The sequence below is a fragment of the Mauremys reevesii genome, linkage group 1, assembly GCF_016161935.1.
Source record: "Mauremys reevesii isolate NIE-2019 linkage group 1, ASM1616193v1, whole genome shotgun sequence".
Lineage (NCBI taxonomy): Eukaryota > Metazoa > Chordata > Testudines > Geoemydidae > Mauremys > Mauremys reevesii.
Genome location: NC_052623.1, coordinates 111,260,837 through 111,519,146, shown reverse-complemented (window position 1 = coordinate 111,519,146; position 258,310 = coordinate 111,260,837). Strand labels below are relative to the sequence as shown.

The window sequence follows — 258,310 nt, the reverse complement described above, 5'->3', positions numbered from 1 at the left end:
CACAACCAGGAGGGAAGTGAAGATCTGAGTTTTGTGATGTGAAAAAAGCAGATAACTGTTCTTGGAGGGAGTGGGAGGTGACCTTTATACGTCCTAAAGGAGCAGTAAAGTGCACTGACAGGTTCTTTTTTTTTGGTCGTCATTGCAGTTAAGAGAACTAGTAAGTTTTTAATACTATTCTTAGAGTGCTGTAGCACTGTCAAGAACAGTGACGGGTGTAGTCATCAAGTATCTCATACAGATACATGATAAACAGGGATAGGCAGGGCCGCGCAGAGGATTTTGGAGGCCCGGTAACATCTGAAACCGAGGCCTCCGCCCTTCTAAAAACTTACAAATGAGGGGGCCCCTGGGGTGGTGGAAGGGCATTCATCCCACAGTAGCCTGTCCTGGTGGGCTGGGCTCAACTCCCCACTCAGGCTGTTGCAACCTGGTGTGCAGGGTCACAATGCCACTTAGATTTGGTTTGTCCACCACTGTGTCATGACAGAGGGGCCTCTGGGCCAAACCTGAGTGGTGCTGTGCCAGGTTGCAATGCTACCCTATTTGGGAGCTGTCGCATATAGGGGGGCCAATGGCAAACTGCTCCCCTCTCTCCTCCCCCTGAGCAACTCTGGAAATAGGCAATAGAAAATGTAGACCCCAATCCTTGAATTTGTGTGTGTGTAACTCCCATGGATTTCAACAGGAGTTCTGCACATGGAGCAGTTGTACAATCAGTCCCCATATCAGAGATTTGGACACCTACCCACTCACCCGCACCAAACCAAGGTTATTCAACACAGACACAATTTCTAGGTCGCTAACTGTTAAAAGCTGTTACCTGATAGACGTTTACAGAGGTTTTAATTACTATCCCGCTGAGTAACGTTTTGCAAAGGGGCTGACCTGAAAGTTCAAAGCCAGCTTCCATTACTCCCATTATAATGATTTAAAGTCTCTGACACACACAATGAGATGAAACTCAGTGGCTACATTGAACATTTTGACTGTTTTAAAAGTTCTAGTCCTTGGGTCTGCTGGTCTCCTCCATTACATGTTTTGGAAGTATTTGTCAAACTAGCAGAAACATTAAGTACAGCCGTAGTATATTAAAACCCAATGCTTTTTTTTTTTTGCCTACCCAGCAAGATCAAGTGATCCTCTGCTGTCTCTCCCCCTCTCCTCTTCCCCCACCCCCCAACACTGATCACTTGGTGCTGCTTCAGGCTGAAGAGCAGACTGTAGGACTGTGCTGGTCTCCACAACATCCAGAATCAAGAGGGTGGCTGAAAGCTCCCCCTCCCAAGGCTGCACAATCTGCAGTGCGCTGCTTGAACTCTCAAAGCAGAGCTGGCGTCTTGTAGGTAGTTGTGAGGTCAGACTTGCAGGAGGTAAGTGAAGGTGGAAACACTTTAATTGTACATTTTAAATATACCACGTTATGTAAATAGTCTAACACTTTTTGGGGCTGTCTATATTTGGTTCATTTGAAATCTTGAGCAACACACACAAATCTTTCCCAAAGGCTTTTACTGATCAAACCCAGCCTCACCCGCCTCTTGTGTTCGAGTCTGCTCTGAAAAGGGTTATGTCAAAATCAGTCTTGGATTTCAGGTCTGCTCCGTGTTTGGAGTCAGAGTTTCACTTGGTGACCGTAGGGAACATAAAGCAGTTTCTCAGTATTGCTGGCTGGATTCTTTAAGCTCCAGTGGGCTGTCCCTGCACAAACCCACAGCAGACAGTAGGGTAGCAGAGGTGTAACTGAGACTCATTAGTCATGCACAACCCTTATTACTGATGGTGAGAGATGAGAAGCAAAGAGAGGCTGACTTGCAGGGCTAGTTGTTTTGTGGGGGAGGGGGCAGAGCGCGACTTGTTAATTTGAGCCCATTTAATCTGAAGGTGCTGAGGCACAAACCTGAAATCCTAATGTGGTTTTTTAAACCCTCTCCGGTTTAGAGTAGAATTAGACTTTAAAGCAAAGCTCAGAGTATTTTTAAGTTAATTGTTGTGGTAACGACTTCAATGTTCTTGAGCGTTGAGGCTTTAAGTTCCTGTCAATACTTAACCGCTGTGTTGAGGGATCAGCACTATTCAAAATAAGCTCACCAGTTTTACAATGCAGATGGCTCCAGCTTCCTTACAACTGTATCTTGGGCTTCCTCAAGCCCTTGGCATGACTGAGGAGATGCAGTTCAACCTTCTCCACTTCCAGTCAGAAACATATGATTTAACAGCAAGAACTCTCGTTACATCCTGTCCCCCAATATGGTACATTTTAATGTTTCTGTGATCAAACATTTTGGGTTTGTGTTTAAGTGCTCTAGCAGTTGTCAATGCCCCGGTTTCAGGGGGACCCCAATATCTTGTCACTAGTGATAGCATCAATCTTTCTAGAAAGCCTTAATGGACTATATTTTGCTTGTTGAGGGTGAGGAATAGTGAAGCTGTAGCACAGCGACTAGCCGAAGAAGAATTGGTGCTAGTGACCACCAGCAGTGTTATGCAAGTAAATGCTTTAATTCCTTTTTGTGTCCTGAACAAAAGCCTTAAACCGATACACTTGCTGTGAAATAGCAGGAGTGCACCTGAGGACTGTGACAAAACTGCTCAGGCTAAATTTCCAGATCAGGTTTGGATTCTGCAGGCTTACAGTGGCAAACCGCGACTGTCTATCTTCTCTCATCCTCCTCTGCTATCAATAACTCATGAAACACACTGTGCTAAATGTCTTCTGAAAACCATTTTTCCTTGTTTGATTGGAGCACAGCAGCACTAATCACTTTTCAGAAGTGACTTTGGTTTGGAGGGGAAGTTGTGAAGAAATTGAACCATCTAGTAAAATTATTGCACTTGCTTCCAAGTAGCAGACCTGTAGGCAGGGGCTACCACCACATCGGTACAGTAGTAAGATATGCTTTAGACAAATAACCTAGTTATCAGTAGCTAGTCTCTATTTCTCTCCATACATTCACTGAGACTCTGTCTTCACAATATGGTTAGTTCAAGATACTTCTCTGGAGGTAGCCTAGCTCGGGTGAGAGTAGTCACACTGCAAAATAATAATTGAGCTGCTGTGTCCACAGTGGTGCTGCACTTACGTGTTTTGTTAAGACTTCTGGGGCAATGCTCATGCTTCTTTGCACTACAGTAAGCTGACCCATTCCCATTCTATAAATTCTTCCCAGTGAATTACAGGAGAACTTGTCTGTCCTGGGCACGTGTGGAGGAGACGTGTGAGAACACACTGGAGGTCTGAGGCAGTCAAGAGGCACTAGCCTGCATCCACACTGCAGAGTGGTGGTGGTAGTGGATGCATTTTGTTCACTTGAGCGCATGTTAGCCTACTTGAGTTACAACTTAACTCTGCTGTGGAGATAAGCCCTCAGAAGTCTCCTATATTCAAACCAGATCTTTGGCTCCAAGACCCAAGTCTGTGTTTGGTGAGCAAAGCAGCAGCCCCCATTTGCTCTCCTAGCAGCAGAGCGAACTACTTTATGCACAAGGAGGTCACATTTATTGCTTAAAATCTGCTAAAAGTTAGTTCTCCCTGTCTGCCAGTAACATATTTACCAGATAATTGAACTCAGCAGATCTGGGGAACACAGCCAAGCTTTCAATCTCCAGTTTCAATAGAGCGCTCCACTAAAGCCCAGAAGAGATTCTTGTTTCATTCTTCCAGGCACAGAAGCACGACGCTAGGTAGGATTATTTTAAAAAGCAGAGTGTAGAACAAACAGCATGTTTGTTTGAAGCGAAGGTTTCTTAATCTTTAATAAAAGACAGGCTTGTAGAGTGAATAGTCATTTCTACTACACTCCTCAGAAAGACTAGACTATATTATAAGAATTATGTAGAAAAACTGAAAGCTGTCAAAGACATTTGAATTATATACCTATGGCTGATGGGAGCCTATGTATTGGAACATTCTTCTGTTGGGTGGTTTGTAGCTTCTTAAACCCCTGGGGGTGGTTGAAACTCAAACTTTGAGGTCCCTTAGCTGCTTCAAGTATCCTGAGGACTTTAAGTGTACAGAAGTTTCCTTAACACAAGCCAAGAAAACTAAATACAAAATCTAGCATTCATGCAATGGTGAGGCTTAAAAATGATTACACAGAACTGAGGATGCATAACAGTTCAAGGTCTTTATGTTCACTTTTGGATTCCTTGAAATGTGCACTCGACTTCTCAATTTTAACGTGGTTATACAAATATTTGCATTTAACAGACTTGTTAAGCATAGAACAGGGGTCGGCAACCTTTCAGCAGTGCTGTGCCGAGTCTTCATTTATTCACTCTAATTTAAGGCTTTGCGTGCCAGTAATACATTTGAATGGTTTTTAGAAGGTCTCTCTATAAGTCTATAATATATAACCAAACTAGTGTTATATGTAAAGTAAACAAGGTTTTCAAAATGTTTCAGAAGCTTTATTTAAAATTTAATTAAAATGCAGATCTTATTCATTTAGTGTGATCCTTGCCCTTGCTTTTCCTTGCTGAGTTTTCCAGTGTCTGGTGGCACCTATTTAGATACTTTAAGCTGCACACAGGCTTCTGAGTGATCAGTTGATAACCGGCTGGCAGGAGGTCAGTGGCTGGAACCTCAGATGGGCAGCTGAGGTGAGTGGAGCTGGCGGCTAGTAGGGCTGAGCAGGGCTGGAAGCCTGGACCCTGTCTGGCATCAGGCCTGCGCTGGAACTCCAACTGGAAGCAAGATGAGTGGGGCAGCGGTGGGGACTCCGGCTGGTAAGGGGCCAGCAGCCAAAACCCCAGAGCAGTGGCAGGCTGAGCGGGTCAGTCCGCCTAGCTCTGGGGTTTCAGCAGTGGGCTGAGCGTCTCCGCCAGCCCCCATCTGGGGTTTCAGTCGCTGGCTCCTGCCAGCCGGGGTCTCAGCCCGCTGCCAGCCTGGGGTTCCTTCCCACAGGCCAGCAGCAGGTGCTGAGTAGGGCTGCAGCAGGGGGACCCCGGCTGGCAAAGGGCCAGCAGTGGGAACCCCAGAGCGGTGGCGGGCTGAGCAGATCAGCCTGCCACCGCTCTGGGGTTTCCGTCATCAGCTCCTTGCCAGATGGGGTCTCAGCCCGTTGCCAGCCTGGGGTTCCTTCCCCCAGGCCAGCAGTGGGTGCTGAGTGGGACTGGCAGTGGGAGCCCAGGTGGCAGGAAACCCCAGAGTGGCGGCGGGCTGAGCAGCTTAGCCTGCTGCCGCTCTGGGGTTTCGGCTGCTGGCTCCTGCCAGCTGGGGTCTCAGCCTGCTGCCGTCCTGGGGTTCCTTCCCCCAGACCAGCAGCGGGTGCTGGCATAGAATATCTCAAACTGGAGGAAATTAATATCTGATGTGATGGTTTCTAACCATCAGAAGAATGAGACTCTGGATCAGCCTCCCAATAGGAGTTGTCAGAGCAAACAGTTTAATTAGTTTTAGAGAGAGTTAGGTGAATTTGAGTGCAAGTGTAAGATGGGATTGTTTGTGATGGTGGGAGGAAGGGAAGGGATCAACATCCCTGCAGCTCACTCCTGTTTGTCTTATGTTTCTGAAGTGTGAACTTGAGGAACATTTCAGCTGGCCACCGCAAGAGTCAGGAAGGGATTTTCTCCCCCCAGTGTATTCTGAGAGGTTATTTTAAATCTTCTTCCTCTGAAAAATCAGGGCTGGAGGTGGGACATTGGATGGAGAGATCCAAAGTTCTGAGATGGCTCTGAGCATTCAGTCTCTCAGGTGTTTGGCTGGATGGTTCGTGCCCACACACTCAGGGACTAACTGATGGCCATCTGTGGGGTGAGGATGGAATTTTCCCTCAGGTTGGATTGGCAGTGACCTTGGGGGTTTTTCACCTTCCTCTGCAGTGTGTGGGTGCGCATCACTTGGCAATAGGGGTCCTTTTCTTTGCTAACAACTCCCACCTCAGACTTGACAAACTCATAACAGCAAACATGTCTTCCAGGATATTTATCCATAAAGAGTAACATGTAAGGTATCATCTGCAGAAAACCTGTGACTTGTCAAGATTCATAATCGTTTGTATGAATGGTGATAATTAAGGAATAATGTATTTATATCAAAAGTATGCTTTATGGACTTGGGTATAGTGTGTCTTGGCGACAGCCCATTTGGCAGGGGGGAGTTGTCACCCTGCCCTGTTTAGTCAGAGATGGAATGCAAGGCTCAATTGTTTAGTCTTGCACAATGCTAAGGCTTTCAATGGGAAAACATCAGAAGCAACAGCAAACAATTGAAACTACTAGAAAGTAAAAAGGAACTTTACAACAAGACTGGTGTTTGCTTTGTCTGTAAATAAAAACAAAAGACTGTTTCAGTATCACAGAGGAGAGGGAAAGAGCCTCTGTATTCATTCACAGAAGGAGCCGCTTATGGATAGGGAAGAGTTTCATGAATGTTTGGATCCTGGTTCTTTGAAAACAGCCATCACTGAAACAAACTTAGGCATGGGGGGGAACTTACTTTACTAGATAGGAAAGGCAAATATTAATAAGAGTAGATCCAAGTTCACATTTTGTGATTTTTGTTTTGTATTTTAACTCTTATTTCCACCACTCTCATTTCTAGTTAATTCTTTATTCTCTTTAAAATGTACTTTTACAAGTGCTGCGTGCTATACAGGACTGGTGGTTTAAGGTAGAACTGATGAGTTGGGGTACACAGCTCCTTAATGGGCAGGGGATCTGAAATTTTTGTGAGTAGCCAGTGTCAGGGGCTGATATCACGGGGAATGATTCAAAGAGGGTATGGCTACACTGGCGATTTGCAGCGCTGGAAAGCCTCCACCAGCGCTGCAATTAGTAAGTGGCCACACCTGCAGGGCACTTCCAGCGCTGCAACTCCCTGGCTGCAGCGCTGGCCGTACACCTCACTCAGCATGGGGAATAAGGATTCCAGCGCTGGTGCTGCAGCGCTGGTCATCAAGTGTGGCCACACACCAGCGCTGTGATTGGCCTCCAGGGTATAAGGATGTATCCCAGAATGCTTTTATAAATTACTCTCTTTGTTTTGTTATGCAGCCTCTCTTTGTTTTGTTGTGAACGAGCTCCGTGCGGAGCTCCGTTGCCGTTGCCGCTTATCTAAAAAACAAACAGAGCTCCTGTTTGCTGTGATCATCTGTACCTGGCTGTAAACAATCAAATGAGAGGCAGGCAGGGAGTGAATGAAACAGCGGGGAGTCGTGTTGGCTGCAGGCTGTTTGCAATTAAGAGTTAAGACTAAGGGGTTGGAAACATGTTCTGATTTTTCAAGTCAGGAAGCTAAACACACAGTGTTGGCTCCAAAAATCCACTCTCTCTCTCCCCCCGCTCCCTGTCACACTAGACCCCACTCCACCCCCCTCTTTTGAAAAGCACGTTGCGGCCACTTGAATGCTGGGATAGCCGCCCATAATGCATCACTCCCAGCAGCGCTGCTAATGCTGCAAATGTGGCCACACACCAGCGCTGCTCCTACACAGCTGGATGACCAGCGCTGCAAACCGTAAGTGTAGCCATACCCAGAGACTTGGGGAACTGAGGTGCACCCATTGTTAACCTGCAAGGTGAAAACAGGGCTGGCATAGCCTGAAGGAGAATGCTTTTGTTGTGTATTTGGTTGTCATGGGTTTTGTTACTATGGCAACTGAGTTAGACTATTAAGGGATAGCTCAGCCGGTTTCAACCGGCTGAGCGAGCTCTCTGTCTCTGTAAATAAAATGGAGGTTTTGGTTAGCTGTCTGCTCTCTGGCCTCAAGTGATTGCTTCCTACACCGGCTGCCCCAAGGATACAACACTGGCGACGAGGATGGGATCCTGGTGCTGCTCCAGTAACAGAAGGAAGTAGAAGTCAAGGTAAAGACCAAACAAAGAAAAAAAGCTGCTTGTTGCACTGACTGTGAAAGTGAAACTAAAAATCATGGCTACTCTGACCAGGCCCCTGGAGCCTTTTGATGAGAATACAGAGCAGTGGCATGTGTATACTGAGCGTTTTGAGCTTTTTGGTATTGCAAATGACATTACAGAAGCGAAGAAGGTGCCAATATTCTTAACTGTTGTAGGGGCTAAAACCTACTCTCTGCTACGCAGCTTACTACACCCTGTTAAGCCTGAGACTAAATCTTACAGTGACATTGTGGAAATCCTGGGGTCTCATTTCTCCCCAAAACCACTGGTAATTGCTGAAAGATATAGGTTCCACAAAAGAGACCAAAAGGAAGATGAAACAGTTGTACAATTTGTAGCCATTTTAAAAAAGCTAGCAGAACACTGAATTTAAAGAGATGTTAAATGATGCCCTGCGTGACAGGTTAGTGTGTGGCCTCTGCAGTGAAGCTATACGGAAGCGCCTACTGACAGAGGCTCAGCTTACATTACAGAAGGCTGTTGATATTGCTGTCTCCATGGAACTGGCTACAAGGGAGGCACAATACATCGGTGCATCCCCTAGGGTGCAAAAAGTGTCACAAGAACTGACCCACAAAACGGTGCAGAGTCAAGAATGTTACCGCTGTGGTAGCTGGGTCACCAGGCATCAGAATGCTGGTGTAAGGACCTGGTGTGTGTCGACACTGTGGCAAAAGGGACACATTGAGTATGCCTGAAAACAAAAGAAACAGAGGCCTGTGGTCTGGCCGACAAACAGCGGAACCTTGCATACTCTAGAGCAGACCCAGGATGATCAAGGTGACACCTCCTCACACGAGGAAGTGCCACTGCATGTTTTGTCCTTGGCAGCGGCTCACATGAATACTGGGTAACCCCCTTATTGGAGGGCAAACCTATACGCATGGAACTAGACACCGTGCAGCTGTCTCGCTGGTTCCGGAGACTGTGTATAAGGAAAAGCTACAGCATCTTCCGCTTAAGGCAACAAAAACTGTTCTGAAGACGTATACAGGTGAAGCTGTGCCCATGTTGGGCACTATTGATGTTAAGGTGGAGCTCAATGGACAGGCGGCTAAATTGCCACTGTTTGTGGTGAGAGGTGACTACCCAGCCTTAATGGGTAGGTCTTGGCTTGGGAAGATTCAGCTGAACTGGGCAGAAGTGCACCGGATGACTAAAGAAGAAACCAGTCTAACCCTATACTAAGGAAACATGCTGCTGTTTTTGGAGATGATTTGGGAAGTATGAAGGGAATCACTGTGACATTGAACATTAAACCTGGCAGTCCACCAAAATATCTGAAAGCCCGAACTGTGCCATATGCCATCAGGCCAAAAGTTGAAGCAGACCTGGAGCGCCTGGTCACCAATGGAGTCCTAATACCAGTTACCCATAGCTCATGGGCCACTCCTATCGTTCCAATCGTGAAGAAAGATGGCTCTCTCTGGATTTGCGGTGATTTTAAAGTCACTGTCAACCCAGTGTTGTGTGCAGAGCAATACCCGCTTCCCCGCATCGATGACCTCTTCGCAGGCCTGGCTGGGGGACAAAAGTTCAGTAAGATTGATCTGAGTCAAGCATATTTACAGATGCACGTCGATGAAAAGTCCCAAGTGCTGTTGACTATTGTGACTCATAAGGGGCTTTATCGATACTGTCGCCTACCGTTCGGAATCACATCGGCTCCCGCCCTGTTCCAGAGGGCTATGGACCAGATCTTGTGTGGCTTGTCAGGAGTTCAGTGCTATCTGGATGATATCCTGGTCACTGGAAGAAATGAAGAGGATCACTTAAAGAATTTAGAGGCTACCCTACAAAGACTGGAAGAGTATGGCCTACGAGTTCGCAAAGACAAGTGTGAATTCTTCAACCCTCTGTTGAATATTTGGGACACATCATCGATTCTGCAGGTCTTCATAAGGCCCCTGCAAAAGTTAAAGCTATTGTGGAGGCTCCCCCACCTCGAAATGTAAGCCAGCTACGCTCATTTCTAGGACTATTGAACTATTATGGAAAGTTCATCTCACAGTTAGCCACACTGCTAAAACCACTTCATGAGCTCCTTGGGCAGAACAAGGCCTGGAAGTGGACTGAAGCCTGTGATGTTGCATTTAACAAAGCTAAGGATGCATTGTTAAATTCTGAAGTTCTAACGCACTAACCTATTGCTTTTGCTTCACGCACTCTAAGCAAAGCAGAAACTAACTACGCCCAAATCGAACGTGAGGCATTAGGAATTGTTTTTGGAATTAGGAAGTTTCATCAGTACCTGTTTGGGTGAAAGTTTACTCTTCTTACAGACCATCGACCTCTGACATCAATTTTTGGACCCTACACAGGCATTCCCCCATTAGCTGCTAGTCGTATGCAACGTTGGGCATTGATACTTTCTGCACACACATATGAAATCAAATATCGGAAATCCACTCTGCACGGCAATGCAGATGGCCTCTCAAGGTTGCCTTTACCGGTCAAACATCAAGATAGTGCCCAAAAGGAAATCTTCTACTTTGAACAGGTAGAGAATACACCCATCACTGCTGCTCAGATAAAGAAGGCAACCCGCGTTGACCCAGTATTATCCCAAGTTATGGACCTGGTGATGCATGGAAAATCTCGACAAACCTCTCCGGTCTCACCCGACCTTGTTCCCTACATGTCCAGGCGGACGGAGTTATCGATCCAATCTGGTTGTTTGTTGTGGGGGAGGCGTGTCATTATTCCACCACCCCTGAGATCACAGATGTTAGAACAGCTACATTCCGGTCACTGTGGAATAGTGCGCATGAAGGAAATTGCACGAAGCTATTTTTGGTGGCCTAGATTGGACAGTGCTATTGAAGAGAAGGCAAAAGCTTGTATGTCATGTCAGGGTGTAAGAAATGCACCCCAGTGGGCACCCCTACACCCATGGGACTGGCCTGAAAACCCGTGGCAACGTATTCACGTTGACTTTGCTGGCCCCTTGAAGGAAGCATGTTCTTGGTGGCAGTAGATGCCCATTCTAAATGGCCAGAAGTCTCTATAATGCAGTCCACTACTGCAGAGAGTACTATCCAAAAACTATGAGGACTCTTTAGTCGTTTTGGTCTGCCAGAACAACTTGTGAGCAACAACGGACCGCAGTTCGTCTCTCAGGAGTTTCAAAATTTTATGAAGGCAAATGGGATACACCACATCACGTCAGCACCATATCATCCGTCCACCAACGGATTAGCTGAAAGATTTGTGCAGACAATGAAAAACGCTTTGAAATCAGCAAAGGGACAACACTCCATTCAAAAGCGTCTGGATACCTTCTTACTTTCCTGTAGAAACACACCTCATGCTACGACCCAGGCTTCCCCAGCCTTTCTAATGATGGGACGACAGCTGCGCACTTGCTTTGATCTGCTGAAACCTTCTGAACCCAGACAAACTGTGCAACGTCAGCAGCAATATCAAGTCATCAGACGGGCACCCAGAGCAAAAGACCGAACCTTTAGCCCAGGGCAGCCAGTTTTGGCTCGGAATTATACTTCCAGAGCTAAATGGGTCCCGGCCACAGTCATCACTCAAACAGGACCTGTTTCCTATACAGTCCGGACTGCAGAGAATCTTACCTGGCAGCGACATGTAGATCAGCTGTTGCCAGGTCATGCCAGTCTTCAGGACCCATCTGCAGTTGAGGGGTCTGACTTCACCCCTCCTGGTGAGACACCGAATCATGAGTCACCTGTTCCTGACTGTTCTCCTCCATTACTGCCCCCTGGGATCCTTGCACCCATTCAAACCCCCCCCACCGTTCCCCACCCTCTGGCCGCCCCGACTCCTATCCACAGCCCGAACTCCCCTGCCCTCTACCCAACCCCCCCTGCTCCCTGCCCCCTTACCGCGCTGCCTGGAGCACCAGCGGCTGGCGGCACTACAGCCGCACCGCCTGGCTGGAGCCAGCCACGCCACAGAGCACCGGGTCAGGCCGGGCTCTGCAGCTGCGCTGCCCGGGTGCCCAGAGTATCGTGTCAATGGCGCGGCATGCTGAGGCTGCGGGGGAGGGGCAGGGTGCTGGCCTCCTGGGGCAGGAGCTCAGGGGCCGGGCAGGAGAGTCCTGCAGGCTGGATGTGGCATACAGGCTGTAGTTTGCCCACCTCTGGACTAGATGATCTGGTGGTCCCTTCTGGCCTTAAATTCTATGGCTCTATAAATCAACTGACAAATAAATGCTTCTCAGCTAGTTTCACAGGCCTAAAAACATTCCCCTGTATTGCAAAATTCAGGTGAAATTTCTGCTAACACGAAGAAACCAATGTGGATGCGGTAGCTGACTTTAATAAATATATTAGAGCATCTGTAAACAAATTGATACTATTCCCTGTTGTTTACTCTTCAGTTAGATTCTTTTAAAGCAGTTGCAATATGCTCTTGCATTAATTGCACGCTGCAAAATTCAGAGTGAGGAATATTTAGCTAGTCCAGCAATTATAGTTATTTGCCAAAGACTTGAAGAGGTAAGTTGATTTGGGACTGGTAGGGAGGCAACCTAGTGACAGAGGATAGGGAAAAAGCTAATGTACTCAATGCTTTTTTTGCCTCTGTCTTCACGAACAAGGTCAGCCGCCAGACTGCTGCACTGGGCAGCACAGCATGGAGAGGTGGTGACCAGCCCTCTGTGGAGAAAGAAGTGGTTCAGGACTATTTAGAAAAGCTGGACGGGCACAAGTTCATGGGGCTGGATGCACTGCATCCGAGGGTGCTGAAGGAGTTGGCGGATGTGATTGCAGAGCCATTGGCCTTTATCTTTGAAAACTCATGGCAATCCGGGGAGGTCTCGGATAACTGGAAAAAGGGCACTACATTAGCCATCTTTTTTTTTTTTTTTTTTTTTTTTTAAAGAGAAGGATGATCGGGGGAGGTAAAGGCCAGTCAGCCTCACCTCAGTCCCTGGAAAAATCATGGAGCAGGTCCTCAAGGAATCAATTCTGAAGCACTTAGAGGAGAGGAAAGTGATCAGGAACAGTCAGCATGGATTCACCAAGGGCAAGTCATGCCTGACTAACCTAATTGCCTTATATGACAAGATAACTGGCTCTGTGGATAAGGGGAAGGCAGTGGATGTGTTATTCCTTGACTTTAGCAAAGCTTTTGATACAGTCTCCCACAGTATTCTTGCCAGCAAATTAAAGAAGTATGGGCTGGATGAATGGACTATAAGGTGGATAGAAAGCTGGCTAGATCATCGGGCACAACAGGTAGTGATCAATGGCTCCATGTCTAGTTGGCAGACGGTATCAAGCAGAGTGCCCCAAGTGTCGGCCCTTGGGCCGGTTTTGTTTTTAATATCTTTATTAATGATCTGGAGGATGCCGTGGACTGCACCCTCAGCAAGTTTGCAGATGACACTAAACTGGGAGGAGTGGTAGATACGCTGGAGGGTAGGGATAGCATACAGTGGGACCTAGACAAATTGGAGGATTGGGCCAAAGAAATCTGATGAGGTTCAACAAGGACAAGTGCAGAGTCTTGCACTTAGGATGGAAGAATCCCATGCACTGCTACAGACAAGGGACCGAATGGCTAGGAAGCAGTTCTGCAGAAAAGGACCTATGGCTTACAGTGGGCGAGAAGTTGGATATGAGTCAACAGTGTGCCCTTGTTGTCAAGAAGGCTAATGACAATTTGAGCTGTATAAGTAGGGGCATTGCCAGCAGATCAAGGGATATGATCATTCCCCTCTATTCAACATTGGTGAGGCCTCATCTGGAGTACTGTGTCCAGTTTTGAGCCCCACACTACAAGAAGGATGTGGAAAAATTGGAAAGAGTCCAGCAGAGGGCAACAAAAATGATTAGGGGACTAGAACACATGATTTATGAGGAGAGGGTGAGGGAATTGGGATTGTTCAGTCTACAGAAGAGAAGAATGAGGGGGGGATTTGATAGCTGCTTTCAACTACCTGAAAGGGGGTTCCAAAGAGGATGGATCTAGACTGTTCTAAGTGGTAGCAGATGACAGAACAAGGAGTAATGGTCTCAGGTTGGAGTCGGGGAGGTTTAGGTTGGATATTAGGAAAAACTTTTTCACTAGTAGGGTGGTGAAGCACTGGAATGGGTTACCTAGGGAGGTGGTGGAATCTCCTTCCTTAGAGGTTTTTAAGGTCAGGCTTTACAAAGCCCTGGCTAGGATGATTTAGTTGGGGATTGGTTGCACTAGATAACCTCCTGAGGTCCCTTCCAACCCTGATATTCTATGATTCTATGGTACTGCAATATGTAACTCATGGTAATTGTCGCTCAGGCATGAGACAGATTTGGGTGATATTGCCTACACTGTGTGTACCGTTCTAGTGGCTTAATTTAGCTGAAACAAATATTAGGTGGCTTTGTCTGGGGAGATTGGCTGGCTCTTGTAGCTGAGTCACCAAAATGGACAGAGGTTGGCTACTGGGCTCTGCCATGACTTGGGCAAGTTTACTTAATCTTTGTCCCCGGCCCTTGCCTGTCAGATAGGGATAATGCTCTCTTACCTCATAGGGATGTTGAGGATAAACTTACTAATTGGGGGGTATATCTAAAATAAGAAAATATGTCATTGCAGAAAACAGGCTAGCTGAGAATTCTTCAATTATACCTGTATGTCTACTCTTTTCATCAAGGCGAGGCTCCTCCACTCTGTAATTTTAGATTCTATGGATAATCTCCATCCCAGGATTCTACTGAGAGCATGTCTTCATGTGAAATGCTGCTATGGAAGAACTCTTTTACTGACCTAGAGCTGTCTATCCTAAGGGTTAGGTCACCTTAACTATGTTGTTCAGGGATTGATTTTTCGCATGGCTGGGGCGACCAAATTTTTAGTATAGACCAGGCCTCAGAGCTGCCTTGCCTAAGCTAATGATAATGGTAGGCAACTGAGGAACTGGTTAAATTCTCTCTCCTTGTAACAATGGATGGAATAGCATCTTAGTTAGCATCCTCTCTCTGAAACAGCTTGTGTGGCTGCAGCTGACAGACTGAGCAGACCCCTGCTTGGTTAAGTGGTTTGAATTTAGATTGAGGAAGCTTATTTGGCCACCTTTGGATACTTCTGCTGACATCCAATTTACATTGTCTCCAATGCTCATTTAAAAAAAACAAAAAACCCCAAACCAAATAAATCCAAGCCCCCAAATTAACATCTATTGAAGTAATCTGTGCAAATGTAATAGGAGAGCCTGGCATATGTTAGAGAATTGAAACAATCAACAAGTAGAGGTGTAGAAAAAACAAACTTTATTTAAGATAATTACAGCAATGAGGAATGTAATTACAAAACCCAACAATCACTGAAGCAGGGGAAAGGTGAACTGCATAAGGAGAAGTTAAAACTGATGTGGAGGAGATAACTACCGATTATTTTAAAGCCAGCACAGTAAGCGTACATAGTACTTTTCACCCTTGCTAATAAATGTAGCTCCCCTCCCCACAAAAAATCTTGCTGGAAACATAAGAGTCGTGGTATTTATCATGCTTATTACCATGCTGCATAAGAGACTCACAAGAAAATAAGCAAGAGGTTTATCATCATGTGGTTCATTCTTCTCTCCCAGGGTCATGAGGGACAGTTTACCTCTGGGCCTAATGTTTTCTTTCTACAGAAATAGCAGTTAATCTCTGTGGGTGAGGCAGGGGGCAGGGGCTACCCATCATAGACTCTGTGGATCCTCAGCAAATCTTGCACCCAATTTCCAGGGCCTTTCCAGGAACCCCCTCTGAGTGACTTCTAGCCCCTCTACATGCCTTTCCTAGCAGTACAGTTGACTAGTTATGCTACCATCATCCCCTGCCCTCCAGTTGTGCACTTCTTCACAGGTGAAGTAGGCAGCTTGAAGTGTTTGGATCTGAAGATAAGGCTGTATTGAGTAATAATACAGGGGTCAGCAACCTTTCAGAAGTGCTGTGCCAAGTCTTCATTTATTCACTCTAATTTAAGGTTTGGCGTGCCAGTAATACATTTTATTGTTTTTAGAAGGTCTCTTTCTATAAGTCTATAATATATAACTAAACTATTGTTGTATGTAAAGTAAATAAGGTTTTTAAAATGTTTAAGAAGCTTTATTTAAAATTAAATTAAAATGCAGAGCCCCCAGGACTGGTGGCCAGGACCCAGGCAGTGAGAGTGTCACTGAAAATCAGCTCATGTCCGGCCTTTGGCACGCGTACCATAGGTTGCCTACCCCTGTAATAACTTCTTCAGCTGGGAAATCTGTGCACATAGCATGGGTTTTTCAGGGCAGTATGTTGTATAGTGCCTGCTCCACAACCGTATAACCAAATTCATATGGAGCCCTAACCACACAGTGTTATTAAGTACATGGCATGGTTGTTAAAGGAAGAAAGTATGATGCTCTCTCCCTCTTGTGGGCCCATATGTCTAGTGGGAATTTATTCTGTGCCACACAACAGAAAGGAGCAAAGACCCACTGTAGTTATCCTGTGATGTGGGGTATAGCTGGAAAAATGTGATAAGTTTGTGAAGTAACATGCTGCCATTGGTAATGAACTGTTCTCATTGCAAGAAGAAGTGAGTAACACTAAATGTGGCTACCTGAGCTAATTCACAATGTTTATAAACTCTCTGGTGGTGAAAGTGGTAGGACAAAAAGCACGGCAAAGGCATGGGGAGTTTAAACCAACCTGTCTTTCCATTGTAAGTGCCCAGGTATAAACTCTTATTACAGTAAAAGGTAAGTTCAAAGGCTGGGTTTGGGGCTCAGATCTATGAGTACTTCCCAGAGGTTAGCCCACTGCTGTGCTAGCACTTATGTTTTACTGTTGTATGTCACCACTTAGTTTATTGTTAACAGGTGTAGTTCATATTAATTAAGACAAGAAGTACATTTAATAGAATGTTTACATTAAACATGTTAGAGAACAGATCTGCCCAAGAGAATTGTTAGATTAGTAACTGGATGGTTTTGTGGTGTTTCAAGGTTGAGTATTTGACTCAATTAGCAAATAACATGGTGTTAGACTAGCAAAATATACTGTATGGTAGGAGAAGCAGCCAGCATTTGGTATAAGCCTTTGTGCTTTTACAGACACTTATAAACTTTTAATTCAGCTTTTGAGGTAATAAGTTAAATAAGCACCAATGTGATAGGTCTAGAACACTGTAGAAACATTTTCCTTTTACTACTAGGGATATATTATATATTTTACAAATTTTTCATGCAGACTTGACATCTGCTGATATGAGTTCGGATGAGACCTGCCTTGAGTGTATCTGCTGAGGGCAAGCTCTGGAATTGCTGGTTAATAGTGGTAAGCCAGAAGCTATACTTGTTTGCATAGTAGTGGCAGGTTCCTCGGGCACCATTGCATTCAATGAAAGGAGTAGCTCTGAAGTCTTCCAGACAGCTCCCAGGAGAAACCAGTGACTGTCCTCCGCCTTCATCACCAGCTCCAGTGTGCTATGAGACACAAAGAAGGCAGTGTTCAGATACAGGACAGGGCTACACAAATTACTGCCCTAGATCAATACTGTCATAAATCAACAGGTGGGGGTGGGAGGAGACCAAGGATAAAATGACTTCTAAATCTGTTACCTGTAGGAGTTCACTCTGTAGGACATTCCTACCGAGGCATACATAGGGCCAGTCTTGCAAACCTCACCCCCATGTTTAAAACATATGGGAGTACTATTGTTGATTACTCACACTGTAAAGTTTGTAGGATTAGATCCTTGAACTATCTGGTTTATCTACATTTTCCATTTTAAACCTATCTACCTCTTCTTTACTCCAGCCATTTAAGATTTCATATTTTCATGGCACTGAAGACTGAGTTGAAATTTTCCTCATCTCTGAGTTTTCAGCAGAGTGGGGGGTAATGAGAATTTGCCTCCTACATACAACTAATCTATATATTACACACCCATAAGCTATACTAAGGCAGAAGTAGCTTGTTTTAATCAGAGGGGTTTTCCCTATCAGTTGAATAAATTAACATTTCTATCAAATTCAGTCCCGATTAACAGTACATTAAGACATGTTTATTGTTTAAATCACACTCTTTGAATGACAGCTATAAGCAAAACTGACAATCATTACTGTACAGTACCCCTTTAAGAACTACATCTTGTACTTTTAATGGTGTGCTACTGAAACTTGCATGTAACAGTGAACCTTCCAACAGATTTCTCCCTACTTTTACAAAAACATGTAACATTTATTCTCATCTCACTTTTCCCCTCCCATCTCTCAAAACCCTTCAATTTTTAATGTAAAAATGAGAAACCAATAAAGAGGTTTGTTTTTTAATTCATACGTCCGACGAAGTGGGTATTCACCCACGAAAGCTCATGCTGCGAAATGTCTGTTAGTCTACCACAGGATTCTTTGCTGCTTAATTATGGTTGTGCTTCTTCAACCCCTGGAGACTACACCACAGCTGTAAGCTCTTCAATATATTTTCCTCTGCCCACCAGCATCACCTCTGTCTTGCTCAGGTTCAGCTGTCGCCAACTATTCTTCACCCAAGCACTGTCCATCTTGGTGGTAGTGGTGTGGTCTTATGTGGTGAAGGATAGGTAGAGCTGTCTCTCATCTGCATATTGCTGGTACTTGAGTCTGTGTCATCTAACCAGTTCACTTTGTGGTTGACTGACTGTAGATGTTGAAAAGGATCAGAGAGATCACTGATCCTTGTGGAACTCCACAAGTGAGGGAGGGGAGTTTCTTATTACTACTCATTGGGAGTGGTCTTCCAGGAAGGACAGATTATTTTAATGCATTATCCTAGATTCCTGCCACCTCTCTCAGGTGAAAGAGCAGAATCTCCTTATCAACAGTATTAAATGCAGAGAGGTTGAGCAGGATGAGAATGGGTGTCTGTCCTCTATCTGTTGACTGGAGGAGATCATTTATTAGTGCCACTAAAGTGGTTTCTTCACATTTTTTATTTTTGTAGTTGGAAATTTTTTTTTGGTTGGTGATTGTTTAATAGTCAACATTTGCTGTGGAAAATGTCAATGAAAGTGAGAGCATTTTTTGTTTTGGTGATGTTTCCTGTCGGAGGAAAATCCATTTTCTGAGCAGTTTTACTTAAATAACTTTCAGAAGGCCAGAAACAAAATCAGTAGTGGGAGCTGAGATTAGAACATCAGTGTTCCTGTCTACCCAGGTTCTCATACAGTACCAGTCACCATGCTTAGCCGAGTCCCCTAAGCCTTGGCCAGACATACCTCTCTCTAACTTATCGTACACACCTGGTGGGACATTACTTATTCTAGGGTGAATTCTGCATTCCTGGCACAGCCCCACCTCCCGTTTATGTCAGTGCTCATTTTGGGTGACAAAGGAATGCAGGATTGGGCCATGTGTGCCCACACTGTAGTAGCTTTGCAAAAATGGGCAAGCGAAGAGTCAAGCTGTACCCTAGTTATATGGCTTCTATTACCACAAGGAGTGTATGGTCTTAAGCTGCGTTCCCTCTAAGCTGTGTGGCTGCCCAGGAATGAATCAAGGGCTGCGTACTTGATTAGCAGAGCTGCGCACGGCGGCCTGTCTTCAGGTGCCCCTCCCCTTGCTGCTCAGCAGCTGCTCTGCTCCTGCCCTCTGGCTTGGAGCCCCTGGACAGCTGCTCCAGGAACCCTCGGCTTGCTGTGTAGAGCAGGAGGCAGGGGCGGCTCTAGGTATTTTGCCACCCCAAGCACGGCAGCCTGCTGGAGGTCCGCCAAAGCCGCGGGACCAGCGGACCCTCCGCTGGCGAGCTGCTGAAGGCAACCTGCCTGCCGTCCTCGCGGCGACCGGCAGAGTGCCCCCCACAGCTTGCCACCCCAAGCACGCGCTTGGCAGGCTGGTGCCTGGAGCCGCCCCTGGCAGGAGGGGCACTGATGTCAGGGTGTCCCCTTCCCCCTTTCCCATGTACACCATCTCCACAGAGTGAGGAAGGGAGGGAGGACAGGGCTCAGCAGCAGGAGAGCTGCTGGCAGCTGCTGTGGTCTGAGCCTTCTGGTGAGTGTGTTAAAGAGACAGCACACAGTCTTTCAGGCTTCCCCAGCAGCAAGCACCCACACAGTCTGTGTCTCACACACATGTAGTCTCTCACTGACACACACCTCCCAACCCATATTTGTGTTGTTGTTGTTACTTAGTACTTCCTGCAATGCACATATATTCTCTGTAATTTTATTTTTTCAAAGTGCTGTTATTTTAGTTTTTTGACTGGTCTATGCATTTCATAATTTCAGTTCTCTCTTATGATTAAATTTAATTCTTTGAGTAGTGAGTTCTAAAATGCCTACCTGTCCTGCCTGGAGTAATTATCCCTATGGTAACTTTAAAAAAAAATTATATCTAGGTATTTTGTTTCTACTGGTGGCACATATCCGCACATTACCTCGATATTGGTGCACATAACAAAATTCATTCTGCACATGGATGGAAAAAATTAGACAGAACATTAGTCTTAAGGATAATTTTCAATTTGAAAGCTGGAACAAACCAAAAAACACCATGAAATGTCGAGTTGCTTAAATATAGCTTTTGTTTGTTGAAAATAAAAGTAATCTTCACTTTGCTTATTAGTATTTTTGACTGACAGTCTAATTTTCCCTTTTTGTGCAGATCTGTGATTTTATCAGATCAATTACTTACCATTGTTCGTGAAAGACCTATTATCTATACTCCTCATCCTCTCTCTCTCTCTGACAGTGGCTTAGTGGGCCACCCTCCCAACCTCCGTGCATAAACTCTAGCTGACATTTTTATTCTTAGCTCAAGCGTCTTTTTTTGTTTGGAGGGTCCATATTCTTCACCACGTAAAGTGGATCATATCTTCTGCTGTCAGGTACAATTTGTCACCTACAGCATAGTCACTCCAAACTCCATGTACTAATCTGGTCGGAGATAAACGGTTGCCCCAGCCCTTCATGTAACTTTAATTGGTCTCCATGATGAGGGAGAGAACAGTTTTCCTCACACATTTCTCCTCCCTGCTTCTATGGGAAGATTCAGTGCGTTTGGATTTTTAGCAAACCTGTACCTAAACCTGAACAACTTGGCCAGTAGGCGGGACTCTAGCTTAATGTAACCGTGTGCGATACTGTCAGCAAATATTGAGAAGGACAAATACCATGAGGAAGGAATATCCAATCCATAAACTGCGCCACCCTTCAGGACAGTGTGGAATAGAAACATCTTGACTATGGACAGCAATTGCAACAGCTGGGGCTTCACAGACGGAACAACGACTGATATATGGTCTAATTTCTTCTTCTGCCACAGGCATCATTGGAAGAGGTGCTGTGGTTGAGAGCCAGTAGGATTTATCATTTCGGTTTGCATAATAACAGATGTCCCCAGGGTTACAGTAGAGGAAAGGCATGGTACTAAAACGAGCCAAACAGGATCCAGCCAGCCCTGTAAAGAAATAAACCATCACAAATCTTTAGCAGGTGCACATTCAAATAAGCATTTATTTTTAGCTTATTGCGCATACCTGCATAATTCAGTAACATTTATATTTGTATAACAGTTCCACTCAAACTTCAGTAGTGATCTGGAGAAACCACCTCCAGAGGGAGATGAAAGAAAGAAATTTAGTTCTAATCTGCTGTCATTTCTAGGCATCCTAGCCTAATATGCACCAAAGCCCAAATTTTAAAAAATGGCCTATAATTTTGTGTGCCTCTAGTTTTGAGTGGGGAAAATCAGATTGAAAGTGTCAAATGTTGAGATATTATAGAGCCATGTACGTACCAAGGTCCTGGTTATGTGCTTTTTCCTGTCCTTCAAAATACAGTAGACTGTAGCCACTCCAGAGTTTGTTCATACCAACTGGGCACATTGGCTCTTGCTCAGACTGGCTATGCTTCACCAGAAGGTACCCAATGTTAACACTGCGACCTGGCATACCTGGTATCCCAGGGTTACCTTGACGGCCTGGTTCACCTTGGGGAAAAATAGAAAGAGACAATAAAGAGTAACTGGGGGACAGCCATTTTAGACTTGATTCTGACCAACAGGGTGGAATTGGCAGTGAATCTGAAGATGGAAGGCAATTTGATTGACAGTGATCATGAAATACTAGGATTTCATGATTCGAAGGAAAGGAAGGAGTGAGAGCAGCAGAATAAGAACAGTGGACTTCAGAAAAGAAGAGCTGGTAGGTAAGGTCCTGTGGAAAATCTAAGGAGGAATTCAGGAAAGCTGGCAGTTCCTTAAGGAGACAACATTAAAGGCGCAACTGCAAACTATTCCGATGCAGAAGAAAGATAGGAAGAATAGTAAGGGGTCAATATGGCTCCCTCAGGAGCTCTTTAATGACCTGAAAATCAAAAAGGAATCCTACAAAACATGGATACGTGGTCAAATTGATAAGGAAGAGCACAAAAGAACAGCCCAAGAAGTTGGGACAAAATCAGACAGTCTAAGGCACAAAATGTGTAACATTGGCAAAAGTTATAAAGGGAATGAGAAAAGATTCTTTTAAATACATTAAGATCAAGAAAAAGACAAAGGAAAGTGTAGGTATTCTACTTAGCAGGGAAGGAGAGCTAATAACTGATGACATGAAGAAAGCTAAGAAGCGTCAATGACTATTTTGATTAAAAATAAAAAGGTTAATGATGACCTGAAGCAATCTCGGCACCCTTAGCTATTATCTTTGAGAACTCCAGGAGGATGGGAGCAGTCCCAAGAGATGGAGAAGGGAAAACACAGTACCTATCTTTAAAAAGGGGAACAAGGAGGACCTAGGGAATTATACATCAGTTGATCTAACTTCAATATCTGGAAAGATATGGGAGCAAATTATTAAACAATCAGTTTGTAAGCACAGCACTGAGGATAATAGGGTTATAAGGAATAGTCAGCTAATCTACATACTGGGATGGGACTTGTTCACCATTTAATTTATTGCATGATATTTATCTTCTCTATATGGAAAGCTAATGTCGTCAATCAGCTATATTTCTAGGACTGATCCAATTCTGCTGAAGTCCCTGAGTGTTGGATTGGGCTCCCTAGATTGTAAGTGGAGATTGTGATTTAATACTAGAGCTGAACAAATAATTCACAAATAATTATCTGATGACTTTAGCCTTTTTCTGCTCATGCAATATGGGCAAGCAGTCATTTTTTTTTAAATGTATTCTTTATCTAAAATTACCTGCCAGTTTTTTTTGGATGACTTTTTTAACCCTATAAAGTGATTCGTTGTGAACAATTCTCTGAAAATATTCAATATTTGACGTTCTTATTTGGGCTGGACTGATCTGTGTTTGTTCAACTAATTCAGATGGTAAAGTTTCTGGTTCCTAACTGGATGCGCACCCAAGCACTTGTACCACAACTGCTCATCTATTTACATCACCTAGGAATTTGAAATTCTATTTTCATGAACATTCCTGTTTATAAAACCTTATTGCTGGTGTGATTACTGAAGGCCAGAACAGAAGGGGCACAAACATTAAAACAAATTAATTTAAAAATCTGAGTGAATGTTCATGGAAAACATGTGCACTGAGATCTAGTTACAACACTTTGTTTTAAAGACCGTTTAAAGCTATTTCAATGAAAACTATTAACAGCAAAACCTAGTAAGAGCATTGGAATTTGATGTAAGTGGAAGTCAGAAGAGTTGCTTCAGAAGGGTTGACAATTGTACAATGATAATGTGCTAATAACAGAAGATTTATAGAGTGAAGTGGGGAAAAGAAAAGAAAAAATAACATCACTTACCCTCCAAGCCTGCAAGACCTGGAAAACCTGATGGTCCTTGATCTCCTCTAAAACCTGGAAGAGCTGACATGCCACCTCTTCCTTGGAACCCTGGTTTACCTGGTGGGCCTCTAAAACCTTAAAACCATCAAGTTCAACATGATCAGACAGATCTGATTTTTTTTTTAAGTACAGAAAATAAGATACTCGAAGTTCCATTCTGAAAAGTTACCATGTAAACCTAGTACCTACATACTCAACAGATCTGGTTATTATGAGTATGTGTGTTCAGTCAGACTTGCAAAGTTTGTCACCTAAACTAAAAGCAAGATCTTATGATGCTTGCCCAGATGAAGTTCCTCACTGACTTTTTAATGGAGAATTGTGCCTGAGAAAGGACTGCAAAATTGGGCCCCATAATTCTATTATTTTTCATGCCTGTTACCACTGAAGATCCCATATAAATTATAGGAGAAGAATGGAATTCAGCTCAACGTATCTCACCAACAGAACTGTTATCTGAAGTTCAACTGCAAGGTCAGATTTTGCCCTCAATGACATTTGTATATCTCAGCTAATGGAGTCAGTTTGGATTGAGCTAAAATGACAATCAGGACCAGTGTGGGGTTCACGGGTGTCATAGAGGCCTGCAGTTAAGTTGCAGTTGGTTAAGATGTACATGCTGCACAGCTTCATTTTGATTGCTCAGGATTGATTTTTGCAGGGGTGGCAGTGAGAAAATCCATTCTTTCCCTTGTGACTTCAATTACATTTAGAATTAGTGAGAAATAATAGGTAGGGAACCCCTCAGCACTACTTTTACAGAACCCCTATTCTGAACAGCACTGCACTTCAAGTGTGAATGCACAATTCCTACCTGGATCACCTGGTGGACCGTGGGGCCCCATCTCACCAGGTATTCCTTGCGTACCCATATTTCCACGAGGGCCTGCTGTACCCTGGTGAGTGACCAGCTTAGGGGGGACTGCAGGCAGCCCAGGAGAACCTGGAGGTCCTTGGAAACCTGCATTATAAAAAGAAAAAATGAACTCATTTATAGACAAAACAACTCCCATCCCTTGGTGTGCTCTATGTCTGTCACTCAATGAGGTACTAAGGTCAGACATTTTAGTTGACTATTAATATTAGAGATGTACCCTGAGCCATAAAATTCAGCTGCAGATCTGGGTCTGCAATTTCCAAAGTTTGAGGAGTAGGAAGTCACTTGGCATCCTGGAAGGCGGGGAGATCATTCCAGGCCTCAGGGGTTGTGTAAAAACAGGCAAAAATACATGAGTGGAAGGAGACAAAGGGAGCAAGAAGGGAGAAGAGTGGGCAGAGCGTAGCTTGTGATATGCAAAGTTGTGCAGTGCCCTAAAAAACTAGAACGAGCTATAGCACTGACTATAGTGGGCTATTCGTAGGCTTTTAGAAAAGGGGAAGGGTTGGTATTAGTGAGGCATAGGCTTTTTTACATTTCCAAATACCTTTTCTGTTGGTCTGCTCTGGTGGGCTGGGTGAGGGTTAGTGCTGGAGTTGTTATAGTTTGAGTGGTTGGCACTGAGAGGTTTTGAAAAGCCCCTAGAGTTTGGAGTTGGCCCTTTTCATTTATATACACGTTAAAATCAATTTTAGATGGGAGCCAAACTTCATGACTGGCCCGAAGTTCATTCAGGAATGCAGACATAGGGTCAGTTTGAAGGCAGGTGTGGTAGCTGCTGAGCAGGTAAGTTTATTTGTTGAATGATGGAAACTATAGCACCAGAAGGCTCTTACTCACCAGTAGGTCCTCTGTCCCCCTTGGGTCCAATGGGCCCTGTGTCACCAAAAGCTCCCACTAAGCCAAGAGTACCCATGAGACCTTGCGCACCTTTATGCCCTTTAATGCAAAATGATACATTTGAATTATTGCATCTCTGCACAGATAATATAAATGGTCACTTCTAACATCTACTGTAGCAACAAATAACCATTTCTTTTAAAAAAGGGTTCATTTTTTGCCAGCTGTACCTTTTGGTCCAGGGTACCCTGAAATTCCAGGTCTCCCTTGTGGTCCAGGGTCACCTCTAGTTCCTTTTTGACCATCTTCTCCAAGCACACCTATTTGACCATCTTCTCCTTTGCTTCCCACTGGAGCTGGAATTCCAGGTCTGCCCCGGGGTCCTGGATAGCCTGTGAGAGCACATTTTAAATTGGAATCTATGTTGAAAAGCAGGACCGACAGCATGGACGTGGGGGGAAATTAACAGTGTCACCTCATTGTGGAGCATGGGTCCCTTGCCAGGTTTCAATCACTGAGCCTGGGGTGGGAAGAGGGGTAATGCCTATGGGACCCAAGAGACATAAGAACGGCCATACTGGGTCAGACCAAAGGTGGTCCTAGCCCAGTATCCCGTCTTCTGACAGTGGCCAATGCCAGGTGCCCCAGAGGGAATGAACAGAACAAGTAATCATCAAGTGATCCATCCCCTGTCACCCATTCCCAGCTTCTGGCAAACAGAGGCTAGGGATACCATCCCTGCTTATTCCACAATCCTGTTAGTGTGAGACATCCTACAGTATGGAAGGAATTAGTTACCTTAGGCCTTCAAGTCAAAGTTTCTTAAGTAGGGTTCATGGGAAGGGAAGAAATAAGGCCCCCTTCATAGTATTTGTTTTTCCTGGCTTTTACTACTTAACAGCCCAGGTGAACAGGTCTAGAAAAGCCCTAAAACTTGCATTCGGGAAAAGTATTAATGGAGGATGAAATGCTGATGCAGAACTTGACAAAGACAGTTTGTAATGAGTCTTCACTATGTGACAAGGAGTCTGTGGAGGGTTTGCTATAGCTGTCATCGATAGAGTACCACCATAGTTCTTCCTATGAAACTACTACTTGTCTAGTGGAGTATGACTTTTGCAGAAGAGAGCTTTTTGCTTTGAAAGAAGTAGGCTTCTCAGATGCAACTGACTATGCAAGGGGGTGAGATGGAAAGAATTAATTTAGCCTGACAGGATGGTAGCTACTGAATTTTCCTTTTTGTTGAATTCTTTTAAAGTAATGCTTTGGGATTCTTCTAACATGTTTCCAGCAGCTGGTGAAGCCCATCAATGTTTAAGAGCTTTAAAAGAAAGGACCACTAGGCTTGATTTCAAAATTATAACAGAACTCTGAGAACAGTTCAGATTCAAAATCAAATCAATCTGAATACAGACTGCTTCTTTTACAGCATGATTTTTATTTATTTTTTAATAAGTGTCTTTTATAAGAGCTTGCAACTTCCCATCCTGGAAGGAGGAAGGGAAAAAATATCCCCATGTTCAAACAGTGGAGAGAAAAAAGAGAACTAGATAAATTCATGGAGTTTAAGTCCATTAATGACTATTATCCAGGATAGGTAAGGAATGGTGTCCCTAGCCTCTGTTTGTCAGAGGGTGGAGATGGATGGCAGGAGAGAGATCACTTGATCATTGCCTGTTAGGTTCACTCCCTCTGCGGCACCTGGCATTGGCCAATGTTGCTAGATAGGATACTGGACTGGATGGACCTTTGGTCTGACCCAGTATGGCCATTCTTATGTTCTTATGAAAATGATAATTACTTTTAAAGCTTAAGGACAGGATTTTCAAAAGCACCGAGCAGTGATAAAACTCCCCTGGATTTCAGTGGAAGAAGGGCTAGGCCAGTGGCAAGAGAATTTGAAAATCCCACCCTAAAGCTTTGTCTTGAGTAGACTGTAGACAAATCAGCTGAAATTTTCAAGCCTGTGGGCCTAACGTTAACCTGATTTTCAGAGGTGCAGAGCTTCTGCTGAAGTCAGAATGGAAATAGGGTCCAGATTTTTAAAAGGTATTTGGTGTTGTGCTCAGCACTACAATGCCTAGGAGACTTAGGAGCCTAAATCTGATTTTGGAAAAGTGACTTAAGCACTTGGGAGCCAAAATCCCATTGAGTAATCAGGAGGCAGTTAAACCAATATCACAGGGAGAAGGTAAAAAGAAGGAAGATCTGAGCACTTAGTTGGGAATTGGTCCTGCTTTGAGCAGGAGGTTGGACTAGATGACCTCCTGAGGTCCCTTCCAACCCTGATATTCTATGATTCACTCAGCACAAAATTGAGATGTTGAGAACAAAATTAATGAAGTTAAGTATCAGAGGGGTAGCCGTGTTAGTCTGAATCTGTGAAAAGCAACAGAGAGTCCTGTGGCATCTTTAAGACTAACAGATGTGTTGGAGCATAAGCTTTCGTGGGTGAATACCCACTTCGTCAGACGCATGTAATGGAAATTTCCAGAGGCAGGTATAAATATGCAGGCAAGAATCAGTCTGGAGATAACGAGGTTAGTTCAATCAGGGAGGGTGAGGTCCTCTGCTAGCAGTTGAGGTGTGAACACCAAGGGAGGAGAAACTGCTTTTGTAGTTGGCGAGCCATTCACAGTCTTTGTTTAATCCTGAGCTGATGGTGTCAAATTTGCAAATGAACTGAAGCTCAGCAGTTTCTCTTTGGAGTCTGGCCCTGAAGTTCTTTTGCTGTAAGATGGCTACCTTTACATCTGCTATTGTGTGGCCAGGGAGATTGAAGTGTTCTCCTACAGGTTTTTGTATATTGCCATTCCTGATATTTGACTTGTGTTCATTTATCCTTTTATGTAGTGACTGTCCAGTTTGGCCGATGTACATAGCAGAGGGGCATTGCTGGCACATGATGGCATATATAACATTGGTGGACGTGCAGGTGAATGAACCGGTGATGTTGTAGCTGATCTGGTTAGGTCCTGTGATGGTGTTGCTGGTGTAGATATGTGGGTAGAGTTGGCATAGAGGTTTGTTGCATGGATTGGTTCCTGAGTTAGAGTTGTTATGGTGCGATGTGTGGTTGCTGTGGTCCATCAGCTCAGGATTAAACAGACTGTGAATGGCTAGCCAACTACAAAAGCAGTTTCTCCTTCCTTGGTGTTCACACCTCAGCTGCTAGCAGAGGACCTCACCCTCCCTGATTGAACTAACCTCGTTATCTCCAGACTGATTCTTGCTTGCATATTTATACCTGCCTCTGGAAATTTCCACTATATGCGTCTGACGAAGTGGGTATTCACCCACGAAAGTTTATGCTCCAATACATCTGTTAGTCTTAAAGGTGCCACAGGACTCTCTGTTGCAAAATTAATGAAGGAATCAAAGAATATGAAGAGAAGAAATTCTTTAATTGCCTATAATCTAATGCTAGGAGTCTGGGTAACAACCAAGAGAAATTGAAATTGCTCATTTAGGAGAGTATTTCAATCTAGTTGGTATTACTGACATCTGGTGAGATGATTGGCACAACTGGAATGTTAAAAATCAATGGTTATAACCTAGGCAGGAAGAAACAAGTGGGCAAAAGGGGAGGGGGAGTGCCATTCTATATAAAAATGGCATTATCTGTTTCCAATTGACTGATAACTCAGAAGAAAATGATCTTGAATGCTTATGGAGCAATGTACTAACAGATAAAGCATAAGATGGTGTATTAGATGGTGCCTGTTACAGCCAAATCACACTAGGTAACAGGATGACTGCCTCCTTACACATCTATCTCTAATGTGTCGGGGGAAAGAACCCTATGTGATCATGGGGGATTTCAATCTGAATGACATAAGCCAGACGTCTCAAGCTGACAGTACTAAAACACCCTTAGAATATCAAAACATTTTAGACGACAATTTCATAACTTAATAAGTGTGGCAGGGGGGAATTCTTTATCAGATTTTCTTCTAAAGAGGAACTGATCACAGAACTAAAAAATTAATGGTAAGTTTGGGTACAAGTGATCATGACTTGATTATACTGGTTATGCGCAAGCAGAATAAAGTCCAGAACACTTTTGTATATACTTGTCACTTTAAGAGGGCCAGTTTCACAAACTGGAAAACAATTATGAGTGAAAACAGCTGGGAGGAAGAATTTAATCAGAAAAACACGAATTATAATTGGGAATCATTTAATATCTTACTAGATGCCAAAAAAGTCACAATCCCGTGATGGTGGAAGAAGGCAGTGCTGGTTTAAAAAATGGACATGGTGTAGAGGAGAAGTGAATGCAGCTATAAAAAGTAATATAAGTGTGTGTGTGTGTGTGTGTATAAACATATGTAAGAAAGGAGAAGCTGATAGTAATGAATATAAATAAAAAATTACAAATAATAGAAAATTGATAAGGAAAGCAAAGGGATACAAGAAGAGATCTATGGACAGCAGAGTTAATGACAGGAAGGAGTTTTTGAAAAATATATTAACAGCAAAAAGAATCCTGACAATGATATTGGTCAGTTACTAGATGGAAATGGCAGAATATCAATAGTGATGCCAAAAAAGCAGAAGTGTTCAATAAATATTTCTGTTCTGTATTTGGGGAAAAGATACACGATATAATCTTATCATATGGTGATAACTCCCCATTTCACTAGAATCTCTGAAGGATGCTAAACAGAAGCTACTAAAGTTAGACCTTTTAAAATAAGCAAGTGCAGATAACTTGCAGCAAAGAGTATTAAAAGAGCTGGCACTGTAGTTTGCTGGATTGGTAATGTTGCTTTTCAATAAGTCTTGGAGTACTAGGGAAGTTCCTGAAGATTTGGAGAAAGCTAATGGTGTGGCAATTTTTAAAAAGGATAAACAGGATGACCTGGGTAATTATGGGCTGTCAGCCTGACATCAATCCCAAGCAAGATAATGGAGTGGCTGATATAGACTCAGTTAATAAAGAATTAAAGAAGGGTAATATACTTAATGCAAATCAGCATGGGTTTATGGAAAATAGATCCTGTCAAACTGATTTGATATCTCCTTTTGATGAGATTACAAGACCGGTTGATAAAGGTAACAATATTGACTTAATATACTTAGACTTCTGTAAGGTGTTTGACTTGGTACTGCATTACATTTTGATTAAAAAACTAGAATGATATAAAATTAACATGGCACACATTAAATGGATTAAAACATGGCTAACTGATAGGTCTCAAAATGTAACTGTAAATGGGGAATCGTCATTGAGCGGGTCTCTTTCCAGTGGGGTCTTGCAGTTTTCTCATGACCTCGAAGAAAACATAAAATCATCACTAATGAAGTTTTCAAATGACACAAAAAATGAGGGAGAGTAAATAATGAAGAAAACAGGTAACTGATTGAGAACATTCTCAACTGCTTGGTAAACTGGGTGCAAACAAACAATGTAGCTCTATTAAAATGCATATATAAATATTTACATCTAAGAACAAAGAATGTATGGGACTCTATCTTGGGAAGCAGTGACTCTGAAAAAGATTGGGGGGGTCATGGTGGATAGTCAGCTGAATATGAGCTCCCAATGTGATGCCATGACCAAAAGAGAGAGTGATCTTGGGATGCATAAACAGGGGAAACTCAAGTAGGACTAGGTTATTTTACCTATGTACTTGGCACTGATGAGAGTGCTGCAGGAATACTGTGTCCAGTGTTTGTGCCCACAATTCAAGAAGGTTGTTTATAAACTGGAGAGGGTTCAAAGAAGACCCACAAGAATGATTAAAGCACACTTTACAGTGATAGACTGAAGGAGCTAAGTCTACTTAGCTTATCGGAGAGAAGGTTAAGGGGTGATTTGATTACAGTCTATAAGAATCTACATGGGGAACACATATTTAATAATGAGTTCTTAAATCTGGCAGAGAAAGGTATAACAAGATCCAATGGCTGGAATTTGAAGCTAGACAAATTCAGACCAGAAATAAGGCATACATTTTTGACAGTGAGGATAATTAACCACTGGAACAATTTACTAAGGGTCATGGTAGGTTCTCCATCACTGACAATTTTTAAATTAAGATTGGATGTTTTCCTACAAGATATGCTCTAGAAATTATTTTGGGGAAGTTTTATGGCCTGCATTGTACAGGAGGTCAGACTAGATGGTTCCTTTTGGCCTTGGAATCTATGATGCTGGATAGGATTTTAGCTCCTAAGTGCTGAAATCCCTTTAGAAAATGAGATTTAGGCTCCTTATCCATTAGGTGTTGCATCACTGAGTGCACCAATGCCTAAATACTTTCAAAAATGTGGGCTTATGTGCCTAACTCAGGCACCCAAGTTTGAATTGTTGGAGTACTCTAAGGGCTGGTCTTAACTGCTGCAGTAATTCAATGTAAGTTATGCTACTTCAGTTACGTGAATAATGTACCTGAAGTTGACATAGCTAGATTCACTTACCTTGGCGTCTTCAATGTGTTGACGGGAGACACTCTCCCGCCGATTTCCCTTACACTTCTCGGGAAAATAGAGTACACAAATTGATGGGAGAGCATTCTCCCATCGATCTAGCATGCCTTCACCAGACCTGCTAAATCAACACCGCTGCATTGATCACAGCAGTGCTGATTTAGCCAGAAGTGTAGATGTGGTCTAAATAACAAAGTAGAAGCCTGGCAGTCACTGGAGGCACTGCTAAATATCCCAGTAGAGTCATTGCACCATGGTTTTATTCTGGTCCTTCTTTTGTGTGGGCGAAAGGTGGGCTCATGGACCACCAGCTGCAATTTTTGTAGAGCAGAAAAGTGAATGTGTTTTCACAATACAAACTTGACAGGCCAAATAACTTAGTAGTTCAATTCAATACACTCACTTAAGTTTTGTGAGCAATTTTAAGTGATTATTTTTTCACTGGTTTAAGTTAAGCTTGGAAGCCTCGGTGATATTAAATTTAAATGAATTAGTGCTTCTGAAACTTGCTACTCAGCCCTGGAGCACTGAATCTATTTATCTGCAAAGCAAGCCCACCACTGTAATTCAACAATAACCTGGACAGACCGCCTCTGCAGGTGTGTGTGGAAGGATCGTTTTATCTCAATTTTATATCTCACTAGTTTTCTTCAAAATTAGGGTCCTGATTTGGAAAGAACTTGGGATGCCTTACTTAATTAGAGCTAATATAAATAACAGTGACAAACATTGCTAAACATCTGTGTTTAAATATTCGCTCTTCATCTGCTAATGCACATATGGCATATATTACCTGGCACTCCATCTAGACCTGCAGAACCCACATCACCAGGTATTCCTGATATGTTTGAAACTCCAGGAAAGCCTGGAATTCCATCAGCCCCTGGGTCACCAATTGGGCCTCGTTCCCCTGCAAGGAAAATAAAGACATAATTAATACCGCAGGAAAAAAAAGCACAAAAATTACAAGATGAACCAGACTTGGTACTCTGTGATTTTCAGAGGTGTGGAGTAGTCCCATTAACTTCAGATGAAAGTATGGGTGCTCAATGTGACACTGGATAAAAAAGGAGAGTGGTGACAACAATAGTACAGACTACGTTACACACCTGTGATAAATCTTGTACAAAGCATGCCTTGTAAGATATCACTGGAAAAGTTATAATCTGCTAAGTATTATTATCCTGTTGAAATGTGTGTATCACCACTGCATGTGAAGTTATGACATTTTACTGTATGCTTATTACTAAACGTGTTCTGGGGTAACACCAGTAAGACAGATTTACATCAAGACTAGCCAGCTCTTCCAATGGGATCCTCCTGAGGACAATAGAGGCCCAGTGATTCAGCAGAGCATGTAGAACATGTGACACATAGCTCGATGTTTGCGCCAGTATTTTTCCATGCCCATGGACTGGAGTATAAATTGGAGATGGTGACATTACCTCCTTGCCTCATTCCTGCTCCACATCTCTGGGCTGTGATTTCTAACAAAGGGAGCTTTGACCAATGGAGTGGGGGCCCCAATATTTGGGATGGACCAGAGAGACTTATTGCAAGCTAGCAGATTTAACATCACTGCTGTTATCCTGATCTACAGACTCTGAAATCAACTGTAATGTATAAGATTCACTTTAATCTTTTAATAACTCTCTTCTCTTTTTTATATTAATAAACCGTTAGTTTTTAGTTTACTAAAGAATTGACTACCAGCATGGTTTTGGGGTAAGATCTGAAGTATACTCTGACCTGGGGTGAGTAGCTGGCTCTCTGGAGCTGGAAGAACCTAATGATGTGATTTCTGGTTTTAATCATCATTGATCACAGAAGTCTCTTTTTTCTGGGTGTTGCATGAGGGGCTAGTGGGCCTGATGGGCGTTTTGCCGCTCCAAGCATGGCAGGCAGGCTGCCTTTGGTGGCTTGCCTGCAAGGAAGTCCCTGGTCCCGCGAATTCGGCGGCAGCCTGCAGGAGGTCCGCGGAAGCAGCGGACCCTCCGCAGACATGCCGTCGAAGGCAGCCTGCCTGCCGCCCTCGTAGCGACCAGCAGAGTGCTCCCCCACGGCTTGCCGCCCCAACCACTTGGTGTGCTGGTGCCTGGAGCCACCCCTGCTGATGGGAACTGTCTGTGGCTTCATAATAAGTAGTATCGTATTTTGGAAGTACACATCTATTCCTGGCTTGGTGAAGTCTTATGATAGAGTACATCACCAGTCTGGGGCATAAGCCCTGTATTCTGGCAGTCTGACCTGATATTGGCATTCTTAGCTGTGTCCCGTACCAGGCAGTGTGACACTCAGCACCCTGAAAATGAGGCTCTAAGATAGATATAACATTTGTTTTTACCAGTTCCAAAGCAGGTTTGGATAGTTAGTTATTTCTTACCATATTGGATGCTAATATTCTTGTATGTGTCAGGTGCTCTATTGTATAAATATTGTTCTAAGCTAGCAAGTACTTGAAACACACTGGCTCTGCAGCAGAAGAGCAAACACCACTGTACCAAATGTTCTACAAAATCAGTGGCTATTGATTCTTTTAATTTTTCAGGGTCAATTAAAAATAGAGAGATGTAGAATCCAGAGGACATTCTCCACAGATCCTAAGTTTTTAAACGGTGGTAGTGTGGGCCATAACGCCTTGAAACTATCCATTTAAGTGGGATAAAATAATACTATTGCAAATAGTCTCAGAAAGCCATGAAAATATTTTAAATCTATTTTTTCTTTAGTAAACAACTGACACTAGCAAACATGAACGAAATTAGCAAAATAACACCATTTCTAGTAGGAAAGGTGAGAAGGCACAATGTATCTTAGTGATTACAAGAATGCAGAGTATAACTGAGGGTTTCCCCAAGGAAGCAGAGCTAGAGCCATCAAAGGGTGTAGGGAAAAGAACTAAGGGCCTGATTAATTCAGTGGGAATTTCAGGCCCTAAACTTTGGAAAGTCTTCAAACCATACAACTAACTAGTTTATACGGCTATTGTCATAGATGAATTTATGGACAGAGTGGGCTTTCATGGAAGGGCAGTTATAAAAGTGGAAGTTAAAATGGGGTGGGGCTTCTACCCTTAAGGGGGCTTGGCAGGGGGCCACTTTGATGTCAGAGAAGTGGGAAAAAAAAAAAAAAAAAAAGGCAACTCATCTGCTGAGCTACTAGATGTACCAGCTGTTTTTCTCTCCTTTTAATAAAATAGTTCCATATGATACTGATTTCATTAACAACTTCAGAACACTACATAATACTTACCTTTAAAGAGAATAATCAATGTTTACAAATATTAAAGTGTTTATTCCTTTGGTGTAAATGCTACTAATGGGAAAATCAGTATTTTATACGCCTTCTAGCTTCTGAGTGTTTAAGGGGCACTCAGGTCACATTTTCAAGCTTTTCTCTTCAACCAGGAAAGCTAGAAACATTTTATGTGCCTATATTGCTTTAATTCAACAGGGTTGTGATAAGAACAAACAGGAAGGCAATACTATGGCTCTCCAGATAAGAACATCCTGCCATACACTTGAAAAGTCAACGGGAAAAGCTATTAGCTTTAAGGATCCTACAGCCTGACTCCGATGATGCAATCCTTGTTTTGCCAGAGTGGGAGCTTAGAAATCAAATGGACACCCTAATGAGGAGGGGTCAATTGTGAAGAGTTGTCCAGAGTGGGTGTCAGAAAAGGAGACGGGGCCTGCCACTGATCCAGGGAATGCTAAGCTTTAGGGCAGCAGTTCTCAACCTGTAGCCCAATTAGCAAAAAGCTGCAGCCCAGCTGTGTGCTAAAGGCCCCCAGGGACCATGGGGTCCAGGTTCCAGGCTTCCCAGCATGGCAAGGCTGCCGGCCGGCTCCAGAGAGGATCTGGGGTCCAAGGGCTGCCCCACAGGGTCAGGGTCTGGGCTGCCACGTGGCTGCCCTACCACACAGCCAGGTCCAGGGTCGGGGCTGCTGCCTGGCCCCACACAGCAGAGTCTGTGGTCCCTGCTGCCTGCCCTCTGCTCAGGGCTCCACTCTGTGGAGGGGTCTCTGGGCAGGAGGCCTGGGCTTAGGAGTCTGTGGGGAAGGTTCAGGGGGAGGGGGCACTGTGGTTCTCAACCTGCGGCCATGCGTCCCACAATGACAAATAGGTTGAGAACCACTGCTTTAGGGAAAGGCAAGCATGCATGTAGAGAGGTCTTAAAACAATAAACCAGTTTTCTCTGAAATGCTGCTGTTTTAAATGAATACTACTCTGCTTTCAGCAGGCTCTCAGGTTACTGGATACCTCTCTCATAGCTCCTGGAGGGAAACAAACTGCAGGTACTGAACCCAAGTCAGGCTTGTGGAAGCAATCATGGTTAGCAACTGGGCTCGTAGCACAGGGCCCAGTCTGAGAGTGGAGAATTGCATGATTCCACCACAGAAGAGAGGAGCAGTTTGAGGCTCAAGACCTGAGGGGTGCACTCAAAGAGACCAAGAGTGGTCAGAGGTGCAGGTAGCCCAGTAACTGTGACACTGAGGCTTTAAGAAAAACATCAAATATCACAAGACTCGCAGTAAAATCACAAGAGTTGGCAATACTGGAACCTTCTAGATCAGGGATCTCAAACTCAAATCACCGCAAGGGCCAAATAAGGACAAGTAGATTGGCCTGAGGGCCGCATCACTGATACCTTTTCATACAACGATACAAAAGTATAGTCAAAAATGAAAAAAATGAAGAGTAATGCAGTATGCTATTGAAAGTCAGTGTTTTAACTTTTTAAAAACTGTAATGCGAAGGGGGGGGTGTTAATAAAATATAAACACCTGTAACTATTCCTTATGTGGTCAGTAACACTGATGATGATCTACACTAAGTCTATCAACATAGTTGTAATGGCAGGAACTTTTTAAAGTAACTATTCATACAAAATACATTGCCACTTTTAACAAAAATTCTTCCCAACTACTCTCAGCAAAGAATCATATATGCTGAACTTCATACATCAGATTGCTCATCTAGTCCATGAGGCCCCACCCCTTCCTTGCCCCCATTCCAACCCCTTCCCCAAATCCCCACCCTGGTCCTGCCCCTTCTCCACCTCCTCCCCGCTTCTCCCCTCTCCCTCCTGGAAAGTCCTAAGCGCCACCAAACAGCTGTTTGGTGGCAAGAAGTGCTGGGAAGTAGGTGGAGGAGCAGGGACACAGTGTGCAGGGAGGGGAGCTTGACTGCTGGCAATGTCGGCTTCTATGGTGGGCCGTGTGTTTGAGTCCCCTGCACTAGATAGTGTAGCAATAGCCCTATAAACATCATACTTCTGTATAATCTTGAAGCACCTGTGGGAGGCTTGGAAATGACAAATAATGAAAAACTCTAATTTTCAATACAGTTAATTCTTGGCATAGATTGACAACTGCTACCCGCACTAGCTGCTACAGCAGCAGGGCCATAGCTGAGTGAACTGGCTGTAGATTTCTTATAAACAGCTGTAACTTAAATTGCATTGTGTGAGAATGTATGCTAGCACACTTGCCATGCTCCAGTATATAATAATAAAAAATACAACACCCTAAACACTGACCTGGATTGCCTCTCTCTCCTTTCTGACCTGGCGCTCCTCTGGGGCCTTCAATAGTGTTTGGTTCGCCTGCTTCCCCTTTGTCACCATAAATACCTGGCAAACCTTCAGTCCCATATGCATCTGGACCTGTTTTGGAGTTAATAAAAGTAAACTGCCAAATAGCTCAGGATTTCATATTGCTGCTATATTACATACTGAAAACTGTATTAAAATAATGTTAAGGCTCTTAATACTGGCTTAAAGCTGCCAGAAGGAAAGGGATTATGATTTCAAGATTTGTCCCTAATCACCGAATTTTGATTAGGTTGCACCGTTTAAGATATATTACGTTTGGCCAAATCCTTGAATATCCACAAAAAGTCCATCAGAGCCTACTGTTCACATGCTAAATTTCAGATGACTATATTAAGAAATTGTCTTACAAACTCATCCTAAATGGAATTTATAACAGAATAGCCAACATAACCTGGTGCCTTAATAAAAGGACAGAATAAGATTGTCACACATACCTGGGGAGCCTGGCAAGCCCTTAGTTCCTAGCAAACCATCCAATCCACTGATTCCTCGGAAGCCAGGTAAACCTGTTAAACATTTTACTCATGATTATCTTATTCATAGGTTCAATGAGTTGGTAAGATTCTTTGGTTGGTAGAAAACATGCTTTTTGCTGAAAATGTAGCTTCCTGTTCCTAAGGTAGCCACAAAATAATTGTATTATGATTTGAATTTACACACAAGTGTATATGCTTATTACAAATCTAATTGTATATTTTCCTTGGTTGGCAAATGTATCTATTTTTCTATTATCCAGTAAAACCATAGAAGAAGCTCCAATCTAACTGGTAAAAGTTACACCAAGAACCAACACAAACAAAAGAAAACAAACCTGCCATTAATTATCTTCTTAATATCCTAGTTTTGATAGGATTCATCTTTATACCTTTTTGTAACCCCTAAAGCAGGATAACAGGAAGGTAGCTACACATCCTTCAAGTTCTGTAATAAGGATCTCTTGAGGAAAAAAAAATCACTGTGTGGGATTTTAAAAAACAATTTGAAAAATGCCTAATGCTTGCTGCTGTTCAAAATGGGGCATTTTCTGCCCCAATGCCTGGTGATGAAAACTTACATGATTTAATTTATTAAGGGACATGGGGGAAATCCTTGATCTGGTAATTAAGAAAGTCCACTGTTTTATTTAAAAATATTATTTATATCTTGACAACAAAGCTCTCAGTGTAGCATGCCATAAGTCATTTACTTTCCAAGCCATGTATTCAGTATCAGTGAACTCTACCGCATCTGCAAAAAGAATGAGGAGTCCTTGTGGCACCTTAGAGACTAACAAATTTATTTGGGAATAAGCTTTTATGGGCTAAAACATCTACTGCATCTGATGATTATGTAAGATAAAATGCTCACTATCTAATGCACTGCGTGAAATATTATTCTCTGCTACATTGGAAAAAGAGTTGCTCACATTGTTGAAAATTAATTTGTTTTGCAACCATCATGAGAAATTAAAACAGTTCCTGTAAATTAGGTTCTTGACATATCAAATACTCCCCCTACAGTCAACGTGAGAATGCAAGGATCCTTATAATGCAAGAAAAATAAAATCATACAAGTCTACATTTATGCATCTGAGCTTTATAGGAAACCAGCGTTTATTGGGAAGAGAGATAGAGCTCTGAAGTGCCAATGATCCTCTTTCTTCCTCGCCCCAAAATGCACAATACTGAAATACTTAGAGTAAAATGACTTAATTAAAATAGTTTTATAACCTGCTTGTCCTGCTAAACCAGGCCATCCATGACTTCCTTTTTCACCTTGAAATCCAGGAATACCTGGGTCTCCCTGTGATCCTGGTGGTCCAACCAGCCCTGGGAAGCCTATAGGAAAAACAGATAATTAATTCTGGGTGTCCATGAAATTGATCCTATTGTATACCATAAAACATTGACTATACTACCTTCAGTCTTTCTGGTAGCCAGTATGGGCAGCCTTATGGATAAATAAACAACAAAGGCCCCTACACCAAAATTATGAAATAAAGAGCTAGTTTGAAATATGCTGTGGGGGAACAAACACACACATCCCTCTCCCCACCTTCCCCCCACAAAACAGTATGAGGCAGCAAAAAAAATGCATTGTTTTACTATAATTGCAAACTTCATGCCTCCAGCTAGCTGAGAAATGCAGACATAGACTTTGGTGGGTGTTTCTATTGCTATTAGAAAAACAAATTTGAATATTTTAGCCTAATTGCTGTGCCACCTTGAGCAAGTCACTTCCCTTCTTTGTGCCTCTGTTTCCCCTTTCACTGTGTCTGCCTGGTCTGTTCAGACTGTAAGTGCTCTTTGAGCCAGGGACTGTCCCTCATTACATATTTCTAAAGTACCCAGCACAATGGGGCCCCGATCTTGGTTGGGGCTTCTAGGCAATATAATAATGATAATAAATAATAAAAAAATACATGGAGCAACATTTTTTCATGGTCACCTAATGGTAACAGATTTCTCAAGTTGCTGATTTGGATCCAGAGCAGAATCTGACCACTATTTGCCTTGTACAGTCAGCCAAAAGAACAGGTTCGAAATACCGTGGCGGAAGGTCCTTTGGGGCATTTTGCTATCTCATTTAAATTAGAGGGAAGGGCAAGTATTAGAATGCTCCCTTCCTTGGGTATCATCCAAATACTCTCATCCCTTCTTGTACCCTGAACACCATTGCACTGTGACTGTATTACTGTAAACAGGCACATCAACATCTTAATTAGATTAATTAATGAGAGATGATCTAAAAATTTTGAATATGAATTTTTGGGGATACATTTTTCTTTTGAAAATATTCACATTTTTAAAAAACAGGTTTTGACCAGCTTATTGAGTGGTCAACTTTTTTCAAAAATTTGAAATTTCAATGAAAAGCATTTGAATAAAACTTGGATTTTTTTTCTGCACTTTTCAAACCAATTCTACTCCTAATCTTAGGATTGCTGCATAGTTAAGACAGAATGTAAGAAATATTTCACCTTTTTGCCCTTTTAAACCAGGAAAACCTTGGATGCCTTTTAGGCCTTCAATGCCAATAAAACCAGGATCACCTCCTTCACCTTTATGTCCTCTGGTTCCTTTCACACCTGCAACACCAGAAATGTTAACAATAGATTCCCTAAACAATCATCATATATACGCCAGGAATATTTGAATAATTATCAGGAATAATTGAATGTGAAGTTGCCTAGTGAATGAGGCAGGATTCCTAAGAACGCCCTTGCCTCATTGCATAAAGAGCACACTCAGAGCTGGTCTACACTAGGAACTTACATTGGCATAGCTACATCTCTCAGGGGTGTGTGGCAGTCTATATCCTGTATTCACCCATTTTACAAGACTATGTTAAATTTGTACAAAGCATACTGTGTAAGGTATCCTTTGAAAACTCATGATTTGCTAATCATTGTCCTGGTAAAGTATGTGTGGCAAAACTGTATGTAAAGATATAAGATTCCACTATATAACACAGGGGTCGGCAACCTCTGGCACGCGGCTGGTGGGCCGGGCCAGCTTGTTTACCTGCCGCATTGGCAGGTTCGGCCGGCCACGGCTCCCACTGGCTGTGATTCGCCGTCCCAGGCCAATAGGGGTGGCGGGAAGCCGCGGCCAGCACATCCCTCTCCTGCACCGCTTCCCGCCGCCCCCATTGGCCTGGGACGGCGAACCGCGGCCAGTGGGAGCTGCGGTCAGCTGACCTGACGACGGGGCAGGTAAACAAACTGGCCCGGCCCACCAGGGTGCTTACCCTGGCGAGCCGCGTGCCAGAGGTTGCCGACCCCTGATATAACATTACCAAGACATGGGGGCCGAGCACAGGGCGGGGAGATCCTGGCCGAAAGAGATTCAGTCAGCTAGAATGCTGGACCATGTGGTGAGAGACCTCTTTGCTTTGTATTCATGTCGCTTGTTAAGTTAGGTGTTAGTTGCAGTCTATCTTTTATTTCCTTGTAAGCAATCTGACTTATATGCCTCATTACTAGTAGTCACTTTAAATCTATCATTCTGTAGGTAATAAATGTATTTCGTTGTTTTATCTAAACCAGTATGTTTGGATTGAAGTGTTTGAGAAACTCCTTTGAGATAACAAGATTTGTGCATATCATTTTCTAACAATGAATGACGGACTTTGTATGAGCTTGTATTGTCCAGGAGGGTGCTGGGCAGTACAAGATACACATTTCTGGAGGAAAGTCTGGAACTGGGAGTTTGCTGGTGTTGACATGCAGCGTACTTTATGGGTGGCTGGCTATCACACTCACATAGTATTGCTGGGCGCACAGGCGGCAGCTTCAATTATCTGGGGGGTGCTCAACCCCCTCTCAGCCCCAGGTCCTGCCCCCCACTTCCCTCAAGCACCTACCCCACCCGCTTCGTCCCAGCCCCGCTCCTCCCCGCCTCTTTCTGCCACCTCCAAGTGTGCCCCATCCCCTCTTCTCCACCTCCCTCCCAGCACCTCCTCCACACCTCGGAATGGCTGATGGTAGTGGGCGGGAAGCACTGGGAGGGAGGGGGAGGAGTTGATTGGCAGGGCTGCCAGTGGGCGAAAGGCACTGGGGGGGATGGGGAGAGCTTGGCTGCCGATGGGTGCTAAGCACCCACTAATTTTCCATGGGTGCTGTAGCCCTGGAGCACCCATGGAGTCTGCACCCATGGCTGGGAGTGATTTACATGCTGGATGCTGTGTGTGAGCAGACCAGGAGTGGTTGTTCTCACAGCGAAGCAGTGTAAAAGACACCCCAAGTTGGAGAATTGAGGGGACACAGCTGTTCATCAGTCCAGATTGTACCCTGGGTAATAGTGTGAAAAATCCACACCCCCTAAGAGACATAGCTATGCTGACCTAATCCCTGGTGTAGACAGCGTTAGGTCAACAGAAGAATTTTCTGTTGACTGATAAGCTACTGCCCCTCAAGGAGGTGGATTTCCGACCCCAATGACAGAAACCTGCACTGTGAAGCTGCACCGCTACACATGCTCTGCTATAGTGTTTTAAGTGTTGACAACCCCTCAGTGAGCTTGCCTAGCCTGGGAAAATAATTCATGTTGTAAAATGCGTTAGATGACCCTTGTCAATTAACATGCTTTTAAACATTGCTTAGTTTCTAGTGAAGACAATGACAGTGCTGTTTAAAAATCCTGGTCAACCCTGGTTTTAAAACACCACGATTTTTCTCAGCCTAGACTAGTCCAAAGAAGAGGTAGGCTCAGCACTCTCCACCATGCACAATTAGGGCCAAATAACGATCCTACTAATGTCAGTGGCAGAAATGCCATTACAAAGCAGAATGTAATTTTTTAATTTAGTTGTATGCTGTTTGACTATAAATATTGTCTAACACTTTAGTGCAGCATAGTCACATTCTCAGCGAAGAGGTGATGCTGCATACTTTCATCTCGATGTGGAAAATGTAACACAACTGTATATCTCCAAGCACTGTGATAAAGGGACTATGAGACAGATTCTGTAGTCACTGGAGGCACACAACACCCCTTTTCCAAGCAAAATGTCTACTGACTTTAGTGAGAGTTCTGCGTGCATTAGGACTAAAAGCCAAATCCTGACTTTCCCTTACATGGAGCTATCAGGCTGTTTAACCACTTACTCCTCACTACTCCAGTTTCACCCAGGCATTTACTGCAGTGGGACATGTTGAATAGCTCAGCGTGCTGGGGAGTTCAGACAAATGAGTTCCCCATCCCTATGAGCAACCCTCCACGGATTGTAACACGTAGACATGTGAAAACAATATATAAAGAACAATTCTGATGGTCAATGAAATGAATACCCAATGATCCAGTTTCGCCAGCTTCTCCTTTCAGACCTGTGCTTCCTGGTAAGTTTATAGTATCTCCTCGATCACCTGTTTCAAGCAGAAATAAACAAAGGATGAGACTGGACTTCAATTCTGAATACAAATTCAATTTATTAGTGTTTTGAAGAACCTGTAGCCTTCAGAGAAAAGTGCAAAACTCACTAATGTAGCTTAGCTGTGCCACAATGGAAATGATGATAAAACAAACAACAACAAAAAAGGAGAAGGAGATGTGCAAAAAAAAGTCATGGCCTCTCTGAAGGAGGAAACTAAACAAGACTATCTGGACTTGATCCAATGCACAACAGGCACTGGATCAGACCCTCTATGAAGGACTTCATACAATGTATATGAAGGCTTATATATGAGAGTAGTACAAATGGCTCAATGGATGAGATAGAAGCAGACTCACCAGTTTGTCCAGCAGGGCCAGGTCTACCATAATCACCTCTGATTCCTTCAATACCCTTTTCACCCTATCATATGGTTAAAAATGGACAGTATTTAATTAGAATGAACATTTATTCAGTCATTAAAACAGCATTGCTATTGAGACACTATAAAATGCCAAAATTCTTACATTTTTGAATTTCTTTAGCACTTTATAATTGATTCCTTTGGTTGATGGAGCCAGACTACATCAATAATAATGAAAGGCTGAATTTGCAAGCACTATTTCCTTTAAAATTGGGAACATGAATTGTGTGATATAGTTCAATTTCTTTGGGCAAAATCTTGCAGTCCTCACTCAGACAAACTCCCACTTTAGTCTAATGGAGAGTTTACTTAAGAAGGGACCATAGGATTTTGCCCTATACAACCAAGTGTAGTGGATGATTTTTCTTGTTAGGCTCTTTGTGAGTGGAGTTCTCCTGAGTTTGACTTATTTTGTTGACCAAGTATGCACAGAAATTGCTGGTAAATGAGAGTTAGGGCTAGTCTACACTTGAATCACTACAGTGGCGCAGCTGTACGGATGCAGCTGTGCCACTGTAGCGGAGCTAGTGCAGAAGCTCTATGCTGATGAGAGAGACCTCTCCCGTTGGCATAATTCTTCCACGTTCCCGAGCGGCGATAGCTGTGTCAACGGGAGAGCATCTCCCGCCAACATAGCGCTGTCTATACTAGCACTTAATGTCAAAGTAAGCGCTAATGTCTATAAGCCCTTAGTGTTGATCAACCTACTTCTGTGGAAGAGACTGATTTGATTCTCTGACCTGGCCTCTTGCTCATGAAATTGGACAGCAAAGTGGGGGGTTTTTGGTGGTGGCACAATCAGCCCCATCAGGAAGGGCAAGCTTGAAGTAAGACCAACTTTTCCTAGCAGAATTGAGAAGCCCCAAGGAGGATTTGGGTCCCACATCAGTGAAAAGCTGATGGCTGGACTTTGGGTCATGTGGAGAAGAGGAGAAGGAGAAAATCATATTGGCATTCTCAGGACTCTATCCAGAGTACAATGGATGGCAGAGTGCATTTTACAGAGAGGACATTTCATACATTCCATTTTTATTGATTTCTGATATCTTTGTATTTCAATGTTCCAACACAATTTTAATGGTGTATAAAACCTAGATCAGCCAAGCTTAATGATGGCATTTTAGTTGAAAAAAAAATCCCAATGGACATTAACTTACCCTGATTCCAGTGGTTCCAGGGAAACCTCGTATGCCAGGTGGTCCAATTGCACCAGGATACCCCAGAATACCTGTCACTCCTTTAATACCAGCGTCTCCTTTCTCACCTTCAATGTGACTATTTGATCCAGGGAAACCTGGAACTCCTGATTTGCCAGGTAAGCCTGGCATTCCTTTACTACCTGTAAGAAAACCAGTACGAAATATAACATCAAGGGAGGTTCAGATGACAGGTAGTTCCATCCATGTAAAAACTTTCAGGTCAGCAGTATGTCTTCAGACAAAGAAATAGAGAGCCAGGACTATACAAAGAGACAGCACATTTTAAGCCCGTAGATACATTAGAATGTTTCTTACCAGATTAACCTATAAAAAGGAAAATGTCAAAATCCCTTTGAGGACACAAGGTAAAATAATGACGACTGTGGAAAAGACAGCACAGAACAGAATTAAAGATTCTGGTCTTGCTCTAACTCCATTTAAGTCAGTGGGTCTGACTCTTGGCTCTCTCAGGGCTTGTCTGTCTGACAAGTTAATGTGTAGCAAGCCAGGGGATGAATCCATAGCACGCTAGCTTACTGCTCACTACCAGTCTGGACAGACAAGCCCTTACACTGGTAGTGCCATTGTAGCAATAGAGTTACAGTGAGAATCAAGCCCTCCATTTTCATTGCCAGCTCAGCTGTGTTGTGCTGTAATACAACAGGAGGTGTTACATATTAAGGATGTGGAGAGGATAACTGAAAAGCTTCTGAACGATACTTAGTAACTGGTAAGTAATCATGAATATTAAATGATTGTTTTGTTGTTCTTACCTTTAAAGCCTACATTTCCTTTTAGGCCAGGGTCTCCTATATCTCCTTTCTCACCTTTAACCTCAAACAGCATGCTTGGCATGATCTTTGGTGGTTTTCCTGCTGGACCCTGTTCCCCACGGTCACCTAAAAATAATAAAGCCTAGTCAACTGTACTGTACTGAAAATTACAGAGAAATAAATTGAGCCAGCATGGAAACTTCAGCAGCTAAGAAAACTCTTTATAATATTAAATAAAAATACCCTAGACTAATACAGCATGAAGGCAGCATACTCAAACGCTAGAAGATATGAAAAATAAAACTTGAAGTTGAATGTACAAGCTTAACTCTGCCCCCCTTGTGCATATTAATTCCATTGCAGTCTGATTACGTGAGCATATACTACAGGGGTCGGCAACCTCTGGCACGCGGCTCGCCAGGGTAAGCACACTGGCGGGGCCAGGCCAGTTTGTTTACCTGCCACGTCGGCAGGTTTGGCTGATCGCGGCTCCCACTGGCCATGGTTCACCGTCCCAGGCCAGTGGGGGAGGCGGGAAGCCGCGGCCAGCACATCCCTCGCCTGCGCCGCTTTCTGCAGCCCCCATTGGCCTGGGACAGCGAACTGTGGCAAGTGGGAGCCACGATCGGCCGAACCTGCGGATGCGGCAGGTAAACAAACTGGCCCGGCCCGCCAGCGTGCTTACCCTGGCGAGCCGCGTGCCAGAAGTTGCCGACCCCGATATACTATTTCTCAGACAACATGGGAAAAACCTGGGTGCCCAAAGTCAGTCTAAGTAAGAGTGGCCTGTTTTTCATAGTTGCTGAGCACTCACAAACCACACTGAAGTTAATGGGAGCTAGCACTGCTGACCACTTTTGAATATCAGGCCATTTTTACTTAGGTGCTTAACTTTAGGCAACAAGGTTTGAAAAATTTGGCGTTACATAATATGTGATCATGCGTCTGACGAAGTGACTATTCACCCATGAAAGCTGATGCTCCAATACATCTGTTAGTCTATAAGGTGCCACAGGACCCTTTGTCACTTTTTACAGATCCAGACTAACACGGCTACCCCTCTGATACCATTTACTGTTGGTTACTCAGAGAGAAGCACTGTATGTTAGTTGTACTCTTTGATCTAGAATCCATTATCCTGAGAGTAATTTTTTCCTTTGGCCATTTGCTAAACTATCACAAGATATGTACTGCTAAGTTTTATAATCTTAGGTCCAGCTCATGACATTCCATAACCTTTGCTCCAGCACATAATACTCATGGTATTTTATACCCACTGCCAACTTCTAGTAAGCCTCACTCTGAGCCCTTAACACTTAATGCTTAAGACCTATGGCCAAGCCTATTTTAATACATATATTTTGGTTCTTCTACTTGCTGTTACAGCTGCAATTATGCCCATTCTTATTTCTATAAGTATGTTTAGCAGATAGATTCTATATTATCCAAGATCAGGGATCAACAGGCAACACTAAGAAAAATTAGAATGTCACCAGTTTAACACAGCTATATCTTAAAAACAGCTTGAAACTCCCTCTTCTCACCTTTGATATTGCAGGCCATCAATTCATAATGGGTTTATGTAAGAAACAATAGCACATGACATGGGGGGTATTTATACCAATCATGCACTGGGATGCATTGCTTCTCAGGAAGTACTACTATTTGGTACAACAACATAATAAGCCACTGCCTGTCAGAATTAGATAAACAAGAAGCCCAGAGATTTTCTTTATATATCTTTCAGAGTGAATTAATACAGTTCAGTCTGAAGCTTTGAAAAAACAGTGTTTATACTTTGTAGTAACCATGAGGACACCTAGTTCCATTTCTAGTACTATAGTTAGCTATGTTAACTGCCATTCATTCATGATACAAGAAGTCTTGGACTAAATTTAAGTGCAGGAAGGCTGGGCTTTTCCAGGACCTCCTTTGTAGTAATGATAGTGACTTTAACTCAAGAATTCTATGTCAAAAATACATTGTTTTAGCATTTACATCCTGGCAGAATTTGCTCTCACACATGTAAGACACAAACATTCAGTAATATTAGAAAATGCAGATATAAATACCTTTATGGCCTGGTTCCCCCGGTAGACCTTTAAAACCCTGATTGCCAAAAGAGCCGACTTCGCCTTTGAGTCCTTTCAGTCCTGGTTTTCCTTTCTGGCCTAACATACCTTTGAAACCTCCAATACCAGGTGAACCTTTAGCACCTTTAAAGAAATGGGGAAGAGAAATTTAAAGCCAAACCAAAACCAACATCATCTATTTTCTAAAATGAGTAGCTGTAAGATAAAGACACTCCCCCATTCCTTATCTCTACTAATAAAACCCCTACCCTCCCAATTACCCTGCCTCACAGCTTTAATGTTCTTTCCTTCAGCCTTCACATCCATATTCTTGCTAAATTTTGTTGTTTCCTTCTCTATCAAACCTTTAAAAATCTGTTCTTTTTCTCCATTCCTACCACTAAAACCCTCTCCATGCCGTGGTCATCTCTTCCCTTAACAAATAGAGCCTGCTCACAGCTAACTGCCCTCTATCTTAGGTTTCTGCCTTTGGTGTACCCAAAACAACACTGCTAAGGTCATTTTCCTCTCTGGCTATTCTGAGCACACAGTTTTTCCTCCAAAATTCCTCCAGTGGCTTCCCCTCTCCTCCTGCATCAAATTCAATCTACTCATCGTTACCTTCAAAACTTTGCACAACTCCACCCATGTTGTCTAAGCCAACACCCATTGAAGTTGATAGATACTTCCATTGCCTTTGCTATGCATTGGGTCAGACCTTTATTCTCTGCTTCCATTTCTGCCTTGGTCCCACTAATTCCACACACTTGTCTATTTCCTCTCTTTCAAATTCTCCTTTTTTTTTGCCTTCTCCTACTCTGGGGACACCCTCTATGCTTACAGCAGCCTGCTGGTCTCTGTATAACCACTACCCTCCCAATCCTTTTTTTCAAATCCCTTCTTAAAACCCATGTTTTTTGTGATGCTTTCCTATGCCAATCACTTCAGTAGCAAAGTATCTTTGTGCCTGTTTTCACTGGAGTTGTTGTCCCATGTTCAAATTTAGGCCTAAAAGCCTTGTCCCCTTAAATATGTGTAAACTTAGATTCCAAAGCCTAAAAAAGTAACATTCAGAGAGCTGTCAGAGGTTTAAGAAGCCAAGAACTTGAATAAGATGAAATTAAATGTGACAGCTATCTCATCAGCTAGTGTAAATGGTATGACGACCTAGCTCTGAATCTGTACAGCAGAGAGAACACCCCTCAGCTAGGGATCCAGCTGAAGGATAGCTGAAGCTCAGCATCAGAAGGAACAGTATGGTGTAGCTATGAAGCACATTACAATAAGCTATTTTAAATCATGTTAGAACCCAGAGACATTGTGGTTAGACAACTGGTACCAGATAAGGTATCTCAAAAGCAAGATCTTTGCGCTAAGAGGAAAGTGGCCTGAATATTCTTTGTATTCATTGATATGGTTACAGGGAAAAAATATCCCTTGAATATTCAGTTAAGTTAAAGGATTTTGGGCCAAGTTGTGTCATGAAGGCACTGGCAGTCACTGGAAATGGTGTAGTACTGCAGTGCCCACAGAGGGAGCTCCATGAGGGGATGTGCCTTCCTCCCCTAGGTCCCTGGTGTGCAGGTGGTGTTCATCTGCTTTACCATCTATTTGGATGATGTAGCCTGATTCCCACTGTCTTTCTGGCCAGCACAGAAGCCTTGCCTCCTTTCTTTACCCTTTGGGATATTTGCACTCGTGGGAGCAGTTCTGGTGTTCCTCTTTAAATCACGATTTGAGGACTTCAATAACTCAGACATAGGTTAGGGGTTTGTTACAGGAGTGGGTGGGTGAGATTCTGTGGCCTGCATTGTGCAGGAGGTCAGACTAGTTGACCATAATGGTCCCTTCTGACCTTAGGTCTATGAATCTATGAAGGATGGAACTGCTATTGTGCCTGGCTCTTGTGTAGGATGCTGTAAGGTAACTAGGGAGGCTTTGTATAGCCTACTCTGACCTTCAGACCCATACTAGCATCAGGCACAATCTGTCTCTTCAGGTTAGCGATCCTGTTGAATGAAAGTTGACTTGAAGTCCAAAGTAATGCCAGAAAGAGAGTCCTATGCAGAGTTTGACCTCCCCAATGTACATTGTGACAAAAAGTTGTTGCCACAGTTTTGGGAGAACAACTTGTGTTTTGCTTCACCCTACCCCACAAGGGATGGAATTCTGATTTGACTAGCTTTTTTCTAATAAAAAATACCTATTGTTGGCATACAAAGAACTCTTGATTGGCTAGCGAGAGCGCCAACTTTATGTGAAATGAAGTGCTCTGGTAAACCTGAACATTGTCTCAATGGGACTGCTTCTGTGGATGGCATTGCTTGCTAGGTGCATACCTGCCAGCACGTGAAAGCTTTGAAATAGAGATTGTGGGGAGAAAAAAATAAAGAGAACCCTTTTAATTCCATTGAAATAAACTGGACTGGGAGTGAAGAAAAGGATTTTGGAAAGAATGAATCGTAAATAGTACCTATTTTTCAAAAGGAAAAAACAAAAAACAGGTATTGTCCCTCTCACACAGAGCTTTATCTCATATGCTTTCTCTACCCTCAAGCTTTAACTGCCAAGTACTGCCCGAGGAGAATAGTTATGGTGTTTCTGAAATATACTGAATCAAATTCTCTGTGGGCATAACTCTATTGACTAAAGCAGAATTACACTTGCAGAGAAATTGTTTAACAGAGACACGCTCTAAGCTATTGTATCTTTCTTAATGTATCTATCATTTTAAGATCTTACCTTTTAACCCTGGAAAGCCAGGCATTCCGTCTATTCCCGGGAGACCAGGCACCCCAGGTGTTCCTTGTACTCCTTTGTTACCGAGTTCACCTTTGTCACCAGCCAGACCTTTCATGCCCACTGGACCAGGAAAACCTTGGTCACCTTGATCTCCTCTGGCACCAAGTGAACCTGTAACGATCAATGGGAATAGGAAGATTAGATACAAGTTTTTGGACTGGAATGTCATTTTTACAAGTTGTGAGGAAAGGTGAAAGAATTCCATTTGCTCAGTGCAGATCTGCAAATTTAGGTATGAACAAAGAGCAACTACTTACAATTAAAACTTTTTTCTTAGTAAAAATGAAAGCCTGATATTGCAGAAGAGATGAGGCCATCTCAACGTACAAACGGAATTGAAACACAGAGAGATTATGTGACTTGTAAATGTCACACACACAGAGTCTGTGTCAGAGCCAGTAATTGAACCCTGATTATCTAAGGGCTAGTCTAGTGACGTAGCCACAAGACCATCCCTCCTCAGTGAAAAAGTATAACTCTCATAGGCATACAGTTATAGGTTAACATGAGAAAAAGCAAGTCTGTGCAAGATAGAGAAGTTTACAGGAAAAATTCCTCACCAACAAATCCTGGTGAGCCAGTTCTGCCGGAAGGTCCTTGCTGTCCTGGAAGCCCTGGGAATCCATGCAATCCTGGTCGTCCTGGCAGGCCAGGCAAACCAAGAGGACCTGGGGGTCCTTGCAGTCCTTTGGGTCCTGGAAAACCTGGCGTACCATCAGCTCCTAAAATATCATACTAAATTAATTAATTCTAGGGTTCTGATATCATCTAGAGTATAGGTTTATTAGACAACATTTTTATTAATCAATGTGCATATACCTTGCATAGTACAGTACTCACATTTCAGAGCTAATTATTTTCCATCAGAAAAGATGACTTTGGAAAAATCAAATTAAAAAATTGATTATTAATTTTTTTGTAATTTACACTGAAAATTGACTAGCTACTTCAACTTTGGAACAGTGCTACATTGGCAGGGATATGATCTAGTAGGTCTTTTCCATTTCTATGATTCTGCCATTCCCTGTATTCCTATACCAGAAATAACACTCAGCATAATTTCTAAAATAACATTTATGTATTTTCAGAAGTGGACAAAGTCAGTCTGACAATGGCTCTTTGTTTCATGCTGTGGTCATTGTTACGAGATTCAAACCATACTGAGACACAATGGGCCTGTTTCCAGTGCCTGGTGCATTGTGTGGCCATTTACACCTCTGCAAGATGAGAGCAAAGTGGGTGTAAAATCCCTACTAGGACAGAAAGGTAGCATTTTACACCCACTCAGCAGCAGTGTGAAAGACTGCAGATTCACAAGGCAATAGTGAATCAGGCCCAGTGGGTCTGCTTTTCTCTTAGTTACTTTGTTTACACATCCATGTAACTCAATAGACTTAAATGGAGTTACTCTTGCTTTACATCAGTATTACTGAGAGGAAATTCAGGCCCAAAAGTGAGAGTTTTATTTGCGAGATAAATAAGAGAGAGATTTCCTCTCTGAAGCATTAACAATTTAACCACCACTGATTTAAATAGTTAAAAGCCATCAGGGGACCACTGACATCCACCACTGTGTCTCTTTAACTCTCCAGCCCAGGGTGCCTTTTACATGGCTTTGCTTGTGAAAAGCAGCCTCTCCAGGCTCGGCTCACACACAGCCAGTAGCATGGAAAGTCACTCCCAGCAAAGTTACATGATTGCTTTCCCAGACACTCATAAAGTGCCCAATTGCTACTGAAAGTCAGTGGGAGTTGGGTGCCTAACTCCGATTTGTGCCTTTGAAAAGCTCATCACAAAATTTAAGGTGTTAGCTCTTTGTGAGGGAACCATGGCCCAGATCCTCAAAGATATTTAATCTTCTACCTTCCATTGAAATCAATTGAAGCTAAGAAGCTAACTGCCTCTGAGGAGCAGGGCCCATGCTGTCAAACTAGCATGCCTTAAACTTGATCTGAAGTGGCTGGGAGCACTAATTCCATATTCTGTTCTGTGCTTTCTGCTGAGTTTACCAGCAAGGGTTTCCACTGTGATGTGGAGACCTGGGAGCTTAGACTGTCAACTCTTTCCCCCATAGGAGTCTGAAAAGCCATGAAAGAGTGAAGACTTGTGTTCACTACTAAACTAAGACAGATTTGAACTGGTGACATAGAAGTAAAAGGCTCAATATCTCATTATTAAGGCTTATGTACTGTGTGTTAAAATTAACTCAAATTCGGCATCAGCAGCTCCTGATTATGTGGCACTCTGGAGCAGCAGACTGGAAATTCTGTCACAGCTTCAGGTAAATTCAAACCCAGAGTGTGACAGACTGTACCCCATGTTCACCACTTTTACAAGACCATGATAAATTTTGTGCAAGCTATGCCTTGTGAGGTATCCTTTGAAAACTCATAATCTGCTGAACATTATTGTTCTGGTAAAATATGTGTATCAACATAGTATGTAAAGTTGTAAGATTCTGTTGTATAACATTGCTGTAACATGCTCCAAGTTCTTCAGAGACAAAAGACACATTGACACCATGGCCAGCTATCAGCATAATCAAATGGACCATCATGAACTATCACCTGGCTAAGCAGCCATTCTTTGGCAGGAAGAAGGGTAGGGGTGAGAACTTTATATATTGGCAAAGACACAGCTGGGGTTTTCCTTGTAAACAGACTGACTGTCACCTGAAACCCAGCTGAGATAATCCTCCAAGAGGGGAGGAGAGTATAAGATTGAGAATCAGAGGTCACCGAATCACCTCTCTCCCCCCTCATCTCCACTTACAGCAACAACGTTTGAAAGACAAAGGAAACATCAATGAACTTGGGGAGGGGTCCAGTCCTGGCTGAAAGATCCAGCCTGACTGCTGTAAGATTATGGTGGGAAAACCTTTTTTGCTTTTAAGTTCACTTAGTTTGTAAAGTTAGGTATTAGTTTGCGTATTATCTTTTTATTTTTTTGTAACCCAGTTCTGACTTTTATGCCTCATTACTTGTAATCACTTAAAATCTACTTTCTATTGTTAATGAACTTGTTTTATCCAGACCAGCATGTTTAGACTGAAGTGTCATCTCCACTTGAAATGACAGGGTCTGTCATTTTCCGTTGATGAAATGAGGGCCTTTCTATGAGCTTCTATTGTCCAGAAGGAGCGATCTGGGAAGTACAAGATGCACATTTCTGGGGAAAGCCTGGGACTGGGAATTTGCTGGTGTCGCCCTGTATGTAATTCATGAGTGGCTGGCCAGAGCATTCATGTAATTCAGCTGGGAGTGATTTTGCATGCTAGAGGCTGTGTGTGAGCATGACCAGGAGTGGCTGTTCTCACAGAAAAGCAGTGTAAAAGGCACCCCACACTGGAGAATTGAGGGGACACAACAGTCCAGATTTTACCCTGGGGAATGTCACACAGAGATTTTAATTGAATTAAACAGGAAAAGTGAATGATGGAATCAGTGCCGTATCCCTTCTGTTATTTATTATGGGCCAGACTTTATTGCCCTTATTCCTGTTGAGTGGTACCACACTTTGCAAGTCAGCCCATTAACATCAGTGGGACAACTTGTGAAATATTGTACCCTCTCTACTTCATTAAGACTGGCAGAATCTGGCCTTTTGATATCACAATTTAGTTGATTTTACTGTGTCCTGAGTTTTCAGTATGCGGCATTGTAGAAGCTGCTGGGGGAAGCTGGAGGTTTTGGCGGCTAGGTAGGGGACACTTGTGTCTTTTGGTACCTAGAGAAGGTATGGGAGCTAGTTTAGGATTGTGGGATAAATGAATTATTTGGATGTACCGCTAACCTGATCAACAGCTCTTCTGCATACAAATAGAGCCCTTCCAATTAAAGCTTTATGAAATCTGGCTGCATTCATGCCTTTCCTTTTGCTGAAACATTACTTTATAACAACATTTACCTCTAATTCCTGGTACTCCGTGATCTCCTTGTAGGCCTTTCAATCCTGGGAATCCAGATGGTCCAAAATCTCCTGGGGTGCCTGGTGCTGCTCCTAAAACTTCACCTGCAATTCCTTTTGGTCCTATAGGCCCTGGGGCACCTGGTTTTCCTGCATTGCCTGGATTCCCCGGTAGCCCTGGTAGACCTGGTGGGCCTCCATCTCCCCGGGGTCCAGTAAAACCTAAAGGCAAAATGACTATCACCATGTGGCTATCCACGACCAAAACATTGTATTAGATATTAAAAGTGTCAGATGCACCATAATAATGTCAAATATTGTATCAAATAATTTTTATTTTTGTTTAATCCCACAGACTTGTTGCTGTATGCTAATGCAGGAAAGTCTGTTTTATTGAAATGTAAAGCAATTGTAGGGTATATAAACTGTCAAATACAAACAGTGGGTACATTTAGATGGGATGGGATCTGAGTTACTACAGAGAATTCTTTCCTGGATGCTGGCTGGTGAGTCTTGCCCACATGCTCAGGGTTTAAGTGATTGCCATATTTGGGGTCGGGAAGGAATTTTCCTCCACGGCAGATTGGCAGAGGCCCTGGTGGTTTTTCGCCTTGCTCTGCAGTGTGGGGCACGGGTCACTTGCTGGGGGATTCTCTGCAGCTTGAGGTCTTCAAACCACAATTTGAGGACTTCAATAACTCAGACATAGGTTAGGGGTTTGTTATTAAAGTGGATGGGTGAGATTCTGTGGCCTGCATTGTGCAAGAGGTCAGACTAGATGATCAGAATGGTCCCTTCTGACCTCAAAGTCTATGAGTCTATTTATAAAAGCACCTCATTGACCTAGGGGCTAGATTCACAAAGGAACTTAGGCACCTATCTGCCTCTTTAGGTAACTAAATCCAGCATATAGGCACCACCGACATTCACAAAACCACTCCTCAGCTGCTGCCTAACCATGTAGGTGCCTAAATCGCATGGACAGGCAAAAAACCACCTATACCCTGATGCTGCCCCACATCTAATGGGCTTCTTACAGCTTTGCTCATGCCTAAGTCCTAGCCAGATTTTCCAGTGAGGCATTCCCTGCCTACCTTGCCTGCAGGGCCTGATCCAGTATGCATGCTTAGAGCATGCCTAACCCACCCCCAAAATAGAGCTAGGGTGATCAGGTGTGAATTTTTTGGGGCTGGCTGACAAACACGTCACTCAGAATGTCCAATAGCACAGTGGCTAGGGCACTTATCTGGGACCCACATTTGATCCTCATTCTGCCTGATTGAAGCAAGGACTTGAGCCTGGATCTCACACATCCCCATGGAGCGCCATGACCAATGGGTTATAGAGTTAATTTGTTAGTTTTTCTTTCTTGCTCTGGCCCAATTAATATTTAATTATCTGTACAAAGTGTAGCAGCTCCAACAGGAGAGACTGAGAAAGAGCTACCCAAAAATACCACCTAGCAGTGTGATTGTGGGAGATCTGCGTTCAAGACCCTGCTCTAAATCAGGCACAGTGGGGGTTTGAAAATTGGGTGCCCTAATCACTGGCCATCAGCTATAAGAGGGTGAGGGGATGTCTCTCTCGCTGTTCTTTCCCTGAGAAAAGGCTGACCAGTACTTTTGTGGATGTTGGCCTAAGGTGCACCCCTTTCCTCTGCATTGACTAGCGTAGGCAACTCCCAGCTCAGCTTGGGGCTTCTGTGAATCCCTTTCTTAGGCACCTAACTCTCCCCATAGAATTCATGGGGAGCCTGAGTGCCTAACTAAGGGCTGTGAATTCAAGTGGGTGGCAGGGCACCTAGGAGTTTGGCATTGCAGTGCTTACGTCCCCTTTGTGAATCTAACTAGCCCTTAGGAGCCTAAGTCCCACTGAAAGCTGTCACTTGGGCACTTTTGAAAATTTTACCCCACATCATCTTATTACAATGGGGCAATAAAAGTTATTGTAAACAAAAAAGCTGGTTTGCTAAGCAACATGGGTGGGATTTTCAACTGCACATACATGATTTAGGAGCAAAAGTGAGAATGACATTAGGATTTAAATTTCTAAAACCACATAGACATGAAGATCTCACATTAGGTCTTTTTTTCCAGTGAATGCTTGACTGAAATGGTGCAAATGACTTTTGCAAAGTACTCTGGGGAAACTCCAGTCCCCACTTTCTCCTGCCTGATTATCTTGGCTGACCATGGTCTGTCCCAGCAGCAGGGCAAGAATACTCCCCTCTAGGTTACAGGTCAAAAGAAGATCTTCAATGAGGAAATTCCAAGGAGCTTTCATGGACCTCAGCGAGGAGGACAGGAGGATCCACATCACCCCACATGACCCTCCTGTCTTGCCCTTTCACACCTATGTGTGCCATGTAGGAAAGCCCTGCAGAATTGGATTCCTAGCAACGCAGGAAGATTTCCCCCGCAGGGCTGCCACTCCCACAAATCTTGTTCCTCAGGCAGTGGAACTTAGTTGTTTTCACTGCCAGAGCCCCTTCTCACCTTCAAAGGTAGGGACATCATTTGTTCTGAGCTGCATTTAGGTATCCCTCGCCAAAGGATGCATTATGCAGTAGTTTTGTTTTAAAACTATATTAACCATCAACCACTCAGACTCACAACAAGCTGCTCATACCAACATTCCCAAAGACACCAAAATAACTAAATAAAATTATATTTAATGAATACAAAAACAGGTGTTTGATGCATACTCAATACAATACACGTAAAAGGTGTTGTAGGTACTATACACTTGTAAACACTGTACTTCCAAATGGGGATATATTCAGCCACCTGTGGGCGGGGTGCATATTCAGCTACTGGATTGTGAACCTATGATATATATAAGTTCTTGTCCTGGTGTGTACAATGTAATTCGTGTTTCTGCTACTAAGAGTTAAATGGATGCATTCATAGGTGTCTTTTCCTCACTTATGCATTTTGTTTCAGAAGTGTAAGTATGAACATGCTCCACCTGGAGTGTGAAAATATCTCACTACTGAAGTATCATTGTTTAAAATCAGTGTTATGGTATTTTACTATTATCTTTATACCTCTGCACTAGGAGAAACTTGGAAAAGAGGAAAATTGATATTCTTTCATAATTATGTACAAACCACATTTTCCAATGAGAGAAACTTTTGGCTTCACAAGATATCTTAGGTTGATGTTATATTATTGTCTGAATGCTGAAGGGAAGACAAATTAATATTTACACCTGGAATAGCATGCTGAGGTTCCCATGACTACAGCGAACAGATCAAAAGTACTCAAAGAATGGCTAGTGACTTCAAGATACCTCGAGGACCTGGTAATCCTTCACGACCTGGATCACCTTGTGAACCTTTTAGCCCTTGGAATCCATCCAGACCTGGTTCACCTGGAATCCCTTTAGCACCTTTTGCACCTAAATTATGCATAAAAAAGTAACAACAAATCAGATCCAAACACAGAAAGTAAATATATGCATAAATGCAGACAAATATGCTAATAAATATCATAATTATGTATCTTAAGATTTAGGGATCAACTTTTATCACATTTTGTCTTCAGTGGAATTTATGCACATGCTTTGAAATATTTTACACCCTAAATTTATCATTATGAATTGCAATTTACTTTGTTGTCTCTTCCATTGCACAGTAGTTTTTTTGCATTAATTTGCTAGCTCTGACAAAATAGTATGATGTTTCTTAGATGAAGAATCACTTTACCTTATTTATTGATAAGAGATTATTATTGATAGCTAAAGGTTTTTTATTTCTAGAGTTGCTGATTTTAAAATTCAAGATTGTTTTATGATTGCTATTTGTTTTGTGGTAAGTTCCATTTTAAAAAAAGGCCAGGATTAAGGAGCACTGTCAGAACTGTGCAGCCTGAATATCATGTTCCTAGTGCCAGCACTGTGCCATCAGCCTCTCAATGTTCTGAGCAGAAAATTCACTTAAAGAAAAATACTAGAACTGCAGGTATAACTGCAAAATTTAAATGTGCCTGTTACCCAAATAGCATTGTTAACATTTAGTTTTGTTTTCTTTCCATTAATTGTTGTGCTAGATCAATGTTTCCCAAACTTGGGATGCCGCTTGTGTAGGGAAAGCCCCTGGTGGGCTGGGCTGGTTTGTTTACCTGCTGCGTCCACAGGCCCAGCCGACTGCGGCTCCCACTGGCCGCAGTTCACTGCTCCAGGCCAATGGGAGCTGCTCAAAGCAGTGCGGGCCGAGGGATGTACTGGCCGCAGATAAAAAGCCTCTCTCTATAAAGTAGGCAGCAGGTGCAGAGGGCAACAAATATCATATTTCAATAACCGATTATACTATGGTGGCTAGTTTTAACATCTAGCACCAAACAATAGTAAGGAAAATATGTTTAATTTCACAACCCAGTTTAGTTTAATCCAAGCTTTGCCAAATCTATTTCAATGGACAGTTGCAAGCGAAAGCAGGGAAGGCAGTTTGAGTATCCTTTTTTAAGAACAGTTACACGGGCCTAAGACAGGCTGTTTAATACAGTGTTAGGAATTTCATAGGAATAGAGGATTTAAGGATGTGAGACTACAAAGATGGCTCTTTTCTGGCTATACTGTGTCATTGGTGCATAGGTCACTGAACCAGTTCATTAATTGTACATGGCACAGTTACAGACTAGCTGAAAAAAGGCAGGAAACCTTATAACCAAAAGACAATAATGAAAGGTGACAAAGCATAAATTAGATATTGGTAATTTGGTGAAAGCATAAATGAATTTGACTTTGTATAATACTAAGGGGGTACAAGGACAGAGTTATGGCAACAGTGGGTTGTGAAAAAGTATAAAATAAAGCAGGACATTTGCTCCTCCTAGTGTTCAATATTCAAATTCCTTGGGGTTGAAGGAAACAATGCCACGAAGACAGCATTCATTGACACAGATCAGCAGGGTACTTTTCCTCCCTGCGTCTGGAGCCCCAGGGGATGGTAGCAAGATCTTATAGTTACTGAAAGATGCCAACTGATGAAGTCATTTATTCAAGAGATGGACACACAGATAAGGAGCTTTGTTTACAACAACAACAGACCAATGCCTAAAATAAAACACACATGAATCTGATGGCATGGAAGCATCGTGTTTAGAAAGAATTGTGATTAAGAAGTAAATCTGACTTCATTCAAAATCATTGGAAAGAAGAATGAAAAGTTCACATAAAATTACAAAGGAACTGAATCATCCTAATGAGTAACAGATATACCAAGACTTCAGAGAAAATCACCTTGAACAACAATAAAAACCACCTTCAGAAGCACTGATTACAATGCCAAAGTACCATAGTCAAATAAAGAAATGTAAAGCTGAACTATTCAACATGCTGCACTAACAAGAGATAAAAATAGCAAATCCTGTTAAGAAATATGAATGAGTCATTACTTAAACCATAACAACAACAATACACTTTATATTTAGTTTAAAAGGAAAATTTGACCTTAAACACTGCAGCCCAGATCTTTGGCCAGAGCTGTGGCCAAAAAATGCAAGGCACAGTTAGGGAAGGCTGCAAAGATGGACTTCAAGCTCCCCTAATACTAAAGGCTGCTTTAAGTTATATCAGTTACCAATGTTCCAGGGGGTTAATACAGTGGCTGTGGATCAGCAGGGTTTGGAAAGCCCCAGACAGCCCCTCCTGCCGCCCTTCTCCCCCTGCCCCGCCCCCCAAAAAACACACCAACCAACCAAACCAAAGAAAAAGCACTGAGGTGATCCTCCTAGGATTGGATAGACCAGTTTTGGAAACAAAAATTGCTGGGAGTGCTGAGCAATGCAACCCCACTGCATCGGATGATCTGGGCCTATTTATTTAGAGTTCCATTGAGACTTTAGTCCCAGCCCTGTTTAAGAGGCTGTGTATAATTATATGACCCCAGGAGGAGCACTCTGAAGGCCTTGTGACAATTCCTCCACTACATCCACTTGCTCCAAGGGCTAGTAATTCATTACACTCCTTCTAGGGATTAGCATACTCCCTGTAATATGTCCAGCCAGGCTTTAACCCCACTCTGCCTCTCTTTGCCCAGTGGCTCCTGGTGTGGGGAGTATCAAGTGGAGAGCAGCCACTGCTCTCTCCACTGCCTCAGAAGCGTCAATCCACGAGGTTCCTGCACTGCTCCTCAGGGCATGAAGGGTGTAGGGGTGGGGTGGGGATGATAGCTCCTCAGTACTCTCCTATGCCCTGCATAGAACCAGGGCAAAATCCAGCCCTTAGTGGTTTTATTAAACTGTGAAACGCCACTGATTTTTTTAAAGGCATCTGGTACAGTTGAAAGAAACATGGCATTGATGAGGAGGCTACATGGAGAGAAGGATGAACTGGGTGATCTAATAGAGGACTGTTCCACCTCCGATATCTATTCTACTATAGAAGGCATATATCATCTGGCATGTTTATTTTGATTTTTGCCACTCTCTTAAAAGACAACTGCTTAAAGCCCCACTGACTCCTTATACCTGGGTGCCAAATGATATTCACAAACAGTGTGGATTTGTGACTAAATGTAATGACTGTTCATAGAGAAAACCATTGTTGGTGGCTGATTTGTTACAGTATTGAAATTCATGAGTAAGAAGAGGATTAATTCGTGTGGTGCAGCCATTACATATCATACACTTTGTATCTATTTTCCTTTGTCTGTCTCACCTCACCCCTAAATTTTAATTTAAAAGTCTCCTTTATTCTCATTTCTAAAATATATTTAGTCTAAGGGCACAACTACAGTCAGGTTTAGCAAAAGCTAATTACAAATGTAGTGTGTAAGGTAAAGAAATGTTTCAAAAGTAAAGGCACAACATTACCTATAGCTCCTGGCAATCCCGGCTTTCCTGGGGATCCTTTTGGTGCTCTCACGCATTCTGCCCCTACAAATAAACATTATCAGTGGAGTTCCACATACTCATCTGCTGTATCTCTCATTGTTTTTGTGACTTACAATAACCATACTATGCTTAAATCTAGCAATTATTTCCATTAGTAAAACGATACAAATTGAAAGTTTTATTTAATCATTTTTATATAGCAATGTGCAGCATAGCTCATGCTGACAATGAATTAAGAAAAGTTGTTCATTTTATTCCACTGGAACCTTTGCTGTGCTAATAGCAGTGAAGAGATCAGATGTTATTATAACACTTGCCAAATTTTCAAAATGGCAGCTCACTTTTTTCTGGAGTCAATTAAAAATTTAAAAAATTAATTCAGTTGCACGTGAAAACTAGAGTACTTGTTCCTTTAAATACCAAATTGCATGATACTTTTTACCTAAACATAGAGTACTTCTCACAAATGGTTTGCTACATTGTACTTGTGAAATCTCTTCGGAATCTAATTTCTGTTATTTGTAATTTCAGATAGTTATTACAAGCCATGTGATAATTGTTTTTCTTAATCACAATAAACTCAAGGGAGTAATGAACCAAATAGTTTTTGATCTGCAAAGATGAAACACCATTAATTTAAAAACACATGCTATGACCAAATTACTGATTAGTTGTATAGCGAAAGTGTCATTATTTGTGACCTGAATATTAAGCAGTTTACAGATGGAGCTATCTCCAAGAAATGGCAACATCAAAATTAGTCACCAGGAATCAGTAAGCACACTGTCATGCTGTAGGTGCCCCATAGATCTAAATATTAAAATGTTTCCAAGCATCTTATTTCTGTACTATACCTGACCAAACTGTCTTGATGCCTTGATCTTCAGTAACTTGGTTACAATCTACCAGGGAAGTATGAGAAAAGAGAAACAAGCAAGATAGACTCTTAGCATTTTAAACAAAATGTTAAAAATTATAAAACCCAAACTTCTCAGTTCTAACTGCAGATGTCTATTGCAGCATCAGTTGATACACTGTGTCTAAATTATTGTGCACTGGATAATTCTCATAAATTAAAGAATGAAAAGGCGGCCACTCATTTTAAAATACTTGGAAACATGGTGAGCCGCATCTAATTCTAACAAAGGAGAGTTCATGTGATGAAGTAAAATATTTGTTTTTGATATACCGTGAGAAATAAGAAATGACAGACCTTCCTCTCCCTTCTCTTTACACACAAAAAGTGCTGGCCTTGCAGTCTAGCAACGGCACCAAATAATTGAGGGGACCTCTGGTTGGGTACCAAAATCCCAGACCAGTAGTGGGTCAGAGAGCTGCAAAGGATCAATATTTATGCCCTGATGAGGAGCAGAGGGCAGGTTCAAGCTTCTCTCTTATCTCAGGTCAATGAATGGAGTAGGTTTGATTGGGACCAACCCGAGGAAAGACAGCCACAACGCATGAGATGTATAAGTAATATGTTCTTTCCCCTCAGTCAGAAAAGTTAAGGTTTTACTAGCTAATAGTGCCAAATTTGTAAATTTTATTTAAATATCTGAAAGGAAACTATTGAAGTATTTCTGTTAGATTGTTGACCAAATAATATAACAAACTCCTTCTTATTTATACACTATCCTATACTGCCTTGTCAGTGAGTAGATTTACATGATGTTTTGCATATGACTCAGTACTGGTCCCTAATGACTTTAACATAAGAGACATGTGATCACACATACCTAATTGGGCAGGAGCACCTGGAGGACCTGGGGGACCTTGAAGTCCTGGATTTCCATATGTTCCAATGTCACCTGGAGGGCCACGGTATCCTTTTGGGCCAGGTAAGCCTGCACCTGGCAGACCAATATCTCCCAGAAAGCCCTTTTCACCTTGTAGTCCTGGATAACCAGGGTCACCTGGTGAACCTCTTACACCATCACCCTATGGGAAAACAGATTAAATATACAGGGATGGGCACTTTGACTTTGCATAAGAATAAACCTCACCCAAACAATTAAACATTTTTTCTTATTATTAGTAATTGGTAGATGGTCAGTTTCCATGTATCATGGCCATTTACAAGGGTGACATCAGCAAAAAATCTTTAACATAATAAGGTAACATGTTAACTTAGATGTGTGACATTGCACTCCATATGCTTTATGGAAGTATGCTTATGAATATGAAATATGCTTTACGCTAAATACTCCTTGTATGGTGTCATTAGAAAGCTTGTAATCTACTAAATGTGTTCATCCTATTTGTTTACATGTATTATTTCTATATCTGGAGTTAGGAGAATAAGATAGAAACTTGTATCACTGTTGTAAACATATTAAGTGGAGGCCATAAAGGGTGCTCCAGAAACAATCAGTTGTAAATGGCCTTAGTTACTTGAAAGCCTTCCTGTGTATGTGTGGGCCAGCCCATGGGGAATGGAGACTAGGGGTCTTACAGTGACATGTGACCATGTCACCTGATAATGAAATCCATCTTAAATCTGGTACTTTTCCATTTAGAAGATGGGGTGGGGACCGAGAGAGACAAGAGATTCCTGCCTTGTGCCAAAACTATAAAAGGGGATGGAGCAGGACAAAGGAGGAGGCCAGTCATGAGAAAACCCCTGCTTGACACCTGAGATGTGTGTACCAGAGGAAAGGACTGTATCAGGAGAAAGGATTGGGTCCAGACTAGGAAGGAGTCTAGTCTGTGAAAGAAGCTCTTTTGGAACATCTGAGGGTGAGATATTACCTGTATTCAATTTCTTAATGTATTAGGCTTAGACCTGCATGCTTTTGCTGTATTTTGCTTGGTGACTTACGTTGTTCTGTCTGTTATTACTTGAAACCACTTAAATCCTACTTTTTATACTTAATAAAATCACATTTGTTTATTAATAAACCCAGAAAAAGTGATTAATACCTAGGGGAGCAAACAGCTGTGCATCTCTATCAGTGGTATAGAGGGCAAACAATTTATGAATTTACCCTATATAAACTTTATACAGAGTAAAATGGATTTATTTGGGGTTTGGATCCCATTGGGAGCTGGGTGCGGGAGACAGGTAACCTACTGAACTGTTTTCAGTTAAGTCTGCAGCTTTGGGGGTGTGGCCCAAACCCTGGGTCTGTGTTGCAGCAGACTAGCGTGTCTGGCTCAACAAGACAGGGTTCTGGAAGTCCAAAGCTGGCAGGGAAAATGGGCTCAGAGGTAATTTCAGCACATCAGGTGACAGTCCCAAGGGGGTCTCTGTGACCAAACCCATCCCAAGATGTATAACCAGGGATGGTACCAACGAAACAAACATCCATTGACAGAACATTCCACTAGAGAGGGCTAAGGCCAGTGAATGCACATCATTTGGGCTATGTGAACCAGTCATACACCACCTGTGGCTGTAAAGCTGAATGTGACTTTTGGGGAGTCTGTGGGTTCGATCAGAGAGCTGCTTACTCTGCCGAGAAATGCGTGGCAGGCCAGGTTGCATTGTGAAAGTTGATCAGAGTGCGAGCAACATCGTTTCACATCTCCCCAAGCAATCAAGTTAGGAGAAATGGGAGAGAGGAGAAACAGCATGATCCCTTTCTTAAAGAAGACAGAACGACTAGGGCAGAAAAGGCAGGATAGTGTAGAAAGTGTCAAATGGAGTTGTAGAGAAAGAGTAATTAGCTGTGGAGAGGAATCATTACAATTAGAAATGGGTCAGGTCTGGTGTTTGAACCCAAATTAGATTTAGGCTGGGGCTCATGTTACAACAGTTCTGAAATCTTGAGAGCTTTCATATAATTTTGTTACAAAATGACAGCTATTAATTGGCTGTTCTAATGACATTTCTGCCATCTTGAGCCAAAATATGAGAATAACGGTTCTTTCAAGATTGGTGTCACAATGAACCAGAAAATAGGTCCTTTTCAGATTTAGATTTGACTGATGACAACAATCATTGGCATTCAGATTTGATGCTCTGGGTCTGGCCCATTTCTAGTTATGATGTCTGAGCTCAGTGCTGTGTCAATATGTGATGACTTTATGTTTTCAGGATGCATCACCCTAGTGCAAGCATAATATGCACTGTCAGGCAGCTGATCTGCGATTAATTTTTGCCTCTCCATAGCTTCATTTGACGACCATGTAGCTCTTAAGAGATATTCAGTGTGAAAGAATTTCATGTAAGTTTAAAAGGAGGGAAAACCAATAATAAATCATTGATGGAGCAAACTGACCTGTCAGGGATATGAACTGGTATTAATTTGCTTAAATAAAATGGGAAAAGAATGGAAAATAATTAATATAACATCTCAATCTGATACGTGAATGCATCAGCAACCAGTGAAGATAGGATAATAATTTATGATGTAGGTATGGAGGACAGCTCAGTTATGAGATGCTGAACTAAAGAAGTCTGTAATTAAATATGGTAGGCAAATATCGGATATAGTTGTTACTTACTGGAAGGCCAGGAAGCCCTGGTAAGCCATCTATGCCATCTTTTCCTTGAAACCCATCTTCACCTTTAATGCCAGATAGTCCAGGATCTCCTGGGTCTCCTTTGGTACCTAAAGAAGTGCTCTCAATGTGAAATTACTCCTGCATTGGACAAAAGGCTTACATATAATTTGCAAATTGCAAGGGAAGTAGATTGCTTGTTTTACCTTTTGTTGTAACATATCTAGGATCTCCTTTCTCCCCTTTTGGCCCAGGAAATCCGACTGCACCAGGAAATCCCTGTTGATATCCATTTTAAATAAAGTTAATCAGAACTTTATTTAGGAAACAAATGGAAAAGTGATAGTTAAAAGTAAACCTGTGTGCCAAGTGACCCTCTGTTGTTCTTCAAAAAGCTCCTCAAAACTTAATTCTTTCACATCGCTTTCTATTAATGATTTTCTCTCCGGTGTTCCCATTCTTGTGCTTGATCCTTAATCAGCGTGTTGTCTCTCTACTTTAGATAGTAAACTCCTTGGAACAAGGAACTTGTCCTCTTATATATCTGTAAGATGCCATGAACTCCTGCTGGTGCAGGAAGGTGCAATGTACATGTGCCTGGCCTCATAACCCCAGGGAGGCTTCATCGAGAAGGACGGTAGGTAGAAATACCACTATCTACACTATATGCAGGATTCTGAGGGGTAATGGCAGCTTTACAAAAATTGCCAGGGACTCCAATGGAGGGGCAAAGTCTACTGATGGAATATGCCAAATTACTTATAGTTATAGTGGGAAATAAGGTAAATTCTGCAACCAATTCCCGGAGTAGGAAAACAAAACTCAGAATTTATTTTTATTTATTTCTGGGGATTTTTCTTCTGCTCAGCATCATACTATGTGAGGGCCTCACAACACCTGTGTGATGTAGAGAAGTATTATCTTCCACATTTAACAGGTGAGGAGACTGAGACATAAGGAGGTTAAATGACTTGCCTTAGGTCACACAGAAAATCTGTGGCAGAACTAAGAATAAAACTCAGATCTCCTGATTCCTGGTCCTTTGTCCTGAATACAAAACCATAGTAGCCTAGGATTAATGTAGGGTGCAAAGTGCATCTGTCACAAATAACAGGTTCTTTATTCAGGCAGCTACTTAGAGTTATTTAAGAAGATGAAACTGGTGAAGCACACCCAGAAACTTTATCAGCTTTCATTAATACAGACAAATGTAATTGAAATAATAGGAAAAATCATTATACATAAGTATAAGAATGAGAAGTACACGAAAGCGGTTTCTGTATTGTTCATACTTACTACCTTATGGAAACCATTAGAAACAAAGATAAAAGAAAAAGTAAGTGAAGATCACTCCAAGAGGAAGGATTTGGGCCAGGCTTCCTACTTAGTTGCCCCATGTCGTCATCGTGGTGTCCCAGTTAGGATTTGTCTGACAACCTGTTATATGTCTTTTCCCATTCCACTCACATACATCCAGGACCATGCCTGATCTAGTCAGCTCTCAGCCCCCTATTCACATTTATATTCTGTTAGACCAATTTTAGAGTTCTGAATGTCCATATTCAGTGTTCCAGCTGATTATAATTACATTTCTGACACTTAACCCAACCATTTGCGTCAGTCCCTTTCCCAATAGTTTTGATATACCAAGTGGTTAGCTCTTACTACAAAAAGTCCCTAATATGCTACTGTTTGTTCGTTTGTGGTTTACCTGTTTATCACCAAATGCATTTGTAAACGATCACAAGATATGTACTCCTAAATTATATAACCTTAGTTCAAGCTTGTATCATTCTATAGCTTTCAGCCAAGCACATGATACTTGTGCTATCTTATACCCACTGCCAACTTCTATGAGGCCTCACTCTAAGCTTTTAAAACTTACATTCCTTAAGCCCTATAAACAAGTCTATTTTTAATAAATATATTAAATACTTGCCGTTACAGCTTCAATAACTTCCATTCTTATTTCTATAAGCATGCTTAGCAGATAGATTCTATTTTACCCTAAACTATAGGGCCATCCAAGATCAGATCAGGAATCAACACCATCCTGGTACCCATCTGAAGCTGCAATTCAATGGTCTGGGCACCAAAGCCCATCCCAAGGAAGTTCATCTAGCAGGTGGCTATGGTGATTTCAGCCCCGGGGACTTAGTTTAAAGGCCAAAAATAAGGCAGGTGTTGGGTCCTGAAGGCTATAGATTCAAACATTTTCTGCACCAGTAGATGGTCATATCACCTGTTTTTTGTTGTGAACAAACATATTATTGCTGAATAGTCCATGAGCCACGTATAATGGATTTCCCTACCTTTCTTTTACTTTGTGCCACGGTACACAGAATATGAAGTAAATTGTCCTGTTCCATTTTAATTTTGCTTAGAAGACTCATGCTGCAAATCAATTACTAGTGCATAGTACCCTTTTGCACCCCTAGTTCTGTCTTTTTGTGTAGTTCTCCTTCAGTATGAAATGAAGCCAAGTTGTTCTTGGCTCCAAAGTACACATGGAAACTATTTCTCTGTTGCTGAATACGTGAAACATACAGATTCACATTTCCATAAAGTCTTGTGTAGACCAAATCTCTGATATATAGAAGCTGATTTCTCAACTAATATTTACAAGTTGCATTTAAATGTATGGTCAGCAAAGTGATATCTTAGGGCCTGTCTACACAAACACTTAGTTCATGGCAAGCTCTCGTCTAAATCTACCCCACGCTACCCTAGACATTCCATAGTGCACTTAGATCTACCCCACTTTCAAATGGGAATAGGTCAAAGTGCACTACGGAACTTTAGACCATGGCAGCAGGGTTCATATGGATACTTAATGTGTGGAAGGTTAGTAGATTTAGACCCTAGCTTTCCATGAACTAAGCATTTGTATAGACAAGCGCTTAGATACCAGTGTAGAGATGTATATTTCAGATGTTCTTTTTTAAAGGCAAAGGAAGCCCTTGAATCTAATGTGAGGCCAAATTCTGTCTTCAGTTAAATGGTTGTAAATTTGGAGTAACTGCACTATATTAGTGAAGTGATTTTAGCTTTTCTATTTTTTGCTTTGAAACATTGTATACAGTGTATTTTAGCGTTAGGTGCCTGCCCAAAGTTTTACAGCTAATATTTCTCTTTCTTTCATGCTCAATATCTTCAGTCACTTTAGATCAAATTCAGTTTTCACTTATATTTATGTTGATCGTGACTAATTCTAATGAATTCAGTGTCATTCAATATAATTGACTGAATATGTCCAATGAATTACGGAGTTACTCCTGACTTTGCTGCAACTGAAAGTAAAGTCTGGACCAAAGTTATTGAAGATCTTCAGTTATAAAAGAGAAATATTACTTGTAAAACTTTGGGCAAACTCCTATAACTGGTTGAAAACATTTTAGTCAAAAACATGTTTTGAGGGGTGGAAATTTCCTTAAAGAAAATTTTTGAAGACTCAAAAAATCAATTTTATTATGTTTTGTTTAGGACAACCAATAGCCAAGCCAAATTTTGGTTTTCAGTTGTTGTAAAACAAAAAAAAGTTTTGGCTGGGTTTTAGTTTTCCATCAAAGGCCTGACAAATTTCATTAAAAATTAGATACAAATGAAAAATTATCATTTTATTCGAATTTTTTTGTTAAAATAAACTACGTTTTTAACCAGCTCTACAAAAAATCCATTGCTAAAACAAGAGTCTCAGTCTCATTGAGGATCCAGTTCACAAAGCCCAATTCTAATTTTATGTAGAACACTATAATCCAGAAGTGGTTATTAAAACAGATATGCAACAGAGGTGTAAAGTGCATTTTACTGGGAGCAGGATCAGGTTTGTTAGGTATGGTATGAGAACTTCCAGAGTGAAGAACAACAAAGCTAGTTTGATGAGAATCACTGGTATAACAGATACAATATATTCCCTTTGAGTAAGAAAAAGAGATCTTGAAGGCATTGTGGATAGTTCTCTGAAAACATCGACTCAATATCCAGTGGCAGGAAAAAAAGCTAACAGAATGTTGGGAATTATTAAGAAAGGGATAGATAATATGAGAAAAAATATCATATTGCTTCTATATAAATTCATGGTGTGCCCACATCTTGAATGCTGCATGCAGATGTGGTTGCCCCATCTCAAAAAAGATAAGTTGGAATGGAAAAGATTCAGAAAAGGGCAAAAAAATTATTAGGGTTACAGACAGCTTCATTATGAAGAGAGATTAATGATTGGGACTTTTCAGCATGGAAAAGAGATGACTAAGTAGGGATATACTAGTGGTCTATAACATCATGATTGATGTGAAGAAAGTAAATAAGGAAGTTTTGTTTACTCCTTCTCATAACACAGAACTAGGGGTCACCAAATGCAATGAATAGACAGCAGGTTTAAAACAAACAAAAGGAAGTATTTCTTCACACAACACACAGTCAACTTGTGGAACTCTTTGACAGAGGATGTTGTGAAGGCCAAGACTATAACAGGGTTCAAAAAAGAACTAGATAAATTCATGGAGGATAGGTCCATCAATGGCTGTGAGCCAGGATGGGCAGGGATGGTGTCCCTAGCTCTGTTTGCCAGAATCTGGGAATGTAAGACAGGGGATGGATCACCTGATGATTACCTGTTCTGTTCATTCCCTCTGGGGCACCTGGCATTGGCTGCAGTCAGAACACAGGATACTCGGTTAGATGCACCTTTGGTCTGACCCAGTATGGCCGTTCTTATGTTATATTCTTAAACAATTGTTGGTAAGGTATCAAGTATCAGAGGGGTAGCCGTGTTAGTCTGGATCTGTAAAAGCAACAAAGAATCCTGTGGCACCTTATAGACTAACAGACGTTCTGCAGCATGAGCTTTCGTGGGTGAATACCCACTTCTTCAGATGCAAAGATGTTAGTCTATAAGGTGCCACAGGATTCTTTGTTGCTGTTGGTAAGGTAGTTATTTTATCAACAGCACAAAATTATTGATTTGTGGTTTTTAAGAAAACATACTATAGAAAGCCTATAGCTCAGTGGTTTGAGCATTGGCCTACTAAACCCAGGGTTGTGAGCTCAATCCTTGAGTGGGCCATTTGGGGATTTAGTTGGGGATTGGTCCTGCTTTGAGCAGGGGGTTGGACTAGATGACCTCCTGAGGTCCCTTCCAAGCCTGATATTCTATTTCAAAATCATAAATAAGATCCTCAAAATTCAGCGGCTAGACACATGTATTTTGTTAGAAATAACATTAAAACCCATCCCTACTGGCATTAGCATCATCTTGTCAGCTAGCAATGGCTATATTAGAGCTGGTTGAAAAAAATGCTTTGAAACATTTTTTGATGAACAATGATTTGATTTGCCAAAAAATCCATTTTCATGAAAAAGTTGGGTTTTCATCAATATTTAAAGCAAAAATATGATGAATATTGAAGAAAAGTTGCAGTGAAAACAAGCAATTTTTTTCCTGACAAGCTCTAGTATGTCTCTGAAAAAAATGGATTAAAGAAATAAATAACTTACTTTTGCACCAGAGAAGCCTGGAAGACCATGCTGACCTTGATCTCCATCATCTCCTTTCCGTCCAGGCTGTCCAGTTGGGCCTGGAAAACCTGGTGGACCGGGTGGACCAGCAGGACCCCGTCTGGCTTCCTCACTTTCAATACATTTACAGTCCCCTGTTTCACCTGCAGAAATGTGGGAGGGAGGAAAACATAGAAGCTCATTGAAAACAAACATTTGGAAGAATTTATTATGAGAAATCTTAGGCGAGATAATTTTAATACATTGGGGTTCATGGCCCTGTTCAAGTCAGTGTCAAAACTCCAATTTACGTTAGTGGGACCAGAATTGATCCCTAATGAAGACACAAGTATATAAAAGAAGTGCTTTATGGGGAAAAGAAATAGCCCCATGAGATATTTTTCTTATTGTGTTAGCACTAGGTCAAATTCTGCAGTCCTAGTTCAGATCATGCTGAGGCAAAACTCACACTGAGCACAATGAACGTTTTGGATGAATAAGGACCTCCGGATTTGGCCCACTATTTGTACTGTCTTACCTTTCAATCCTTTTTGTCCTCGGAACCCAGGGAAACCTCGGCTGCCCGCCTCACCTGGATCCCCCTGGCGTCCCTTCAGTCCAAAAGGATAGCCTATGTGGTTAATGAATTTGAAATACAGCATTAATGTCTTGTATATTTACCCTTCCTGCCCTCCTTCCCATTCTTTATCCTGTTTTGAGCACCACTGCATCTGACTCTTCGCTCTCCCTGCATGTTCCTGTCATCTACCATCCACCCAACTCCTCCCCATCAGCCTTTCTTTCTGATTTTTAATCCTGGCTCTCTGTCATCACAATGTCCCCCCCTCCTCCTTGGTGACTTCAGCTTCAATGTTGGTGACTCATCCCACCCCTTAGCCTCCCATCTCCTCACCCTCACCTTCTCATTTGATATGCAGCCCTGGTTCAACTCTCACACTCACCAAAAGTGCCATTTACTTGACATGGTCTTTTCCAAGCACTGCTCGCTAACCTCTCTATGGCTCAACTGCCCCGCTCTGACCATCACTGGTCTCTCTCGATACTGCCCGTTTCCCTCCCACCCCACCGTGCCTGGCCACCTGGTTCTTATATGACTTCCAGACTATCAATGTCAATGACTTTTCCTCTGCTCTGTCTTCCATTGATATGGTTGATTTTCTCAATTTTTTCCACTCTTTCTCTCTTTTACCACTCTCTCTCAGTGTCTGCCTTGTCCACCCCCAGCCTAGGCTCACCCCTAACACCCACTTCCTCTGCTCCTGCTCTTTTGCTGCAGTGTGTCTCTGGCAGAAATCCTGAGACCAGGCTGACTTCTTCTACTGCACGTTTGTTCTTTCCTCCTTCAGTTCTGCCATTTTCCTAGCAAAGCAGCTCTACTTCTCAAACCTAACTGAGTCCTGCACCTGCAGTGCCAGCCATCTTTTCACCACCTTGGACTTCCTCCTCAATCCCATCCCTTCTCCCACCCTCACCTCCCTCTCTACCATGGGTCTCACAGATTTTTTCAAAGAGCAAATTGACAAAATATGCCATGACCTTCCCCTTCCCCTCTGCTCACCTTCCCTTCCTCTCCTACCCTCTTTCCTCCTCTCCCTGTCACAGATACAGAAGTTTCTCAGCTGCTCACCTCTAACTCCTCCAATTCCCCCAGAACCACATCCCATCTCCTTATTGCCTTTGCTCCCATTCTTGTCCCCTCCGTTCCCCTTCTCCTTAACCTCTCACTCTCCTCTGGCTCTTTTCCCGCACAATACAAGGGTGCTTTAGTCTCTCTCACCTTAACAAAACCCCACCCTAGACCCACTTGCCTCTTCAACTATCACCCAGTTCCCCTCTCCCTTTTGTCTCTAAGCTCATAGAACAGGGGTGGGCAAACTACAGCCCGCGAGCTGTTTTAAGCTGGCCAGCGAGCTCCCACTGGGGCGTGGGGTTGGGGGCTGTATCATGCGGCTCCTGGAAGCCGCGGAATGGCCCCTGATCTGGCACCTAAGCGCTCCAATGGGAGCTGCCGGAGCGATGCCTACAGATGGGGCAGCGTGCAGAACCACCTGGCCACACCTCCACGTAGGAGCCAGAGAAGGGACATGCCACTCTTCTAGGAGCCACTTGAGGTAAGTGCCACTCGGAGCCTGCACCCCTGAGCCTCTCCCCACGCCCCAACCCCCATCCCAGCCCTGATCCCACTCCCACTCTCCAAACCCCTTGATCCCAGCCTGGAGCACTCTCCTGCACCCCAAACCTCTCATCCACAGCCCCACCCGAGTCCACACTTCCAGCCAAAACCTGTCCCAGCCCCGAACCCCCTTCTGCCGTCCAACCCCCTCGGTCCCAGCCCAGAGCACCCTCTTACACCCCAAACTCCTCATCCCCAGAGCCTGCACCCCCAACCAGAACCCTCACACCCTCCTGCACCCCAACCCCAATTTTGTGAGCATTCATGGCCTGTCATACAATTTCTGTTCCCCAATGTGGCCCTCAGGCCAAAAAGTTTGCCTACCCCTGTCATAGAACATAACTTTACAATTGCTGTCTGGAATTCCTCTCCTCCTATTCCATCCTAGACCCTCTCCAGTTGGGTTTCTGCCTCTTGCACGGCACTGAAACTGCTCTCACCAAAGTGTCTAAAGACCTCTTCCTAGCCAGATACTCTATTCTCATCATCCTTTACCTGTCAGCTACCTTTGACACCATCAGCCATACTTTTCTTGAAATCTGTCCTTCCTCAGGTCTCATGACACAGTCCTCTCCTGGTTCACTTCCTACCTCTCTAACGGCTCCTTCAGCGTGTCCTTTGGAGAATCCTCCTTATTCTCCCTCCACAGAGTTCCCTCCCTTGCCCAGGGACAAGACGTAGAAGAGGAGAGGGCCATCTCATGCACAAACACAAATTCAATCATCATCTTTATGCTGACGACTCTCATGTGCCTCTCCACTGCAGATCAGTCTTTTTCTTTCCAAACTAAAAAGTATCGGCCTGTCTATGCGACATTGCCACTGGGATGTCCATCTGTCAGCTTAAACTCAGCCTAAACACAGCCCTTGCTTGTATCCATTCAAAACATGATAATTTTGCTAGCTCATTGCTTTGTATCCTTTAAGGGCTCCCCCTTCCCCATCACATCAAATGTAAAACTAACCCTCACACTTGGGGTGTGCTCCCTGTAAGCAACCACAAAGCCACCTCATGGTCCTCCTTCAGATTCTTTGCCTGACAGTGGTTATGCAGCTGTTGTATTGGGGCCCCTGCCTATCACGGTGATCAGTATTATCTCACTGGTTCCCTGTACTGCCCCGGCTGTCTGTATCTACCTGGTTTTTCTCATCTTATGCTTAGACTGTAAGCTCTTCGGGGCAGGGACAGCCTTTTTGTTCTGTATTTGTACAGCACCTAGCACAATAGGTTCTGAGGATCACAGGTGCTACCGCAATTTCCGTTAGTAAATAACTGCAGTATTATTGACATGTATTGGCTGTACCACATTTGACATAATATAGTACATCTAAAACATTTCTAAATACTTAAAATTTACAATTGCATGGCATACTAATGACAGCCTATTTACAATGAGTATACTGCATGGGTTTACTCTGTAAATTCAGTCAATGCATAAGCCTATGTCCCCAGCTGTGCCAGAGTTTTGCTCGGTTCAGTGGAAAGGTGACTTTAAGCTACCTGGTTCACAAACCTTTACACCCTCCCCAACTTAATCTTTGGGATTGCCATGATCTGTTTCAAACCATGGTATAACTTGGAGCAGCTTCAACACTGCTCCAGATTTCACTGGCTGGCTGAGAGGACATCACACTCTGGCCCTACCAGCATTCCAGACCCTCCTCCTATTTTGGAGGTGCAGATGCTTTGATGAAGTAGCTATTCCATATTAGGGGAACACTCAGCAGACTACTTAGGACGGTTTTATAGTACCTATGTGAAATGGTTTACTGTATCACAAGCCAAGATCTAGTCCACAATCCTTTCATCAGTGAAAGTTAAAAAAAAAATTTAAAGCCATGTTTTTATGTACATGTCCTGCTGGATTATTTTCTTTTAGCCATGGAGAGATTCCAAAACATCTAGCAGTATTAGCATGGTTATCTTTCAACATGACTGATCATTAGATACTGCTCATTAAGCAGAGACATAGTGGGATTGGACAGAATTGAAATCTGCTGTCTTAGACCATTCTTCTCAGGTAGATCACAAAGAGTTATTTTTCCCTGACATCTTCACAGGGAGAAATCACAAATTCTTTATGGTCAGTGCATACATAAGACCTCTAGAGGATATGGTGAGACACTACTGTCTTCAGCATAGAACCAGCAACGTAGGTGCTGGAACTGGGAGTACAGGTGCACCCCCTGGCTTGAAGTAGTAATAACAACACAAAGACATGGCTTCCCCCTTCAGTACCCCCACCATAAAAAATTGTTCCAGCTCCACTGACCGGCAGTATATAAATGATATCCAGAACCCTGACAAAACTGTCCTAGTACCTCAGTGAATAGCGCCTGGATGAACAGCTGCTAGCTAAAATGTAACCCAGGCATGGAAGAAGTGACGGTGATAGAAAAAAGGAAATATCAAGAAGGGAGATGGAGCTAGCAGTTGCTATTCATCAAAGGAATCAGCTCTGTGACTGTGGCTGAAAGTCCCAGGGCCCTCTATTGGATTCCTCACTGCTCCTAGACAACTAAATAATGATCAGCGTCAGCATTTTTTTAAATCTTTGGCTGGCCAGAAGGCTGCACCCCTTCCTGTCCAATGCAGATCTAGACCAATGGCTAATGTTTGCCACCTTCATACTTAACTATGGACACAACTATTTAAAATACATCGGGAACAAAAGGAACCCTAGCAATGGTGGATGCCTGTTGCTCAAAACTTGAGCTATGCAAAATTTCTCTGCTGAAAAATCCAAACCATGAGAAAAACCACAAAACAAACCAACCAGATGTGTGTTCCAGGGTTTGTTATTGTTTGAAAAATCAGGTGAACACATCTTTCTTCCTGTGTTTCTTTGTCCTTTTGGTACCCTCCCTCCTGCCCAGGTGCATACAATCACTTATTCTCCTCCACACTCTGCTCCCATGAATGCCCATTCCTCTCCCAATCTGACCTATTAACTTGACATACCAGCAGCCTTGTTAGAAAATGATCAAATGACGACATTTCTGATTCCCTAAAATTAAATCTGTTCATTCTCCAAAGACCTTATGGCCTGGCAGCATCTCTAGCCACTTACCTGGAGTTCCTGGAGGACCAGGTGGGCCAGGGAATCCTGGAAGTCCTGGTTTACCATCACTACCTGGTGGGCCTGGCTGAGTTGCTGGAAAACCTGGTTCTCCACTAAAACCTTTGGCACCCATTTCTCCACGTAAACCTCTTCTTTCATAGCCATCTGAAATGGGAACACGTCACCCAAGAAATTGAGAATGATCTCTCAAACATGCTCTCAGATTAAGAGGATAGGCATGCTAGGTTATAGAGGGAAAATAGGCATAACTACTTCCTCCATGTGAGGAAACAATGCAGGTATTCTGTATATAGTGATAACACCACTTTTCATCTGAGCAATTCAAAGCATGTTACCAAGGTGGATAGGTATCATTACCCCTGTTTGCAAGTGACTTGCCCAAAGTCGCATCAGAAGTCAGTGGCAGAAACCGGAATGGAATCCAGGTCTCCTGATTAACAGTTTAGTTCCTTATCCACCACACCACACTGCCTCTTTCAGTACCCCATGCTCCATATGTATTCCCGCCCCTGTCCCCAAAATAATTCTGACTAAAATTGGAGCACAGTGGATTGTTTTGAGTCAATATTTAGATCATGAAATATCAGAATATTACCAGGAAAGCCATCTGACGATCCAGGAAGACCAGGAAGGCCGGGATTTCCTTGGTCCCCTCGGTCTCCTGCAGGCCCAGGAACACCTGGCAATCCTGGATCACCTGATACACCTGAAACACATCCCCATCCCCAAGAATACAGGTTAGTCTGCTGATCTTTGTGACACACACAAGCAGCACTGCATGTTCTAGATTGCTCAGCCAACTGTAATTCTTGAAAGATAAATTAGAATATTCAGCTACTTCATTTGGTGACACATTCCAGAAAGTGTTTTATTAAAAGCTGCAGTATTCACAGCAGCACAAGATCCATCCACACACAAATACGTGTAATTTGTCAGGCAGAAACGTTTAAGAAGAAGATGGGTTTGCAGAAGAAAATATTTAAAATTAGCATTATTAAAAGTTACATCATAATATCTGAACTGCCCTATTAAAGTTAGTATTAACAGAAAGTTATCGTTTTAAAGAAAACACAAAGGTTAAGAAAAATAAATCTGCATTTAAAGTTTCAACAGCTGCATAGCTCTGCTGTGTATCCCAGCCACACCGAGCTCTGGGCTGGACACATCTGCCAGCTGCCACATGAAACATAAGCCTGCCAGTTTGAGTTCATAAATCCGCAGATTGTGCTTTTCGGAGGATATAGTGATTAGGGTTCAATCATGCCCATGTTGGGGATGGTGTGGAGTTTCCCTGCACTAAAAGGGGCAGAATTACTCTCAGACCTCCCTAGTATGATGTGGGAGTGCACCTGTGATTATACCCATTCACAGGAGGTGCACTAGGTCACATAGAAGGGTCCCTCCTCTTTTGATGGGTGCCTTACACTCTAGAGGACACATGATGGGAAGAGTCCCTTTGCTACCAGGGAGCAGAAGGGCTGCATTTTGGGCCAGTTGTTGCATAGGGGTTGTATTATGCTTTTTGTCTAAGCTCTGTGAGGCTGGATGGGACATGGCATGTGTCCCTCCCTCTCCTCCACTCCTTGCCTACCTACTCGTCCCCTTCCTAATCTGTGCCATTGTCCAAACCCACAGAGGGGCCTCTGTGGGGCTTGAAGGGGGTGGGGGCTGTCCGTGCCTTCTGCATGGGAGGACAGACCTATGCATGGAGGGGACTCTCTGTGCCTGGTTCTAGGATTGCTGACCTGAGCTGCTGGAAATAGCCCACAGCTTTTAGGAACAATCACTGTAGCATGCAGTGTAAGCTTAGTGAAAAGCTCACAATTTGAATCAGTTAAATGTCCTCTTATTTAAATGAGTAACTAGATCATTAGATGGAATGGAGTTTTCAGGACTTGGCAGCCCTTTCGGGAAAGTTGTAGCAGACGCAGAGCTGACCTCCAAGAACCAAAAGCTTTTGCAATCCAATTTAGCAAAAATAGCATTTTGTATTAGAGGAAATATATGAAATGAAGACTGATGTTTTTACAGTCAGTCAGTATTATGGAGCAAGCACACAAATGAATTTGAATTTTTTAAAACTGAGAAACCACCACGTTTTCATAACTGAAAAATGATCGACCTCAAACTTTAAGCATAAATTCTCCAACGTGGCAAGGCCTACACATAAGATAAGAAGTTATATATGGAAAGGAGATTTTTTTCCTCCAGAATGTTAGAAGGAGCAATTTATAATAGAAGCTGTGTCAGACAGCTCTGTAACAATACAGAGAATTATGAGTATCTATATACTTATGATTGGGAGCTGATCTACACTAAAATTATAACTATGTTAGGGAACTAAATAACAACCTAAATAGAGCTGATCGACATTTTCCATTGAAAATATGTTAAAATGGCCTTTCTCTCCCCTTTTTAAGAGAGAAAGGGAAGGGAAAAAATGAAAAAAGTTATTTAGAATTGACTTGTTAAACATTTTCCACCAACAAATTAAAAAAACCCCAAATCATTCCTTTTTGAAACCTGTGGAAAAGAAATTATTTCAAAAATGTTGAAATATTTTGCACAAAAAAAATAATTAACCACATTATAATATACTTAGTTTGTTTTGGTCTACACAGGCAAAACCAATGTTACAACCTTGAAGTTTTATGCCACCCTGAGCTCAGTGGTTCCCAAACTTTAACAACCTGTGAACCCCTTTCACTAAATTGTCAAGTCTCGCGAACCCCCTCCTAAAAATTAATATTTCCAGAGATTTTATCCTTTACCTGAGTATAAATTATAAAAGCAGCGATCGTGGAAATAGAAAAGTTGTTTTTATGACATGCTTATTATACACTATTTATTTGTCATTGCAGTATTTTTATTACATTATGAAAATGGCAACACTCTTCCAAGATCTCACTTTCATAGCTTGTATCAAGGCTCCTATAAAAAGCACCAGAGAGTCCTGTGGCACCTTTAAGACTAACAGATGTATTGGAGCATAAGCTTTCATGGGTGAATACCCACTTCGTCAGACGCATCCGATGAAGCTGTTGAAAATGGAAGGCAGAAACCCCGTTTTTCCTGGGTGAAGACAAGGCCTAAGAGGGATCAGGACTAAGATAACTTTAACTGTACACTAGTAGGGAGTTTGTACACTATTGTTTGAGATGAGTAACATGTATACAGACTAGCTTTACTAAAGGAGCAGAGTTCTCTGCATTTCATGCTTTTGCTGTGGGGGAAGATGGGAAAACAAGGATAAGCTATCAGCATCACAAGTATTCTGAGCAATGAAGACATACCTTTTCTTGGAACGGGAAACGGAGCATAAACAGGTGGTCCTTGAAACCCTCTCTCACCCTGCTCTCCCTGTATAAATAGATAATGAAGCATCAGATACTTACTCAGAGTGTGTCTACCCCATTTTGCGGTGAGGGACTACTTGAGCATGTGGGTCCGTTGCACAAAGGACCAGATTTTCAAAAATATTTAGGCACCTTAGCAGCAGATAGGCACCTAATAGAATTTTCAAACTCCCAATGATTTTGATTTCAATGGGAATTAGGCACTTAACCTGCATAAGAACTTTTGAAAATCCCACTTGGTGCCTTCTCTTCATTTCTAGGCACTAAATACCTATAACATCTGGCCCCAAGTTGCCAGCAAAAGCCTTGTATTTCTCTTCATTCACACCACCTTTCCGCTGGTTCTCCTACTTGTTATCCTCATTCATCCAGATTTTCCCACTCATTCGCTCTTTTCATCAGTTGGGGGCAAAGAAAATATTCACCCTCTTTTCCCTCCAGTGTCAGTTAAGCACATTTTGTGAATTTTTACACCTTTCTCTGAAGTATCTGGTTACTGACAGACAACCAAGCAGCATAGACAACTGCCTAGTCAATTATGGCAACAGACATTTATATTTTTATTCTAATGAACAGATACAGCATAAGCAAAATTATGTCTGGTTTACTAATTCTGACAAATTAAATTCACTTTTAGTGCAGGAAAGTAAAGAAGTACCTTCATTCCTTTAGGACCACGGCTGCCTGGCATGCCATCAAATCCTTGGAAACCCTGAAATATATATCAAAATTGTTGCCTTTTTCTAAATCAGACAAAGAGTGAAGATATTTTGTTACAAGATTTTTCAGCAGATCAGCTTGTTGCCATTATTTTAATCTGTTACAACAGTCATTTTAAAAGCATGAGAATGGTGGTTTCCTCTAACATAGTTAAGGTGTGTGAAGTATCCAGCAAAGCTGAGAAGTTTGTCACCCTCAGGATTTACTCTTGGCATTAATAATTTAGTTCTACCTTTCAGTTTTTTCCTGTTTAAATTTTGCATATTGGGTCAAATCCTAGCCGTGGTGCAGCCCTGGCACAGCCTGGTTGGAGGAATACAGAATGGAATACAGGTAATGAAGCTGTTGAGCTCTCAGAAGATCTTGAGATGGGAACCTGCATTCTGGATCGAAGGAAAGAGGGGTAAGGAGAAGGCAAATGGCCCATCCTCTCTAGTCCTTGGAGATGGTGTCATGAAGACAATGCACATGCATAGTGCCTCTTTTACTCTGCAGCACAGTGGGGTTTCCCCCAGATGTCAGTCAGCTAGAGAAACTTGTCTAGAATATACTACTGAGCTACACCCTAGAGATGTCATTGTTATAATAAAGTAATAGTTATACTTAGGATGTGAGCTCTTGAGGGCAGGAATTGTCTCTTTATTATGTGTTTGTATAGTACCAAGCATCCTGGGGCTGGGGCCTCTAGGTGCTACCGCAATACAAAATGCACTACTGTTGCAGATAGCCTAATTAAACTACCAATATCTGTAAGCAGGGCCGCCCAGAGAATTCCGGGGGCCCGGGGTCTTCGGCGGCGGGGGGCCCCCGCTCAGGGGCGGCTCTAGACCCCAGAGCGCCAAGCAGGCGCGTGGGGCGGCCCTTTCCCTGGGGGGTGGCATTTGGCTCCGGTTGAGCTCCCACAGGCATGCCTGCGGCAGGTCGACCGGAGCCCGGGACGAGTGACTGCGGCGGGTGCCGTGGTCCCGCGGCTCCGCTTGACCTGCCGCAGTCATGCCTGCGGGAGGTCCAGCCGAGCCGCGGGACGAGCGCCCCCTCCACAGTCATGCCTGCAGCAGGTTCACTCGTCCCGGGCTCCGGTGGACCTGCCGCACGCATGCCTGCGGGAGCTCAACCGGAGCCGCGGGAAGACGGGAAACACTCCAGGGGCCCCGGAAAACACTCGTGGGGGCCCCTGCGGGACGCGGGGCCTGGGGCAAATTGCCCCTCTTGCCCCCCCCTCTGGGCGGCCCTGTCTGTAAGAATGTTTTATCACATAAACATCTCTCTATAGAGCAAGGATCAGCAACCTTTGGCACGTGGCCCATCAGGGAAATCCACTGGTGGGCCAGCCCGGTTTGTTTACCTGCAGCATCCATAGGTTCGGCTGATCGCAGCTCCCACTGGCTGTAGTTCGCCATTCCAGGCCAATGGGGGCTGTAGGAAGCAGCGTGGGCCGAAGGATGTGCTGGCCGCTGCTTCCCACAGCCCCCGTTGGCCTGGAACGGTGAACCGCGGCCAGTGGGAGCTGTGATCAGCTGAACCTGCGGACACTGCAGGTAAACAAACTGTCCCGGCCCGCCTGCGGATTTCCCTGATGGGCCGCGTACCAAAGGTTGCTGATCTCTGCTGTAGAGCATTTTAATTAATTGAATGATTTATTCTTTTAACTGAGACAATGACACCTCCAGTGCTTGCCTATACCAGCCTTCTGGCACACGTCTGAAATGGCTTAAATCTGAAGTCTATGTCAGCAGGGTGCAATATAGCATATTCCATTGGCGTACATTTCAGCCGTGCATATGAAAATATCAGGCTTACATCTCCTCTCGCATGCACTGGTTTTACACCAGTGTAATTCCATTGACTTCAATGGAGTTATTCCTGATTTATTTCAGTGTAAGGGAGAGAAAAATCAGGACTATTATATTTTATTTAAAAAATTTTCTAGAACTGAATTCTAGATACACTAGAGTCCATGCGTACTCCAGAAAACAGAAATTCTAAAAAGTTAAAGCATTAAAATAAAATAGTGGCCAAAGCCTCAGCTGCTGTAAGTCAGTGTGGATCCACTGACATTAGTGAAGCTGTGGAATTTACACTAGCTGTGGATCTGAGCCAACATTTTTATATACAGCCTCTAAAACTGAAGAGTGTAGTGAACTCCTGACTAGAGCAGATATTTCAATAACTGGCTTCAGAAAATATTTACACAGTTCTAAAGCTTTGCAATACACCACAGCATTCTCCAAGATGCCACAAACTGATCCCCAGGGATCAAAGATATTATCTACAATGGAAATATATGTCAGACATTGTCAGAAAATTAACAACTGTTATACAATAGATGTAAAATCTCTTTCACACTAGGTGGAGCTGTAGATCTAAAAAGGAAGCCAGGAGTTTTCTAATTATCTACTGCTTACTTTAAGTACACTGAAAGGACTGAGCTATAGCTCTTCCTTTTCTCAAAGGAGTCAAACATTTACCGTAATTTAAAAAAATGTTTTTGCTGGTGAATAACATACCGGGAAACCTACTCCTTCAGATGTCATGTTTTACCAGTTACATCTCATTGAAATAAGTGTACCCTTTACAAAAATTTTTGTCGGGACTCAAACTCAAAAAGGGACAAAAGGGGTCAATAAATGATTCTGACATGGGTGCAGATACCAAGCCTACTTAAGTAAAAGGAAATTATTGACAGTTTTCTCTCTTCTAGACTAGCCGTTTTGACAGTAGCTTAAGAGCTGTGGATTTCACACAAGGATTGGTATTCCTTGCTGCCAAATTCCTTAGCATAATCAAGAAGCATAGAGAAACCATTTATTCCTGTAGCCATAGACTTATTTCAATATCTCATGGGCATGGTTTCTGACACTGATAGAAGGAGCCATTTTATGCACACAAATAAAAAGCACGAGAGCTTCCAGGTATGACAGCATTTTATTTTAGACATTACTGAGTGTTTCTATGGATCCAGAGAATCAGCTAGGATTTTTCTCAGTTCAAGTATTCGGTGGCAATTCGGCAGAGGGTCCCTCACTCCCGCTGGGAGCGAAGGACCTCCCGCTGAATTGCCGCAGATCGCGATCGCAGCTTTTTTGGGGGGGGGGGGGGGCGTGGGGCGGCAAAACCCCTCGAGCCAGCCCTGTCAGTATGGTGTAAAAGAAATTACAGAACTCATGTCAGCAATGATGGGAACTGTGAATACAACATTTCCAAAGCTCTCTGAAAACATATTCCTAAATGGCAATACAGGCTTTCATTACCAGACCTTCCCCCCCCCCCTTACTTTTAAAATAACTAGGATTCCCCAAAGAACAAGGGAGTTACCTGGTTCATAAAGTCAAGTTGATTGCAGTTGGAGAGTCCAGACAATATTCTGATCTTATTTACAAGGTATAACCAAGATCAGAATTTGATACCTGTAGTATGTGTGGAATACACTTTGATTTTCAATTAGTGAGTCTAAATATAAAAGTCAAGCATGGACTATTCCAATGGATAACTTATACTGTGCAAAACTGGCTCTTTATGATGTAATTTGGTAAAATGTTAACTGAATATGTATTTCTTATGTACTGTTGTGCCCACTTAAAGTTCTGAGGTCTGTAGTGTAGGGCATGTTATTTGTCTGGCACATGTTATACATTATATAGTGCTGTGTACACTTATAGCACTGTGTAAATAATAAATTAGAATGAATCGGTAAGAATAAACTCTGTTGTCACGGAATGTGGGGGAGTCAGGGTCCTGCACCCCCGGCTTCCTGCGATTCACCAGGACTCTCAGCCAGCCAGTAAAGCAGAAGGTTTATTTAGACGACAGGAACACAGTCCAGGACAGGGTCTTGCAGGCACAGATAACAGGATCCCCCCTGTTAGGTCCATCTTGGGGCCCCAGGAGCCCCACAGCCCCCATTGGGGAATCAGAGCCCTGTCTGTGCTTCCCTTCCTTTCCCTGCCAGCTCCTGTCTGCCCAGCCCCTTTCCCGGGCCAGGAGGTCACCTGACCCCTTTGTCTCCAACACCTTCACTGGCACCTTTGCAAGAGAGGGGCCCAGGCCATCAGTTGCTAGGAGACAGAGTGTCAAGCATTCAGGTGCACTGGCCCCTTCCTCTGCAGCAATCACACACCCTGATCCACCACCTAGATATTAAGAACTGCACAGGGGCACTGAGGCACCAACACTGTATTCACAGACCCCAGTAAGAACAGTCCCACTTCGTCACATTATATTATGATATTATGCTCTGTCATTTTCCAGGATAAAACATGTATTTTTCCATAATCTGAAGATGTCAGTTCTATATGTTAAAACAGTGTGCTAGAAACAAAATCTGTTTTTTGTGCTAAATACTCACTTTTTCCCCGGCAGCTCCTGGGATGCCATTGATACCAGGTAATCCCTATGAAAGTACAACATCATTTGCAGAATAAAGTGAAACCCTGACAAATCTTTTAATCTTTGCCACTCTAAGCTAATGTATGCAATGCATTTGAACTTTTAAAAAAACTGACCATAACACTAAGAATTCATAGACTTATTTTCTAATAAGCAGATGCACAGTACAAACAGAACTGGCTAATTTCTTTCTTTCTTTAAAAGCAAGACGTTGTAAAACCACCATAAGAATGTTATGATCTCTGAGTGTTTTTAGGAAAATTTATGTTGCCTATGCTTTCCACATTTGTTCATTTCAGAAGCAGTATTAACAGGACGAATGAAATGGAGCAGCACCAATTGGGTGCTACAAGATCCTTGCACTCAAACAGGTTTAGGTTTTCTATTGGGGTGTATATGAATAAAAACAATAAAGGTGACAGTCACAATTCCCTTGCCCATTAGTTTGGCTTTATGAGGATAAGAAGGGGATAGAGAAATTGAATCCACCCCCAAAACCAGCAAACAGGTCATAGGATTTCAGCAGACTTTTATAGTTGCTATAGGCTGCAGCGTTGGCTATAGACCCCAATATGGAGGGGGTCCTAGTCACTTCATATGCATGAGTGTGGACCCAGTGGCCTCTTCCTTTGCTTGCCTCAGTGGCCTCTCCCTCTCCAGTCCCACTAGGCACAGATAGGTTGCACAACCACTCCCACACATAGCTTCTTCACCTCTGACTTGGTCCGACAGCCATACCACAGGTTTTAGATGGCTCTCTGCCCAGGGGTGAATTTCATCTTTAATGAACAACATACCCTTTGTCCTGGAAAACCCATTATTCCTTCTTCTCCTTTTTCTGCTGAATATGCGGGTGAGCCCTAGGAAACATTGCAGATGAACTTACATAGACCGTTATGTTTACAGACTGTATATATGAATGTATCTATGATGAGAAGAGCATTACACTGCATGCAGAGGCTGATAATAAGCAGAAGTGAAAACACCATGGCCTGTGTAAACATTAGACCTGAACCCGTAGTTCATACAAGAGCTAAAATCTCCTCTGAGTTTTGTCTGTTTGCATAATGAGAGTGCTAGGATCAGGCCCTTAGACAGATGAATACACCATCCCATATCCTTAAAAAAAAAAAAACTGCTTTTGTAGTTGCTTCTCTGAAGAAAACCCAAAGCAATTGTTTTTAACCGTATAACCAGTTAGCCATCTCAGATCTCATCCAAATCCTAGTTTCGAATAGAAAAAACACAGATATTCCACCATCCATATTTAATAAAAATGAGATAAGCATAGGCATTCTTCACTTTGCTACACAGGCATAAATCCAAAGTAATTCTACTGAAGTCAATGAAATTATACCTGTGTAAAACTAGTGTGAAAGCAGATTAGGATTTATAGAGAGCATTATCGACTATATATTAAAGGCAACACAGCTCTAATTGCAACCTCCCCCAGGGTGTCACATACCAAATGAACAGGAGGGTTGAGAGAATAGAGCCTTACGGAACCCCCTTATGGGAGGTCCTCTGGGCTAGTGATTAATTGCTCAAAACTACTCTTTACAACTGCTCAGAAAGTAGGAATGGAGCTAACCAAGAGCAAAACCATCCAGCTAGTCCAGGTTCTGCAGATGCATTAACAAAACCTCACAGTCTATGGTGTCAAAGACTGGTGACAGCTCTAAATGAAATGACAAACACACCTGACTATTGTCCACTTGACTACTGAATTCATCAACCAACGAAACCAAAGCTGTATCTATACTAGACCCAGGCTGGAGGGCAGACTGGAAGGGATCAAGAAAATTGCCACATGTAACCATTTAATGGAATTTTAAGGAACGCTATCTATACCAGACATAGTAACATTTAACCCTCAAATTCAAAAATCGGTTGTGAGAAAAGATCTCATTTTAGTTAGCCCATAAAAGTGATTGCAATGGGCATTCCATCCTAAATAGAATAGAATCATAGAATCGTAGGCCTGGAAGGGACCTCAATAGGTCATCTAGTCCAGTCCCTTGCACTCAAGGCAGGACTAAGTAATAACTAGACCATCCCTGACAGGTGTTTGTCTAACTGCTCTTAAAAATCTCCAGCGATAGATATTCCATAACCCCCCTAGGAAATTTATTCCAGTGCTTAGCCACCCTGACAGTTAGGAAGTTTTTCCTAATGTCCAACCTCAACCTCCTTTGCTGCACTTTAAGCCCATTGCTTCTTGTTCTATTCTCAGAAGTTAAGGAGAACAATTTTACCCTCCTCCTTGTAACAACCTTTTATGTACTTGAAAACTGTTATCCTGTACCTGCTCAGTCTTTTCTTCTCAGACTAAACAAACCCATTTTTTTTCAATCTTTCCTCATAGGTCATGTTTTCTAGACCTTTAATCATTTTTGTTGCTCTTCGGTGGACTTTCTCCAATTTGTCCACATCTTTTCTGAAGTGTGGCACCCAGAACTGGACACAAAACTCCAGCTGAGGCCTTATCAGTGCATATTGTGGCATGATATGGCCTGCCATGACTCATCTAAGGGATATGAAGAGAAAAGCTGATACATCCTGTTAGGTAGTTTTATTTCTATTTCGTACCATTTCAAAGGTAGAATGTACTAATATTAACCACAGTGCTAGACTTATTTGTCTTTGGTTTTCTTGACTTACTCGAGTTCCAGGTTCTCCTGTTTCTCCTTTTATTCCCTTTTCACCCTAACAATGAAAAAAAAAGAGGAAATATAAATATTCAAGTATGTTGTGCTTTCCCAAATACATCAAAGTTTGTAACATGAAACAGCAGGTATTTACCAAGAGAAAAAACATTACTATTGAGTTCTGATCAAGAATATACTTGTCTTATAAAATGCATGAGTCATAAGTAGTTTCAGTGTTTTTTATTTGATAATTTGTTGGGAAATGCTTTGATGTATTTTTTTTCTAAAAGAGATATGTTTCTTCATACTGCTCAGATTGAAAAAACATGCAAGTACCCCTACCTCACATTACAAGGCTTAAATCAGACTTGTTTATGAGGAGCTCAGATTCTGTGGTTATGAGTGCCACAGAAATGTCTCAAATAAATATAAATGTTCCCAACTCTATCCACTCTAGAGATGAGTTTAGCTCAGATTTTCTCTCTTCCTTCGCCTTATTTGAACTGTGATCAGCCTCCTCCACCTCCTTTTATTTTAATTTTTTTCCTGGGAGATGAAAATTATTTTGACATCACATTTTCTTTCCCAACAACATACATTTGTTTCCTAAGGCAGTCCAGGGAATGTGATATGTAACACTTGTTATAACCCCGCCCTCAGCATGGATGAGCTACTTCCAAGGAGCAGGCCATTTGCTCATCACAGTAACTCAAATTCTCTCCTTCAGTATATTTACCCGTATGCTTCTGTGAAAACACGACAATATCACTGACTGTTGGACAAATCATCAATATGAATGCTTTCTATATAGAATTTTGTGATCATTAATGAAAAAATATTAGTGACATTAAGTAGTACAGAGTTAGGGTTTGCTGGAAGAAGAGGAACAAGTTTGTCCAGGCACTTCAAGGGAAACATAGTAAATATGACTGTGAGTGATTTTAGCTCTAATACTCATAAGTCTTTCATCCCAAAAGGAATGGCAATCTTGAGTAGCAAAGGCATTTGTCTATGTGTTTGTATGGTAATCTACTGCAGATGCTTTCTCTCTCTTTTCCCTAATATTCACTATTATGTTGCAATTCCTCCCCCCACCCCCCAAAAAACCCACCCCACACTTGAATAAATACTTATCTTTGTTTATCTGAATTCAGTTCAATACCCCATATGCTTTTACACAATGTTTTTAATTACCTTGTATTGTTCTTCTAGGATTATGTCTGGGGGAACTTCCGTCAGCTCCGATGGAAGCCCAGGATGGCCCGCTGGACCTTTTTCACCCTGTAGGAAAACCATAGAAATAGGTTTAGCAGCAGCTAAAATAACTCTTTAAATTGTAGACCTGCATTGGATGCCCAATTTGCTACTAAAATTTAGGACTAGATCCTAAGTTGGAACCAATTGGAGCTACATGGATTTACACCAGCTAAAAGTTGAGCTGTATAAGTCTAAGGCTATGTCTACACTACAGCCTATGTTGGCAAAACTTATGTTGCTCAGGGGTGTGAATATTCCATCCCTCCTGAGGGACATAAATTACACTGACATAAGTGTTCATGTGCACACCTGCTCCCACCAACATAGCTTATGCTGCTTGCAGAGGTGGTTTTTTTATGCCAACGGGAGAGTTCTCTCCGTTCGGCATAGAACATCTTCACCAGATGCACTACAGTGGTGCAGTACAGCTGTGCCGCTGCAGTGCTCTATGTATAGACATACTCTAAACAAGGTTATGGCAAGAAAAGAATTAGATTCATACTAAGCTAAGAGGTGATAATATTTTCCATTGTAGTACATACTTCTAGAACAAACTGTCAAAATTCTTCTTTCACTCTGATCTAACTCCATTGATTTCAATAGAGTTTCTTCTGATTTGTACTGGTATGAGAGCACAGTCAACCTAGGGCATGTTTACACTTACCTCCAGAGCGATCGATCCAGTGGGGGCTGATTTATCACGTCTACTGAAGACGTGATAAATCTACCGCTGAGCGCTCTCCCGTCGACTCCAGTACTCCACTGGAGCGAGAAGTATAGGCAGAGTCGATGGGGGAGCATCAGCAGTCGACCTACCGCAGTGAAGACACCGTGGTAAGTAGATCTAAGTACGTTGACTTCAGCTACGTTATTCACAGAGCTGAAGTTGCTTAACTTATATCGACACCCCTCCTGGCCCCCAGTATAGACCAGGCCATAGACATGTAAAAGACCATTTGGCTACAACATTTATTATTGTGCTTATCATCACTTTCAAAGCGAATGAATTTTTACTATAGTATATCATCACAAAATAATATTGGACCGTAATTTAAACAAGCTCTTTTATAAAGGTTAAGCACCACCAATTTATCTTATTCCCATACTAATTCACTGGTTTTCCTTTACCTTTTCACCTTTTTTTCCATAAAAACCCAGGCCCCTGTTGCCCTGCAAAGACATTAAGTCAGCATAAAATAATTATACAATACTTCTACAGAATAGATTTAAATTAAAGGAGCTCCAGAAGTACTTAACCAAAGGAGTGTTTCAGGGTAGGGATTCTTAGGACATCATTGCAGAATTATGATCACATAACAGTCTAGGTCTAACTCAATAAGTCATTTTGGTTTAGCATTTAGAAAGAAGGCTGTAATTAAAACCTCATGTTGACAGCACCGCCCCAGTGTTTCCTCTAACAGGCATTAAGTCTGTCTTTTCTCTGAGTAACAATGTGAAAAGACTGCACATTGCATCTGGGGGGGCTTTTTAATAGAACTACATGTTAAATAAAATTACCTAAGTACACTGCATATTGGAACTATGAACTCATGTATTTTCTCAGATAAAATATAATCTGAGATATATGAACAGATTCTTTGATCTGGGGAGACTACTGTGCCCACACCAGCAGTGTAATCTGGCTCTAATGCAGGTTTAACCATCCCAGGGAAGATTTCCCCAGTGTAAGGTTAATTTAAAGGGTATGTCTACAGACCTTTTTGGAGTGAGTGAGAATAAGTCTCCCAGATCAAGCTAGCTGGTCCACACTAGTGCTTTAAAAATAGCTGCGTAGACAACGCTTTGAAGTTGCACTCTAGCTGGAACTCAAGCTCTGAAACCATCTTCCTCCCTGTGCTTCACAACTCACAACATCTTCAGTTTACCAGGTATGTCTGTAATCACTATAGTCTGCAGACCTGAAGAAGAGCTCTGTGTAGCTCGAAAGCTTGTCTCTCGCCAACAGAAGTTGGTCCAATAAAAGATATTACCTCACTCACCTCGTCTCTCTGTAATAATTAAAGGCCTGACTTAGCACACCAACTGAAGTCAGTGATATCTATCCATTGACTTGGATCAGACCCTATGAACCCAAAATGAAATATGTGAGGACAGCTCTTCAGAGAAAGACTTACTTGTTCTCCTGGCAAACCTGGTAGCCCTTGTGGTCCCTGTACAAATACAATTGGGGAGAATAAATCACCTCTCATTAGTGCCTTTTCTAGTAATACTATTTTGAGAACATCAGACACTTTACATGTGAAACATAAGGATACATTCAGAATGTACTGTATTCATTTAGCATTCAGAGAGTCAACAATACTTAATATATTAACTATCTTTATTGTACTGTATGATATTGAAACATGCTAGTTTAGCACATTTGATCATCTTCCTGGCCCTAACGGGATACGAGGCTGCTAGTTACTTGGAGCCAGTGGAGTTACTTCTGTAGCTCAATAGGAACTTGTAGTTTTCACAAGACAATATAATTGCAATAATACATGTGATACATGCTCAAAGGTCTTGATTCTTTTTTGCAATGCTGATCACTGGAGAATGAATGTCACATACTGCCTTTCACTTTTGAAATGTAATGCCCTCTTTGGTTTTAAGAACACCTAGTTGCCATACTTAAACCTGTTAGCTACTGTACAACTACTAGCTCCTAGTGTACAAAAAAATAGGCCCTGCTAGCTTGATACTTCTGTCAGGTTAATTTCATAGAGTACATATTTTAAAAATACTTACTTTCTTTCCTGGATTTCCTGTTGGACCAATGAAACCCACAACACCAGGAGCACCTTGAGGTCCCTAGAAATACCAAAAATGACTTAAAAAAATGAAACAAACCAATAATGGATTTTGTTTTGGTAGCTGCTATTATTAACATATTGATAAATCATCACATTTGGTGAACAGCAACTTACTGGAAAGCCCAACAATCCCCGCTCGCCAGGCTCTCCCTAAAGAAGACAAAAATAGTTAAAGATACAGTAAGTACTTGTATACGACACTAAACGATACATCTTCTAGCTCAGGGATTTTAAAAAGGCATTCCTTCAGTCATATCAACTATTCTAAATAATCAGAACGTAGCATAAAAACATGACACAAAAACTTTAAATAAAGATAAATTCAATATAAATATTGATATAGAAAAGCAGTTCAATTTTATTACATGTTAATTGTATACTTTCTATGTACAGTACAGTTATATATATTATGACTGGGATTTTCAAAAGGTGGCTAAAGGAGTTAGGCATCCAAATGTCATTGAAATGAAATGGGAATTGAATGCCTAACTTCCTTTGCAAATCCCAGTTTATAAATTTAGATGATGTCTAACAAGGATATGTATGTATCCTGAATTGAAACAAACTAGTTAAATGAGGACTCTCTCAATAGATTGCATTTAGAATTACAGTACCAAATGATTGTTTCTTTGAAAATTTCCATTTTTAAAACACAGAAAACATTTGGAGCATACTGTTTTAGAAACCACATTTTTGATGGCAGAACACGTTGATGGAAGTTGGATCCAAAACCATTTTGGGACAACAGTTCACATACCCTTACTCATTTTGAACAGCTCCTTACTACACAAATATCTTCACTGAAGTTAGTGGGATGATTTATGGAGCAAGGTAAAATCTAATAGTGTATGGCTGTCATTATCTAACTGTTGGGATCAGATACTCAAAATGAACTAATGCAAATGATTAATTATGAACACTATAATTAGATTTCAAAATTATTCTAGAAGGAACAGAATACTATCTGATTGAAAAATACAAGATACCTATTAATGTATTATCAAAAATAATAAACCACTGGTTACCTACAAATGTTGGCATCTAATCATTGGCACAACACATTTTGCTAATCTTTTCCACACAGAAAAAGAAGAAAGTGAAAATCTAGATCCAGATTCTAGCCCCCTCTTTGGCTGTTTTATGATGCTCCATTGGTACAAATCAGCCAGAAACATAGCTTATCCACCTATCTGGGAATTCTGCTTGCACAAGGGAAACCCCCAGATAATGCAGAACTAGTATACCGTATCTATGTGACCCTTCTTCCAACTGTGGGAGAGAAAGCATGGCTAGGGTGCTTCTGGACTCAGGCTATTCCTGGCTGTTGGAACAGCCTATTTAGGTTGTGAGCAGCTGGAGGTAAGTTAGAGCATCCTGAATGCTGCTCTAATTTACAGTGGGGACAAGACTGTCCTCAGGCTTGTCCCAGAATCCAGGAACCACAAAGCAGGTTCAAAACTCCTTTTGTACAGCCCCTTCTGAACTGTGTTGAGCACAGTTTGGACCCACCTTAGAATCTGGGCCATAAATGGTAACGTACATATATTACATTGCAAATTATCTAGCCACTTATAATAATTATCTAATACTTTAAAACTATAAAACATTTATATTTTTTCACATATAGATACACACACACTCACACAAGTAGATTTGTCTGAGCTAGGTACAGCTAATATCAAGAATCTATATTAATAATATTTAGCTCTTATACAGCTATATCAGAATCTATATATACTTATAATATAAATACTTATATTATATACACTTATATTACAAGTCAGCTCAACTCCTGCAGATCACATGAAAATTATGTGGAAAAGGAGACCAAAAATATACTTGTATTCAATACTCTGGAAAAGGAATTATGCTGCTGGGAATGACGCACGTTAAAGTTACAAAACTTTGAAGTAACCCCCTGAAGGCACTGGACACCATTTCAGCTATAATGCTTGCACACATCACATTTTAAATACTACATTGGAAATGTTTCCAAAACGAGAAGACTGTGGGAGATTTCCAGCACACCCATAGTCAACATGTAGCTGGAGGTTCTTTGTTATGAAGAAATTGGAAAGGCCCCTCTTTCCTGGAAGTCAGCTAGGGTTCATAATACTCAGGAGAGTGTTGCAAAAGGCATGTAGAAACCTGGCTTAAAGATGGAAAAAACCCACCCCTCTATCAAATTCAAGAGACGCTGCACATGAGAGCTCATCAATTCACAAGTGATAGATACATACCCTGAATTTGCTTGCTAGCTCAGGAGTCATTACAAAAGGTTCCCCCTTCTGACCTTTTGGTCCTTGGATTCCCTAAATTGATAAAACAAAAAGAAAAAGGATTTTCACATCTATGACTATTTATATATTTAAAGTTATGAAATATATCTGACAGCAATTTCATATGTATATGCACACGACAGTGTGTGAACAGTGACTATGCCTAAATGTGGAAATTCATGTTACATGTACAAAGCTGAAATCATCAGGATCATATGAGTGAATTGTGCAGGAAGCAGGCAAAGAAATCTGCCCTTAATTAGGAATTAGGTTGTGCGACCTCAGCATAGTCCCATTATGTGGGCTGGAATAATGACTGCAGTCCCGCCATGCTGCTTATGTGGGTTGGTAAAGCCACTAGATCCAAATAATGAATGGTTTGTGAAAATTATGAAAAATTTTCCTCAAAATTTTGATTTATTTTTATGAATGCTACTCTTTGGTGGATAGACTATACAGACCACCTTGTGGTTCCCTCAAACCACCTCCCTGTGGGACCTATATGATGGAGAAGGTTTTGAGTAGACCTTTCAGATCTTAGTGAATTTCGTAGTTTTTCATGACTAATGTCTGTGGCAAATCCATACGGGTGCTGTGTTAGGTCATCCCCTGTAAGTGGAGTGTTCTGTGGATAATTAGAGGGTCAGAACCAAAAGCACAACTAAAACTCATTGGAAAAAATAATTAAAATGTGAGATAAACACAGAGTGGACAGGGAGTCCCGCTTAAAGATTTTTCCATTTTGGTCCTGAGAATACTACAGTAAAATTAATCAAAATGATGACTTTAAGTTCATTCATTCAGCTACTTACAAAAGAACCAGGTTGACCGCTGCGCCCCTGACTTCCTCGTTCACCAGCATCACCGCTGGTCCCATTGCAGCCATCGTGACCTGGTTTCCCCCTTGATCCTGGCTGCCCAGGATGACCCTGTGGAGAATAAAAAATGTGTTTATCTATCCATCTGTTCCTAGTTTCCATTTTCCAGTGCTCATATAGTTTTTAAACATTCTCATAATCAGCCCAAGGCTTAAATCCATGGGAAACTACAATTTTCAAAGAAAGGAACACAGTCAGTGCTTTTTTTTTATATAGCTGCAGCTTGAACCAGATGCCCCAGACAGCATGAAAAAAGTCAAAAGCAAAGGAAAGGGTAAGACAGCTATGCTCAATGCACTTTCTGTTAAACACAGAGCTAAACCAACTAAGGACTTTTATACGGGGAATATCAGGGCCTGGGATTATTGGAGAAATCAGTATCTCGGCGTAAAAGACTGGGAAGAAGGGTTTGTTGCTGGCTTTGAACAGATTCCATTCTGGGGAAAAAAACATAGCAATTGTTTTGGAGCAGGGCTGGGTGTCATGATGCAGCTGTGGCATTCACATGGAGAGAGAAAAATAAGCAGCTCAAGCCAAAGGGGTATGTGGCATTGTGGAAGTAACACTATCAGAGTCGTGAGGTATTGGAAGGGAGAGAAAAGTTGGTCGTGATTCAGCTCTCCCTTAATCTGGACATACTCCACTGTAATTCCATTAATTTCACTGCCATTACTTACTCCTGATTTTCATCAATGTCAAATAGAATCAGAGCAATTGTGTATTTGCTTTGAGCAGCTCTCTACTCTATGAAACCAGAAAGAGAGGAGCCAAGTATACTCAGAACCCCATCTTTCTTCTCCCTTCTCCACCCGCTGGAGCTGTGCTTGCCTTTCCACTCCTGTTCCCTCATCTGAAAAGAAAGAAAACTCCTTATTGCTTGCCCCCAGTAAGCACCAGCATTCCTCCACTCCTCATCAGCCTCATGATCCTCACCTCCCTCTTCTTGGCCATCAGCCTCACATCTCTGCACTCAGCCACTCTCGGGTTCACGTGAGTTCCTATTTACTTCCAGATAGTCACCAATGGTTCCTGGCCTGAGGCAGCTGGTTGGGAAACAACAGCAGCGGGAGGCAGGATACACTGAGAGTGCAGGTTGGAGGAAAGAGGTGGAGCTATCTAAGACTCACTGCAGGCAAGTGTCCCAATATAGCCCCATTTTCTTGTATCCAAAACACCACCCTCCTCTTGCACAGACATCAGCTGTGTGTATGCAAACCCCACTGAAGTCAGTGAAAGTTGTATGCATGGACTGATAAGGACCCTTGGCTGCGGTGCTTCCACTGTGGAGGGAAAAGAGTCTTTCTGTCTTTGGTTTTCAGAGAGAAGAGGAAGAAAGAGTGTGAGTGAGAGAGAGATTCCTCTAAAACAAGATTTGGAACATCGCTGGAAGCAAAGAGGGTGAGAGGAGAGTGAATGTGCATGTGTGGGTAGTAGAGAAAGTCCCTGATGTCAGAGGGCACTGCAAAGGAAGTCCTGGGAAATCTGTCCAGAGATTCCCGTGACTCAGATTTCTTTGCTTATTATTTTATGCCACCAGATGTAAAGTAGAGTAAGCTGCATTTGAACTCTTTCCCATGAATGGACTATGGTTTTCATATTGGAACTTTTCAATGGTTTGTTACATGGACCATGACAATTTATTCAAAGTTCTACATTATTGAAATACCTATGAAAGCTTTTAAGATCGTATCACTCACAACATAACTAAAATTAATAACCACTCAGCATCCTTATAACCAATGACATTTTCAAAGCACTTTACAAGTATGAAATAACAACGGACCTGATTTTGTCCCCCTCCACTGCATGATGAGGGGAGGCTAAATACATGGATCACACCTCTCCTCTGCAGAAGAGCATGCTTAGCTCAGCAACCCCCATAGACACACTACAGATGTCCTCCTCTTTAGCCCTTTTTTGTGGGTTTCTCTACGAGGGGAAGCAACTGAATCCTAATGATCTGAGATGATGATAGATGAGGCAGAGTTTTCTTCTCAGTTACATGTCTGCAACTGCATTCATTTTAACAAGTCTGACTGATCGCTATATTTGGGGTCGGGAAGGAATTTTGCTCCAGGAAAGATTGGCAGAGGCCCTGCAGTGTGGGGCACGGGTCACTTGCTGGAGGATTCTCTGCACCATGATTTGAGGACTTCAGTAACTCAGACATAGGTTAGGGGTTTGTTACAGGAGTGGGTGGGTGAGATTCTGTGGCCTGCATTGTGCAGGAGGTCAGACTAGATGACCATAATGGTCCCTGCTGACCTTGAGTCTATGAGACTTGAGTTGGGTTGCCTGCATGTAACTGAGGACAGAATTTGACATAAGGGTTTTAATTCAGTAGGGTAATTTCAGTCCAATCTAAAATGTTTACAGTGAATGGTAAACAACTCTCAGTAAACCTTGATATCTAATGTATGAAATGAGTGACTACTTACAGGAACACCATCTGCACCAGGGAAACCAGTTACTCCTGTTAGCCCCTAAAATGAGACAACACAATTTAAAACAAAGAATTATCCCACTATTTTCTTCTTTAGATGTTACATGAAAGATGTGAAGCTTTGAAATTACCACTTCTCCTTTTGGTCCAGTTACTCCAGGTCGCCCTCTTTCACCTTTGTGACCTTTGTGACCTTCTAAACCTGGGATACCCATTAATCCTGGTGGTCCAGGGAACCCCTGAGGTCCAAGTAGTCCTGGTTGACCCTGAGGAAAGCAATAAAAGCATTTCTTCAGGAATGATTGTAATACACAGGGATCACCAATTCAGCTCTATTATAATGGAATTTTCCCATCCCCTTAAACAGATGAAAAAAAACCCTTTCAACTCTTCTTACTCTGGCAGGCTGGGTTCTTTGGTGAACATCATATGACAGCAACACACATAGAAGCTACACAACAGGCGATTGTATTGCGTATGACAAAGCAAATGCTTTAAAATAAAACAGCACTCATCCTAGAATAGTCACTGTTATGCTATGAAAAGAATGTTATCTGCAGAATAAACAGCTGGTTTCTGTCCAGCAAGGCCCAAAGCAGATGCAATTACAGTGCACTCCAAGTAATTGAGATGTACTTAATTGTGAAATCCACTTAATTGGTATGTTTCTCCCAAATTGAGCTAGATACTTAACAGCAGGAATTTCTGTTTCTTTGGGATGGTAATTCCCCTTAATTATGATGCCTGAAGATGATTAGATGGGATTCAGATAGGAATAGGTACTCAACTAGGGAATGGTAATCACATAGGTTGAAGAATTGATCAAAGGCTTCTCTGTCCTCAAAAAATCTCTTCTGGTGTTGGTTCAGCAAAACAGCATTAATGATGTTATTCAGGCCACTTCAAACTTTGCTTAAAATTCATTCTCTTGAGGCTGGCAGAATCACAAGGATCAACAAAAACCAACCAGCACTATACGCTTCTATTACATTTCAATTCAAATTGCGGGGAAAAGATCTCTTTGAGACTTAGTCAAGTGAATCAGCAGGTTGGAGATTAGTGACATACAGCATTTTGAGAACCATTGCAAATATAAAATGGCTTCTTAGGGACTACTGCTGTGTACTTAACATATAATAATTAACAACAATCTTCTTTTAACTGGGAAATCTGCTTAATCAGGATGACCGGCCATCCAGAAAGGCAGTGCTTAATTTGTAATGAAATTGAGCTGGGGCTCAAGCAATTAGGTGCCAGGGCTCTAGCCATTTTTTTACTTTCATAACTGATGCAGCAAGCCTAGAGGTGCCGGTGCTATGAACTGCCAAACCTAGAGGTGCCGGGGCTCAGCCTTGGAAAGCCCTGGCACAAATTAAGCACTGTAGCAAGGCATCCTACAAAACCATACAACTAACATATACACAAGTGTGTACAAACGGAATGAAATTATTAGTATAATAGAGATCCTTCACATATTCCCCATTTCACTTCTTTGAAACTATTCCCCCCTCCAATAGATAAAATACATAAGGTTATAATACATCAAATATTCCAATCTTTTGGTCCTGTAAAGACTATTGGTGCCATTGTCACTTAATGCCACTGGGCTAGAGAAAGGAAAAGAAACAAAACTGATACTGGATCACTTTCTTGGATCCAGAAAGTAGTCAAAATGCCCAACAATATGCTGTTGAGTTTTAGGCAATCTCCTGGTTTATTTTTATTTTACACCATGGGCTCTGTCTTGTGACTTGTGTGACATACTTCACAAATTTTCTTTCTTCATTTTCACTCCTCTGTTCATAACTACATTCTGTCTATTGTAGCCCTTCAGAGAAACACTCCAGTGGCTTTAATAACATAAACAAAAACAACCCTCCCAACCAAAATATGATATATGCTTGTGGTATAAAAATGATCAATCATAAATGAGTATTCTTAGATCTTCCATATATCTTTGTTTTCACTTTGTTCACAATTATTAACCAAGACCCAAGCTAGGCTTTTCCCTTCTACTATGACTTATTCAGAAAAAAAAATATATCACCACGCAGGTAGGTTTTGTGGCTAAAGCACTGGCTTCTTCACCCCTACCACAAAGGTCTGAGCGTGATTTGTACATAGAATCATAGAAATGTAGGGCTGGGAGGGAGCATGAGAGGTCATTTAATCCATCCCCTTGTGCTAAGGCAGGACCAAATATGAGAACATCCCTGACAGGTGTTTGTCTTACCTGTTCTTAAAAACCTCCAGTGATGGGGATTCCACAGCATGCCTCGATAACCCATTCTAGTACTTAACTATCCTTTCAATTAAAAACCTTTTCATAATATCTAACCTAAATTCCCTACAGGAAATCCATTATGTTATTTCAGCCCAGACCATATTGAGGAGCTGACATAATGAAACCATCTGCAAAATTCAGTGCAATTTCTGCTTGGAAAGGGGCCAGGAATGAGATGGTTTACAGCTGGATTACACTTTATTCCTCTGGATCTAATCACCAGTATGGATCTCTTGCACCTTATTTTCTATCCTGTTTCAATTAATCTAATAGAACCAATTACTTAGGAGCGGTGCCAAAGGATACAATGGATCTAAATATTTAAATTGTCATAGTGAAACAGCTTCCATCCTTTACATACAACTCAACAAGAATGTAATGCAACATCCTGCTTTTTAGAGCAAGTCTGCTTTATCAGCGAAGCAAAACTGGGATTATTTGGCTATGGGAGGTGAATCTTTCTTTTGTGTCAGCATATTAAATAGGAACAAATACACATGTAAGTTAAGGGCCAGATACTTCACTGGCAAAAAATGAGGGAGGTGCTCAGATGGACAAAGGGACTAACAAACACTTGAGCAAGAGGCAGCTCAATTCCTCATCCTGCTCACTCCTACCTGCCCCCAGTGTGTCGCTATCTACAGACAGCAGAATAACTAATAGAGCCACACAAGGAGGGTGGGCTCTAGGATCAGGAATGTGGAGACATGCCCACAGCCATACCTTTCCCCCTTTATATACTATGGCATAAACTCTGGGTGCATAGGTGTCAGGTCAGGGGGTCACATGCCATGAGTAGCTTGTGCAGGGTACTGATTGATATTTCCAAAGCAGTAGTGTCTCCTTGTACGTCTGTAAGCACCCAAATCCCCTGTTCTTCTGCTTCCAAGGTGCATAGACCAATGCAATGCCAGACCTTATGGAAATATCTTAACTATTTGTTTAAACTTACAAACACTGTGTGACAGGGTGCTGAGTAAGCCACTCCAGCTCCAATCAAGGGGAATAGATTGGGGCTGGTTGAAGAGCCCTGTGTCTGTCTGGCAATGAGAAACAGCTGCTAGCCTAATCAGCCAGGGGCTATAAAGGCTGGCAGACAGGAAGCCAGAAGCGGAGGGGGAAAGAGAAAGCACAGGCATGGAGAGGGGTGGGGTCCAACCTGGCCCTCTAGTCTGCTGCTGGCAAAGTTTGGCTGTGAAAAACCTGTCCCTAGATCAGGGGTCGGCAACGTCTGGCACGTGGCTCACTAGGGTAAGCACCCTGGTGGGCCGGGTCAGTTTGTTTACCTGCTGCATCCACAGGTTTGGCTGATGGCGGCTCCCACTGTCCACAGTTCGCTGCTCCAGGCCAATGGGGGTGGTGGGAAGCGGCATGGGCCGGGGGATGTGCTGGCAGCATTGGCCTGGAGTGGCAAACTGCAGACAGTGGGAGCTGTGATTGGCCGAACCTGCGGATGTGGCAGGTAAACAAACTGGCCCGGCCCACCAGAGTGCTTACCCTGGCGAGCCAAGTGCCAGAGGTTGCTGACCCCCCGACCTAGATAGTAAGGTGGTGGTGGTGGTGGTAAACAGTTATAAATAAAGAGCACTGGTCTTTGCATCAACCTGAGGCCTCCCTGACTGATTTGTGAGGGAAGCAGGGGCAGAAACCAGAGGGGCCCAGCTTATGCCTTGCTACACACTGCTTTAAAATATAATGCTTTATTAAATATTGATATTAAAATAACTGCAAAGAAATAACCCCATAAAAGGCATAAGGCAGAGCCTCAAATAATCTCTTAAAGTAGATGCAAATCACATGCTAGAAAAAACAGAGCACTGTGCAAACGAAGTTTGCAATCCACAATCCAATTGTATAATCACATCACCTGAGATAGCTCAAGTTTCAGATTAAATTTTGAGCAATTTTAGTAAAATGGATCTTTTTATTGAGTCACATTTAGAGAAATAACAGATTCTATATATGGAAAATGCTACTTGGTGTAGCCACTGAAATAAATGAAAGCCTGGCTAACCCAAGTAACTTCCACAGTCTAGTCAGCCACAGGAAGCAGGTAAACATACATACGCACATTTCCTGGACACTAGGTTTGCAGACAGAATGCCTTTTGAACATCAGATTACAACTTCCAACAAAATGCTCACAATGGACCAGATCGCAAAATGTGCACAAAGCCCTGTGTAGGGGGTAGTATGGTGGCACACCACCCCTGTGGCAGCATCACAGGAGGCACAATTTTGTCTTTCCATTAGTATAACAAAGATTGCTCTTCGCCACCAACCCTGTTTCCAGTCCTGCTCCACAAGCATGTGGGGGTGTGGGGGTGCTGGGCTTTGGCCCTGCCTCCTCCTGAACCTCTCCTTGCTCCCTTTCAGGTGATTTGTTCACTGGAGAGAGGAGGGGGCCTTGCATTCACTATCTCATGTCAGCGCTGCTCACCATAATAAATTATTATGTACAACAAAGATATTATAATTAAACCTTGAGGGGTCACTGACATAATGAGATTATGAGTTAACTCTGGAGAATACAGCATTATTGTAACAATATACTGATGTGTGCATATTTATTTTGCCAATATGTAGCTTGCATTGTACTACATCCATCTTTTCTCCACTTTCTTTATTAATCCCCTTGTGCTGTACATCAAAGATGTGGCCACCTGTTAACTAGAAAGGTTCAGTCAGATAAAGGTCTAGTCTGTCATGTTTTAAATGGCTGACAAAATATGAATAACATTATCAGATGCTGAAACTCGTTTTTTTTTGTCATCTATTTTAAACGTCCTTCAAAACATAACCAATCTTCAAACTTCAGACATTCAGAAACTCTTTTGGCCTTTCAGCCGTTTCCTTGCATGGAGTTTGGTTTCACCAAAATTAGCTTGTGATCTCACTACTCCTCTTCACACTGATTCTATCCCCCAAGCCCAAGTTACAATATAATGCTGCCAGCACTGAGCAGTACTACTCACCTCTTTATTATCGGTGGAGCCAGTAATGCAGCTTATAGTTAAGGTTGCCTAACACTCTTCATTATAAGCATCTGAAAGCACAGACTTATAACGTTAACTGTTCTATGCTGTGCATCAACCTGAATTTTATTGTAAAGATTCAGCTAAAATGGTTCCACTGTTTCTGACAAGATTAGGGAAAAATACACTGTCTTTCTCATGTTGAAAAATTCTTATAACTATTTTGTTGAGAAGCTCTAGCATAGTAGTGGGCAACCTGCGGTCCGCGGGCTTCACGCAGCCCATCAGGGTAATCTGATTGCAGGTCGCAAAACATTTTGCTGATGCTGACCATCCGCAGGCATGGCCCCCCACAACTCCCAGTGGCCACGGTTCGCTGTTCCCGGCCAATGGGGGCTGCAGGAAGTGGCGGCCAGCACGTCCCTGTGGCCCGCACCACTTCCCACAGCTCCCATTGGCCAGGAATGGTGAACTGCGGCCACTGGGAGCTGCGGGGGCGGTGCCTGCGGACAGTCAACATCAGCAAAATGTCTCACAGCCCGCAATCAGATTACCCTGATGGGCTGCATGCGGCCTGTGGGCCACAGGTTGTCCTCTACTTCTCTAGCACCTTCATGCTCTGTAGCAAGGGCTTGAAGTTTGGTGGAAGGTGGGGCTGTCCTTGTGTCAGTGATGTCCCCTGAAAATTCACCCAAATTTGGCCAATGTATAAACCTTTGAATAAAAATCTCATTTTGCACATGCTCAGTAGAGGCTTGTTAGAATTTGGTAAGAAAATTCTCTGAAGATTCCATCCACAAATGAGCACGCTCTAGCTCAAGGCTCCAGGAGCTGACCAGTGCTTACCCTGCAATTGCTCCTTCTGGCTGCCAGGGACCACTGCGGTGCCAGGCACCAGTACTGAGAGCAAGAAACTGGATCCTTTGTGCTCTCAAGGTCTCCATTCTGGCATCCAGGCAGTATGGAGGAAAAGGAGGAAGCTGCCTCACTGTAATGCAAAGCGTGAAGAATGTGGGATGGACAGGACAGAGGTAGAGCAGAGTGGGAGGTGTGGTTGCAGGAACCAGAGGGTAGTGAGGAGCATGGAGGAGGGGGAAAGGAACTAGTTGCAGTGGGTAGGAGCATAAGGCGAGGGGGCAGAAGCTGGGATGAGGACAGTAGGACAGAGACAGGTTGTGGGACAGCAGCAGAAAGTTCTACAAGCATTAGCGCATGCTATCCTCTGAATCTGGAATTGAACCAAAGTCCTAAATCTTTACATTCCCCAGCTGCCAGAAAACAGGCTGTAAAACCCACTGCATTAGCGTGTGTCTCATTCCTTCCCTAGTGCCTACTCTATATAGAGGATACAGCCTAATATTGCTTTCAGTCACTCTGTTAGCTCAAATGGTGCAGTAGATCTAAATGTCCAAACCCTGATGATGATCCAAGTTAGAGAGCAATTTGATTAGACATAATAGAATTTTTTTCGGGGGGAGGGAGTTATATTAGGAATTACATTTCAAAAATCTATGTTAAAAGAATGTTAAGGTTGCAAAGTCAAGTACTCAAATTAGGAAATGTTAGAATTAAGGTTGCCCATGCAGCCTCAATTTGGCCCTTTTGTGCATATGTGGTAAGAAAAGTCTTTAACTACATGATCACATACTACCTTTTTCACAGGACCACTGCCTCTTTCAGAGCACAGAACGCACAGTGCTCTGGGGATGAATCAGGGTTGTGCAATGGAAGAGACTATTTTCTGTAGGACCTCTTATTTTGCAGAAATTGTAAGGTGTGTAGTAAATGAAGCAGGGGGTTGCAGAAAGAGAAATTATGATCTCCTGGTTAAGGAAGTTAAATGTCATCCTGGAGAACTGGATTTTAGCTCTGCTTCTGCAAGTGTTTGTAAGTGAGCTGTAAGTCACTTAAACTAAAAATTTCACAGGTGGCCACTAATTGTTTTTCTTATATTCTGGGTGCCCAACATAGGATACCTGGGGTCTGATTTGAGGAGATGCTGAGCACTCACAACAGCAAGTGAAATCAATTGGAGTTGTGCTTTAAACATATAGTACGCTATAAAACTGCTAGGTACTCTAAAAAGTCAGGGCCTATGTATCTCAAGTTGGGCACTCCAAATTAGTGGACCCTTTTGACAATTTTGGCCTTAATTTCTCTGTTTTTCAGGTCCTCATCTTTGAAATGGGAAGAATACCACCTAATTTCATCAGAGTGCTGTGAAGATAAATAATCCACTAAATGAGACAGTGGTCCTATAGGAAAAATAGTATGTAACCATGTAATTAAAGACTGTCATAAGGCTTACCCACAAGGGGGGTGAATTAAAGTTGCATGGACAACCTTTATTGTGGCATTTCCTAACTTTTGAGTGCTTGATTTATACATTTACAGGATTTTATAGCCAGAAATGACCATTAGATCATCTAGTCTGACCTTGTATAATACAGGCTACGGAATCGCATCGAGTTACTCCTGTATTGAGCCCAGTAACTTGTATGTGACTAGAGCATGTCTTCCAGAAAGGCATCCAGTCTTGATCTGAAGATTTCAAGAGATAGAGAATCCACCACTTCTCTTGGTAGTTTGTTTCAGTGGTTAATCACCCTTATTGTTAAATACTAGCATAGATTTTTAACAGTGAGTGTGAGTAATCATTGGAGCAAACTACCATAGAACATGGTGGATTATCTATCTCCCAATGTCTTCAAATCAAGATAGGATTCTTTTGCATCCATAATGTTGACTTTTCAACCATAATATTATTTTAATATAGGTTTTTTGGATGCAATTTCAATAATGACACTAGTGGTAAGTTTACATACTAGTGTGATTCACATTTTTTTATTGTCCACCGCCCTCTCTAATATAGCAATTTGAAATATTGCTGAGGTGAAACGATTTTATTTCAGAAAATAGGTTACATACTACCTACTCCTCATCACATGTAGACTCATGGGTTTACACTAAGAGGCTAACAAAACAGTGTCCATCACATCATCTAATAATGACTTTTGAGACGGATATGCAAAGGCAAAAAACTCCTAGGAAAATGGCATTCTTGAAGATTAACAATGGGGTTTACTATACTCCTCTGTCAATTCTTACACAAAACTTCCATCCCTGTTCAGATGATTTAAACAGTCACCAATGGCAGGATACATTCCTTAAGCAGGCAATTCCTGCTGTGTTCTTCCCATGACTTAAAATAACTAGAAGAGATCTCACACAATTAAATTGTCCAACACAGGCATGTGCAGAATCTATTTACAATAAGTAAGGAGCAAAGGTCAGAAATTCTAGGAAGCCTGGAGGAATTCTTCCCAGAAAATGTTTGCAATGTCTGACGCAAATTGGTGCCTGGTCAGTACATGAGGTACATGAAAGAAAGTGCTCTCAGGGGTGTGATTTAATTTAGTGATAACTTGGCATTCCGTAATTAAGCCCCAGAGAATTATGGAAAGACTGAACAGACTTCCAAAGTTATATTGCATATCCATAAGCTTTAGACATTTTTTAACCTCCAATTCCTTTAGGACCACTCAAGAAGAAGAGAGCTCATGCTGTGAAGCTTTCTTTCCCCACTGCTAAATTTAAAAAGTTAAACAAAGGAACTGTTATGATTATTATTAAACATTTACACTGCGGTAGTGACTAGAGGCAAACCAAGTTGAGGCCCCATTGTGCTAGGTGTTGTCCAAATATATAGTAAATGACAATCTCTGCTCCAAAAGAGATTATAACCCTAAAGACAAGATGTCATACATGGAGGAGACAAATAAGCAGGACAGCGTGTGGATGGGGAGAAGGTGGCACTTAACTAATAAGGAGAATTAGAATAGTTGTCATAGCTTCACCATACTTGACAACATGCTCCATCATACTTCATTGTAAGTCTATTCTTTAGCACTTTCTGGTATAAAGCCAGTGTAGTGAATCTGATGACTCATTCTTCCTCATAACAGAATTACCTGGTAGTCATAGGTCATCTTAGGGTGGGAGAGAAGAGACCAGGTTAATGCCCTGAACTTTTTAAAGGGTCACTTGTGGAAGATAAATCTTGCTTCCTGTGATACTGACTATATGTAAAGGCATCTCACCATTTCCTCGGTGCTGATCTGAGTCTTTAGTCTTGCCAAGAAAGACAGTCAGGTGGGACTTCGAAATGTTGAGGGGAAAACAATCTTCATAAGAACTGTAAGGAGGATGGCTGGGAGAAGGAAATGGTAGGGAACTACTAGATCTAATGCTAGTAGTTGTTTGACAGCTGGTCCACCATGGGAGAGGAGAAAACAAGCATGATAGGAAGCCATTCACTAGGGATGGGAATAGAAAGGGTCACTAGGAAAACAAGCAGTGTCACAGTGAGGAAGGCTAACTCAGGAAAGAGCATCCCAGTGGGTGCATGAAGGAGAAGCCGCACTGCAAACCAGTTCTAGCAGGGCTAGTAGAAAGCCACTGGTAGGAAGGGGCAGAGGAGATCAGAAGCAGAACATCTCTGAAATCAGAGAGCAGTTCAGAAGGGGCCAAGGCTAGGAAGATCAGCCTGTCAGAGAATGAAAATTACATGGATGCAAGGTCATATATTTACAAATTTAGGTCCTTGATAAGCTGTTACAAGTGTTCCATAAACGTGCACCTCTGTTGTTCATTTACTTTGCCAAAAATAGCACTAACAGGAGAAACCAGGCTATGAGTGTAAGGACTGTTTCAGCTTTGAGGGAGCCGCCACCAGAAAGGGGAGCTAGAAGTAATCTTCTGGACCAGCCAATTTGATAGTCGCCCTTTCAGGAGGAGCCCTTAAGTGTGGTGCTGGATAACTATGGACACCGCTAGCTAGAGGGGAAGATGCAATGTAAGAGTCTCAGAGAGAACAACAGACAATGCCCAGTCAATTCCAGCCACAAGAGGCCTGAGCCCCAACAGTCTTTCCCTTTTGGGATTCTCAGCGTAGGAAATAACTCACATTTTTTTTGCATCACAATCCTTGCACACCAGGGGCATACGTGTGCACTCTTTCTTTCCTCTCACCGTTACTGAAAACTTGTTTTTCTATTAGACACACACATATCAGTGGTTACTGGGAACACACCAAGCACTAGGGCTGGTTTAGAAAGCACCTGCAGTGCTTGCCTTTGATTGTGTGTTATGCTGGACACATTGTCAGGTACTCTGTGGGACTGTCACCACAGCATTTATGATGACCCAGAAGAGAGCATTACACTATTATGGCCTAGGATCACAAATGCATTAAATTCTACACTAGTTACCTTAGGTATAATAGTTCTCTCTGTAAGAAATTATACCTCACAATGGAATTAACAAGGTGATTTGTAAAACACAAAACAACAAAAACATGAATATGCAATCAAAAATGTTCCCATCTGGAATTCATAGCTCTGGAATAAAGAGTATAATAAATAGCTCATTTATTGGAAAAATATTTTAGGCATGTTTCAACTACCGGAAGTTTAGTTTTAGCATGATTTTAAAACAACCACCACTTTTGCAGCCCCCACTGCCAGAAGGTCAAACAATATAAGATTTAGTAAAACTCCACCAGAAAGTTAAATTTAAGTACTGTACTCATGGTGAATCACACTCAACTGTTAATAATGTCAACCATTGAGGAGAAAACATACCTGGGCACAAAACAAAACAAAACAAAACCAACCAACCAACCACCAACAACAAAAACAATGACTTTGCTTTTCTTTAGTTCATCATAAACTTTTACTTCTATATAATCAGTACAGCAATAACTATTAATTTTAAAAGACCCCTGTGCATTGACTTTCAGTAGACTTTTAATGCAAGCATGAGAATTCAATAATTGCCACTAGATGGCACTCACTGTTATCATTCTTGACAATGTACATAAACAACAACGGTGCACATTTAGGAAACATGCATACCTAATTTTGAACTCTGAGACTGCCTTGGTAAGAAGTTAGACCGCAACAAAAATGTGTTGATACTAAATCCTAGAATGCAGGAGAAGTAGGATGTTTCTGCTAAAGTGACCAGCTGTGAAATAGTTAACAATGCTGTACTAACTGTGATATAGAACTGCATGGCTTTTATTCATTTCACTCCAAACCATACAGCCTGAAGACTTTGTTAAAATGAAAGCTTTTTTTACTGCCAAAACTGATAAGGCCAAGCCTTTACCATGGCACACAGGCTTAATCAGACTGATCGTCTTTGTCCATTATATCTCAAATGTTCTGCTTTTAAGGCTTCTTCTTTTTCAAGGGAAAGACTCAGCTTTCTAGACCAGGGAGCAAAAATCTTGTTTATTTCTCCAGCAGCAAGTTGGTTTTAAACTTCACATCAAATACCTGCAAAAATTAGTATTCCCACCCTCACTGCTCTGAGTTGTATTCTGTTGCTAAACTGGATTCAGCTACTGACGTCATGTGCTGTAGGTCACCAGCCCTCCAGAAAGATAGTGTTCTATGATCTAACTTGCATGTCTGGTAATGGAAATGGAGCAAATATTTGACATTTACCTTGAACAAGTCAGCATTTGATTCTACAACACTGGTGCAGTTCTGAGAGATGAAGTAGGCCTAAAAAAATAGAACAGAGGCAGCTCTCCCTATTCTTAAATTCCCCTTTGATGCTTTACAGAGGGTTATTTGTCTGAATATTTCACAGCCCGACTTATTTCCTGAAAAACAGACTTCCCTCTCATTTAATAAAAAAGCTGTTTTTTCACACCAGAGAATGAAGAAAATGTAAATTCAATTAAATTTAAAAATAACCCAAATGAACACAGGTTAGCTTATTGGTATGGTAATAATTTGCTGGTCATTCAGCTGTATCATCCAGACATAGGACATTTATTCCTGGGACAGTGGAAATCAAATTACATTAACATGAATTCCAGAGCAGTGATTCAGCTCGCAGAATGTTTTCTCTGAATAAGGAAGAAATAAACATTAAATCTTCATAAAAACCTCTATTAAAGAATGCTCGCCACCAAAACTAAGAAAGCCGCAGTCCTCTTCTGTAGGCAATAAACTAAAAACTTTGTACTGCTCTCTGTTCCCAAGCTTTAATCTAATTTATGAGATGTTTCCCCAAACTGTTTGATCTTCTAGGAAGTTGTCGTGTCACCCTAGAAGATCAAATGCTGGTACAAGAAGATATACATTGGAATTATAGGTCAAAAACGTCAGTTTAAAAATTCTTCATATCACAGAATACATGAAAGTATTTGGAGGAATGCTTTGAGGTGTTTTTGTAGGGTTCTCCTCTTTCTAAACAATCTTACCAGGACAAAACCAGCAGAAAACCCACAGAAAAGGGCCAGGATAGGCAAAACTCCATGAGGCTTTCCATGCTAAGTTTCAAACAGGGTATTTCATGGGAGCTAGGATGAGGAGGGAGTGTTCCTATTTACAGAACCAGTAAGGGGTTTGGCTCCCAAAACTCACAGATCCCCCAAGAAATTTAAGATCAGGTTCTTGTGGCATATTGCCAGCTCTGCCTGGTGTGTTGATCCTGTTGAAATATATGGCAGTACTCCCAATGACTTCAAAAGACAGAGATTTGACCTCAAATAACCAAGCTTTAGGAGTATGGAGCACAGTATATAAAATTATTATTCAGTTAAGGATGAGCAGGTGACATAACATTCATGCATGAAAATTATGTTGTAAGAAAGAGTGCTGAATGTAACATGCATCAGATTACTAAACCAAGTTGTCAATTAGTGCCAAACACATTACTAGTTGTAATGCAAAACAGTAGTGTTCTCTTGGAAGTTAGGAATGGTCCAGCATAAAAACATGAGATGGAAAATGTTATGACCACTTAAAAAGTTTTTTCTTTTTTGTTTAGAGTACAGTGAGTAATGTAAATTATAGCATTTCCAGATAGCAATTTAGCTCAGTTTCTATTGGCTTCAGATTAAAACTTCTAGACCAGATTTTGGCCCCCTGATATAGCCTCCATACTCTACAGGAAATCTTCCAGTGCAGGGCCAGCATAAGTGGTCTATAAATGCCCCCTGCCATAGCCTCCAGTTTAGAAAGATGCTGTGTGGGAGAGTGGAAGGAGAAATGCTATCAGTGTAGCTACTCTGGTTTATATTTGTGTAATCTGGCACAGTAATGCAACGGGGAGTCCAGTCAGACAGCAAGGAGTCCACTCATTGGTTAACCCCACCGAAGACATGGTTATCTAAATATTATGACTTCATGTTCAGTCTAAATACTGAGTCTTTATCAAATAAATAACTAAAACTTAATGTTTAATTCGAGTCACTGCTGCCATTTAAATAGATACAGCAAGCTTAGTCAGACTAAGGGTATTCCTCACTGAAAAAAAATAAATAAAAAAAAATGTGTTCTTATCTCAGGTTATCTAACTTGGGTTAAAACAGCAATGAAGACCGAGGAGATCAGGTTTTAACTCAGATTAGCAGCTCCAGATCAACCCCTGTCTGCCCTATGAGCTTTAACATGAGCTACTAGTCTGAGTTATAGGGCAGGTCTACACTAAGAGCGGGGGTCGAACTAGGGTACGCAAGTTCAGCTACGTGAATAGCGTAGCTGAACTCGAAGTACCCTAGTTCGAACTACTTACCCGTCCAGACGCCGCGGGATCGAAGTCTGCGGCTCCAAGGTCGACTCCGCCACCGCCGTTTGCAGTGGTGGAGTACCGAAGTCGACCGGAGTGCGTGGGGAGTTCGAACTATCGCGTCTAGATTAGACGCGATAGTTCTAACTCCGAGAAGTCGAACTCACCGCGTCGACCCGGCAGGTAAGTGTAGACTAGCCCATAAGATAAGTTGCCATGTCTTCACTGCTATTTTAACTTGAGTTAGCTAATATGGTTTTATCTTAGCACAGTTAAGAAGCCATTTTTTAAAGAAGCGTAGACATGCCCAAAGAGCTAACTGCTAGTTTTGAAGAACACTTCTACAACACTCATTTATCATTTTAGTATTTTAGCATTTAATATTTGATTAAATTACTTTAAAAAGTTCAGCTGACATGCAACAGCAAATTAATTTAGAAAACAAGTGAATACACATTTTGCCAAATCTGCCCTTGTAAATACTCAAATATTAATGTAATGGATGTGATATAAAAGTGGAGATGCATCTACAACTCCCATGGTTTCAATGGCAGTAGAGGAGATATATTAAAGGGAAGAATTTAGCTCACAAGACCTAAAAAGTGATATATACTTGAATGAATATATTGAAATAGAAATAGAATAAATGTATCAGACATTTTTAGCATAATATAGTAAGCTTCCAAAATAGAAAGAAAAAAGAAACCTTTTCAGTCAACATGGGTTTTGAAAGAATTTTAAAGGCTAGACACTCAGGGAATGTATGATGCAGTGTGAAATTCTATCCTTTTCTATCTGCTAATATCTACACCAAAACCTTTTTATTTATTTATTTATTTTTCATTTTCTCACTTATTTTATTAATACCCTGACCAGTGAATTCACAAGATCAGGAGTTTTAGCTTCTGACAAGCCATATCAAATATTAAAACCTGTCAGGCAATTGAGCCAGAGGTTTGGTTTTTAATAACTATAAACTTGTTGCTTGGTTAGTTAAGCTCTTAAGGAAAACACAACAACCAACACCTGTTTATATTAGAACATTCAGTAATAGAACTGAAAAGTGATCTGCCAGCCAATTGTTTTATTTATTTATTTTTTTCAGTGCTGTGTGGGAGTGTTCTCAGGATCTTAAAAATTCAGGAAGTTCAGCACAGATGTTTTTTGTCAGTGGGCGTTGGAAGCACCAATAGCTACATCTGTTCATTTTATATATTTGTGAGAACACGTTTCTTCCGCCAAAACCATCCAGTGTTGAAATTTCCACACTGTGGAACTGGCCAAAATGTTAAGCTCATTAGACTACATGAGTATAAGTGTATGTGAAAATTAAAACCCCTATAGGAATTCACAATCTACTGTATGCCAATTTTTCCATCTTATACTTCTCTTCTGTTTGAACAAAAGTGTAATTATTTCTGTGATGGGAACCACTAGCAGGATGGTAAATAGTTTTTTGATCATTCAACTCTCACTTGTCACGAATGGTTTTGGATTTAATCTGAGCATATGATGTTATACCAAATTGTCCCCTATGTGAGAATCACCTGTGCAGGGGACAGGAATTGTTATGAGGTTCCCCCCATGGAATTTTACTGGCATTGTTCCCTCAGAAAGGTGATAAAAAGGCTGCTCCCTGTGCAGAATGAGTGGTGCAAGGACTGATTTCCCCAAACCTGCAGACATGTACAGATCTCAGGGGAAAAGCTGAGGCCTGGGTCCTCTGTATGGAAGCTCTGTAACCTCTACAGCCCTGTTCATGTGGACAGAGCTGTTCCTCCACCATCAGATTCTCTTCCCTCTGGCCTGACACCCACATCCCACCCACACATCCAGCTTCTAATGAGATGGCCTCCATTGGGTCAGTGGGAATGGGTAGCAATAGTATGGAGGTGGCACTCTGCCCTTCTGAGACTTGCCTGCTATCAGGGGACTGTCTGACCCAATAAAATTTATAAACATATTTTTTATACATCCTGATTTTAAAGTGCTATTTGAACTCAATGGGAATTAGGCGAAGAAATACCTTTGAGGAGCTGGCTCCGTCTACAAAGATATGATTTGCACCATGAAAATGTTTGGGAATCTCTTGTCTTTTAAATTCAAAACAGAATAAGAGCATTGAAATACAGTAGGTGTCCTTTTATATCATGCCTCTGATTAGTCTTATGTAAGTTCTTATAACTCATCAATGATTTAATGGCATAGTGAGTACATTTGTAAAGTTTGTGGATGATGCCAAGCTGGGAGAGATTGCAAGTGCTTTGAGGATAGGATTAAAATTCAAAATGATCTAGACAAACTGGAGAAATGGTCAGAAGTAAATAGGATGAAATTCAATAGGGACAAATGCACTTAGGAAGGAACAATCAGTTGCACACATACAAAATGGAAATGACTGCCTAGGAAGGAGTACTGCAGAAAGGGATCTGGGGATCATAGTGGATCACAAGCTAAATATGAGTCAACAGAGTAACACTGTTGCAAAAAAAGCAAACATAATTCTGGGAGGTATCAGCAGGAGTGTTGTAAGCAAGACACAAGAAGTAATTCTTCTGCTCTACTGCACACTGATTAGGCCTAAACTGGAGTATTGTGTCCAGTTCTGGGTGCCACATTTCAGGAAAGATGTGGAAAAATTGGAGAAAAACCAGAGAATAGTGACAAAAATGATTAAAGGTCTAGAAAACATGACCTATGAGAGAAGATTGAAAAAATTGGGTTTGTTTAGTCTGGAAAAGAGAAAACTGAGAGGGGAGATAACAGTTTTCAAGTACATAAAAGGTTGCTAGAAGGAGGAGGGAGAAAAATTGTTCTCCTTAGCCTCTAAGGATAGAACAAGAAGCAATCGGCTTAAATTGCAGCAAGGCAGGTTTAGGTTGTACATTAGGAAAAACTTTCTAACTATCAGAGTGCTTAAGCACCGGAATAAATTGCCTAGGGAGGTTGTGGAATCTCCATCATTGGAGATTTTTAAGAGCAGGTTAGATAAAGACCTGTCAGGGATGGTCTAGATCAGTGTTTCCCAAACTTGGGATGACGCTTGTGTAGGGAAAGCCCCTGGCGGGCCGGGCCAGTTTGTTTAGCTGCTGCATCCGCAGGTCTGGCCGATCGCGGCTCCCACTGGCTGCCGTTTGCTGCTCCAGGCCAATGGGGGCTGCTGGAAGCAGTGGCCAGTATGTCCCTCGGCCCGCGCTGCTTCCAGCAGCTCCCATTGGCCTGGAGCAGCAAACCACGGCCAGTGGGACCCGCGATCGGCCAGACCTGTGGATGCAGCAGGTAAACAAACCATCTCGGCCCGCCAGGGGCTTTCCCTACATAAGCGGCATCCCAAGTTTGGGAAACGCTGGTCTAAATAATACTTAGTCTTGCCATGAGTGCAGGGGACTGGACTAGATGACCTCTCATGGTTCCTTCCAGTCCTATGATTCTATGATTATTCCCATCATTATGCTATTGGAGAGTCTACAGGAGAATAGGATAAGTTTGTGATCTTTAAAGTGATTTACATAACAAACCCAGGAGACATTTTGTAAAGCCCCTGAGTTCACAGAGAGATTTTGGGTAGACTGAAGAATGGGAACCTCAACGATATCTGGATAACAACCACTACAAACAATATATGACTATGTTTGACTTTCCAAATCCTCTTTCAGATCCTCAAAATGATCAGTTTATGAAATCTATAGATTTGAAATATTTTTCTCTCTGTGAAGTCTACAAAATATATGCCTATGTATGTATTTTTCCTCCTTTGGGATATTGCTTTCTGATCTTTTTATATGATCCTAACCCAATCCAGTAAAGCACCCATGCTTCTCTAAAACAGATAAGAGGCATCCTCCTTGACTTACTTCATCATATGGATATGTCAACATTGCCTTTTAATGCATCTAAAATTGCCAATACATTTTCCACTGAAAGTTACACACTGATGATCACACCAAGGACTTGTCTTCACTACCGTATAAATTGATGTAACTTATGTCCTCAGAGGTGTGAAAAAACACCCCCCGAGCGATGTAAGTTACATCAACTTAAAGCAGTGTCCACACTGCACTATGTTGTCTTGTTGAGGTGGAGTAATTATGTCGATGGAAGAGCTATGAAGACTGGCTATTATGAATAGAATATGAATCTGATAGTCTCAACCCCACTGTTTCTGCCATTAACAGTTACTTGTCTCCTTATGGAGATGTCAACAGAAGTACTTTAGACAACTCAGGATAGTGTTAAACACATGCAAATGTTTTGTGACATTTTCAGGATGGGAAACATTTGAAACAAAGAGCACCCAGTAGAACTAAGTTTAACAAGGGGAAGCAAAGCTGGAAAAGCATTTAGAATTTTCTTTAAACAGTATTTTGAGTAAAAACTTTCCTAATAGATGCAATGGCCAATTTAATTTGTGTAGTAACTCCAAAGAGTTATAATTTGTCCCAATAATCCTAAAAGCGTTTGCATCAGTTGTTGTAAGAAGCATTCTGTTTGTGCATACATAAAAACATGTTTCTGGCTGTGCCAGTTTAATGCAGTATGTAGCTGAACAAGTATTCACCCAAATCCTATGGAGAAAAATATAAATCCAGCTGGCTGCATATTTTTTTCCCTGAGATTCTGGCTGATTTTATCTCTAGTTTCTACATATGGTCATATTAGATACATTGTAAGAATGGAACTAATTCCAAAAAATTAAGATTCTCATAGCCCCATGGGGATTACTCAAGTCAGGAAGAATTTTAATGAAGCATCATACAGAAGACAGTTGCATGATTATCTAACTATGGTAAGCACTGGACAACGCCATTCTCCCCTATCTAAATCCTGTTTCCTTTCAGCACTCAATGAAATTGTTTATTCATTTGAACGAAACAGTTGGTTATATTTCCCCAATTAGTTTACTGGTTACTTATACAGATGTGTCCAGCTCATGCATTTTTGTGACTGTGACAACTTGAATTTATAAACATGTATGTCTGAGTAAGTATTTTATGTGTGGGGCAGATTTGAAATATTTGTGTGCGTTTGTTATTACACAGGAAAAAATTCACTTGCTTGATGCTGGGGAAAAAAAACGCTATGCTATATGAAAGAATAAGAAACAGTTCAGCAACATTAAGATATAACATATTTATCTTTATGAAAAACAGTACTATGCAGATGACTGGGGAATTCTTCAGTATTTCCACCTAGCTCCAATCCTCCCCGCAAATTTAGATATGCAGAAAATATAAACAAAAGAAAAAAAGAAAAATTTTAAAGCTCTTTTGAAAGTTAAAATGAAGATACAATGGAGAATGTTAGGAACCTGTTTTAAACTACTGTATTAGAATATTGGAATTAGAATATTAATTTTAAATCATTAGACTATCAAAAGTTCTCTCTAATGTGCTGTTTCTTTAAAGGTATATTGGGAAGAACAGGTTCACTTATTCCTTTAACCAGATGTCTACCTATCCTAGTAGAATTGAGAGGTATTTATGAAAATAACTGACAAAACTCAGGGGCATTGACTGCTGACCTTTGAGCATCAGTGGCATTGGAAATGCTGTAAGTAGTTGAAAGCTTTATGACCAAGAGGTAGCTAGGAAATCTTTAACAAAAAGTGATAGGGACTGGGAGAGGGTGATGGATCAGACACTGAAATTACTTATAGGAAAGCGATGAATCTATAAAAGCTCAGGATAAGAAGTTAAATGCTCAATTGCAATCTAATTTGCAGCAGGGGGCAAATTTGATGGGAAATATCTGAAACAGGACAACACAGACCGGACTTTAGGTAGTGATAGTCTCAGTGCAGAAGAAATTAAGGAACGAAGCATAAATGATGGAAGTCCTATTGCTAAGGAATTAGCAGATTTACCTGAAGATAAGAAATGGAAATGTGAGGAAAGTGATGGAGAATCACCCAGTTTTCTTGGCAACATAAAGGAGAATGATGATAGAGAAGACTGTGGTTCACATGAAAAGAAGAGAAATGATAAAGAAGAATCAGCCTTGCACGATGACAGAAACCGCAGTGAGAAAAACTGCACACCACAAATCAATACATCAGATCCTGCTTTATGGTCAGCAATCCTAAACTCTGCCGATATGGATCGTACAATTTTGAATGGGCCAGGCAAAATCGAGGATATGACATTGCAGTAAATGAGCGGAAGTGACACTTCTCAAATCACACTGTGGAAGAGTGCTTGAGAAGGGTGAGAAACTGAATCAGCATAGGCTAGTTTACTTGAAATCAGCTGACGAAGTGTTCTGGTTTTGTGGGAAAATATTTGACAAGAATACCAAATGGTTGCTTGCACTTTCTGAGTACAATCACTGGCATAACTTAGCTGGTGCTCTGAAGCAACATGAAAAGTCACCAGGCCATTTTATGGCCTATTCCAAATGGATGGAGGTTGAGTCCAGGATCAAGCTGAACAAATTCACAGATGCAGAAAACCAGCACATTATTAATGTAGAAACCCAGCACTGGAGGAATGTGTTTGAGCGCCTGATCTCAATTACCCTCTTCCTTGAAAGAATAATTTGGCTTTCCGGAGTTCGTCAGAAAAGTTGTTCACTGAATATAATGGTAATTTCCTCAGTTTGGTAGAACTCCTTGGGAAATATGATGATGTCAGCTGCGAGCACCTATGTCAAATAGTTTGTAAAGAAACTATAGACCATTACTGCAGCCAAACAATTGAAAACAAATTGATTGACCCTATGGCAAGGAAGGTGCTTGATAACATATTGATGCAGCTTGGCAAAGCAAAGTACTATGCCAAAATAAGGGACTACACTCCCGACATTTGTCACAGTGAAAAGATGTCATTTACAGTAAGATTTGTTGACAATGAGGATGGCTGTATCCAAGTAAAGGAACACTTTATCAGTTTCCGGTCTGTGGATGACTCTACTGGAAAAGGCCTAACAGAACTGTTTCGAAACAATTTGAATGAGAATAAAATAAAACTTCAGGACTGCCACGACCAAGGCTACGACAACGGCGCGATCGTGAAGGGAAGAAACAGTGGCATCTAGGCAAAGATCCTTGAGCTGAATCCAAGAGCTTTCTTTTTGCCTGGCGGCTGCCATTCCTTTAACCTGGTTATGTCAGATGCAGTGTCATCTTCCTTAGATTCAGTATCTCTCTTCGGAGTACTGCAAAGGATATACATCCTCTTTTTAGCATCAAATATCAGGTGGAAGATCCTCATGCTTAATGTTACAAATCTGACCATGAAGCCACTCAGTGACACTCACTAGGAGGGACACATTGACAGCATAAGGACAGTGAGAGACCAAATGACTGAGTTTATGACATCCTGATGGAACTGGCAGAGTTGAGTAAAGTCTAGACTGGAATCTGACATGAGGCACAAAGCCTGGCAAACCAAATCACTAACTTCAAATTTCTGCTCTCAATTGTGGTTTGGCACAATATCCTGTTCCAAGTAAACATTGTAAGCAAGGCATTACAAACTCAGTCGATGGACATCACAACCACTATTACTTTGATGAGAAGTCTTGATTTAATTGTGGCCTACAGAGACAACAGTTTTGAAGATGCCATCATTGTTGCCAAAGAAATGGTGGAAAACTTAGGAGTTGAGCCTGTCTTCAAGGAAACTTTGTATTCATTGGAAGAAAGGACTGTTTGGTTACAAGGGCAGAGATTAGGTGATGGGAAGCTTGGAAGAAAAATTCAAGAGGGAGTTTTTTTGCTCACTCATTGACACTGCTCAAGTGTCCATCGAAGAAAAGTTATGACAAATGAAGCACCTTGAAAATACTTGGGTTTTTTTGTATGACCTTAATAAGCTGCTGGCAGACAGAAAAACACTCTTGAACAATTGTACAGACCTTCACTGGACACTGACACATGGGGAATGTTCAGATGTCAATAATAAAGATCTTTATGTCGAATTGGACAACGTCCATCACATTTTGCAGTACAGGAAGTACTCTCCACTCCAGCTTTTCCAGTTCATTTATGATGCAGAGCTGAAGGACACTTTTTCTAATGTGTGGATAGCTTGGAGGATTATGTTCATAGACTCAGACTCATAGACTCAAACTCATAGACTTTAAGGTCAGAAGGGACCATTATGATCATCTAGTCTGACCTCCTGCACAACGCAGGCCACAGAATCTCACCCACCCACTTCTATAACAAATCCCTAACCTATGTCTGAGTTATCGAAGTCCTCAAATTGTGGTTTGAAGACCTCAAGCTGCAGAGAATCCCCCAGCAAGTGACCCGTGCCCCATGCTGCAGAGGAAGGCGAAAAACCTCCAGGGCCTCTGCCAATTTGCCCTGGCGGAAAATTCCTTCCCGACCCCAAATGTGGCGATCAGTTAAACCCTGAGCATGTGGGCAAGACTCACCAGCCAGCACCCAGGAAAGAATTCTCTGTAGTTAACTCAGATCCTAACCCATCTAACATCCCATCACAGACCACTGGGCATACTTACCTGCTGATAATCAAAGATAAATTGCCAAATTAATTGCCAAAATTAGGCTATCCCATCATACCATCCCCTCCATAAACTTATCAAGCTTAGTCTTGAAGCCAGATATGTCTTTTGCCCCCACTACTCCCCTTGGAAGGCTGTTCCAGAACTTCACTCCTCTAATGGTTAGAAACCTTCGTCTAATTTCAAGTCTAAACTTCCTAGTGTCCAGTTTATATCCATTTGTTCTTGTGTCCACATTGGTACTAAGCTTAAATAATTCCTCTCCCTCTCTAATATTAATCCCTCTGATATATTTATAAAGAGCAATCATATCCCCCCTCAACCTTCTTTTGGTTAGGCTAAACAAGCCAAGCTCTTGAGTCTCCTTTCATAAGACACGTTTTCCATTCCTCGGATCATCCTAGTAGCCCGTCTCTGAACCTGTTCCAGTTTGAATTCATCCTTCTTAAACATTGGAGACCAGAACTGCACACAGTATTCCAGATGAGGTCTCACCAGTGCCTTATATAACGGTACTAACACCTCCTTATCTTTGCTGGAAATACCTCGCCTGATGCATCCTAAAACCGCATTAGCTTTTTTAACAGCCATATCACATTGGCGGCTCATAGTCATCCTGTGATCAACCAATACTCCAAGGTCCTTCTCCTCCTCCATTACTTCCAACTGATGCGTCCCCAATTTATAACTAAAATTCTTGTTATTAATTCCTAAATGCATGACCTTGCACTTTTCACTATTAAATTTCATCCTATTACTATTACTCCAGTTTACAAGGTCATGCAGATCTTCCTGTATGATATCCCGGTCCTTCTCTGTGTTAGCAATACCTCCCAGCTTTGTGTCATCTGCAAACTTTATTAGCACATTCCCGCTTTTTGTGCCAAGGTCAGTAATAAAAAGGTTAAATAAGATTGGTCCCAAAACTGATCCCTGAGGAACTCCACTAGTAACCTCCTTCCAGCCTGACAGTTCACCTTTCAGTACGACCCATTGTAGTCTCCCCTTTAACCAGTTCCTTATCCACCTTTCAATTTTCATATTGATCCCCATCTTTTCCAATTTAACTAATAATTTCCCATGTGGAACCGTGTCAAATGCCTTACTGAAATCGAGGTAAATTAGATCCACTGCATTTCCTTTGTCTAAAATATCTGTTACCCTCTCAAAGAAGGAGATCAGGTTGGTTTGGCACAATCTACCTTTTGTGAAACCATGTTGTATTTTCTCCCAATTACCATTGACCTCAATGTCCTTAACTACTTTCTCCTTCAAATTTTTTTCCAAGACCTTACATACTACAGATGTCAAACTAACAGGCCTATAGTTACTTGGATCACTTTTTTCCCCTTTCTTAAAAATAGGAACTATGTTAGTAATTCCAGGCCTCCTCTGCCTTTAGATCCACAAGTTCTTCAGTCCAATCCTCTTCCCTAACTAGTTTCCTTAATTCTTTAAAGTTAGCCCTTTTGAAATCAAAAACCCTAGTCCCGGATCTATGTTTATTTATCCTTCCATCTAGTTTGAACTGAATTAGCTCATGATCACTCGAACCAAGGTTGTCCCCTACAACCATTTCTTCTATGAGGTCCTCACTACTCACCAAAACCAAATCTAAAATGGCATCCCCTCTTGTTGGTTCTTCAACTACTTGGTGAAGAAATCCATCAGCTATCACATCCAGAAAAATCTGAGCCCTATTATTATTACTAGCACTTGTCCTCCAGTCTATATCTGGGAAGTTAAAGTCTCCCGTGACCACACAATTTCCATTAGTGTTTACTTCATTAAAAACATTAAAGAGGTCTCTATCCAAATCCAAATCAGATCCCGGCGGTCTGTAGCACACCCCAAGCACTATCTCAGGGGAGGCTCTAGTAGCTTTCTTTCCCAATGTGATTTTTGCCCAGACAGACTCTGTCTTATCCATTCCATCACTTCTTATTTCTTTACAGTTAACCTCATCATTGATGTACAATGCTACTCCACCACCTTTGCCTTTATTTCTGTCTTTCCTAAACAGCACAAGCCTTCAATACCTGTACTCCAGTCATGACTACTATTCCACCAGGTTTCTGTTATCCCTATAATATCTGGTTTCACTTCCTGCACCAGTAGCTCTAGTTCCTCCATTTTGTTTCCTAGGCTCCTCGCATTAGTGTACAGACATCTTAATTTTTGCCGTTTGGCTTCACTGACATTCTTTATCCGGTTAGGCACAGGCATTCTACCACCAGTGTCACCTATTAGACTGGTATCTACACTACCCTTCCTCCTTATGTCCATTCTTCTGCCCATGGCTGTATCCTCTCTTACTGTGTTTTCTTCCCTCTCACTGTTAAATTCTGGCGTGGAGATTACCTGGACATCTCCCAACCATCTCCCCCCAATTCCTAGTTTAAATCTCTCTTAATCAGTTGGGCCAGCCTCCATCCTAGAAGGCTATTTCCCTCCTTACTCAGGTGAAGTCCATCCCGAGAGAACAGTCCTCTGTCCATAAATGCTTCCCAGTGGCCATACATCCCAAAGCCCTCTTTATAGCACCACTGCCTGAGCCATCTGTTGATCGCTATAATCTTGTCACACTTTTGTTGCCCTTCTCTAGGAATAGGCAGAATCCCACTGAAGATCACCTGAGCCTTGACTTCCTTAAGCATCTTCCCCAGCCTGGCACAGTCTCCCTTGATACGTTCCAGCGAGAATCTAGCCGTATCATTCGTTCCCACATGAAGGACAATCAACGGATTCTTTCCCATTCCCGTTAGGATCCTTTTCAGCCTCAGGTCCACATCCCGTATCTTAGCACCTGTCAGACAGCACACCCTTCTGTTCTCCGGATCAGCTCTAGTTACAGGCCTGTCTATTCTTCTCTGTAAGGAGTCCCCAATCATGTAGACCTGCCTTTTCCTGGTGACAGTGTGATTCTCCGGTCTATCCTCTGCTCCCACTGGCTGCAAGTCCTCTCGATTCCTATTCTCCCTTGCAATCCTCCGCAACCCATCCCGTATCCTCCTGGGGCTCATATTTGGTGTTGTCTCCATTGACTCTTCCCCTCTTCCTGTAGGGCTAGCTGCTCTTCTCTTTTTCCTTGCCCTCTCACCTTCAGCGACCACCTGCTGTGCCCCTTCATTTTCCAACTCTGCAAACCTGTTCCTGGGCTCTATTTCTCCTTCACTGGCCCGTCTTTTCCTCTGCCTGGTTCTCTTAGTCACATGCTTCCACCGTCCACTTTCCTCACCCAGCAGTCTCCCCTCAGAATTCTTTGGTTCTGCTTCCATCTGCAAATCTGAGATTATCCCTTCAGCCTCCTCATGTCTTTGCTCCAACATCTGCTCGAACCCCCTTCTAAACTCAACCAGAGTTTCCACCTGCATCTCCAGTCCTCGGATCTTTTCTTCCATCAGCTCTATCAGGCGGCACTTCATGCAGACGAAACTCTTTTCAGGTACCGCCTCTAGGATCATGTACATGCCGCAGCTTCCACATCCAGTCATCCTCATTGTGTCTTTCACGGCTGCCTCTGTATTGGTCATAGCCTTCCCACCTAAAACCTGTTAGTCAAAGAAACACAAACCAAAACAAACCCCCAACAGGCACCAGAACACTGGCAGACCATCACCCACTCCCTTCACTAGCCTGTCAGTTCTTCTGGCTAGGTCTCTAACTCCCCTGCAAACTCCCCCTGTAAACTCCCAGTAAAACTCCCCTGTTTACAGCTCTGTTTGCTGGCTGCTGTGCCGCTGCAGCTGTCTATGATAGTGGTCCATAGTCCCAAGTTGTGGGCACAGTTTTTCAAAGCTTAGGCTCATTAAATCATATCTTCGATTGATGATGGACGATAAGAAACTGATATCGCTTGCTATTTTATCACTTGAAAATGCCACTGGCCAGTCTTTGTATCTCTCTGATGCTGTGCTTCAGTTCATGAGGGCAAAAGCACGAAAAGTGACCTTTTGAACTAAAGGATTAGGGTTAACATTTTCAGACTGTCTTCTACTTCAATACTATTTTAAACTGGTCCATCCAATGTTGGTGCAGAGTTCAATCTCTTGATGTTAGTACATTTCAGTTATTCTTAAAATTAAAAGTTTCTATAAGCTTAGAGGAAATGAATGTTTATCATCTCATATGACACGGATAAATCATGCATGCAGATCATGTATCAAAGCTGTGAAACAGGCTACTAAAATAAAAATAAGGCAATAAAATAAGGCATTCAAAAGTTCAACAAAGGGTGGGAGGTTTGGTGCTGAAGATGCTCCTCAACTGGGTCAACCTTTGGTCTAGGGCCAGCTCTGTTCTCAGCTACTCTTTGCATAAAACCTTGTATAACAGGTTTTACGCAATAAACTCTCATGGGCTCTGAGGCACAGAATTCCCACCAAGTCACAGGCAATATGTGAGACTGCAACAGTGCCCCTTTACACTGATTTGGGCTACAGGAACTAAACAGATGGGACTCCAATGGCCCTTTCTCATCCCAGGATGCACTCCTTGCCCCATTGCAGACCAGCCTACTTTGAGTTGGCAGGGAGCCACACTGCAGAGCATACAGAATCCTCTTTCTGGTATTTTCACTCACACTCCTTTGCAGAGGATGTGTGGGGCCTTACGTAGGCCATTCTGCATGGGGTGAATTTCTGTCAGTTTTTTTTTCTATTACGCTGCTTCAAATTCCAGAATGTCATAAGCAATCTTTCAACACAATAAAATAAAAAAAAAATCCACCAAAGCTGTGAACTGAAGAAAGAGGAAAGATGCTTGGAGAAACATTTCAGAGGATGGCTTTCAGTACAAATGTCAATGGTTTTACATAATAAAAACAAAAAATACGTGGCAGGGTAATAATACATGCTGACCAAAGTACAACAAACATGAAAAGTCATACTGACCCTGAATTTATGCCTTGTTCACTTATGTTTTTCCTAAAACTCATGTCATTTCCCACAATTTTTTTAATTAATTTTTTTTAAAGGAAGTTAAAACAACAATCCAGTGCGTGGAGTCTCAGGAAGCAACACTCACTCACTCTCCCAGACATTCAGACAGTAATATAAAATCATGTAAAAAACATAGTTAAGTCACTCATATTAAACAGAAAAGTAGTAGTAAATACTATCATTTTCCATCATGTCCCAATGCTTTTGAATTGTTAATCAGTGTGTTTCTAAATCTTGAAAAAAACATTACATACACATTTATATTTAATGTTCAAAATAAAAATGTAACAATCCCAGAGTCATAAAAATGAATGACTTGATGAATCTTACAGTTTGGAAAAACAGAGATTCAGAAACCATTTATGATAAAGGCCAGTTCCTGTGTCCCCACGGACATGTTTAGTGCTGCTATGTCACCCTCCTTCACAGCCCTTGGTGTAGTAGGTGTGCGGGAAGGCTGTGGCTGGAGTGCATAACAGGGCTGCTCAGAGGGCGGGGGCAAGTGGGGCAATTTGCCCGAGGCCCCGGGCCTGGAAAACTCTCACGGGGCCTGGGGCCCCCGGAGCTTCTTCCGCTCCGGGTCTTCGGCAGCAATTCGGCAGCGGGGGGTCCTTCTGCCCCGGGACCTGCTGCCGAAGTGCCGGGTCTTCGGCGGCAATTCCCCGCCGCCGAAGACCCCAGGCCCCCTGAATCCTCTGGGTGGCCCTGGTGCATTATATTCTGGTGATCCCTGGCTGCTGCAATGGCACTTTGGAGGCCATTTCGGGCAGTCACAAGGGACAATATCTCTCAGACTTCTCTGTAACTTGTGCTCATGATCAGGGGTGGCTCCAGGTACCAGCACAGCAAGCGCGTGCCTGGGGTGGCAAGCTGGAGGGAGATGGCGTGCCGGTCGCCATGAGGGCGGCAGTCAGGGAGCCTTCGGCAGCGTTTCTGTGGGAGGTCCACCGATCCCGCGGCTTCGGCAGCAATTCGGCGGCGGGGACGCCAAAAGCATGGGACCGGCAGATCACCCACAGAACCGCTGCCGAATCCGCGTGACCAGGGCGGACCTCCCACCGAAGGCTGCCTGACTGCTGTGCTTGGGGCGGCAAAAAACATAGAGCCACCCCTGCTCATGATCAACCTGGCCCTCAGTGACCCCTGAGGGTACAAAGATGGTGCACAGCTCCATCTATCCTTTGAGGCTAGTACTCAACACAGCTCCTCCAGACTCAAGGAGCCAAAGTGTGGCCTAACGGATACTGGAAAAACAAGTATTTCATTTCCCTGAAAAGGATCATCCAAATACGGAAGAAATAACTTGAATATTGCTGCAGTCAGTCAGTAATCTGACCACTGTAATGAATAGAGTACAGTTTTGGACAGAAAGCCGTGATTTAGAAGAGAAACTGAAGCTGAGTAAACACTTGGGGAAGAAACTGATGCATTCAGCCTAGACCCGGAAAATTACAAGATGATATATAAAATATTTTTGCCACATATGGAAGCGTGTACTTATCGGGACCACAAGTTTCTTTCAAATATGCATTAAACATTTTTCGGTACATTGTAGGATTTGAATTTCCTGGAGGAAATTAAGGGCATGTCTACACTGCAAAATTAAGTCAACATAACGTACGTTGATGTAAAGCTGTGGCAGTAATTAAATCGCCTTTGCATGTCCACGCTATGCTCCTTGTGTCAGTGGTGCATATCCTCACTAGCAGCACTTGCACTGATGCAGAGAGCAGTGCACAGTGGGTAGCGATCCCTATGTGCAACTTACCACCATGTGGCGCAGGGTGTTTTGGGAAGGATTTGCAAAACCTCATGGGGGCAAACAAGTTGTGAAGGGGTGACTGGGAACATGGTTTTAATGTTCCATGATGCAATTTTCTCCATCCTGTAATATTATCTGCATCCCATAATGTTACACCCTCTTTTCAAAAGCCCCACAAACCTGTGCACCCATCATCTTTGTAAGAAGCATGGCTCCTGCACTGCTCTTCAGTATTGTTCTGACCATTGTGCACACAACGAGCCTGGTCCTTCAGTACTCTCAAGAGCCACCAAAGGAGCTGTGAAGGATATGACAATGCTTTGCAGGCTGCCTTGCTGATGGTCATAGAAAGAAACAATTCAAGGTTGTTGTTGGCATTCATGGAGCAGCTGCATACCGTGGAGAGCTGGTTCTGGGCCTGTGAAACATGCACTAATTGGTGTGATTGCATCATTATGCAGGTTTGGGATAATGAGCAATGGCTGCAGAACTTCTGAATGCAGAAGGCCACGTTCATGGAACTGTGTGTGAGGTTGCCCCAGCCTTCCAGTGCAGATACACCAAAATGAGAGCTGCACTCATGGTGGAGAAGGGAGTGGTGATCGCTGTGTAGAAGCTTGCAATGCCAGATTGCTACTGATCAGTCGGAAATCAATTTGGAGTTGGGAAATCCACTGTGGGGGTTGCTGTGTTGCAAGTGTGCAGGGCCATTGATTGCATCTTGCCACGAAGGATTGTGACTCTTGGCAATGTGCAGGACATTCTGAATGGTTTTGCATCAATGGGATTCCCAGACTGTGGTTGGGGATAGATGGCACGCATATCCCTATTTTGGCATTACACCACCTTGCCATGGAGTACATTGACAGAAATGGCTACTTTTCTATGGTATTGCAAGCAATTGTGGATCACTGGGGACGTTTTCCCAACATCAGTGCAGGCTGGTCAGGGAAGGTGTATGACATACGCATCTTTAAAAACACGAGCCTGTTCAGAAAGATATAAACAAGGATTTTCTTTCCAGACTGGCGGATTACCATTGGGGATGTTGAAATGCCAATAGTGATCCTGGGAGACTCAGCTTATGCCTTACTCCTGAGGCTCATGAAACCGTATACTGGCCACTTCGACAGCAGCAACGAGCACTTGAATTACAGGCTCAGCAGAATGACTGTTGAATGTGCCATTTGAAAGGGTGCTGTCTACTCACTCAATTAGACTTTAGTGAAAAAAAATCCCAATGGTTATATCTGCCTGCTGTGTCATTCATAATACTAGGGCTGACAGAAAAGAAAAGGTTGCAGTGGTTTGACCAATAACACTTTGAGGCAAACGTTGCTGTTCTTAGTTTGGCCTGTGGGGGGCACTCCAACTGAGGGTTATCAGGCCTAAAACCTGACATCTCCTTCTTCAGTGAGTTCCTCTATTACAGGCAAGTAGGTAATCTAAAAGCTAGCAATCTGTAGTGTCACTCACTGGGGGTCAAGTCTGCCTAATCATCCTGCTATTGCTGCTGTGCTTCCTGACACAGTTCCCACTAGCAGGCTGCTGCAATTGTGGATGGCAATTAGGCTACAAGTCTCTCCCAGAGTCTCTGTTCATATTCACTTGTTTTTACAAGCACAGAATCCCCTTCTCTTTGGGCTTGACATCCAGTCAGGGCACACTAACCACTTCCCAAGCTAAACCCCAGTGTCAGGGGCACTTTGGCTGTAATAGCCTTCTGCAGGCTATTGTTCCTTAAAAAGCCTTGGCTAGCCATAGATTCGGTGCTCCCAAGAGCTCCTTTTAGGGCCTCTCTTTACTCAGCCCTCTGCCCAGTCTCTGCTGTTTCCCCACAAGTTCTTCACAGACCAGTATCCTGCTGTAATGCTTGCCAGTTACAGTCTGCTCTGCATGTAGCTTTCCTGTTCCTGCTGCATTCTTGTGATAGAGAGCTCACTTCTTAGGTCAAAAAGAGTTCCCACCCCTTCATCCTCTTGGCCTGAAGAGGGGATTGGGTCTGCTCTTCCACCACTGGAAGGTCATACTTCAGCAAGTGTTTGCAGGAGGTAGGGGAAAAGTAGTGAGTTTGCTGCTCAGCACATTCATCACTCTATGTTGACATGTCAATGGCTCAATGCTGATTTACACCATTTGGCCCACAGACACTCCCTAGATTCACTTCTCTTTTAGGTGCCTTGCTGCCATTATCTCTCATATATTCCAACCTTCTCTCTGAGGATATGGAAGGCACAGAGTGGGAGTTAATTCTGGTTAAACTGTCATTAACTCCTACATGAATTTCCAAGCAGAAGTTCCTTGGGGAAACATGTTGCATAGAGTGACCATTCCCTAGCGTTGCCTCTAAAACAAATGAAGCCCAACCACATAGGCCAAGATTTTTTTTAAAAATTTGGATGCCCAACATGAGATATTCAAAATCATTAGCTATTTTTGAAAAATTTTGGCTATGGTCCAAGTGCTTCTGCAGTCACTCTCCCCAGGAGGTGGGGAAAGGGAACTTCCAACACAGCTGTTGCCTTCTTTTACAATAACCTCTCTTTGGGTGGACTTTTTTGGAGAGATGGCCACCTGATAGCTTCTTCGATAGAAGCCAGCTGCCCTAAGGCAGCCTCTGACAATATCCAATAATAGTGACCAGTTTTTCCCAACTAGTCTTCATCAGCCAGGAAGCACATGGGTCCAATACAATGGATGTTGAACCAAAAATATTCTTAATATCTGTAGTACTGCAATCAGTGACATTGGCCTAAACTCAAGCAGAGAAGACGTTCTTTTGTATCCTCATGCAATTGCTCTACGAACATAGAAGCAAGTAGTTCACGCTGAATCTGTTCGATTTTCTTCATGAAGTAACATAAAATGTCCTCACAACAGGAGGACTTGTGTCAATCATTGAGTGAAGCAGCAATACATAATGTAAATACTATGAAAAATAAATGTTCCAAAGCCACTTTCTATCAGAAACATGAAATACTGAGCTTATTGTTTAAGTTCTCCTACATCATTCCTATCTACTCCCTCTTCATTATTCCCACAAAAAGACCATTCATTCACTACAACTTGGTAAGATTATTCCAGATCATTTTCTGCAGTTATTCACATGCTCTATTCTGCCTCCTGCAAAATTACTTATAAATGGCAATCATGGTAAACAAAAATTTTTGGCTCACTCCTTTGACTTGTTCCAAAATCTGTCTGCATTGCCAGGGTTCTTAAATCCCCACAAGATAATTTGTTTTGTTTCTTATGGTGCTGTTAAAGTGGAAAGACATACTATCCCTCTCAGTGTGGGTGGAGTGGAAATTGTAACAGGAGGAATAGGGGTTATAATTACCTTACTTATTATATTTCTAATCAGACCATTGTAATATATCCTTTTCAAGAGCCTGATCTTTCAGTCTTTGTTCTGGCAAACAACAAATCAACCGGAGTTTGGCCGGAGGAAGAACTGTGGAATTGGGAACCAAATAACATAGTCTATAGAGTTAACACTATACGACCAAGAAAAGATGCATTTAGGGGTTTGTGTTGGTTGTGGATAAGCAAGATAATTAGTTGCAACCAGTTTAATGAACTAGTATGATTAAAACTTATTTTAGTATTTTTTGCAAATTGGCATATTCTTGCTTTTTTTTTGTATTGAATGAAAAAATGAATAAATCATTGATTTCATGACCAAATTTTATTTATGAACAATTTTTTTTTGTTCACATTTTGTTTGGCAAACAAAGTGTAAAGAAACAAAAGTCTCTGCTGACGCATTTGTAAGGAAATAGAGTACAAATATATATCTTCAGACAAATATCAGTGTGAGTGTATAAACAGTTTGTGAGAGGAGTTTTCCACAAAATCTCAAGTTGTCATGTGATATTAACAGGAATACAGTGTGCTCTTGGCAGCACTACTCTGAGCAATGTTATGACCATGGATGGTAAAGCAGTGAATAAACTGAAGTTAGTTATGTTCATGTAGCACTGCATCTGAAAACTATATGTATGCCAAAACTTGATAGAATTAAGTGCTACTACTTCTACAGATACTAAGTAAGCCACATAAGAGCTAGTGGTATGATCATATGCAGATTTTAGAAAAGAAATCTCTCATCACTCTTGCAGTTCTTATAAGGCAATTTATACGTTATAACACGTCTGGAAATACAGGGCTGAAACAGCAGGGCAGTGCTTGGAGCGCTGGAGAGGGAAAGCAGGTGGGCAAAAGAACCTGGAGTCCATTTGCCCCGGCATAAACTAGACTACCTTCAAAGCAGCTCTAAATTGCACTGTCTTGCAATGCTCCCCTGTGGATTTTTATGCTGGTGGGGATTACTGGAGTGTGCTCTGCTCTGGCCAGGCCCTCTGCTGCCCTGTCGGTTTAAAAATATATGACAACTGTATTTTTTGGTAATCGAAGTGAAGGAAATAACAGCCTATACCTGTTCTTTATTTGTTTTGCTCTGAATGTGCTATTTAATTTTAGTTCTGCTTAATCTTTAGGGGAAAATGGAGTGCACACATATTTTGCAAATCAAAACACAGACATGCCAGATTTAGGTAATAGGTAATAATTGGAGATATACCAATCTCCTAGAACTGGAAGGGACCTTGAAAGGTCATCAAGTCCAGCCCCCTGCCTTCACTAGCAGGACCAATTTTTGCCCCAGATCCCTAAGTGGCCTCCTCAAGGATTGAACTCACAACCCTGGGTTTAGCAGGCCAATGCTCAAACCATTGAGCTATCCCTCCCCCTTTCTTCTTCTTTGTCTTCCTTTTTTTTTTTAAGAATTATTAAAAAATAGTTATGCAAATGGCAGTCCAGACTGAATATAATCCCACAGATAGGACCTCCTCCATCCTACTTGTTATGGCAATTGAGCCAAATGCTTGTCTACACTTGCGGCTAAATCGGCATGACCGCAATTGATGCAGCGGGTCTGGTGAAGACAAGCTAAGTTAATGGCAGAGCTCTCCCGTCAACATCTGTACTCCACCTCCCTGAGAGGTGTAAGGGAAGAAAGCATTTCCTGTCATCTAGGGTTGCCAACTTTCTGACTGCAGAAAACTGAAAACCCTTGCCCTATCCTGCCCAGCCCCTTCCCTGGGGACCCACCCATTCTCTGAAGCCCTGCCCCCGCTCACTCCATCCCTCCTCCATTGCTTGCTTTCCCCCACCCTTGCTTACTTGCTCATTTTCACCAGGCTGGGGCAGGTGGTCGGAGTGCAGGAGGGGGTGAGGGCTCTGGCTGGGGGTGTGGGCTTGGGAGAGAGTGAGGACTCCAGGAGGAGGTGCAGGCTCTGGGTGGGGCCGGGGGTGAGGGGCTTGGGGTGCAGGAGGGGGCTCCAGGCTGGGGCCAAGGGGTTTGGAATGTGGGAGGGGGTGCAGGGTGTGGGATCTGGGAGGGAGTTTAGGTGCGGAAGGGGGCTCAGGACTGGGGTAGGGGTGCAGGAAGGGGTGCAGGCTCCTGGAGGGAGTTTGGGTGTGGGAAGGGGCTCAGAGCTGGGGCAGGTGGCTCCCAGAATTGGCTGGCATGTCTGGCTTCTAGGCACAGAGGTGGCCAAGGGGCTCGGTTCACTTCCCTCCCCTTCAGGTGCCGTCTCCACAGTTCCCATTGGTCGTGGTTCCTGGCCCATGGGAGCTGCAGAGCCGGTGCTTGGTGTGGGGGCAGCGCACAGAGAGCCTGCCTTAGCCCCACTGCGCCATCGACCAGACTTTTAGCGGCCTGGTCAGTGATGCAGACTGTAGCTGCTAAGGTCTCTTTTCGACCAGGCATTCCAGTCGAAAACCGGATGCCTGGCAACCCTACCATCGACACAGCATGGTGTAAACATCGCTGTAAATCAAGCTAAATTATGTCAACTTCAGTTATGTACTGGCATGCAGAACTTAGTGGTGAAAATCTGCTGGTGAGAGGTTCACTGGGTACATCCTTAGCACTGTGGAAGGAAGCATACCCTACTGTTTCAATAGGATGACAGCTAGGAAATCTGTTGTAGAGTTTTCTTGGTTTGGGAATATTTTGTCTCTTAATGCATAGGTACAACTATCTGATTAGGAATACAATCTCTGGGACAAATTCTTCTCTTAATTACTCTGGTGTAATTCTGGATTAACTCCACTGAATTCAATGTAGTCACTCCAGGGTTACACCAGTGTAACTGAACTGGGAGCAAATTTTGGTCTAATGTTTGCAGATGTGCAATGGGATCACTTCCAATTGCTATGATTTTCTTAGAAAGCAATTCATTATAAAGTGGTAGTTTAACTGTAATTTCTCATAACTCTGAATCTCTCATGATAACCAGCTTTACGGAAACAGAGGAATTGGAATGAAAGAAACTGCACTACTAAAACAACCAAGGATAATATTGCTACCTAAAATACAAGCTGGTCCATTGTGTCACATTTATCCATATCCATATTACATAGAAGACTTCTGTTGAAACCATTCCAGGAATGTGCCATTCACTATTAAATCAATGAAGTCAAGGAGCATGAGAATGTACAATTAGATCCCAAAAGAATCAATCCAGATTGCACTATAGAAAACTTGCAATGTAGAATGAGGTTAAAATTAAGCATGACATTTTGAAAGGTCTGAAAGTAGGAACTGATTTCATATAAAGCCTTCAGTGCATACATTCAAACAATCCTATTTGTGAAATCTGACTAGCATTGTGGGAAAAACAAACATTCTGAACACTTAAATAGCGCCTTAGCAAACATGTATTTTCTCTTATTCCAAACATGAAAGTTTATCTGTTTTACAAATTTTATGACTGTTTAGAAAACAGAACTGCTAAATACAAATAACTGAAAGTTATTAAAATGCAGAACAAAAGGGGGAATTTTGCTGAGGTATCACACACTCAGCTTTTTCACTGTATACCACTTTTAACGTTACAAAACCAGATTCTCTGATGCATAAATATGATTATTCTGTAAACACATTTTTTCCAAGAACATTCTTCTGTTTCCTAGGGTCTAAAAAATATGGCAACAGTGTGAAATGTTACAGAGCTCTCAGCATTTCATTCTCGCTCATTCAGCAACCAAAAATAAATCTTTGTTTTTTGTGCTGGTAGATAACACGCAGTGCCAGAGCTGCAAAATCCTTCCCTTTTCTAGTAGTGTCTAGAACACTAGCCAGAGACTGGAAGAAATGTTAAACAAAACTGCTACTGCATAACCACCTTCTCCTGCACAGACTCTTTCAATAGGTTTAATACTCAGTTGCATTTAGAGAATATATTTGTTGAGATTAATGTGGCATAATAGCTGTATTGCTTGCGTAGTTTTACTTGAGGTTGCGTCACTGTCTCTGTTCAGACCTCCCTTGAAACAGAGAATTTGTAACATCTGTAAAAACTCATTCCAGGATTAAACTTGGTTTAAAAGCTCAGGAAACTTCTTTAAATTACATTACATTTGAAACCCACTCCCAATTTGGCTATTTAAAATATTTCTTATCGAGTGAGAAAGAGTCAGTTTTTTATAATTAAGGTCCAAATTCTACCTTTGGATTCACAGAAGCAGGTAAGGAGGGGTGTGTGGGTTCCAACTGACTTTTTTAGGTCATCAGTGGGAACAACACCTGTGCAGAATTTGGCTCATAATGTCTAGTTTTGGCAATGGACTTAATGAAGAGATTGGTATAAGGGAGTTATAAAAGGACAACAAACATAGATTCAGAGCAGAAGAATAGTTTTGTGGTTAAGGCATTGGAATGGGACTCTGGAGATCTGAGTAGTTCAATTCACAGCTCTGTCACAGACTTCTTGTGTGACCTCGGGCAAAGCTCTTATGCTAAGTCTACACTGCCCTGCGGTTTGGACTATGAGGGTGTGCATAGTTGTGTGCACCACAGTGCTGCACTATAACTGCCCTGTGTGGACACTGTTGGTGTGAAGTAAAAGGTTCCTAGTTCTCATTAATGTAATCTTATTTGAAGAGGACTACATTAATACAAACTAGGAGTCATTTACTTTGCATCCAGTGTCCATACAGGGGAGTTATAGAGCAGCACTTTGGTGTGCACTGCTATTCACATCCCCCTAGTCCAAACTGGGACAATGTAGACAAGCCCTTACTCTCTTAATGCCTCATTTTCCCATCTGTTAAATAAGGATGACATCATTTCCTTTCTTCTACCCTTTGTCTGTCTTACCTAAATAGTCTGCAAACTTTTCAGGACAGGGTTATCTCTTATTAGGAATTTGTAGAACCAACCTCAGTTGGGAATCTCTAGACACTACTGTAACATAGTTAACCATACCTATATTAATATTTTGTTATTTATGTCAAATGGCTTTTGGAACTCTTTAATAAAACCAATGTTTGTCTAATTGCCTTTTTTCATAGCACAACTAGTACCACAATGAACAAAAAAAAAGTTTCTTTTAAAAAGAATTTGGATTAATTTTTTCACCAACAAATGATACAACCCCCCTCTCTCTCCCCTGAGCCTTATTAAGCAATGGAACCCACTCACAACGCAGTCCTCACTCTAAATCAAGCAACTGGCAATTGACCTGTTCTACAGCTGTATTAGCAGTGAGACACACACAAACACATTTTTTGGGAGAGGAGAATCAGAGTTCTTTCACAGGAAAAAAGCATTCCTTCATGGAGGCTAATCATCCCCACTGTTTGCTGAGTCACATTCTCCTGAGGTGCCCCTAGAGGGAGAGAAATATGTTCTGGGAAATTTTCTATATTTAGAAACAAGTGAGGATCTCAACACTGGCTGCGCTGAGTAGCCATTCCTTCCACAACACTGCCCTGAACAACACTGACGATTCATTTTCCATATAAGACAGGGAGACATTTCTCTTCAACCAAGAGTTGGTTTACTTACACAAACTCCATCTGCATTTGTAGGAGCAGAGCAGTATTACTGAGACAAGAAGACTATCACTGAAAATCTGAATCTGTTCCACTCTCACCAATGTGTCTTTCTTTATCAGAGTTGAACACCACTCAATTTGAGTTGAACATACTTCACATAAGCTGGGCCAACTGTTTGTAGCAAGGGTAGCTGATTTCCATAGTGGAGTTTTATAAATGCTGTGGTATTTTTGCCACAGGAAACTCAAAAATTCTTCTGCTCTTTGCAGGGGTATACAATTTAAATTGGACCACTTTTGGAGGGGTGCGTTCTGTGACTCCACTGCAGGCCCAGGGCCAGAAGAGCTCTGTGACCCTGCCATGGCCCCACTAGGGTTGTCCTGGAGTCTCCAGGAATTTAAAGATTAAGTCATGTGATAAAACCTCCAGGAATATGTCCATCCAAAATTGGTAACCCTAGGCCCTGCGGCCTGAGGAGCTCACTCCCCCTACCATGGCCCTGAGTACAAGGTCCTGTGTAGAGTTCTGTGCCCCCACATGCTCCTGCTGGCCCCCTCCTTGTGCATGCCCCAGCTCTTTCTGTGTTTCTGTACATATCAATGTATGCTGAAAGGAAATACATGCGTATTATGCATCTTATTGGGAAATTATTTTAAGTGTTATGTTCCTTCTTCTGTAGTAGCTTCAATTAGCCATTCTGATTCCTTAACTCAAGCCAAACAACTTTTGTGTACTAAACTGTTTGTTTGTATCTAGTTTTGTAGTTTTATAAGATAGCTGCGTTATAGAAATAATTTAACAGAGACTTGTGGACATGAACTGTCAGTCTGCTTACGCCCCTTAAAAGGCCCTATTATTCTTTCACAGCATGTTTTCTTCCTGTTGAATGGAACAGAATGTATTTCTGGGAGTTTCTGTCAGTAGGATTCAGAATTTTGGTGTGAGATTGTTTGGGGTTGATGGTGAAGGAAGAATTGTGAATAGCTGCTACTGTGACACTCATAAGCGAATGTCAGGGTTAGATTTACCTGTGCTTTGTCGCTTTAAGGATTGACGGTCTGGCATTAAAGTTAGTGGCATCAATTTCAATACAAGTTGGGTCAGACCATTATACAGTATATACTATACCTCAAGCTTCCAGTCATCTTGAATTACAAAATATAGTTTCTAGCTAGCTGTCCAGGAGGGATTACCTCTCAAAGGGAACCTTTGAGGATGGTGGGCGTGCATCTTCCCTTCCCCCATCCAACAGAGAAGCATCCATTCCCCGTCCTCAGCCCACCCATTGTAGGAAGCCTTCCCTGAGGTCTGGGAAAATGGAGGGATGGTGACACAGCGGCAGTTGATCCCTCACTCCTTGCACATCAGAAACAGAGCACACACAATACGTAGCTCAGTGCAACCAGTAATCATTACAAAATCCATAGCTAATTAAAAAAGGCTTAAGAAAATTCCGACTCACTTTATTTACTAAAATGAGATTTATATTTCTAACCTCATTGACTTTAAGTGGTTAGTTAAAAATCTTCCAAAGGTTGGTTTGGGGACAAACTAATTTTAGATGAGCACTAATGACTGAAAGCATAGAGTAAGAAAGTGCACCTCATTCTGTTCTGCCCTACTGCAAAGTCCTACAGGTACCAAAGAATCATTTCCTTCTGACTTCTAGTTCATCCTCATTCCCTTTTCTGAATTAATGCAGCAGAAAAGGTCTCCTATGTTCCTTCATCAATATAATCAAATGGAGAGGCATGAGTATCCATGCAATAACAAAATATGAATTTCTATTGAACCTCCTACTTAAACAAAGTACTGGGTGCACATGGTGGGAAAACCACATGGTTACACATAACACTCCTAGAACTGGTAATAGGACACTACACATTATACAGAGAACAATCTCAGCTTTGTAAAGGTCTAGACCAGTGTTTCTCAAACTGGGGTCACCGCTTGTGTAGTGAAAGCTCCTGGCAGGCCGGGCGGTTTGTTTACCTGCCCCGTCCACAGGTCCGGCCAATTGTGGCTCCCATTGGCTGCGGTTCGCTGTTCCAGGCCAATGGGAGCTGCTGGAAGCGGCGCAGGCTGAGGGGCGTACTGGCCGCCGCTTCCAGCAGCTCCCATTGGCCTGGAACAGCGATCCGCGGCCAGTGGGAGCCGCGATCGGCCGAACCTGCAGATGGGGCAGGTAAACAAACTGGCCCGGCCCGCCAGGGGCTTTCCCTACACAAGCAGTGACCCCAGTTTGAGAAACACTGGTCTAGAAATAGGAAAACCCTAGCTTTCAACAGCTTTGTTCTGACTCATGTTCCGGAGCATGAGGCCGATGGCAACTGGGATAGATTACAGCATGGATTTACGAAAGGTAGATCGTGCCAAACCAACTTGATCTCCTTCTTTGAGAGAGTAACAGATTTTTTAGACAAGGGAAATGCGGTGGATCTCATATATCTGGATTTCAGTAAGGCGTTTGATACGGTACCGCATGAAGAATTACTGGTTAAATTGGAAAAGATGGGGATCGAAATGAAAATCCAGAGGTGGATAAGGAGCTGGTTAAAGGGGAGACTGCAGAGGGTAGTATTGAAGGGGGAACTGTCCGGTTGGAGGGGGGTTACCAGTGGAGTTCCTCAAGGCTCGGTTTTGGGTCCGATTTTATTCAATCTATTTATTGCTGACCTGGGAACCAAGAGTAGGAGTGGGCTGATAAAGTTTGCGGATGACACCAAGTTGGGGGGTATTGTCAATTCGGAAGAGGATCGGGATATTCTCCAGGGAGATTTAGATGACCTTGTAAACTGGAGTATTAGTAACAAGATGAAATTCAATAGTGAGAAGTGTAAGGTTATGCATTTAGGGATGTCTAACAAGAACTTTAGTTATAACCTGGGGACGCACCAATTGGAAGTAACGGAGGAGGAGAAGGACCTAGGAGTCCTGGTTGATCGCAAGATGACTATGAGTAGGCAATGTGATGTGGCCGTTAAAAAAGCTAATGCGGTCTTGGGTTGCATTAGGCGAGGTATTTCTAGTAGGGATAAGGAGGTGCTAGTCCCGTTATATAAGGCGTTGGTGAGACCTCATTTGGAGTATTGTGTGCAGTTTTGGTCTCCCATGTTTAAGAAGGATGAATTCAAACTAGAACAGGTACAAAGAAGGGCCACTAGAATGATCCGAGGAATGGAAGGCCTTTCGTATGAAAGGAGACTTGAGGAGCTCGGTTTGTTTTCCTTAACCAAAAGAAGGATAAGAGGAGATATGATTACACTCTTTAAATATATCAGAGGGATAAATACCAGGGAAGGAGAAGAATTGTTTCAGCTCAGTGCTAATGTGGACACGAGGACGAACGGATATAAACTGTCAGTCAGGAAATTCAGGCTTGAAATTAGACGAAGGTTTCTAACCATCAGGGGAGTGCAATACTGGAACAGTCTACCGAGGGAAACAGTGGGGGCGAAGGACCTCCATGACTTTAAGATTAAGCTAGATAAGTTTATGGAGGGGATGGTATGATAGGATAACGGGCTTAGTCAATAGGTCAATTATGTGCCTGGTATGATATAACCTTTTCCAGAGGGTTTGGCTGGAGAGTCTTGCCCACATGCTCGGGGTTCAGCTGACCGCCATATTTGGGGTCGGGAAGGAATTTTCCTCCAGGGAAGATTGGCAATGGCCCTGGAGGTTTTTCGCCTTCCTCCGAAGCATGGGGCAGGGGTCACTTGCTAAGGAGTGGGTGGATCGGCTTATGTGGCCTGCATCTTGCAGGAGGTCAGACTAGATGATCATAATGGTCCCTTCTGATCTTGAATTCTATGATTCTATGATTCTATAGTAGAGTGTACATACTTTAATCTTCATTGCAAGGCAGTGCATTCTCTAGGAGTTTATTTGTCATGGGACTATTTACATGAGGAAGCGATTTCTGTTGTCTCCAACTTTCCTGTTGCCAGCCTGCTCCCTCTCATTCCATTACCACTCCTGTCCATGTCTCTCGTGTGTCCTGTTCCCCAATGGTGCTTCACTCCTTTCTCCCTATCACCTGCTGCTGCTTCCTCAGTAAACCCCATCCACAGTCCTCCCTCATACAGCCTCCTCTCCACCTCCAAACCTTAGTTATCTCTTTCCTCAAAACAATCAGTTGGCACGAAGATACTGCTCCTCAGGTTCATGTTCCTGGGGAAAGAAGCAGCAACCAAGAGATGAGGGTGGAATAGGAATGAAGCCTGGAAAGAGAAATGGAGAGGGAAAGAGAAACAGAGAGGAAAACGGAGAGAAACAGGGAGTGAATCCTGGAGAGTAGGGAAAAGCTATAGAGATGAAGGAGATACGTTTTGAAGAGATTCCCAGCAAAACAGTGCTAGAGAGTGTATAATGCAACTGGAACAAATTCTTTACTCTGTAGCAGGACCACATGGATGACCAGCTGGGATTTTGTAAAGCGTAATGTGAAACAAGCTCTTTCATACTCATGGTTTTTTGTGGGAAGTGCATGTATGTGAGGGAGTTGGCTTGAGCAACATGGCACAACTTATTTAATGCCCATAAGGCACTTTGAGATCCTTCAATTAAAGACAATATGGAAGTGCAAAACTATTAATGTGGGTGCTGGAGGTTTTTGCTAGAAGGGGGAAGGTATAGAATGGGGTTGTGTGAAGCACAGTTAATGTCTGGAAGGCACTGTGAGATTCCTCTTCTGAAAAGTAATAATTAATATTAATATAATTATTTATGTTTTGTAAGGAGTGAGGTGGCTGGAGAAGGAATGTGTTCCTCTTATTTTTTAACACTGATTGTAGGTCAATATAAATGAACGAGCTCACCTACCAGGAGAGAGAAAATTCCATCCACCTAATTGATTGCAGACTGCCTTTTCTCCATCAAATTTAAACTACTACAGTAAAGAGACGAAACACAATAAAGCTCTGAATCTATTGAAACAATAGCTGCTAAGTGAGACTGTAATTCACCCCAAACGTTTTTTAACTGTTGTGTTTTTGCTACATTGTTAGTGGAGTAATTCCATTGTTAGTGAACTTTTCCTCTGTCATTGAAACATTCTAGGGATGTTTTGACTTAAGGGAGATGTGTACAATCATTTTGATTGATTTGCTCTGATCGAGCAAAGTGGTTTGCTTTCTTATTTTGAGCTAGCCTTGTCTTATATTTTGAAATATTATGGAGTCATGGTATTGTCTTATATGTGTATGGGATTTATCTGACAGCCTTCCAGGTGCCCTACAAAGCTAGACAATTCCATGCCGACATGTCCATTTTCCTACTAATATGTTAATTGTGCCTTATTTATTGTGATTTAATAACCAGTCATCAAAATGGGTAGAGTGGTTGGGTCAGAGTCCTTTCTGTACTGTAATAATGGAATGATATTAACACCAAGTGGGGAAAATGAATTTCTAAAACACGTGAGTATTGCTGATTTTTGTGTGTGCTGCTAAGCTTTTTCTGAAACTAGAGGTTGGAATTCCCAGTACCTTCCTGGAAGGACTCAGAGCCTCATTGGTGCTCTGGAGAATTGACTGGGGGCAAAGGAAATCTCCTTGGGGGAGCAGAAGGGAAATGTCCCTCCCTTTATCAGTTCTTAAACATTTGCTACATAAACAGTTCCATAAACCCAGGCTCTAGTGAAAAATTAGCTACCTTAGAGTTCTATTCTCTCCTCCATAAGCATGTGCAGCTCCCATCATTAACTGGAGTTCCATGGGACTAGGGTTATAGCTAATATGTAACTATAATATTCAGCTAAATAGGATTTATACAAAAGCAAATTAAAATCTGAATAAAGGACAGGGCAAAACTGTGGCCTCTATAGATGGAAATACCTATTAGGTCATCTTGTCAAACTTTCTGCCTGTTCTGGATTATTGGGTTTTTATAGTTACAAATATCCTATTTGACTGTTTACTGCAGCATTAGTACAAGAACATTAGAAAGTGAAAACCGTGCCAAATATAGTCATGGTTTGTGACTTGTATGACAGTAGCGTCTAGGGGCCCCCAGCTAGACCAGAGCTTTGTTGTACTAGGTGCTGTACCTACATATTGAACAGCTGTCCCTGCCCTGAAGAGCTTATGATTCAAACGGACAAGAGACATGGGTGGGAGAAAGGAAGTATTAATATGTTCCATATTACAGATGAGGAATTGAGACACAGAGGGAGACTAAGAAGCAGGTTTTCAGAAGTGCTGCAATTGGGGCCATGTTTTCAAGAGAGGTCAGGTCCCATTTAGTCACCTAAATGATGTAGCCAGATTGTGAAAAATCAGCACCCAGTGGCGCCACTGACACGACTGAATGTTCAGCACTTTTGAAAATCTGGTCCCACATGACTTGCCCACAGTCACACAGGAAGTTTGTAGCAGGGCCAGGAATTGAATCCAGAGTTCCTGAGTCCTATCCAGTGCCTTCATGACAAAGCCATCCTTCCTGCCTTTCCTAATCAGCTTCATACAGAGTATATTAGACTGAGATTACTTTAACTACAAGATTTTGTTAATGACTCAGATGATGAAAATGAACATGCGTCGGACTGTTCTGCTTTGAATCGTTATCGAGCAGAACCTGTCATCATCATGGACACATATCTTCTGGAATGGTGGTCGAAGCATGAAGGGACATATGAATCTTTAGCACATCTGGCACGTAAATAACAGTGGCGTGTGAATTCCTGTTCTCACTTTCAGGTGACATTCTAAACAAGAAGCCGGGCAGCATTATCTCCTGCAAAACGTAACCACGCTTGTTTGTGTGAGCGATTGGCTGAAGTAGGACTGAGTGGACTTATAGGCTCTAAAGTTTTATATTGTTTTATTTTTGAATGCAGTTATTTTTTGTACATAATTCTACATTTGTAAATTCAACTTTCATGATAGAGATTGCACTATGGTATTTGTATTAGGTGAATTGAAAAATACTATTTCTTTTGTTTTTTATAGTGCAAATATTTGTAATAAAAATTAATATAAAGAAAGCCCTGTACCCTTTGTATTCTGTGATGTAATTGAAATCAATATATTTCAAAATGTAGAAAACATCCAAAATATTTAAATAAATGGTATTCTGTTATTGTTTAACAGTGCAATTAATTGCGATTAATTTTTTTATTTGCAATTAATTTTTTAATCACTTGACAGCCCTAATTGAAACTAATTATCAGACAAATATATGAACACAATTTGTTAGGGAACTGTCAACATGGCTTTGTAAAGGGAAATCATGCAAAGGGTGACAAAATGGCAGATGAAATTCAATGTTGATAAATGCAAATTAATACACATTGGAAAACATAAGCCCAACTATACATACAAAATGATGGGGTTTAAATTAGTTGTTACCACTCAAGAAAGAGATCTTGGAGTCACTGTGGATAGTTCTCTGAAAACATTTGTTCAAGCTGCTCAATATGTGGCAGTCAATAAAGCTAACAGAATGTTAGGAACCACTAGGAAAGAGATAGCTAATAAGACTCATAGACTCTAGGACTGGAAGAGACCTCACGAGGTCATCAAACCCAGGCGGGAGGGATAACTCAGTGGTTTGAGCATTAGCCTGCTAAACCTAGGGTTGTGAATTCAATCCTTGAGGGGGCCATTTAAGGATCTGGGGCAAAAAAGAAAAAAAACTGTCAAGGACAGTACTTGGTCCTGCTAGCGAAAGCAGGGGACTGGACTCAACTCAATAACCTCTCAAGGTCACTTCCAGCTCTATGAGATATATCATAATGCCACTATATAAATCCCTGATACCCCCACATCTTGACTACTGCATCACCCCATCTAAAAAAAGATGTATTAGAAATTGAAAAAGTACCAAGAATATTAATAGACACAGTACTTTCTTTTATATAGAACTACAGCATTTTTCATCTTGAGAGAAAATATTTTTTTCCTTTAAACTCTTGATAATTATATGTAGTGAAAATAGTTATTGGCTTTTGAGGCACTTTAGTGTAATGCCATGACCTATAAATTCAACACCCAAGATTTCAGGCAGACAACTAAGAAGTTAAATAGTTTCCATGTTTGTTTTTCCTGGATCCTGTTCTGAGACTATCTTCCATAGCTGGAAAAGGTCAACATCCTACCATGAATACAATATTATTCCCCAAGTTTCAATAAAAAAGTTTTCATAAACAAAAGCCACTTTTTAACATGGTGCATCAAGAGCTCTGTTTCCTTGTGTTGTTACTCCACCAGCACCTTATTATACAGATAAGACCACTAACGGAACTGAGTACATATTTTTTATCATATTCCACATTCAGAATGAAAGAAATAGTTACTAAACTATCCTCCCAACTTTCTCTCTACAGAGATTAGAATAGTTGGTCATTTATTATTTCTGAATTTAATTTTTTTTTGCTTAGATCTCTCTAAGAAGCCACATTGCATAGTGTGTACTACTTTTCCTATAATCATCATCTTCTCTAAAAACCAGGTTATGATGTTGAGGAACTAATCTGATGTAATTAATATGCAAATTAGATACAATTAACTTAGTTTTGAACAGACACTGGGAATGGTTGGGCCATTACACTAATTGAATCTATTTCCCCATGTTAAGTATCCTCACACCTTCTATGGGTCATCTCAATTATCACTTCAAAAGTTTTTTTTCTCCTGCTGATGATAGCTCATCTCAATTGATTGGCCTCTTACAGTTGGTATGGCGACTTCCACCTTTTCATGGTCTCTGTATGTATAAATATCTTCTTGCTGTATGTTCCAGTCTATGCATCAGATGAAGTGGGCTGTAGCCCACAAAAGCTTATGCTCAAATAAATTTGTTAGTCTCTAAGGTGCCAAGTGCTCCTGTTCTTTTTGCGGATATAGATTAACACAGCTGCTATTCTGAAATCTGAAGTATTTTAGATAGCTATTAAAATATAACCATGCTGATTTTATCATAGTCTAAATGCTAAAAGAAAATCTTTAACATCAACTTCTATCTCCATTTCTCCATCTGCAGAGGGGTATATATAATGGTTAGCTAACAAACTTCACACAGAAAGTACAGAGCTGTGCAAATAATGGAAGTTAAATTATAGTCTCCATATCTGTCTCTTTTATACAACTCTAGCATTGATTGCATATGGCAGTGGTAATGAAGTACTCACATGATATTCTGGCTAAAAAACATAACAGCACAATATTCAGAGAATTGAGAAGTTGTTAACATTCATCACTTTTTTTAGCCTGCAGCACCTGTTTTGAGAGCTCATCCATTTGCAATGCATATGATTCATATTTTTTCTCTCCAGAGAACAAATGTGAAAGACTGGTATGTACTATCCAAAACAGGGATCCTTCTATTTTTTTCCTTAAGTCTTTCAAATGCAATGTGGAAATAATTTCTTGTATCAGGGGTATCAGAAAGCAGGGTGGTATAATCTTCCAGCTGTTTATGAAAACAATAGAATTAAAAGTATGATGAAATCTTTAGCTTTGAAAATTTTAAATTGCTCTCAGAATCAGTTAAACTGGTTGTTTTAACTTGTTCTCTGAAACAGGTGCAGCAAAAACCTTCTGTGTACAGCTGTAAATGAAAATCTGGTAAAATGAATACTCTTTCAAGCTGTTTTACCAGGCCATCTCACTGTTGAAGTGAGAAGCACAGTGACAAAATCTGCATTAAATGGTGTTTAAATAAGAGTCTATTCCCTATTTGTCAATGTACAAGTCTACTTAATGTCAGTTGGAGGGTGTTAGTGGAAAGAGAATCTAACAAGAACAACGACCATGCCCTTTCAAAACTTTTTCATGCACTTGTGGCTATACTGTGCCCTTGTCTTAGTTAGTTGAGCAGAGAAGTGAACTTGCCCTCCCTTTGCTGAGAACATCATAGTGGATCTTGGTTTGTGTGATGTGCAGACCCCATTCTGGCAACTTGTTCTTTGAAAAGTTCTAGCACCTCAAGGCTTTGAGGAAAGGTCTTAAAATTCGGCAGGGAGACACTGTCAACCTTACTTCTGCTATTTCCTTACTTTTGCATGCTCAGTTTAGCAAATCACAATAATGTTCCTTTAATGTAATTTTTTAGATGTAATATCTATACACAGGCTTATTCCTACCCCTTACATAACTGTACAGGAGAGCAAGAGGGAATAAGGATTTCATCTCTGCACCTGTTCTGCCATATAAGGGCTGTTCACATACTCCTCCCAGGAAACAGAAATGAGTCAGGACTGTATGGTGAGTAGGTGGAGCCATGGCTCTGCCCCCCTGTGATATGCCACCCAGGAGAACTGGCTGGATGCAATGTCAGAGAATTCTGTCTGCCATAAATAATGTTGAAAATGATTCCACTCTACTCCCTCCAATGAAAGAGAGGCGCTCTCAGGAATAATTGACTCTCTCCGAGGCACAAGGCATTCCTGTGCTCTCCTGGAACAGTGCACCTATGCACTTCCAATTGCTATGGGCTGTGTGAAAATACCATGATTTAACCCAGTGGTTCCCAAACTTGGTTCACAGCTTGTTCAGCATAAGCCCCCGGTGGGCTGCGAGATGCTTTGTTTATCTGAGCGCCCGCACCACTTCCTGCAGCTCCCATTGGCCGGGAACGGCGAACCGTGGCCACTGGGAGCTGCGAGCGGCCATACCTGCAGACGCTCAGGCAAACAAAGTGTCTCATGGCCTACCAGGGGCTTATCCTGAACAAGCCACGAACCAAGTTTGGGAACTACTGAGCTAACCTTATGTCTGTAAGCTGTGGAGGTTACAGTGATATTATCAAGAATTACTTCACAGGCTTCATCCAAGTAGAAAGATATTCAGTAATTCAGATCAGAGAAGTCACATAATTTAATTTTCCTTTGAGATGCTATTATAATACTCAGTTTAGGTTTCAAATTCATATGTTTGGATAATTCTTACCCAAGTAAGGACTTCTGTTGAGAGTTCCACATTTTAAGGGGCTTTACATTAGTCCAGGACCCATGTAAATCACAATCTGCATAACTTTGAAATGTTAACACACTATAAAATAGCTGTCTTGATCCTTTGACTGGTTCATAATGTTAGGGCTTAATTTTATAATTCTGACGATTTAGAGAAAAAAGGCCAGCAAGAGAATTACTATAGATGATTTAGTTGAGTTATATAATAGCACTGGGCACAAACTAAGAATAGAAGTTACTAATTAGTGATAGGTAGATGTCATTTGTATTTGACAAGCTCTTCAGGAAATATTTGAGTGTATTAATAAAAACTTATAAAATAACAAGGTTCAAACATAAAATATGTCAACTGAGAGGGGCAAAGAAGCAGAAACTGGGCTTATAGACTATTAACCCAATTTAAATGTTCCTAGCACTGTAAAGCAGCATTGTAGGGTTTTTTTCTGATTTTCATTTCTCCATGGCCACATAACGCAGTGCTTGCTGATATCGACCAATTCCCTAGTCTCTAAAAACTTCTGGGACTATTCAAGATCTGCATATTTGTTGATTTTCAAATAATTTCATACACCTGACCCATCCTGTCTTTCTGATCTTGGTCAGAATTATCAGACACGTAGATGAACACAATATGTTGGGGAAGAGTCAACACGGCTTTTGTAAAGGGAAATCATGCCTCACCAATCTATTAGGATTCTCTGAGCAGTTCAAGAAACATGTGGACAAGAGTGATCCAGTAAATATAGTGTACTAGGACTTTCAAAAAGCCTTTTACAAGCTCCCCTCACCAAAGGCACTTAAGCAAAGTAAACTGTCATGGGATAAGAAGTAAGGTTCTCTAATGAATCAGTAACTGGTTACAAGAAAAAGGGTAGGAATAAATTATCAGTTTTCAGAATGGAGAGGGGTACACAGTAGAGTCCCCTGGGGTCTGTCCTGGGACCTGTACTGTTCAACATATTCATAAATGATCTGGAAAAAAGGGTAAACAGTGAGTGGGCAAAATTTGCAGACAATACAAAATTACTCAAGATAGGTAAGTCCAAAGCAGACTGCAAAGGGATCTCACAAAACTAGGTGACGGGGCAACAAAATGGCAGATAAAATTCAGTGTTGATAAATGCAAAGTGATGCCCATTGGAAAACATAATCCCAACCATACATCCAATACGATGGGGACTAAATAAGCTGTTACCATTCAAGAAAGAGATCTTGGAGTTATTGTGGATAGTTCACTGAGAACATCTGCTCAATGAGCAGCAGCAGTCAAAACAGCTAATAGAATGTTAGGAACCACTGGGAAAGGGATAGATAAAAAGATAGTAAGTACCATAATGCCACTGTATAAATCCATGATACATCCACACTTTGAATACAGCATGCAGTTCTGGTTACTCCATGTCAAAAATATATATATTAAAAATGGAAAAGGTACAGAAAGGGCAATAAAAATGATTATGGGTATGGAACAGCTTCCATATGAGGGGAGATTAAAAAGACAGGGACTTTTCAGCTTTGAAAAGAGATGACTAAGAGGGGATATGATAGAGGTCTATGAAATCATGACTGGCGTGGAGCTAATGAATAAGGAAGTGTTATTTACCCTTTCACATAACGCAAGAACCAGGAGTCACCCAAATAAATTAACAGGCAGCAGGTTTAAAACAAACAAGCAAAAGGAAGTACTTCTTCATACAACACATATTGTATGTGTGGAACTCATTGCCAGGGGATGTTCTGAAAGGCTAGAAGTATAATCAGGCTCAAAAAAGAATGAGATAAGTTCATGGAGGATTGGTCCATCAATGGCCATTAGCAAAGATGGTAATGGATGCAATCTCATGCTCTGGGTTTCCCTAGCTTCTGACTGCCAGAAACTAGGAGTGGACTACAGGAGATGGATCTCTCGATGATTGGCTTGCTCTGTTCATTCCCTCTGAAGCACTTGGGATTGGCCATGGGCAGAAAAGAGGGTATTGGGCTAGATGGACCACTGGGTCTGACTCAATGTGGCCATTCTTATGTTTTTATGTCCGCTATGACTAATTGACTTAAGGAAACTTATTACTGCCATTTCCCACTTTTGAGGGCAGGACTTCTAACAATACTAGCTTCCTTGCGTATGCCTACACAGGGATAAAAAACCTGCAGCTGGAGCATGGGTGGCAGGTGAACGTCCCATTTGGGGAGGCTAACCTGTCAGCCTCACCCCTTCTGTCCATGTCCCCCCCTGCATCCAGAGCCCCAACCCCTCCTCCCCCAATCACTGGAGGAGCTCCAAACCCTCTGCTCACTGCTGAAGGAGCCCTGGCCTGCCTGCCCCAGCTGCTCTGGGCCACTGGCCAGTCCCAGTGTCAGGACAAGCTGCTGGCCTGACTCCCAGGCTGGCTGGCAGGTCTGAGCTCCAGGCCACTGGAGAGGGAGAGGGAGAGGGGGCCTCAGGGCACCACCTGGGTGGGGCCATGGCCTGGGTTAGGGAGGCTTAGCCTATCCTGGCCTTTGATAGCTGCCACCTATGAGCTGGAGCCCAGGAGCTGGGACTCTGCGAGGATGGAGGGCCCCAGAGCTCAAGCTGGAGCCTGAGCCTGAACATCTACAGAGCAATTTTTAGCCCCACAGCCTAAGCCCACAAGCTCGAGTCAGCTGACCTGGGTCAGCCACGGTCATGCTCCATGTCTTTTATCCCGGTAGAGAAGTACCCCTCAAGAACACTGTCTCATTATTAAGCTAAATGTTTTGTATGCTTGTGGAAACTAGTCCCTCTAATAACTGAACCTTGACTTTACTACTTTGTTCTGGAAAGTAATAGGTTAACATTTTAGGAGGGGAATGACCCCATAAATAACTGTCTAGTGAAAGTAAAATTTAAGCAAAGAGGGCTATTTCCTATTTACACCAACCCCTCCCCCCCCAAATGCTATCACAGAAGAGTAAGGCGGAAGCTTAAGCATTTCCTTATCAGACCCTTTGGAATTTCGTAGTTAATGCTGTAGATTTGATTTAAAACACCTGGATCTTTCCCTTGCCAAACAAGTAAAATCTCTATGGGATGTTTCTGCCTTGTTACGAAATGTACTGTACACCCCAGCTGAATTCTTAGATGTTTAGTTTGTTCTTAAAGAAACAACGTATGTTTCTTGCCAAATTTTGAGACCTAATCAGATCAGCAGCCATGGCAACAGAGACAACTTCTGAACTAGACGAGTCTGCCTAATAACATTTTAAACAATATGCATCACAAGAACTGTTTATAAAAAGAGATGATCCTTGACACAATAATTTAAGCAGAGGCACAGGTGGGTGTAGGAAGTACAAAGCCTCCTGGCTGGAACTTTTTAGTTGTACTGGGGGGGAGGGGAGTGAGGAGTAGTTTGCAACATACTTTTAAGGGGTGCTGTACACTCCCCATCCCTGCAACCCAGCCAGAAGAGCTGGCTGATACACAGAGGTAGTGGAGTCCTAGCTACGTTTTATCCCAATCTGCTTTCTGGAGAGTTGATCCCAACGAGAAGTCTTTATTTCTTTCCTCCTCAGTTGCATGGCAGCGTAAGGGACAGCGACAACTCAGCCATCTACTATAATTTTTAAATACAAGAAAGGTAATAGAAATTTGAGAAAACACAGACCTATCAACTCTCTGCCTGCAGTCTACAGTGGGGTTTCACGTAACTAATTAACTGCTGCAGTAGATGTACAAATATAATCTAGTATTGTGTGCTGGATTTGATCATGAGCTTTGAACTCAGTGGAATAGCGTCAATATTAGGAACTGTCTTCCATGAGCCATAGATTAAAGTTATGCAGCTTCTAACAAACTATACCTTACTGTAAACCTGTTTAAACAGATCTTCACCAGACTGGATGTGTGTATAAAGAATTCTGAAATATTAAAACAGAGAGACCATGTTTTCCAAGCACTTCACAATCATCCCTATTCTTTCCCTCTGATTTAGACAAGAAAGAAAGATTGTGGGTGTAATTCATGGACAGTATTATCTTCTCTGTAATTGCATCTGAAGAAGTGGGCTTTTTACCCATGAAAGCTTATGCCCAAATAAATCGGTTAGTCTTTAAGGTGCCACCAGACTCTTTGTTATATTCATGGACAGTATTATCTTATAAAAAGCAAGTGTTGATAGAAAATCCAGATCCTGGGATCTAAAGTGAGACTGACTACAATAAAAATAATGCTCCACAGAGACAGAAAAATGTGGTTCACTACAGCACAAATGAACCAACACATCTATTTTGATAGCTGCAGAGTTCAGATGGAGACAGATGGGACCAATCTAAAAAGGAGACACAGGCTAAGCTAAAGGTTTTTCTATGATGTGAAAGATGTGATGTATGCAACCTCTCAATGTGGTTCATGGTTGTTATTCCATGAAAATGAAACAGAATTTTGTCAGTTCAATACACAGATGCATGCACAAAATCAGCCCCATGGTACGTCCTCTGGCTTCCCTGGAATCGTACCTCATTACATCAGGGCTTAAGGTGGCTCAGTTAGCCAATTTCTGTGTCAATTCATGCTGTGTGAAATGCTAGTAAAGTCAGTGAGAATACACAAGGTATAAATCAGTACAAAACATTGCCTGTAAAACAGCGATAGACAGCAAAGGCCACCAAGGAAATAACAATTGTAGGGTCCATGTAAATGCAAAAAGATTGCAGATATCTGCACCAAATCTAATATTCAAATGTCTTTCAGAGTCTTAGAAATATTTTGGCTTCAAATATGAATGCAGATAAACCCTAATATTTCTTCAAAGAGGGGCACCTCTTGAGAATGGTGTCTTCTTTGTAAATTATGTAGTTTTTGAAAGTTTATTTTTATAAACACAAGGAAAACAGGCAAATTTAGAAAGGATGCCAAGCAAACGCTCAGAGAATATTTGCTGATTAAATATGAAAATTCTTTAAAAACTAGTATGGTGAAAGTAGCTTAGACGATGCTATTACTGTATTCAATGCAACAATTATTTTCATTGGTAAATGTTTTTTTATGGGCAAAATACTGCCTTTTTGTAGAGGATTGTAGGGGGAGCTGAGCAGTATGCCTTTGCAATAGGCATCAGAACCATTAAGACGGGTGCAGGATGGTTCAGAACAGAACAGCATGCAGTGAGGGCTGCACCTTACTGCTGCTTCAAAATGGAAGAGGATAACCCCCCCGCCCAACATTGTGCAGACTGTGTAAAGGGGCCTAGCCATACTCCCCAAATGGCAGAGAAGACCTCACTGGGTATGTCTACACTGTGATAAAAAGCCCACAGCACCAAGTCTCAGCACCCAGGTCATTGTGCTCACAATGTTCAGGCTATGGGGCTAGAAATAAGAGTGTAGATGTTTGGCCTTGGATGGGACCCCAAGCTCTGAGACTCTCCCCACTCACAGGGTTTTAGAAACCAGGCTCCAGCCCAAGCCCAAACACCTACATTCAATTTTGTAGCCCCGCAGCCTGAGCTTTGTGAGCCCCCGTCAGCTGACCAGGCCCAGCCATGGCCATGCCATGGGTCTTTTATTGCAGTGGAGACATACACAATGAGGCCTTCTGCTATGCATTCTCCTCTCGGATGCACCAGTGAGATTGGAGTAACTCCACTGGCTGCAATGGGGTTACAATGGGTAAAACTGGTTTAAGTACTGGGAGAATCAGGCCCATTGGTTAATGCCCTTGAATTATGCCACAGTGGTTAAACCTAAACATTTAATGTGTCCTACATCTTTAAATATGTTACTCTTACACATAATTTAACACTATTCCAGAAAATCTGATGAAGAAATGGAGGACATTTACAAAGTGTTCCAGTTTTGAATACGTTTTCTAGTGGGCAGATTACATATAAAGAACTCCTCCAATACTTTTCTGCCTGGGTCTGGGGAAATACCATTGCCTTCCCTACAGATCAGGAACTTAATGGTTACCAGTTTAGGGCTAGTCTGTGACAATGGCAAAGCTCCTGTGTGGAGTGATGTATGGCTGTGCCACTCTAAGAACAGCACAGAGAAGGAAACATGCCTTTGAGAAGCACAGTTTAGTTTCTTTTTTCTCCTTGCTACTTCCGCCAGCAGAAAATTATGACACTTCGTGTGATCAGAATCCCAGGAGGGCCACGCTGAGATTGCTCATTAAGGCAAACTCCAAAGAATGGAGCAGACAATCCCCAGAACTGATGGTTATTCTAATACTTAGATTCACCAATCCAGCAACAAAACAGCTTCTACAATACCTTACTGGTTATCAGAAATAGAGTTCTCTTGTCTTGAGCTCCCACTCAGACAACCAAGTCAAATAGGATGAGGATTACCTAAAATCTTGCTGATTATATAAAACGTTCTACCAATCCCAAAGGATCGGACACATTACCCACCAGATTAATGAATATCTTAGATCTTATCCAAATACACACATAGAGCCAATTCTTATTAACTAAACTAAAATGTATTTAAAAAGAAAAGAGAGAGAGTATTGGTTAAAAGACCATTATACATACAGATATGAATAGAGTTTTTAGCTCAGTTTCACAGTAGAAATGGTGAGACTTAGAGTTGCAAAACATCCTTTCAGAATTAGTCCATAGGTTACAGTTCAATGTCCAATATCAGGGTGATCCAGATGGGACTGGAGATCTCAGTCTTGCAACTCAAACTTGCCCTGATGAAGCTTAAGCAGATCTGAGGGCCCAGGAGCTTTTATAGATCCCTGGCAGGCTACTGTCAGCCTCCTGATAGCAGGTGTTCCTGGGGTGAAGAATAGTGTCTTTGAAATAACCTCCTATTTCTTAAGCATCACCAGTAATTAGCTACATGGATTAACATAAGGCAATTGCCTATCTCCTGCCATTTACATTCTTCAAAGAGAAATGAAGACAGTGAAATCACGACATTCACAGCTCATCTAAATGTTAACCTCTCCTTTTGATCTCTGAATTAATAGAATACAGCGATAGACAGGAACTGTTGGGCTACATTGTCAGCCTCTAACAATATATATGTAAACACACAAAACCCACAACCATTATCTACTAATATGTCTCTAAAGGTTGAATCTGGGTCAATTAGCCTGCAAGTTGCTTAACCCTTTCTGGTCCTGTGTCACACTTTGTATCCTGGGTTAACTCTACTGGGCAGCATGTGGGCCATGAGAAGGGAGAAAAAGGTAGCCTAGAGTCAAGGCTATGCTCATTCTCCACCCACTTGCTTGAGTGATGGGGAAAATAACAGGCACACCACACTCATTTACTCCTATGCCCAGACTCAAAATCCAGGTATCAAGCGGAGTGCACCAGGGATTGGTTTTGTTCAACATCTTCATTAATGATCTAGATGATGGGATGGATTGCACCCTCAGCAAGTTTGCAGATGACACTAAGCTGGGGGAAGAGGTAGATATGCCGGAGGGTAGGGATAGGGTCCAGAGTGACCTAGACAAATTGGAGGAAATCTGATGAGGTTCAACAAGGACAAGTGCAGAGTCCTGCACTTAGGACGGAAGAATCCCATGTACTGCTATAGGCTGGGGACTGACTGGCTAAGCGGCAGTTCTGCAGAAAAGGACCTGGGAATTACACTGGACGAGAAGCTGAATATGAGTCAACAGTGTGCCCTTGTTGCCAAGAAGGCTAATGGCATATTGGGCTGCATTAGTAGGAGCATTGCCAGTAGATCAAGGGAAGTGATTATTCCCCTCTATTCGGCACTGGTGAGGCCACATCTGGAGTATTGCATCCAGTTTTGGGCCCCCCACTACAGAAAGGATGTGGACAAATTGGAGAGAGTCCAGCGGAGGACAACCAAAATGATTAGGGGGTTGGGGCACATGACTTATGAGGAGAAGCTGAGGGAATTGGGGTTATTTGGTCTGCAGAAGGGAAGAGTGAGGGGAGATTTGATAGCAGCCTTCAACTACCTGAAGGGGGGGGTCCCAAAGAGGATAGAGCTAGGCTGTTCTCAGTGGTGGCAGATGACAGAACAAGGAGCAATGGTCTCAAGTTGCAGTGGGGAGGTCTAGGTTGGATATTAGGAAAAGCTATTTCACTAGGAGGGTGGTGAAGCACTGGAATGGGTTACTCAGGGAGGTGGTGGAATTTCCATCCTTAGAGTTTTTGAAGGCCTGGCTTGACAAAGCCCTGGCTGGGATGATTTAGTTGGTGTTGGTCCTGCTTTAAGCTGGGGGTTGGACTAGATGACTTCCTGAGGTCTCCTCCAACCCTAATCTTCTATGATTCTATTGTTTTCCTGAGGGGTGGGGGTTTAATATTATTTTCCCATCTCCTTAGATTACAGTTCACCCCAAAGTCTAACATTCTATCTTCCCCAAAGAAAACCTCCTGTTTTTTCCTCTTTTGTATCAATTTGCTTCTTAGTCAAACTCCCATTATTGATGTAAAGAAACTTACTATTCCTTTACAAAATATTTTACTTTCTATCTACTAGCTGATCTGCAATATTCTGAATACTAAAGTTTATTTTGTCTAGTTTTTCAAAGCAGCTTATAAAGATTTTGGCAGTTACAGATCACTGCATAAGATGATATATTTGCTAAGTATAATGGAAGTGATCAAAACGCATGGTCCTCCCTCACACTGTAGTAAGCACAGCATCACACCATACAGACCTTGTCACTTGATTTGTTATAACCTGACAGCTTTGAACAAAATCAACTCAATAAGTCTTTGAAAGAAATAAGCCAGCTGAGAGAGACATGATCTGAGCAGAGGACAGGAAGTCTTCAGAATTCCCAGTTTTAACACTGTGACTCCCCATTCTGTGGTCTTGGGAAAGCTGCTGTGGGCCATATTCTTTCATCCTTACTTATACTGAGTAGTACCTTACTCCATGAGCAGCTGCATATATTTCTTAACTGGTATATAACTAAGTAGTACTACCCAATGTGGGTTAGTCTGGCAGAATCAGGCCTTGAACTAGTGCTGTCGAAATCCTGCAGTTTGGTTTGCAAGGGTTAGAAGTAAAAAAAAACAAAACAAAACACCCCCACCTACAAAAAAAACAACACCACACACTGCAGATTTACCTAGGGATCTGCTGTGCCATTTAAACACACACCAGAGGAAGGAGTACTGCAGAGACAAATCACCCCACGGGGGACCCAAAGAGGAATACTTGTGCATGCAAGGGGAGCACATTCACTACTATATCCGTTTATGGGTTTTAACCTACAGCTCTGTGTGCTGGTCCCATTCCATAGACTTGTGAGAAGTGTGGTCCCGGTTGCTCTTTCTCAGGCCTCTCTCTCAGAGTGCCTTTGCAGTCTTGGAGAAGCAGTGACAGAGCAGTCCCGGAGCACCCCATCTGATCCTTATGCAAGCCACACAAGGCATAAGGGAAGGTTCTTTACAACCTCTTCTATTATATATGGGCAAAAGGATCTGGGCCTTAGAGATTTCAAGTTTAGCAAACTTAAACTGCCAATAAGAACTGTCCCTCTACCCACAGACTATCCTTGACAAAAAAAAATATTACTGAAAACCACAGGATTGCGTGCATAGTGGAGTTACAAAACATTTCTGTTGTTCAACGCACAAAAAGGGTTCTAGAACTGAAAATATGTAATGGTGAGAGGAGTTAATGGCATAGTTTCAGGAGAATAACGTGGTGCTAGAACAGTCATATTTGAACTATAAGTGTTTTCCACAGAAAAAATATTGTAACTACAAACTAGCAAGCTGAGGTCCTAACCATCCAGATTCAACTTTTGTTATTATTATTTGTTAAGTGCTAACAATGTTGTTGGCACAGTACAAGACACAAAATGTCCCACAGAGCTCCGCCTTCCCCAAAGAGCTTACACCCTAAGCAAGACAGACCTAGCATGCAGGGAGAAAGGCAGATGAAGGAATGACTACATTTTAAAAAAATATATAGCTTATTTTATTAACTTATCTTCTGGGAAATATGGAAGAAGTGAGCCTTAGGGTTGGATTTAAATGAAAAGAGGTTAGTAGGCTGGCAGACTGGAACAGGGAGGATATTTTATTCATAAAGGGGTGGTTTAGAGTAAGACATGGCAACGCCTGAGAGAAACTAATAAATAAGGCATCAAGGTTAACATAGATAGAGCGGAGGGTGTTGAGCTGATATAACAAAGACCAAGATCTGAGATGCTAGTAAGGATGAAAAATTCAACCAGTGACAGTAGACAAGGAAGAACCAGTAGAGGGATTCAAAGAGGGTGGTAATCATGTAGTCAAAATGATGGACAAGGAAGATTTTAGTAGCTGCATTATGACTGGGCTGCAGGACGATGATATGAGCAGTGAGAAGCTTGAGGAGGAGAAGGATGAACTTTTGGATTTTAAATCAGTATTAGGCTCTGCAACTGAAATTGAGGCCAAACCTACCAATTTTTAGAAAATCAAGAAAGACCTAAGAGGTATCTTTAACTAGCAAGGTTATATATGCAAGAATAAATTTAATAGAACTATAGTATGTGCATATATAGAGACAGTTAAATATTGAATTTCATATTTAAGAGTGGGAAAATACAGCCATATGAATGCTGGTAAACAAAGACTTCTTTGTGTTACATATCTGGAGAAGTGCGAGACAATAGGGAATCTGAAAGACTAAGTTGTTTCATAGACAAATAATTTTATTTCAAAGAAAAATTGCTTTACGTTTTAAATAGTTTTTAATTTGTTTGGCCTTGCAGATTCCCCATTGTCCAGCAATGTCTCCAATGCCTAAGACCGAAAAGTATTCCAGGAATAAGTGCTTTAATTCTAGTGTGTTTTGATGCCCATGTTAACTGCAAGTTAGTATATTTTAAGAAGACAGCAACATATTCAGTACAAATTGAAATAAAAATCTCAGTAGAATGCTCATATTGAAGCCCTTGATTTGTGTTTAAAATCAGATCCAACTAACAGTATCAATTATAAGAGAGACATTTTAAAAAGAAAGAATCTTAGATATACACATTCCCCCCAAATTGAAAATTACTGTCAATACTTATAAATGCTTCAAACATATATAGGCACAGAAGAATCTTTCCAAAGCAGATATGATGGCAAGATGACAGTATTGAGAAAAAAAAATATATGATTTCCCTGGAGACATAACTGTTCATTATGACAATCCCCCCATTCCCACATTCCTGATTTGTCAGGGTCACAGACTCAAGAGATTCTGTTAAGAGATTCTGTTAATGGTTTAATAGTTACCAAATGAGAAAAAGGGAAAATGGGTCAATGTTGCTTGGTCCCATCTGACAAAAACGAAGAAAATAGAAACAAGCATCCTACTGAGAAACTTCTTGTAAAACCTTAGATACACGTCATGAGAAACCATCTATACGCTGGGGGTGTAATATTGTAATCTCAGGGCTAAATTATGACTGGAACTATCCCTTTTACACCCATTCATGGGCTACCAAATTACCAGGGCCGGCTCCAGGGTTTTTGCCACCCCAAGCAGCAAAAAGAAAAAAGAAAAAAAGAAAAAAAAAGCCTCGATCGCAATCTGCAGCTCTACCGCTGCCACTTCAGTCTTCGGCGGCGGGTCCTTTGCTCCGAGAAGAAGTGAAGGACCCGCCGCCGAAGACCCGGACGTGCTGCCTCTCATAGTTGGCCACCCCAAGCAGCTGCTTGCTGGGCTGGTGCCTGGAGCCAGCCCTGCCAATTAGTCTCAGTCCTCATCCTGTAATTTACTTGCTCTTATAAGTAAGTACTATTCAGAGTGAGCAAGGGTTGCAAAACAGGACCCAGTGTGAACTAAGTATTTCTATGCAATAAATGCACAATTAGGTGGTGTTGTAATGCATAAAGTCAAAGCCTTAGTGCCTAACTCCTTGAGAAATATAATTACCCTGAAACATGCAGTCTGGATTGTATCAGTGCCATAACAAAGTGTAATTTACACTTGAAAATAGGGGAAAACAATCTGACCCAAGAATTTACTTAGCTCTCTAGACATCACTGACCACAATGAATCAAGAACTTTCAGTTGATTGTAGAGTTGTGAAGTCATTTAATAAATTTAATTTTATATTGTTTGTTTAGGAATGTAAAAAAAATGATGCTCTAAATGTGTATATGGAAAACAGTAGGACAAACATCTTTACTTTCTGTTATTATTGTGTAGAAAAGTACAGTAACAGTTTTAACTGATACTGGGTAGAATCTGAGGAGCTTCTTATTCATTTTGAATGCCAGTTTCAACGGACTAATCTTATTCATCTTTGTGATCAATTTAGCTTTCCATTACTCATCTTCTCTAACAAGATAGTTGACATTTTTAAAGGCTTTTTTTGGTTCAACATTATTTCCTCCTGCAGCTAAAGAAGTCTTGCTTTATCCTTATCTGGAATGAAACGGCTCTTGATTTTTTACCAACAAAGTAAGTTTTGTGTAGTTTCATTGTCCATGTCTCATTACATTCATCTTAAGGATATACAGATGGCCACATACCATCTTCAAAAACAATCTAGCCCCAAAATAAATTCCTAAAAATACCAGTGAAATATCTCCTCCTCTTAATGGCTTTCTTCATTTTAAGTTTCCTACTTGAATGTATTATCGCAGGCAGTCCATTAATACAACACATAGTTAACCAAGTATATTCAAGGATGTAAGAATCACATAAAATTAGAGCTAGGTGAATAGTACAAAAATTGTGATTCTGGAATATTTCTTCCAATGTGAATTTTGATTTATCTATACTCACAACTCTTGTGTTCACATTTATTGCATATACAAATGCTTGTGCTTTACAAATAAAAATTCTTGTAAAAGGCAGTTATGCTTGCATATTCAACAAATATTTCAAACTGCATAACAGCAATATGATTTTACAATTCAATAGGAAATTTGCACTTTTTTGGTACATATAAAATCAACCAGGAAACAGAAACAATACCACCTGACTTATGTAATCACTCAACATAGTGTGACTTTCAAATTTTGAATATTTGCAGTTCATGAATAATCCACATGCCAATAATTATTTGCTGAAGAAATTAATACATTTGAGAAATTCATGTTTGTGAAAATAAAAAGAGTAGGACTGTCAAGCGATTAAAAAAGTTAATTGCAATTAATCACGCGATTAAAAAATTAATCGTGATTAATAGCGCTGTTAATAATAGAATACCATTTATTTAAATATTTTTGGATGTTTTCTACATTTTGAAATATATTTATTTCAATTACAACACAGAATACAAAGGGTACAGTGCTCACTTTATATTTATTTTTTATTACAAATATTTGCACTGTAAAAAAAAAAGTATTTTCAATTCACCTGATATAAGTACTATGGTGCAATCTCTTTATCTTGAAAGTTGAACTTACAAATGTCAAATTATGTACAAAAAAATAGCTGCATTCAAAAATAAAACACTGTAAAACTTTAGAGCCTACAAGTCCACTCAGTCCTACTTCAGCCAATCGCTCAGACAAACAAGTTTGGTTACATTTGCAGGAGAATATGCTGCCCACTTGTTTACAGTGTCACATGAAAGTGAGAACAGGCATTTGCATGGCACTGTTATAACCAGATGCGCTAAAGATTCAGATATCCCTTCATGCTTCAACCACCATTCCAGAGGATACGCATCCATGCAGATGACTGGTTCTGCTCGATAGCGATCCAAAGCAGAGCAGACCGATGCATGTTCATTTTCATTATTTGAGTCAGATGCCACCAGCAGAAGGTTGATTTTCTTTTTTGGTGGTTCAGGTTCTGTAGTTTCCGCATCTGAGTGTTGCTCTTTTAAGACTTCTGAAAGCATGCTCCACGTCCCTCTCAGATTCTGGATGGCATTTCAGATTCTTAAATCTTGGGTCGAGTGCTGTAGCTATTTTTTAGAAATCTCACATTGGTACCTTCTTTGCATTTTGTCAAATCTGCAGTGACAGTGTTCGTAAATCAAACATGTGGTGGGTCATCATCTGAGACTGCTACAACATTAAATATATGGCAGAATGCGGGTAAAACAGAGCAGGGGACATACAATTCTCCCCCAAGGAGTTCAGTCACAAATTTAATTAACACACTATTTTTTTTAACTAACATCGTCAGCATGGAAACATGTACTCCGGAATGGCTGAAACATGAAGGGGCATATAAATGTTTAGCATATCTGGCACGTGAATACCTTGCAACGCTGGCTACAAAAATGCCATGTGAATGTCTGTTCTCACTTTCAGGTGACACTGTAAATAAGAAGCAGGCAGCAGTATCTCCTATAAATGTAAACAAACTTGTTTGTCTGGCTGAACAAGAAGTTGGGCTGAGTGGACTTGTAGGCTCTAAAGTTTTACACAGTTTTGTTTTTGGGTGCAGTTATATAACAAAAAAAAATCTACATTTGTAAGTTTCACTTTTCATGATACAGCTTGCATTATGGTACTTGTAGGAGGTGAATTGAAAAATACTATTTCTGTTGTTTATCGTTTTTACAGTGCAAATATTTGTAATTAAAAATAATATAAAGTGATCAGTGTACACTTTGTATTCTGTGTCGTAATTGAAATCAGTATATTTGAAAATGTAGAAAAATATCCAAAATATTTAATAAATTTCAATTGGTATTTTATTGTTTAGCAGTGCAATTAATTGTGATTACTTTTTTTAATCACAGTTCATTTTTTGAGTTAATCGTGTGAGTTAACTGTGATTAATCAACAGCCCTAAAAAGAGATGAAATCATCAAATAAATTATATAATGCTGTATATACTCAGATCTGGATGCCAAAATAAATGATTACCCAATTGAAAAAAGTCAGTAAAATAGTTTTGGAGAAAACCTTGAAGTGGTGAGAATCCAAACAACTTGCAAACATCTACAAAGATTTTTTATTTCAAATCTGGGGGAAAAACCCACTTCTACACTCAGCCCCTATATGCCAAGCTATACACTTTAAATAAGAAGCGTTTATAAATGAAATGCCAGCATGAGCGTAACTATTGCAAAGCAGCCAGAAGAAGGCAGCTGATGTGATATATGTATTGCTGATAAACTTACTACTGGCCTCTTTCTTCAGTTAAAGAAATATAATAAATTTCTTTTAAGGAGTTTTAGATACACCTCATGTTTTGTGATTTATTCTCTCCAGACTTCTAGATTCATTAAAAAAAAATAGTCTGAGTGATCAGACAAAAAAGGCATTGCTGGCACACTGAACTATCTTTACCCCTCATGGTTTCTATTACTCTAGTCCACTAGAAAAACAGTAACCAAAGGGTTCAAGCACTGTTAGATTCATATGAAAAGTACAAAGTTAGGTTTCAGTAGGGAGCACTTTCTCACTTTCTACAGAAAGAGCAAAATGTTTCCTTCATTTCCATTTTCCATAAAGCCTTCTAGGTTGACTTCTAAACAAGATAACGATGCAATATGCCCTGCAGTTGCTTATTATATTGTAAGCATTTATTGTTGGTTCCTACACAGTTGCATTAACCATTTAAAAATTTAAATGACCAACTAGTATCAGAGGGGTAGCCATGTTAGTCTGGATCTGTAAAAAGCAACAAAGAGTCCTGTGGCACCTTATAGACTAACAGACGTATTGGAGCATAAGCTTTCGTGGGTGAATACCCACTTCGTCAGACGCACTGCGAAAGCTTATGCTCCAATACATCTGTTAGTCTATAAGGTGCCACAGGACTTTTTGTTGCCAATGACAAACTACTTTGTCCAAGGTATTGATTTGTTAAAGCTATTTTAAAAAAAACTTCTTAACCATTTCTAGAAGTACTACAAAAAAACCCCAAAACCTAGAATACTTGAGATCTGGAAAGTGTGTTCTCATGGCATAATAAACAAACATGAGAAGATATTGTTTTCTGTTATAAATTTCTCTGCTTTCGTCAGATCCCAGTTTCTCATGACTTCAATCCACACCTCTGTTCTGTTTTTTAAAAAGCACCAATTCATGCAGTAGTTTGTATTTTAAAACTAGTCTTTGACAACTAGCAAATATACAAATTATTTACAATGTAAGAATGGCCATACTGGGTCAGACCAATGGTCCATCTAGCCCAGTATCCTGTCTTCATACAGTGGCCAGTGACAGGTGCTTCAGAAGCAATGAACAAAACAGGGCAATTATCGAGTGATCCATCCCCTGTAATCCACTCCCAGCTTCTGGCAGTCAGAGGCTTAGGACATCAAGAGCATGGGGTTGCATTCCCAACCATCTTGGCTAACAGCCATTGATGGACCTAGCCTCCATGAACTTATTTAATTCTTTTTTGAACCAAGTTATATTACTGGCCTTCACAATATCTCCTGGCAATGAGTTCCACAGGTTGACTGTGCATTGTGTGAAGTACTACTTTCTTATATTTGTTTTACATCTGCTACCTATTAAATTCATTATGTGGCCCCCAGTTTTTGAGTTTTGTGAAGGGGTAAAAACTTCCTTATTCACTTTCTCGTCACCATTCATGATTTTATAGATCGTTGTCATACCCCCTCCCCTTAGTTGTCTCTTTTCCAAGCTGAACAGCTCCAGTCGTTTTTAAATCGCTCCTCATATGGAAGTTGTTCCATACCCATAATTTTTATTGCCCTTTTCTGTACCTTTTCCAATCCTAATATATCTTTTCTGAGATGGTGTGATCAGAACAGCATGCAGTATTCAAGGTGTGAGAGTATCATGGATTTATATAGTTACATTGTATTATTTACTGTCTTATTATCTATCCCTTTCCTAATAGTTCCTAACATTTTATTAGCTTTTTTGACTGCTGCTGCATAGTGGGCAGATGTTATCAGAGAACTACCCACAATGACTCCAAGTTCTTTCTTGAGTACTAACAGCTAATTTAGACCCCCGTCTCTTTGTATGTATAGTTGAGATTATGTTTTCCAATGTGCATTAATTTTTACTTATCAACATCGAATTTCGTCTGCCATTTTGTTGCCCAGTCACCCAGTTTTGTGAGATCCCTTTGTAATTCTTTGCAGGCTGCTTTGGACTTATCTATCTTAAAATGTTTGGATCATCTGCAAATTTTGCCCACTCACTGTTTACCCCTTTTTCCAACTCATTTATGAATATATTGAACAGCACTGGTACCAGCACAGATTCCAGGGGATACCACTATTTACCTCTCTCCATTCTGAAAACTGACCATTTATTCCTACCCTTTGTTTCCCATCTTTTAATGAGTTCCTGATCCATGAAAGAACCTTTCCCTCTTATCCCATGACTACTTAGGTTGCTTAAGTGCCTTTGGTGAGGGACCTCATCAAAGACTTTCTGAAAGTCCAACTACACTATATCCACCAGATCATCCTTGTTCACGTCTGTTGACCCTCTCAAAGAATTCCAATAGATTGGTGAGACATAATTTCCCTTTACAAAGCCATGTTGACTATTCTCCAACAAATCATGTTATCTGTGTGTCTTATAATTCTGTTTTTACTGCAGTTTTAAACAATTTGCCTTGTACTGAAGTTAGGTTTACTGGCCAAGGATTGCCTCTGAAGCCGTTTTAAAAAATTGGCCTCACATTAGCTATCCTCCAGTTATCTGGTACAGAGCCTGATTTAAGTGAAAGGTTACATACCGCAGTATGTCGTTCTGCAATTTCATATTTGAGTTCCTTCAGAACTCTTGTGTGAATACCATCTAGCCTTGGTCACTTATTACTGTTTAATTTATCAATTTGTTCCAAAATCTCCTCTACTGACACCTCAATCTGGGACAGTTCTTCAGATTTGTCACCTAAAATGGCTCTGGTGTAGGAATCTCCCTACATCCCCTGCAGTGAAGACTGATGCGAAGAATTCATTTAGCTTCTCCGCCATGGCCTTGTCTTCCCTGAGTACTCTTTTGTACTTATCACAGATATTAACAAATTGTTTCTAAGGAAAACAATAAGCAGGTGGTATAGCATTTTTTGTACAACTGTGCATTTACTTGCAGCTATCACAAAATAAACCTCATGTTAGATGATTCTGATGTTTTTTAAAATGCTCAGAGTTTATTATTCTATAATGTCATATACCAAATTAACACAGGGCAATTCACTAACAATTACAGTTTATTTATACGTATATATACAGATAATAATTCTGTGTGATGTTGCTTATATTTAAACTATGGAACCAGTCCTGCAGCCTTTACCTAGCTGAGTAACCTTTATTAAGGGGCAAATCCAGAGAGGTGTTGACCACTCACTCAGAGATGGAACTGAACACCTCCTAATAGGTGCTAAAGGACCTCAAAATCTATAAAAATCAATGGAACTGACTCCATCACTTACCCTACTAGCCAACAGTTTCACTGTTCTATAGGAACATTGCTGTGGTGAAGGTCATAGTAATGGAGAGAGAGAGAGGTGATTTCTCAGATAGCGAGGTCTAACTGTACAGAGAGCTTTGAATATCAGGATGGAGACCTTGAACTGAGTTCAGTACTCCTTGCAAAGAACAGAGCCCAGGGTTCACAACAGTGTGTGTTGCTCAACAAACAGGCTGCTGCATTGTGTAGGTGTTAGTGCTTTATGAGAACATGTAGCTTCATTCCTATTCATAGTCCTAAACATACTTTAAACTGTTGATTCCTTTAAACTAGTGGGCTAACTCACCAACCCTCCTGTACCAAAGAACATCTCCACCATAGGACTTCAATCCCTTTTCTTCCAGGTGTTAGTTTTAGTTCTTCAACATATCACTCACATCCTTTTCCTCTGATCTAGACTGGGGCCTTCTGCAGGACCCCCTCTAATCTCTACAGGATTACACTCCACAGGCCATCAGCCTGAGAAACAGGACAAGCCCCTCTGCTCCCTTCTCCTTCCTAGCCTTTGCCTTGCAGGACCACTCTCACAAGTCATCCACTTAAGAGTCTCATATAAACTGGAGTCTTCCTCCAACCTCAGGACTCCTGCTTTCTTCAGCTCAACTGAGCTTTTGCTGGCTTTTATGAGGACCAGGTGATCTTCAGGCTATCACCTCATCCCTATCCTCACAGTCACAGCTGAGAGGCAGCTGATTAGTCAAGTGGGGCTGAGTCCAATTATCTTGAAGAGCCAGACGCCCTGTGGAAGTTCCCATGCACAGAATATCGTATCTAGTTGACACACAGTCTGACTGCACTCAGACTTCCAAAGGACCAGCCCACAGAGAAAAGGGAGACAAGAATAAAGGAGTAAACACTCCAAAAAATTCAGAGGAACTAGCTCAATCAAAGTTCCCTTTATCCTCCCTCCAAAGATCCAAGTTATGAGGCCAGACAGGAAGCAGTCTGACCCTCAAGAGCCACAATTTTGAGCTTTAACTGCTTTAAGAAGAAAATGTACATTTGATTACAAATTGAAAATGTAATCCTGAGCCATGCCCTGCAACCTTTAAACTGAAGTGTTTGAGTCAGACCTGTCATCATGGGGAGGTGGTAGAGGGCACCCACACCCAAATCCACAAAAGAACATGTGTGCCTAAAGTGGGAGTTAGGTGCCCAAACCCAAAATGTAGGGCCACTAAGATCCTGAAACCCAGGGGCGGCTCTACCTTTTTGGCCGCCCCAAGCAGTCATGCGCGGGAGGCGCCCCGGAGCCGCGGGAGCAGCGGACCTCCCGCGGGCATGACTACAGAGGCTCCGCTGGTCGCGTGGCTCGGCTGGACCTCCCGTGGCTGTGGACGGTTCGCTGGTCCGGCGGCTGCGGTTGAGCTGCCGCAGTCATGCCTGCGGGAGGTCCAGCTGAGCCGCGGGACGAGCGCCCTCTCCGCAGTCATGCCTGCGGCAGGTCTGGTCGTCCCGGGGCTCCGGTGGACCTCCCGCAGGCATGACTGCGGCAGGTCCGCCGGCCCAGCCTGCCGCCCCCCCGGGAAAGGGCCGCCCCACGCACCTACAGTTTTGCTGCAAAGTCCCTGAGGCACCTAAATTTCTGCCTTTGGGCACGCACATGGCTGTCTCTGAGAGGCATCCAGACACACACCCCCCTCTCACCTAAGCTCTTTCTCAGTCCAATGCAACCCTCAAACCAGGAGAAGAGAGCTGGGGCAACACCTCTCCTCTTCAAGGTCTGATCCAATAGGTGTGCTCAGAGCACACCTATCTTCACACAGAAAAGCTGGGGGAGGAGGCCTCCCTCACAACCTTTAATCCAATGGTTGGGATTGGGAGACCATGGTTCCCTTTCCCCATCTGCCTGAGGGGCAGAAATGATTTGAACAGAGGCTGCCCCCATCCCAGGGGAGTGCTGTAGCCCCTGGACTATAGCATCACTCTCACTCGCCCAGTGCATATTTAATTATTTATATTAAATGTATGGCTTCAACAGGAGGGATTGAAAGAGACCCATTCAGAATATTCCATAGTCCACTGGTTAGGGAACCCCCTGTTCAAACTGCTTCTCCTCATCGAGCAGAGGAGATAATTGAACTGGAGTCTCCCATATTCCAGATGTATGCCCTAGTCACTGGACTAAAGGTTATAAGGGAGGCCTCTTCAACCACCTCCTCCCCTCCCCTTCCTCCCCCCCCCCACAGCCATTTTATGTGGAGTTAGGTGAGTGCTGTGCTGTTCTTGCAAGAAATGGCTTAGACATCTGACTCTAGGAGAGACTTCACTACTGTGGATCCCAAGCAGAGATAGGCAACTTGATCTAGCCTGGATTTGGATGCCTAATTCTCAAAGAGGGGTCCAACTTAAGACACACCTATCTTGTTGGCATCTACTATTGGTTAGCTTAGGCAGCTGGCTTTTGTGGATTGCATTTGCAGGTGACTCTCTTCCCCCATGCACTGTATAGGGAACCTAGGCACCTAATCAGGGTGTGTGGATTCGACAGGGTGGCTAAGTGCCTAAAAGTGAGGAATTGCAATGCCTAAGTCCCTGTATAGATCTGGGCCTCACTACCTTCACAATGGCCTCCTGTGCAGCCCCAGAAGCCGCTCTGATGTGAGCAAAGAGCACTCTGAGCGGCTGGTGTCTCTTCCCTCTGCAGCTGCTCAGCAGGAAGTCCACTGGTATTACAGGGGAATGAGGATACTGGATCTGGCTGGTTCTTTATCTGCTTCCCTACAAGTCTGCCGGAGCTCATCTGACTCTCTTTGACCCCAGGGTAGCCCTTAAAGTACGACTTCTGCTCTCACATGGCCACCTGGAGCAGCCGTGAGAGAAGAAAAGGAGGAAAAGCTAAAAACCAGCAATCAGTGATGGCTCCTTGATTCTTTGCACCAGATCTGCCAGTAGCTGCTCTAACTTGTGCTACCTGGCAATAGTTTCCTAGGAACCATATACCAGCTGTGGACAACCAATAGGCAGAATGTTCCAGCAACTCCTCCCTGTATTTGGTATGGTGGGGGGATGGAGAGACTGAGCTCCCAACTGTCATCCATGTCACATGATATTCACGCATCTAGCAGCCCTGGCACTCATTCCTACAATCCAGCTGGATCCTCATGCATCAAGCCAGATGGTTAGCAGGAGCTGTACTGGCTCCTCTAAGTCAGTAGGGGCACCTACACTTCAGGTAGCCTCTCTGGCACCTGCTCTCTTACATCCACGCCTGGCCGGGTACCAAAACAAAGCAGCATAGAGGCTCAGGGTGGAGGAAAGGAAGAGCTGATCATGGCAAGAGCTGCAAAGTAAGGCAGAAAGGGCTGCAACTTTATATATGTAAAATTAATGACAAGTTTCCCTTTAGATCTTGCCAGCCAGCACAGATGTTTTCACAATTATTTGTAAAGTTTTTAATGTACTGATGAATTAACTTCAGTCAGCAGCTTTTGATGTATAGTAATTAGCAGCAATCCAAAGGAGTGGTACTGCTTCTTAAGAAAGGGTCCTCCACCAAATTCTAAATTGTACCCAGAGGCAGCAATGCTAATTACCATCAGAGCTTCATGTTTTCTTTATCCAATTGTTTGTTGAATGCGCTGAATTCCAAATGACCTTCAAAGGGAGTCTGATTATGTTGGCCACAGTTAGCCACAGGATAAGCAGACTCCATGCAACTTCTCCAGACCTATCATAGTTATGAATGATAACTAATAGGCAACATGCCTATTGTGCATGGAGTGAGTCACCTCAAGAACAGAAAATGAGCATTGGGCCAGTTTATACTGAGGTTTTGTATGAACAAATACTCCCACTGAGGACTAGCATGAGATCAAACTCTATGCCAATTTAACCAGAGTCTCTAGTGGCAAAAAGTTGTTGCTTAATCCAGATGTCCAGCTGAGCCTTTGACATCCGAAGAGGCCAACAAATATTAAATGTATCCAACACACTCTGTCAAAGTGATAGTTTACAGAACTAAAAATAATTTTGTAAACATGTTGTGAAGTTCTTTGAATAAAATACCTTTTCCCCATTAGTCACACATTTCTAATTAAAACTGAACCACAAATAACAAAATAAATGAGGAAAATATGTTTTGTGATAGATCTTCCTTGGCTTTTAGTGGTTGCTTACCTATGACCTAATGGTATCAGGAGCATGCTCAACTCTCAATTAAGTCAAAGAGAGTTGAGGGTAGTGAGTACAGCAGAATCTGCCCTAATTTGATAGTTTTCATAAATTAATTTATAGCGGGCTTCCACTCACTAGGGCACATTAGTGTTTTTTTTACTTTGCTATTTTAATATTTTCAAGTTTCTGCCCTACGCAGTTGTTTGCTCTTTTCTCCTCTTGAATAGATTCAGCAACCTGTGAAATAAGGGTTCATCAGCCAATACAAAAATACAAAATGTTTTAGTCACAGTAGTTGGTAGTATTTCAGCAAGTAACTCTTTCCACCATCTCTAATGGGTATAAGAAATCTGATACTTGGCTTGTGTGACAAAGACGATAATAAGCAAATACTTACAAAGGAAAAAAAATACAACCCACCCAACTTCTTGAATCCTTTTACCACCACTAAAAGTTTTATCCTACAGTGCACCAAGAAGGATGTGCAGGGAAGATGCACACCTGCTGAGCGAAGCATGCTGACTGAATAGGTATAGAGGCAGCAGCTGCTGAGGGAGTAATGTGTACCAATTAAGTCAGTGGCCCCTGCTCCTAAATCAGCTTCAATTGGAGCAGGATCTAGCCATCATAATTAAAAGCACTTAATGGCCTTGCATGTATCCCCTTCCATATGGATGCTCAATATCCAAAAGGCCTGCTGGGGGCATGGAGACTGAACATGACTATTACAATGTTGTTCAGTCCTAATCCACAATATGGTAATGAGGTGTTCTCCTGACATTGATATGGACAATCAGCACTTCTGCTATGAGCAGGAGTACTGCTGGTAATGTGTCGCTCCATCATCTACGTCCCAAGACAGCAAGTAGCATCACCCTATGCAGAGGAGACCCTACACCTTTTGTAGCCTACCACCCTTCCTCTTCTACTGCCATGCAGGCTCAAGCCCAAGGACCAGGGGCGGCTCTAGACCCCAGCGCGCCAAGCAGGCGCGTGGGGCGGCCCATTCCCTGGGGGGCGGCATTTGGCTCCGGCGGAGCTTCCGTAGGCAAGCCTGCGGCAGGTCCACCGGAGCCCGGGAGGAGCGGACCTGCCGCAGGCATGACTGCGGCGGGTCCCCTCTTCCCGCGGCTCCGGTTGAGCTCCCGCAGGCATGAGTGCGGCAGCTCAAGCGGAGCCGCGGGACCACGGCTCCCGCCGCAGTCAGGTCCGCTCGTCCCGGGCTCCGGTGGACCTGCCGCAGGCATGCCTGCGGGAGCTCAACCGGAGCCGCGGGAAGAGGGAACCCACGGCGGGACCGGGGAAGGGCGGCGCAGCACCGCGCTGCTTGGGGCAGCCAATTTTCTAGAGCCGCCCCTGCCAAGGATTGTAATAAGAAATTGAACTGGCACAAACTGAGTGGAAAGTGGAAAAAGGGAGCTCACATGGGACTCAAGACAGCAGCAAGGATGTGTGGCCTGCCTCTCCTAACCTTTTCTTAGCAGCAAGGGGCAGAAAGGGCTGAATTACTGTATCAGATGTAGCAGAGTCTGCCATTTAGGGCTCCTACATCCTGCAGCATTGGACATGCACTCTTGCACAGGTCAGGAGCTCTGTATGGCAACCTCATCCCGCAATCCTTTTCTTGCTCCCCTCAAAACATTGCTCCGGCCCCTTTTGCTTCGTGCCAATGCATTCCACACAGTCCCAAATGGCTCCCCTTCTGTGGAAGATCTAAATCCCACAAACCTGATATTCCTCTGCTTTAATGCAAATAACGAGCACGGGGTATATATTTACCACCTGTGCCCATTTTTTAGAAACATTTCAATAAAACTGAAGGTTACTGAATGGTTTTATAATTGCTTAACATTGCCATATGATTCAGGGCAACTTTGCCTCATAAAAAGCCAGGGAGAAGTAGTTTGCCATATAACTTAGTTCTAATATGCTGCATAATGAAAAAAGACCTTTGATAATAATCGTGTAATCCTCCACGCAAGTGCCAGATACTGCGTTTTGTTCCAGAATGTTTTTTTCTTAATTAAATCTTAGTTTCAGATGTGCGTTTAGTTGCTTCATTCAAACAATCCAAAACTGCTATAGGAAGAATAGTGAAGTAAAATAATAAATTATTCTTTTTCAGCGAGAATATTATTTAACATACTTAACTCTTACAGCCTGATCCAAAGTGCACTGATGTCGGTGTGTTTTGGATTTGGCCTCTACAGTGCATCAGACAAGGAAGACATTGGTACTTACACGGCCTCCTTTTTCAGGGAAACATTCACATCCCCTACTACAGTCTCTTCCTCCACATGGTCCTGTGTAAGATTTTCCACCCTGAAAACAGAACACACAAAAAAATGTTAAATAATGTCAGCTACGGTACATAGGAGAAAATAGTAAAACATATACTTGGAATGGTAAGCTCCCTAGGAGTTGTCCATAGCAAAGACTAGGCCTTCTTAATCCATTCTTTCCAAAGAGGAGGATTAGTAGATTTCCAGTTCCTAGTTATACACATTTTAGCAAAAACCATAATGGCCTAAAAAAGCATTGAGTCTAAATTTTAGGAGTAATGCTCAAAATTGTCATTAGGGGATTAACACTACGAAATACTGTGACACAAGATTTTCTACACTGATATAGAATTTCTAAATGTTGTTATAACTCCACATTTCTCATACATCTTTTTGATGCCTCCAGCAAACATCTGTATTACATAAGCACAGCTGCTTGAATTCTTTAGGGGGGGTATTGTATAAGTCATGTACCACAATGCAGTGGACCATTCAATACCTGGTATTAATTGTTATTGTATTATCAAGACCTATCCAGTATATTCTAAGTTTTATTGCATGCAATAATTTAAATTCCCAAAGCAAACACTCAATTGGTTGTGAGGCGCTCATGGCTCTCATACGTTTAAGTTCCTTTTTTGTTAGTTTTAGGGCATACAAATTTTAAATTAATTTGGATTCAAAGTTTTCCCAAAGTTTGATGAAACCTGGTAGCTAAAATGATAAAATGTATCCTAGGAACTGAAATTGTGTCTTCAGCTTCCCAAAAGATTTCATATTTGTTTAAAAAAATAATCTCCCAGATATAATACTCCCCAACTTCATTCACTGAATTCTGCACTGTTTGAGAAGGAGAATATGTTTTATCATTTATACCATACAGGAGTGACTAAGTCATGGCCGTTTTGTAATCACTAACATTTTGCTCAGGTCTGTTCATATTTTAGTTAACTGACCAGCCAGATACAAACTCACAACATTATCTGAGATATGCACTTAGTTTTTAAAATAATCTGTGTTTCTATGTGATTATCCCCCTGTAGATGGAACGTGTACTTCCCTGTTAGCTCATGGGCTTTCATTTCCAGATATATCCCGCCCCCCGAAACTCAAAGTGATTGTATAGCAGCAGTTACATTCATTTTAATGGTTTCAGAAGGGTAGCCGTGTTAGTTGGTATCAGCAAAAACAATGAAGAGGCCTTGTGGCACCTTAGAGACTAACAAATTTATTGGGGCATAAGCTTTCGTGGGCTAGAACCCACTTCATCAGATGCATGGAGTGAAAAATACAGTAGGCAGGTATAAATATACAGCACATGAAAAGATGTGAATAAACACTGACTTATTGAAAACTGAGCTGAATATCTGAAAACTGTGTTAACAATTAAATGACATTTCAGGAGCTTGTGCAATTAAATTGAAGGTAAGAACCAAAGCTGTAGCTTAAAATTCAAGAAGTCTGCTGAAGAAGAATATGAGGTCAGAGGCAGCATTAATCTCTCATATTTTGGTTGTGGTCTAGAACAGTGGTTCTCAGTCAGGGGTCTGAGGCCCACTGAAGGGCCATGAGCAGGTTTCAGGGGGGCTGCCAAGCAGGGCCAGTGTTAGATTTGCTGGGACCCAGGGCAGAAAGCTGAAGCCTCACTGTGTGGGGCTGAAGCCCAGGGCTCCCAGCCCTGCCACCTGGGGCTGAAGCCTGAGCAACTTAGCTTTGTGGGGACCCCTGTAGTGTGGGGGCCTCAGGCAATTGCCCTGCTTGCTACACCCTAATGCTGATCCTGGCGGCACTACCAGGCAATGGAGGGTTTTTAGCATGGGGAGGGGAGGGGCTCGGAAAGAAAAAGGTTGAGAACCCTTGGCCTAAGAAGTTTCTTGCAACTTCTTATCATTAAATATCCAACTATCATCTTAAGGCAACCATATTCTTTTGAAATCCTACAGTGAAGATTAATTACAGAAAGTGCTTTGAGATCTTCAGGTGAAAGGTATACAGCATAAGTGCAGAATGTTTTTATTCGTACAAATATATTCACTCAATAGCCAAGAGAGAGTTCTTTTTACAGTGTCTAAACACAGTCAGACCAAGGTACAGTGAGAATTATAGTTTGTAATCAAGTTAAATCATTTATTGATCAAGTTTTGTATTGTTTAGTCATTACTACTAATCCTTCAGCTCTTCAATCTTTAAACTGATTCTAAGTCACTTTCTTCATCACTAGCCATTAGCTATCATATGCATTACACATTAATGACTTTGGCTTTGCACAGTTATATCATTGGAAGGCTGATTTATTTGAACACTATTCTTCAACTCTACATTGAGCTGAGCTCAGTGTGAGAAAGGACTGCAATATCAGACCTAATGAGTATGCAAAAGCAATGACAGACTGGAGTTATAGACTGGGTGAGTATGTACTTCTTATTAGACACAAAAATAATTTCCCATGGTATGCTGAAGACAGTTTTAAAGCAAGTCATTTAAGGTTATAGTGATCTTTTCCTTATACTATATGCAGAACAAGCAGTGAAATTCTTTTGGAGTGTATTCTGCTCTCCTTAAGTGCAGGTAATTCCTACTAATGTCAATAGGAGTTACACGTGTTCAGAGAGGAGAATGGAGTTATGCTGCAGATGAAGATAGATTTACTATTTATGTACAAATAAGAGAGAATGTGAAACTGCCAGTAATGTCTGTGAACCTTGTGCATAAAACATTGGCATATTTAATATTAATCAAATTTATGTAAAAATGAAAGTATAAAGCTCATGTGTCCCAAAACAAAGAATATTTTGTCCTCTCTGTTCTCACAAACTTTTTGTCCCAAGACAATATTTCTTATGCCAGTACATGTCCAGCCAACAAAAGGCAATTCTCTGCAGAGAATTTAGAGAGACTTTTAGTTTTGACCTGAATCCAGTTTTCTCAAGCAAAAACCATTAAAACAACAATAAACACTCACTACCCATTCAAACTTCTGCATGTTTTAAAGATTTCTTTATTGCTACCATTGAACACAAAATAATCCACTTTAGTCATTGTCATCCCTGGACGCCCATTCAAACTCCTAGCAGTTGGTATTCTGACAGAGAACAAAGCCAAACAGAGAACAAGGCTCCCAGTACATTTCTACTAGTATATCAAAAACAGGAAATATAGGCCATTTCCTTACATGCAGCTTTAAAAATTAAGGCGATTGTAATCAAAATATTGCAACATGGTATCAACAGATTCTGCATGCCCACATTGGCTTTGATACTATTGCAGCATTTCACATTATACCTCTGCAATAACTGTACTCGCTGCTATCATGAAATACTGTAACTTTATTCTTTCTCTCAGCCACGGCATCTATGCCAGGCTAAGATTTACAGAGTGATTTAGAAAGTCTGGGAACTTAATGTAAAGCTAAGGTTTGACTGGTAGTGCTGACAAACCTCATACTTGTGTGGTGTTGCAATGGGTGGCATATTCGGATATCTGATGTGAGATTCTGGCTTGAGTCAGTTCAGGATTCCAAAGACGCCTTTAAAAGCAGAACATTATAGCGTCATCAGTGAGATCCTCTAGTTCATTTACAAACACAGTTTCTGGGGGGTTACACTCAGCTGTAAAATCTCATGTTGATATGAAACATTGTCTATAAAATCCTAACCTGAAGGTGTTTCTTTCTTTTGGTTTCTTTAAAATTAAAAAAAAAGAGCCTGTGCATGTGTTATAGAGAAACAAGACAAATAGGAATGTCAGTGGTTTCAAATGTATTACTCTGTATTACAAGTGTAATCACTCAAAATGGCTTTATTTAAAAAAGAATACACCTTGTATCCTCTGCATGCCAAATTATTCTCCTAGCAAAATTTATAAACAAATCATTCAAAACCAGCCTGGAGAGCGTTACTGGCTGGGTGCCATGGATTAAACCAGCACTGATCTGCTTGTCATCAGGTTAGAGGCTGAGCCCTAACCTTTGCAGGCAGACATGCCGCAGGGACTGTCAAGGTGTGATGGGAATCAGTCACCTGAAGCTCTGGCTGCTTTCAATCCAGCAGCTACTAAGAGTACTGGGCAATACGTCTTCTATGAAGTCAAAGCTTAAGACCTTAATTGGCCTGGATTTCCAGAGGATGGGGAGATGTAAATTGGCAGCATGTGGGTGTGGATGTACTCTGCAAATATTCTGAGAATTACTTGGCTAAGACAGTCTCTTTTTTACCTAAGAAAGCCTGGCCTTTTTTTATTTGATGCATTACTACAATAACTTCAGTGCTTGACAGACATATCAAGGTCCAAATTCTGTATGTTTACAATTCCAATTGAAACTAAGGGGCGCAACATGTGTTTCTCTCATTGAAAAGAAATTGGAACCTACATTTGTACACATTTGGGGAAAGACTTTTCACAAAGAACAGACACAGCCCTGGCCACTAGCTGTATTTATAGAGCAGGTGGTTTTGAAAAACTGTTCTGTGTATTCTCTACCATATATGCAAAATGACAGTGCACCCTTCTGAATATTAAGATTCAATGATATGTTCAATCTCATGTAGATCTGCTTATTAGTTTTCCTAATGTAGGCCAATGTGAAAATATTCTCTTTGATCCAGAGCTATGTTCATCAGGGTGTGGGAAAAAAAACAAAAAACACACTCCCTCTCCAGCACAGCCATGACAGCAAAAGCCCTGTGCAGACACAACTATGCCAACAGAAGAGTGCTTTTGTTGGTAAAGCTGATGTCATTCAGGGAGATGGTGTTACTATGTTGGCATGCTGCATCTGCCCTGGGGGCTAAGCCGGGATGGCTATGCAGACATAGGCTTTGTAGTGTAGACCTGGCCTGAGAATGTAGCTCTAAATGAGTGAGCAGTTTGGTTAGGTGCTGATTCTGGCTCCCGCTGTGTAGATGTGCAATGTGGGAGAGAGCGTACAAGGAGCAGATAGACCCCACTGTTTGTACTCCTTGGGTGAAAGGGGAGCCATAATGTTACTTGTGGGTCTAACAAGCCCAAAAGGGGCTGACAAGGTGGAGGCATAGCCAGCCAAATGCCTGCCCGCCCAGCTTTCAGCACACACTGTGAGACTAGCAATGTAGATTAAACGTGCTGCATCTCCAAAAAAGAAGTTGTAAGAGTCTCTCTCTAAACAGAGTCTGATGGACAGATGACTGGCAACTGCTATTAGGGAGGGGCGCTTTCACAGAGCATTTAGTAGCCTATGAAAGCCACAAGAGAGCTCATAATATTCATTGTTTGGAGGCTGTATGGTTTACTTTCATTTAAAAGTTAGATTTGGCAATTATGCCACAATAATCTCTCAATATTTGGAAAATTATTTACTTTTGCCACCTCAATTTATAAAGCATTCTTGTCGCAGACTTTAGGCAGAGTTTAGTAACAAATGTACATGGCAGTCTTCTTTATAAGAGAAGCGTGATTTCCATTTATATTTTCATAAGGATTTTTACTTTGCATGGCTTTCATCCTAAATACATATTTATAAAACATACCAGACAGAATCCAGAAGGCGCTGTTGTGACACATTCGGCTTAGTAAGACCTTTAAAAATGTCAACCACGCAATAAATTTTAAAAGCTGCCTAGTTAATCAGTATAGATACTTGAGCAACTCTACAGGGGATCTCACCCATAGACAACAGAAGGTTGTATGCAGGTAGCATACTCCATAGCATTCTTCCCCCTTCTGTATCCCTGAAGAAGCCACTATGTGGACACTCCAGAGTTATGAGATGCTGTGTTCTGCTGAATTGTCCCTTACAGGGAGATGATTACATATTAACTTAAAATGGGTGCTAGAACATAAACAGGAAAATACCAATGTGTGAAAATAAGATGTAAACCAATGTAAAAAGCCAATTAACACAGTAACAGTTTAAAACTTCCAATTTATCTTTGTTATTTAAGCTACTTATTTCTGAAGGATATGTGATACGATGGGAGACAGAGCCCCAGGGAGCAGTCCTCGGGCTCTGCATAAGTGTACCAGCTCTCTGAAGACACCTTAAGATAAAGAGGACTTTCTAAGAATGCTGGGGTATCCAAGAATAACATCCCTAGTAACTTCTGTATTTGGGGAGGGGTCTGGTCAACAGAACAATCTGGAGCTGATTCTGCTGCCTTAAGGACACATTTTTGATTTACACCCGTCTTGCAAAAGGACATGGTTTACCAGAGGGCCTGATTTGGCCCATAAGGCCTGGTTCTCTACTAACTTGCAACATGCTGACTTCCCCTCTTTCTCGTGGGTGCCTGATGCCCCCCTATGCCTCCGGCCCCATGCCCACTCCACCCCTTCAATGAGGCCCTGCCTTACCCCACCTCTTTCCACCCCTTCCCTGCCCCCATTCCAACCCCTTCCCCAAAGTCCCCAGCCCAACTCCACCCCCTCCCTGCCAATATTCCAACTCCTTCCCCAAATCCCCGCCTCCTCCCCTGAGCGCACCACGTTCCCGTTCCTCTCCCCCCTCCTGGAGTGTGCTAACTCTGCCAAAAAGCTGTTTGGCAGCAGCTGGGCAGGAAACGCTGGGAGGTAGTCGGAGGAGCGGGGACGCGGCGCACCAGGGAGAAGGAGGTGGGGTGAGGGGAGCTTGGCTGCCGGTGGGTGCAGCGCACCCACTAATTTTTCCCCATGGGTGCTCCAGCCCCGGAGCACGCACAGAATCAGCGCCTATGCCGGAGTTGGCAACCTCTGGCACGTGGCTCGCCAGGGTAAGCACCCTGGTGGGCCAGGCCGGTTTGTTTACCTGCCGCGTTGGCAGGTTCAGTGGACCGCGGCTCCCACTTGCCGTGGTTCGCCATCCCAGGCCAATGGGGGTGGCGGGAAGCGGCGCAGGTGAGGGATGTGCTGCCCATGGCTTCCCGCGACCCACATTGGCCTGGGACAGTGAACTGTGGCCAGTGGGAGCTGCGATTGGCCAAACCTGCTGACGCCACAGGTAAACAAACTGGCCCGGCCTGCCAGGGTGTTTACCCTGGCGAGCCGTGTGCCAGAGGTTGCCGACCCCTGGCCTATGACATGTGTACCTATGGTGCAAAGTGTGGGTAAAATGCTACCATTCTGATTTGGTAGCATTTTGCACTCACATTGCACAGGTGTAAGTGACTATGCAAGGTGTAAGGCAGTGGAGAATGCCCATGGTATGTACAGTAACACTACACTATGATCTGGAGCCAATTTTTCCCCACAATGGAATGAGTTAGAGACTGTCAGCCCAGCCTTTAATCTGAATTTGGCTTTTGTCCAATGTTTTATATTATAGGCATATATTCCCCCTGCCTCTGCTTACAGACAGCAGTTTGTTTACATACTGGTAGCACAGAATAAATGCTGTACAGCACTCCACTCACGAAAGTATTAATTCCTATATTTAACTACTCTGTTTCCAAAGCCTTTTTTCCATTAACTCTGGAAAGACATCCAAGCAATGATATCATTTGCTTCAAACAATAGAAACATAGGAAGTCTGGATCTTATTCCATGTATGGGGAAGTGTTTTTGAGGCATGTCTATTTATAAACCAATCCTGTATTTGACCTGTCTAGTTTACTCACCTACAAAACTTGGCAAATAGAGGGAGCTCTCAGTTAACCGTGTTAGTTCAGAACACATTACTATAAGTGGTGGTAAACCTTGAAAGGTTTAGGGGTTCAACTCTGGTTCAGATACACATCCAAAATTTTTGAAGCTCATTTGAACCTATCAGATTTCCAAAACCCGCCTGTGCAAACAAGGCTGTTGCTATTGAACAAGAAGCAGTGCAATTACACTGGTGCTAGTGATGATGAAAGCATTAAATGTAAGCCTGTCGCTGCTTTTGCTACTCTATTATCTATACCTGCTCAGAGATGCACTGGTGCTAGTGCAGTAGTGTGAGGCTTTTCCAGGGGAGAAAACCCAGTGGGAATTTCTCCTGGCTGCTCCTTTTCCCCACCTACCTTCAACATGTGATTGTGTATGTGGGGTAAGTGTATTTTCTCACTTTCCTCTGAGATAACATTTGCTGGCTGCTCTCCATATTGCAACAATAATGAACTTTAAACTCAGTTCTACCCTGAAAAATTACTATGCAAAAATGCAACCCCTGCAACCTAAAAGGTAAGGGTCTTTGCCTAGCTTTGTGGGGAAAATAGAGTAGTGGCTCCTTTAAGGGTCCCTGCTGCTCAACAGTCGGAAGAGAAGTGGCCAGGAGGATGGGGAGGCATCACTTAACTGGTGGGTGGGCCAGTGGGGATCTGGTAAGCCACTGGCCTGAGGGAGGGTATATAATCTAGGTCCCTCTATGCCCAGTTTAGCTGCTTTTTAAAGATAAGGAATCACAGGGGAAAAGTAGGATGGGCAGGAAATTTGCAAGCAGGAAAAAAGTCTAAATTTGATGACTCAAGCCTTCACTGTAAATTGTTCAGCCAGGTGTAACACCCACTGTTTCCTTTCTGTTGAGAGTAGAAAGAGACCTTGAGAGTTGTGGCTCCTACTGACCCAACTCACTTTTCAATTCAGATGTCCAGTCTTGTTTCCTTATTGAACCCCTTAATTCCTGCTCTGATTGTACCAGATTAAACTGTGTTAAAAGCAGGTTGTTATTTGCTGTTGGATATCAGGAGTATAGCCCATGACCTGGGTTCTCTAAGCCCAGGTGGCCAGCTGGATTTGGTTGTCTGTTTGAACATGGTGAAAGCTGTTGACAATGTAATTTCAGTGTACTGAGATGATATGACCTAGGGCAAAATATTCTGAAGCGGGTCCAAGAGCTCTATAACTCCTCACGAATAACTGTTGTTTACATATTTTTTCTTTGATAAAGGGCATATGGTAAAAGTGCTCCCTAGAGACAGGGTTCCTGTTTGGCTGGGCAGTAAACGATTTAGGTGAAGCAGTCTTGTCTACAGATCGCTGCATATAAATGTTTACATGCTGTTCAGACTGGCCAGATGCACCTTTGATTCATTAGCTGAAAGACGTCATCAGAGTTCAAAATTAATTTACTAAATCAGAAGCCGTGGCATCAGGATGTCACATGGATTCCATAAACTCACGATCCATGTAATTTGGCCATGGTGGACATAAATTACTTTGGAGTTAAGATCCTAGGATGAAATCATGACCCCACTGAAATCAAGGGAGGTTTTACCATTTATTGAATGGGGTCAACTTTTTACCCCCAATGGCATTTCTGATTTACATGCAAGTAACATCCCACCCACGTTTCATAAAATAAAGACCTGTCAAGGTTGAAACATCTCTTTCTCATAGGTAGAATTACTGATAACCTAATACAAATAGTAGTCTCCCCCTGCCCCACCTGTATTTTTTATCTCTTCCAGATGTATGACTTGTTTTCACTAAAGGAAAAGAAGGGAGTTGGAAAAGCTCTTCATGTTGTTCATTTAGCAGAAGAGAGATGTCTCAGAATGCAGAAAAAATATCTGAAGTACTTTGCGGCAGGTGGAGCCTTGGCATTCCTGGTTACTATAAAACTACACAATGTCGTTTGCCAGTTAAGATCGCTGAAGGAATGGCTGGGAGAGGCAGATTGTTTTACACCAGCCTGTACTGAAAATGTAGTTTTCCTTTTTCAATTTTTTCTTCTTCAGCTGACAATTTCTAACCTCATTTTCTTTTGGGTTTCTTCTGTACAGTTATGTATTGTCAATACTAAAGTCTGTGGCTTCAGTGAAAATTGGAAAGCATTGGGAGAGGGTAAAATAGAATCTATTTAACATCAAAATTAATAAAACAGTTTATGCTTGTAGCGAGGCAGTTACCCCGCTGGGGCGGAAAGCTGGGCTGATTGGGGAAGCAACCACAGCTGGGGCCAGGCCCAATCAGGCCACAGCTGGCCCTATGACCTAGGAGCTGTGTCAGTCCCTCTCCAGCCTGGGAGGGAGAAGGACCTAGCTGCCTAGGAATAGTGTACCTGACACAGAGCAGAGCAGTGCTGGGGAAGGGTAAGAAGAGCTGGGGAGCTCCAGCCGGGCAACTCCCCAGGCTGAGGCCTTGTGCAAGGCCTAAAGAGGTACTGGGGCTGCAAAGGTGTAGCCTGAGGATAGGTGGAGGCAGCTGGTCCAACCCCTTTGCCGATGATGAGTGGCCACTACAGACTGCAGTTTGCCCCAGTGAGAGGGGGCTATATGATGACTGGCAGTAGCCACTGAGGCAAGGTGGGGGTTCCCCTGGGTGGGGGGAGACCCAGACTGTGGGGGTACTGCTGAGGCAGAACCGCAAGGTAAAGGGCACTGGGGTCTGGGAGGGACACGGGGGCCTGAGGCAGGTGAGACACTGGCCAGCAGAGGGGTCTCTGAGGCTGGAAAAGAGCTAACTCTCAGATGACGAACAGGAGGTGCCGCATTGGTGAGTCAGCGATCTGCTACAATGCTGTACAGGCTGTAGTATTCATTTTTAATATTAAACTCAGCTGAACTTTAAAAAAAAATTAGTCTGAAGCAGCTTCAGACCATCTAATTTACTGCACTGGAGGGCCATTGAAACCTCAGGCCCTTGCTACAAAATTTAGGTCCAGATTGCCACAGAGCACATGGAGCCTTGATTTTCCAAAAAGACAGTATAAATTTAACTTATCCAGAATAGCTCATCACCCCACATGCAATTGTAAACCCCAAGGAGATTACCTGGATTCCTGGGGCTCTGCTGGCAGCTCAGGGAGAGGCACACTGTGCCTGGTAGGGAGGGGTAGCCAAGGTAGACTCCCAATAGGGAGTGAGATGCCCTTCCCAGGGAGCTCAGGAAAGGGGAGAAGCCATTTTTTGAGTCAGCCTGGAGCCAGCCAGCGAGGGCAAGGGTGGGAGTGGCTGTGTGGGGAGCTGGTGAGTCCCAGGCCTGCATGCAGGGTCCCCCCTGAGAACTGGCCTCTAGGGATCTGAAAGCCAGATCCCTCAGCTGGGCTTTTCCTTCTCCACTGATGACTCCCAGTTTGTAGAATTTTGCTGGGAAACTTCCCCAGCCAGGCTGAGTTAGTTCTCCAGCTCCCTAGGTGAGACCAGTCACCACATGGTCAGCTCTGCTAGTCCAGGGCTGCTGCCTGCTCTGTGTGTGTGTGGATGCTGGGCTAGGAGACTACAGTTTGGATTTTAGTACAGTTGTGTAATCTGCACCTTGAGTCCTGCACCCCTTTGTGGTGAGGGAAAATCCTGGGACCAGAAGCAGCCTGACTCCTGCCTGAGGAGGATCCCTGCAAGCAGAGATCAGCCCCTCAGCAGTGACTGAGGAGTCAAGAGTCATCTCTGAACCTGAGGATCATTCATGGAGTTTGTGAGTGCACCATCTTTTAGTTAGTCAGGGAACTTGTTTTGGGGACTCCCTGAACTGTGTCCTCAAGCCAGGGAGTGAGGGTTTGGGGATTTTATAACCTGCTGTGTATTAAACCTGTGGAGGGACTTACCACCTCCTCCCACTTGTGAGTCCTTTGGGCTGTACTGAACCCAGTCAGCCACACGGCTAAACCACTGCAGAGAAGTTATCATGGGCATAGGTCATCAAGGGCCCAACAAAGTAAGTGTACTAACGGCACACTGATCTTACATTGGCTACATCAGGTCCTGTGACTGGGGAAAGTCACGGGTATTATGACCGGTGTGGGCACCGGTGACTCTAAGAATAGTGTTTTACCCTGTTATGTTATTTGCCTCCTGTTTAATATAATTACTGTGTTGAATATATATATGGTTCCATGTCTAGTTGGCAGCCGGTATCAAGTGGAGTGCCCCAAGGGTCGGTGCTGGGGCCGGTTTTGGTCAATATCTTCATTAACGATCTGGAGGATGGTGTGGACTGCACCCTTAGCAAGTTTGCAGATGACACTAAACTGGGAGGAGTGGTTGATACGCTGGAGGGTAGGGATAGGATACAGAGGAACCTAGACAAATTAGAGGATTGGGCCAAAAGAAATATGATGAGGTTCAACAAGGACAAGTGCAGAGTCCTGCACTTAGGACGGAAGAATCCCATGCACTGCTACAGACTAGGGACCGAATGGCTGGGCAGCAGTTCTGCAGAAAAGGACCTAGGGGTTACGGTGGACGAAAAGCTGAATATGAGTCAACAGTGTGCTCTTGTTGCCAAGAAGGCTAATGGCATTTTGGGCTATATAAGTAGGGGCATTTCCAGCAGATCGAGGGACGTGATCATTCCCCTCTATTCAGCACTGGTGAGGCCTCATTTGGAGTACTGTGTCCAGTTTTGGGCCCCACACTACAAGAAGGATGTGGAAAAATTGGAAAGAGTCCAGCAGAGAGCAACAAAAATGATTAGGGGGCTGGAGCACATGACTTATGAGGAGAGGCTGAGGGAACTGGGATTGTTTAGCCTGCAGAAGAGAAGAATGAGGGGGGATTTGATAGCTGCTTTCAACTACCTGAAAGGGGGTTCCAAAGAGGATGGATCTAGACTGTTCTCAGTGGTAGAAGATGACAGAACAAGGAGTAATGGTCTCAAGTTGCAGAGGGGGAGGTTTAGGTTGGCATTAGGAAAAACTTTTTCACTAGTAGGGTGGTGAAGAACTGGAATGGGTTACCTAGGGAGGTGGTGGAATCTCCTTCCTTAGAGGTTTTTAAGGTCAGGCTTGACAAAGCCCTGGCTGGGATGATTTAGTTGGGTTTGGTCCTGCTTTGAGCAGGGGGTTGGACTAGATGACCTCCTGAGGTCCCTTCCAACCCTGAGATTCTATGATTCTATGAATATATTGTATGTATTTCTGTTATTTCTTGGGAGTCTCCAACTATCTGGCATGTAAGTGGGGGTTACCCTGTGTTTAGAATTTTCCTCCCAAGCTGCCCTGGTGACCTGCCAGGAAGGGATGAAGGGGAGTGGAGGCACCGCCAAATAAATTCATAGGGCAAAAAAAAAAAAAAAAGAAGATACACCCTGCTGAGTGGGCGGTGGGATCCAGAAGAACCCAGACCTGTCCATCAAAACCTATCAGCAGTTAGGCATTAAAGAAGGTAACTGGGTGGAGAGGGGGCGCTACACAGTATTTACTTGTCACTCAGCTTCTGTTTTTACTTAGTTCTGCAGCTCAGTTACTTTCTAAAACATTGTAGAATTTAGGACAACTAACTTTCTCAGAGACACACAGTGCCAGTGACTCAGTTTCAGACCCCAAACCTTCCTGCCTCTCCATCCTTTGCTCTAACCAACAGACAACAATTCACAAACATTGTCTGCATTCTGTAATAGGGCTTGCGGTTCAGCCTGCACACCAAAAATGCTCTTATCACAGTACAAACAATGAACATGCTGAGATTATAAACATCCAAATACTGAACTTCCTTTAAATGAATTAAGTGATGTCATTTGGCCCTTCTTTCACATCCTTTTTTCATTATACTTCTGTCCTTGCAAACATAGCCTGCTCGTTAGCCTAACAAAAATCAGGAAATGTTCATGCCTTGGAAGTAAAGAAAACAATATGAACCAGAATAAATTAATGAATAGACCTATATTTCTCAGCATATACTATAGATGCATTTAAAACTGTCATACAGTGGGCCACTCACTGTTTGACAAGTTTCAAATCTTTAGAAAACATTTCGGTGGTGATGAGCCTCATCTTATACCTCTTAGAGGGGCATGTTTCTGTATGAGCTATATACCTAATGTGTTTTTATATCTTCATTTAAGAGGGGAGAATAGTCATGTAAGAAAAGGACAGGGAGTCAGCTGATTAGATTTCTGTTCCTGGCTCTGTCAGAGAACTTCCTATGTGACCTTCTACAAGTTACATAGGCCAAAACTCTCAAGCTAGGGAGCCTAAAGTTCATAAAAGGAGCTCACTGATACTTTGACAGTGATGGTGGTGAAATACCTCAGACTGTTATACTGGAAGATTTCAACATTCATGCTGACAAGGAAACAGATGCCAAAACCCCCAAACTCATCTCATTGTCTCTCTTGCACTTTCACAGGTCATCTCTGGTTCAGCTCAGACAGTCGTAACACTTTGGACCTAGTCTTTGAATTGGAGAGGTCAATATCAAACAGCCACTGACTTGTACAGACCATCTCCTCATTACAGCAATGATCAGAGCTCTCCCAGCTCCCAGGATATAAGAAAGACCCATAATCTTGATAAGACCATGAAGACGTGGACACCCATCAAGTTCCAAAGCCTGCTAGAGGACAGCAGCACTCCAAACGCAGGAAAAGAAGTTGAGGATTTGGTGAATCATTATTGTACAGCAACCTCAATCATCAACACACTGGCTCCCAAATGGTTCCCCTTTGTCCCCATCACCTACACAGATCTGTTTTCCGACACCTTATGCCAGATGAAGAGAGGGGGTTGGAAACTTAAGCACCAGTAGGGGAAGATAAAGTGTGAAATAGATAGGCTGAAGCAAAGAATTCCTCAGCCTATGGTGAGGCTGTATTACAGGCCAAAAGAACCTTCCTATCAGCCTCCACTGAAGATGCCAAATCGTGCTCCAAAGAGCCATCCAGGGAGGTAATCCACTTCACCAATCTTGAGTGCCTACAGCAGAACCCACTGACAAATACTGTGGGGAATCATCATCCTACTTCACTGAAAAGATCACACACATTCAGGAAGGCTTCTCAGACAGCATGGATTCACTCCACCTACACCCGACAGCCATTCACATTAGTCCAGTACATTCATTCATCAAGAAGCAATGAACATCCTAAAGGAGTCTTGACCGAGGCTTATGGATCTAACCTATGCCCTTTCTGGCTGGTGTAAGGAGTCATGAGCAAATAGTGCCATCATTACCGAAACAGCCAATGCCTCATTCAGGGAAGGAATCTTCCCTTCCTCCTACAAAACACACAATCATGAATCTAACATGAAAGAAACCCATCCTGGATAAACCTATGTCACAGGGAGCGCTGCACATCCATTGTGGGGATAGGTGCCCCTGCTTGCCCAATGTGGGATTGATACAACCCATCACACAGTTGTTGTGACTCTCAGTCAGAGATGCGGGGTAGAGCAAACAAATAGTTTATACCTTTTCAGCCTCATAGCTGGTATATAATGACAAACAGGAATTTTGGTTCCTGGGGCAGAGAAAATGAGCACTCCAGAGCCCCTGGGCCTCCTGGTTGGGGCAAACAATCACAAACAGGGCTTCGGCCCCCTGGCTGGGGCAGAGCAAATGAACAGTCTATGGCTGGGTCTCTGGCAGTAATGCCCAACAGTCAGCACAGGGAGGAGGGAACCCAGACTCACCTACTCCACTGTGTTCCGACCTAGGGTCCTGTGAAGCTAGCAAGCTCTCTGTTCAGGTCTCAAGTACTGGCTCCCAATACATTCCCTGGGACACTTCCTACCCTTAAGTCCATTGATGACCCATCCTCCACAGGCGGTAGATTGGCGTGCCCATCAGTCTCCACTACTGGGGTGCTCTCCGCAGTGTAGTGTGGGATACCCAACTCAGCAGTCTGGAGGACTGAGTGTTCTTCAGTGGGACCCAGCAGCACACAGCCGTCCTCCTCAGACACCCCCGACTGAGCTGGCCATCTTCCTTTTATCTGCTCCTTCCACATGGAGCATGGCAACAGAGGCAAGGGGGCATGGTTTTTTGGTTCCAAAGTGACTGGTTAACCCCCGCTTGCTCAGTGCGGTGTTGTCACATGCCCTCTCCTTCAAGTTAGGGTCTGGTGGTGATCCTCCCCCTTCTTCTTCCCCTCCCACTCAGGGGAAGGTGTCGGCGTTCTTGTGAGCCCTACCCAGACGGTGAGGTACTTTGAACTCATAGGGCTGGAGCAAAAGGCACTGCCTCATAATCTGGGCATTGGTGTCTTTCATTTGAGTGAATCCCCCAAAGGGATGCATGGTCTGTGATGAACTGGAAGCAGTTCCCCAGCAGATAGTAATGTAGTACCTCAACTGTCCATTTCACTACCCAGGCCTTATTTTTCCTATTGGGGAATATCTAGTTTCACAGGGGAATAACTTTCTACTTAGGTAAAGTATAGGATATTCCTCCCAATCCAGCTCCTGGGATAACACCTCTCTAAGGACTACCTCAGAGGTGTCACTCTGGTGTATAAATTGTTCAAAGAAGTCTGGGTGGAACAAGACTAGTTCTTGACTCATCTGATCCTTCAGGGTCTGGAAGGCATGCTCTCATTCTTTAGACCACTGTATTTTCCAGGGCTAGGAGCTTTTTGTCAGATCTGTAAGGGGCACTGCTAGAGTGACAAACTCAGGCACAAAGCACCTATAGTAACCGGCCAGCCGGAAGAACTGCCTCACTTGCCTCTTGGTTGTGGGGGTTGGGCAATCTCTCAGGGCTTAGATCTTATCCACTGACAGTACCACTGACCCTGTCCCACTGCCTATCCCAGGTACATCACCTCAGAAATATGCAGATGATACAGAGCTCTACCTATCCTTCAACACATATACCCACACCACTACTGCCAAAATGGGATAGTACTTGGATGAGATCAGCTCATGGATGAAGAACAGCTGGCTGAAACTGAACCTGAACAAAAACATGGGATGCTAGGGAGCAGAGGGAACAGTCTAAAGAGTTTGCAGCCATGGTGTAGTCTCCTTTGGCTGAAGGTTCACATCCTCACTTGGTCAATTCAGTCTGTAGTTTCAGAGTACTCTTGGATCCCCTGCAGACCCAAAGCTCTCACATAGCATCATCTTCGAGAAGAGCTTTCTATTATCTCTGGCTGGCTAGGATACTCCAATTCATCCTGGTGAATAATGACCAGACCTTGGTTACAGATGCCTTTACCACCTCCTCTCTGGACAGCAATGTGATTTACTTATGCATGAAGCCACCCGTCCTTATGAAGCTGCATCTAGTAAAGAGCACTGCAATATCTCCCCTCAGGAACACAAGTTACCAAGAGCACATCAGACCTATCCTCTGCTTTCTACGTGACTTCCCATAGAATATTGAGTCATGTTCAAGGTCTTGGTACTTACCTTCAAAGCATTCAGGGTATGTCTATACAGCCCTCAGCAGCTAGCCTCCCAGCCTAGGCTGACAGACATGGGTCAGTGGGGCTCATGCTAGTTGCTCTCAAAGTAGCTGTGTAGACATCAATTTGAAGTTGCAGCTTGGGCTTGGAAGCTTATGGTTTAGAGCCCATGCTCCAGCCTAAGTCACAACTTCAAATCAATGTCTACACAGTTATCTTTAGAGCGCTAGCATAAGCCCCACTGACCCAAGTCTGTCAAACTGGCTAGGAGGCTCGCTGCCTGGGCTATGTCAATATATTCTCAATGGCCTGGGCCTAGCTTATTTATAAGACCACATTAACCTCTGGGATGAAGACCATGGTCAACAACTCTTCTCCTTAGGGACAGTGAATATTCTACCATATAGGTAAAGCTATTGTGATAAACTCAGGACAGACAGTTGCAAGAGGGGGGGAGGAGTCAGTCCCAGAGGGTTAAAAGGCCCTCCTCCTTATCAACTGAGAGGCAACTACAGGTCAACCAGGTTCAGCTGAGAAAGGGTTACCAAGGTAGCAAATTAGAATCAGCTGAGGGGAGCTACCTGAGGGTAATTAGGACCAGCTGATTCTAACTTGGAGCTGCCTGAGACCTTTTTAAACCCCTTCCTGGGAGGAAGGAAGGGGGGAAAAGCAGAGAGAGAAGGAGCCTGGCTGCCAGGAGTGGTGAAGCAGCAAGCCTCCCCAGGAGGAGCGGCAGGACGCTCTCCTACAAGGCAGGGTAAAAATACTTTAACTAAGACTGATGGGAAGACAGGGGACAGACTTCCCCTGAGTTCTAAGGGGGACTGCATTACCCAAGCCGGTCTCACCAGCGCTAAAAACAGCAGAGGCTGGGGAGACTGAGACGGGACTTTGCCACACTATGCTGAGGTCCAGAACTAGACTGTAAAATGAATGCTCAAAGAAGCTAAGGACCTTCTACTCTAAATGCAAACATAGAGCAGAATATATATTTACAAAGAAACAAAACCCCAAAACAAAACTCTATGAATACAGAACACTACACTGTGTGCACAGCTCTCTCTGTGGAGAAAGGATAAAAGAGAAAATGAATCACATGTGACAGATGTTAACCACCTTGATGTAGACATAGCCACAGGGCAGGTCTACACTACTGCTTAAGTTGATTTAACTTGTATCGCTCAGGGGTGTGAAAAAGACACCTCCCTGAGTGATGCAAGTTACAACGAGCTAAGCACTGTCCACATCAGCTCTATGTCAGCGGGAGACACTCTCCCACTGACATAGCTTCTGCCTCTTGCACAGGTGGAGTAAACATGCTGATGGGAAAGCACTCTCCCATGGGCATAGAGTGTCTTCACCAGATGTGCTACAGCGGCACAGCTGCATCAGTGCAACTGCACTGATGTAGTGCTTCTAGTGTAGACCTGCCCTTAGTGTCTTACTGGAAGGAATTCAGATTCTGTGGTGATAATGATAGTATAAGAGCTTATATAGAAATCACATCTAAATAGGTACCATCTGAAATAAGTTGCAGATGTATGTAACTTTAACCCAATTTTGGTCTTAAGTTTTCCGTGACTCAGTTTCCCCATTTTACAAATGGGGATAATAATACCTACCTACCTCACAAAGGCAGAATGAGACTCAGTTAATCAAGCCTTTGAGATTATTGACTAAAAAATGAGAGAAGAGTAAAATAGTATTAAAATGTCCTTTACGTTTATTTTATGGTATTTGACATAGTGATTCATGATTTAGAGTGCAATCAAATTCTCACTGAAATAACAGGTCTACACTGAAGCAGAGGTTTCTGTTTGCTGAATAAATAACTTTGTAAGATAGAGACAGAATTAATACAGACTAATTCCCTCCCTCTCCCCAAACAAACTCAGTTTAATCAGGATCCTTCAAGAATCTGTAAAAGCTTCCTTTTACTTATCCATGATGCTTGGTCAGGCAAATATACCTCAGTAACTGTCACCATCCCAAGACACAATGGCATGTGGAGACTGATGCAAACACAGTCTCAACATTTTAATCCAATTTTTCATTAGATGCTTCTCCCTGCCCTCATAGACAAGCATCCTCTTCCTCTTTATGGCTGCCAATAAAATAAACTTATCCACATCAGGAAAGAATTGACTCTTTTGAAGTCAGAGTCAAAGCTTCCTCTTGAGACAATCAGTAGGGGACACTATGAGAACAGAATAGGCATTACTCATGGATAATCTGTCATGTCTTTCCTCTTGTCAATGAGGGGCAGAAGTCTCAAATAAATTTCTGTACTTGGGTCTCATGACGATAAGAATAATGGGTTTAAAGGCAACATAATTTGATAAACTTTTGATTCCCTAGATCAATTTTGCTACTTTACATTCCTATAAAAATTCTCTCTGACAATTTATGTTCACGTAATGATGAAGAAGAAACCCATGCAATGTTTGAATTGCTGAAAGCCTAAGGAATTAGTTACATATGCCCTCTCAATTTATATTTCCTCATGTAATTTTTCACTAAAACAGGCTTCCAATAAATTATTGCAGTTTTAGCTTGTTAAGGCAGGTGTTTTTCATGGATAACTGTATTGATATAAACTGGAAATCAATTATCTATATGAGATTTTAGGCATATCCATACCACAAACTGTCAATAATACCATTGTTTATAATCTAATGTCACTCAAAGCCATCTTCTTTGAGTGCTGAGTCCCTCCTGAAAGTTTCTAAGTGCCTGCACTTTGCATGATCCTAATTCCTTTCTACAATGCTGTGTGCAACAATTCCAAGAAAATCCCTACTGTTTTGCATAGATCCCCAAACTCCGTCCTTCCTCACTATTCAGAAGTTCTGTTAGCTACAGTATGGTAGCCAGGATTTTGGAACATGCTGGACAGAAGGGAGAGGGAAATCAAAAAGTGCTAAAACAAGCATTCTGGGCATTCATTCTAAGCCACATCCTCTTTATCCTGTTAGTACTTACTACGCAGGAAAGAACATAATTTGGTTTCCAGCTGTGAAAAGGGATAGGTTTCTTCTGGCTTTTTCTCCCCTCTTTTTCAAAGCGGTGTGTTTTCCTTCTTCCAGTGAAGAGATCTCTTGGGTTTCTCTCAGGCTATTACTTCTCAAAGCAGAATATTTCAGATTTGCTGATACCTTCTCGCCTCAGGCAGTTGAGTTTTGTTGCAGCAGTACAATCTCACTCCAGTTCCCAATTCTTTAACAGTGTCAATTTACTCACTATTCGTCACTTACTCAGAATTTGTCTTCTCTTCAGTCGTTACTCCTGTTGACTCAGACACATTATTTCCCCACACCCACTATTTTTAATGATTCTTTCTATCCAGGTATCATTTGTAGGGTCAGTGATGAAAGTATAAGCCCTCCAAAGTAGGATACTATCAGCATAATGTTAATACTTATACACAGCGCTTTGGAGCTGTGCTCTGGCTGCGCTCCAGCTCCAGGCAAAAACCTGCAGCTCCACTGCTCCGGAGCTGCTCTGTGCTCCAGCTCCGGGCTCCGCTCCAAAGCCCTGCTTATGCAGATAGCATCAGGGAGTTTTAATTGTTAGCTGCCAGTTGGAGCTGCTGGTTTGGTATCTCTGCAGAAATTCCTTTTCCTCCTGGAAGTCACGTGTTTCAGTAGCCAGGCAGGCTAGAATCCAGAGTCCAGCTCACAACTGAAGTGGCTGGGCAACGTACTGGGGAGATGTGCATGAGGACAGGAACCTTCCCACTAAGATATGGGGTGGCAGTGGAGCCACGCTGCAGAGCCCATTCCAACCTTTATGGAGACCCTGCAGGAGAGAGGATTCCTGCAATGGCAGATCCCTCGGTCCCTCTTGTGGCTTACTTGTGCACCGTGCCCTCCTGTCCCCTTATCATCGGAGTTTAGCTCCCAGCCCAAGTAGCCCTTTAGTCTGAGCTGAGTGATTTCCTCCCCCCACTCATCCAGGCCTCAAAGTTGCAAGGGAAAGGAAAAAACAAACCCTCTTTGCAGTATCCTGGAACCTACTGCCTCAGGAAATGTTTAAATCTAGTATAAATAGTGTCATTTGGTGATACTTCATGGAAGTACATTGGGGATTAACTTGACCTCTGCTCTAGGGATCATAAATGAACATATGGAAGCTCTGAAAAGAGGAGACAAAGAAGCGATAATTATATCTTCTCTAGAAGGATCTCTGTTTAAGGAAGACAGGCTGAAAATTAGTGATGGGTAAACTTCAAAAGGTCTGGAGTTAAGACAAGCACCCAAAACTCTGGATGCTTATCTGAACTATCTGGCCCTCTTAAATCTGCAAAACTAGGCTAGAAATCTTGTCCAAGCAGGCTTTCTTGTGATCGTTCCAGAATGTCCTGTCATGCTAGAAATACAAGACCAACCTTTCTGAGGGAATCTAATCCTTCTGAGCCTGGCTGTTGCTCAGGTACAGAGAGGCATGAGCAAAAGAAAACTAATAATATAGGAAGCATTCATATCATTAACCAAACAGTTCAGAATCTTCCATTGCCTTGTCAGCAGCTAAGAATTACTCACAGAATGGACAAGTTTCACTTGCCTGAGTCAGAGACAGATTCTACCATCTTTATTCACACTCAGTAGCACTTCACTCTGTGAATAGTTTTTAAAACTTACCAGCATCTCCCTGATGGGCAAGCTCACACCCACTAGTTGGTATTAAAACAAAAATCTGTGACAAGAATTGCTCCTTCTATAAAGCTAATTCGGTGGCATTATGCCAGATTTACAACATTGTGAATGAGAGAAGAATATGACCCTTAATTTCTCAATCAGGGTTTCAGTGTCAATTCGTGAAGTGTTACATTTTTCTGGGTTGTTTTTCTGAATTCCTTCTCTGGTGGTACAACTCAATTTAATCAACACTTATGTCAATCCCTGACTGTTCTAGTGCCTTAGTACATGTTGAATTCAAAGTTTAGTCTCAGCACTGACTGGATGTTTGAATATCTTATACAAAAACTGGCCAACTATTTGGAAATGTGAGCTATCCATCCTGCAGTAAACAGCATTGGCACAGTCTCCCAGGGGAGTCACTGTCTTTTGTTTTCCAAGTTGGAGATGAAGTTTCATGCTGACAACTATCAGGAACTGGTGAAAAGTAAAACAAGAAAAAGGAGAAATATTTAATTAATCCTTTCCCTATGTATTACATGCGCAGCATGGAAATTTGCTCTTCCAGTCAATTGTCTACTATTCCACAGTTTTATTATGTGATACATGATATATATATATTCTCTTTTTATGTTTCATATATATTTTATGTTCAATATATATTCAATATATAATCCAGTTTCAATTTCCTCCACACCAGTAAAGAATTGAATGTGATAATGGGACTTGTAAGACCAGACACACTAACAAGAAAAAAGTTATTGGGATACTTGTGAAGAGAAGATTTAATTATCTACAAAGAATGATGAGGTGGACAATTTCAATAAACTTGAATTAAAAGCAGCTATAGAGTACCTTATAGAACTAAATCTGTTCTTTGAAGTTTTGCAAACATTCTGCTATACTAGACAGAAATCCTACATGTTTGTTATCCACCATGAAAAGCTGTGGCTTTGTGGTACTGTTGATCCAGAGCTTTGCTATTAATTAAATATAATTGAAGGAAGAGATAAAGCTTTCCCAGCATTTAAACTAGTTTTTATATTTATATAATATTGTTCATATAGCCCACAAGTCACTTCACAATAATAAGAGTGGCAGTCATGCCTTCAATTTATAGATGTAAAGCAGAATCACAATAGCTGTAGGGTGAAATCCTGACCTCTTTGAACTGCCTCTGCATTCACAACTTTCCAGGACTGCTGAATGAATCAGGGACATTCAAGCTATCCATGCGCATGCAGAAACTATCAGGAGTTGGAGACAAGGCAGGCTCCAGTATGACTCTCTTCTGAGAGTGGGGTAAAACCTGTCCCAGACACCTATGCACAATAATAGGCTCAGACAAACATTGAGGTGGAGGGAGAAGTAGAAGGAGAGTGAAAGAGACAGAATCCAAAGTATAAGTGACTGAATCTTGAGTGCAAGAGCAAAGACCACTTTTTATTTCATTCTTATGCTCTCAAACTCCTGTATTTAGCATTAGATACTACAGTGACAGAACAGAGGGAGACAAAGGATTCTGCCACCCTTCTTTATTTTGGGACTATTCTTGGAGTAAAGTACTGCTCCAACATGGGTGCTGTTGGCAGAATTGGACCTGTGATAGACCCAGGCCAGTTGGGTACAGCAGAATAGCAGAAGGCAGATATACTGGCCACTGGATTAACAGTTTTCTGTTCCCTGATTGACCAGAGCAGGGGCTGCTCCAGGCTAATGAGAACACCTGACTCTAATTAACCTGTAACGAGTCAGGTGAGGCCATTCAGTTAATGTGACCACCTGACTCTAATTAAGGCCCTGCTGATACTATAAAAAGGGCTCACTCCAGTCAGGCAGAGGAGAGCCAGGGGAGAGGAAGTGTGGCTGAAGGGCTGGTTACTGAAGACACCCTCAAACCATTGTTAAAGGAGCCCTAAGGTAAGGGTGAAAAAGGGAGAAGCAGGAGAGCTGTGGGGAAGTGGCCCAGAGAAATGTAGCAACTCCGGCAGTGAAAGGTTGGCTGCCAACAACTGCTACCATTAGGGTCCCTGGGTTGGAACCCAGAGTAGAGGGTGGGTCCGGGTTCCCCCCAACCCACCACTACAGGAACATCCCCTGGAAGGGGAAGTCAGGCCTCTGTCAGGATAGGAGGCTGAACAGAGACTGTGGGAGTTCTCTCACCATCCTCATTGCAGCCTATGATGAAAAGGGCTCAGTAGACTGTAACCCTGGCCCTAGAGAGAGAAGGGCTATGTGGAGGGTCACAGTGAGCCACTGAGGCTAGCATAAACCGCCTAGAAGCGCAGGACCCACAGGAGCAAGGTCAGAGCTCTGCCACACCCCCTTAGGAATTTACAGCACACCAGTAACTCTAGTATCTAGGCACTGAATTCAGGAATGTAAGTGGGCATAAGAATGTAATCAGAAGTGGTCTCTGCTCTTGCTCATGTTCTCTTAGAGCCTAGCCACTTAAGTTTGAAAAGTTAGCTTTCTTTCCTTGCTCATTAGAACATGTGAATGTGACTCAACATGTCTAGGGCTTGCAGAAATGGGCTCTTGCATTGTTTTACTCTTCGAATTAGAGGTAACTGAAAATTTTATTAAAGCTAATGTTAAAAAAAAGTATATAGTACACAAGTTAAGAAAAGAGCATCTGTACATCTGGCTACAGTGTTTAGATTATCCTCAATACAAAGTTTGTTTTAAAAGTCATAAGATGGATATAGTGCATAATCAGCTATAAATCAAATTAAGGTGAATAATTTTAACAATACAGTTTAGATATTAGAATCCGAATACTCAGGTACATCACTCATGAAGCAGAGAGTTGGTTGTAGAAAGAAAATATAGGAATGAGTGCAGATTGTCCCTTAGTAATTGAGCATCTAGGGTAGATCATCCATTTAGAAAATACAATGCCTGAGGAAAGTATTTCAGTTACTTTTCCTACTGCGCTATAATATCCAAAAGAGAACACTAAAGTTATCAACAAGGTAACCAGAAAAAATTATGCATTTATTTCCAAATATCCATTGCTATAATACTATTCAAACTTAGATTTTGATGTTACAACTCCATATATTTATGGTTTTGTTTTGATATACCACTGACAAATTCACCTCAAGTATTTTATGTCATTGTTCATATTTGTTTTAAGAAAAAAATATTTATTAAAACTTTTCTTCCTTATTGTTTTTGCTGGAAAATTAATTCTTCCTATTTTATACATACTTGTGATCTTTTGGGAGTGGCTGAGGGCTTGGCGTGGCATTTTCTATTCACCATAATAAAACTTCCCTAATCTCTAACACTAGAAATATGCATTTTACCTTAAGCGGTGCATTTTCACCAAACTCAAAACATGTCACTAAAACGCTTAATCTGTACCATCTCATGCTGTGACTCCATCTGCTCTCACAAGCAAAAGCAAAGGTGGTTCCTGGATGGGAAGACAGATCTCACAATCTGAGCAAGGAAGCTAAGTAATTTACTGCAGGACATGGTGGCATGCACTCTTGTCTGAGTCAGTATCAAACCATTGAACTAGTGCTGTCCTAGGACACTTTTCAAAAAGTAAGGGTGTTCATCTGGCCAAATTCCAACCTTGATAATCCTATTCTTTTTACGTACATTTCCCCAGTAGTTTCAAAAGCATTAACTGTTCTGCACTTCCTGTCTTAAAACGATCTTATTGTGTGATGTGAATACTTGCTGTGTTCACATACATCAGGGATAAATCAAGTCTCTTAGGGAAACCATTTTGAGTTTGATTCATTCCCAAGGCTCAGGGAGGTGCAGTTTGCAGTGCCACTGCTTATATCTCTGATGGAGGGGGCAGATTTAAGTTCTGACTTCAGTTCCATAGAAGGCCCATTACTTACAAGATGTGATTAATCTGTGCATTTTCCAATTTCCCTAGCCTCATCCAGTTTCTGAGTTGTGCTGTCTGGCTCTGGGGCCACTGATGGAAGTGGTGGGATAAGAGGGGATTGCTCAGCTACTCCCCCATGCTAGGTAGACTTTCAGCTGATTGAAGAGGCTGCAGCCTGAGTTCTACTGGAAAGAGTGATTTAGGCTTGTAGGGTGAAAACCTTCCCCCGTTGAAATCAATAGCAAAACCACCACAATTTCACTCAATCTATATTCAGTTTAAATTTGTGGACTTTTGGGATCCTTCACTATGGAATGGGCTATATAAGTGTAAGACATTGTTATCTGCAAATGTGATTTCTATACAAGTGTGTGTAAAACCACAAATCCACCAATTAAACTGCTTTGTACGTAATGATTAACAACCAACATTCTAAATTGTACAAATCTAAATATCATGCATCAGAGTTGCACAATAAAAGCCACAACTGAAAAAAGAAAATCATTTCAAGTGCACTGTATTTGTGGTGCTTGGGGGAACTTCAGAATATTCAACTATTTCAAAAGAAACAAATGACTAGAAACATGGGGAAAAGTAGAACAGAATGTACACTACTAACTAGCTTAATTGACTTCCCAGCCAACCACATAGATACATGCACACACAGACATATGGTAAACGTTGTATCTTATTTGTTGTCACACTTTCATTTCAAAATACTGGCTGTTATGGAAAACAGAGCTCTATATAAAGTCAAGATAGATGTTCTGTATGAAAGACTTGACTATGAAATAAATTACAGTAGGTTGGTTTAAACACAGCTTGGGTTATGCTGCCACGTCCTGTACTGAAGTATCAGGAACCAGTGGTATTATTTTGAAATAATAGTGTTTTGAAATGTAATAGTCTGATGCTTTCACTTGAACATACTGGGTCAATTCCTTAGCTTGTATAAACAGTTGCCAGTTTACACCAGCCGAGGAACAGATTAACCTGTTGTGGAAACCTTTGTGCACTGAATTCAATAGTATACTAAGTTTTTGGTTTGAAAATAGTTATTTTCATGCAATAAGATCAATATGGTGTCTGAAATACATAATTTCTGTGGTTTATGAAATCGTTTAACTCAAAAATAGCTAAACTCAGTTGTGTCTAACATGCAGAAAGTAGACACAAATATCAAATCCTCTGACTCAGATAAAGCAGTGAAAGTTAGGAAAGGAAAGGGAATTTGGGGTTCTTTTTTCCTAGTGAATGAATAATTGCTTATATTTTAAAAATAAAATTTTAAAAATACCAGAATTGTAAGGAACTACTCTGCAATCCAAACTACATCATCACTAATTTTACACAATAGTGATAAAAGCCATTATCTGCATATGGTAGATTTCATTTGTATAAATGCAACGTGCACAAAGGATGTACTTTAACACGCGCTAGGTCCTTCTTAATATATTTGTGGTCCTTGTTTTGATTTCCTCTTCCTCAACACAAAAAATAAGGTGATGGAGGGAGAATACAACCTTTTCATATTTTCAATGACATATATAAAGTGCAAGTTTGAAATGTGTCCTTTTCTTTTTTCCTTATTTTACTCCCTTTATTTAAAGAAAGAAGGATTTCGACATGCTTCTGTATGGACTTAAATGCCCAACTTTAGACATCCAGGTTTTAAGGTGTTGGCCTAAATCTCTCTGCCTCAGGGAGGCAGGCCTAGCCCCACTTAGTTTGTGAGATCTGATAAAATTGCATGTTGAATTGGTAAGACTGCAGGCCATGAAGACCAGTGAGATTGTTCCTGTTATCTTTAAAGTATATGAGGACCCTGGAGGCACTGGCGCTCCTGGGAGACAGTATACTGTAGTGCTTTGCTTTTGACACTCTACAGAACTATTAAGATCAAATTTATCTCTAATGCACTAAATTTAATTTTGATTTCAGACTTTGTATCAGAAACTTGATCTGAGGCCATTTTTCAGCAAAGTTAACAGCGTTAGTCACCAAGATAGAGAACCCTCCAAATGCTTTCCTTTGAAAGGAGATTCTTGTCAGAGGAGGTATACTCCTACCCATTATTCTTGTCACAAATTTTCAATAGTAGTCAGCTGGAGAGGTGAGAGGAACCTACTACAGATGAGACAATTTCACAGCCTCAGTGCACCCCACCTCTTCTTGGGTTCAGTGTTCCAGATGGAAATCAGGAGCACAGCCAAGCATGAGTTCCACTTATTGCAGTGGAGAGGCAGAAGAGATGAGTGAAGCAGCTGTAGGTCACTTTCACATAGAGAGAAGTTACTAACAGGGGTAGAGATGGAACACTAAAGACTCCCTGCTAGAGAGAGAGTGGGTTTTCCTCCTGTTAGCAAATAACTTGCTCACTTCCCTGCTAGTGGCAGCAGCATCTACCACAGGAGAGGAGGAAGATACTGTCACTGGTGGAGGAGGGAACAGACTCCCTTCTCGAGATGTAGAAGACACAGCCTACTTCTTCATCTCTGAAGAACAAGGACAGGCTTAGCTCCTCAGAGTTTCTCCTCACTTTTGCTATGCTAGAAGATGGCACCATGATCACTTGCACCAGTGTGACCAAAAACAGTGACTGTGATTCTTTGAATCTCACATTGCAAATATAAACACAACTGGTACGTTTATTTGAATGTTACTTTTTTTCTACTTTTTTAAAGCAGCAAAGACAAAAATATATGAAAAGTAAAAGATACATCCTAGGTTCTGAACCTGGGGACCTAAGGGCTGCAAGAAGGCACTGATGAGTTGCAACCACCATGCTCTTCTAATAGTGTTACATGGGAGGAGGGTCCCATCTAAATGTTGGCTACATGGCAGGAGTTTTTTGTTTATTTACTACCACCATTAAGGAATAAAGGAGTGATAGTGACAATGGCCATATTGTGGGGATGGTGGGAATACTTTTGAAGAGAAGAACCAGGAACTCTAAATCCTATGTTATACTTCTGGAAAATGAAAATTGTTTTTGACTCCTACTCTTAATATTCTGATTACACTAAAATAAATGCAACACATACACTAACTTCTTGTATGCTTCTGTTTATTTTTTAAGCAAAAGTATTGCAACAAAGTATGCAAAATGAATACTGGCTTTAAACTTCTCTTATCTCTGCTTGTTGTACATGGAATTTTCCAAAGGAATCTGTCTGGCAGATGTTTTTAACTGGAGTTGGTCAAATGGATAACTGAGCCCCAGCAGGAAAAATAAATAACAGTGTTGTGACACCAGGAACCCAGCTGTCTTTTTCAGTGATGAAGAGAGATAAATGTCTGATGTAAGCAGCAGCATTGTGATGTTCTCAAAAAAAATTTAAAACAGGGCGGGGAACACCCACAGGCTGCAATAAGTGGTTGATAAAGCACAAGGATTTCCTAACATGCCTTTGACATATAACTAGTTCTGGCTAGTTGGTGTGTCCAGCAACACACTCATTGCAACACTCAACATTTCAGTTAATTTTTTGGGAGACTGACCATCTTTCCACATCTGAAAAAGAATACAATCTCCCTTATCCCCCTGGAAGGTAGGAATGGAAAGTTGGGAGTCAGCCCCCACCTTTTTGGACCTTTGGTCTAGAAGACTTTCATCTAGCAGACAAAGGCATAACAAGATCCAGTGCTGGAAAGTCAACATCAAAAATATTTAAACAGGAAAATTCACATTTTCAACTATGAGGATGATTAACCATTGGAATAGATTACCATAGGGTGTGGTAAATTATCCATCACTTGGGGCCTGTAAATCAAGATAGTTTGTCTTTCTAAAAAGAGATGCTCTAGTTCAGGGATCAGGCAACCTTTGGGACACGGCCCAGCAGGGAAAGCTCCTGGCGGGCCGGGACGGTTTGTTTACCTGCAACGTCCACAGGTTCGGCTGATCGCAGCTCCCACTGGCTGTGCTTCGCTGTTCCAGGCCAATGGGGGCTGGCTGAAGGGGTGTGGGCCGAGGGATGTGCTGGCTGCCACTTCCTGCAGCCCCAGTGGCCTGGAGTGGCGAACCATGGCCAGTGGGAGCTGCGATCAGCCGAACCTGCAGACGCTGCAGGTTGGCAAACTGTCCCGGCCTGCCAGCAGATTTCCCTGACGGGCCATGTACAAAAGGTTGCCGATCCCTGCTTTAGTTCAACCACAAGTTATTGGGCTAGATGCAGGAATTACTGAGTGAACCACTATTGTCTAGGTTGGACTAGGAGGTGATCATGGTCTGGCCTCAAAAAACACCTATTAACCTGTGGATCATGTGGAGAGGGTTCAGAATCTATATGGAAGTTAATATGGCCTGAAGCTATATTGAGTCTCCTGCAATGTTCCCTCCAAAGCTGTAAAATTCTCCAAGGGAGCTGCTTTGCCAAGGAAAGAAAGAGGGGACACTAAGCCAACAGTGAGACACTTGGCCTCTGTACATATCTTGGGCTATACATGCAGTTTGGATGCTGCTGCTTCTCAACTGGAGGTGGACAATACCCTGATGGAAAAGTTGAAGTGAAATTCTATGAGGGGGAATCCTTGCAGAGATTTCCTCCATTCAGTTTTCCTTTGGAAGAGGGTGGTCTGAGCCTTTCCATGAATGTTGCACGTATTAAATTCAGTTCTGAGACTAGTCTGTAACATACATTTAACTTTTCAAAATGTGTATTCCTATGAAACAAATTAATGTAAGCAGTTTAATACAGCTTACAGAAATCCATTTTTAGCAGGCTATTTTTACAATATCATCAGCAAAATTGGGTCTTGTAGTGAACCTCATAAATTAAATGTATCTGACTGTTGGGTTGCTATGCAAACAGTAATTGGTTACAGGCTACAGCACATTCTGTCCTCGGTGCCCAGGGCAGGGGCAGCAGTACATTAGTGTGGGCTGCTGCTGAAGGTGCAGTAGGACCATCACCCAGCCTCTTCGGGGGAAATTTGTACCACTGAAGACAATAGAAAGGGGCACCTTCCCTGTACTGTCCATTCACCAAGAGCCAAGGACAGTCTGGTCCTGAGAAAGGGTGGGTCAAAATATCCTATCCACCTGCAGAAGTCATCAGCTTCTATTGTTGGTTAACTGAAACCTAGAGGTTCATTTCGGGAAGCTGAAGATATTTCCCTGTACAGAAATATGACTGGATCAAAGAGATCAGTTATATGCTAAAACCATACTTTACATTAAGTTTATAGAATAAAATTATTAACTAATAAGAGTGACTGGGGATTTGACATCTTTAGCGGGGGGGTAAAGATTCAAGTATAAATCAAATACACATTGGCCAAGATTTTCCAAACTGACTACTGATTATGGGTGCCTTAATTGTTGAGTGCCCAACCTGAGACACCTTAAAAGGGCTTAAGTGGGAAAGTGCTGAACACTTTCTGAAAACCAGACTACTTTAAAGTGTCTCAAATCGGGCACCCAAAATCATCAGTTACTTTGGAGAAATCTCGGCAACTGTCTTTAATATAATAAAGGAGCAATGCTTGTAATAAAAAGCTTGTCTCTGATGGGATTACACTTTGTCACTGAAGCAGACTACAAGATTTTGATCTGGAGAATACCTTTTTGTTTGCCTTTCCAGCTGATGTGGAGAAATTCCTGGAACAGTAGCTAGCAGAGAGAATGATGGGGTCCAAAGCATGTACTGCATATACATTCTTTGTATGCATAAAAAGAAGTGCACTGTGTTGTAACTGCATACCTGATGTGGTGTCAATTTATCTGGGATGGTACATTTATTTAATAGTCATATGAACAGAATTAAACTCTGAAACGGAGTTTCCACGTGTTTCTATTATTTTTATGGTAAATATTATGCAGTATATTTTTTATGAAAGAGGGCTTCCCTTGGTTTCTTGCAGTTACCTCCCCAGGGAACCTGATATTGGAATATTAGTCATAGTAAATTTTTATTTTTGGTGTTCCAACCTTCTTTGCAGGAATCCTGTGGCAGAAGGTTATTTTTGTAAAGAAAATAATATTTTTATAAGTCCATTACCAAACAGGTCTTAAGGTTTAAAATAGTCAAAATCCTGTTAACTAGAGCAAGCTGGCACTCCACAATAAAATAAAATTCTTCTTTACCTCTGCAAATAGATGCAGACTCCGTGGGTGCTCCTGGAGCACCCACAGAAAAAAAAATAGTGGGTGCTCAGCGCCCACCAGCCTCAGATGTTTGGAGGTGCTCCCAGTTAGCTGATTGGGGGCTGGGGGAGGGGCTTGGAAGAGGGGCCTCAGGGAAGGGATAGAGCAGGGGCAGGAAGAGGTGGAGTGAGGGTGGGGCTTTGGAGAGGAGCACGGAACAAAAGCAAGGCCTCGGGGTGGGGGGAGGGGGCTGGAGTACCCCCCTGGGGAAAAGAGAAAACCCTCAGTGCCTATGCCTCTACATACAATTAATGTTACCCTATCAATACTGTAATCACAGGAAGATGTAATGTTAGCAGTCTCATATCTTTGTGCTAAGAATCACTGTATTTCATGTTTTACATTTGTCTCTTTGCTTTATATTTATAGTGACAAAAAACAAAATGTAACTAAACCATAACCCTATGTCCCAATTCCCAATCCCTCCCCTATAAACAATATGATTTAAGTAAGTTTACTAAGGGGAACTGTTTGTTACAGTCTCTTCTTGAATGAGACACCACCTTCTCCTAGATAAGGAGCATTACAGCATGAGTATCTCTTTTCATAAGATAAATAAATTATTTATCAAGAGAGAAAGAAAGAAAGCTAGATCCAGACTTGTAGAGAAGTTGATGTTCAAAATGCTATATACACTGTAGCTTTTCTGGTGGATCTGGTGCCTTCACAAATATTTCAAATTTTGCAGAGTACAGTGAATTCTGGGGCTCACAACCAGAAAGCACGTAAAATTTGGCATGAATGTATATCTACCTAGAGAATAGATTAAATTGTGCTACCATATTTGCAAATATTGCATTAGATCCCAGTACTTACATTAGTACTTCTCAGTGGGTCCAATATTTGACCATTAACAGTATATATATTGACATGCTTCTTTTTCTTCTCTTAAAAAAAAAAAGCTTAAATAGTAATTAAGGATGCAAATTTAGTCCCCCTGCCTCCAGAGACACAGTGCTGCAGCCTGCTCTAGAAGTAATGATAGTGTAGTTCTGCTGTGGATAGGGTAGGCAGGATTTGGGGCCGCATACAGCGTATACACACTCCACAGGACTCTGCACAACAGTATGGAGGGGTCAGTGTATATTTACACTAAGAGGTAAAGCGAAAGGATTGGCTGCTATAGAATTGTATGGACAGGCTACTGCATGCCAATAGAAAAAAAAAAGATTTCACTTTTGTGACCTGGACATTAAAATTCCTCTGTTCCTAACCCCTAGGCATTGGAAAATGACCAGCCTGGCTACTAAGATGAGGTTGGGGTTTAGGATTTGCCACTTACATTGTTGTAAACTTATGGTTGAAGTTTTAACCTCACAAATATAAACAGAGTGTATATTAAAGTTCCAACAATAGCTATTTCTTAGTCTCATTACACATACAAAATAATCCAATAAAGCTAACAACATTAGAGTAATATAATAGAGTACATTTGTATAAAGCAGCTGAGTGATTGTTGATGTGGGAACAAAAACTTTTAATTTCTTGACCTTTGTGCTTGTAAAATCTCAAACCAGAATCTTCCATTAATGTGATTTCATGCATGTAGTATCATCACAATGTAGAACTTGATGAAAACATAGGGAATGACAATAGTACAGAATAGAGCCTAAAAGAAAACAACTAGGAACACTGGTTAAACCATTCTATATTGAGAACTCTTTAGGAATAAATTAAAAAGAATTTTAACTGGACTATATTTAAAGTGTAGACTCACCCAACCTCAAGTTTCTATTTTCAGCCTAGTACACATAATAGGACAAGAGGGCAAAGGTAGAAATTAAAGACAAACAAATTCTAGCCAGCCGTCAGGAAGCACTTTTTCACATGAGAATCATAAATTTTGGAATGGTTTATCAAGTAAGGTTAATGAGGCTAACACGCTTGGGGCCAAGGAACATAAAATCGGATGGCATCATGGGTGGGTGACAAAAAGGAAGCAATTCATAATTATCTGGAAGGCAGGAATGCTTCTGATGCTTAATTTGCACAGATACTCACGCAGGGACATCTACCTACATCGGTGCGATCCTATTGCCTTCAGTAGAGTTCTATCAGCATAACTGAGAGGAGAATTTGGTTCATACGTTTAGTGTGTTTGTAGATGACATCAGTTTGGTGGAGTGTGTTTTTATTTTGGAGGAGTGAGTGAGTTGTGCTCTATCAGCTTTAGTTTTCAAATTAGATTCAGGCATTAGCTTTAAAAAAAATTCGAACTTGCCATATAGGCTTACAATGCTGCACAAATAAATAAATAAACAAACAAACCACATAGGGAGCTTTTAAAGGCTATTGAGGATTCCTGCAACCATTCTCATGTGAGTAATAAATATAATAGTATTGATGTAATATTTTAAGGTTTCACATTCACAAGTCATTTGACTTGCACTACATGACATTTTGATTCCAAAACAAGAATGATACAAAAATCACAATGGCACACATTAAATGGATTAAAAACTGGCCAACTGATTGGTCTGAAAAAAGTAATTATAAACAAAGACATATCATCAAGAGAATGTGTTTCTAGGAGGATCCCGGAAAGATCCATTCTTAGCCCCATACTACTGATAAAGTTTCCGGATGACTCAAAGATTGGGGGAATGGTAAGAGGATAGGTCACTGATATAGAGTGATCTGGATCACTTGATAAGCTGGGTGCAAGCAACTCTTAAGGCCAAATATAAGATGATAAATCTAGGAACAAAGAATGTAGGCCATTCTTACTGGAAAAGAGTGACTCAGAAAAGGACTTGGGGTTCATAGTGGATAATCAGCTAAACATGAGATCCCAGTGTGAGGCTGTGGCAAAAAGTCCTAATATGGTCCTTGGATGTACAAACAGGGGAATAGTGAGTAGGACTGAAGAGATTGTATTACTGCTGTATTTGGCTCCGGTGTGACTGCTACTGGAATACTGCATCCAGTTCTGGTGCTCACAATTCAAGAAGGATGTTGATAAATTGGAGAGGGTTCAGAGAAGAGCCAGGAGATTAAAGGATTGGAAGACATGATTTACAGTGATAAACTAAACAGATTGAGTTCCCTGAGTCTAATAAAGAGAAGGTTAAGGGGTAATTTGATCAGAATCTGTAAATACCTACATAGGGAACAGAAATCTGATAGAGGGTTCTTCAGCATAGGCGGCAAAGGTATAAACCAGATCCAAAAGCTGTAAATTGAAGAGAGATTAGAAATAAGGCAGTGATTTTTAACTGCAAAGTAATTAACCACTGGAACAATTTACAGAGTTTTGATGGATTCTTCATCAAGACAAATCTTTTAGAAAACCTCTAGTTTTGATATGACCTAAATCAAACAGGAATTAATCCAGGAAGTCCTATAGCACGTGTTATAGAGGAGGTCACAAAAGATGATCACAATGGTCCCTTCTGGTTTTTATAGTCTATAAAACTGCGAGTGGTCCCAGTGCTTGCTGGTTATCTCTGAATCCAGTTACAAATATAGTTCCAACTTATAGCACAGACTACACCTAATCAATGTTTCATAACACAGCATGGGTGAGATCACTTGTGGAATTCTGAAATTTGGTAATCATACTTCAAAAAGGCTATTGAAAAACTAGAGAGGGTTCAAAGAAGATCTGCAAAAATGATTTCAGGTCTGGAAAATAAGCCTTTCATTGTAAGACTAAAAGGACCTTATTCTATTTAAGCTCACGAAAAAGAAAGATAATAGGCAACTTGATCACAGTCTACAAATCCCTAAGCAGGGAGAATATACCGCATACTAGAGGGCTCTTTAATCTATCAGACAAAGCTATATAAACTCTAATAGCTGGAAGCTGAAATCAGCAAATTGGAAATTTTTAACGATGAGCATAATAAACTATTGTAACGGTTTACCAAGGGCTATGGTAAATTCTCTGTGGCTTTGAAGTTTTATATCAAAACTGGATATGCTCTAGCTCAGCCAGAAGTTATAGCCTCTATGCAGGAATCATCAGATTAAATACATGGCCCATGTTATACTGCAAGTCAGACTAGATGATCATAATGGTCCCTGCTGGCATTAAAAAAAAAAATAAAACCCATGAATCTACAAATAACTCAGCTAAACTAAGTTTTACTCATCAACTAGCAAGTTCTTTCATTCCCCCCCTTCACAAATTCTGACCATGAGCTGAATTTGATCTGATTCTAATATTTCTTATGAACTGAGGCTACCAATTGTCAGTTTTTCCCCCCATCTATCATTTTTATTGATGACTATTGTTTACTCTCCATCTGTAACCCTGGCCCAATGCTGAGGTATTAAAAGTGTTACACAAAAATTTAAATCTAATGCAATATTATAGTCCTAAAATATACTAAAAAGAGCTGGATGATTTTAAACAGGAATCCAACTCAAGGGATTATGATTGTAAATCTAATCTCAGACATCGATTTACTAATAAAAAGCAATGTATGCAGGAAAATTTGGGGGCATGTTATGGCTAAGTGATATAAGACCATTCTACAATAAAAAGGAAAATTCCATTACTGATGGGAAAAATGTAACAGAACTATGTTTTTCAAGTTTCTCACAGTTTGAGGATCTAAATAATGTGAAAGGAATCTAAAGGCTTTTTAAATATCTATAATTACATCCAGATTGCCACAAAACAGCCTTCTTTTAAGTGATTAACTTCCAGAAAAAAATATTGAATCTAGGTATAGTAAAAATAAACCTGAATCATTTCTCAGCTCAAATACACAAATTTGAAGAATGACTACACCCAATCTAAAAGCAGAGTTAATGTATACATTTGATAAATGAGCACTTTGTCATTCAGTGTTAATTTTAGTGAGGCTGTAGACTTCTTTCATGATCCTGAAAACAGAACTGTAACCATTAACGAAAAAACACTTTATCAGCACACACACACAAACTGTGTTCTGAGTAGCTGTTACCTTTTATATTAGACCCAGTCCACACTATAAAGGTTACTGAGAACTGTAGCAGAGAACCCTGATAATTTAGGACCAGATTCAAAGCCAGTTCAAATCCATGGGAGACTGTCCATTGATTTCAATGAGGTTTGTATCAGACCCGTAACAACAATTTTTAAAAATCAATGGAAAGCTTTAGGCCATATGGTTGCAACAGTTTTAAAGCAGATTTTCCTGTTGAAGTCAATGTGTCATTTGCTTAAAGTCTGATAGTATGATATGCCCCTGGCATTACAGTTAATAATTACCACGTAGTGTAGTTAAACAAGTAGAGTGTGTGTTCTGTGGCACCAGAACAATTAACTTTTTTAAAATAATTAGGCACAAGTCATTTAATAAGATACCAGAATCTTACTTTGATTACAGTCTTCACAAACACGCAATTTTTAAACCATTTATAGTGCCCCCAGAGTTAGGAATTGATAAGACTTTATTCTACCTAGTTAAGGAAAAAAATAGGAATTTTGGATATAGGTTAGATTAGCAGTGACCAAGATTTCTTCTCTTTATAAAACACAATTGTTACACACATCCCGAGATAAAATAAGTAATCTATTAGTAGAATACTCAATTTCAGTAAGGAGAAACTGGCTGCAACAAACTACTTCTGTAATCAGAGAGAGAATGACTGATATGTTAACCATTCTGTACATAGTGTTTGTTCATTTTATAGATTTAGAAGAATCCAAAAGGCAGCTGGCCTCACTAGCCATATTTTCTGAAAATGCTAATGCATGAAATATTGAAACTCTTCTTAACCCTGATATATAAGGGAAAGAGCTCCCATGGAAGTTTCTCATCTTTATGCCTAGGCTGAACAGTGAAGGAAAATGAAAATCTACATTTTAATTATAAAATAACCTTTTATATTTCATAAGAAGAGTTTCCCCTTTATTTAATACTAAGAAATCTCAGGCAGCAGCCAGCAAAGGCAGCTGAACAGATGAGATGGGGATTTGAGGAGAACCCAAGGGGAAGAAAGAATGGTGGTCAAAGGGGCTTGAAAGAAACCAGCCCAGAGCTCAAGAGCAATGGTGTGTGAACTGACCTGCTATTTCAATGAATGAGGAAGAGGTCTCTTCCAAAAGACAATGCGTGTGTGGGGGGGTGCTGGTGGGTTTTTAGATGAGAGTTCAGGGGTTCTTCTAGGAGCCTCAATCCAACTTCTGGATGTTTATCTGAACCAACCAGAATCCCTCCAATTTTGAGGTTCTTTAATCCCTCTAACAATGTATTATTTCACTGTTGGAATAAGTGCACATTCTGCACTTATACATATTTTGCAGTGTAGATGTTGGACTTGTTAGGATTAAACTTTTGCTATACTGAGTCACTGTGACAAGTTACCATGTATTGTTGCACCATCAATATGCACTATGTCTGTGGGGCAAATAATGAAGGATTTGGAGTGGATATTTTCACCTCTTTTGATCTATTAAGAAAGGAGATCTTTAAGATAGTCTGAAACTTGTATCAGTTTTGCAGTTTCACAAAGCTGTAACCGTACCCTGAGCCTACTCAATAAATATCTAAAACTCTAAGGGGGAGATCGACGACTTCAATTCTAACACTGCACAAATGACTCCCCAACTCTTTGTCCATCACAGGAAATGGCCCATCTCTCTTTGTGTCTAAGTGATATTAATGTGTACTGATAAGCAGCTGATTGAAGTGAAACACAGGAAAGATGGAAATGACTTTATCTGGAAAAAAGAGAAACATTTAGGAGAACTAGCAATAACCACAGCGTCACCATAATTCAAGAGGGTCCAACTCTGATCACATAAACAAGTTTGCAAGATCAGCGTCCTAAGTGGCAATTAGATTCCTAAATAGGAACAGCTGCCAAAAATGCTTTGTTCCATCTCTGACTGGCCAGAAGGCTATGCAGCATCCTTTTGGATGCTGGCTTAACCATAGTGATCCACAAAGCTGTGACTTTCAAGCTCAGCTATTGCAAGGTGTTCTTCCCTGGGAACAATGCCTTGCAACAGGCCAGCTAGTGTGACTGCCTACCTATTAAGTAACATAGGGTGATGTTAACATGTCACTGTAGAGACAACACTGATTCCTCATGGAAACAAATTCAAGGCTCTGATCCTTATCTTCAGATAATGACTGCATTGGGCTCAAGCTACTTCAGTGACCCCTCTCTCTGTACCCATAATCTTACACAGGGGTTGGCAACCTCTGGCATGCGGCTCGCCAGGATAAGCACCCTGGTGGGCTGGGCCAGTTTGTTTACCTGCCATGTCAGCAGGTTCAGCAGACCACGGCTCCCACTGGCCGCAGTTCACCGTCTCAGGCCAATGGGGATGGCGGGAAGCGCCGCAGGCCGAGGGACGTACTGGCCACAGCTTCCCGCTGCCCCCATTGGCCTGGGATGGCAAACCGCAGCCAGTGGGAGCTGCGATCGGCCGAACCTGACAACATGGCAGGTAAACAAACTGGCCCAGCCCACCAGGGTGCTTACCTTGGTGAGCCACATGCCAGAGGTTGCCGACTCCGATCTTACACAATACTGTGCTCCTGAAGGACACTGGATCTCTAAACCAAAAGGACAAGAACAGGAGACAAAATTTTCCTAGTGGTTGACCCATGGCTTTGGAACTCCCTTCCTCAAGATATTAGAATGATCACAAATCTCATCTCCTGGAGGACAACAGCAACATTCATTATTTATTGTCATTATAGTTGTTGTTGTTTGTTGTTATTATTATTATTATTAATGGAAACCTTTCCCTCCCATACAATGGAAGAAGCAAGAGAACCAAAGATCAACACTGATTAAACTACACATTGGACATATACAGTTCTGTAAGGTGCTCAGATACCACGTTGATAAGTCCAGTATAGACTGATAACTAAGAAGTTCATGTTAAAAAGCAGCCTAAATCCACCAGAATGAACACAAGTTGTCCAACAGCCCCCAGGCATATCTAGATAATTGTAATATAGATAATTTAAATATAGACAGCTATGCATATTGCATCACATCTTTCCCCTTTCCAGTTTGACTATTGTGAGGAAGGCATTATGGTTCTATTAACTCCCGGGACCAGAGAAAAGCAGAGAGTCCTGAGAATTACCTTTCCCTATTTCCTGTGACAGAAGAAAAATCTCATTAAAGTGTCTTGCATAAAAGTTTTCAAAACCAGCAACATTAAAGGTTTGGTGGGCAGGGCAGAAGCACTATGCCCTGTCACCATGAACACGAAGAGGAAAGTCAAAAGAGAATATGGGTGGGAAACTAAAGCTGGCCAGCCGAGCACTGATCTCTCCTGCTCCCCTGGCAATTGTTCATAATTGACGCCCACTGGCCTCTACTCATCTCCCCACTATCCCCTTTGTTCTGGAGTCAGGAGGAAGAAAAGAATCTGTGTGTGCACAACCCCCTCTCTTGACCACTCTAGGTGGGTAAATGCCCTGTGATGAAAGTGGGCAGGCTGGAGCAGAGGTATAGTCCTACTTGCTTTCCGTGCTGCAGCAGATCAAAAGGCAGATGGAGAGTGAAGTAGAAGCCAGTGAATAACAATTGTTTGGCTTTTCACTGAGGAGTAGAGTGACAAGATGTTAAGGGGAAAATATCAGGACCACTGCAGGGGGGGCTTTTTTTTTCTTTTTTTTTTCTCTTTTTTTTTACACTCACCCATTCAGGAGTTCAGTGGCAATTCGGCGGAGAGCCCCTCAGTCGTGGACAGTCTTTGGCGGTATCTCAGCGGGGGGTAATAAACTTTGCCGCCAAAGACAGAAGCACCCGCCACCAAAATACCACCAAAGACCATCCGCGACTGAAGGACTCTCCGCCGAATTGCCGCTGAAGACCAGGAAACAAAATATTGGGACAAATGACGTCCCAACCGTACTCTGGTCAGGACGTGGGACAAGCTCCTCAAAATAGGGACAGTCCCGATTTTATCAGGACGTCTGGTCACCCTACTGAGGAGTGGGGACCTGTGAGGCAGACTGGCCAGAGTATTTGTCCCCTCTCAGTCCCCCAGCAGCATTCCCTTTCTCTGAGAGCTCATCTCTGCTAATTTTTAGGAATGATAAAAGAGGCTATTGAAGTGAATGCCCTGGATTCCCTTGCTTTTGTAAGTTCGTTTGAACATGGCTATTTTTAATCTCCCTACTTTTCAAAAGTTCCATAGACCTGGACAAATGGGTTTCATCAAGACATCACAATCTCTTCACACATTTGTCATGAAACTTGTTTCCCAATTGTAATAAATTGCAATTGCATCATGTTTTAAACACCACATACTTGCATTGAAATAATCACGAGATTTTTCTGTCTGTGGATAAACTTCCCATTCAGGTGAATGATGCATAATTACTGTTGCAAAGTACACCTAAAATATTAAGAATAGTAAGTCCTGCATATGTTTAGTATCTCTTATTTTAACACAAATGGCTCATTTGCTGAACCCTCAGTTCTTAGTTAGGTAAAGTCCTATTGCAGTCATTGGCTCTGGTTTTTGTGTATGCTCTGGAATACATTTTTGGCATCAGAGAACTGAGTAAGGTCTTCAAGATTTAGCCCTACATGTTTCATGAATTAAAACCCTTTTTGTTGTTGCAAACCATAAATAATACAAAGAAACTAGGAAGTGAAGTCTGAATTGCTTCTTCATCCACTGCTATGCACCTAACACTTTCTATGAGCTCAGTTGTACCACTTAAGCACAGCTCTGCTTCGAGGGCAGTAGTGAGCCCTCAGAAACTCCCTAATGTGCCAGGGGAAAAACAGGGAATGAAGCACACAGCACTGTATACCTGGACAGCAATGCAGGCCATCTGGGGAAGTGGCAGCCCTAAGTCCTCAGTCTTCACATATGAATAAAGCAGTCTTTGTGTTCTGGTGAATACAGAGGCAGTTCCTGCTGCTGCATGTGTGCACAAGGGGGCAAAGGATGTGGGCTGCTTTCACCCGCTGTACTCCGCTGTGCACCTGCAGAGCAGCTGAGCATAATCTGGCCCTAGATTTGAAGTTTCCTAAGGAAAGCTCTAACATTTCCCTGCTCATTTTTAAACAAATATGTCAGTTAAGATTTCTAAGTTTAAGGCAGAAATGTTTGGGTCATTTCCAGCAGACATTATCTTGGCTGCTGGCCCCAGGGAGATCTGCAGACTTCCCATGCTCTGAAGCCCCAGAGGCTATTCCCAGTCCTGAAAGGGAATTAGGCATTCCATTCTGCCCACTCCTCTGTCTATGACTCAGCCCAGAACACATTGGGAATGGTGTCGAGCTGCTCAATTCTCATGCTTAAGGTGCTCCCTGATGCCTTAACAGTAGTTAGGGGGCCAGGAGACTGTAACCAGCAGACTGAATGTCAATTATCTTGGGTAAAATTATAAAGAGGCTGTGGTCCAAGTACAACGGACCTTTCTCTATTTGATAACTGTATAACAGGAGGCAGAGCAACACAGTGGACATGTACGCTGAAGTTTACAAAAAGCTGATAAACTTTGGTGAAAATGAGGAGAGCTGAGAGAGTATAAGTGCAAAGTGAGGAAGGCCCATTTTGGCACTATGGAGATGAAGGGACGATGCCTTGTAAGTATTTCTGATGACTGGTAGATGACCTTCCTCAGCACCCCAAGATTCAGAAGATTGATCTGGAAACGTCCATACCCCCAACCTCTACCGTTACATGGGAGAATTGCTCTAAACTAGAAATAGTTTCAAGGCTGAGGATGAGGAGACTGAAGGGCACTGAAGGTCCTGAGAACTGAGACTACTTCAGTACAGAAGGTGAAGATCTAATTTGCATGAGCTCTTTTCCTACAGGAAGCTCCTAAACTCTCAGCTGAAGAACAAGTTTGTTTTCAATTTTATGGCTTCCGCAGTAGGTCAGCCTGCGCACTGAATAGGTCACCTTCCTGCAGAGCCAGGAACTGTTGCCTTCTGGGCACTGCACAGCTCAGTCGGCTATGGAATGTTATCTATTACATTGAATCTGCTAGATCAGGCACTAACAGCTGACATAGAAGTTTCAGGAAACTGCTCTGAAGGAAATTTTCACCAATTACAGATGCACTCAGAACTGCATTAGCTGGCGGACAGAACAAAAGTATGAGACAGTACAGAAGTGACCATACTTGTCTAATGAGGCATAAACATGAAAAAACAAGAACAAGAAAACAAACCAAAACACCGTAACTTGGCAAACGCTGGCAGAGGGAAGGTTAGTGAACTGACAGTACTCCACTGCCTGAAATATTTTAGAAAAATTTCAGACAAACAACATTGTCCTTACCAAAAATAGAAAATCTTTGGCAGCCCTCTGAAATATGAATGAAAAAGTATATTTTGTAGTAGAACAATCAACAGGTGGAATCATCAGCCTGTGATGGAGATATTTTTAGCAAGGAAATCTACAGCTAAGGACTGCCAAAAATCAAGCCCAACCCTTATAAGGGTAATCTTGACACACTGATTTTAGAGAGACTACTCGTGATGTAAATAAACATTGCAGACTCAGCCCCCTAATTTTAAAATTAATGAGATGTGTTCTTTGAAGTGTCCTAGCAAACATGTCTTTGATCATGCTGATCACCAATTACTTTTCCTTAGTTCTCTTAATGCTCACGTCATTCCACAAAATAGTTGCACAAAACATATCTCAAAAATGCCATTGATGATGAGGTGTGGATCATATTACCAAATGAAAATGTGCAGATTAGAGGAAATAAGTGTTTGCAATTCACAAAGGTAGTGATGGGAGGGACATACCGTAGCTTCCATTAGAAATTTTAAAGGTGGAGTTCATACAACAGATGGAATAAAAATGTGCATCTGTTTTCCATAGGCAGACAAGTTAGAGTGCTTGTTGCATTACAGAGCACAGCTTGTTTTATGGGATGGGGTGGAAGTTAATATGTAAATAAAGTTAAGAAAAAAAATCATTGCCCTGGTTTTGTTGTTTCGTGGACTATAATTATTCTCAGTGACAAGGTGAGAAATATTTTTTTCTTTACATTTACTGATGACTTAAAAGTTCAGACAGTCAAAACTTTAATAGAAGCCCTCTCCCCTGAGATAAGGATAGGAGTTATTAATACAGAGAAAAAAATAGTGACTACATGAATGTCAACATAGACTGCTAATTAATCTCTAGCTAGCTTTTATTTTGGCGTGTGCATATAAATATTATTTTTACATTAATATAATACATCTATCAAACTCTAGGTATGTTTATAAAAAGCAAGAAAAACCACCACCATAATATTTCTGACAAAACAAATCCTACTATTCTCCCAGTTTCCAGTTACCATGTAATGGTAAGGGGAGTAACAGAAAAGAAAATGGTGACAAGAAATGGAGGCCTGTATTAGGCTATGTCTACACTAGAGAGCTTACAGCAGCACAGCTGTACTGATGCCACTATACTGCTGTAAGATGCCTCGTGTAGCTGCTCTAAGCTGATGGGAGAGGGCTCTCCTGTCGGCATAATTAAATCACCCTAACAAGTGGTGGGAGCTACATCAGTGGGAGCTCTCCATACTGACGCTTGTGTCGGTGTAACTTATGTCACTCGGGGGTGTTTCACACTCCTGAGTGACATAAGTTATACCTACATAAGTGATAGTGTAGACATAGCCTTGGTGTTTGAAAGATTCAGCATTTGAGACTGTGAAAGCAGTGTCAATTAACTGACCCAACAACTCTACTATTGTTGTGTATAGTTATTCATATGTATTCATGTTTGTTCATTCATTTGCCCCCATATCTTTCTTCATAGATCCTAGAGACACCCTATTTTCTATCTACTTTAGCACCATAATCATCTGTCACAGCCTTCATCCTTCCAAATGAAGAGGAAGAGACCATTTGAAACTTATTAACATCACTCTTTAATCAGTCAGGAAAGGTTTGTATGATATAAGACTTTTTCTTCAACCATGAGCTGAATCTTCTGCCTCTATCAGCTACTGGATCAAAATTAATTAAAACAAGATGTTGCTAAATGTCTGAATATACTGCAAACACGTACAGCACTTTGTGTTCCTAGAGAGCCAACATTGTTAACAAGATAGCTTAATTAGAGCAGCACAGTATATCCCCGAGGGAGAAGGAAAAAAGAGAAGGCACAACCTTCCTTGACACTTTAGTTGGCACACCCCTGGTGAGAGGAAGGCAAACCTTCAACTAATAAATCCACTTTGAAACCCCCAAGGTCCTGGATTAGTGTAACACAATGTGGTAAAAGTTCTGTTCCTTCTCCAACATTTTTTTGCTTGGAAACAAACTGTGTTCAAACAAACGGATCGTGCTAGTGCAAAGAGAAAGAATCTAATAAAATAATGAATGTTCTCAGATATTAAATGGTGATGTTGTAAATTTAAAAATGTACTGACATGATTGAACAGGTCACACTGTAGTTTTAATCTGCCCATAAATAACTTTTTGTTTGGAGAGACAAATCAATTTTATTTCCCTACAAGTAAAAAACAAACCAAAACCAAACACATAGTAGAGACTTAGAAGGACAACCCATATGTATTATTTTGGTGCGATGTTCATATGTTAAAGCCAAGCATGTACCACTTTAAGGACTGTACGAAATGCAACCTATCCTTTACCATTTCAGCAGATTTCCACTTATATATATATATATATAAAATTGACAAAAATCAAGACTCCATACATACCTACCTTCTAATTTAGTGTGTCAGATTTCCATCTCCAAAAGAGTAATTACTCCTAAAGTGACTCATCTCCACTCTCTCAATATCAAAATGTATAGGCCTGTTATCCTCATCCACTAAAACATTTATTGGTTTCAAATAGAAGGCAGAGTGAGCTTTCTTTCTTCTACTTTATGCAGCCTGTGCTATATGTTAGTGTTTAATAACTCTATAAAGGCAGACATGCCACACAGACCTTACTATTGCATAAGTCTGTGGAATATACTTCTGACCTATTGACAGGAACAACTAAGTAAAGATGGCTGTTGTAGTTTTCCAGTGGGCTTTTCATTGACGTTACCATTCGCTGGCAGAAATATAATGGTGGTGTTTTTTCTTGCTTATTATAAACATACCTAGAGTTTGATAGGTGCATTATATGAATGGAAACATAATATTTATATGCACACATCAAAAGAATTCATTTTTAACAGAGATCATGGAAATAGATCAGAACATCTTTTTCCTATTGTTCCCTTGTACCTGGCTCTATCCAATTCAATAGGACAAAGAAAAGGACAAAGAAATCTTTTTGACCTAGCCTGATTTTTTTAAGTTACTCATACCAAGACCTGAATTAGTGGTTGCACATCCCCTTACACACAGAACGCCTTCCCTAAAATAGTCCATAAGGTCATAACCATTCCTTCTTCAAATCCCTCAAGACCCACTTCTGTTGTGACTCCTACAAGAAATCAGCCAACTCACAAAGAATAGGGTGAGTGGTAGTTGTAAATAGCTGACATTTGTTAATTTTCAAAAAGTTTTTAAAAGATGAGAACATCAAGTTGTGCAAATAGCTAGTGTATGTAACTAGATGAACTTATTACCCTTGTCCTCCCTTCTTTCCTATTTTTTGAATGCTTATTTATTTCATCCTGTTTCAAATTAGATTACAAATTCTTTGGGGGCAGGAACCATGACCTGTTTGTAAAGTACATACCTTGCAAAATATAGCCCAATTCCCAACTGGAGTCTTTGGGTGCTGCCATAATATGAATAAATAAAATATAACAGCCAATTACCTTAAGGACCAAATGTCAAAATGCTGGCCAGTGGGCTGTCATGAGGAGACCTATGAGTGAAATCCAGGCTCCACTGAAATCAACAGCAAAACACTCATTGACTTCAGTGGGGTCAGGATTCCACATTCAGAAGTTTTCTGAAAAATTTCCTGAGGACACAAGTATGAAGCAACACTTGTTTTAAATGGGAAGTCTGTATAACTTTGCAACTTCTTCTTTGGAAGAAAGGCCTTTTCTCTATAACAACAGTAAAGCATTGGCACCATGTACATTCTTACTACTGACAACACCTTTTGACTTTAATGTAGATAGATAAAAGTAACCCTCGGAAAAAAAATCACAGTTTGCACATGCTCACTAGAGACTTGTTGGCGCTTCAGAGCTAAATTCTCCAAAAATTTTGTATACAATGAGCATGCTCCAACTCAGGGCTGCAGGATATGCAAGACTTCCCCTGTAATTGCTACTTCTGACTGTTACAAGGCAGGATGGGGCCAGGCACCAGAACTGAAAGTAGGGAGACTCTTCAATGACCTCCCACCTAGTGCCCAGGCAGCATGAAGAAGCCATCTGAATCGAAGGCAGAAGGGACAAAAGCTGGACCTGAGGTACGTGCAGAAAATAGATTGAGACAAGGAACCTATGCAGGTGGGGGTGAGTACTGGAACTGGAAGCTAGCTGGGAGGAGAGAAAGTGAGATTGGGAAGTGAGTGAGCGGGACACTGAGATTGGCTGGAAAGAAGACTAGGAGCCAGGCTGTGGGAAGATTGGGACTGGCTGCATAGACATATTAGGACTGGGAGCCCTGGGACCAGGTGGGCAGGGTGGGGAAGACTTGGGTTGTCTGGGCAGGAAGACAGACTGGTAGATGGGGTGGTGGGGAGACTGGCCTGATTGGGTAGGGAGACAGGAACTGAGATCCAGGGGGAGCAGGGAGACTGAGATTGGACCAGGAGTCAAAGGAGCATAAAGACTGGGTCTGGCTGGGCAAAGGGGCAAGGACAAGGAACTGGGGAGTATGGAAACTGGGAAGAGGCACTATGGAGGAGGGTGGAAGACTGAGATTGGATGAGAAGCCTATGATGGGAGACTGGGAGCCAATGTGGGCAGGTGGGGAATGGGGAAACAACCGGAGGCCAGGGAGTGAGAGAAACAGACTGGACAAGGATGTTGGGGGCAAGGACTGAGACAGAGCAACAAGGATTGGGGACCCAGGCATGGGGAAGAAGCAAGACTGGGTTAGATACTATGGTGATGAGCACCATAGAAAAGTCCCTGAGGAAGTTAACAATTCTGTGTTCAGAATACAGTATTATGTGTAGTAAATCAGACTTGGAGGTCACACTTGGAACAATGACAATAAAACAATATATTGAATAGCTACTCATTAAAATGAGCACCATCCATCCAGTGCACTGAATGAGATGCTGTAGAAAAAATACTGACGATGTTACAAACAAACAACTCTGCCCCCGAAATGGTACCATAATGAATATGCACAAGGGGGCTGAATTTAGATTGCACAAGCAACCTTAATTCTGGCTTTTCTTAGCTTCAAGTGCTTGATTTTGCAACCATAATGTTCCTTTAATGTAGTTTCTGTATGTAATGTGTACATACATTTATTAATGTTTGTAATTTCATATAAGATCTTTGGGCAGGGGAGGGGAACAGCTGAATAAGCAGTCTTTTCTTCTAGGAGCTTAACTTTTAACAAATTCCTGAATGAACAAGTATGGCTTTTTTTCAGAACAAATATGAAAACCAGGGTGGTGTTGTCCGAACAGCTATATTTGTGTGAGGGGGCTGATTTTTTATTTTTTAAATGACATCACACGCTCTAGTTAATAATATCATTGTCATCTATTAAAAGTTCAGTATTTATTTCTTGATTGGTCTCTCTTATGGTTCAGTTTTTTATCTGCTGCCAATTGTCTGCCAGGAGAGAGAGAACGCAAGAGGTACACACAGGATTGGCCCCATAATGAGACACTGACAGAGAATCTTTATTCCCACTCCAATACACAGACAACTAGGACTCGAGACTTCTAAGGCAGTGGTTCTCAAACGTTAGCAACCCGAGGACCCCCATTTTGATTTAAAAATTTTCACGGACCCCCAAGCAAGCTTCTAATTTTCACTGGGGGTGCTCAGCCCACACTCAGCCCCATGCTCCACCCCCACTCCACCATGTCGCCCAATGCCCCACCTCTTCCCACTCCTGCTCAACTCCTTCCCCTCCTCTTTCCGCCCCCTCCCGTGAGTGTGTCCCATCACCCTGCCTCCCCCTACCTCCTGCATGCCACTGAACAGCTGTTCCCTGGTGTGCAGGAGGAGTTGATTAAATTAAATTAATGGAGATATCCTATCTCCTAGAACTGGAAGGGACCCTGAAAGGTCATTGAGTCCAGCCCCCTGCCTTCACTAGCAGGAACAAGTATTGATTTTGCCCCAGATCCCTAAGTGGCCCCCTCAAGGATTGAACTCACAACCCTGAGTTTTACAGGCCAATGCTCAAACCACTGAGCTATCTGGACCCCCTAGAGTACCCTTATGAACCCTCAGGGGTCCGCAGACCCCAGTTTGAGAATCACTGCTCTAAGGAATCTGACTCTCAGCAAAGGTAGAGCTCATTCATAGAAGGCCAGAGTCTGATTCTCCATTTCCACTGGTTGGTTTTACAACAACATAACTCCATTGTTATCAGTGGAGCTACTCCTGATCCACATCACATCACTGTGAGTGAATGGAGAATCAGTCCCTTCTCATCTTCCCGATATTTCTTCCAGGATTTGAAGAAATGGTGAGGTAAATTTAGTCTGAACACCAACAAAAGGATGAACTATTCAGAGGGGCATTTCTCAACCCCTCAAAAACTTTAGCCATATTCAGTTCAGCTAGTATGTCTAATTTCCTCATAAAATGTGATTTCAATCTAAATAAGGGCCAAATTTTTCTGTTACAATGTGCATAAATGAGGAGTAACTTCAAGGCAATGAAATTACTGAGAACAGAATTTGAGAACAGAATTTGGTCCAAGTTTGCAACAGTTCTACATCATCCCACTAACATTTACATTTTACAGAGTTCATTACAATGGCCCTAAGTCTTCCACCTATCTCACCTTTTCTTCTTCAAATATTCTTCCCTTTACTTCTTACCTTTGTGTGGTGCACTCGAAGGGCCAGATTCTTCCACCTTTACTCACAGTGAACAGCCCCAGGGGTTACATCATGAGGAAGGGTGGTAGAGTCATACAGATATAGGGATGGAAGGGACCATTTGCCCCATAGTTTTATTATTTATCCGTCTTTATAATTTTTCTTCTCCTTTTTCCTATGTTTGGGTTATTTTTCTTTCCTTGATTCCACAGGTCAAATGCATCTCTGGTGCAACTTTGCTAAAGTTAATAGAGTTACACATGAGATATGATTTTGGCCCAGAGTCTCTACTTTTGGCCCTATTTGTGTTCATTTTAGTGTATGTTATTTTCTTTCAGTGTCTACTTCTTGCAGTCTGTTTTTGCATAGTCTTTGTATAGTATATTCACTCTCATGTCACCTCAATTCCTTATATGCATTTTACTCTCTTCTTTTCTGTGACTCTACTGTTCCCATCTGAGGGCACCATAAGGGTGTAGCTAAAATAAAAAGTAGCCCTTATTTAAAACCATGTAAAAGAAAATGCTAAAATGGCACCTAAACCTCTAGAAAGGTGTAGAATTTTAGTAATCCATGCACCAAGAGATGTAATGACATTATTCTGTCATTTTGTGGTTGGGGGAGGACAGGGACAAGATAACACTTACTGCCGTGGGAAGATAACATAGGTTAAAAAGACTGTGCATGAACAGAAAACCTACTGCAAGTCTAGGAAGCACAGAAAGAAAGGAGATCTGTACATTTTGATACATTTGGGATAGGTATCCAAAGTTCTGTTTGCTTAAACAAACTGAGAATTTAAATTTGTTTACGTTCTCCTGACACATACTACAGTACTACACTTGATCTTAGCCTACTACAACTTCAAGCTATTTCTATGTTAGAGAGAACTGCGGTCCAGATCCACTCAATTTTTTGTCTCTTCTTCCTGATACTTCCATAACTCACATCCACCCTAAAACTTATACCCTTTCCTTCTTCTCTGTCCCAAGACACTTTCTTCTTCTCCAAACCCTAAACATTCTCCTTCCTACTCCTTTAGTCTTCCTTTCCTGCCCTCTACCCCCAACATTCAGACAAGCAGGTGGAACCAGCCTGGGAATTCTCCGAAGCAACTCACAAAATTCTGATGAATTAATCCTCATAATAAGTCTATTACATGTAAATATTATGATACATATATGTACACATACAGGGAGAGAGAGGGAAGATGAGGCATGGAGGTAACCCAAAGTTACATAGAAATTCAGGGGCCCAGCCAGGAATAAAACTGTGCTCTCCTGAATCCCACTTCTGTGCCAGAGCCACCAGACCAATCTTCAGTAGTGCTCCCAGCAACCCACTCACAGTCACTCATATACTACTTCCTCACTCACTTACATTCATCCTGCTGGCCCTTTCAGTCCATCCTAGGCCTTGTCTACATTACGGGGGTAATTCAACCTCACTTACGCAACTTCAGCTACATGAATAACATAGCTGTTGTTGACATAGCTTAGATCAACTTATTGTGGTATGTACACGTGCTGCATCGATGGAAGACACTCTCTCGTTGACTTCCCTTACTCTCCTCTTTCCGGTGGAGTACCGGAGTTGATGGGACAGCGATTTGTGGTCGATTTAGCAGGTTCTCACTAGACCCGCTAAATCAACCCCAGGTGCATTGATCACCACAGCATTGATCCTCGGTAAGCGTAGACATGCCCTAAGAGTCGAATGTCACTGCTGCTGCATTTGAACCCTAGGTGATCCCCAGCAGTGAAAGCACTGGCTTACGTGTGCCAAGTGCTTGCTCTTTCTACCACTCACCTTCTGCTGTTTGAATCTGACATGTTATAACAATATGCATTATAGTCTATCCCATACTGCATAGCACAGTAGCATACTAAGTTTTGTCAAGAGGAGATGACTAGCAAAAGGGACGTGTGACATTAGGCATCTTAGCTCCTTGCTCCTCTCCTTCCCTGGCTTCACTTTTCTCTGGTAACAAAATCTCAGTGGATCCAAAATCTGTTGCACTCAATGTTCCCTCTCAAACCAGGGTGAAGATGGATCCAACTTTAATCTTCCACAGAGGATAAGCAACTACCTATGAAGCCAAAAGGCTGCTATGACTTGAGTGCGAAATAGAATAGTAACTATTACAAAACCTGCTTCAAAATACTCTGAAAACTAATACCTCCTACTTCCTAAATTGTTATACCAATTTATTACACAAAAATAATCTCACAGATTTTCAAAAAAATGCAGTCATTAAAGTCTGAAAAAATGTAGGATAAGCCAAAGTATTATGTATGATACTCTAAAAAACCCAACTGGCTAAATCATACTTGCCTTTTCACAGGTGCACTCTCATTTGGGCACCTGTTGCAGGAATAGCCATAAACCAGGTCTTTACAGTCCATTAGCACAAGGGGTGAAGGAATAGTAGAGCCTGATCTAAAGCTCATTGAAATCACTGGAAGTCTTTCTGTGGAATACAGTGGACTTTGGAACAGGACCTTAGTGCCCCAGACAGTCCAAAAAAGGACTGGACCATGTCCCCACCCTTCCCCACTTATTGACAGACAGGGTAATATGGCCTGGGATATTTAAAAAGTTCCCAGCATGATGTTCACTAGCATCTTTGCAACAGAGCATCTAGCTTCCCAGGGTTTTCCACTTGGAGAGAAGAATTGACTACATTTAAAAAGACAATTTATTTATAAATGTTACTTTGATTTTTAACATAAACCAGTATCTTTAAGTGCTCACTCAATCTACAGATTAGGATTGTGCTCAGATGAAAATATTTATCATTTTATCCATAGGTTAATTTCCCACATTTGTGTGCCATGGGTGTTACACTAATGTCTTCTTTTCCACATATCTGGTGGCTTTTCTTGGGCCACAAAGGAAGATAATTAGGGCTGTCAAGTGATTAAAAAAGTTAATCGTGATTATTCACACTGTTAAACAATAACAGAATACCATTTATCTAAATATTTTTGGATGTTTTCTACATTTTCAAATGCATTGATTTTGATTACAACACAGAATACAAAGTGTACTATGCTCACTTTATTTTTATTACAAATATTTGCACTGTAAAAAACCAAAAGAAATAGTATTTTTCAATTCACCTAATACAAGTACTGTAGTGCAATCTCTTTGTCATGGAAGTGGAACTTACAAATATAGAATTATGTACAAAACATAACTGTTCTGTAAATATCCCTTTATCAATTTTATGGAGGGGCTGCCTGATGCTTTTGACGATGACCATTTGTTTCCTACCAATAAAGTAAAAAGTATGATTATTGTAGATGATCTGATGAACTCTGCTTATGAAAGTGATTAAATTGAGAAAGCCCTTACCAAGTATGTGCATCACAGGAACCAGAGCATTATATATATAGTTCAGAACATATTTTGTCAGGGAAGAGTCGCACGATTAACCTAAACACAAAGCACATGGTTCTGTTAAAAAACCCCAGGGATAAATTACAAATCACCACGCTCTCTTGGCAAATGTACACCGGCAAAGCTCAATATTTTCTAGAAGCTTTTGAGGATGCTATCGAAAGACCTTATGGCAACCTGGTGGTAGATTCAAATGCTTCCACACCAGAAGCTTATCGACTAAGAACCGGTCTTTTCCCTCCAGACTGGCCGGCAGTTTATACTTTTAAAAGAACAATAGCTGGGTATAAAAAGGGATGAATTATCAGCAGGCCCCTTTTTAACAGCCGGGGTTGCTGACCAAAAACATGTCTATCTGCATGAAGAGAAATCTGATCCTTTTAAAACTATTTAGCAAATTGTCGCCGCAGCAAAGGAGGGCTATACTGTGTTCGGCCTCTGACGATTTAGTAGCGGCCATCTCAGAAATAGCGCTCAATATCTTAAAAGGAAACGTACCTTTGACACAGAATCAAGTGCGTGGGCTGAAAAAGAGACACATGCTTATAAAAACTTTGTGTAATAAAAAGGGTTTCACTTAAAAGAAAGAAGCATCTGGTGAAGCAGTCTGGGGAGTTTATCAGACCTCTTTTAAGTTCTGCTATCCCTCTGATAATGGGGCTTTTGACTAATCGATAATGTAGTATGCAGAAAAAAATGTGCCCAGCCTCCAGTTGGAGCAATTAAGGGCTTCCCCCTCCGGCAGAGGAAAATATCAGAATGACCGCAACTCGCTTACTGGATGCTGAAATGAAGTCTGTTCTTCAAAGAACTGACTTAGCCGAATACGAAAAGGCTAAACTTTACAACACCGTGCTTCAAAGGTACCTAATGTATGTGAAGCAGAGCGATGCGGATAAAGGGAAAATAAGTCTGTTTCTACCGGAACAGGACCAGAGTGTGACTGCCAAACCCCCAGAAACACCAAAGACCTCAGACTCTGTTGCTCAGGAGGTGCTGGATAACGTAAATAAGTGTTATAAGAAAAATGCATTAGTATGGCTAAATAAGCTTGGTCAGGATAAAAATCTCTCTTCATGGAATGATAAAGGGGCTTTTGTGCACAAAGACTCTGTGGTTAATGGTTCTAACATGCTCGACTTAGTCAGGGTCGTCACCCAGATGCGCTCTGTTCCTATCAGACATGTACCTAAAGGATCGGATGTGTTTATGAATGCCATGATGGAACTGAATGTACCATCTTCCATCATGGGCAACGCGGCCAACAGAGATCTTCTGGAAGGCTTGAAGGCCTCGACTGCTGACACCAGGGTGGATCGAGAAACCATGACCCCTTTTTTGCCATCTAAAAAACGAAAATTGGCTAAAAGATCCGAATGGCTCAGTGTGTGATATTTTTCACGTTCTAAAATTGTCTTGAAACACCTCATCTGGGGTGCTTTATTGGGTAACATGGCTATGAAAATCGTTGCAAGAGACACGTCTGGGTTTGTTGAAACATGTTTTGAGTGAGGCTAGGCATGCCCAAGGACTTAAATTTATTTTTTACAAAATTCATCGCCATCCGGTCGTTTTGGACTAAGTTGTTAGAATACAATTTTAAAATCCGGTCAAAAGATAAACTCTTGCTACGATGATGTAAGAAAAACACGCAGTGATAGCCGCAGGCGATGGAGCGGGAGTCTTGTAATTGTCTATTGTGAAACACAATGTGGCATTTTTGTTAAAAAATTTCATAATGCTTCTAGGAAACACCACACTGTTTGGGGTGTGCCTGTATGAGTCAAAAAACTCTCCATGGTTATGCTCCGCCAGATATAAGGCGAGCCAGTGTTCACCCGGTTGATTGTGTGGATGCGTGTTGACCACTAAACCTAGGGATCTCTGAGACAGCTTGCCGCCAGGGAACCAATCACAAGTGAACACATCTAAGAAATTATTTTTTGTGCAAGGTCCGTTGATAAGACACGTAAGAGATGCACGGTGTCCAGGTTCAGATGTAGTCAAACAGAACTTTTCTCCTCTGATTTATCTCTATGATGTTGTCAAAAACCCCATACACGATCATACTGACGGTGACCGTCAAAGCCTTCCCAAAACGTATTTCTGCTCTCAGGTTCCCGGTTTTAATCAGGGAATAGTGATCAGTGCATTCCTGGTTGGGAGACAGGTCAAAGGCAAACAAGGTGTAACCCTGTGCAAACTACTCATGATCGATTAACAGAGAACGATCTTTCATGTGTTTACCAACTGTCTGTACCAGATTCATGTATTCTCTCACGCAGTGTCCTGCCTCAAAGTCTGGTTGCAAACGCTTGATTGGTATCTTCACCATCCACATACAAGGCCACAAATATTGTCATGTTTAAAATGAAAGGTTTCTTTAGCGTAACTTCCACTAAAGACATCATTATCCACAAACCCTAGGACGAGCATTTTGGATAACTGTCTCAAGTACAGGTTCTCCTGGTTACTGACCCTGCTGCCCACAGGGATGCTAAACACTTTCATTCCCACACAGTCCATGGGGTATTTAGCATTAGCAGTAAGCAGGGCCTCCACATGCCCCAGACGGATGCTCGGGGCCACCCGTACTTTCTTCACAAAAAGGGACACTGATACAATGCACAGTTTAAAGCCTTCGGCCGCACTTCCCATTAAACAGAAAGCATCTTTACTGCACATCTGTTTAAATTTCACATCCATTCCGTTCAACAAAAGTTTTCCTTGAAAATACAGGTCATTGTGTAGATGCCCCAGGGGCTTTACTCTCCTGCTCTGGGCCCAGCTTTGCACACCTCACAAACCCTAGATTCCCGCCATCCAACTCCATTTCTTTGTGTTGTCCAGCAGTGCCTTTGTAAAACAGGCCACTGGAAAATTATGTGACGAGGGTGTCGTCGCTGTAATTGAGCACTGATTCTATAAAGGCCCTGTAAGGGTAACAGTTGTTGCTTTGGCTTAGGAGGCGGTCTCCCAGTGTGACATCCAACTGATTGAGGCCACGGGGTCATTCACCAGGCCCACCTTGGCATCCTTGGCAAGTTCAATTCCGTCTCCTTTTACAATCTTGCAACATAGGTACATCTGTGTGCTGTTTAAATCCATATAATCTTTGCCATTCCCTGCTTTAAAAAAAATCTATGGGGGGCAGCCTCCGTATGGCTGATAGAGGCAGCACTTCAATGTAGATGCTTTTCTCGATGCTTGTTTGCGTAGGGGCTATTTGGAACAAGTCTAGTTTGGATTTGGTGCACTCCTGAGACCCACAGTGAACAAAAGCCATGTTGATTAAAATATCTCTCTTTTACTAGGTGGAGAGCATCTCCTTTTTTGTCCAGGCTTCCTCTTGGACTTTCGCTTATGGCTGGCCTGCACGTCAAAGCCCTTCTTTTAAAGGGTTTCCGGGGACCTGTGCATAGCGGTATGACACATTTCTCTTTCTCCTTTTAATGTACATCAGCCCCGATCCCTCCTGTGAAGCTGGATTCCCCAACTTCTCCAGAACAGTGCGGGAAACGTGGCCTACCACCTCTTTAGCTACGTTTTGAGCGGCAGTTTTTACATGGAGTTTAATAGTCTCTAGCCCTCTCCTCAAAAGTGGTACGGCTTTTCAAAAGAGGCTACAGAATATTCTGCTCATGTCAGCCCCATACATCACGGGGGACCCATGATATCCAGGAAGGGCGTATCCAGTCTGGGCTTTGTAATAGTTCCTTTAGATGGTGGGGTCGCCATAATTTTTTAGGATAGCCATAATAGTGTTTTACTTTTAAGAAACCTTGCTCTCTCCGGGGACACAGGTGCAGCTTGATGATCATCTTACTGAAGCAAAATGAGACGAGTCTGTTCTGATCTGTCTTTATTTCAATGGTGATGGTGTCGATGTGGTGTTTACTGACAGGGACGTAATGAGATTTATTGTAGGTGATGGTGACAAACTCGTTGTTCCTTCCTCGGATGGGGAAGCAGCATAACAGAGGAACAGAAAAGACCCCCACAGACTGGTGTTCTATGATAGCCATGTACAGATACAAGGAGTTGAAACCCCCTGTGATGTCTGCCGAGAAGGGGATATTTTGGATGCTGTGCTTAGAGCCCAAACCCAGAATGTTATCTGCCGGTAGAAAACACATAAGTAAAATCGGTGGATTTAAGTCTAACTTTTCTACCCACAAGGTCATAGTTCATAACCACCTCAGGCAGTCCTGGGTGATGAGCCACGGTATTGTTCATATGATCAATAATTCAGGTAGGGACGAGTAATAACCTCGTTGTAGCAAGAAACTCCGTGTCATATAGCCAAAGGTGATTTTGAAAGGGGTGTCTTCATTGATAGTGTTCCAGCTGTGCGGGTACTGTATTTCCACTAACCCCACCTCCCACACACCCAGGAGATCCAAGGGTTTAATTAGCTGTATTGTAAAGTTCGAGCTGGTGTTTTGGGGTAAAGCCCCAGAGCTGGCATTGCTGGGCAAAGTGATGTAAAACCCACCATCACTTATTTCTCTCTCTCTCTCTCTCTGTGTCTTTGCAGGAGGAATAGTTTTTGTTCACATCTCAATGTTACAGAGATGAGAAGGCTCCACCCAGCTATTAAACTTATCAGGCCACCGCAACCATTTCACCAGTACCTGCTTTATTCTCCCTTTTCTTTCTCCACTAGAACTTTTTCAATCCTGTAAATCCTGTCTCGTTTGGGGTTTAATTTTTGTAATTCTTCAGGATAAAAAGCTCCAGTAACTGTCTCATCCTCATAATCTTTTAATCAGTATACAGGTCTCTGGCCCCTGGTTAAGGCTTCATACACTATGAATATCTCATTGGTAAACATCTGTTCATAACCTTTTTCAAAAACTCCTTTGGTTTTAGATAATCTCACATGATCGCCTTTTCTAAAAGGGGCAACAATCAGTTTTTAAAACTGTCTCTGTAAACCGTTTTCCATACCTTCAGGGAATTTGAAAGGTTAACATCAATGGGTCTGGTACGTATAGTTCTGTGATAGCTCTGGTTGTAGCTCATTATAAAGTCAGGTAACACGTTGATGTAGCAAAAGTTGTTATGGGCTGTAAAATATCTCCACATCCTAGTTTTTAAAGTTCTGTTAAATCGCTCCACAACCCCTGCTTTGACTTCATTATTTGTAACAAAATGGTGAACGCCATGCTGCTTTCACAATTTGCTTAAAGGTTTGTTTAAAAATTCTTTCCCCCAATCGGTTTGTAATTTTTGAGGCATGTGACCTTCGCTGAAAATAGCTTTAAAGGCCTTAGATACCTCACCACTCATCTTGTTTTTTAGGCCTACGGCCCAGACATATTGGGATAGAATGTCTATCACTGTTAAGATGTACTTAAAACCGCTGTTGTGTTTGGAGAACCAGTGCATATCCACATAATCTGCCTGCCATTGCACATCCACATCTGAAACAGTGGTCTTGTTTCTTTTAAAATGTATTTGAGCCAGTTTGTGTAAAGTGTAAGCATCCTGGTCTGAAAGCCAAGCTGCTACCTGTTTTCTATTTAAAGTTTTACTATGCTTTTTGGCCACTTGAAAAAGAGGTTCACCCTGCCAAAGTCCCAACTTCCCTGGGGGTGTAATATATTTTCTTTAACAGAGCCGTCTGCGTAGACATGACTGTTCCTTTTACCATCTTTTACTAACTCGAGTATGGCGGGGACACATTCATATTGACACATTTAAACAAGTTTTATTAATCGCCTGGTTTAATGACCACCTTTTACAGCTGCCTGTGAAAATGGTTGCCATGACCCTTACCATGAGGGAGTCTGAGCTGATTCATTCTTCCATTTTTTCCTTTTCTGGATTTTCCTCTTGAGATCTGTGTCTCAGACATGAGCAAAAACAGCTGATGCACGATATATTTACTCCCACAGGGCTACCGATATGTAAGTTCTCAAAGGCTTCTAGAAAGGCATTGTCGAGCAGTTGATTTTCAGAAAAGTAACAGTGTAAGCACCCCACTGCTTGTTTTTAGATTCACATAATCCCAGGGCAGTTCCTAACCCCATTACACCCCATTCTCGACCATCACTTCTTAATTATTCATTTAGCTGAGCAACGTCTTTTCCGTTCACCTTGTCCGCTGGTGACTCCCCCGAGCTATGATCGCCTTTCACCTCCAGGATGACATGAGGCTGTCATACTCTTTGGGGCGCCTCATGAGGGCTTGGGTTTCAGGGTCGGGTTCCGACATATCCATCAACAGTTGAGTCAAAGGGCCCTTGTCAGAACTGTTGCTGATGTAGCACTTTCTCCACACAAAGTTAGAAGTTCTCACAGGGGTGGTGAAGGAGTCCATGTTTCCTCTCAGCCTTTCCATGACTTCTAAAACACGCGTTCTTGGTAAGAGATGACCTCTTCTGCCTGGTTCTAGGACTTATGGGGTGATGGTGCTGCACTCTGATTGGCAGAGGGTGATGGGAGGAGTTCTTAGAGGGGTCACACGACCCTCTTCTGGGCGGTTCATCCCATCACAGATTTTGGTCAAATCTGCTCTCAGGACAGTCCTCTGTGTCTGAAACCCATCGCGATTGGTAGAGGGTGGTGAGAGGAGTTCTTAGAGGGGTCACATGAACCACTTCTGGATGGGTCACCCAACCCCAGAATTCTCCCCATTGGTCAAATCTCCTCTCGGGGAGTGGTGCCCAGAAGCTGAAACCCCTCCTGATTGGTAGAGGGCAGTGGGAGGAGTTCTTAGAGGGGTCACATGACACACCTTGCTTCTGGTCATGTGTCCAGTTTGACCTCCCCCCCAAGGAATACCCCCATGAGGTAGGACTTCTGGTGACAGGTGGACAGGAGTTAAGAGGTCAAGGGGCAGGGTTAACATTTGATTGATCGTAGGGCCCTTATACTATTGAGGTGAATTGCAAAATACTATTTATTTTGTTTATCATTTTTACTGTGCAAATATTTGTAATAAAATAATATAAAATAAGCACTGTACACTTTGTATTCTGTATTGCAATTGAAATCAAATATATTTGAAAATGTAGAAAAAATCCAAAAATATTTAATACATTTCAATCGGTATTCTATTGTTTAACAGGGCGAGGAAACCTGTGATTTATCACGATTAATGTTTTTGAGTTAATCACAAGTTAACTGCGATTAATTCACAGCACTAAAGATAATCTTGGGCTAATTTTTGTAATGACTTGATATTACTTTAACAAATACTGTTAATTTGTTAATACTGTTATAGCGAAGGAAGCTGAACTCTAGGGCTTTCTGATATACTATTTAGTGAAGATGCTAATGTGTAAGTGATCTGCTGGCTGTTATTTTTTAATGGAAATGACAGATAGATCAGGTATTTGGCAAAGAAGAATGCAATTTCTTAATTCTCTAGCCCCTCAAATAAAAATGCTGTGGATTTTTTCCCTTCCCTTTTCCCTCTCTCTCCTCCAATGAAGGGATAAAACGTTTAACTTACAGCTTTTACTCTGCCAGTTAACAGTGAAGTCAACACCAAGAGCAGCACGACCTGCATAGCCCTGTACAGAAAGGAGAAACACAACAACATTAAGTATTTGTGTTGCTGTAGCACTCACCAGAGTGTGATACAGCTTTACAGGCTACTGTGATGAAAAGGCCCCTGCCCTGCATTTGAAGATAATTTTGTCCCCACTTTGGCAATGATGAGAAGTGCCCATCACAACAAGTACTTGAAATAAGTATGGAGAGGATAGATGCTACTTACTGCCAAAGGGCACGACGTGAGAGGAGGGACCGCGAGCTCCTCATCCTTGCTTCCTCTCCAGTGCTGTGCAGGGCTCCCAGCAGCAATGCTTTCCTGTCCCAGGAAACCCCCTGGATCCAGCACGAGAGGGAGAAAAATACAGTTTGAGAGAGGAGCAAGGAATGTGCAGGTCACACCGACTGCATGCAGGGAACAACAGTCCCGTGCACACAGGAGTTAGGCTGCATGGGCTGAGCTAGGTCCTTCCCATTCACCTAGCGAGTCCCACCTCCGTGTTCCCGGCGGCTCGATGCAAGGGGCACTCCCCACGCCGCACGCCTCTGGAGAGGGCGAGAATGCTGCCCTGGAGGGACGCGCGAGGTACAACGCGGCTTTGGAAAGGAAACGATAGCACCAGCCCCCCGCTAACTGCAGCCGCCGCGGCGTCCCCAGGCACAGCCTTGCCCTTTGCAGGGGCTCTGCCGACCCGAGTCTCCGCTCGTCCGGCCACCCGAGCGCACGCCTCGCCCGGGCGCCAGCCAAACCTCTCCCAGCTGGGAGCGCCGGGCCAGCCCCAGGCCAGGTGTGAGCTCCCAGCGATCAGCGCAGGGCTGAGCGGTTCCGGCTCCCCGTGTCCGATCCTCACCTCTCCGCTCCCACCGCTCTAGGCTTCCCAGGCCGGGCGCACTCCCCTCGCAGAGCCGGTCCCTCGCAGCGAGGCGAGGGGCTGGAGTCAGACCGGCCGCCGAGTCCTCCCAGCCCGCAGCGTGGGGTGGATTTTGTGGGGTGAGGCGGGAGCCTGCCCCCTTCCCCCTGCCGGAGGAGCGGGACTGGCCGGCCGGAGGTGGGCGATGCAGAGGGGACGAGACACTGGCCAGCCTCGCAGGATCTCCTCCCAGTAGCCACCGCCCGCGAGGGGAGGGGGCAGCGGCAGCCGCCCACAGACTGGGGATGTGGGCAGCCCTCGGCTCTTTGGCTTTAGAGGCGCTGCAGCCGGGGCAGAGGAGAGACGCGCGCGGGGCCCGGGAGTTGCGCGCGGCCAGGCGCTGAGCCCGCAGCCCCCTGCCCGGCTCCGGGCGCTCGGTCCCTTCTCGCTCGGGGCGCGCCGCGGGGAGAGCGGCGGGATGAGGCTGTGGCGAGGCGTGGGGCTGGTGCTGGCTGCGCTCCTGCTGAGCGAGGAGCCCGGCGAGGTGTCCGCCGCGGTGAGTACCCCGGTGCGGCGCACGCTGCCCTCGTCCCCTCCCTGGAGCAAACCTCCGGGCCCGATCCTGCTTCACTCCCACCCTTTAGGCTAATGGGGCACAGTGGGGACGCTGGGGGCGAGCCCCGCCCCGGTTACTTGTGTGGAGTGGAGGTGGGGGGGGGGATGGGGTAGAGAGAGAGGCCAGTGTGGCTGGGTGGGATTTCACAGGATGCAGCAGGGCTCTGCTCCGGGTGCTGAGTGCCCCCCGGCTCCCGCCGATTTAGCCCCGACCTCGCTTTAAAAAGTGATGCAGCAGCAGCAAAGTGGCTTTCTCCTCTGGCTGCTCTTGCCCGCCTGGGTGCGGGGATATTCAGGTGCCCCTTGCTGGTAGATCTGGTCCCGCGTCTGTGTTGATTTACACAGGGGGATATTTTCACTCACTTCTGAGGCACCTCCTGGCCTGTGAGCGTTCATTTCCCACAGAGGAGTAGCAACATGTTGCGATTCATAGGCACGCAGCGAAGGTGGTCAGTGCAGGAGCCGTGCTGTGTGAGCCTCTGAAGGCTACACACACACGTACGTTAAATTTCTCACTGTAATCCCGAGCCTGGGGTGGTCCATGCTGGACACGAAGCAGGGACCATTTGGCTACTCCTAAGGAATTTGCTTGGAACCTCCAGTATCGTCGCTTTCCCACGCCTTTTCGAGGATCACTGAAGCTGCAGAGGAAATGTAAGGGGCATGCTTAATGGTTAGAAAGCACGCTATGTCCATGCATTAAAAGGGTGGGATTTTTTTAAAATGAAGCTGGGAACCCAAATCTGTATACAGGCGGCTTTCCTAGTTCATGATTACCTCTTGCTACCGGCTATGTGCTGAAGAACTAGAGATATCAGATTGCAGCAAAGGTTCTAGTGGTCAGACTCCCCATAGTCTTTCCCTAACAAAACAAAAGTTCCAGCTGCGACCAGTTCAACTTGCTATGAAGGTGTCTCCTCAAGTAACTGCTTTTATCATACAGCTTTTTCTGGGATCAGCTGTCAAACTCCTCAAGTTAGGACACTTAATTTCTTAACCTTCTTGAAATATGTTGAAGCTGGAATCACTTCCCTTAAGAGTATGTAGTAAGTCTGATGACTAATGTAGAATAATTTATTAATCTTTTTTATCATCTCCTTGATTTTTTATACTAATTTTAGTTCTATATTCTAATAGTTGAGTTCAGTTCTTGTTACATAAGGCTTCAGACTTCTGATAACTAAAGTTGGGCATATGATTATACATGATCTGTTTTCTGATTTGTTAGAAAATTAAATGTAGTATTGGTAAGTTAATCAGAAAGGAAATAAAGAACAGTTCTCCTTATTTTTCACAGATTTATTATAGGATTTCATTTTTTGTTTAGTTATGTTGACATCTAAAGATATGGAGACATTTTGTGTCTTGAGTCAATCCAAAAGTAAGGAAAATACACTCCAGTGAATCTGATTTCTTATCTGATTCTCTTTTTATCTGCTAATAGCAGATTTACTATGGTTCCAGAATCTCAGCAAGTTTTCTTACCTATTTGGGGATTATTCTGTATTTTATTGATAGGCCTCTTCCATTATGTGCCCATCACTTTCAAATTATACTCTCTCCTCCCACCCCACATCTCAGGACAGTATTTAGTTCATTCCTATGTCATACAACATAATATGTCAATTCACATTGGCGTTCTAGGTTTGATATTCTTAAAGATATGAGGATCTGTCTTTAAGCTTCCAACTTGTCAAATGTCTAATAAAATCAATAATTTCACTTTTATATTTTAAATGTTTTGAGTTCTTGTATAAATAGAACTCTATGAGCAAATTGTTTCTCTGAGATTGACCTCTAAATGTAAGGTAAATTGTTCTAATAACCTCATGATTCTGGCTGAGGTAATCTAAAGCTAGTAATGATTTCAGTTTCATTCATTAACTAGCCTTTCTTTCAACATTGCATTAACTGCACAAGATAAATTGGAAAGTGTCATGCCACAAGGAAACAGAAGCATGCTTTGGAAGTTAAAATTTGTGCAGTTCTGTTAAACAGATAAAAGTTAAGCCCCAGACAGCTGCTTTTTGTTGAGCCAACTCACTGGTATAGGTATGTCTTTATTATAGGGCACACGCAAGCTGTCCGAGTGGGTATGGACATTGTTGTGGGCTCACTATGACAGGGGTGCTGTTGGGGTTCCCTTTCCTGGACACTAAGCCATCAATCATTATATCTGGATGTTCATTTACCACACCCATGGGAGTGGTTGATTGTACTTTTACAGCTGTAGAGATTGTTAGAGTTGGCCTATAAACTACAGTGCTTGCCAGGGACTCAAGGTCTTCAGATGAGCAGGGCCCCAAATGGTCTGTTGCTTTGCATATGCTTAAAATACAGTTCTACTGAAAAAGTGACTGTGAAATTGGCAGTTTTGCTGTTCTACATTTATCGTGTCTCTGATTCCAGATCAAATGTGCTCAGTTTACAAGTAAAGAACTTTTTTGTTTTTTCCTAGTGGTCCTTCAAATTTGACCTAAGTTCTGAGGCCTAGATCCACAAAAGGTCTTAAATGACTATGTCACAGTTTTAGGTACCATTGTGATCCACAAAACACCCTCTCCGCTACTGTTTGAGCTACATCTACACTTCCGGGGGCGTGTAGAGTATAGTCACTACACTAGTGGTGCCAGAACAGGGCGGCTCAGGGGGCCATAACCCTCCCACTTTTGGCAGATCCTACCCCTTTCCCCTCCCCTTCTCCCCGGGACCCACCCCCCCGGCCAGGCCAGCAGCTGGTAGAGCTGGCTGGGAAGCCTGAGCAGTTGTGGGAGCTGTGCGGACCCTCCCCCTGACCATGGTAAAGGGGAGTTTGAGAACAGCCCCCGGCCCACGTCCCCACCCCCAGGCTCCCTGGCCAGGTCAGATGGAGGTGGAGGGTCCAGGGCTCCATGCTGGCTCCCCACAGCTGCCTGTTCAGCTCTTACCCCAACCTGGCTCCAGCCGGGGGATGGGGCCTTGGAGCCGCAGCCCGGACATGGTAAGAGCTGCTCGGGCAGCTGTGGGGAGCCACAGCACAGACCCTTCACCTGCCCTGGGTGGGGGCCTAGAGGGCAGGGACACAGGCTGGGGGTTGTTCTTGGGCCCCCTGCAGCGTGGGCAGGTGTAGAGTCTGGCACGGCTCCCCACAGATGCCTGCATAGCTCTTCCATGGCCGGGCTGCAGCTCCAACCATCCCCCGGCCAGAGCTGAGTTGGGGTAAGAGGCGTGTGAGCAGCTGTGGGGAGCCTGGGTCCCTCCACCTGCCCTGGGCGGAGAGCCTGAGGGGTGGGGATATCAGCAGAAGGTTGCTTTCAGCCCAGCCCAGCCCACCCCAGGGTGAGGAAGGCAGGCTCCCCAGCCCTGCTCCAGCTTCTGGCTTGTCTGGGGGCTGGGCCTCCAGGGGAAGAGGAAGGGCAGAGGCAGAGCCTTGGGGGAAGAGGAGGGACCTCTGGGGGAAGGGGCAAGGTGGGGCTTTGGGGGCAGGGGCCCCTGACCACCTCACTTTTGGGAAGGCTCTGCCGCCCCTGCACTACATGTATAACTACACTCACAGTGAAAGGCTCTTGAAGTGGGGAGCTACCTGAGCCTTTCCACATGACGGGAGCCTTTCACTGCTGTGGGAAAAGGCTCAGGCAGTGGGACACTACACTGCTAAAATAGCAGTGTAAATGTGGGAGGCATTGCTTGAGCATGTAGAGAATGGTGTGGGGTACATACACTCCTGAACAACCCCAGGGTAAGGCACTCTATTCTACTTGCCTGAGCAGTGTTTTGCCATCTACACTGCTATTTACACTTGTGCTAGGTGAGCATGTGCTGTCTGCACTCTACACACTGCTGTAAGTGTAGATATAGCCTAAGGGCTTGGCTACACTTGAAAGTTGCAGCGCTGGATGTGCCTTGCAGGTGTGGACAGTTACTAACTCCCTGGCTGCAGCACTGGCTGTACACCTGGTCTGGTTGGGGTATAACGAGTGCAGCGCTGGTGATCCAGTGCTGCTCGTCAAGTGTGGCCACACACCAGCGCTTTAATTGGCCTCCAGGGTATTAGGAGATATCCCAGAATGCTTTTAACTAAATTACTCTCTTTGTTTTGTTATGCAGCCTCTCTTTGTTTTATTGTGAACTCGGAGGAGCTCCGCGTGGAGCTCCGTTGCCAAACAAACAGAGCTCCTGTTTGCTGTGATCAATCTGTACCTGGCTGTAAACAATCAAATGAGAGGCAGGCAGGGAGTGAGTGAAACAGCGGGGAGTCATGTTGGCTGCAGGCTGTTTGCAATTAAGAGTTAAGACTAAGGGGTTGGAAACATTTTCTGATTTTTCAAGGCAGGAAGCTAACACACAGTGTTGGCTCCAAAAATCCACTCTCTCTCTCTCTCTCTCTCCCTCCCCCCGCTCCCTGTCACACTAGACCCCACTCCACCCCACTCTTTTGAAAAGCACGTTGCTGCCACTTGAACGCTGGGATAGCTGCCCATAATGCATCACTCCCAACAGCGCTGCAAATGCTGCAAATGTGGCCACACACCAGCGCTGGTAGCTGTGAGTGTGGCCACACACCAGCGCTGTTCCTGCACAGCTGCACGACCAGCGCTGTAACTCCCAGCGCTGCAACTTTCAAGTGTAGCCAAGCCCTAAATCTGTAGATGCTTAAACTCATTAAGCACCTACATTTTTGCTGTAAAAATTTTTTGGTGCTTACATTTCTGCCTCTAGGCATGTGTGTTGCTACCTCATTCTAGGTACCTGGTCACTAATATCCCACCTAAGCCCCAATGGGATCCACAACGCAGGGGAAGATAGGCATTCCTCCACTTCTTGCCTATGGGTGCCATTCTGGTAGGAATACTCAAAGGTCACCTACCAGATTAGGCCCCTTCCAAATCCAGGAGGAGGTGAAACCCACCCAATAACTTTTAGTCCAGTCATTAGAGTACTCACCCAGGATGTAGGACATGTAGATTCAGTTCTGCCCTCTTCAGGAGAGTGCTCTAACCACTGAGCCATTGGATATTCTGATGTGGGGCTCACTCAATATCTCCTGAAGCTTTTCCACTTTGGAGAAATAGTTATCGGGCCAGAGAGAAAGAAAGAGAATGACTCTATAGCAGGGGTCGGCATCCTCTGGCACATGGCTCGGGCCGGACCAGTTTGTTTACCTGCTGCGTCGGCAGGTTCGGCCGATTGCGGCTCCCACTGGCCGTGGTCTGCCATCCCAGGCCAATGGGGGCATCAAGAAGTGCCACGGGCTGCTCTTACATAGTCACCTTACAACAGAACGATGCTTCAAAGCCAGCTATGAACAGGCATGGGCAGCAATACAATTAATGGCAGGATCGCATGCCTCAACGTAAAAGGCATGGCCTCGTCAGCTTCCCCCTGAGCACTGTCAGGTGGCTCTACTAAATGCATTTATTTATGGCACTCTGACCCAAAGGTACTCTATGCCAACCCACAACACTTTTTTTTTTAATTTCCCAGTAAGATCAGTTTCTATTCCAAAATCAGAAGGAGAATTTAAGTGTAAACAAGGGATTAGTTAAGCTGTTGTGTTCAGATCAGGCTGAGTGACTATTCCCTTGAGTAAGTTACAGAAGTAGTTTGTTTTATGGAACCCAGGAAGGGTTATCATTTGCAACACCCTCAAGGCTGCATTTTTCTTTGATGAAGTAAATCTGTTTCCTTATATTAGTATTACTTATGTGAGAAATCACTGTGATACAGAAATCCTAGCTACTTTTTTTGATGTCTAGTCAAAGCCACAGCAGTTGCATCATGCATTTCTCTGTTTTCTGAAATGGGACTTAATGTCTCAATACTTTAAATGGTGGGGGAAATTGCCACTAGTATAAGCACGTGCTGTGTCAATGAACTTCAGTGATGTGAAGGAGATGCTCCCACCTACGGTATATCAACAGTGAATTTAGCAGTCTCTCTAAGATACAAATCCAGCTCCCACTGAGTTCAGTGGAAGTTTTGCTGTTGACTTAATGAAAGCTAGATCTCTAAGAGCCAGATGTATCACTGTTTAAGTTGGCAGGAAAAGGTAGACTAAAAAAATGATAAAACCATGCACAAAATGTTATAAGGATAGTGCTATTTCCACCAATGTTGTTAACACTGACGTAATATTAAATCTCTGTTGTCAAGATTTTATTAATTTGTTTAAATACCTCAGGCTGAAATTAGACATAAAAGCTTTTAGCATGAGAGCAAATTAACACTTTCTGAATGTTTGCCTTTTCATATGTGCTTGCTGATAAGAAATGGTGGGCCTTCTAAAAGAAGCATTGATTTTAAGGTTATTTCATTTAAGACAGCCCCAACAAATTGTAAGGATTTTTTGGTGCTATTTGTTTATCTTCTTCATGGTTTTATTGATATGAGGGCAGGTAAGTACTGTAGCATTCAACCATAAATATTTATGATTATATGCCCTGTAGACTAACTGTAACATCCAGTTGTATCTTACTCATTTTATTTTAAGAATTAATTATAGTTCATGGGATTTCATATATTAGTTTATATAACATATGGTTATTATTAGTCATGAATTTATATTATACAGATGTTATAATTACATTACATGTGGGTTTTTCTTATACCATAATTGCATAATTTCTCTGTTATATTCTAAAAAAGTGCTTTGCACTCCTTCTACTTGTTCACACGCTCTTTAGGGGACACAGTGGAGGAGTACATGTGACAATAAATGGCTTTTTCAGGCTATTAAACAGACATCTATTCTCAAAAGCCATTTACTGTGGATAGACTCTGTCATGAATATTGTTCCTTTTATAGGACTAGACTAAACAAAGAAAGATTCAACAAGCCACATCATAAAAAGAAAAGACTTGCCTCATAAGTGTTTAGAAGGTCTGTTCCATTGCTTTCTCAGAATTTCCATTGATGTCACTTGGTGTAGCTCAGATGAATAATTGTTCCCATTTTTCATAGCATTTACCATTAGAAAAGTCCTCAGCACCTTGTAAGGCAGGTCCAGTGTGTAAAATTTGACAGGTGGCTATAACCTGAACAACTGCTTTAGGCAGTAGCCAATGTAGAAAGTGAATGATTGAACACAGACAGCATTGGTAGGAACTTTAATCTCATTTGAATTGTCTGGGCTGAAATCCTTCTCAGTGATGATACAGAATTTTCTGAGGAATTCTATTAATCTTCCAAGAGTTCTTATGATGCAATATCTTAGACCTGTAAAGAATACAGTAACAAATGCAGTCAAAGTTATTAAAGTAAAATATTTATCAAATATCACCACCAATATCTTCTCTTGCAGTGTCTCAGATATTACAAGGTGATAACTCTTTCCAGATGTTGACTTAATGACTGGTTGGAAAATGGATTTTTTCCCTACAGAAAATTAAAGGAAAAGGAAAATAATTTGTCAAATGTTGACTTTTAATCAAAAATTGAAAATTGAAAAGTTTGTTTTGTAATGAAAAGTCAGAATTTTCCACAGGAAGTAGATGCTTTCTGCAAAATTTTCCAAAACCCCAGTTTTCCATACAAAAACAATCTAGATGGAAAAATTTCAACCATCTCTTATAAAGAATTACTTTGGTCATTATGGCAAAACGTTATTGTGCTTTAACTGTCATCATTTAAAAAGTGATATTTGTAGGCACTTCCTCAGTGTTTTAGCTACATCTTAGATTCTAGAAGATTAGAACAAAATCTGAGAAATGAAAAATGATCATGGGCAATTGTGAGATTTCACTTAGCATGTAACACTGTCAGTGCTCGCTTTTCAGTCTTTGTATTCACATGAATACAGTTAGGCAAAATAAAAAATGTTAAGGTAGAGCTTTAGACAATGAGCAGATGAGCTGCAAAGAATGCATAAGGACTACATTGTTCCTAGCCCTAATGCAGCCATGAAGTAAAATAGGAGGAAGTAGGGATTCTCTAGAGGAGACAGTAAGCTGCACCTCTTTTACCCTATATGGCACCCTCCCTCCAGTGCAAATGTGGTGTCCTAGAAGGAGGTGTAATTATGAATCCCAATTCTTCCCAGGGCTTCACCTGAGGTGGTGATACCCCTTATTGAAGGCTCTGCCGAAATTCCATGATGTAGCCCAGGGATCGGCAACTTTTGGCACTCAGCCCGTCAGGGAAATCCGCTGGTGGGCCGGTGTGGTTTGTTTACCTGCGGCATCTGCAGGTTCGGCTGATCGCAGCTCCCACTGGCCCCGGTTCGCCGTTCCAGTCCAATGGGGGCTGCGGGAAGTGGCAGCCAGCACATCCCTCAGCCAAAGGTTGCCAATCCCTGATCTAGCCCATAGGGAACTTTGTGGGATACACAATATCCACTCATGATTTTGAAATGTCTGGGGTCAGTAGGATGATATCGCCTTATAACTTAATCCTAATATAAAGGCCAGTTCTACCACACTTACCCAAATTTAGTACCACTGTACTTCTCATGTATAATGGAGCTTCTTGTATAGAAAGGTAATGCGCTAACAATCCGTAAGGTGGCAGAACACAGTCCATGAAATAACTACTATGTATTACATTACACAGAATTTAGTCATTTGCATTAATGCTTAGACGGACATGGTAATGTCTGTATGATAACATCTCACCCTTACAAGTTTAATGTGGTTAAAGTGTTACATACAGCTGAATCATAACCATCCTGTATCCTTAGTTTTCTGTGACTAGAGGTTGCCAAGTATGCCAGTAAAAATACTCATGAACAAGGTACTTTCCAGCAGAATAAAATAGTTGGAATAGGTGTCTTACTGTAGACTAAATATGACCTTACAATATATACAACTCTAGAGTTTTAGAGAAGTGGCTTAGTAAATGACAGGAATTTTAATGCCTGACGGAAAATTTTCCCTTTCAGTATTCAGAATAGCTGGAGCCATTTCAGGGTGTCTTAATTCAAATCTGTATAGACTTGCAGTAAACTAAAAGGCACGTGTGCCCTAAATAAAGTGTAAAATATCCATTCATTCTTGTCTGACGTTACTGTTTGATGTATACAGACAGGTAAACAATGTTTTAATTTAAGCAGATGTAAAACTTAGTCTTTTCTATCTATCTATCTGTCTATCTATCTATCCACACATACCAATAAATATTAGGGTGCTTTGACTTTAAACATTAGAAATGAACAGTTACGTGAAGGTACATAAACACTGAAATGCCCCTGACTGAAGAGAGAACTCAGACACTCTAATATTAAAGTGTAAAATAGGACATTGCACATTAAAAAAACAAATCCTCAGTTCTGGTGCCTTCTATCTCAGCCCTGCATCAGCCTATTTTAGTCCATGTTGACTGATCACTATAGTATTTGAGTGCCTATAAACCAGAAACTCTTTTATAGCCATCTGTTCTACATCATACATATTTCAGATATGGGATACAAATCTCAGAAACCTTAGGGTCTTATTAGATCTCACCTGTGCTTCTTGACAGTCAGTTAAGGACAATGGAGAGAAACACTTTCTACCTGTGATTTATCAGGTGATTATTCATATAGAAACTCCAACTGGAGCACAAGTGCTTTGTGCCCTCATTGACCATTTGCTTATGGGTCCAGTCCAAAGTCCTGGTCCTGCTCCTAAACTTTCTCAGGCTAAACTGCCTCTTTGTTCATGATTCACTGACACTGCTGCACTCAGACACTGGAACATTGGTGTCAGGGTGAAGCCCTCAAGAGTGGGAAGTAGTCTCATGTCAGTGGAGGGTCCTAGACTGTGGAACTCCATACTAGTTAACATCAAAATAAGCTCAGGTCCACTCAACTTTCTCTCCTTTCTTTTTGTGCACACTTTTGTTGCTACTGTTTCTGGCATAAAGCCTCTTGCAGAGCCCGAGGAAGGGTGTGCATCATCAACAGAACAATGAAGCAGACAATACGTAAAGTGCTCTTAAACACACAAAGTAAGCAAACTGAAAAGGAAGGAGAAAAATACTATTGTGACTGGATGACGATAATCGAAAGATATAAGAGAATATATTTTTCTCCTTCCTTTTCAGTTTGTTTACTTCGTATATTTGAGAGCACTTTTAAGATGGAAGTTTTCAAGAGGGAATTTGAGGAAGAAATTGTCAAAGATCTAAGAAAAACACCCCAAGAAATACTTGTATATACAAGTATATCAGAAGCACAAAGCCTGTGAGAATCAGTGGGTCTGCATTTGACTGCTAGGAAGCTAAGAGTATGCACTGTACTTGTAGCAGTGTCAGTCCCAGAATACTAGAGAGACAGGTTGTTAAGAGAGACAAGATTGTTTGGCATAAGTAATTAACACATATTCTAAAGCAGGGTTTCTCAAACAGGGGTCGCCGCTTGTGTAGAGAAAGCCCCTGGTGGGCCAGGCCGGTGTGTTTACCTGCCCCGTCCGCAGGTCTGGCTGATCGCGGCTCCCACTGACCGCAGTTCACTGCTCCAGGCCAGTGGGAGCTGCTGAAAGTGGCACGGGTCAGGGCCAGTGTGTTTACCTGCCCCGTCCGCAGGTCTGGCCGATCGCAGCTCCCACTGGCCATGGATTGCTACTCAGTGTTTCGCGGCCAGTGGGAGCCACGATCGGCCAGACCTGCGGACGGGGCAGGTAAACACACTGGCCCGGCCCATCAGGGGCTTGCCCTACACAAGCGGCGACTCCTGTTTGAGAAACCCTGTTCTAAGGGACCATTCAAGGTAGAGTGGCTCCTTAACACCTTTGCAGTTATAGGACAAAAAGAGGGGGTTAGTGGATTACAGATTGTTCTAATAAACCATAAATCCAGTGTCTCTGTCCGGTCCATGGTTTTTAGTGTCTAGCAGAGTTATAAATTTAAGCTCTTTGTGAAAAGTGTTCACCCACAGGTGATAGGGAGTTTTTATCTTTTTTCATTTTCCTGTGTGAGTTCATTCGAGAATGTAATAATTGTTTCATCCACGTAATTATTCTTGCAGCATTTAGTGCACTGGATGACTTATACCACATTGTGATAGGCATGTGTAGGGCCCATGGATCTTGAAAGGTGTCTTGTGGAGGAAGTGTTGATCATTGTAGCAGTGGAGATATGTCTGCAGGTTTTGCGTCTGTTGTTCTGGCAGGATGTGGTGTGACTTTGAGTTGGTATGTCCTGGAACGGGCCACCCAAATATCCAGAGAAAACCTGCTCCAATATAGAAATAAACCCCTCTCTGCCAGCACACCACTGGTTGTCACCTACCACCTAACACTTACATGGGAACCCATATCATTAAACAATTACAATCCATACTTGATGGAGACCCCGCATCCTGAAAGAAAGCTTTCCTGAACCACCTCTTCTGGCCTTCACACAAACTCCCGACCCCTGCAGATTCATCATCGAAGCATTCTCCTCACAGACCAGGACACACCAACTCAGACCCTGCCATAACAACAGGGGATTTTAAAACAGTTTTTAAAAAACAAAACAAAACCCCTATATCACCTTGGGTTGAGAGGTAAAGTATTGTCAGGAATCAAAAATTGCCCAAGAGACCAAAAATAAAGTGTAGGAATAAATGTGACGTCTTCAACATGGCAAAAGTTTTTCTGAAGTGCTATACCTGATTGGTGATGTTTAATACATTTATTAATATCTGGAAAAGGTGGGTAAGCAGAAAGGTGGCAAGAGTTGTAAATGACACAAATTACTTGAATTAGTGAAGATTAGAGGAGATGTAACAGGGAATTAGCAAAATCAGGTTAATCAACAGCCTGTGTAAAATGAAATTATTGACTAATGCATGGTATGATACAGTGGAAGGAATACTTTGAACTACTCGTATACTACTTGGTTTTAAGCTAATTATAGCTATTTGGGAGAAAGAGACTCAGGTATCTGTAAAAAAAAATCTCTGTTCATTGTGCAGTGGTGGTTTAATAAAAACCACACACATGCAAAATACTATAATCTACAAAAATGGGGTGGAAAATACTGAAAATATTGTAAGGCCATTATATAAATCAATGGCATAGCCATACCTGGAATACAGTGTCTCATTCTAGTTGCCATATCTCATAAGAGAGAGAGCAGAAATGGAAAGGTCCCAGGGAGAGACTACAACGTTGATTAGAGGAAGGGCCGGACATAGATCAAAGCTATCCACACATTAGGAAAACTGTCCTTCAGCTCTTCATCATGAATGATTTGGAGATCTTGGAGTGGAGAGTGCTTTTTGTGTTGCAAAATGTGATGGATGTTGTCCACTTTGACATAGAGATCTTTATCATTGGCATACAAACTTTTCCCATGTGTCAGAGTGCGGTGAAAGTCTGTACAATTGTTCATGAGCGTTTTCCTGTCTGCCAGCAGCTTATTATGGTCACACAAAACCCCCCAGGTCTTTTTTGGTGCTTCATTTGTCCTAACCTTTCTCTGATGGACACTTGAGCAGTGTCAATGAGTGAGCAAATAAATTCTCTCTTGAAAAATAAAGTCCCTCTTGAATTTTTCTGCCAAACTTCCCATCACCTCATCTCTGCCCTTGTAACCAAAGTGTCTCTTTTTCTGATGAAACAAGTTTCCTTGAAGACAGGTTCAACTCCTAAGTTTTCCACCATTTCTTTGGCAGTAGTGATGGCATCTTCAAATCCGGTATGTCTGTAGGCCACAATGAAATCAAGGCCGCTTCTTACCAAAGTAGCAGTGGTTGTGATGTCCATCGACAGAGATTGTAATGCCTTGCTTACAACGTTTACTTGGAACAGGATATCGTGTCCAATCACAACTGAGACCAGAAATTTGAAGTCAGTGATCTGGTTTGCCAGGCTTCATGCCTCATGCTGGATTCTGGCCTCAGCTTTACTCGACTGCGTCAGTTCCATCAAGGTGTCATAAACCTCAGTCACTTGATACCTCACTGACCTTATACTGTCAATGCATCTCTCCCAGTAAGTGTCAAGTAGTGGCTTCACGGTCAGATTTGTAACATTGTCTATGAGGATCTCCCACCTGATACGTAATGCTGAAACAGGACATATATCCTTTGCAGTACTCCGAAGAGAGATACTGGATCTAAAGAAGATGACGCAGCATCTGACACAAACAGATTGAGGGAATGGCAACCACAAGGTGCTGAATCCAAGAGCTTTCTTCGTACAAGGATCCATGCCTGGATGGCACTGTTTCTTCTCTTCATGTTTGCGCTGTTGTTGCAGCCTTGGCTGCAGCAGTCCTGAAGCTTTATTTTATTCTTATTCAAAATGTTCATATACAGTTCTGTTAGGCCTTTTCCAGTAGAGCCGTCCACAGATTGGAAACAGATAAAAAGTTCCTTTTCTTGGATACAGCCATCTTCGTCATCAACAAATCTTACTGTAAATGACATCTTTTCATTGTGACTAACGTTGGGAGTGCAATCCATTATTATGGCATAGTAAAAGCAGCAATGAGTCCTGTGGGACCTTATAGACTAACAGACGTATTGGAGCATGAGCTTTCATGGGTGAATACCCACTTCGTCGGATGGCATAGTACTTTGCTTTGCCAAGCTGCATCAATTTGAATTGTTTTGCTGCAGTAATGGTCCATAGCTTCTTTATGAACTACTCAATGTAGGTGCTCATGCATGCCATTGTCGTATTTCCCAAGGAGCTGTACCAAACCAAGGAAATTACCATTATGTTCAGCGAACAACTTATCTGATGAGGCTTGGAAAGCCAAAATATTCTTTGCAAAGAAGAGGGTAATTGAGATCAGATGCTTGAGCATGTTCCCGCAGTGCTGGGTTTCTACATTAACAATGCACTGGCTTTCTGTGTCTATGCATTTATTCAGCTTGAGCCTGTACTCTACCTCCATCCATTTGGAGTAGGCCGTAGAATCACCGGGTGACTTTTCATGTTGTTTCAGAGCATCAGCGACGTTGTGCCAGTAATTGTACCCAAAAAGTGCAAGCAACGATTTGGCATTCTTGTCAAATATTTTGCAACAAAAACAAAACACTTTGTCAGTTGATTTTGAGTAAACTAGCCAGTGCAAGCAGTCATTAAAATCCCAACAACTTATCCCTTGATGCCCCACATGCCAGTGCCTTCCACTATACCTGGACTCCTTGTCAGTCCTCCTCTGTCCTTCTGCCAAAACAGCCACCCTGCCCTGTTCAGCTGCACTGCTCTTCCCAGCAGGAACCACCACAGCCTCTCTGTTGGGATATCTTTAGTAGAGGAGCATCCCTCACTTCCCCAGGCCCTCTCATTGTTCCCCTTGAGTCCAGCTCTCCAGTGTGCAGACATTAACAGGTAAACTCCTCCTCTGCTCCAGTGTCTTCAGCCCTCTCCATCCCTCAGCTCCAACTCTCCAGCTTGGAAGCCAGCAGTCAACTCCCTCTCCTGCTCCAGTGCCTTCAGCCCTCTCCAGTTCTGGCTCTCTAGCTTGGGGACACCAGCCAGCAAACCCTTCTTGCTACTTTCCTGCCTTCAGCCTTCCTTCAGGAACCAGTGCTCTAAATCAACCTTCACTCATCAGGTCTCTCTCAGCTTCTCCCTGTTTCCATATAGCCTTCTGGAGCTGCCCTGCCCTCTTTAATTGGTCAAATGAGAGCCCTTGTTCTGGCACAGGGGAGCTGGATCTACTTCATTTACTGGGGCCAGCCAACCTGTAACATGCCCAAAGGACGGTTGTCTTGTGGATTGAGCATGGGGCAAGTTGTCCAGAGATGCAAGGACAAGTAACTTAACCTCTCTGTGCTTCAGCTTCCCTATCTCTAAAGAAGGAATAATAATGCTTTGTAGAACATTTTAAGTTCTACCAATGAAAAGCTTAATGTAAGTGCAGGTACTGTCATCCTCACTGGAAGGATTGTAGTTCATTCAGAATAAGACTTCACATTTATATAGCACCTTTACAACTGATGATCTTGAAGAGCAGACAATTATGAAACAGCTAAGCTTTGGAGCACCCCAGGAGACGCTGTCTTACAAGTGGAATGCAGCAACGTGTTTAAGAGCACTGAGTACACCAGTTCACATCAAGAAGTGGAGGAAAATGCTGACCTCAGCTGAAACTCTGGGAGGAATTTGAGTCAGTAGAATATAATTACTAGAGTTGGTATTTTGGCAAAATATTGGCGTTAACACACCTATCCTTGAAGGAAGAGGTTGTGGAATCTCAGATATTCACAAATGATCAGGGCCTCAGTTTTACATCTCATCCATAAACAGCAACTTTAACAACACAATATCCTTCTAATGTTACACTGGGATGTTGGTTCAGTACTTACTAAGAGAGAAGGGTACCACCAGCTGACTCACAAATACAACTTCCTGACACATATATGTTTTTCCTAATGGTCTCCCTCCCATCCAGGAATTGGCTAAGCCAAGACCTGCTTAATGTGTGAGATTTGAAACCACAAAGCCAGGTGATGGCTATGCAAGGAGACAAAACAAGTGAACCTGGAGTAACTTTGAAGTTTTAAAAATGCAGAAATTATGATTTTCCTCTCAAGAAAGCAAGTGCTGGGCCCCTTCAAGTATCAGCTCTTAGAAAGTCTCCACCTCAAATGCTAGTCAGGTGATCAAATGTGCACATATGGGGCTAAGTGGGTGCCTCACTGTGGGTTTCTCTTTTCTGATAATCTAGTCCTTTATGATGTGCTTTTATAATTTTTGCTGGTAATAATAATAATATAATAGATTTCAATATTGTATTTATGCATCTGTGTCCATATTATGCTGTATTTTATGTAAAATGAAAAGTCACAAGTTTAGGTTTTGCGCAAAGATCCTCAGCTAGCAGGCAAATCTTTCAATGAGAGCAAAACACACATTGAAATCAGTGGAAGATCTGCAGGATTGGGCCCCAACTTTTATATTCAAGTTTCACTTTGTAGTTAGGGTGACCAGACAGCAAATGTGAAAAATCGGGACAGGGGGTGGGGGTAATAGGAGCCTATATAAGAAAAAGACCCAAAAATCGGGACTGTCCCTATAAAATCGGGACATCTGGTCATCCGATTTGTAGTGGACTATAAACATGTTGGAAATGATGGTTTAGGAAAGACTTTTGTACTCTTTATGGGCTAGTGGAGATAAATTGAAGTGAATTGCATACACAATGTTCTTTGTCTTCTGGAGGGAGCTAGTTATGGAGATACAGCCTGCACCAGGGTTTTTGAGCCCCCCCTTATTAGAAAGGTTTCATACCAATAGTTAATCTACAAAAGCAGCAATAGGAAGAGGTCAGAGTCTGGGTAATAAAAAATTAGGAGAACCTGCCTGGCTTTCAAAGTGAAGGTAGTTAAGGAAGAATCATGTTGAAAGGCTCATGCTTTTGAGACTCCCTGGTTCACATCTGTATTGAGATTTGCTGGAAACTTCAGATGAGCTTTAGATTTAATACTGAACTTTTTAAAAGCTGCCAGAAGTTTAGTGTTATTCTTCAGTATTTTGTTAGCAGGTCAGGACCCATGTCAACTAACATTATCAAAAAAGAGCAGTTTGTTCTGGGCCTTTTGCTCTGCCCCGCCATTTCTCAATGCAACCACCTTGGAATTTATAGTCTTCTCTCTAACTACATGTGAGGTCTAGTTTTTCACCAACACAATCAAACTGTTTCTTCCAGCCAAGGTGCCTTCCATTACAGTCTTCTGATTAAAACAGTGCGTTGATACTGAACCATTCTACTAAGGGATAAGGCATGTCAAAACATTCAGTGGAATGGAACACATTTTAGGTTGTTTTCATGTAACCATTATTTGTTTATATACATGCTTAGGATGGGATTTTCAGAAGTGCTCGGTGTTAAATTGATTTACTTGAGAGCAGAGCTACGCCGATACTGAGCACTTTTAAATCTATCTCCTTCAAAGCAATAACCACATGCCTTTTTGGAAGCAATATGTAATTTTGTTATTTGTAGCTGGTTCTGTGGTTCAGCATATTTCCTATGGTGCTTAGCTCATAACAAATTATTAAAATGCTTTGTACTTTTGGAATACATTTGCTCCAGACAGCTAAAATGGTTCTATTGTAGCTGGAGAATAAAACTAATTTGACTGTGTGCTAATTTTTGCTGCACAGCTGCATGCTGATTGTGTACCATAAGTATCAGTCTAATGCTCATAACAGTAAGTGTTTAGAGTCTAAAAGTATTTGTTTGTTAAGACTGCAACTCAAATAGGATTGTGGAAATATACTGGTATTGATTGATGAGACATTATATGATCAGGAAATTTGTATATTAATGAATGTATTGGTGTGCACAGTGTATATATTAAAGAAAGGGAAGTTAAGAGAGAGATGTCTCAAACATCCCAGGAATTTGTAATTGTGCTGGTAGCTATGTGTCCCATTTATGGCAATGACACGTCTATTATCTGTTAGTGGAATAAGAAAAAAACAAACAATTCTGACTACCCTGCAATATATGGATGAATGTGTGAGCAATGATTTAGTACCAAAACTCAGAAATTTTAAGTTAGTTGTAATTAAACAAACTCTTTGAAATGCATGTGTTTGTGGAAGGGTGGGCCAGAGGGATTAGCTAGAATTATCCCAAAGAAATGCTTGAAATGCTGCAATCTTTCCTAAGTAAATTATATGATTCTTCTGTTTGTAACTAAAGTAAACATCTTTTCCTTTACTTCATGAGCTCATTAAGGACAAGGGATACAAGATTATTAGAAACAGAAACACTGGAGAAATCAACATGGCTATATTTGGGAATAATATATGGAATGACAGGTGAAGCAAGGAAGAAAATGAAAGATCAGGGTATTGGGGTCTGGGAGGACTGTGTCTCTGCTTTGTGCTAAAATGGAGTAACATTAGCTCTTATACATCAAATTCTTACTGTTTGTAACCTTTTATTAATATTTTAAAAACTAAAATACTATTTCCCATTATGAACCTTAGTGAGATAAAGAATGTTGTTTTGCTACTAAAAATCTTTGGGCCAAACTCTGACTTGAGTCACACCCATAGGCATGTGAAAATATTGGAGAAAAATCAAACAGCATAGTAACGTATCATTCAAAGGGGACACCTTTGTTAATGTGTGTGATTCACACTGGCAAAACAAATAGTGGATGTAGATTTCGGCATGTTTTCCGGGAATGGTGCAGTAGGATAGACTGTGTAGAGGATGTGTTCTTGAAAATGTGGATGTGTCATGGGCATAGAAAATTTTTGTGTGCAGACCCTTGAGACCTGTGCAATAATTTCAGCTCAAAGAGCTTAATCCTGTGAAGTACTGAGTACTTCCTAGGAGGTGCTGAGTGACCTCAATTCCTACTGAAGTCATTTCAGTAGGAGTTGAGGGTGCTCAGCATTTTGCAGGATTTTGTCCGATATGTTAAGGAAACCAATGGAGTTGGAATTGGGGAAAACAGACCAATAGGACAAAGACACGGAAGATTTGTATTAAAGTGCTGACATCATAAGAATGACCTTGTGTCCCTGGAGACTCCAGGGGACTGTCATTATGGATTGGAGGCCCAATTCATGGTTGCCTTACAGCCCCTTGGCGCCATCATAGCCATTGTAAAGGGGCCACAAGGCAGTCATATGGGCCCCTGAATAGACTCTGATGCAGAACACTTTTCTCGGGTGCAAAGCTGGCCCACACTGAAGTTGTCAGTGCAGGGGACATTCAGGGATGGGCATGGCTCCCTGTGCTGGGGGCCAAACCAGGGAGATGCAGGCCATCTCAGCCCCTGCATAGACTCATAGGCCACCATAATAATGAATTTGGCCTCAAGTCAACAATTGGGGTATAAAATTAATCTTGCCCAGCCATGTCTGTTTAGATTCAAAGCAAGCCAAGTATGGAATACAATCTCCGTTTCATTGTATTCTGCACATCTTGAGGTACAGGCACCTATGGGCCAGCATGCATTTCTATAGAGTGCTCTGTCATGCTGTTCAGATGGAAAAAGTTGGCCCATTGTTGTGACACTAAAATGTTTAGTTATGAAATGGAACATTACACAGTATAGCAGGGTAGGCAACCTATGGCACGTGTGCCGAAGGCAGCACACAAGCTGATTTTCTGTGGCACTCACACTGCCCGGGTTCTGGCCACAGGTCTGGGAGGCTCTGCATTTTAATTTAATTTTAAATGAAGCGTCTTAACCATTTTAAAAACCTTATCTACTTTACATACAACAATAGTTTAGTTATATATTATAGACTTCTAGAAAGAGACCTTCTGAAAACGTTAAAATGTATTACTGGCATGTGAAACCTTAAATTAGAGTGAATAAATGAAGACTCGGCACAGCACTTCTGAAAGGTTGACAACCCCTGCAGCATAGTAACTCCTCGCTTAAAGTCGTCCAGGTTAATATTGTTTTGTTGTTACGTTGCTGATCAGTTAGGGAACATGCTTGTTTAAATTTGTGCAATGCTCCCTTATAACGTTGTTTGGCAGCCACCTGCTTTGTCCACTGCTTGCAGGAAGGGCAGTCCGTTGCAGCTAGCTGGTGGAGGCTTGGAACCAGGGTGGACCGGCAGCAGGGCCGGCTTTAGGCCTATTCCACCAATTCCCCCGAATTGGGCCCCGCGCCTAAGAGGGCCCCGCACCCAGTGAGAATCCCTTCCCTGGCTAGAGGCGCCTTTTTAATTTTTACTCACCTGGCGGCGCTTTGGGTCTTCAGCAGCACTTCGGCGGCGGGTCCTTCGCTCACTCCGGGTCTTCAGCGGCACTTCAGTGGCAGGTCCTTTGCTTGCTCTGGGTCTTCGGCGGCACTTTGGCAGCGGGTCCTTCAGTGCCACTGAAGACCTGGAGTGAGTGAAGGACCCACCGCCGAAGACTCGGAGCACCGCCTGGTGAGTACAAGCCCTACGAGTTTTTTTACATTTTTTTTTAAGTCATCCCTGCCGGGGCCCCGTCGAAACTGTTCAAATTGAGCCCCGCACTTTCTAAAGCCGGCCCTGATTGGCAGCCCCCCATTAGCTCCCCGTTCTCCTAAGTTCCCTGTGCGGCAGCTGCCCAGCAGGCTATCAATTGCTGGGCAGTTCAGCTGTCCCCCCACTACCAAGTGCTGTTCCTGCCCTCTGCCTTGGAGCTGCTCCCATGAGCCTCCTGCTTGCTATGCAGGGGAGGGGGGAAAAGAGGGGCTAATGTCAGGGTGTCCCCCTCCCACCTATTCCTGCCCCGCCTGCTTACCCCTTCTCGATATAGAGCAGGGAGGAGACACAACAGGGCGCAGGACGGAGAGAGCTGGCCACAGTTGCTGTCTTAACTTCCTGATCTTTTTAAAGGCAATGTACTTAGAGTGGGGTCAGCATACTTAAAGGGGCAATGTGCATTTCTCTCTCTCTCTCTCTCTCTCTCAGAGGGTGTGTGTCTCTCTCCCCTCTCTCCATTCGTGCTGCCTTGTAGAGTGTGAGGCTACATTAACAACAATGTTAACCCTTGAAGGCTCAGCCGAATGTCGGTTTATCATTTAGCAGTGAGGCATTCCCTGGGAAATATCCCACTCTCTTGCACCCTCTAACTTCACCACTTCAACCAAGCTTCACAATCATCATTGCTGTGTACAGTATTAAATTGTTTGTTTAAAACTTATACTCTGTGTGTGTGTGTATGTGTGTGTATGTATGTATATATATATATATATATATATACACATACACACACACACACAGAGTATAAATTTTAAACAAACAATTTTATATAATATATATATATATAGTTTTTGTCTGGTGAAATTTTTTTTCCTGGAACCTAACCCCCACATTTACATTAATTCTTATGGGGAAATTGGATTCGCTTAACATCATTTTGCTTAAAGTCGCATTTTTCAGGAACATATCTACAATGTTAAGCGAGGAGATAATATAGTCATTCAGCACCCAAGCAAGCAAGGTTCTGAGTGCTCAGTTTCTATTGGTTTCGAAGGGAGCAGAGGGTGCTTACCGCCTTGCAGAACTGGGCCCTTAGACAGAGCTTTGTTTTCATAAATCCTGATTTGTTATGATACATAAGACTCTATGCCAGGCATTGGCAACCTTTAGCACGTGGCCTGCCAGGATAAACACCCTGGTGGGCCGGCCCGGTTTGTTTACCTGCTGCATCTGCAGGTTTGGCCGATCGCGGCTCCCACTGGCCTCGGTTCGCCATCCCAGGCCAATGGAGGCTGCGGGAAGCAGTGCGGGCCGAGGGATATGCTGGCCACCGCTTCCTGCCGTTCCCATTGGCCTGGAGTGGCAAACTGCAGGCAGTAGGAGCTGTGATCGGCTGAACCTGCAGATGCGGCGGGTAAACAAACTGGCCCAGCCCACCAGGGTGCTTACCCTGGCGAGCCGCATGCCAAAGGTTGCCGATCCCTGCTCTAAGCAAAACAAAAAGTTCTAGACTTCTCTTGTTATAAACAGCAAAGAGCAAACCCATTCCATTTTTACAATGATAATGAACAATTATGTAGCAAGCATTTGCACATGGCACAGTCTGTTTACTGTCTAAAAAAAGTATGAAATTGAGTGATATGGGAATGTCATATGTGAATATGTCATGTCTTGTATTTTTTTTTTTTGGTATCTGTCCTATATTTCAGTTAAAAGTGATGCAGCTGTATTAAAAACTGTGAAATAATTTGAAACTTGGAGGGTTATATAAATCATACCCAATAGATCCATCAGACAGAAAATGGATTATCTGATAAGTTTGACTTTTTATTTTATGATTATTAATTTTGAAACACGCTACCAAAAAGAAGCGGAGGTAGACCTGTAATTGAAATACCACTATCAGTGTTGTGAACATTCTACATGTTTTGCTGTAGATGAAGAAAACTAACATGTTTTTAGAATGTCATTTGTAATTTGATTTCAGGGTGGTAGCCGTGTTAGTCTGTATCAGCAAAAAGAATGAGGAGTACTTGTGGCACCTTAGAGACTAACAAATTTATTTGGGCATAAGCTTTTGTGGGCTAAAGCCCACTTCATCAGATGCATGCAGTGGAAAATACAATAGGAAGATATCTAGCTATCTATCTATATATAGATATATATAGATATATACAGAGAACATGAAAAAATGGGTGTTGCCATACTAACTCTAACGAGACTAATCAATTAAGGATGGCTATTATCAGCAGGAGAAAAAAAACTTTTGTAGTGATAATCAGGATGGTCCATTTCAAACAGTTGACAAGAAGGTGTGAGTAATAGTAGGGGAAAAATTAGCATGGGGAAATAGTTTTTACTCTGTGTAATGACCCATCCACTCCCAGTCTTTATTCAAGCCTAATTTAATGGTGTCCAGTTTCCAATTTAGTTCCAATTCTGCAGTTTCTTTTTGGAGTCTGTTTTTGAAGCTTTTTTGTTGAAGAATTGCAACTTTTAGGTCTGTAATTGAGTGACCAGGGAGGTTGATGTGTTCTCTGATTGGTTTTTGAATGTTATAATTCTTGATGTCTAATTTGTGTCCATTTATTCTTTTGCGTAGAGACTGTCTGGTTTGGCTAATGTACACGGCAGAGGGGCATTGCTGGCACATGATGGCATATATCACATTGGTAGATGTGCAGGTGAACGAGCCTCTGATGGTGTGGCTGATGTGATTAGGTCCTATGATGGTGTGCCTTGAAGAGATACGTGGACAGAGTTGGCAACGGGCTTTGTTGCAAGGATAGCTTCCTGGGTTAGTGTTTTTGTTGTGTGGTTGCTGGTGAGTATTTGCTTAAGGTTGGGGGGCTGTCTGTAAGCGAGGACTGGCCTGTCTCCCAAGATCTATGAGAGGGATTGTCCTTCAGGATAGGTTGTAGATTCTTGATGATGCGCTGGAGAGCTTTTAGATGGGAGCTGAGGGTGACTGTTAGTGACGTTCTGTTACTTTCTTTGTTGGACTTGTCCTGTAGTAGGTGACTTCTGGATATTCTTCTGGCTCTGTCAGTCTGTTTCTTCACTTCAACAGGTGGGTATTGTAGTTTTAAGAATGCTTGATAGAGATCTTGTAGGTGTTCATCTCTGTCTGAGGGATTGGAGCAAATGCGTTTGTATTTTAGATCTTGGCTGTAGACAATGGATTGTGTGATGTGGTCTGGATGAAAGCTGGAGGCATGTGCCGGTATAGGGTGCTGTTTATGTGACCATCACTTATTAGCACTGTAGTGTCCAGGAAGTGGATCTCTTGTGTGGACTAGTCCAGGCTGAGGTTGATGGTGGGATGGAAATTGTAATTTGAGTTTACTTATGAATTACTTAGACTTTACATCTTATTCCAGGTTATAAAGTGAATTGTTTATTACAGTTCTTGACCATTGTATTGCAAAGTGTGAAGCAGAGAGTACTATACCTGGATGCTACGGTGAGTATTTATTTGCTTGTCAGAATCCGTTAATAGGTAAAGAAATAGTCCATAACTTCATAATTAACCAGCAGTCTCTCCTAATTGTTTCCTGGTAGTTCACAAAAGTATTTGTGCTTCTTTTCCTAATTCAAATTAGTCAAGTAGCCTTTTAGATTGGGATGATGGCAAAATGGTATGTAAATCACTCAGAACTTTGGTCTTGGTACAAAAATCCCTTACTGGCCTTATTTTATGGGAAAAATTGGGCCTCTCATGAAGAGTCTTGGAGGTGGTGCTCTATTGTGAATCTCATCCACATATCCCATTTCACACTCTTTCATTTGTGCCCCTTATTTGCAATCTTGTATAGAAATGGGACAATCCAACAAAATCAAACTGTAAGGGAGTCTGGCCAATCTGTCAAGTATCAGAGGGGTAGCCGTGTTAGTCTGGTTCTGTAGAAGCAGCAAAGAATCCTGTGGCACCTTATAGACTAACAGATGTTTTGCAGCATGAGCTTTCGTGGGTGAATACCCACTTCTTCGGATGCAAGTAGTGGAAATTTCCAGGGACAAGTATATATAAGCAAGCAAGAAGCAAGCTAGAGATAACGAGGTTAGATCAATCAGGGAAGATGAGGCCCTGTTCTAGCAGTTGAGGTGTGAAAACCAAGGGAGGAGAAACTGGTTCTGTAATTGGCAAGCCATTCACAGTCTTTATTTAATCCTGAGCTGATGGTGTCAAATTTGCAGATGAACTGGAGCTCAGCAGTTTCTCTTTGAAGTCTGGTCCTAAAGTTTTTTTGCTGCAGGATGGCCACCTTAAGATCTGCTATTGTGTGGCCAGGGAGGTTGAAGTGTTCTCCTACAGGTTTTTGTATATTGCCATTCCTAATATCTGATTTGTGTCCATTTATCCTTTTCCTTAGAGACTGTCCAGTTTGGCCAATGTACATAGCAGAGGGGCATTGCTGGCATATGATGGCATATATTACATTGGTGGATGTGCAGGTGAATGAACCAGTGATGGTGTGGCTGATCTGGTTAGGTCCTGTGATGGTGTTGCTGGTGTAGATATGTGGGCAGAGTTGGCATTGAGGTTTGTTGCATGGATTGGTTCCTGAGCTAGAATTACTATGGTGCGGTGTGCAGTTGCTGGTGAGAATATGCTTCAGGTTGGCAGGTTGTCTGTGGGCGAGGACTGGCCTGCCACCCAAGGCCTGTGAAAGTGAGGGATCATTGTCCAGGATGGGTTGGAGATCCCTGATGATGCATTGGAGGGGTTTGAGCTGGGGACTGTACGTGATGGCCAGTGGAGTCCTGTTGGTTTCTTTCTTGGGTTTATCTTGGGCCAATCTGTACACATCAATACAATATTGAACTTTGAATGAGGTGCACAAATGTAAGGACAGACTTCTAAACTGATCTACAAATCCAAGCTATCCTTACTGGTTTCAATATATTAGAAATTTAAGCTTCAGAAAGGCAAGTAATCCTTGCCACTTGCTCCAGGGCAAGATGGAAAAAGCCCCCAAACCTATGGTATGGTCAGTCTGCCACGGGAAAAAAAAATCATTTCTGACCCTAAAATTGCCCATCAACGAGATGTCCCGGAATATGTGAGAAACAGACACCTGCCATTAGTGCCTAATTCTTTCCTCAGATGTAAACGATAACTAAAGCTACACCCAGGGCAAACCAACACTCAGTGCTGCCTTTGCTATCTATCACAAACTTGCACTGAGACAGAGATTTAGGACAAAGTCTCAGGTTGTCTGTAGGGGCATAGATGCATTCCTGCTCCCTGTCTTTTCTGCCATGGAGAGAGGCAGATAAGTATGGATTGACCAACAGGCTATGAACCTGTCTATCAGAAAATCCCCATTACCATGAGCCATGAGTTGGCAGGGAGTTTCAAATCCTAGGCCTATCCTGCTGGGATTGGTTTATCCCTTGGGCGGTGAGGATCAACATATGAAGTGCTACTCTGTCTCTGCTCTGTGGGATCCACATTTGAAGTTGCCTTCTGGATGAGTGTGGTGGGTAATAATTACATGTGTTGTAATTGTTCAAAAATCTGCATTTATTTCTTTAGAGAAAGAGAGGGGAAGGTGAAAAAGCAGGAAAATGTCAGTAAGATATATAAAAAAGGGAATGTTGGGCTAGAGGCTCTTTACTTGGCTCTAAAATGTCTTATGTTTTAACCACTTTGCTTGTGACTTCAGAAATTGTAATGTTGTCTAAGTATTTGCACTTGAATTAAGATACAATAGCAGTTTAGCTACTCTGTTCATGGGGGCAAAATGCTGAATTTAGTCAGCCTGCTTGTCTGAGGGTTGTTTTTTATTACCACTCTTGTAGAAAGAAAATCTCTGATTATATTTCCTTTAACAGTTTCTCTCCCTTTGAAGGAGTGCTGTAATTTTGTTTTACCATTTTATAGAAAGGAAGCCACATGCAATGGCTATTAGCATTTGTTTTCTGTAGCTATGAGTTGTAATTACATTGGTGATGAGGGGCTGACGTCTGCCTAAAAATTCAGCTATAAAAGAGCAGCTGAAAATATGTGCTGGCATCTTTATTATCTGTTATCAAAAAACCATAACGTTTTTGAATGTTTTAACATCTGAGAAAACATGCAGAAGGTGATCAAAGTATATAT

General features: G+C 42.2%; 1 protein-coding gene across 4 annotated transcripts; it reads right to left on the bottom strand.

Moving 5' to 3' along the window:
* Window positions 1-16,845: 16,845 nt before the first annotated feature.
* On the bottom strand, window positions 16,846-233,045 carry COL4A2 (collagen type IV alpha 2 chain). 4 transcript variants are annotated; one of them, XM_039517786.1, is made up of 48 exons: window positions 232,796-233,045; window positions 231,193-231,302; window positions 230,926-230,986; window positions 170,625-170,705; window positions 97,344-97,478; window positions 97,208-97,252; window positions 94,704-94,820; window positions 93,853-93,924; window positions 91,727-91,762; window positions 91,548-91,610; window positions 90,932-90,967; window positions 89,925-89,966; window positions 88,734-88,820; window positions 87,553-87,597; window positions 85,689-85,751; window positions 84,851-84,895; window positions 80,444-80,497; window positions 79,723-79,789; window positions 77,025-77,135; window positions 76,418-76,573; window positions 71,692-71,784; window positions 71,154-71,317; window positions 65,864-65,936; window positions 65,661-65,767; window positions 62,951-63,152; window positions 62,069-62,116; window positions 61,194-61,256; window positions 57,670-57,777; window positions 54,379-54,600; window positions 51,033-51,194; window positions 50,413-50,583; window positions 47,671-47,814; window positions 45,599-45,724; window positions 44,784-44,965; window positions 43,562-43,625; window positions 43,123-43,197; window positions 40,312-40,419; window positions 39,062-39,169; window positions 37,787-37,858; window positions 37,278-37,403; window positions 32,530-32,646; window positions 25,532-25,693; window positions 25,302-25,400; window positions 24,399-24,545; window positions 23,543-23,659; window positions 21,560-21,751; window positions 20,934-21,220; window positions 16,846-17,269 (listed from the first exon to the last, which is right to left on the bottom strand). In XM_039517786.1, exons 1-48 carry the CDS (start codon window positions 232,826-232,828, stop codon window positions 17,015-17,017), a joined length of 5,253 nt encoding a protein of 1,750 aa, XP_039373720.1. In that variant the 5' UTR covers window positions 232,829-233,045; the 3' UTR covers window positions 16,846-17,014. The 4 variants fall into 4 exon arrangements, with proteins under 4 accessions (XP_039373720.1, XP_039373723.1, XP_039373734.1 ...); XM_039517789.1 differs by lacking the exon at window positions 232,796-233,045 and adding an exon at window positions 231,818-232,038; XM_039517800.1 differs by lacking the exon at window positions 232,796-233,045 and adding an exon at window positions 231,461-231,769.
* Between the last annotated feature and the right edge of the window lie 25,265 nt (window positions 233,046-258,310).

Coding starts and splice junctions, on each gene's coding strand:
- COL4A2 (XM_039517786.1), bottom strand. CDS start 232,828: ATGAACGCTCACAGGCCAGGAGGTGCCTCAGAA. Junction 97,253..97,343: donor CTGGACCAAAAGGAGAAGTG/GTAATTTCAAAG, acceptor GTCTCATTTTAG/GGGCTAACAGGAGTAACTGG. Junction 88,821..89,924: donor ATGGAAAAAAAGGTGAAAAG/GTAAAGGAAAAC, acceptor GTTTTCCTACAG/GGTGAAAAAGGTCCAGCGGG.